Source organism: Heloderma suspectum, chromosome 2, assembly GCF_057233095.1.
Source record: "Heloderma suspectum isolate Gila_16-S chromosome 2, 16-S_ref, whole genome shotgun sequence".
Lineage (NCBI taxonomy): Eukaryota > Metazoa > Chordata > Lepidosauria > Squamata > Helodermatidae > Heloderma > Heloderma suspectum.
In genome coordinates this window covers 201,839,028-202,044,289 of record NC_139459.1, presented here as the reverse complement: position 1 = coordinate 202,044,289, position 205,262 = coordinate 201,839,028, and the positions used below count along the sequence as shown (strand labels likewise).

At 45.7% G+C, this 205,262-nt stretch overlaps 5 protein-coding genes across 17 annotated transcripts; 1 reads left to right on the top strand and 4 right to left on the bottom strand.

Annotated features, from left to right (window-relative positions):
- Positions 1–2,820: 2,820 nt before the first annotated feature.
- SUOX (sulfite oxidase) lies at positions 2,821–17,300 on the bottom strand. Of its 3 annotated transcripts, XM_084837374.1 has the most exons (5): positions 17,094–17,300; positions 11,483–11,569; positions 10,940–11,006; positions 8,200–8,371; positions 2,821–7,961 (listed from the first exon to the last, which is right to left on the bottom strand). In XM_084837374.1, the coding sequence occupies exons 3-5, from the start codon at positions 10,993–10,995 to the stop codon at positions 6,522–6,524; spliced, it is 1,668 nt and encodes a 555-aa protein (XP_084693500.1). In that variant the 5' UTR covers positions 10,996–11,006; positions 11,483–11,569; positions 17,094–17,300; the 3' UTR covers positions 2,821–6,521. The 3 variants fall into 3 exon arrangements, with proteins under 3 accessions (XP_084693500.1, XP_084693499.1, XP_084693498.1); XM_084837373.1 differs by lacking the exon at positions 11,483–11,569; XM_084837372.1 differs by lacking the exon at positions 11,483–11,569 and having other exon boundaries at positions 6,520–7,961; positions 10,792–11,006.
- Positions 17,301–19,353: 2,053 nt separating this feature from the next.
- Positions 19,354–51,421, bottom strand: RAB5B (RAB5B, member RAS oncogene family). 2 transcript variants are annotated; one of them, XR_014788183.1, is made up of 7 exons: positions 51,352–51,421; positions 34,144–34,438; positions 33,100–33,251; positions 31,395–31,517; positions 28,429–28,522; positions 26,188–26,884; positions 19,354–23,847 (listed from the first exon to the last, which is right to left on the bottom strand). XR_014788183.1 is itself a non-coding variant. In XM_084837382.1 (6 exons), exons 2-6 carry the CDS (start codon positions 34,304–34,306, stop codon positions 26,769–26,771), a joined length of 648 nt encoding a protein of 215 aa, XP_084693508.1. In that variant the 5' UTR covers positions 34,307–34,438; positions 51,352–51,421; the 3' UTR covers positions 19,354–26,768. The 2 variants fall into 2 exon arrangements, 1 of the variants encoding a protein (XP_084693508.1); XM_084837382.1 differs by having other exon boundaries at positions 19,354–26,884.
- Positions 51,422–58,355: 6,934 nt separating this feature from the next.
- Positions 58,356–75,228, bottom strand: CDK2 (cyclin dependent kinase 2). Of its 5 annotated transcripts, XR_014788179.1 has the most exons (8): positions 74,768–75,181; positions 71,220–71,297; positions 70,621–70,744; positions 69,254–69,424; positions 67,096–67,197; positions 62,243–62,446; positions 60,740–61,281; positions 58,356–59,020 (listed from the first exon to the last, which is right to left on the bottom strand). XR_014788179.1 is itself a non-coding variant. In XM_084837367.1 (7 exons), exons 1-7 carry the CDS (start codon positions 74,881–74,883, stop codon positions 61,177–61,179), a joined length of 900 nt encoding a protein of 299 aa, XP_084693493.1. In that variant the 5' UTR covers positions 74,884–75,228; the 3' UTR covers positions 58,356–61,176. The 5 variants fall into 5 exon arrangements, 4 of the variants coding, with proteins under 4 accessions (XP_084693493.1, XP_084693495.1, XP_084693492.1 ...); XM_084837367.1 differs by having other exon boundaries at positions 58,356–61,281; positions 74,768–75,228; XM_084837369.1 differs by lacking the exon at positions 69,254–69,424 and having other exon boundaries at positions 58,356–61,281; positions 74,768–75,112.
- Positions 75,229–88,074: 12,846 nt separating this feature from the next.
- Positions 88,075–107,749, top strand: PMEL (premelanosome protein). 4 transcript variants are annotated; one of them, XM_084837362.1, is made up of 12 exons: positions 88,075–88,252; positions 96,510–96,638; positions 96,779–96,925; positions 97,406–97,546; positions 99,466–99,627; positions 100,333–100,737; positions 101,385–101,753; positions 103,444–103,605; positions 104,326–104,419; positions 104,776–104,978; positions 105,434–105,524; positions 107,400–107,749. In XM_084837362.1, the coding sequence occupies exons 1-12, from the start codon at positions 88,186–88,188 to the stop codon at positions 107,557–107,559; spliced, it is 2,130 nt and encodes a 709-aa protein (XP_084693488.1). In that variant the 5' UTR covers positions 88,075–88,185; the 3' UTR covers positions 107,560–107,749. The 4 variants fall into 4 exon arrangements, with proteins under 4 accessions (XP_084693488.1, XP_084693490.1, XP_084693489.1 ...); XM_084837364.1 differs by having other exon boundaries at positions 105,437–105,524; positions 107,400–107,744; XM_084837363.1 differs by having other exon boundaries at positions 103,441–103,605; positions 105,437–105,524; positions 107,400–107,744.
- Positions 107,750–114,040: 6,291 nt separating this feature from the next.
- Positions 114,041–174,032, bottom strand: DGKA (diacylglycerol kinase alpha). 3 transcript variants are annotated; one of them, XM_084837359.1, is made up of 25 exons: positions 173,857–173,880; positions 152,273–152,395; positions 147,916–148,011; positions 147,072–147,148; positions 144,747–144,876; positions 144,405–144,485; positions 143,577–143,626; positions 142,316–142,390; positions 141,414–141,533; positions 136,522–136,639; positions 133,988–134,076; positions 132,417–132,536; positions 129,848–129,946; positions 125,928–126,020; positions 124,165–124,238; positions 123,599–123,673; positions 123,260–123,345; positions 122,928–123,017; positions 119,489–119,649; positions 118,579–118,643; positions 118,114–118,204; positions 117,350–117,548; positions 116,973–117,093; positions 115,870–115,930; positions 114,041–114,738 (listed from the first exon to the last, which is right to left on the bottom strand). In XM_084837359.1, the coding sequence occupies exons 3-25, from the start codon at positions 147,983–147,985 to the stop codon at positions 114,640–114,642; spliced, it is 2,244 nt and encodes a 747-aa protein (XP_084693485.1). In that variant the 5' UTR covers positions 147,986–148,011; positions 152,273–152,395; positions 173,857–173,880; the 3' UTR covers positions 114,041–114,639. The 3 variants fall into 3 exon arrangements, with proteins under 3 accessions (XP_084693485.1, XP_084693484.1, XP_084693486.1); XM_084837360.1 differs by having other exon boundaries at positions 114,048–114,738; positions 119,606–119,649; positions 173,857–173,881; XM_084837358.1 differs by lacking the exon at positions 152,273–152,395 and having other exon boundaries at positions 173,857–174,032.
- Positions 174,033–205,262: the final 31,230 nt, after the last annotated feature.

Here is a 205,262-nt window from a genome sequence, read left to right as displayed (position 1 = left end):
TTCTATTCGCTCTCCGTATCCTTCTAGTTTTATTCAGAAGTAAATTCCATTGATATCAGTGCGACTTCTAAGTAGAAACAACGAAGAGTCTTGTGACACCTTAAAGCCTAACAACTGTATTATGGCGTAAGCTTTTGGGGGCTAGAGTTGGGACATACTAAAACAAATGACAGTACTTGTCCATAGGAAAACCATGAATGCCCATAGGGAAACATAGGCTTCTACCTGCCCATAGGGAAAGTATGAATGCCCAAAGGGAAACACAGGCTTCTACCTGCCTATAGGAAGATCGTGAATGCCCATAGGGAAACATAGGCTTCCCTATGGACAAATAGGATTCCATATTCCCCTATGGGCATTCAGGATCTCCCTATGGGCAAGTAGAAGCCTACATTTCCCTATGGGCAGGTAGAAGCCTCTGTTTCCCTTTGGGCATTCAGGATCTCCCTATGGGCAAGTAGAAGCCTACATTTCCCTATGGGCAGGTAGAAGCCTCTGCTTCCCTTTGGGCATTCAGAATCTTCCTATGGGCAGGTAGAAGCCTATGTTTCCCTATGGGCATTCATACTTTCCCTATGGGCATTCATGGTTTCCCCATGAGCAAGTACTGGCATTTGTTTTCGTATGTCCCGTTAGAGTCCACTTTGTCAAGATGCACGGAACTGATTCCACGCATCTGATGAAATGTATTCTAGCCCACGAAAGCTTATGCCATAATGCATATGTTACTTTTTAAGGTACCACGAGGCTCTTAGTTGTTTCTACTGCAACAGAGTAACACGGCTAGCCCCCTGGAAACTGTTCATCCAAATTAGTAAGCATGATTAAAGATTTTGCCCATATTATACGCCGAGCCTAGTCGTGTTTACTAGAACGTAAAACCCATGGGATTCAATGGGGCATAATTCCAAATAAGCGGGCATCAGAGGATAGTGTCAGTAAGTAAAAACTTACTGTGTGGGGAGGCAGGCCTCAAGCACCCAGCAGGGATGCAAGTACAAGCTGGCCCTGTCCTTTCCTCTGCTTCACTGACAGTGGGGGTGGCTTGGATGAGGGGCTGCAGGCCAGGCATCTTCTAACATCTCATTTCTGGCTGACATTGTAATATGGTCACTCAGCGCATCCCCCCTGCCCCCCCGCACTGTAGCCATGGAGACTTAGGCAACTAGCAAGTTGCTGTTGCTGCTGTTATTATTATTATTGCCACCTCACATAGTCTTAGGATCAGCTTCAGCTTCAAGCACAATCTGCTACTGGATACAGAGTCTTTATGAAACACTCATATTCTCCTCAGCCACAAAGACCGTGGATTCTCCATTTGTTTTAAAACAAAACAAAACAATGGTGTCCTGATTCACTGGATGGTTGGGAAAATGGGCAAGGTAACTAGCACAAAGCACTTCACATATAGAGCTATGATTAATAATACATTTAAATTTTCATTTCCTGTCCAGTCTATTTTGATTTAAAATTCTTTGAAGCTGGCAGCATTGTCTGAGTAACACATTAAATATGGTTGTTTTCACCCTGCGTGTGCTAATGTGGCCCTCTTTGGAGCTTACAGTGGATGAATTAGCTAATTAAAGCCTGTTATCCCACATTTAAATAGGACAAAGAGTCAATGCTGACATGATCCAAATTACCTTTGGCTTGGAGTATCTCTTTGATCTAGATGCAAAATGCACATCAAACACTACACACCATCTAATAACGCTGGCCAGGGAACAAAATCACTATTGTCCTCAATTTGTGCCACCCCCTCATTTACTTATGCAATCATGGGTGTTTTATGATTTATACATTAGTGCTAACTCGCAACATTTGTTCTTCCCCAAACACATTAGGGGCAGAAGCAATCCCATCACCATCTACTTCAGAAGCCACTAGGAACTTTATTTAGCTAATGTTAGGTTCAAGATAGAGCTTTGTGATGCTAGTTTAACACAGCCTGCTTTGGAGGATAAGGCTGTCAATGGCTACTAGTCTAGTCCTGATGGCTATATGCTACCTCCAGGTATCAGAGGCAGTATGCCAAGATACACAGGTTGCTGGGGAAGACAGCCAGGAAGGTGCTATTGCACTCATGTCCTACTTGTAGGTTTCCTGTGGGCAGCTGGTTGACCACTGTACAAACAGAATGCTGAACTAGATGGATCTTGGCCTGATCCAGAATGGCTCTTACGTTTTGTTCTGCTAACCTAGGACAGCCTGGTTTAGGGCAGTGACAATTCTAGATCAGATTAACATTTTCCAGATTCTAGCCTGTGCTGTGTTGAGTCAACCTCAAGCACTTGGGTATGCTAGGTAAAATACTGAAATGGCCCCACCAAATCCTGGGTTAGCTGCAGATCCATAATCTCTACAGTTCCTATTCCAGGATGTTATTTAGAACAACCTTTTCAAGTAACCTGCAGATTTCTACCACTAGTATGTCACCGAATAGCAGTTGCTAGGAAGCAACAGTAAGAGAGGGATATCCTGTTCTCCTTTGTAGAGACATCTGGTTGGTCACTGTGGAAAATAGGTGGCTGGACTAGATAGATCATGTATCTAATCTTGCAGGGCTCTTATGTTTGTATATTTTAGGATTCTTAATACGCCCAAAGATAAGATGGACAGGAGGCTTATGTTCCAGGGGTCCCTGAAAAAGGGACCCTACTCAAATAGGTTGACAAATTGTTAAGAGCAATTGTAAATTAAATCATGGTTAAAAGCAATCTGCAAGCTGACACACATAACTTGTAAGCTATTTCTAAGCACACTAACTTGAATTATGTAATTAAGGCTGTGGTCATCAATACACATTGCAGATTGAAAGCAATGCACTGAAATGATTGGGATGTACCTCAAATTAAAAGTCTTTCGAATCACAATGTGGGATGAAAAAATAATGTCTTTGAAAAATCAAAAGAACACTTCTTCTGCTGCAGAAATAAACTTTTATTTTCCAACATCTTCACAGCTGCATTAAATAAGAATGTTCCCATGGGTCCCCCATTGGGGAAAGGCTGGGGCTCAGTGCTAGAGCATGTGTTTTACATGCTGAAAGTCCCAGGTTCAATCCCTAGCATCTCTAGACAGGCCTGGAAAACACGCCTCTCTGAAACCCTGGAGAGCCACTGCCAGTCACTGTAGCTCAGGGGTGGGCAGAAGGTAGATCTCCAGATGTGTTGGATTTCAACTCCCAGAAGCCCCTGCCACCATAACCAATGGTTAGGAATGCTAGTAGTTGAAGTCTAAAACATCTAGAGAGCTACTTTCTGCCCACCCCTGTACACCAGCCTCCCCCAACCTGCTGCCCTCCAGATGTTTTGGACTACGACCCCTACAACCCCTTATCATTGGCTATGCTGGCTGGGAGTTGAAGTCTAAAACACCTGAAGAGCACCAGGTTGTGGCAGGGGACTGTAAACAATACTGAGCTCAATGGACCAATGGTTTGAGTCGGTATAAGGCAGTTTCCTATGTTCTTAGTCCCCCAGTTTATGCCTGCCTTATTAACTCATTCCTGGCTGTGCTGTCTGAATAAGAACGAGAAAAGAGAGGTATCAGGGAAAAAAGCAGGATGGAGGAAGGCCCGCAGATAAACTTGCAGCAGATAAAGAAGGGAGCAGACATAGGTGGAAACAAATACAAGAGACACCAAATTTAGAGCTTTTATTAAAAACTACTAGGAAAAAAAATAGATCACCCTTTCTCCAAGATAACAGAACAAATGCATTTGTATTACAATCTCTAGTGTCCTATAGTTTTGGAATAAGATCAGAGCAAGGATAGGATAAAAGGAACCAGCACATAGTGAAAGCATTATAAACTTTCCCCCATGGAATCTATTTTAAAGGTATTTAATCTTAAGAATTACCCATTCCTTCCCCATACTAGCTTCTGCAGGTGTCCTCAGCCTGCTTAGAGCACACTTTACTATATCTAGAAGGTGTTATCGATCCAGGAGTCATGTTATCTGGAGAGATAACAAGCTGATTCCAGGCACAAGCCGGTTTGTTTACTTTTCTTCCAGGAGGCTGCATGTAACTGGGTTTGTTGTTAGCTCAGGCTAGAAAACTTGATGTTCTCAAGCCTTTGCATAATAGGTAGGAAAGTCTCACCTGCTAAATTTGTGCATGTCCAACTATTGTTAAAGGCATAGGAGCTGGGCTAGAAAGAGGCTGCAAACCAGCTACAGCAACCCATATGCATCAATGCAGCTTGACACAACTAAGTGCAGCCAGTTGTGTGCGACCACTGGCTCTCCTACCACCAAGTGTTTTGTATGTGCAAGTACTCCTTAACGTTTGCTACCAGAAGTTGGTGGCAACGAACCCTTTGAGATCAAGAGATTTATGCTTCCCTATGTGACATGCTCTCTCAAAAACTACCAGTCCCAGAGTTCCTTGGGCATAGCCAGGAGGGAGGACAGCTGGTAGGAAGGACAAGTGCCATAATAATCAGGGACAGTGATCTCAAGTACAGTGGGAGTCAGTGCTGCTGGTAGGATTTACACCCTCCACACACACACACCACCACCACACTGCCATGTCTGGTGGCTATAAATACAAATCAGGAAGCCAGAAATGTACAGAGGTTAAACTAAAGGAGCTAAAAGACACCAATCAATTCTCCAGTTTTTAAAAAGAAGCAAGGCCTTTCTGCAGTCTTGCTCAGGCAACGCACAAACAATACATGTGGCCTAAAAATATGACAGTGAAATGTGCACAGCCTTATGTATGCGGGAGGGAGGTCATGTTTCAAGTTTCTACTGGGCTCCAAGGAAGGATGCTTGGGCCCTGTTTGAATCATGCTGTAGTTCCAAACCAACCTGGGTGTCAAACTCTCAGCTGTCCAAACACTGGAAGACTTATTCCCACTTGTTGCTGTTGTCATTAACAAGATATAGACTTTAGTCATGGAAAAGAATGCTGGAGCCATGCAGTTCTAGCCACTCTATGGGAGCGTAAACAGTTCTATATCCCCCACTCTTATGCAATGCTCTAGTATTGTTGGGAGGGGGGAAGGGAAATCCCACCTAGCTGTAGCATTTCTGTGCAGTCTCATACAGGCCATTGTGCAGCTTTAGAGAGGGTGGGAAAAAGGGTGAGATGAAAACATTTCCCACCACGGCCAGCAGAGAGAAACAACAAATGAAGAAAAGCTGAAACAGGGATACAAAAGTCTTTTATAGTACGCTGAAAGCTTTTCCCCACCCCTTTAAACTGGATTCTCAAAACTTGGCAAGTGCTGTAAGGAAACAGCATATAAGCGAGCAGGACAGAGTTTCTGATCTGGAATCAGGTAATTTCCCCAAGCTCTCTACATTGTCCCCACACTTATCATTTTAGATATTTGCAGGCAGCAACGCTTTCCTTCCCAAAGCCTTCCTTGTTCCGAAATCCCACTGCGAGAATTGACACAAAAGTGCTGCAATGCCAACATTCCAGTGAATGGCAAGCAAACTCACAATCCACTCTGGGAAATTTGAAGGATATACATTCATTAATTTAAAAAAAGACATACTGAAGTGGATGGTAGCAAGAAGGGATTGAGAAGTCATAAAATACTCAAGGTGTCAGAGAGAACCATCCCTGAAGAAAGTGCTATCCTCTTCTTCTATCTGGTTACCCCAAGCATGTCTTCTGAGCAAGGATGGGGAGCGGCGAACAGGTCAGGTACCAACAATAAGAAAGGTGAGAAAGCAAATCTTCACACACATTGGCCCAAGAAAGACCAACAGATGCAGATCACAAAGGTGACTCAGCAAAGTTTGCAGGGCACACCCCGCATCCAAACCAAAGGAGAGGTGCTAGAGATTCTTGGGGTTTCCCCAAATGATGGAGCAGATAGAAGAGGTAGTAAAAGGGTCTTCATGCAACTAGAAGCAACTTGTCAGGCTCATCATCTGGATTTAAGAGGGGAGAACCTACAGTGGGAAAAACACCACCTATTCAGGTTCTCCTGCAAAACTTTTATAGGCACAACCGCCTTGCCCTGGATTGAATTTAAAGTAGTTCAGCACTCAAAGGCCCATTGGAAGGGTATGTGAGGCAATGAAGAGGGCAACATGCCCCAAAGCTATGGGGGAAACAATAATTAAATGTTTAGATCCCTTCACTCTATGTCCACCAAATCAATACAGACAAAGACACATTGCTTAAAAGAAAACCTGTCCAGCCAGGAAGCAGTGTAGATACCTTTGACTACTGGAAAGATTTTTGGTGCCAGTTCCAAGGCACCAGTCCCTAATTCCCACAGAAGGTGTATTTGCCTTCTGGAGCTAGCTGAGTGATATCAAGATGCGCATCCTTTCCGCTGAGCCCTCTTCTTGGAAGAAAAGAAAAGGGAGGAAATTGCTACAATCAGAAGCTCAACAGTGAGTGAGGAGGAACACAGAGAAGTCACCAGACTGTGCTCAGAATCCCAATCCTTCTTCTTGGCCTCTTCAGGGCAACACAGACAGATGTCCCTGCAGAAGGTGCAGAGCAGCCAAGATCCATGACCCTTTGTTTCCATCAGGCAACAAGGCATGATCAAGCCCCTTTCTCCTCACCCACATGGACATGCACCTGATGCCAAGCATTGTTGAGCACTCCCAAAATGTTCCAGATGGGTCTCACTGTGTCTGGCTGCTGGTTGTAACTGGTGTCCACAGCCTTGCATACAATGTTCAGCTCTTTGGTGCCAGTGGGCACAGAAGCATCTAATTGCCACAGCTTCCATGCCCAAGCTTGGCCAGGCATCTCTTCTTCCCCAGTTAGCGTGGCCACATGCCAACTCTTCCCGCCATCCAGCGAAACATCCACACGGATGACCCTTTGCCCGCCTCCACTCCAGGCATAGCCTTTCACCGTAAGCTCCCCAGGGGTGATGGAGCTATCAGGGCCTGGCTCAGTGATGGCTGACTGGAGGGGCAATTCTTGGATGGCAGGAGCCTTGGAAAAGTCCACCGTCTCCCAAGTCACAGAGGGGGAGAATCCCTTATAATCCTTCTGCTGCCAGTGACTTTGGCTTTCTTCGGGGCCCACAGTGATCCAACCCAGCCATTTGACATTACGAGCACCAACTATGCCTGGCGCAACTACTCGGAGGGGGAACCCGTGGTCTCGGGGCAGCTCCTCACCATTCATTTCATAGGCCAGGAGGACGTCCCCTTCAGGACTCATGGCTTTCTTAAATGGGATGGAGGCCCCATAAGTTGTGCCACTCTGATCCTTGTCCAGCCCCTCAAAGCAGACATGCCCCTCATACCCTGGTTTGTAGCCAGCTTGCATCAGAACATCCCGGAGCCGGGCACCGCCCCAGCAAGCATTACTAATAGCCCCAATGTCCCAGCCGAGCCGGTTGGTATTCTGGATGGCGTTCATCTCAGCACGACGATTGCCAGCGCATTGCAGGGTGGCGGTCACTTCATGCTTGCGATAATTTTTCTTCAGGTCCTGCAGAGACAGAGACAGAGTCTGTCCACGGGGACCCTGTATATGCAGGCGATAGGCTGCTGGGTCCACAATCGGCACAGGAAGATGGTTGCGTTTGAAGAAGAGCTGGTTGGGAGTCAGGTAATGTTCACCGAGCAGCTCTGGAGGGGGTTCTGCGTTGAAGGGCTTCAAGGTGTTGACTCGAAGGGCAGGGTGCCGGGGGGGATCATCTGCATAAGGATCTCCGGGGACTGGTTGGGGAGGCTCCTCTGGGCTCAATTCCCCCACTTTGTATCCCCGAAGGATCTCCTGCACATGTTCCTGGCTGTGCATGGCGTAGAGGGCCCAAAAGGGTTCCAGAGCACCCCCTGCCGCCAGGAGAATCTTGCTTTTGCCGCCAGGATGCAGCTCTAAGAAATCTGTGACATCAAACACATCACTGCCGTAGGTCACCCACACCCGATTAGCCTCGTTGTTGTGGCGAGCCACCTCCTGCCTGGTAAACACAGGAAATGGGGGGCTGGGCGTGGATTCTGGGGTCCCAACCTTGGCTGCCTGGAGGGAGACAGAGGGAAAAGCTGTCAAGAAAGCAGCAGCAGCGGGACCCTTCTGCCCAAATCAATAGCCCCCACTTTCTTACTTAAGCAGCCTATAAAACTAAAACAAAAATTTAGAAGGTCTTGTTTCAGGAAGGGTCCCAAGCGCTTCTGCCCACAATGGCCCCAAATCTCCATGTTCCACTCTTCTTTTGGTCCCATCCCCCCACACCCCTGCCCCCAGCTACCACACTCACCTGCCAACGGTGATCTCCATAAGCCAAAATGGTGCTTATACCCAGGCCAGCCCCTACTGCTACCATAAGCCTACGCTGTGTGCCTCTGGCGTTGTTCCACGTGCCATGGGAGTGGAAGGGTGCCCAGGCTGAGTGGACAGGAGGGTAGGTCCTCCAGGCCATGGCTCTCAACCTGCAACAAAGGCAGCAAAAGGCAGCATCTTAAGGAGATGTCAAGACTATGTGCACCGGGCAAACATGTCAAACCGTTATGACTCCCAACAGAGCAACACTGGGGAGTCACATACAAGATGATGTGATGTCCGCCATCTTAGGTGTTGTTGTTTTTTAAAGGGTCAGACAAATTCATGATCTACAGACAGCAATTAGTTACAACAGCAAAATAGAACCTGTGCATTTAGAGGCAATGCCCCTCTGAGTATCTGACGATGGGGACAAACAACATGGGAGCATCTGGGTGGCCACTCTTGGAAACTGGATGCTAAACCAGCTAGACCTTTGGTAAGGTCCAGCAGGGCAGAACATAAAAACACAGAATTCTCAACACTTCACAAGGCTATTTATCCTCACAGTTCTTCGTGGAAAGTGATGACAGCTCAACTGTTTTCAAACTAGTTCAACAGATCTAGTGTAGATGTGCCTTTAACTGACTCTAGAGGACACGTGTTCTACAAGGAGCAGGAAAGGACAAAAAAGAGACAAACAGGTTAGGGAGAAACAGGCTAAGAGAAGCCAGTAAGAGGAGTCCCTGTGTCCTTTGAAACATGCTGTGTCATAACCTGCAGACTTAAAAGACTCTGTGATGTAACACAGGAAAGCAGACTGGGAACAGAACACAGGCCTCATGCTGCAGCAATACCCAGGGGGCGAGGGCAGAAGAAGGAAGCTGCCATGGCAACATAGTGGGTCTCTAAGAGCTGTTTTCTAGTCTCCAAACAACATAATGTAAGGAATCCCTACTTTACCTTCAAAGTACCCTTGCCAGTCAGACAATATTCCCCATTTCACACACAGGACAAGAGCGTGAGCAAGCAACCTAGGTAATTTTTACCAACCTAGGTAATTATTTGCAGAAAAATAAATGTTGTTTGTTCTGCTCCGGAGCTCACATTCTAACTCCTTGGGATTTTGTTGTTGTTGTTGTGCTAAAGAGTTTGTGTGCATGCAGTCACAACATGGAGCAATTCTGAAGCTCTCTTAAGAAGATCAACTGACATTTTAAAATAAAGCAACTTTCTGGAACTCATGGTTTATAAAAACCAGGTTCACCACTTCTCCTAAGGGCTCAAAACTGGAGGGCAATTCCCATGGGACAGAACATCAGCATGCCACACAACTACCTGATCCTCTTCACTGTCTTCAGCTACTACCTTTACCAAAACTGCAACAGGCATGAAATTCTTGTTGCTTTCTCCTTTCCCCTAACTGCCTAGCAATTCCAAATTCTGGAAACATGCACGCTTTCTGCAACTGGAGTAAATCGTACAAAATAAGCAAGATTATGAGATATGTAAATGCCAGTCTTAGTTTTGATTGCACACTTTTTTGCTGGCACATCACTGAATCTGGACTACAGCATCAGATTCCAGACACCAACAGCGCAGATGCCGTGAGTTCCACTCAGCTCAACTGGCGACTAATCATTAACTCCTACCTCCACTCAAAGTGAGAGAGGAAATCAATAAAAGGATCTCCCCACCTAGATTGCACCCTTAGCCTGGGATCCTAGAGGCAGAAGCCGCATCGAAAGGGAAGGGATACACTTGGAGATAAGTTTAGAGTCCACATAGAACTGGGCAAGGAGCCAAGACAAATACTCTGAAAAGACTCTTTAAGAAAGTTCAGTGAAAGTCTCTCTGCTTTCTTTTGGTCTCCTTTTTACTAGGACATTGGAACAATACCATCAGTTGGAACTGAGGGGCGCTGGTAGGTCGGGCTGGGTGGGGGATGAAATTATTTGAGTGTGGACTGTAGAACTGAGCCAGAGGAGTAAGAGTAGCAGGAAGGCTATAGGCTGAGATGAACTCTAAGAAAAGTGCTGTGTTCTTTAAAAAATACTAGCTTAGTCCTGACTTAAGAACTCTGTGTAACTCACAAGCTTGATACCGTAACAACATCAACAAGCCTAGCTGCCTTTCTTTGGGACTAACAATGAAACAACTACGGAAAAACAAATTCACTATCTAAAATGTAAACAACTTGAAGGAGAAAGATCAGCAGCGGCCCCTCATTTTATTCATTCATGAAAGAACTTCTTGCATGTTGCAGGTAGCCTTAGTATATCAATATTTTCTCTTATGCCTTCTCATCTTTATTTATAGAAGAGACCAATGTAGCCATCCCCAATCTGGTGCCTGCCAGATGTGTTGGACTACAACTCTCATCAGCCCCAACCAGCATGGCCAATAGTCAGGGATCATGGGAGCTGTAGTCCAAAACATCCAGAGGGTACCAGGTTGGGGAAGGCTGGCCAACACAATTCAAAAACTTGCCATCCTAACTTACTGATATAGTGACTGTTCCGATAAAAAAGGTATTATCAGAGGTGCTTTTATGCACTTACTTCCACAATTTTGGGCCCTACCCATTTACCAAAGCACTCCAGGCAGAAGGTTTTTGGGTCCCCCTTGATCAGGATTTTGAGAGGTGGGAATTCTGAGCTTAGATAGCAGGTTGAAGATCAAGATTTCCTTCCATTGCAAAACACACATTTGAAGCCGACAAGTCGCATTTTCCATACCAGTATGTTCTCTGAAGGGTGTGGACGCCACTCCTGCTAGGTCGAGACAGCAGCATCTTCCCCAAACCTACATACAATGGAGAGAGTCAAAGACGGTTTGCAACCAACAGTGCTAGAGCTGCCCATAAGAGGAACCCCTGGGAAGTACGCTCTCTGGGACTGTCACATTCAAGTCCAGAGGCTGACCTCACTGCCAGGCAAATATAGGCAGCTATCTAAGACAGCACTGTACCTCATCTTACTAAGTTTTCAAGCAGTCATTTACAGAAGACAGACAGATGTAGTAAGGAACAAAGAAATTCAGATTCATCTGGAAAGGTGCCTACTTTGAAAGACAATTTGCGAGACTAGTTGTGACCATTTTAATTTCCACCAATGGTGCCAAGATGTCTAGCGTGGCTACTTCATAAATACCTAACTCCCATGTTTGTCTGGCAAAAATTCAGCACCTGAATTAAAAGAGATACTTAACTGGAATTCAGTTCCATTACAGTTATAGTTACAATCAGAGAATAGGGAAGGGAGACCCCACTCCAAGAGCACCTGCTGTAGGACAAAACGAGAGCACCGCTTGCTCCAGGAGATGGAAAGCTGGTTAGTGACAACCTGAACACGCATCGCCCTCAGCAGCTGTTAAAGAGACAGACAGATCTCTAGGTTATGCTCCAGCAATCCTACTCATTCCAGCTCTGCAACTTGGGTCACTACCATTCTCGTTGTATAGATGGAAAATATTTTAGAGACAGAGAGCAACTTGGCCAAAACGATCCAATGAGCCCATGTTGAGAGCCGAGGTCCAAATCTAACTTTCTAGCCACTGCATTTTACTGAAATGTCTGGTTGGTGAAGTAGGGATAGAATATACAGTGGCTCATAATGAAACCTATCCCCTAGGATCAGATGCAGAGAAAGTTTCCTGAAGCAGTTGAAAGCCTTACAGTGCAATCCTAGGCATGTCTACTCAGAAGTAAATCCCCTTGAGTTCACTTACTCCCAATTAAATGTGTGTAACATTGCAGTATTAGTAGCTGTGACGAGCACACATAAATCCAGACGAGACGGAGGTACTGTTAGTGGGTGGTTCGTCTGTCAGCTAAGGGACGTTCACCTGTTCTGGAGGGGGTTGCACTCCCCCTAAAGGATCAGGTTCATAGTCTGGGGGTGTTTTTGGATCCAGCTTTGTTACTAGAGGCACAGGTGGACTGGGTAGCATGGAGCACCTTTTGTCAGCTTAGGCTGATATACCAACTACATCCTTATCTGGACAGAGATAGCCTAGCTAGTTATCCATGCTCTGATAACCTCTTGCTTGGATTACTGCAATGCATTGTATGTGGGGCTGCCTTTGAAAATGGTCTGGAAACTTACTGGCTATGTTCCCAAGCAACTAGTGTACACAGGCATACTGCCTCTGGTACTGGAGGTAGTATATAGCCATCAGGGCTGATAGCCATTAATAAGTCTTATCCCCCATGAATTTGTCCAATCCCTTTTTAAGACCATCCAAATTGGTGGCTATCTCATGGACATGAATTCCATAGTTTAACTATGTGCTGTGTGAAGACATCCTTCCTTTTATCTGTCCTGAATCTCCCACCAATCAACGTCATGGGATGACCCTGGGTTCTAGTATTATGAGAGAAGGAGAAAAATGTCTCCCTATTCACTCTCTTCACATCATGCATAATGTTGTACACCTCTATCATGTAATTGTATTTTAAATCTTTGCACTATGACTAGGTTATTCTTTTTATTTTTTATTGTTGTTGTTGTTGTTCAGTCGTTCAGTCGTGTCCGACTCTTCGTGACCCCATGGACCATAGCACGCCAGGCCTTCCTGTCCTGCGCTCTCTCCCGGAGCGTGCTCAAGTTCATATTCATTGCATCCGTGATGCTATCTAGCCATCTCATCCTCTGCCGTCCCCTTCTCCTTTTGCCTTCAGTCTTTCCCAGCATCAGGGTCTTTTCCAGGGAGTTTTCTCTTCGCATTAGGTGGCCAAAATATTGGAGCTTCAGCTTCATTATCTGTCCTTCCAATGAGCACTCAGGGTTGATTTCCTTTAGGATGGACTGATTTGACCTCCTTGCAGTCCAGGGCACTCGTAAGAGTCTTCTCCAGCACCACAGTTAGAAAGCATCAATTCTTCGGCGCTCAGCCTTCCTTATAGTCCAGCTCTCACAGCCATACATTACTACTGGGAAAACCATAGCTTTGATTAGACGGACCTTTGTCGGCAAGGTGATGTCTCTGCTTCTTACTATGCTGTCTAGGTTGGCCATAGCTTTCCTCCCAAGGAGCAAGCGTCTTTTAATTTCATGGCTACATTTTTTATACTGTAGTTCTAAACTGTTTACATTTTTATATTGTATTTTATCATCTTGTATTTTATGGCTTTAACTGTTGTGAACCGAGAGAGCTTCAGCTATTGGGTGGTATAGAAATGTAATAAAAAATAATTAATCAGAAGCAAAAGGAGAACGGATTCTTTTTCTCCTTTAGTGCCCTGTGCTACAAAAGTCTGTTTTCACTTGCAAGCTCACTTCCAACATTTTGAGCACTATTGGACCAATTAAAGTTTTGGCTTCCTGTCTACTGTGGTGTTTTTACCCCTCTTTTTAATTTTTATTAACAGAAGCATACATTCCAACCCAATCAGTGTTTACTCAGAAGTCCCACCAAGTTCAATGGGATTTACATTTAATGTATGCACATGATTGCAGCATCATACATCTTGTTGGCTTTTATCTATCAGTTCCTATTTTTCCTCATGTTACTCATCAACATGCTTCCTACTAGAAATTTCTGAAACCTGTTAGGCGTGGGTGCAAAATATGTGGTGCCTGCCGCTTTAAAAGAGGCAGTAATTAGACCACTCCTGAAAAAGCCTAACCTGGACCCAGAGGATGTTAACAATTATAGGCCAGTGGCCAACATCCCCTTCCTGGGCAAGGTGCTTGAGCAGGTGGTTGTAGGACAGCTCCAGGCACTCTTGAATGAAACGGATTATCTAGATCCATTTCAATCGGGCTTCAGGCCTGGTTTTGGAACGGAAACTGTCTTGGTCGCCCTGTGGGATGACCTCTGCCGGGAGAGGGACAGGGGGAGTGCGACCCTGTTGATACTCCTGGACCTCTCAGCGGCTTTCGATACCATCGACCATGGTATCCTTCTGGATAGGTTGTCTGGGTTGGGAGTTGGAGGCACTGCACTACAGTGGTTCCGCTCCTACTTGGATGGCCGATTCCAGAAGGTGGTGCTGGGGGATTATTGCTCTGTGCCACGGCAATTGTGCCATGGGGTTCCACAGGGCTCTATTCTATCCCCCATGCTGTTTAACATCTACATGAAACCGCTGGGGGAGGTTATCCGGAGGTGTGGGCTGAGGTGCCATCAATATGCGGATGACACCCAGCTCTACCTCTCTTTCTCATCAAAACCAGGAGAGGCAGTGGCTGTTCTGAACCAGTGCCTGGGCACGGTAATGGACTGGATGAGGGCCAATAAACTGAAACTCAATCCAGACAAGACGGAGGTACTGTTAGTGGGTGGTTCGTCTGCCCGGCTAGGTGATATTCAACCTGTTCTGGAGGGGGTTGCACTCCCCCTAAAGGATCAGGTTCGTAGTTTGGGGGTGCTCTTGGATCCAGAACTGTCACTTGAGGCACAGGTGAACTCAGTGGCACGGAGCACTTTTTATCAGCTTAGGCTGGTATACCAACTACGCCCTTATCTGGACAGAGATAGCCTAGCTACAGTTATCCATGCTCTGATAACTTCTCGTCTGCATTACTGCTATGCGTTATACGTGGGGCTGCCTTTGAAAACGGTCCGGAAACTTCAGCTGGTCCAAAATAGGGCAGCAAGATTGTTAACAGGGACTGGCCTGCGAGCTCATATTACGCCAGTACTTTTCCAGCTGCACTGGCTGCCGGTCCATTTCCGGGCCCGATTCAAAGTGCTGGTGTTAACATTCAAAGCCCTTAACGGCTTGGGGCCAGGTTACCTGAAGGATCGCCTCCTCCCATATGTGCCTGCCCAGACCTTAAGATCATCATCAGCGGCCCTTCTCCGTGAGCCCCTGCCAAAGAAAGTGAGGCGGGTGGCTACTAGGAGGAGGGCTTTTTCTGTTGTGGCACCCCGGCTCTGGAATGAGCTCCCTAGTGAGGGTCGCCTGGCGCCTACATTGTACTCCTTTCGGCGCCAGGTGAAGACCTTTTTATTTTCCCAGGCATTTTAGCTTTCTAAATTTTTATCTTTGCTGTTTTAAATCTGTATTTTAAACTCCTGTACTGCTGCTAGGTTTTATTGTGGTTGTATTGTTATATTGTGGTTTTAATGTTCTATATATTTTAAATTGTTTTATTGTGTGTTGTTTGGTTTTAGTTTTTGTGAACCGCCCAGAGAGCTTCGGCTATTGGGCGGTATAGAAATGAAATAAATAAATAAATAAATAATAAATAATATAAAGGTTGTGTTCTAGCCATTTAATCCCATCACCGGCAGGAAAATACCTTCGTGATAATTAGATGGCTCCCTACATTCCAGCTAAAAAGGATGACCTTTGTTTCAAGTTCTGGAATGCACATCTCTATAAGCTCTGTGGTTATTTACTTGTTAACTGAACTTGTAAACAACACCTACTTATTAACATGAGAGTGACACTGGGGTGGGGAAGTTTTCAGCACTCAGGCTGGATTGCCACCCAGAAACCCTCCCACAGACCATAGGCCAGGATGTGGCCAGAGCCTAATGGGACTCTTTCTCTCCACTGAGTAAGGAAAAGCTCTTATTAGCTACTGATCAGAGATAAGAGCTTTTGCTGCCTGGAGAGAAGGGAAGAAGCTAGTGGGCCATATGGGGAAACCTTGTGGGAAGAGGCCCCCCTGCCAGAGTAAGAGGTTGCAAATGTCTCTCATTCTGGATTTGTCGGCTTGCCTTGGCAAGATCGTGGTTCACATAAAACAGTCTTTCTCAGCCTACTGCCCTCCGGCTGTTTTGGACTTCAGCCCCACCCATCATGGCCAATGGGCAGGAATATTGGGAGTGGTCATCCAAAACATCTGGAGGACACCAGGTTGAGGAAGTTCCCCTTATACCTACGATCTTTCATTTCATTTTGTTTTGGTTCCGAACCTGTCTTTAACAGCCTGACCCAAGGAAATTCCATAGCTTAAGACGTTTTCCCATCACTTTATTGCTATCCTAGAAGGCTCCGTCTGCTGCAGGTCAGGCGGCTATCAACAAGAAAAATGAGGCCAGTAAAAGCAAAGTTAGCAAGGTGTGGCTAAGGCAAACACCTTTCCCCGCCATAAATCTCCGCAAGAGATAACCTTTACTAGCAATTGCATGGGGGTGGGGAGTCAAACGAGCTCAGAAGTTTGGCGATTTATTATACGTCCACAATATCCAAGAGTTGTGAGACAAAAGAAGACCGGGTAATGCACACACCCGCCGTACATTCCAGGTTTTACAGTGTAATCTTCTACCTGTCTACCCAGAACTAAGTCCCAGTGAGGGCAACCGAGTGTATATCCCAGGGAAGCGTATACTCTTCGAACTGCACTGCAGGCGAACAGTCTCCATACACACGGGGTTGTATCCAATGTTAGGCCCAGTCCGAGTGAACCCACTGAAATGAATGGGACTTTAAGTAACACGAACACTGGATACAACCCACAAATACCTCTTCAGCACGCCCCACGGCAAGCTACACAGACGCATCGGGGGCTCTTCCCTCCGACTGAGGAGCGCGACACCCGCCTGGGACAGGGCGGCCCGGTAGGGGCGGACACACAGCCGGCCACGTAACTGCGAACAAATGGTCAAGCGAGACCAAGAAGACGTGGCGGTCGTTTTGGGGAAGATGCCCGTAAGAGCCATCTTTAATTCCCTTTTTAAGAGCCGTACACGTTCAGCGTGGTCTTGCCAGCCTGTCGAAGCGCGTTTTGATCTGAGGTCACCCTTTCCGATCACAGCAAGCACCCCCCGGGACCCACCCCCACCCCCAGGTTTAGAAAACGCGTGGGCCATAAAAACGGACAGAGCGCAGCAGCCCCCTCCCCTCCCCTCCCCTCCCCTCAGCCCGCACCCGCTTTGCGTCCCTCCCCTTTACTCCTGCGCCCCCGCCCGCCAGCCAGCCAGCCAGCCAGCCACCTTTGCGTCCAGCCAGCCCTTCCACGAAAAGACCCGTCTCCGTGACGCAGCGGCAGCCCAGCTTTCGCCTTTCAGAGAGTGCGGAGGGGGAGCCTCGCTCGCTGGCGCCGGCCGCAAACGGAGAGATGTGCAGGGCCGGGCGTTCCGCGGCGCTCCGACCCGGGGGCGAGAGGGCCCGCGAGCGCCAAGCTCCCTCGCTCGCTGCCTGGCTGCGTTGCTGCAGGGCGCCTTTAAGATGCCACCGGGAGCGCTTGGTGCGCAGGTGCCGCGCCACTGGCTCCGCCCTCGCCCGCTCCAAGCGCGCGTCGGTGGCGCGTCCCGTTGCGCGCTCGCTGTTGTCCTCGGGAAGCGTTTAGCCTGTTGCTGTCGAGGTTGCTCGCTTGCGGGCCGTCGAACTTCCCGAGCGGCTCCCGCGCTACATGACTCTTGCTCCGTTGTTTAAAAGACTGGAGATGAGGATAAGATAATGGCCGGGCTTGTGTTCCGCTTGAGCTCCCTCTGTAAAAAAGGAGAAGTCGCAAGAAGAGGAGCGAGATCAATGAAACGTATGGAAGATTCAGATACGGGGGAGAAGGAGGGGGGAAAGGAAGCGCGTGCAAAGGGAGTCCGTTGTGATCCTGCCTTTGAAACGGAAGCAGAAAGCCCCGTTTTAGATGCGGGATTTTAGGGTGGTGTAGAGGTGCTCGTTGGGGCGGGCGGGTTAGGAGCAAAGCAGGGGCTATTTTTTTTTTTCTTTAAAAAGAGAAGGAAGTTGGGTATGTTTAAAATTTCTGACAAGACATCATCCTTCCATGAGAGGTTATTTTTAGAATAGGGAAACTTCTGGTTTAAAAATACATCCCCTCCCAGTGTGAATTCTATTCTATTAGTATCTCTTGTAACTTTTAAAAACAACATGTTACTTGGATCTTTGGACTTGACCACCACACATTTCATATAATAAGTTGATTTGCAACCCACTTTAAAATACCTTGGCTTAACATAGTTTAAAAATCTATTAAGTGTGTAAATTAATAGATAGTCAGATGGGGAAGGAAGTAAAACGGGGATCCATGAAAACAAGAAGGGATCCTCATGATTTCATATTGTCTTTAAAGGGATAAAGATCCCCCCAAACCACCATCCAATCACAGAGCACATCTGCCTCCACGGACTGAGCCAGAAAAATCATGGATCTGCCACTTGTGTGCACAGCCACGGCACAAAAACAGGGATCTAAGGCAGAGATCCTCAGGGATCCTCATGATTTGTACAAGAAAGTTACCACAAAACACCATTGTATCACAGAGCACATTTGCCTCCACAGACTGAACTAGAAAAATTGCAGATCCACCACTCAGGCACAGGCACAGCACAAAAACATGGATAGGAATTTTATATGGGATCCATATGAAACCATGGTCAAATCATAGATCACATGGGTGCCCATTTAATGAACCAAATTACTGATCCTGAACTTGACCATTCCACTACAGTACAAAAGCATTGATTCAAGGCATGCATCCTCAGACCTGAACCTTAAAAATCATGGATCCTGTAATCATTTTTTTTAAACCCTGGGTTTTTAGGAATGAGTGCATGCTGCCTTAGCTCCTGCTGTGAGTGAGAGCAGCTAAATAATCCAGGAATGTTTTGCCCTTGGGTTGTTTGTCATGATGTACAAACAAGGAAATCTGGCTTTTCTCTTCCAGAACAAGCCTGAGAAATAACCCCAGACCAAACCAGGGCTTATTTCTCTGGTATGATTGTGAATAGACAAACCAGAGTTCTTGGTTTTATGTCACAACAAACTTGCAAAACCACAGAATGCATAAAATATAAAATGATTTTATGCCATGGTGGTTCTGTGGAGCATGATTGTTATGGATTCATGCTTTTGCATCATTCTTGCTCCTTGAAGTACAGTAACAATTATTTAATACTTTGCTCTGTGGCCATGGATGTGATGTAATGGTGCATTTGTGGGGGCACTATATTAAAGTCCAGAGGACCCATAAGGTACTGCATCTTGAATCCATTTTTTTTCTTGCCATCCCGGATATGAGAAATATAGGATCCATGCCACTGACATGGATTTGCTTCATGATTCAGCTTTGATTTTGGATTCACTACATGAAAAATCCAGATGATCCATCAGGATCCATGCCTCGCATAAATGGTTCACACCATTTGAGGTAAAGCAGCAAATCTGGGATTCTTAGTGTGCATCCTTGGACAAAGATGAGTTCTGTACTTTGATGGCGGCAGCGGGGGGGGGGCAATGTAAAAATTCAGAAGATCCACATTGAATTGTGCATCTTATTCATGGTTTTATAACATAAAGGTGCCATGAATCCCAAAACTATGTTTTTTGTCACTCATTCCATGGGAATAGATGAGTTCTGTGATATGATGGTGTTTAGGGGGCCTTTTCCTGTAAAAATCATGAGGATCCCTGCCTCGGATCCATGTTTTTGTCCTGTAGCTGTGTCCGTGAGCAGTGGATCTCTGATTTTTCTGGTTCAGTCAGTGGAGGCAGATGTGCTCTGTGATTTGATTGTGGTTTGGGGGATTTGCTCTGTAAAAATCATATGAAATCAAGAAGATTCTGGCCTCGGATCCATGTTTTTGCACCATGGCAGTGCCCATGAGTGGCTGATCTGTGATTTTGATGGTCCAGTCTGTAGAGGAAGATGTAGTCTGTGATTAGACTGTGGTTTGGAGGATTTTCCCTGTAAGAATCATGAGGGTCCCTGCCTCTAATCCATGTTTTTGTGCTGTGGCGGTGCCAACAAGTGGCAGAGCTGTGATTTTCATGGTTCAGTCAGTGGAGGCAGATGTGTTCTCTGATATGATGGTGTTTGCAGGTATTTTTCTTGTAAAACTCATGAGGATCCCAGCCTCAGATCCATTTTTTTGTACCGTGGCTATGCTCACAAGTGGCAGGTCCCTGACTTTTCTGGTTCAGTCCAGGGAGGCAGATGTGCTCTGTGATTGGATGGTGGTTTGGGGGATTTGCTCTGTAAAAATTATATGAAATCAAGAGGATCCCTGCCTCAGATGCCTGTTTTTGCATCATGGCTGCACCCATGAGCAGCGAATCCATGATTTTGCTGGTTCAGTCCATGGAAGCAGATGTGCTCTGTGATTGGATGGTGGCTTTGTTGGTCTCCCCTTTAAAAACCATATGAAATGAAATCATGAGGATCCCTTCTTGATTACATGGATCCTCATTTTACCCAGTCCCCTCAGATGGTGTGAATTCTAGTATCTGCTGTATTTGCATATTAATAAAAAAGGTGAGCTATCAATTTAAAAGTACGCACCACCATGCTGGCAGCTGACATGTCCCCAAAGCAGTAGTGCCTCTGACCTCTGACAGCGGCTTGTTGAACGTACCTGGTTCAGCATCTAACCATTCGGGCACACAGTGCAACCCTATGCACGTCTACTTAGAAATAAGCCCAATGTCACTCCCTCCCTGTCAAGTGCTTATAAGTATAAGCTTGCAGCTTAAAACTGAGAGGCTTGGGCTCAGTTGTAGGTTTATAGATGGTTGTGGAGGTTATGAGATAAGGGGGCCCTCCCTGACATCTGTTGGAGGCTTCACATGTTCTTTATTGATAAAGAGCAGAGATGCAGGCGAAGAGTTCCTTATGCTAAGTGGAAAATGTAAATGCAAAGGCTAGGACACCGGGAAGGCTGCAATACTAGGCACACTTCTTCAGGAGTTAAGATTCACTGAACTCCCATCAGCTTTACTTCTGAATAAACGTGGAAAGGACTGAGCTGTCAGTCACCAGTGTGCTTTCCTCCAGTGACCAAGAGCCCCATGCCAAGGCCTCCCTTCCTCACAGCCAATTCATACAAGGGCCTTAAATTAGCACAGGGACCCAGTTCGGGGAATATTGGACTACAGCCGTGCAATGCAGATGAGTAAACTACCGCCAGCATGACTCCTGTTGAGCCACTGAACAACCACTAACGGGGCAACACACTTGCAAATTAGTAGTAGTGCTGTTTCCATGCAATGGAGGAGACCGCCGTACTGCATGGCATACCAGACATGGGAAGCTCCCTTATACAGAGTCGGACCATTGGTCCATCCAGCTCAGTGCTGTCTACACCAGGTAAAAACCTCTGGGCCAGGTTCTTCTCTGAACTGATGTATGCATGTGTGCATCAGCTTGCTGCGAAGTTATTTCATGACCGGGGAGACACTCCTTGCAAGGGTCTTTTGCTTGGTTCAACACGGCTAGGTTTTGTCTCACCTGATTTTCCTATGCGCGCTCTGATAAAGTTGCTATATCATCAGCTCAACGTAAGTGCATAAATATGAAATGTAGCCTGTGATGGGCTGTAGCGTTACTATCCAAGCCTAAATCTAAGCCAAAACAAACAAGGCGATGGGTTGGAGAGAAAAGGGATTTAGTTTAAGTAGCTTAAAAAGAGTGACTTTAAACAGAAAAACTTTGAGAACTCCACTACCTGCTTCTTCAATAACATGCCGCAGAACAGATCCAGTTCGCCCAAACATTGGACCCAGCCATGCCTGTTTGAAGTCACCTGCGCTCAGCCTTCACCCACAGTAGGTATTTACTACTGAACTATTCAGTGCTATTGAGACAATGGTTCTGTCCAACACAGTATGGCAAGAAGCTTCCATTGAAGAAGGGTACTACATGCTTTGAAACCAAGGTGTTAGCTATCAGTGAAAATGTTAGTCAAGGCCCTTGTTGTATCCGACATGGTATTAAGCAAATACTTTACTAATCTCAAAGAATATCTTTCCTTTGCAAATTATCAATGTGCTGTCCATATTTTTTTTCACCCTTTTTGAAGGGGGGGGGGGGAGATTCCATTTTGAAATTCCAGCAACATAACAGGCAGCTTATTCAGCAGCACGCTCTACTGGCCATTTTGTAGAAGTACAACCAAAGCCATCAATAAGAACAAAGCGAAACAAAGGACTAAAGGTTTGTCCATTAACTTCTATGTGCTCCATCTTGTGGTATTTTAGAACAAGTTCTTGCTTTCAGTACTCTAAACATACTTGCTAACCACATGCAAGAAATGGCCTATAAGTGGAAGGATCCTAAGAGAATGTGGTCTAGGTATGAGGGCTACCAAGCAAAGCATCAGTTATGTTCCAGCTCTGAGTATATGCAGAATGTAACTCATGGTAAACTAGTGATCAGAGGGTCTCATGCATTAGGTGAAGATACACAGTTTCTCATGCTTTGACAAGGGTATCTGCATATTTTAAGTACAACGGGGTAAATCAAAATGGACCAAAGTATTGATCACTTTCAGCAGGGACATCTACACTTATACCCTGGAGGTGGAAGGTTGCTACTGTGCAGAGTCCAGTTTATACTACAGGAGTGGGCAACTTACGGCTCTCCAGTTATTGTTCAACTCCAACTCTTATCTGTCCCTGCTAGCATGGCAATGGTGAAGGATGGTGGGAGTTGTAGTCCAACACCTGGAAAGCCATAGATTGCCCACCTGTTACAGGCTTAAGAGTGTACATTAAGGGTTCATGAACTCTTTCTCCAATGGCCTTCCTGGTCAGGCTTCTCCCACCCTAAACAGGGAAAATGTGCTTATGATGCAGCATTGCCTAAAAGCCTGGGTTCCAAGATCTGGGAGTTGGCTATTTCATTCAGTCTCTTCACCATTACCCCTGCAAAAGGCTTATACTCCTTACCAGGAACAAGTGAGCAATCATCATCCAATCTGAAATTCACCTTTTGATTTCCAATACACCTCTGGAACTTTACAAGTATCTGATTTACAAACCCACAGAACATACCTTTTGAATGAAGATTTGGATGCATTAAGCAAACGCCATTAACTCTTTCAATATTGATCATGTCATGTTATTTTTTCCAGGCGACTTTCCTAGAGTGCAAATTTCCATAGCGCTAGTGTGTAGAAATTTTCCATGCTCATCCTGCAGCAGACCTCATTCCAGAAGGTAGCCATAGGTATTGCAACTATGACTGAAATCCTATGAAGACTTATTTGGAAGAAAAAACCCACTGAAATAAGTGTGACTGCCATGTAAATACGAGTATATTGGACTACAAAGATTATACTCGAATGTATTTGAAGAGAATTTGGTATCAAGTAGTTCTGTGCCCTATCCATGTCCGCTCACTTCACTTGCTACTAGATCAGGCCTGTGCTGCTTGCTAACTTATTTATTAGGGTTTCAAAACAACTTCCTAAATTCAATTTGTCTAGCTATGCCTTTCAGGGCTGGTTGTTCTTTGTGTGGGGCTGGCTCAAGATTTTAAAGGTTTTAAAGGGTTGCTAATTCATCTAAAATATGGAGCTCTAGCTGCCCTACAGGATTGGTAAGAGAATCCGGAGACCTAAGCCTTGCCTACTAGACAATTTACAGGGCACCTCTTGAATTGAAATGCCCCAGGTGGCCACCTGATCTGATATGGGTGGGCTGGCCCTGCTTTGGTGCTACCCCTTTCTCCTTGCAAAATGACATTTATACTTGTCATAGTCACCTCAAGCTTCTATTCAGAACCATTCAGGCCCCTTCTCAAATCACAATAAGGCAGCAAGTTCATCTAATACACTGATTTTTTTGTTTACTTACATTAAATACATCGGTAAATCAGCAGTTGAATTCTGTTACCATGATTGTTATTTTAAATGCAATGTAAGAGCTTTCTCAAAAGCAAAAAAAAAACCTGATCAGAATAGAAGAGTAGGCAAAAGAAAAAGGGTGTTTTTTTGTTGCTTTAAGAAAAAGCTGCAGTGTCCTCACTTGGTCCAGGCACTAGCCAGGATGCAGTAAAAAAAAAAAAAAAGTTTGTGGGCAATAACTGAAAGCAGTTACAGGTTTTTTGGTATTTAAATACACAATCTGTTTTTGCTTTGCCATGAGCCAAGAGCAATACAGCACCGTAGCTTTGTTGGAAGGGGTAAAGGCATCACAGGTCCTCCTAGATGGCTACAAATACCACATTATATGCACATAACAAAAACACAGAACTGTCAATGAACGTTTTACCGTGAATGTAACTGAAGGCGCAAGACTCCATTTCAAGATTCTCCCTCACGCAGAGCTCTACCCTGACACGAAATGGAATTTCAGAGTTTGGAATAAATATGAGAAAAATGCTGGGGCGCCCCTAATGTAAATAAGACTATCATCACTAACATCATCGGAAGTTGCATGCAGAATGACAGAGAGGAGTCTGATTACATCTCAAGAGCCAACTCTGTACTTTTGCCAGTTGGATGAGGCAAGATGTTACCGCATGTATCACTTAAATCAATTTAGCTTTGCAATATTCTTGCTAGAGCCTTGAGAAGACAGGTCAGTTTGGCTACTTCCTTCGTTGCTTCTAGTTTAGTAGAGCCACCACCAGACAGTCATTTACCACATGCTGACAGCAGTGGAGGATTTAACAGTTTCAAAGTATGGCGAAGGGTGGCTTAGAACGAAGTTTTAACTTAAGTCCTAGATGCACACACTGGGTGGACATCAGTATTTAAGTTGCACTGGTGAACAGGTAGGTAAATGCCTTTATAGAATACAGGTGCAAGTATGTGCAAAATTAGAGTGTTTAAAATTGTGCCTGGAGAAATAATGGGAAAGGGTGTGTGCATATGTGTTTAAGCATGAACCATCCAGCTCTGCCACAGCAGCAATCGTGTGAGAAGCCTGCATGATGTAGACATCAGAATACACTCAAGAGATGCTCCTACTGGTTGTCAGCTGTCTTGAAGCCAGATCAAGACAGCACTGGGGAACTGTTCCACTTTAGAAGCTGTACTCATGTTTGAGGCTTTAAGAAAGTAAGAGTGCTGGGGGGGGGGGGGGAGTTGGAAGAATGTGCAATTGACCCTGGGAGGGTTTCTGTTGGGAAAGGAGTCATTCCTTACAAAGAGATTGGATGGTTACTAGCTGATCAAAGAGTAAGATGCGGGTGAGAGATGGTAGCATGCTTACTCTTACAGATCAGCACTATCTACAGCTAAATTTTAAAAGCTATTACTTTGTTTAGCTAATAGCAGGGAAGTAAAAACCCCATAACCACCCACCCATTTATTATTTTTTTTATACACATCTGTGCTGTGCTATTTACAGAGTAAACTGAACACAAAAGGGCTGAGTATGTTTAATTCAAACAGTTCTCAAGTTCAGACACCCCTTGGGGATCTGAGGGGTGAAGACAGACAGGACTGCTCCACTGCTCCAGACTTGCCATCTCTCAACAATGTCACATAGGGTAAGACCAAGTTGTACACAAGGAGATTTCACAAAGATGTAGGAAAAAGTCACAAGGCAAGCTGGGTGCGCCCTGGCAAGGAACAGTGTATAGAATGTACAGTACTGGTCCTCCTCCTAGCATCTCTCCTCCCATCTAGAATGTTGTCTTCTCATTCTTGCACTCCTCTCTCTATAGCCAAAAGCCTTTGTCTGTAGCAATACTTAGGAAGAGGCTTTTCCCAAGTTCTGCTGAGAATGCAAGGGCCTTTCTCCTTTTGGCAACTTAGAACAACACTACGAAACAGACAATGTTGTGCATACTATAGGTTATTGCCAAGCACAGGCTGGGCAGATAACACCTATTAAAAGGGAACCCTGACAGGCTCCCCAATTGTAGGCCAAGAGAACAAAGAGCGCTTGGTCTCCCTTGCTCATACTTGCTTCAGATAGTTGGTTGAGCAGAAAACAGAATATACCTGATGGGACTCTGATACCTGAAGTGCAACCTGCAGGCGATCACCTGAATGTTAATGTAACAGGAAGAGAGACACAGTAGCCTTTTGACTTGGAACGTTAGTCACGCCAGTCAATATCGACACTCCTCAAATGAGTCTCCCTCCCTCTACTACTGTCCTGGCCAACACAACTTCTAAGGCATCAATCAAGTACTATCCCAGGGTCTGGGAAAACTGTTTCTTCTATATTCATAAACACATGATTCTTGTATTCATGCCACTGAAACCTAAGGTCACAATTCATGTCATGGCAACCAAACCACTAGCAAGAGTTGAGATACAATCCCCTTCTCCAACCCAGCCAGAAAAGGCTGCCCTGGAAAAAGATAATGAAGGACACTGCAGCTTTTCTGAACACTGAAAACAAATGAAATAAAAAATGAACTTCAAAGGATCCCCGCAAAAAAAAAAAAAAAATCTGCATTTTCTGAGGAAATCCATTAATCTTGCTCTTAAAAATAAATCTACAAGAATTAAGTTTCCCCTCACTTCTGACCCACCCCCACAGCATTCAACAAAATAAAGGGAGGTGGAAGTGGAGAAGGTGGATGTTACAGGACCAAGAACACAGATTTTATCAGAGCAAAGACAGTGTGTGTAGGGAAGGTGGAGGAGGGAAAGGAATATTATCTGGGAGAAAACAGAGCAGGGGAATCCAAGTAAGTAGGTCGCTATTTGCACCTATAATACAAAGTGAAGAAGAGTTTCTTTTTGGAAGTTAAGTCCCCAGTTGGTCTATCTCCATTTTCTTGGGGTGGTGGTAACAGATGCCTGGTGGTGGTTTCTGAAGCATTAGAAGTGCAGTTAAACGGAGCTCTCAGGAGAAGGAAGGGGGCGGCTTCCAAGTGTGCCGATGCTGTTACTGGAGGTGAGGTGTGGTTGAGTGGGGGTGGGAATGGAGGTTATATCTTATCTCACTGGCTGCTTTAATGCCACTGTTTAGTTGCTACAACACTGGCTCTTGTTCTGCTGGGACTGCTCATGAAGGTCCACACCTCGATTCCGACCCACGGCACCGCCTGTGTTCTGGGGCTCACTCTTTGGCAGCTTCTTCGCTAAAGGAGGAAAGATACGTTAGGGAGGAGAATAGTTGTTTCCTCATTTAATTTCAAAGGAGCCTTAACCAACAACAGCAAACGTTCAGTATAATGAGGGGATCTGGAGCACTCAAAGAGCTGGAACTGTGAGGTTGTGCTACTCCCTTGCTGCTCGCCTTCTGGTGGCGAGCTAAAAAAATATTTCCAGGGGCATTTGGGCTCCAGTCTGTTCCGCTGAACTGGGATTGTTCTTCTGCAGCTGGCTTGAATTTATCTATTGCAGTCTGCTTTTATTTACTGTACACAGTTTTAAATATATATGTTTTGTTGTAAACTTATTTTATTAAACCATTTATATATCACCCTTTGGCCCTTAAAGGAGCTCCACAGTGGTCTACAGCACAAAGCAATTAAAACCAGAACACCAAGACAAGCCGATAAAGGCACCCAAAGTGCACTGGAACAAAATGGCACGACACAAACATCTTAATTAAAATACTTCGAGGCAGTTTATGCAAGACCATATTCAATGTAAACAATCGTAAACATTCCTGAGTATGCATTCTCATGGACAAACATAAGCATGCTAACTAGGCAATGATACAACGGAAAACCAGAAAGAGCTGCGTTAGTCCATGAGACACACACACCCAGACTCCACAAGGGCAGCCTTTATTGGGACCAACCAAAATGGTGGATTGTAACTGTCCAAGTATTGACACAACTGACAATCCCAACGGAAGTGGTGGCATCCACTGCTTGCATAAACAAAAAACAATGAATTCCTCCCCTTTTCCTTCATCTACTGCAGGGGTGCTGAATGTCTTTCAGCCCAGGGGATGAATTCAATTTCGGGGAAGCGCTTGGGGACCGCATTCCAGGGGTGAGCAGGAGCAAAAGCAAAATGGGGCAAGGCCAAAGGGGGGCATGGTGTTACAGTAGTTCTAGTCTTTCCTGGATGGTTTCGGAAGGTTTTCGGATATTTGGCAAATCAGGCCCATACTGGGAGGCAGCAGCATGACAACAAACTTTCCAATAGGGTGGAGTGGGGGGAGAGAAGAGAAAGTAGCAGCATCTTCAGGACACAACCAAGCCATGGTTCCTTACAATCCCTTCATACTATAGCTAAGGCCTGATGTCCACTCCATCTCCAAGTAGTCCTTTTCAGAGTTTCCATCCAGTCAATATATCAGCACAGAATGCCTCAGGTGGACCTTGGCACCTGTGGACCTTTCCCACAAAGGCCCAGTATATGAAAGCTGCACTTAATGTCTGAAAAGGTCTTGTCAAGAAAAGCCTGGAAGCCCCTATCTGTTGTGCAAGATGAGGTCTAATGAAATATTTATAAATAGTTTCTCATTCTCTTCATCCACCATTTGCATCAACTAGAACAGGTTAGAAGGGGAATCTACCCCAATATTAGCTCTAACTACTGGTTGCTTGGCAGTAACTCTAGACAGAAAGCTGCAGAACTCAGTGTCCACAGTGATATGAAACCAAACCACATGAACTTTTACAGAGGCAGTGTCCTAATAACAAATGCACTGAAGTGTCAAAGTTACCTATCGCCAGGAAGAGATCATTAACATTCATTGCTGTCTTGGCAGACGTCTCCATAAACAATAGACTGTTGTCATCTGCATAAGCCTGCGCCTCCTGTAAGACAATAAGAGATAAAATAGTGGCCAGATTGAAGACAAGATTGCACATTCTAGATTAGACAGAATAAACTGGGCAGACAGACTTTTTCAATTTTCAAGTTCAAAATACAATTAAGTACCCTCAGACTGGAGTATCTTGGAGAAATAATAAAAAGGTGGGCCTGGGAAATTGGTAGCTCATTGCACTTCATAGCAGCAATCTGCCAGGGTTAAAACAGGTTACCTAGAAACAGAAGGCAACTCTAGATAGACCATACTACCTCTGTCATGTAAACAGTTATAAGGAGGTGTCACAACAAACACAAGACTCCAAAGCTGCAGTTCTGAAAACCCTAGCAAAGAGCAAATGGTAAATGATCCATCGTGGCTACCTTAGATTCACAATTCTATGTTCAGAAAGAATAGGAAACAGTTCTATTAATGCTACCACACTGAGGCTTGAATATGGTAGTTTAAAGATTGATCTACAACCTGGAAGGCAACCTGTGGCCCTCCAGATGTTTTGGCCGACAACTCCCATGATCCCTCACCAATGGCTATGCTAGCAAGGGCTGATGGGAATCGTAGGCCAAAACATCCAGAGGGCCATAAGTTGCCAAACCCTGATCTACAAAAACCAAAGCAACCAGTCTTCCTTTAAGAGAGAAGACTCTAGGAAATCAAATTCTTAATCAAAGACTTCTTAAGAGGATTTGACTATCTAAATCTGTCCTAATTTTAAAAAATTCCCAATAATGACCTGGTTTGCACATGATGCTGAATCTTGGGTTAATTAACCCACGATTTGCTGGGCAGGAGAGGGAGGGAGTTGCCTCCAGCACACCTCTCACTTTCTATAAACAACCTACGATCGTCCCATTCATAGATTGTGAGTGTGACATCTGAACCCAAACAACTCTGGGTTGTTTAGCAGCTAAACAAAGGCAGGTTGATTACCTGTAACTGTAGTTCTTCAAGTCAGCATCTGTGCATTCACAAATAGTTAACCCCTAAACAACCCAGAATGTCTGGGCTCGGACGTCACGCTCACAACCATTGAATGGGGTGATTCTAGGTTCTTTACAGAAAAGGGAAATGAGGAGTGCATTTGAGGCAGCTTGCTTACTCTCACTCGTACCTGGCAAATTGTGGGTTAATTACCCCATGATTCAGCATTATGTGTGAAGTGGGACTTTAACTCCATTAATGAAGACTACATGCAGCCTCTATGTTATCCCTGTGCAAATTATAACACTGTGCACTGTGTCTGTTTCCCAACTTTATATACCTTCTATATCATGCGGAATCTGGATTAGCCCCTTAAGATGTGGCAAAAAAATTTGAAGCTATATTGTCAATGATGTGATGCTTGTAGCAGTTTTAAGAAGGCACTGCAACTGTGCCATAAATATTTTTAAAAGATCCTGTTGGGAGGGAAAAGAGTGCAGTCACTACTGGAGTCCATGGGCTGATTCAGAAATTCTTCTGTGCATAACAGTTTTCGTGAAGGGAACAGCGTATGACCTTGTACTCCCGTATTTATCACTCCCACTTCCTAGTGGCAATATATATCTAAGCAAAGCAACTGGAAACGTGTGCCACCACACTCACGTGAATTGGTGCTTGTGACTGTGGACACAGCCTGTCAGATGTTAGCACTTCCACACAGCTGCATCCACAAGATCCATTTAAGAGTTACAAAGCATATGAACTGGCCCCATGTCATCATCTTGAAGCGATCTTTTGGGAGTAGGAATTGTGTACTCTGCAGAGGTCGGTACCCTTCCCCTATTGCTCACGTGAGACCTTTGCTTTATCACTTACGAGCCCTCCTTCCCAAACTGTTCCATATTCCACAGATTCCCAAATACTGCATTTATATACATTGTGAATGTCCTGAATGGAATATATAGCTTCTTTGGGGCAGACTATCATGTCCTGGGTGTAATGGAGTTTCCTTCCAATCAGGAATTGCCTCTTACATTTAAGGTGTGGCAATGAGCGTAAGTCATGCTACTTGTCGTGCTATTACTCAAAGTGTGAGATAAAGGACAGCTTTAGTATGCCATGCTTATAACCTTTCCATTCTATTTTAGTTCACATTTGGCAACGCTTCACAGGTTCCCTTCTATAAAGCTTTGCAACATGTGAAATAAGAAAGAGTAGAAAGGTCATAAGTGTGCCATACATAGGCAGAAGAGTTCCTCAGCTACAAGGTCCCAAGCCACTGGAGGCCATCCATCAGTGGTAGAGGACATACTTCATCAGGGAGAAAGTCCCTGGGCAATCCCTGCCATCTCTAGTTAAAAGGATCAGGTGCCAGGGATGAAAATGACATCTGCAGGAGGACTTGGAGAGCTGGTGCCAGCCAGAATAGATAGTACTTGGGTGGACCAATGGCCTGCCTCAGTATTAGGCTAGTCCAACTGTGGTCAGCCCCATCTCACTACAGATGAACTGGCAAAGTGGTTTAAGCCAAGGAGTTCCAGTTGGCCAGATTAGGAAAGTCCTTGTGTATTACAGCTTTTTCTCACCTAATGAAAGAGGGGGAATAATCACTGTAAGTCTGGACATGTGTCTTAGCACGCTTCCAGACAAGGCTTTGATTGTGCAATCACACAGAATTTTACAGAGGGTCATCCTCTTCCATTTGTAGCCCTCCTGTGTTTTCCCACAGCTTCTTCTGTGTTTTCTTACCAGAAGAAAATATGTTAAGAAAGAAAAGACGGAATAGCAGCACAGTGCCTTTTGACTGTTAACACTACAGGAGCCCACTGTCTGGAAGCACCCTCAGTTTTGCAAAACGACAGAAACCATCAAACTTCGGAGAAAGCCTTCTGTTCAGAAGTGGCACTATCACAGTAAAGGGCTTGAGAAACTCAACTTACTTCATACTCTACCATGCGCTTGTTGGCAAGATCAGCCTTATTTCCCGCTAAGGCTATAACAATGTTTGGGCTAGCTTGCCGCTGGAGTTCTTTCACCCATGTTTTTGCTCGCGCAAACGTTTCCTGCCAGAAGAGAAAACGCCAAAATGTCAGGGGTGCAGTCAAAAGATAAGCATAGTTCCTACCTACCACCAACTCTCTCACACTCCAGCAGTACATCCAAACAAAGCCTTTTTCCAACAGTGAAAGCAATTCTCCACTCAGACTGGCAGATTCTCAAAGACATGAGAGGAGCCCTGCTGGATCAGACCAAAAGTCTATCTAATTTAACATTCAGTTTCCCATAGTGGGAAGCACCTCAAAGAAGACATGAAGGCAATTATCTATCTATCCATCCATCCATCCATCCATCTAATATCCCACCTTTTTTCCTCCAAGGAATCCAAGGCGGCATACATAATCCTCCTCCTCTCCATTTTGTCTTCATAACAACAACCTCATGAGGTAGGTTGGGCTGAGAGTCTGTAACTGACCCAAAGTCACCCAGTGAGCTTCCATGGCTGAGTGGGGACTAGAACCTGGATCTCCTGGCTCCCAGTCCAACACTCTAGCCACTACACCACGCTGGCAATATCTTTCTACCACTGTTGCTTCCAGCAGCAGATACCAAGAGGCATACTGCCTCCTATACTAGAGGCAATGATAATCATTCAATGAAGAGGCAGCAGTTTCAAAAACAGATGTTCTCAAATGCAATCAAAAGAATATTTTAAAGAGTGAACCCACCCTTCCAGAGGCTACCATAAAGACTTGGTTAGTCTAGAGTAGCCTCGCCAAACCTGGCACCCTCCAGATGTTTTGGACTTAAGCCCCAGCCGACATGGCCAATGGCCAGGAATGCTGGGAGGTGAAGCTCAAAACATCTGGAGGGTGCCAGGTTGGGGAGTGCTGGTCTTGAGCAACTTCACTTGCATCCCACTGCAATCCTAAACATAGTGACTTGACAGTAAATCCCATTGAACCCAGTAGGATTTCATAAAAACATAAGAAGAGCCATGCTGGATCACACCAAGGTTCATCTAGTCCAGCATTCTGTTCACAGTGGCCAGCCAGCTGCCCACGGAAAACCCACAAGCAGGACACAGCAGTTCCCCAGCAACTGGCGTAACATGGTTTTTAACCAAGTTTCTTCAGAAGTAAAGTTGTAAATTAGGTCTCTATCATCTATCTGTTAGGTATTTGCCTTTCAGAGTCTCTTGACTTCTTTGAGGCAAAAAATATATCTACACAATGCATCCAGAAGATCATGCATTACTTGCTCCAGATCAAAACAGGCAGGAATTTGTGGTTTAAAAAAAATCATCAATTGTAGGCAAGGAAGTTGGTTTACAGCAAAGGTTTCATGTGGACAAGACAACTCCCTGGTCAGGCAGGAGCCTTACTCATTACTAACAAGTGTTAAATTGTACTGAGTTTCTAAGAAACAACAACCTATGTTTAAGTCTTTAGATGGCCTATATCCAAATATCTCCCTTTAGATGGCCTGTATCCAACTGCATCCAGCTATGGGGTAGGAAAGGGATCTCAAAGAAATGAACTGTCAGCTGAGACACTTCTATTCTGATTGTATGAGATCTCCATACTGATGTTTTTAATCTTGAGACTGACCCTTCTCCTCCCACGTCAGCAAACAGTGCATGCTTACCTGGTTGGTTATGTCATACACCACAATGGCAGCTTGAGCCCCTCGGTAATACATAGGGGCCAAACTGTGATATCTTTCCTGACCAGCTGTGTCCCAGATCTCAAACTTTACCGTTGTGTCATCTAGGCAGACAGACTGTGTAAGGAAAGCCGCTGTAAAATGAGAAGGTAGAGCGTTGGCTTAGGAGCCCATCAAAAATGGATGTAATCATTTAACTTTAGACATTAGAATTTATTGCAGTCACTGAAATTCTGCTGTTGTGAACTAGCTATCGCACCGATGGGAGACCAAGCAAAAAGTGCTATTATGTAATTTGATTAAAAGTTTGTTAGAGGTCATAATACAAACACCAAAGAGTGTAAGCATGCATGGGGTAACTGGTACAGAGCTACACACAAATGTGAAAGGTGTGTTAAGCTTTTGTCCTGCAAATAGTGTGCGTCAGAGCCAGCCTAGACATGCAGAGAAATCAGTGGTGCAGCCCTCCTAGGACTGTATCACTTCAGAGTGCAGGTGGAAAAACCACGTGTTGCTCTCCTACATACAAAATCATATGCATGTAGAAAAATAGCACCTCTCTTCCCACTCTGCCCCTGCTTACTGCTGGATTTGATATCTGTCCTCCCCTCAGTCACCACAGGTACTCCCTCCTGCAAGATTCCCCTCCCCAAGAAGGCAGCCATACAATTATAATATCTAGGTTGGCTGCTGGTAGCAAGACCTTAAAGATTGAGTGATATCTTTACAGAAGCATTAGAGAAGGGTTTACCAAAAAGGCATTACATGTACAATCAAACACTAAAACTCAGTGTAGTATTTTCCCATAAATAGGCTTTGAAGGCTACAAGAATGATAAAAGTACTTCTGTGAACATGTATTTTCTGTAGTATGTTTATTAAAGCAATTATGGACAAGATATACGATAAGTGGATGTGGATGACTGTGCTTTAATGGACAGTATGAGTATATTGGGATCCAGGGCTGCTTCCCTAAAGTTTAGGCCATGAATTTTCCTCCCATGAAGGAGATATGCTCAAAACTTACCACCAATGGTGCTCTCTTGGTATTCATGGAACTGTCCCTTGACAAAGCGCAGCACCAGGCTGGACTTGCCTACTGCCGATTCACCCAGTAGTACTAGCTTGAACTGACAGATCTTACTGGCTTGTGACTGACCATTTGGCCTGGCAGCTCCTCTGCTGGTCATGGCCTGGATTCCAAGAGCAGCCTGTGCCCCAGCCAATGCAAAAACCTACCAGCCGCTGACCAGACCTTGTGAGCACAGCGGGGGTTGGCTTGGAAAAGGATAACAACTTCCTCCAACAGTAAGTAGCTCCTTCTGGAATTAAAAAAAAAAAAAGAAGAGATTGGTCAATGTGCTGGACAAGTGAAAGACACTGTGGAGGCTTGGATGTAAATGCAAAAAGGTTAGAGAGAGATTCCGCAGAACCGAGCAGCAAACCAGCTTCAGCAAAACCTGAATAATGCGGAAGAAACAAGATTCAATCCTGGCCTTGTTTCCTCCATCTGTGAAATAGAAAAAAGCAGCCCTGCCACAAGGGGACATGCATGCACACTTTTCTAACAGATGCATATCCAAGCAGGGAAGAATATTTAGCCCATAAGAAGCACAGAGGATGCCTAGAGGCCACACAATCCATAGTCACACTATTCGCAGCAGGGAGAGTGTTAGATTCCTGGTATCTCCTGCATTTTATCTAACCATCATATTTAGCAACTGGAGTGTTAAAACCCCAAGAATCAGCCTCAGAAACAACTAGTTATTTTTTAAATCAATCCCTACACAAGCAAGCCCCCCAGAGTTAGCTTTGGGGGAAAGCACTACCATGTGCAGTGAAGCTCCCTGATCAATGAGTCCACAACTCTTGCAGATGTCTTTCTTGCTCACATTCCTAAAGATGTCACAAGGAGCTCCTAGACTAGAATGCTCATCACATCATGTAGTACCAAGAGCCAGGGCTAAAGGGGAAACACCCCTGACCTGGCCCAGAATGGTACATTACGACAGTGCTTAACATCTCAGTTTCATCATGAGCTCTGGCCAGGCTATCACTGAGTCCTACATGCAGCTGTTTGATCAAATTTCACAGTGCAACATGTCATCCAAATGTGTTTCTTTTCCTCAAGCAGTTTTTTCTTCAAACCAAAGGCCTGCTTTACAGATTAATTTCTATATTGGAAAAAATGAACTGTATAACATACACATGGGTGAAGATTTCAGATTCATAAGTGTCCAGGTGATGAGGCACTTTGAATTTTCTGAGTCCCGAGTATAAATGGCATCATGACTATCATTTGTCTCAGATCCACCCTTCGAGAAGCCCTGTGCTGTTTCCCCAGTGCAGCACATTCCTGATACAAGTAATCATCACAAGCATATGTTACAACCTTTTCTAGGGTAGAAGCATTAATATGTTATGCTACTCATGTCTTCTACCTCAGACTTTGGTAGTGTTTTGGATACACAAATAAGAGGGAGCAGGATGATAGCTGTTCATAGAAAGTTTTGTTTCATATGGAGATGCTCTTGGAAGCAAGATCTAGGGAAAGGCTGTTGACCCTTATACTATCAACAAACGGACCAACACTTATCACCCCCACGTATCAAGGGAATTCTATGTGTGTCTGTGTGTGTATGTATGTATGCATATGGGTGTATATACATACTCTATCTATCTATCTATCTATCTATCTATGAGAGAGATGTCAAAATGCTATCCCAACCCAAGACACACAGACCTGCTGGGCTGTGGTGTGACAGAATATGCGTTTCTGTGTACACAAGGGAGTGATGTGCCCAGCACTTCCTAACACCTTTCACTTCTCAGCTAAATGCTTTGCAGACAGTCAGGTATGAAGTCAAATGAGATCAGACCCCAACAACATTTGTTTGTTTTATTTACAATATTTGTATACCACTCATCTAAACCAGATTTCAGAGCGGTGAACATAAAAGAAAAAAGTAAAAGGATAAAAAGATTAAAATACTGTATTAAAATTATGCTTTTTAAAAACAGAACACTAATAAAAAACATGGCCGGTCAGTTAAGGAATGCCTCCTGGAACAGTGCTGTTTTCAGGAGGTACCAGAAGCAGCACAGTGTTGCTGCCTGCCTGACCTCCAGGGGCACAGAGTTCCAGAGAAGGGGGCCACCACACTGAAGGTTCTTCTCATGGTGGACTCCAATCAGGCCATAGGTCCATGTGGAACCACCAGGAGCATGCTCTTTGATGACCTCAGTGACCAGGCACGTTGGTAAGGGACAAGGCGCTCTCTCAGATATCCTGGTCCCAAGTTGTTTAGGGCTTTGTACGCTAGTAAATGACTAGCAATGGTTTTTATTGGCATTCTGTCTTTAATAATTTTAATATGCTGTTTTAATCTTTTATGTCTTTTTACTATTGTACTTTTTGTGTTCACCGCTCCGTAATCTGTTTGGATGGGGAGCGGTATACAAATGTCGTAAGTAAGTAAGTAAATAAATAAATAGTACTAGAACCTTAAACCTGACCCAGTAGCAAATAGGCAGCCAGTGCTCTCAGCAAAGGAGCTGCATGCTGAAGAGTGGCCATTCCTGACAACAGCCAAGCCGCCACGTTCTGCACTAGCTCCATCTTCCGGAGCAGCCTTAAGGAAAACCCCACATAGAACGATTGCAGTAATCCAGTCTTGAGGTTACTAGCGCCTGTACCACTGTGCCCAAACTATCCCTATCCAGGAGAGGCTATAGCTGGTGAACTAGACAAAGCTGCTAAAAGGCACTCCAAGCTGCCATGGCCACTTGGGCCTCCAGCGACAGTGAAATTTAACCAAGTTGTCTAATCAATTACAGGGGAACATTCACAAGGAAGTGGCAGCTGGGCTTACCTGTATGAACTAAACTCTGCAATGATAATTCAGATTCTGTAATTGGGCTAAAGATTGGGATACATTTTCTTCAAGATCCAGATAGATTTTGTTTAGATTTTATTTTTCCCACCCACACTCACCCCAAGAATTTTTTCCAGTATTTTTCGGACAAAATAATTACAAAGTAATGGATACTAGAAACTAGGCCAAATGAAGGACTACCACCCTGTGTGTGGTAGTGTGTGTGTCTGTACGTACATATGCAGCCCCTGGCACCCCAACAGACACCTAATGCAGCCCTTAGGGCCAAAAATGTTATGTACCCCTGGACTAGATGGACCTTTGGTGTGATCCAGCAGGGCTGTTATGACCTGTTCAATGGTGCCCCTAGCTGTCTGTCAGAAGCAAGCAGATATCAGGTGTGCTGTTAGATTAATCTTCCAGTGGCAACTTTAATACAGCTAAAGACAATGCATGACTAGAAACATGACCTAGGATTCACACAGATGTTCTATAAGTCAAATACAAAATAGCTGTTATTCATGCTATCCAAGGCTCCATAATGAAAACGCAACTTCTCCAAAGAAGTTCTTTCTGCAGTATGCACCAAGATCAAGTATGGAACAAAGTTAAAGCCAGAAACACAAATGTTATCTGTTAGCAAAGCAAATACTATGTATTTAGGTTTCCTTAAGCTGAGCCTGCAAAACACAGAAAATGCTTCCTTCCTTTTCAAAGACCTCTCTTAGAGAGCAGCTGAGCAATGACCTTGCAGACATCCTGTCCAAGTTTCCTGGGAAGAGCCTTATGCATTTCTAGAGAGGCAGTCTGCACAGCTGGTGCCAGCCTGTTAGGAGAAGCCTGAAGTGACACACTGCATTGTTTTATTCAGTGATTGTTGTTTACCCACGTACATTTTCAAAAATGTCCCCATAATTGCCGAGAGTGCCCAACGATTTTCATAGCCACAATACGAACCACAATTACTTGCATGCTGATAAGTTTTTCTACCCAAATGATTGTAAAGCGCTTAAAACTAACTCGATATGCCTCCTTTTTACAGTAAGGCAGATTTTAAGATGAAGGGAGATGACTATTAAGATGAATAAAAGGAATGCATAATAAACATTTTACACCAAGCCACTGACATACATTTATATATCCCCAAACTGTTGAGAATACCCATGCAGTACTATTTCTTGAACCTGTCAATAAGATCAGGTTTCTTCTTGGAAATTAGGGCTGATCCAAAATAGGGAACCCTTTTCACAAAATGTCTGCCCCACACAAAGAGAGGCTCCTGTTTCAGTCATCTTTCAGTGGGCACACATGAACACATCTTTCATGGGGCAAAGATGTTCAACTCCTTAAAAGTGGCAACTACCACTTAAAATAAAGGCAAACTGCAGCTCAATCCCTCCCCTGTCTTGACACATTATCTTCAAGGGAAGTTCATGATTTTACAGTGAAAGGCAGTTTCCCCTAAAGAAGTGCTATCCCTTGAGAATTCTGCAGTCCCCCAAATGGTGTTTATCACTGCAATATGCAGCACAGGTACAGCAATATCAGAAACATGTTTCTGGTTTTAATTTTGTTTATTTTCTGCAATTTAAAAATACATTCTCACTTATAAAATAAGAGAAGATTAATGGGGTGTTCTTGGTAGCACCCAGCAAGGTTGAAGATCAATTGTTTTGCTCCTCGCTTAAGACACAAAGGTCACCTCTCATGTTATATGATCATCCAAAGCTGTAGCTCACAACAGCCATATATCTAACCCAGAAGTGGGGAATGTGTGGCCCTCCAGATGTTGGACTGAAACTTCCATCAGCCCTAGACAGCATAGCCAAAGTTGAGGGATGATGGGAGTTGTGTGGCTCTCCAGCATCTGGAGAGTCACACATTCCCCATCCCTGATCTAAGCAAACAATATTCAGAACCCTTCATGTTTTAAGTTTAACCATTTTATTTCTACCTAAATATTCATGCTATCCAAGGCTGCATAACATTACCAAACTAAGAAACGAACTAATTCAAGCTAATTCGATAAAAAGTGATCACTAGAAACCAGATTTTCAGCAAGATTCTCAAAGTCACTGCTAAAGATAGACAGACCTAACAAGACCAAACTAACACTCAGCCCTTCCCTCATATACTCTAAATGTTACTGTTACATTACTGTTCCCCAGAAATATTTTGCAATAACTTATTTAGCAACATATGTACTGGCATTAATTCTTTGTAACAAACTACTTGTCAGAATCCCAATATAGACTCATATCCTGAAATCTTCCCTACGCAGCAGTAATGGTTTTGGGAAGTAATTTTCTTCTTTACCTCTGTTCCTGTGGCAAAGTCAGAGGTCACTCTGCAGCAAAAACCAAAAGTATTGAGGCACCTCAAAGGCTAATAAATGTACTGCCAAAAGACTTTGTTGTTTTTGCTGCAGACTAAACACAGCTACACTTTTGAAAATTCTCCAGTGCAGTTTAATCAAGCAGCTGTAGAGGTGACCTGATTAAGAGGCAGCATGTACTTTTTAACAGTGAAAAAGCACTGGATATTGAATCCAAAACTGGCAGAACAAGAGTTTTAGCCATAGCTCAAAGACAGTCAGACACATTCCAGTTAGAAGCAAGGTACAGACTGGAATAAACCAGTAGAAAGAATTAGTTCTTTATTGTACAGGCTTTCCAAAGACCAGACACAAATGTGTTGGCCGGATAAATTACTGGGTTAGCAATAACATCTAGGGAAGTTCAATTGTCCCAGTACTTTTTACAACCAAGGATGATGTTACTTTGTCTGCAGAACTATTAATGCCTTTATACAGTTTGATAAACACACACCAGAACAAAGTCATCTTTCATGAAACATAAAATAAAAGCTTGGCATTCTTATGCTAGTTATCTGGGGCTTCCTTTCCCTACTTCTATCGAGTTTAACACAGCACCAAGCAAGCCATTCTCTTCTCCCTTTCCAGGCATTAACAAGGAGCTCTAACCAGCTTCACCACTAAAATTTGTCTCAGAATAGCAACTTCAAATGTGCTCAGCATTATGGTGGAATGAAAGCATAATAAGACATCAACTAGTAGTTGGGGAGATTGCTGAGGATACTGCTGATAGACTGACTGATTGATTTCTATACTGCCCAATAGCTGGGTTCAAGCCTTTGTTGACCATGAAGTTCAATGGACTCCCTTAATTATGGGAGTTCACTGAACTTAAGTTTAATTTATCTCATAAGATTGTTGTGAGGAAAAGATGGGAAAACATGAGCCCTGCTGGATCAGACCAAGGGTCTATCTAAGTCCAGCATCCTAACAATGCACAAGCTTCTGGGAAATTCAATAGGAGAGCATAATAAAGCAAACTGCTCTCCCTTATTGTATGTCCCAGAAGGGAAGCTTTATGCATATGACTGAGCTTTTCACAGAATGGGTGGCATACAAATATGCCACCAGGTGTCATTTGTACAGTGCACTGTGATCAACCCTATGCAATTATCGGAAATAGCTTTCCAACAACTTTCTCTTTAACCATGAGGGCACCCAAGACACTACTAGATTTGCATAGTATAATTAGGGCCAAATTTATTCAGTAACATCTCAGACTGAAACATAAGTGCGCAACTTGTGGCCTTCCAGATGTTGTTGAACTCCAACTCCCATCACAAGCTGAATATAAGCCAACAATGTGATGTGGCTGCAAAAAAGGCAAATGCTTTTTGGGCTGCATTAACAGAAGCACAACTTCCAAATCCCAGGAAGTACTAGTTCCCCTCTACTCAGCACTGCTTAGGCCTCATCTGGAGTACTGTGTCCAGTTCTGGGCACCGCACTTTAAGAAGGATGCAGACAAGCTGGAGAGGGTTCAGAGGAGGGCAACAAGGATGATCAGGAGACTGGAAACAAAGCCCTATGAAGAGAGACTGAAAGAACTAGGCATCTTTAGCCTTGAGAAGAGAAGACTGAAGGGAGATATGATAGCACTCTTCAAGTACTTGAAAGGTTGTCACAGAGGGGAAGGCCAGGATCTCTTCTCGATCATCCCAGAGTGCAGGACACGGAATTATGGGCTCAAGTGACAGGAAGCCAGATTCTGGCTGAACATCAGGAAAAACTTCCTGACTGTTAGAGCAATACGACAATGGAACCAATTCCCTAGGGAGGTGGTGGGCTCTCCCACAATGGAGGCATTCAAGATGAGGCTGGGCAGCCATCTGTCGGGGGTGCTCTGCAGTGAGCAGGGGGTTGGACTCGATGGCCTTGTAGGCCCCTTCCAACCCTACTATTCTATGATTCTATGATCCCTCAGCATTGGCTATGCTAAGGCTGATGGGACTTGCAATCCAATGACATCTGAGGGTCACAAATTGCCTATCCCTGGACTAGAATCACAGAGTAGAAAGAAACATTGGCTATGGTACTGAAAGTTTAAGCTTTCACCATATTTTATAAGTCACAGTATCTGTACACTAAGGGGCCATATAAATGGAATTAGGGAAGCAAGACATTTTAGAAGCTGGTTTTACATCTGTAAGAGCACTAGCCAAGGACACCAAAGCAACTGTCTTCCCCTGCTCTGGCAAGTAGAGGATAAGTCTGTACCAGAGGACTCAGGAAGGTTTTGAAGTTTGTTTCTGCTCCTAATCATCCAAATTCTAAAGGTGTGGAGACAGAGGAAGCTGGCAAGCCACTCAAAGAGCATTTGGGGACAGATAGGATCAATCATCTTATCTTTGCTAATCAGAGTGAGCAGGCAGTCTAGGCTAAAAACAAAGGGGAGGGGGCTTGATTTCTTGAAAGTCATAGATCAGATTGGAGCAAAACTTTCCAATTCTAACTTAACTTTGGGAGGCTAATAAAAATAAAAATGAATGAAAAAAAAAACATCACACAGGGCATGGCTGTCTGTATATTTCTCTCTTTTTCTGATGGGGTTCCTAGCACAGACTAGTGCTTGTTGGCATGATTAACAAACCACCCATAACCCTAAAATAGCCCATGGTCTCTGGGTGGTTTGTTAACCACAAAAACAACCCACCTTTGCCGGGTTCAGATGATGCAACAAGCCACAGTTGCAGCTTGAATATTCAACAGTTGCCCAGCACACACTACAACCCACTATGGCTTAAATAAACCACAGTGGGCTACAGTGATCAAGCAAACCCGATCACTGGGTTTTTACAGCTTAAACCTTGACATGTTTACTTGGAAATAAGTCTGCGTTCACTGGAGTTTACCTCCATGTAAGTGCATGTAGGACTACAGTTGTAGAAGAATGTGGCAAGGTTTTTCAAATTGGAGGCTTTGGGGTCATTCTGAGACCCCTAAATGAAGGATCATAAATGCCAAAAATCTGGTTTCATCATGATTAATAAAAATAAAGACCACAGAGTATAGCTTTTCCAAATCCTAAGGGCAGAGAGTTCCAGTGATGTAGGTTGAAAAGCTGCATCCAAGTAGACACTAGTCTACGTCACACAAAATGTGTTTTAAATGCAGCCTTGTAAATTAGCCAAAGTAGTTCCTAGCCTGCCCCTCTTGTGAGTAAAAAGCAGCCTAGTAAAATTCTTGCAGACTAGCAATGCAGCAACCTGCTTGGCTTCTATGCTGGATGTGTAGGAGAAGGTGTCATCTCCTGCATGTCCAGCACAGAAATGCAGCAGGATAACAGCAGAAGGATGTAGTGATCCATGCCTCCTCCTGCATCCTGCTGTGTCTCTACATTCAACATGCAGGTTGACCTGCTGTGTGTCCAGCACAGAAACCAAGATGGCTGGTGGAGGCAGGACAGTACTCCAATCTTCTTCCACTGGCTGTCTTAGTTTCTATACTGGATACACAGTAGGCAGTTTCACCCAGGAATACCACTGGACAGCATTCATCCAAAAGAAGGAAAAGGAGGATTTATCTCTAGGATTGTCCCGATGAAGAATTTACTAGTCTAACTCTACCAGTATGGTGGAATGTGCCAGCTGCTTGCCCAGAATGAACAGTTACATAATCTTTAGTATAGATCAACTGCCAAGTTGATCTATACTAAAGATTAGGTTGGCTCAGTACATATCAGGTTTCTGTCAAGACCCTTTATCATTTCAGGTATTTTCTTTGAAATCCAGTCCTAAAACAACTACCCAGGAAACCTAGACTGTAACTTTCTTATTGCCAGTGGGATTTTCTTTTGTTTATAACCTCCATGGGTGATTTTTGTTTTCAGGAAGGGGGTATAGAAGGCATATTTAAATTAAATTATTTATAACAGTACATTTGGTGGTGGTTGTTTCAGTTGCTTAGATCAGTTGCATTAGATCTGCTGTTCTGCTAGATAATGTATCCTAGACCATTTCTGTTGATTGCTGATGGAGAGATATTAATCTGAGCAACAAAAGTGAGGGGACACATTAGCCTGGTTCATGCGTCACTCTGAGCAATTCCTGGGTTGTTTAACCCAGGAACTGCAGGAGGAGTGGAGTGCACAAGTGCCATTCCTGATTTCAAGTAACAACCCAGGAATGCCCCATTCCTGGATTGTTTTGTGATGCCCGAACCCAGACAGTCTGGGGTGTTTATGGTTAAACAATTCAGAGTTAACCCAACAATTACCCTTGGTTTGTTATTGGGTTAACCCTGGGTTATTTAACCCATAAACAACCCAGATTGTTTGGGTTCGGGCATCATGAACAATGGAGGAATTGAAATCCAAAATGGCTTTCCTGCTCCACTCCTCCTGCAATTACCCAGAGTGACATGCAAACCAGGTTAATGTGTGCCCTCACTTTTGTTACTCAGATTAACATCTCTGGTCTAGGTTGCATTATCTAACAAAGCAGCAGATCTAGTGCAACTGAAACAACCATCACCAAATGTACTGCTAACCAAACCAGGAATTGCCCAGATTGACATGCGAACAAGGTCATGATTGCTGCAGGAAACACTGGTGTTTTCCAGATGCATGTATACCAGTGTTTAAAGATGGGTATGATTTCCACAAGTTAGCAGCAGAAAACGTCAGTATAACGCCTGGACTTGCCCCAAGGATGTTCGACACAAAGAGTTTTATACACCCAAATAAGACTGTCCCTGTCCGATGTGATATTATCCCAAGACATTAAACATTTTCACGGGGACAACTCCCCCAAGCCATTATTTAACATAATATTTGTAGAGAACTGCCAAGCCAAGTTGCACACCTCCTCCCTACAATGAAAGTGCTATTCTTCAGGCAGTCTTACTAGACTCTGAAGAAAAAGAAACTCCTTGGACAGTGGGATGAGAGAGACCAATCCTCTCCAGAATAGATGTAAGTGAAGGCTATGGGCAGCATAGATATATAGGGCGGGGAAGGGGAACCTCTTTCAGCCCAAGGGCTGAATTCAATTTTGGAGAAGTTCTCGGAGGATGCATTCCAGTGGTGGGCGGGGCCAAAGAGAAAGAGGGCAGGGCCAAAATACAAAAGATACAAGCATATTGTAGCATAAAAGTTCTTACTGTCAGTAACTAAGCATTAGGAAATTATTTCAACTTTTTAGAATGGGAGGAAAAACTGCACAAAAGCTGGGAAGCCACAAATTGGTGGTTGGGGAGAAATGGATGGGGGCGTGGCCATCTGGGACCACAGGATTTGGCCCCAAGGAGAGTGATTCAGCCCCCGGGCCTGAGGTTCCCCACCCCCACAGTATCGTCAGATTATATGGTACACTGGGTGCATAATGGGTAGGAACAAAGAACCCAGGGGTGAGGAAAGGGGTTAGTATTTGAGGTGGTTCAAGTGTTTACTGGTGCAGAGCAGGGCAGGTATTGACATCCAAGTAGTGCTGATTAATCAGGTGCAGTGTGTGACTTAAGAATTTTTGTTCTGTTTATGTGCCTCTACCTGTTAAGAGAACCAATCTGGTTTGCTAATACTTTGTCATGGATCTTCACCATGGCCAAGATGCAGAACAGAATGGTCTCCACTTAGCTGCAATCACTCCTTCCATTATCACTCCCACCTTAAAGGCACTCAAAGCAACCACAGAGAGATGGGAAGAACAGCTCACCTTTAGAGGTTCTGAGCACTTCTTACACTCTATTCCTCTGGCCTGCAGCTTGAATCTTTATTTATAGCTAAATAAACTAATAGTTGTATAGCACCATGAATAATGAGGAATGCTACAGATACAGTAAGTACCAATACCTCCAGTACAGAAACCCTTCATCAGAGCAATCACAGAACAACTACTACCAATGCTACCTTAGATCCCCAATACATGCTTTTGTTTACATGGAAAAACAAGCAGGCAAAAGTTGCTGTTGACACCACACCCTTGGTACCATTTGTTTAGGTGCTCAGCTACTAAGATGACCAAGTACCACATGATGAAAGCAAGATAGACACATAGGATGCCAGAAGCCTCCACAAGCCTGCATGTCCAAAGAAGTTCAGAGTTTGGAAGCTTTGGGAGGCTCCTAAAAACCAACACTGAGGTATTTGATACTTCTATCCATATTCTATTTTTTAAAGTTGAAAAGTTAATTCTCTATCCCACAAAATTGAAGAAAATAAACACAAAAAAGCTCACTGACATCAGATGAGTTATGGCTGGGCCTTCTTCACCATTTTGTTCTTAATCTCATAGCCTGGCACACCTCCCCCCACCATCCCTCACTACTTACTCTCCTACCCTTCAGTCTAGCTTCTGCCAACCAGTTCACATCTGCAAAATTATGCAGAATAAGTCTGCTGTTCAGGCAGCGGAATCTGAGTTTAACACAGAAGACTAGTCCCACAGAAATCCCATTTATGAAGATTTCTCTCATTTCATTATAAATGACATGGCATTACTGCCTTGCTACAAATGCTTGTCTGAAGGCTAGGGTAAAACATGCTGAACTCATCAGTGGAATATGTAGCAGCTTCTGCAACTAATTTCTGCTTTCAAGTATTTCCTACAGCTTCCAAATATCTGAGGCCCCCAAAGCTTGAAACAAGCAAGTACCACCAACCGAGGGACTTTGGTCTGAAGACAAACCTTTACCCTTCTCTAAGCACGTAAAAACAGCACAATAGTTGCAAATAGCACTATCTGCGCTGGATCTGCCTGCACCAATTCAAGGACAAGACTGGAAGAGGTGAGATTACATGTTTACCCATCGTATTGTTCTAGGCTTGAAAGTCTTTAAATACTGGCAGAGCAAGATGGGAAGCTGAAGTTTACCAGGGATATTGCATCAGGGTCAAGGAACAAGAAGCAATTGGTAGTTGAAATATCTAGCTCAGATTTTTCCATGGCCAAAGAGCTCACCAGATTCATCCTTCAGCCCTTTTCTTTAGCTAGAATACAGCACAAAAGAAAGTTAAGTGAAACACCATGCACAACAGTCATCTTTTAGACAGATGACTGTCTACCATATGAGTAACATACTTGTTAAATTCAGATCTATGATTTTACCCAAGATTTCATTATGTTAGGGTGCCTAACACGCACTGTCCACAAATGCTTTTAAAAGATTAGAATTCTTCCCAACAGCATTTACTGTTATCTTCAACTTTAGACAGATATCTAGTGACCTGCTGTTTCCAACTGTACCTTTAAGAGTCAATTTAAGCATGCTCCAGGATGACAGCCACAAAATGCACACTCACTGAATTCATATCACTACATTTGTGCCAGCAAGGCAGAACTGATATTTGTATTTCAGAGAAGGATGAGCCCCATTTGTCAGAGATCAAGAGCCTTCACCCTCATCTTGTAATACATTTATTCAATACGCAGGACTGTAGCTTCATGTCCCACCCTAGGGCCCAGCTCACCTTCAATTGCCCAAGCAGTAGGCCTGCTTACCTAAGTGAATTAGGCAAAAAAAAATATGAGAGTCACGTATAGCCATGCTGTACAACATGTGCAGGCCTGATAATTCTCAGTCTTTTACTGGCAAAATGGGAGGGAGCATTTAAAGACAAAAGGTAATCAGACAAACATTAGTTTCAATATGCGACAGGCATATATGTGATGCTCAATGCACATCAGTGAGCAGAGCAAAAAAAGATATCTGCCCCTCCATGCATCAAATATACAAGCTTTAAAGTGGAGGTGAACAAGGCTCAAGAGGAATCCTAACAATAGTTTGATCTCTGCAAGAGCAAAGGTTATTAAATGCCAGTTTTCAAGTCAAGAAAATTGTTGCTATGCTATACTACCTTGAACATCTCTCACCCTATCGCTGGCAAAGTTCTGGATAACTAGTAGGTTATCAACTTAAAAGTGAAAGAAAACCTGGGCTTGCTTTTCCAACTTCCTTCATAGAATCACAGAATAGAATCATAGAATAGTAGGATTGGAAGGGGCCTACAAGGCCATCGAGTCCAGCCCCCTGCTCAATGCTAAATCCACTGATTCTCTTCACTATTTGGGCTGGGTAATCATTTTTTCCAGGACACTGTAATATTAGGGCTCAGCTAGCATAATAGTTTCTATGCAGAGCTCTCTTTCAAGGCTGCAAGTGAGGGTAGAATACAGCACCTCATCTTCTGAGATGGGTGGACAGTTGGAATATTTTGCTAGTGCTTCAGAGTTTACAGTGACTTCTTATAGTCTTCTAGGCACAATTCAAAGTACTGTTTATGGAGCGGGGGAACCTAAACAGTTTGGGCCCTGCATACCATTGAGATTATTTTTTCCCCTATACCTCCTAAATCCTGACCAATAGGGAACACCTGTTAACAGTATTATCTGTGTATGATACCTGAATGAACATCAAGGACATAAACAGAAGAGCTATTTCATATTTATAGAACTCCCTTGACATGAAACTCAGACCCATGGTCTGAATTTATTACAGAAACAATGCAATGTCCTTAGGTTTGGACAACCCATTTGGTGGCCATGGGTTTTGTTTGTTCGTAGAAAAGAATTGGAATTTCATAGTTGGGGGGGGTAATGTCATGATCCTGCAGAATAAGACAAACTAATACACAATAAAGGACAATATAGTTAACTGATTTATTCATGAAGGCCTAACAGGAATAAGGTGCTAGAAAACACACCAAAGGCACTGGTATTTCAGGGAGTACCTTCCTGATGAAATGTGTAGTTCCCTAAGCACTTTTCAGGCAGATTTAAGAACAAATGACACCAATTTAGTCTAAGGCAGGAAATGGCCTGGCTGCTTAATATGTCAACCAGCAGAAGCAACCACAAAATATTGTTAAGTGGTCACAAAAACTGCCATCCTGGATCAGACCAAAGGTCAGCCTGCATTTTGTTTCCAAATTCAGACAACCAGATGCTCCTAGGATACTCTGAAGCAGGATATGAAGACAACAACCATCCCTTGTAATCTGGTATTTGGTTAAAACATAACTTTTTTAAATAGGCTTTCAGGATTCCTCCTTGCCTTTAGTGCTTAATACTTGTTTCTAGTTAACAGCATCATCCTTGCAAGTATGGGGGCTGGATATTTTTCCAAGATGAAAAGGAAAGAGTTCCAACTTTTCTCAAATACTTTCCGAACTCCAAGTTATTTCACATGCAAGACAACAGAAATTTACAGTTCCCAACACAAAACTTTTAGATAGTGGGAAGGAGATTTGTGACAACAGAGAAAAAGTTATTTTACGAAGTTAGCGATGGGACATTTTCAAGAAAATAGATTATTAAGACAGACAATACTGGAACGACTATGTCCATCAGACAGAAGCTCAGAAGTTATTTTGTAAGAGTGTACACTAATGGATGGACAGGAAGGCCTGGCGTGCTATGGTCCATGGGGTCACGAAGAGTCGGACACGACTGAATGACTGAACAACAACAACACTAATGGATGGCAATAAACAAAAGTAGATAGGAATGTTAATGTCACTTTGCAGAGAAGGAATTGAAGATCAAGGAGAAACGCAGATTCTCTGTTGAGATCATACAAGAAACAGTGGAAAATGAACAGATGAAACACTGGGTCCAAATATGTAATCTAAGTATCCAAATGTATCTTTCTAATAGTTGAGGGAAAAGACAAGTGGCAGGCAAGCAGAAGTAAAAGCGGATGAGAGACACACAGTGCTGGCAAGACATTTCACCCACATTAACTACTATTGGTACATTCACACTGGAGAGCCAGTGTGGTGTAGTGGCTAGAGGGCTGGACTGGGAGCTGGGAGAACCAGGTTCTAGTCCCTGCTCAGCCATGGAAGCTCACTGGGTGACTTTGGGCCAGTCACAGACTCTCAGCCCAACCTACCTCACAGGGTTGTTGTTGTGAGAATAAAATGGAGAGGAGGAGGAGGATAATGTAAGCTGCCTTGGGTTCCTTGAAAGAGGAAAAAGGTGGAATAAATGCAATAAATAAATAAATATTGGTACAGTGATATATGAGCACCAATAAAAGTATTAATTCACTTTCATTAGATGCAAGGTTAGTGGTAGCTAGGATAGAAGTAATAAGGACAAAACTAGGGAGAGGTAACTTCTTTCTGAAGATTAGGGGAAAGTATCTCATCAGTAAACAATAGAAGGCTTATCACTTGGCATGCAGCGGACTGGACAAGAAATTCTAGGGCAAACCCACACTGAATGACCTCATATCCCTCTGTAATCTTACTTCCATGATTCACATCCTCCCCTTTCTTCATAGTCCTACAAATGATCCAGTACCAGATTCCACACCTGAATAACACCATGGCAATCCCACGTAGGAAAAACAAGGCATAATGTAGCACATGGAAGTAGCCATTCAATTAACTATGATGAGCACAAGATGCACTGCACACATACATTTTTACAATTTTAGCTTTGATATCTGCAAGCCACCACCAGGTAACAGACTCCTATGATGCCTTATGGGTATGGGTCACATTAAGTACTTCCAACCAGTTACCTCTATTTTTAATACTGGATCAACAAGATATCTATTTTCTTCTTCTTCACTCTGGTTCTCTGGGCAGCTTGCCTACACCAATGCATTTTTAATAGAGTCAAGCTGTAAGGAGAACAGATTATAAACCCCTTAAAGGAGAAATATATGAATCCCTAATGTGCCCATCTCCAGAATATTTGGGGAATAATTACAAGGATGAGTGAAAGCATCACACATGGTCAACCAGAACCTTGAATTTAAACAGAATCAAATGTTCTTTATGGATTCTGATCGTACAATAGGTGACTTTGCTTTGAAAAGCAACAAAACTCTAGCGTGCTTTACCTCTCCCAGGTGCCCACATTTAAGAAAAATGTCCAGGTTGATTTGGGAAACCAAGGGAGAAAAAGGAAACCTCAGTGCTATGAGGAAGGCATGAGTGCTTTAACAGCTACAGAACATGGAAGGCCCAAGGATAGCAGCTTCAGCAGGTCAAGCAACCATGCTCACAACAAAAAGCAACAGCTAGGGCAGCTGCAACTTCCCTGACTCTGTAGTGGTACAAAGTCCTACCTTCATAAACAGAAGAAGTAGGCCTGGGGGTTTTAATAAGTCCCTCTACAACGCTGCTACCAGATCAAGATTTCATAAATCAAAATAAGGCTGATGATGAAAGTATGGAGTCTATTCCATAGCGATTGATGCTCCTAAAGCAACAGCACTCAAAATACAGAATACATGTCAAGGCTCCCTAGTAATCTTAACCTAAAGGTAACCACAGTATCAAAACTATTAGAAGAATGACCAACACAGAGAGGTTAGCATGGCCACCCTGTCACCGGGTGCCCCCTTCCCACTACAGCCCATAACAAGCCAGACTCCACTCCAGCCTCTACATTTCCACTGAAAAAGCAGCCAGTCTAAATAACTCAGCCACCGTTGGTCCCCTACGTCAAAAAGGCCATACACGATAACAGGACACATTAGGGTCAGCCAACTTCCCCGAAACACGCACACACAACCCACCGACACGTACACTGAATACAACCTTCACGCCTGAGTCCTCTCGAGACGTTCGCCCCATCCCCGAACGCCTCGCCATCCAGTTGCCCAGGCTGTCAGGGTCCTTCCGCTTCCACCCCGCTTTTGCTTTCCCATTTTATACGGGTGCCTCACATCTCCTCACGATACACATTCAGCTTCCTAAAAACACCCACCCTTTAGTGACCAGGGGGAGGGAGGAAGAGAGGAACAGGCCCACTTCACCCACCCAAGCCTCCTCGGCCCTCTCACCAACTACCCACTCCAAAAAGCCTCTTCTCCCGCTCCCAGAGCCACAAGGCCACTGCCTCCCCACAGCGAGGAGCCACCAAGCCCACTCCCTTCCCCTTCCCACTCCTCTCCCCCCGAAGGGCCCAACTTCTCCCCACTCTCCGGGTAGCCAGACAGCCGCCAGTCCTAGGAAACCCACCCCCGAGCCCGCGGAGACAGTCCCTCACGTCACCCAGACAACCTGTGCGGCCCAAGCCCCCCGTCCGGGTACCTGAGACGGCTCCGACTCCCCCCTTTGCGGCCCCCGACTCTCTCGCACACAAACTACCTCAACCAAACCCACCTCCGTGCAGGAAGGCGGAGCCAGAGTGCTTTCCGCACCAATTGGCGTTAGGCGCCTGGGGAGCGGGCACGCCCTCTTGACCAATCATTTTTTGCGAAACCGCACCCTTGCTCCATCTGACTAATTGGGACCCTCGAAGGGAAGGATGGGCAGCAGCTATTTCACCAATGGAATGGAGAAGGCGGAATAGCCAATTAAAAAGCATCTAGCCAATAGGCGGGATGAATATTTCTTTAACTGATGAGAGAATCAACCAGTAGAAAGGTCGTTGATTCCGGAGGTTTCATAAACAACAAATAAGGTGACCTGGGGGGGCGGAGTCGTCTGGCATCTGCAACCAATCATTACTCGGACATCCGTCGATACTGCCCAATCCCAGGTCAGATGTCCTCGATGTCGCCTAGGGAGAGGCAGAGTATGATTGGCTACCGAGTTGGCGGGCGTGACCGGAACTTTTTTGCCCAATCCGCGACCTAGCTCTCGCCACTGGCCAGTGAGAAGCGAGCTGAGATTTTAATGGCAGTCGACGGGAGGGAGAGGGAGGGGACGTTCGGGAGGTGTCTGGCCTTTGACCGCGTTAAGCGTCGGAGGGGCGGGGCGGGTCGGGTCGTGTCGCAGAGACGGGGAAAGGAAGCTGGGCGCTAGTAAGCGGGATGCTGACTTGTGTGCAGGGCGGGAAAGATCAGCCATGGGGGCAGCAAGCCTAGGCACGCTTCCTAGGCGCCTGGACACCAGCTCCCATCAGCATGGCCGTTGTCAGGGATGATGGGAGTTGTAGTCCAAAACATCTGGAGGGCACCAGTTGGGGAAGGCCAGCCTTTCTCTCTGGCAGAGCCAGAGGCTCTTTCCTCACAGCTACAGAGATTTAATCTCTAGCTGCCCAAACTATAACGCAAGTCCTGTAGTGATTATATCTGGGATCTCCAGTTTACGCTGTTAAGAGAGCGGTAAGAGAGTCAGGCACCTCTCCATCGCGCCTGGAGCCGGCTCCCGCTGAGACACTCACCCCCTCCGGGTCTTTCCCGCTATCAACTGTCATTGCTGAGGCCATCAGAAGGAGAGGAAGCAGCAGCCCTTCCACTGTGTCCATGATCTGCTGAATTTCGCAACTGAGAATCTAGTGCCTGGAATTGTTTGCCCCTCTCCCCTCCTTTTCCATTTGTGTCGGGGGGGGGGGTAGTTTATATGCCGGCGGGCAGAGATTGCCTTAAGAAACATCTTTGTAAGCCACCTTGGGTGCCTTTCTGGCTAAAGGGTGAGAGACGAATGCTCTAAACAAATGAATAAGAAGCAGAACAAGTCTGCATGCAAGCGAATGGAGCGTAAAACATGCCTGTCTTCAGCTGAGCTTTGCTGGGGTGGGGTGGGGTGGGGTGGGGGGTTGGCAAGGGGGAAGAGGTATCAGTTAAACTAGTCCTATGTTTGACTGTTTTGTTTTGCATGCAGCCACCCTGTGTAATTCTCAAGAAGACTTGGTTTCAAAAAATCCAAAGCATTAGTAAAAGTTCACGGTGAAGTATTAGTACATCCTACTAAAGCCATTCTGCTTACAATTTATTAATATCTGTCCTCTTGTATTTCAGTGGAGACCTGCCTGAAGTCATTGTTGCTGTTCAGTCGTTAAGTCATGTCTGACTCTTCGTGACCCCATGGACCATACCACCCAGGCCTTCCTGTCCTCCACTCTCTCCCGGAGCATGCTCAAGTTCATATTCATTGCATCGGTGATGCTATCTAGCCATCTCATCCTCTGCCGTCCCCTTCTCCTTTTGCCTTCAGTCTTTCCCAGCATCAGGGTCTTTTCCAGGGAGTTTTCTCTTCGCATTAGGTGGCCAAAATATTTGCGCTTCAGCTTCAGTATCTGTCCTTCCAATGAGCACTCAGGGTTGATTTCCTTTAGGATGGACTGATTTGACCTCTTTGCAGTCCAGGGGACTCGTAAGAGTCTTCTCCAGCACCACAGTTCGAAAGCATCAGTTCTTCAGTGCTCAGCCTTCCTTACAGTCCAGCTCTCACAGCCATACGTTGCTACTGGGAAAACCATAGCTTAGATGGACCTTTGTCAGCAAGGTGATGTCTCTGCTTCTTACTATGCTGCCTAGGCTTGCCATAGCTTTCCCCCCAAGGAGCAAGCGTCTTTTAATTTCATGGCTACAGTCACCGTCTGCGGTGATCTTGGAGCCCAAGAAAATAAAATCTGTCACTGCTTCCATTTCTTCCCCTTCTATGTGCCAGGAAGTGATGGGGCCAGATGCCATGATCTTAGTTTTTTTAATGTTGAGTTTCAAACCAGCTTTTGCACTCTCCACTTTCACCCTCAATAAGAGGCTCTTGAGATCCTCTTCGCTTTCTGCCATTAGGGTGGTATCGTCTGCATATCTGAGGTTGTTGATAAGTCTCCCGGCAATCTTAATTCCGACCTGTGATTCATCCAACCCGGCGTTTCTCATGGTGTACTCTGCATAGAAGTTAAATAAGCAGGGCGACAATATGCAGCCTTGTCGTACTCCTTTCCCAATTTGGAACCAATCGGTTGTTCCATGTCCGGTTCTTATTGTTGCTTCTTGACCCTCCTACAGGTTTCTCAGGAGACAGGTAAGGTGGTCTGGTACTCCCATCTCTTTCAGAATTTGCACAGTTTGTTGTGATCCACACAATCAAGGCTTTAGCATAGTCAATGAAGCAGAAATAGACATTTTTCTGGAATTCTCTTGCTTTCTCCATGATCCAGCAAATGTTGACGATTTGATCTCTAGTTCCTCTGCCTCTTCGAAACCCAGCTTGTACTTCCGGTAGTTCTCGGTTCACATGCTGCTGAAGCCTAGCTTGTAGGATTTTGAGCATCACCTTGCTGGCATGTGAAATAAGCGCAATTGTACGGTAGTTTGAACACTCTTTGGCATTGTCCTTCTTTGGAACTGGAATGTAAACTGACCTTTTCCAGTCTTGTGGCCACTGTTGAGTGTTCCAAGTTTGTTGGCATATTGAGTGCAGCACTTTAACAGCATCATCTTTCAGGATTTTAAATAGCTCAGCTGGAATACAGTCATCTCCACTAGCTTTGTTGTTAGAAATGCTTCCTAAGGCCCACTTGATTTCACTCTCTAGGAAAAGAGAGTGTCAGGCTCAAGTTGAGTGACCGCACTATCATGGCTATCAGGGACATTCAGATCTTTCCTGTATAGTTCTTCTGTGTATTCTTTCCACCTCTTCTTGATCTCATCTGCTTCTGTTAGGTCCCTGCCTTCTTTGTCCTTTATCATGCCCATCTTTGCACAAAACGTTCCCTTGAGATCTCCGATTTTCTTGAAAAGATCTCTAGTCTTTCCCATTCTATTGTTTTCCTCGATTTCTTTGCATTGTTCATTCAAGAAGGCCTTCTTGTCTCTCCTTGCTATTCTCTGGAACTCTGCATTCAGTTGGATACATCTTCCCCTTTCTCCCTTGCTTTTCACTTCCTTTCTTTCCTCAGCTACTTGTAAAGCCTCATCAGACAGCCACTTTGCTTTCTTGCATTTCTTTTTCTTTGGGATGGATTGAGTTGCTGCCTCCTGAACAGTGTTACGGAACTCTGTCCATAGTTCCTCAGGCACTCTGTCTATCAGGTCTAATCCCTGAAATCTATTCCTCACCTCCACTGTATATTCTTAAGGGATATGATTTAGGTCATACCTGAATGGTTTAGTGGTTTTCCCTACGTTCTTCAATTTAAGCCGAAATTTTGCAACAAGAAGCTCATGATCTGAGCCACAGTCAGCTCCAGGTCTTGTTTTTACTGACTGTATAGAGCTTCTCCATCTTTGGCTGCAAAGGACATAAGCAATCTGATTTCGATATTGACCATCTGGTGATGTCCATGTGTAGAGTCGCCTCTTGTGCTGTTGGAAAAGAGTGTTTGCTATGATCAGCATGTTCTCTTGGCAAAACTCTTATTAGCCTTTGTCCTGCTTCATTTTGTACACCAAGGCCATGCTTGCCTGTTATCCCAGTGATTTCTTGACTTCCTACTTTGGCATTCCAATCCCCTATGATGAAGAGGCCATCTTTTTTTGGTGTTAGTTCTAGAAGGTGTTGTTGGTCTTCATAGAACCAATCAACCTCAGCTTCTTCGGCCTCAGTGGTTGGTGCATAGACTTGAATTACTGTGATGTTGAATGGTTTGCCTTGGATTCGTACCGAGATCATTCTATCGTTTTTGAGATTGTACCCCAGGACTGCTTTTCCCACCCTTTTATTGACTATGAGTGCTACTCTATTTCTTCTAAGGGATTCTTGCCCACAGTAGTAGGTATGATGGTCACCTGAATTAAATTCGCCCATGCTTGTCCATTTTAGTTCGCTGATTCCCAAGATGTTGATGTTCAATCTTGCCATCTCATGTTTGACCACCTCCAGCTTACCTTGATTCATTGATCTTATTACATTCCAGGTTCCTAAACAATATTGTTCTTTACAGCATTGGACTTTCTTTTCACCACCAGACACATCCACAGCTGAGTGTCCTTTCGGCTTTGGCCCAGCCGCTTCACTCTTTCTGGCGCTACTTGGAAATACCCTCTGCTCTTCCCCAGTAGTATATTGGACACCTTCTGACTTGAGGGTCTCATCTTCCGGCGTCATATCTTTAGCCTTGTGATACGTTCCATGGGGTTTTCTTGGCAAGAATACTGGAGTGGGTTGCCATTTCCTTCTCCAGTGGACCACATTTTGTCAGAACTCTCCGCCATGACCTGTCCGTCTTGGGTGGCCCTGCATGGCATAGCTTATGGCTTCACTGAGTTACGCAAGCCCCTTCGCCACAACAAGGCAGTGATCCATGAAGTCATAACTTTTACTCATAAAAGTTAGGCAATAATTCCTATCCATTCCTGTTGTAAACCCACTGTCTCATGAAAGGTGGAAATGATAATGCCCGTTGCTTTTAACCTTACCCTGCATACTTTGCACTATGGGGATATTAACAGCGAACTACATTACAATCCAGTATTAGCATATATTACTCAGACTCAAGCCTCCCCCGGCTGCAGTGTTGAGCTAATTCTGGACTACACTGCAGGATTGTTGTATGTTACTCTGAGTCCCACCCCTAGCCTAGAGAGACTTGTTCCTCCCGTTCTTAGATAGCTTGTTCCTCCTGTTCTAGGATAGGAAAACTTTTAAAATCAGCCTTTCCCAACCTGGTGCTCTCCAGCATAGCTGTAAATTATAGGAGTTGCAGTCAAAGACATCTTTATAGGAGTTGCAGTCAAAGACATCTGGAGGGCACCAGGTTGGGGAAAGCTGATTTACATGTTTAAAAACTCAAATCCACATTTTGCCACCAGACAAGCCTCTGCTTCCCAGGGTGGAGGGAGGGAGGTACAGCCCATATCACTGCACTAAAGTCTTGGATTTCTACACTGTCTTGTATGAACAGCTGTTACTGTTATTACACTGAATCACAGCATCAAAAGTAATCAGAAAATCTGCAATTGTCAGTCTGTTAACAGCAGGGGTGGGCAAGCTGTGGCCCTCTGGATGTTATTGGACTGTAACTCTGAGCAACCCTAGCCAGCATAGCTTATGGTGAGGAGAGCTGCAGTCCCAACAACAGCTGAAGGGACACAAGTTAGCCACCCGTTGTATGGGCTCTGCCTGCTAGAGGATCTCTTTCCTCCATTCATGCTGCAAGGTCACCACCCCCAGCATGCATGCACATGCATGTGCACCTGCGCACACACACACACACACACAGGTTGAGAATCATTGTATTAGACCCAGAGCAGGGCACCAGAACCAAGGGGGGGAAATGCAGGCACGTGCAGCCTTTGCATGTACTATGGCGAGTTTTGTTGTGTAGTTGTAAGGCTAATACACGTCTCATAAACTTGATGCCATTATCGGCACTTTCAGGCACAATATAATACAAAACCCAAAATTCTGTAGTTGGGACAAGCAACATGCTACAGCTAAATGTAGATCAATGTAAATTTGGGCACTTTATTCTAGCTGAGGGAGAGGAAACTTAATCATTTTTTATTGGAATACAAGATTAGGACCCATGGGGAAGGAGCATAGCTCAGGGGTAAAGCCCATGGCTGGTATGCAAATGGTCTCAATTCAACTCTCAGCATTTCCCAGGTAGGGCTGAAACTCTGGAGGGCTGCTGCCAGTGTAGACCAGGGCTGTCAACCCTTTCGGCCCAAAAGCTGAATTCATTTTTGGAGAGGCTATTGCGGGGACCACATTCGAGTGGTGAGTAGGGCTAAAATAACCAGCCTTTTTTAGCTTAAAGCTTTTACTGCCAATAATGAAGCCTTAGGAGAGGCATTTCAACTTTTTAGATGGGAAAAAGCAGCACAAAATCTGGGAAACCACATTAGGGGCAGTGTGGCCAGCTGAAGAATCCTGGAGGGCTGCATTTAGCCTACAGTCCTGTGGTTCAACACGCCTAGTGTAAACAATACTGAGCTAGAAGGACCAATAGTATATATAATGTTTAAATATACTATCTATCTAATATATAAGTATTAGCAAACCAGATTGGTTCTCTTAACAAGTAGAGGCACATAAACAGAATAAAAATTCTTAAGTCATACAGTTAAATATATATAAACGTTGGACCAAATATATAAATGTATTCCAGTCCAAACACCGGATATGGCAGGATAAGGCAGCTTCTATGAAACTTGACTTTCATCTGGAAGCAGGCCTACAGGCTGCAAGATTCTCCCCTACCCCAATATTATATGGCCTGATGGCTCAGAAGGGCTTGTCCATAAGACCAACTCCATTTTTTCACAAGCTTTCCTGGGTTCAATACTTCAGTCCATGGGATCTGCAAGGTCCCATATGGCCCTGCTCCCTTTCTTTTGATCCACACACTCTGGTATGCTTTAGTGCGGATACCGCACGCGCACACACACAACACTGCTTGCAGCAAAGACACAATTCCATGTGTGAATGTTTTATTTTTAAGATGAACCAAAGTGTAACTCCCACAGCCCCACTAACAGATGGGTCACAAGCTTTAGTGAAGTGCATGACAGATACACAGCCGAGACCGCTTATGTCTCATCCAATTTGGATGAGAATTTGGGCAAAAAAACCCCACAATTCTGATGAGACAGGTGAAAAAACTGTGAGAAACTTTGCTTCAAGAGAAAGAAAGCTTCATGTTAAAACTGCACATATTTTTAATGATTTATAAACTGCTTTCACATATTTTAGAAACATCTGTCTTACAAAGAGCTACCAAAAAGGTCAAAAAAAATTGTTTCTTTAAAAGGGTTATATTACCAAAAAATGTCAAGGTGCTTAGACTAACAAGTTTCATGCCAACCCAGAACTCTTTAAAACTAACAGCCTTATAAATATATAAATGTATTCCAGTCCAAAGACAGAGAAGAAGAAATGGAAGAAAGTCATGCTTCTAGATATTGCGTGTAGCTGGTGATATGGATAATAAAACTCCTTAGATCTTGGGAGTTGTCTTGATAGTCCATTTTGGGATTTTTAAGCTGTCCGAAGCAAGAGTGTCCGTTGTAGCTCAAAGGATCTGAAATGCCCACTTTCCTCAGTAAAGCCCTCTGCATGTCGACCATTTCAGTACTCTCACCTGACACAATACAGTTGTCCATAGAGAGGATAGATAAAAGAATGGTTAAGTCCCCACCCATAACTGAAATACTGGACATTTCATCCATGAATAAAGACCACACAGATTATGGTTTATGATGAACAGGTAATCCCCTCTCCATCTTCGCTGAATATGAGGCACAGGGGAGCAATCTTACTGCAGCTTCCCAGAATACATCTGCTTTCTTGTAAAATACATGAACATCACTCTCACACAGAAATGTTATATATAGAGAGAGAAGAAACAAGTGATCCCTTGCTTTAGGGAGGCCTCACATTTTGGACAAGTCACACTACTGGTTGTCAAGGTGTCCAGTATGCCCATAACAATTGGAGGGAGCTATTTCAAAGCCCTAGTATAGGTAAGGAAAAGAGACTGGATTTAGTATGCCCAAGTTACTGCAGCACCAGTTTTTATACTTCATGTTATGCTGTCTCAAGACAGAACCTTGATCTTTGTAAACAAGCCTTCATCAACCAGGTAGCAGTCCCAAAGCTCTCCACCAACTGAACTATAATTCTGTGCTGTTATGGCTATAGTTTACCATAACCTGGAATTGATCAGAAACCAGTCACGATTTTCTTAGACGAGTTTTCTTTTCCCCTATGGATTCATGCCACTGTTTTGACAGCATCTCAATTCACTTCAGGATATCCTGCACTACATGTAATTGAAATAACCTGAAAAGTCCAAGTGCCTTTGACAGAGTGGCTCAGAGGGAGGGGCTTTAAAATTTCCAGCTCTGCAGATTGGGACAGTACAGCTCATGAATCACAAATGTGAATTCCACAGTTCAGTTACATTATTTTGACCAAGATGCATGGCACCGAGGGCAGGGGGAAAAGAGAAAAAACTGAAATTTTATCCCTTTAATTTTTGTACACCTGAAATTCAAAAGCTAACATGCCCACACAGTTCTTCCAAGCATATTTGCAGAACACACAAGCCAAGGCGACCATGTAGATCCATCCCAACCAGGGGTTTGCTGGTGCACTGGAAAGAAGTGGGAGCCCAAAGACTCAAGAAGCTAAATACCCATTGGAGGGAAACAGCCCTGCAGCAAGTATGGAATGGCAAAACGTGGTAGCCAAATCTATGGCTTTAATTGGCCACAAGCATAGGGAAAGACCTACACATCATTGACACAGACCAGATAGACATGTATAGGAGACAGGACAGTAGGATGTGGGGAGAGGTGAGGTGGGGTAGTGGTAGGATGCGTCTTTTCCCCCACACCCCTATAAGCACTTTTTGGAGAAAATTTTTTTCCTAAGCACTCAGTCTATGAAGAGACATCAAGAAGGATGTGGTGAAGCGGTCACTTGACCGGTTAGTAAGCCATTCTGTATCATCCAACGATGAGTTTTGGCAGTCCCTCTACCCACCCCAGGCTCTCTTCTGGGCGTGAAGCGGGAAGTATCACAAAACCATGGTCATCAGGAAAGACTACTGGGCTATTCCTACTAACGTCACTGATGCAAAGGGGCACGTGAGTTCAGATGTTGCTGAAGTGCCTTAGTCCTTGAGTAAAACTTCTTTCCGCTCATGAAAGGTGGAGAGTTAAGTGCGTGATCCCCACGGAGGGACCTGATGGGGAAGGAAAAGGTGGGCACATCAATGCTACTACCAGCCCTGCAGAAGACAGTCCTACATTTAAAACCAACATCCATGATCCAGATCAGAAAGACAGTCTCCTACCTGGCGGAGCAAGGTTTGCTCCAGCGAATGCACAGCTGATCCTTGGAAAGCAGGTGGAATTGGAGAGTCAGCTAGTACAGAAGACACTTTTGACAAAGACCTTAAGAGGAAGGAGATGGACAGAACTCCAGGGGGATTTTACAAAGTTTGAGGAATGAAACTGCTGCCCCTTTAGCAACTGGAGTTCTTGCAGCTGCTGGCTCTAGAGGTCCTCCTCATTTCACACAAGGCAGCCAAGAAGCACTGAAGCCACAAGCTCAGCTAGTTCCTTAAAACAAGTCCAGGAGTAAACCCCCCGCAAAGGCATAGGCTGTGCCCAACTGCAATTCCTATTCAGGATGAAGCTGCAAAGTTAAGTGCAAGCAGCCGGCGCAGTCCAAATAAGTAGCATGTGGCAGTGAATGCAACCGGGCGGGTTTGCTGGCCCCGATCCCATCTCACAGGCGAAGGTGCGGCACGGCTTTCGTGACGTCTCGGAAGAAGGGGTGGTTGAGGGCAGTCTTGGCAGAGATCCTCTTGTTGGGATCGTAATGCAGCATTTGCTGAAGAGGAACGGAGGAAGAGTTAGACAGACAGGAAGCCAAAGGAACAGAAAACCAACTCCCCCCGCCGCCCCCCCCGCGACCAATGGTTGGAAGGAGATGATGCAAACGGCTCAACAGTGGAATGCAGAGATGGTTTGATCCCAGCACCAAGAGCAGAGAGACTACGCACAGTGCAAAACCGAGAGCGCAAAGGAGAGTAGGGAGGTGGTGAGATACATCAAGTAGAATTTGGGGAAGACAAGAGCAAGAACTATGGCATAAAGGAGAAAGCAGTTTGGTGCTTAAAACAGGCTGAATGCAAGGACTGTCGATGCATGGAGGGGATTCTGAAGGCAATACAGGCATATATTGGCAGTCCTGGCTTTCAGCCTATTTTGACCACCATTGTTATTATTACTAAATTTGGTTATTAAAGATGTTTGTCTCATTCCTCAGCCCAAAAGGCTCCTGGAGTGAGTGCCTTATATACAGTTCAATCAATAAAAACAAGACAGTCCCTTGCTCACAGGCTTACAATATAAAAAGACAGGACACAAAAGGAAAAAGGGATGGTGAGGGAAGAAGAAAAAAGCAAGTTGCCTTTGAGCAGGGCTGGTGGAATGACCCTGCTTCCCATCTCATCTTCCTCTGCTGCAGCTTTTGGGACAGGTGCTGCTGGTGACCGTTGAAGGAGGAGCCTCGTGAAGGTGGTGCTTCAGCAGGGCTGGTCGAATGGCCCTGCTTCCCAGTTTAAGAGTGATTGAGTGCACATTCCTGTTCAAGGGCCACTCAGATGGGGCTGCACACTCAGTGTCTTAAAAGCAGAAGACCTCAGGCATGGCTACAGGAAACCGCTCAGTGACTCTGGGAGCTAAAGGCGGCCACAGAGTGAGGGCTTGCACCCCACTGGGCTTGCTAGGCGCCTCCTCCCCAGGGCTGAAGCAACTCCTCCCTCCCCCTGCACTGCCTTGAAACTCACTGCTAGAAGCTTCCTGCCCTCCTCGTCCAGTGGTGGCACCACCTTACTGAAGTCCTGCCGGGCCCACTTGGGAAAGCTGGACTTGTAGTCAGGCATGGAGGTGACACCTGGCCACACCGTCTCGTCCGGTGTGCCCAGCGTGCGGAAGATGCGGAACAGCTGGTCGATTTCCGAATCCCCAGGGAAGAGCGCTCTACGGGTTAACTGTTTGGCAGAAGAAAGGAAAATCAGAATCGTGGGTCGGTGGGCGGCATCGTCAAGCTGCTTTCCCTCACCCAGCTGGTCTTCCCTTCACTCACGGCTGGTACGGACTTCTGGTACTCAATGCATCCAATGTGGCGGAGGGGTTGGAGTGCCAGACTAGGACTGGGAAGACTTGAGTTCAGATCCCTAGTCAGCCACGAACCTCTTGAGGGCCAGTCACTCTCTGTTATGCAAACTGCCCTCAGACTTTCTACTGAAGGGTGGCATTTAAAATGATGCTGCCCTTCAACAGAAAGTTAACCTACCTCATAAGGCTGCTGTGAGGATAAAAGGGGGAGAGTCAGGAACCAACACCTGAGCTCCTTGAAGGAACAGCAGGATTAATCAAATCCAAAGGTGAAGCAGCAATGGTAGGAATCCTACCATTATTTGCCATTTTTGAAGAGTCTTGTGGCACCTTTAAGACGGACAAATTTATGATGGCCTAAGCTTTGGTGGACACTGTCCACAAAAGCTCATGCCACCATGTGTTTGTGTGTCTTTAAAGTGCCACAGGACTCTTGGTTTTGCTGCAAAAGACCAACACGGCTATCCATCTGGACACAGTTAATTTGCAGAGAAGCTTTATGTCCCCATTTTTGCTTAGCCCTTGCCACCACCCTAGGAGGCAAGGCCCTCTTTTAGGAGGAAAAACAGACTCTGACACTTGCTTGCTCAAGGCCTCATAACTAGAGCGCGATAGGCAAGGCTAAACAGACTGAACGGACTGCGCAGGCTCAAAGTAGAGGGAACCAAAGAATCCCAGTTCCACTGTTCCTGCTAACTAGCCACCCACCCTCAGGACTTGTCTGCTCTTAGCAGCCTTGGTCTGTTTATAATCCCCAGCCATCAGCCATGCAGGCTGGGGCTGATGGGATCTGCAATCCAAAACATCTGGAAGGCACCAGGGTGTCTCTTCCTAGCCTATCACCACTAAATTTATGCACAGGTGCCTTGCTACTGTTCATAACCCACACACTAGTAATGTCCACGCTGGGCTAGTGTAACAGGTTCCATGTTGAGCAACCCTTCAAGGTATAGTAGAAGCTTCAGCTAATGCAGAACAGGCTGCAAAGAGCATATGAGTAACAGATTGCAAAGAGCATATTATTCCAGCTCTGCGCCATCTCCTGGATTGCTTCTGGACTGGTACCATTAAAGCCCTAAACAACTTGGGTCCTATGGGCAGAATCCAATGGGGCGCTTACACCCCCCGACGATTCCCTTCCACAAGCAGCGGGGCCAGCCGATTCTGTTGCACAAGCAGGACTCAGCACTCATGTGAGGGAGATTTAGCGCTCCCTAAAGGAAGCCCCCAAATGAGTGGAAACACGCATTTCAGGAAGGAGGCAGGTCAGCCTTCCTTATATGACCTCCGCCAATCTGCCTCCTTCCCGAAACAAGAGTTTCCGCTCGTTTCGGGTTTCCCCTGAAGTGCTAAACCGACATTGTGCAAGCAGTCGGGGCTGCTTGCGCAATGCAATTGGTGGGGTGTAAGAGAATCAGCAGGGGCGTAAGCACCACACTGGATTCTGCCCTATATCCCTTCCCTCCCCCCCCTATATATATACATATATATATACACACATATATCCACTTCTGTGATCAGCAAATGTAGCCTTATTCCATGGCCCTCTATTTATTCAGATGAGATCAAGTAGGGCTTCCTCAGTGGTAAGCACCAATACTAAAACTCACTGCCCAGAAAGGGCTACTGGTCAACATGTCCAATTGAAAGGATCAGGTAGCAGGTGATGAGAACAACCTCCACCTGAGACCCAAAAGAGCCACTATTTGTCACATCGATAAACAGGGCAATCACAAGGCAGCTTCTGATGTTTCACTGGTGGGTGAAAGCACTTTTATAGCCGAAGGCCTTATCCAGGTATTAAATAGCTAGCTTCTTGATTATGCTGCTACTGCTTCCAACTTTGGGGATATTCTAGTTTAGCAGTTTTAATCATACCCTTTTTTACTGACTGTAGGGGGGGCTGTTGTTGTTTCTGCATGTCAATCAATGGGGCTTTTTAAAACAGAAAACTAATGCATTTATATATAAAACCTTTTAAAAATTTGCACTAGCTTTAACAGTGTGACCTGTTTTTCTGGCTTTATTTTGATCTGCTGCTTTTAGACTTATACTGTAAGACTATAAATGTAACAGTTATCTTACTGATGGTTCGCTGCCTCCATTTTTACTTAAGCGTTTTATTGTTCATTTTATTGCCTTGGTTATATTGGATTTACTTGTGATAATATGCAAAACACAGTTATTGGACAGAAAAGCAGGATACAAAACAACTCTCTTTTTTTATCATGACAGTACTTCCAAGGGCTGAAGTGAATACAACCCAGAAAGCTCCAGTGGGAATCATTCCATGAGCCCCTCCCTACATGACACACAGCCCCCTGCACATGCCAAGTGTGAAACATGCACTTACTCTCCAGAGCACAAATGCCCCCTAGTGGGGAAAAAGCAGTATTTCCCCCAAGCCGTGGTTCAGTCCTCAAAAGGGGAGCCCACAACAGACCTCTTCTATTCCCTGCTCCCAGTTCTATGGCAGATTCTGTCTTGGGGAAAGGGGATGATGTAAGTCGCTTCCTGCCCCAGAAGGCACCGCCAAATCAACTGATCTCGTCAGCAGCTCTTCACAAGGCAGCGGGAAAGGATGTGGTCAGCGTTTGATCTGGTCTAGCCCTGGGCCACACACAGAAATGAATGACCGAAGAGTTCACTATGTCGACACTCGCATGTATAACAGCATTAAAAAGGGGCTGGGAGAGGATGATATTTTGTGACTTTAAAGTTCCACAAATTCAGTAATTATATAAGCCAGGCATATCTGCACAAACCCACTTGACTTGCATGCTTCTTACATTTGAGGTTATGCAGTCTGTGTTTATTCGCAGAATTTGAGAACTGCTGGGACTAGGGAAGATGTACTGGGTCTATCAGTGCATAGATATAGGTGGGGTGGAGAATGGAAGACTCCTTGGATTACAGAAGGCACCGTCCAGTTCCAGAAAACAGGAGGATGCCTTCTACTGAATCAGACTGAGGGTTCCTCTGGCCCACAATTGCCTGCCCCAATTGACGGAAGCTCTTCTAGAGCATGGCCTCCCAATCTTTCACACTGAGATCCTCGGGACCGAACCCGGGGAAGCATCGGCTGTTCCGCTGACCTATGGCCTGAAGTTTCTAACCTTTGAACAGAAACTGCCCAAACCTTTGCTGGAGGGTTTTTTAAATTACAGGTAAGAACAATCATATATAAAAATATAAGAATGCCATAGAAAATATCAACTAAAGGAGAAAGAATAATCTGTATCAGTACAGAATCTATTAGCAGGACAGAATCAAGGGGAGAAAAATTGAGATCACAGGAATCCAGTTGTGTCTTTCCAAAATATCCTGTGTGTCACAGGGGTTGCAAGAAGCTTGTACAATAACTGCCTTATTTATGTACTTTATTTAAAACCCTTTTCAGCAAGGGTGGGCAACTTTGAGAGATCTAGGGGCCATTTTCACTCCCCCAGATGCACATCATGAGCTGCAAACCACCACCACCCAGATGCCAGAAACAACAACTGTAAAGATGGCATCTGTAGTGACTATGGAGTGCCAAAAGCATCAAAATTTTGGTGCCATTCCCCCCACAAATTTTTTTTTACTGAATTTGAGGGGTGGGGCAAGCTACATGTTGCTCACCCCGGCGTTACAGTTTTCTCTCCTCTGCCAGGAAGGCTAGGAACTTGCCCTTTTGTTTTTAAAATATAAATGATGTCTCACATGCTCACACCTTCCCAGCCAGAGCAAACATTCTGTGTTAGAAGCCACATTCCATGACATGATATACAGAAGCCTACATGACCACGCCCTTGATTACACTTTGCCAGCTATCCCAAGAGAGTGAGGCTAAGAAAGGAAAAGATGTAACATGGCAGGCAGAGTGATCAAGAAGAAAGAAAATGGATGAGGTGAGCAGTAGTCCTGATGTCAGGGTGTGTGTGTGTGTGTCCTGTTTTCCTCCACAGCATGGATCAACTTAAGCTATTTGACCTGTAAGCACCTTTTCTACAATGCACTGCATTTCTATCACACAGTGGTCTGAATTAGGAGAGGTCTGGGAGATGTTAGTGTTGCCTTCGGCTAGGGGTGCTGAACTAAACTGCATTTTGGTGCCTACTGAAAGCTAGGATTCTAGTGATAGAGTGAATAAGTGAACTGAATCACCTCTTCCTTTCAAAGCCATTCACCTACTTACATCAGGGATTGAGGTTGTCCCAGAACTTTTCTTGACCACTTTACTATCTCCACCCATAAGCCCCAAGTACTTCAGTGTCACGGACGCAGACCCTCACAGGCCAGTGGGGAATAACCTGCTCCCCGAGAATGTTTGCATTTTACTTCTCCCACCCCAGCACAATGGTTTCACATCATCTGACTCTGTTTTGGCTTTCAAATATGGGTCCAAATCCAAGATTCTGCTACAGCACTGAGATTCTGCTACAGGCTATGTTTTCTGCTCACTTTGATCACCTGCCTCACACCAGGGCTAGCCTCACATCCACTGTCCCATCCCACCTCCATTTTCCAAAAAGATCCATACCATCTCTGCAAAGATGCAGCCCAGACTCCATATGTCCACAGCTGTTGAGTAGTATTTGCAACCAAGGAGAATTTCTGGAGCACGATACCAGAGGGTCACCACCTAGCGTAAAGGACAATACCCATCAGTAATCCAGTACTCTCTTTTTCTACTTATATGCAATAAAATAATGAATCCCTGACAGACGGACAGTTCCAGCTCGCGCTCTGCATCAAAGTTAGAACTCAAGCCCCTGTGAAAAAAGCACATCAGCATTCAAATCCAACAGGAAAGTACAAAGCAACTCCTTACAACAGGGGTGCGGAACCTTTGGCCTGTGGAGGCTCTCCGCATGCCCCGCCCCCAGACAGGCTGAGTGACCCTTCACACAGCTCAGCCTGTGCATGGTGGAGCAGTTCTTCCAAGCGCCAGCTGGATGACCTTTTATGTGCTGCCCAAATTGAGATGTGAAGGAGACGGCTCCTCCAAGCGCCAGGTAAGCCTACCGACCCTTTGCATGCCGTATGCTGTCTAAGTCAGGACAAGTGGTTCACAAAGGAGGCGCGCTGCTTGGCCAGCACGTGGAACAGCTGCTCCTCCAAATGGTGGCCAGGTGCTTTTCTCTATGCAGAGAGAGGCACAGAGAAAGGGAGAATAGGCAGGGCTGGCCTGACATTAGGGGTGAGGCTTCCAGGGTGTGTGTGTGGAATCTGGCCCCTAGACCAAAGCAGGTTCCACATTCCTGCCTTAAATGCAAGTGAACAATCATGAGTGCAAACACCTAAAACAACTGGATAATTAGATGCTTCGATAAACAGTAGTGCTATTGTCGCAAGGTTATTCTGGCATGGGAAACACACGGAATCCAGATAAACAAAGGCTTTCGATCATATAAGATCTGTTGTACATTATGTGTTTCCCGAGGGTCACAAACTACTTTGAAAACAAGAACCCTCTTCCCAAGCAGCCGTGCTGCCCACCCCAGCTAGCCCTTTCCTAAAAAGAGAAAGTGGGGGGAGAGCCAGAGCTCAGTGGTAGAATGGATGCTCTTCATGCAAAAAGGCTCAGGTTCTATCCCTGGCACTTCCAGGTAAGCCTGGGATAGATTCTTGCCTGAAACCCTGGAGACCCATGGCCAGTCAGTGTCGACAACACTGGGCTCAATTCTAAGGGAAACTGAAGAAGCTGTAGCTTCCAACATGCTTCCTTAATCCACTAGTTGAGACAAGATTCAATTTCAGAATCTGGACCAGACGCTCCAAGTCTTACACTTCTAAACCAACTTTAAAAACAGCAGTATTTATTTTTATTTATATCCCATTATTTATACCCCACTTTTCCAGCTGAAAGAGAATCAATGCAGCAAATGATGTTCAAAAACTACCGGTAAATACAGTGCAAGAGAGCCAAACGCCTGCTGGAGCAGAACAGTTTTCATCCCTCACCAGACGGCAAACAAACATGGGGCAGGGTGGATCTTCCTCACTGGGGTGCCACAGCAGAAAGGGCCTTCCCCTCCTGTGCCCACTCCCTACACCTTTGTCAATGGGGAAACGCAGTGCAGGACCTCCAATGCTTACCCCAGTGCTTGGGCAAGTTCTTCTGGGAGAAGGCTGTTCCTAAGGTATCCTGATCCCAGGCTATTTAGCTTTTTAGAGATCAGATCCGGCCCTTTGAATTGAGCATGGAAGCAAACAGAGAGCCAGCAGAGGTGGTTGAAGACAGACGTTACATGATCTAACTGGCTGAGCCCAGCTAGTAATCTGACTGCTGCATCCTGAAACAATTCAAACTTCCAAACCGTCTCCAGTGCAGCCCCATGTAATACAAATTATGGAAATCCCCAGTGCCAGAGACCCAAGGGAAAACTCCAGGGGGCCAGCTGGTGCCATCACATGCACAGCAGCGGCACTGGGATAACAGAACAGCTTTTTCCACATAGGGTAAAAAAAGAAAGAGACACACAATAATGGCTGAGAAGGTAGAAAATGGAAAGCAAACAATCAATACTTCCCCAATCAGAAAAGGCTGTAGCACAAACATGGGAAGATGTGAAGACTTGGAAACACTCAGGGAAGGCATCCCCCATTCCCCCCCAGTTCCAAAATTTCTGGATCCCCCCCTCAGTTTTTCTAGGCCTTCGCATCTTGATGGTGGTGGTGGAGAAGAAGATACTCACTTCATGTGTGTAAGTTCGCACAGGCACACCAAACGCACGAGCAAGCCCGAAGTCGGCCAGTTTTATTGCTCCCTCGGCATTGATTAGGAGATTCTGTGGTTTAAGGTCACGGTGGAGCACACGATGAGAGTGGCAGAAGGCCAGGCCCTGCAGTAGCTGGTACAGGTAGCTCTAGGAGCAGATAGACAGGACAGTTGAGAAGAGAGTAGCCCCATGAAGCAGAAGGCAAGCTCCATGGTAGATGTGGTCTCAGCACAAAGGGCCAACTGTTAAGCAACTAGGAGTCCCCTCTTGCATTCTACTTGTTACCACAAAAGGTGACTCAACGGTTTAGCAGAGATGACCTAAATCCCGTCCCATCATTAAATTCATTTGATCATGGCATTTTAAAATGAATGTAATGATGGGAGGAGATGTAGGTCATCTGGGCTGCAGCTATTAAATCACCTTAACTAGCTACAACTAAAAGGTTCAAGTCATAAGATGGGATTGTTTGCGTTTTTAAATGTTTCACTCTTGAGTTTCTGAGTTGCCGGAAGACATGATGATGGTGTGTGTGTGGGGGGGACGGGGTTTAAGAAATACTTGAGAGCTAGAGACTTAGGGCATAATTCAGCCCCCGCCCCCAGTTCTGCTGTGGCCATGGAAAAGGATTGCCATAGGACTCAATGGAATCCTACCTCTCCTGGCTGGCTCTTGGGCACACATGGTGGGTCTTAGTGAATTTGCCATGCTTGAGAATGAGAGGCCAGGATGTCCCACCCTAGAGTGAACCACTTCTCCCCAGAGTCCCAGCCTGCAAGTTCTTGATCTGCATACACAAAGGATAAGCCAGGCAGGGCTGCAGTGAGCCTTATGCTGCGTCCACATTGTGTACAGACTGTTTTGTAAGCCGGGGGAGGAGTTGATCAAACACACATGATCCATGGGAAAGACCTGGAAAATTTCACAAAGACACCCAGGTCTGCAGAAAGATTTCATCCAACTCAGCAGTATCCAAGAACAAGCTAAATCAAGCAAGCCAATTCATACTTGCTCACGCTGTATCTACGCACACACAGAAACTCCTGCACATGCCAAGAGATTCCTCATTCATGTCAATAGCAGGGGAAGCACTAGGTTGTATCCAATATTAGTCCTACTTAGAGTAGACCCACTGAAATGAATGGGACAAGTGAGACCAACACTGGATACAAGCCACCGTGTGCACATTCCATTTCACCCTGGGAGCTGTCCTCAACAGCCAGCACATGCCGGAGCACCACAGTGCTCTTTGGATCTGTGAAGATAAAGGGAACCAGGACCTTTATGGACCAAGAAGCTGTTTTTTCATAGCCTAGCTGCCTTCTCCCTCCCCAGCTAGTTACCTTGATAAGGGGCAACTCTACACCACTGATGGAAGATGAAGAATCCATGAACTTCTTGAGGTCCTGATGTAGAAACTCAAAGACCAAGTAGAGCTTATTCTCAGTGTGGATCACATCCAGCAGCCTGGTGAGTCAAGGAAGGGGGCAGAGGAACAAAGAAGCGAGGAGTTTGAGTAAGGAGGCACTAAACAGAAATGTAGCTACCCCATTGCAATTGTTAGCTAAAGGCTCAGGAATGATGTTTAAGATGTCCTCATACCTCTGCATTGAGCAGGGACAGAATTACTGAGGAATGATAACTAGGTAATTTCCTCTTGTTCATTATGCATTCTTCTTTGAAGCATGCAGTCCACAGATACTGGACAGGGTAGGCTATCAGACTGGGACCGCCCAGTATAGTTGGAGAATTGCATCTGTTACATGCTCCGTTGTGTATCCTTGATAAAAGGACCAGAACTGAGGGCACTCCTACCTGCCTCCAATCCCCGCAACACACACACACACACGCACACACAAGCCTCCAACCCCCCCACCCCCGGGCATTCTGCTCATTACTCCCCAGAGCAACCTTCTCTGCTAGCTTCCCTCCGCATACTTACTTGACAATGTTGGGGTGGTTCAGTTCCTTTAGCAGTGAGATCTCCCGGATGGCTGTGCTTGGGACCCCCTCTGTCTCCCTGGAAGACAAGGTGAGACGGAAGGAGATAAAGCTACAAGGCTGAGCACCGTCAATATGACACTTTGAGATGCTCCCAAGGTACAAGACTGAGCATCACAACCTTGTGGGGAAAAGACTTTTGCACTATGGACATTCATTCAGCAACAAGCACACAACACAGCACAATGATTTTGCACAGTGAAAGTAAAACCATTTGCCCTTGGGGCTGCCAACTAAGTCTTCCTCTGTGTCAGCCTTCCCCAACCTGGTGCTCTCCATATGCTTGAACTTCAACTCCCATTAGCCCCAGCCATCATGGTCAGGAATGCTGGGAGTTGTAGTCCAAAACATCTGGTAGGCAGCAGGTTGGGGAACACTGCTCTATAGCTAGGCTAGCTGTTTTAGAGTAAATAGTGTAAAACCAATTCCTGGCACATGGAGCTACATTGCCAAATGTAGGGTTCTATCCAGATACATCATTCTGCCAGTAGAAGGATAGGGCTGGCGGAACAGGACTTCCAGGTCCTCTCTTCCCCGCTGTGCCCTCCAAATTTGCTTCGGAGTTTTGGGGGATCCTCCCGAGCAGATTTGGAGGGCGCACAGGGTGGGGTTGCCAATTAGGATTCCCAAATGACAAAAGCCTTTTTAATCAATTGCCTATTCTGCACCAACAGCCACACTGGAAGTATAAGATATGTCAAGAACTGCAACTCTACATATATATTACCAGCACAGATATGACAGTCAACTACTAGACCACTGGCAGGAAGAGCTTTACCTTACCAGCTAAATGACTAAGAGTCTCCACAGAGCATACTCTATTTGAAAACAATATTCTTCTGTCTCTTAAACTCTTGAGGCACTTTTTAGAAATCATGAGCCCCGAATGCTGTGGAAAGGAGGGGCTCTTATTTTTCTAGAGGGAAATTTACAGCAGGGGGGGTAGATTCTGAGCATTTCAGATGTGTCATGTTTTCAACATCATGTCTGCAACTTTGGGAAGTGGTACCTTAAAGGGAGAGGGATAACAATGTACACAAAGTGTTTTGTAACCTGCATGTGTCTGACATATTTGTTGCCCTTCCTTGATCTACCAAGTAAAAATAGTACACCATCACATATTGTCTAAATCAAAAGATATCATTATATTGTTAACAACAGGCCCCTCAAGCACTGAACACTCTTTCCAAAGGAAAGACTCAAGCAATATACTTCCAAATACACTACTAATTCACCTAATCATTTAGCAGCATCACTGAAGTCATCATTGCCCTCAACCTTATGAAACGGGTTCTGCAAAAGGGGAAGTAATAGTGCCCTTGATCGTCCATTAGATCAACCTCTTTTTGTTTAAGTATACACACTTTTGAGTTGCACAATTCTTATTGTGCAGAACTACCAGTGTAACAGAAAAGTTTGCATATTCCTAACCAAACAAACTTTGGTCCAATATAAGCAGCTATCACCTTCTTACCCATTTTCTGTTCCCTTTTCTCTGGGATCACCCTCACCATCAAACTGAATCCTTCAAAGGATTTCACAGTGACAAAATTAATTCCATAGCGAACCCCATTTTGGAAATTAACCATTAACATTAGCTGCCCATTTACTCTCTATAGCTGTTTACATCACTTTGCAATTGAATCCTGGAAGGCTTTTCAGAAATTTACAGTCAGGCCTTATTTTATCTGATAAACCCAGCATTAAACCATCAGTGGGATGTAGTATTGGATACAGAGTGGAAAGACCCAAGGTACACATTCCCAGTCAGCTCTGTAGCTTACTAGGTGACCCTGGGCCAGTCAATTTGTCTCAGCCTAACTCACCTTACAGGGTTGATGTGAGGATAAAATGGGGAAACACATCACAGACATACCCCACTTTGAGCTCCTTGTGGGGAAAGTGGGATATAAATGTAATAAAGCAGGTGTCCGGGATGTTTTTCATGCCCAAACAAAACAAGTAGAAAAAAGTGACCCTTAATCAAGGCCTCGTGTTATTGATTACAATCCAGTGACTAGGTGTTGCATGGAGCACAGAAGAGGTAAAGTGGGGAAGAGAGGAATCTTTTTCTGTCACTCATGCCATGTTCTCCCTTATCAGCATGTCCTGAACTTAAAATTTGGAAAAGGAGAGGACTCAGGGGTACCTGGCTAGCACACCACTTACCTTAGATATATGGGAATCAACTATGGCAGGGGTATGCAACTGGTGGCCCTCCAGATGTTTTGGCCTACAACTCTCATGAACCCTCATCATTGGCTATGCTGGCTAGGGCTGAAGGGAAACGTAGGCCAAAACATCTGGAGGGCTACAAGTTGCCCACCCCTAGGTTACGGGGTGCCAGCTCCCTCCTCTTTCCCTGATCTCTTGATCTCCGGGAGAGGGGAGGGGGGTCTTAAGGGCAAACTGGGATCCACCCCAGCCAACGTCTCCTTCCATGGAGAACTTCTTTCATAAATGAAAGAAAAGTCACTTTGCTCTTTTTGTGAGCTCTCCTCTCCAACCAACCAGCAGATGCAGCAAAGAACAGGCACCCCATTTGCTGAATGGTGTGGGACATTCGGGGCCCTGCAATGCTTTCAGATCCAACAACACAGAACCCATGACCAAGGCTAACACAAATCAAGCTGTGCTTTCCTGTACTACCCACCCCAAATACAGCACAACCAGCAGCCGCCCTGCAAGAGCCAAAGGATGGAGAAACTTGCCCACCGAGGTGTTTAGTGATTCCCTGTCTCTCCTTTCCCAAGAGCTTCCCAGCCCCAAGGGCTCCATCCCACACATGCAACAATCTATTTTTACCAGCAGCCGTCTACATGCTCATAACGCTTAAGCACCCTGCCCTGGGGATACTGGGTGTTTTGTACCCACGCAAGATTATTAACTCCTTAAATAGGACAAGCAGCAGCCACCGAGGCGGTCCAGGCACTACCCGTCTCCTCGAACCCCAATTATTCAGAGCGCAATCCTATGCATGTTTAGACAGAAAAAAGTGCTACAACGCCCAGCATTCCCCAGCCAGGAGTGCAGGCGGAGAAACGCTGGAGTTGTCGGATTTTTTCCTGTGTAACCTGCATAGGATTGCGCCCATAGCTAGGACTTCGACATGGGCCTAAACGAGAAGGAAAGCACGGGCTTGCATCCAATGTTAGCCCTGCCATGATTAGACCCACGGAAATGAACGGGATACAGCCCATTGGACGCAACCCCATGACTCTTCTCTCCCCACCCACCCAGCTCCCGCCGTGTAGGTCGGCCCTGAATACCAAGGCACACAAAGGGAGGTTCTGTCCTCCGCCCGCAAAGCCTTCCTCACGGGCGACGGACAAGAGCGGGCAGCCTCGGCTTACAGCGAGCCCCACAAACTTTTCCCAGATCCCTTTGTGGCACCCACCCGTTCAGAAGAGGCACTCCCCCCTCCTCCTCCTCCTCGCCCGCCCAGCCACTCACAGGTTTGCGGAAAGGAAGGGGGCTTTTTGAACTCACGTGTCCAGGCGGATTTTTTTAAGCGCAACCACCTCGCCCGTGACTTTGTTCTTTGCTTTGTAGACCACTCCGTAGGTGCCCTCCCCGATCTTCTCCACCTTCTGGAAGTTCTCCATGGACGGAGACGTTGGCTGGGGTGGATCCCAGTTTGCCCTTAAGACCCCTCCCCTCCCCCGGAGATCAAGAGATCAGGGAAGGAGGAGGGAGCTGGCAAGCTTCAGGCGGGGCGCTGGTCAGTTCCAGGGCCGGCCGGTTGTAGCTGCGGTTAGACAAGGCTCGAGTCTCCACGTGCTCCCGGATGGAACGTTTTGTTGCTGTTTCTTCTTCTGGGCGCGCGCGCGCTCTCTCTCTCTTTTCCCGCGCGCGAGGCTAAATAAGTTGCAACAACGCTGCCGCTTCCAGTTCCCCTCCTCCTTCCTAACTGCTTCCCGCGTTCCATTTGCCCCGCCCATCGTTCCGTCCTATTGGTTCCGACGCACGCTTTACGTTGGTGTGTGGAGGGAGGGAAGGACGGATGCGGAAGCTTTTCTTAAAGGGCCAGTAGCTTTCAAGAACAAAGTTCCAACCTTCGGTGCGCGTTCTCTCGGCATGACGTATATGGTGTTTACAGAGGGAACATTTGCAGCGACAAGAATTTGTGGCGCCTTAAAGACTAACAAATTCATTCTGCCATAAGCTTTCGTGGACACTGTGTTTTACCATATGCATAAAGTGTTAACCCCAAATTGACAGATCTATATTGGGGTGGGGGGTGGGAATGTAAAATTAGTTGTCAGAGGGAATTGAAATGCAAAAAAGTACAGACAGTGATAATTACCCTAACAGTTGCCTTTCACAGAAACAACAACCTTGGATAATAATCCAATTATTGATTGTGCTCTAAATAATTCACACCACAGGAAATAGAGCTGAACCTCTTGATGAATTGTACTTCAGCAATTTTGGTATGTCTCTGTCAGTAGCGCATTTGGATTTCAGAAAAAATGCAAGTTGGGAGGAAGAAATCCACAGAACACATATTAGCACAATTAAAAAATCCCATCAAGCACAAACGAACTTACTTCTGAGCACACACTCAATATGATTATACTGTAACATTTATTTATTTACAAGATTTATATACTGCTCTACATGGAAAACAAATCCCACCAGTGAAGAATAAAAAGGGAGAAATAAACAAATAATACAGAATTAAAACCTTTAGATTGTGCCAGAAAACTATGGCTGGTTAGTCAGGGGCAGCTTGTTTAAGTAACGTTTTGAACAGGTGCCGAAAATGAAATAATGTTGGTGCCTGCAGGTCCATGCAGAACCACCAGGAGTGCCTCATCCGATGAGCTCAGTGACTGGGCAGGCTGGTAAGGGAGAAGGCACACTCCCATATATCCTGGTCCCAAGTTGTTTAGGGCTTTATACACTAACAACAAAACCTTAAACCTGGTCCAGTAGCGAATAAGCAGCCGGTGCAGTTCCCTCAGTTGAGTGTTACATGCTGAAAAGGGGCAGCATCCAACAACAGTCAAGCTGCTTTTTACACGAGCTGCAGCTTCCAGGCCAACCACATAGAGTACCTTGCAGTTATCCAATCTTGAGGTTACTAGTGGCCAAGCTATCCTTATCCAGGAGGGGCTGAAGCTGGTAAAAGGCACTGTGAGCTGCTGTGGCCACTTGGGCCTCCAGCAACAAAGATGGATCCATGAGTACCCCCAGATTATGAACCTGATCTTTTAGAGCAAGTGCACCCCATCCAGAACAGGCAATAAGCCTACTTCCCAGACTTGGGAACCGCTCACCCACAGGGCCTCCTTCTTTCCAGGATTCAGTGTCACTTTATTGGCCCTCATCCAGACCATCACTGAGGGCTTCTTCACGAGCTTTTATCCTGCTGTTGAGATTGCTCACTCACTGAAGTTTGCAGGCTCTTTAGATGGGGTCATGAACCTCCAGGGCTGTCTCCTGCACTAAATGACCTTTGTTCTGTTTTTAAATAGAACACAGATAATGAGCTATCAAATTACTGCTTCTGTTCTGCTTGAGTTCGCTCTGCAAGAAGAGGAGTGAGATCAATGAAACATATGGAAGACTCAGATAAGGGGGAGAAGGAGGGGGAAAGGGGAGGGGGAAAGAAAGCACATGTAGGGAGTCCGTTGTGATCCTGCATTTAAAAAGGAAGCAGAAAGCCCTGTTTTAAAAGTAGGATTTTAGGCTGGTATAGAGATGCTCATAGTCTCACCTGATTCAGATATCAGAGGGAGATAGAGCTGTGTGTCATCAGCATACCGATGGTACTTCGCTCCAAATCGCCTAATGACTCCTCCTAGTGGCTTCATATACATGTTAAACAACACTGGGGACAAGATGGTACCCTGCAGAACCCCATAACTCAATTGCTGAGGAATAGTTACCCAGTGTTACTCTCTGAAATCGACCCTGCAGTTAGTGAACACTGTAAAGCAATACCTCAAATGCCCATCCCATTCAGGAGGATACCACAGTCGATGGTATCAAAAGCCAATGAGAGATCAAGTAGAATAAAGAGGGTTCGACTCCCGCTGTCCCTCTCTCGGACATCCACCATGGTTGATCAAGGCTGATTCAGTCCTGTAACCAGGCTGAAACCCAGATTGAAATGGGTTTAGATAATCAGTATCTTCCAAGAGTGCTTGTAGTTGACCCACCACAACCCTCTTAAGTACCTTCTCCAAGAAAGGGGTATGTCCCTATCTCCTTCTTCCATGTAACTCTATACAAGGCAGGACTTATTTACAGAAGCAAATTCCAGAGTGTGTTCTAGCAAAAACAAGAGTCTTTTGACACCTTAAAGATAGAGAATGCAGTCTTATGCACAGCTACCAGGGAGTAAGTCCTGTTGACCATACTGAGCTTTGCTGAATAAATGCATAAGCATGTGCTATAAGAGGTTTCTTATGGCCTACGTTCTCACAAACTAGAGCCTACTTCATCAGATGAAGTGTTAAAATTAGCAGATTATCTATATGCAATTACAGATATTCACATGCAGTGGTAAAAATTTAAGTGCAAATGTTCATCATGGTAGTCCCCATAGCTATGCCCCCAAGAAGAGTCCAAAAATGCAGGCAGCTGTGTTGATCCATACCAACAGGTAAGTTCTAACAGTTTTCATCTCCATCAGGAGCAGGTCTTTTGTAAAGCTAATAGATCTTAATTGCCCATTCAAGACTAAACCACACCACCTTACTTTGAATTACAACAGGGATGCTCACAACAATATATTGTTGCTGGGAAAATCCATCCCAGTTCTGGGCACCACACTTTAAGAAGGATGCAGACAAGCTGGAGAGGGTTCAGAGGAGGGCAACAAAGATGATCAGGGGACTGGAAACAAAGCCCTATGAGGAGAGACTGAAAGAACTGGGCATGTTTATCCTTGAGAAGAGAAGACTGAGGCAAGATATGATAGCGCTCTTCAAGTACTTGAAAGGCTGTCACAGAGTGGAAGGCCAGGATCTCTTCTCGATCATCCCAGAGTACAGGACACGGAATAATGGGCTCAAGTTACAGGAAGCCAGATTCCGGCTGAACATCAGGAAAAAATTCCTGACTGTTAAAGCAATATGACAATGGAACCAATTACCTGGGGAGGTGGTGGGCTCTCCCACACCGGAGGCATTGAAGATGAGGCTGGACAGCCATCTGTCAGGGATGCTCTGACTTGGATTCCTGCACTGAGCAGGGGGTTGGACTCGATGGCCTTGTAGGCCCCTTCCAACCCCACTATTCTATGATTCTATGATCCCCCGCCCCCCCCGCCCCCCCCGCCCAGTTACTGTGAGGACTGCAACTAAGCTAAAGAGGGAACTGGGAAGCTAAAGGGGGCTGCCCTTTATCCTTCTGATTGGCTGTGAGCTCACCAGGTGCTTCTGAGAGCTCCAACTGAATTGGAGGGGTGTGGCCTGAGTACTCCCAGCAGCTGACTGGGCGAGAAGCTTCAGTCTGTTTCCTGCCTCCCAGCTGAGCAGAGCAGAGCAGAGCAAGCTGCTCCAGCTGGTCCAGGGACTAAAGAAGCAGGCAAGCTCCCAGAGAGTGAGCGACCAGGGGGAGCAAACAGGGGTTGGCCAGGGGAGTTCAGCAGGGGAGGTCAAGGGGGAGGCCCCTAACATTTTTTTTAAATTATTTTTTATTTTTTAACTAACTTTTTTCCATTTATTTGTCTTGTAACACACACTTCCACACCAGTGGGACTCTGCTTTTAACCTCTACTGAGTAGAGGAGCAGGCACAGGCTAGTCTAGAACAATCACAAAGCTAGACACAAAAAGGGAAAAGAGGCTATGGAAGGACAAGACTCTCCAGTGGTGGTGACCTGCAAGGTGTGTGCAATGTTTGTTTTCTTGCCTGAGAACAGCATGGCCTACACCTGCAACAAGTGCAAGTTGATCATGCTGCTGGAAGAAAAAGTAAGTGGACTGGAGCGGCGACTGTCAACCCTCCGGGGAATAAGAGAACATGAAGAGTTCTTGGACAGAATGGGGGAACTACAGCAGCAAAGGGAAGACCAGAAGCTTGAAGAGCAACAGCAAGATGAGGCAGTGGGAAATGCTGAGGTGAAGAAAAATGGAGTAGAGGATACTCCTTGGAAAAGGGTGACAGTTAGGAGAAGAAGAACTAGACACCACTCTGCACCAGTGGAAGCAGTGGAGCTGTGGAACTGATTCCAGGTACTTGCGGATGAGACTGGAGGACAGCCTGCAGAGGAAGAATCACAGGGGAACCTGCATGAGAGTGAGCAAGAGGCTGAAGGTCAGTCAAACAGAGGCGATGAAACCCAGGCCTACAAGAAGAAGAGAAGAGTGGTAGTAGTGGGAGACTCCTTGCTGCGTGGGATCGAGACCCAAGTATGTCGCGAAGACCCATGGACTCTCCAGGTATGTTGTCTCCTGGGAGGACGGATTAGAGACGTGACTGAAAGGTTGCCTGCACTCATAAAGCCCACTGACAGGTATCCCTTTCTTCTCATCCATGTGGGAACAAATGATACTGCCAAGCGGAGCTACGAAGAGATCACGTCAGACTTTGAAGCTTTGGGAAGGAAACTCAAGAACTTTGGGGCCCAGATAGTTTTCTCATCCATCCTTCCAGTAGTTAGAAGAGGGATAGAAAGGGAACGAAAAATACTCCAGGTGAATGACTGGCTACGAAGGTGGGGCCGACGAGAGAGATTTGGATTCTGGGACCACGGGCTATACTTCCTGGAAGATGGGCTGTTGGCTAGGGACGGGTTGCACCTCACAAAGGATGGGAAGAATGTGTTTGGCCACAGCATGAAGAACTTCATCAGGAGGGCTTTAAACTGAATCCTACGGGGAAGGGAGATGTAATGTTAGGGGTAACAATGGATGTAGGCGCATGCACTGCAATGGAGAGAACAGCTCTGATAGCGCCCAGTAATAGTCTTCAGACACATGTAGGAAGAAAGCCAGACTATGAAGCACATGGTCTTTGATGTCTATATACTAATGCCCAGAGTATGGGAAACAAACAGAACGAACTTGAACTCTTAATACAGGAGGGAAATTATGACCTGATAGGTATAACTGAGACCTGGTGGGATGACTCTCATGACTGGAATACAGCAGTTGAAGGATATAACTTGTTCAAAAAGAACAGGAGGAACAGAAAGGGACGTGGGGTTGCACTGTATGTGAAAAATACATATCTCTGCACAGAAATACAGGAGGAGGAGCTTGGTAGCCCCATCGAGAGCATCTGCGTTGAAATAAATGGAGCAAAGAATAAAAGGAACCTGGTGGTCAGAGTCTACTACTGGCCACCCAATCAAGGAGAAGACAAGGATGAAACTTTTGAAAAGCAAATAGCCAATGTTTCAAGGAAGCATGATGTAGTAGTAATGGGGGACTTCAATTTCCCCGATATTTGTTGGGAGACAAATTCTGCAAAACATGTCCCCTCCAGGAAATTCCTGACTTGTGTGGCGGATAACTTCCTCCTACAGAAAGTAGAGGAAGGAACTAGAGGATCGGCTATCCTTGACTTGATCCTAACCAACAGAGATGACTTAGTGGATAAAGTAGCAGTTACAGGAACTCTGGGGGAAAGCAACCATGTTATACTTGAGTTCTTGGTTCTAAGGGAAGCAAAAGCTGAGTGTAGTCAAACGCGTACCCTGGATTTTAGGAAAGCTGATTTTCATAAACTCAGAACAATGATCAGTAAGGTCCCATGGCAAGCGACACTAACGAGAAAAGGAGTCCAAGATGGGTGGGAGCTTTTAAAAAAGGAAATTCTCAAGGCACAATCACAAACAATTCCAACAAGAAGAAAAGGTGGAAGACAACAGAAGAAGCCAATGTGGCTTCACAAAAAGCTTAGGGATGACCTGAAAACAAAACAGGACACATATAGGAAGTGGAAAGAAGGCCAAGTAACAAAGGAAGAGTACAGGCAGATAGCACAGAATTGCAGGGATGGCGTCAGGAAGGCTAAAGCTGAGAATGAGCTGAGGTTAGCAAGGGATGCTAAAAACAACAAAAAGGCTTTCTTCAGCTACGTGCATAGTAAAAGGCAGAGGAAAGAAATGGTTGTTCAGCTGTTAAATAAGGATGGCAAAATGATAACAGATGACAAAGAAAAGGCAGAGGTGCTCAGTTCCTACTTTGTCTCAGTCTTCTCCCAAAAGAGGGTGTATGACCCCCCTGGCAAAGGCGAAGTACAGGCTGAAGGGGCAGGATTGCAGCTTGAGATGGATAGGCATATGGTCAAGGAACACCTAATTACTTTGAATGAGTTCAAATCTCCAGGGCCAGATGAACTGCATCCTAGAGTAATAAAGGAACTGGCAGAAGAACTCTCAGAACCGCTGTCTATTCTCTTTGAGAAATCATGGAGGACGGGGGAAGTGCCAGATGACTGGAGGAGGGCTAACGTTGTCCCTATCTTCAAAAAGGGTAAAAAGGAGGAACCTGGGAACTACAGACCAGTCAGTCTGACATCAATCCCTGGGAAAATTCTGGAGCAGATCATAAAGCAATCCATCTGGAAGCACCTTGACAACAATGCCGTGATTACTCGAAGCCAACATGGATTTGTCAAAAACAAGTCCTGCCAGACGAATCTGATCTCATTTTTTGATCAAGTAACCTCCCTTGTAGACTGTGGGAATGCTGTAGACATCATATACCTCGACTTCAGCAAAGCTTTCGACAAAGTGCCCCATGATATCCTGATGAGCAAACTTGCTCAAAGTGGGCTAGATGAAACAACGATCCGGTGGATCCACAGTTGCCTACAGAATCGGACTCAAAGAGTGCTTATCAATGGGACCTTCTCAAACTGGGGAGAGGTAACGAGTGGGGTACCGCAGGGCTCAGTCCTGGGCCCAGTGCTCTTCAACATTTTTATTAATGACTTGGAGGAGGAGGTGCAGGGAATGCTGATAAAATTTGCAGATGACACAAAATTGGGCGGGATAGCTAATACTTTGGAAGACAGAAACAAAATTCAAAGTGATCTGGATAGACTGGAGCGCTGGGCAGAAAACAACATAATGACATTTAATAGGGATAAATGCCAAGTTCTGCACCTAGGAAAAAGAAACCAAATGCACAGTTACAAGATGGGGGATACGTGGCTCAACAACACTACAAGCGAGAAGAATCTTGGAATTGTTGTCGATCACAAGCTGAATATGAGCCAACAATATGATGTGGCTGCAAAAAAAGCAAATGCTCTTTTGGGCTGCATTAATAGAAGCATAGCTTCGAAATCCCGGGAAGTACTAGTTCCCCTCTACTCAGCACTGGTTAGGCCTTATCTGGAGTACTGTGTCCAGTTCTGGGCACCACACTTTAAGAAGGATGCAGACAAACTGGAGAGGGTTCAGAGGAGGGCAACAAAGCTGATCAGGGGACTGGAAACAAAGCCCTATGAAGACAGACTGAAAGAACTGGGCATGTTTAGGCTTGAGAAGAGAAGACTGAGGGGAGATATGATAGCACTCTTCAAGTACTTGAAAGGCTGTCACAGAGAAGAAGGCCAGGATCTGTCAGGGTGGACACTGAGCCCATAGAATCCCAGAGTAGTTCTGATTCTGAGGAAGAGCAGTCGCTCCTGGGAGAGGAGCGCGCTCCTCTTTCCCAGGGCCCACAGCTGACGGAGATTCCTCCCACCAGCATTCCTATATTAGAAAGCAGTCCAGGGAGTGACCGAGCAGAGATAGCAGACTTGGTGGATGCGCGACACAGACGCAGAGAGCGGCGCCAGATGGAGGGCGCGGAAAGGAGGCGCAGTGCCCAGTTGGCGCGCAAACAACGGCTGCGCCCCGAGGATCCAAGGGAAAAGGGGAGGGACTCTCCCTAGTCCTTAAGTTCAGGGGTCTGCCAGTAATTCCCTTTCAAACGGGGACCAACTGTTTCAACTTAGGGCATAGGTACTCTGCTGCTCAGATCTAGTTGCTACCTATAGAGTTGTTAAGTTGTAAAAGAAGAATAAAGCTTTGAAAGGAATCCCTTTGTCTGTGTCTGGACTTGGCTACCGGATTAGACTGAGAGAGGCCTCCAAGGAGCCCTTGACAGGATCTCTTCTTGATCATCCCAGAGTGCAGGACACAGAATAATGGGCTCAAGTTACAGGAAGCCAGATTCCGGCTGAACATCAGGAAAAACTTCCTGACTGTAAGAGCAATACGACAATGGAACCAATTACCTGGGGAGGTGGTGGGCTCTCCCACACTGGAGGCCTTCAAGACGAGGCGGGACAGCCATTTGTCAGGGATGCTCTGACTTGGATTCCTGCATTGAGCAGGGGGTTGGACTCGATGGCCTTGTAGGCCCCTTCCAACCCTACTATTCTATGATTCTGTGAATACCAACTTCCAAGGCAGTCAAACCAACCCAATTCACTAGTCTAATTGGACTAGGAGGGATTGATGCAGTAAGCCACAAAACTTCCACAGAAAGCCACAAAACTTGAACAGATTCTCCCATTCCAGGCCATTTTTCAAGAATGCCATATTCTACTGGAATGTGGATTCTGTGGACATTTAGTAGCTTACTTATGTGACTTATGAAATGTGGTTGGTTTGGATAGCTTGGAAGCTGGTGTTCCAGGACATTTTAACATAATACTGGGTTTTGCCCAGAATGGATAGTGGAACGTGGTTTTTGTGGAAGTCTTGTGGCTTACTGCATCAGTCATGTGTGACTGCTGTTTTTCCAGAATACCCTTTATTGCCTGCAACAATACCGGAATGTGAATTCCCTGGGCATTTTCCATGTCAGGGCATAATTCCCATGTAGTCTTTTTGTGGCGTGTCAGTTTGCATGTGTTTGATGCCTTAGAACAGGGGTGCAGAACGTCTTTCAGCCCAGGGCCAAATTCCATTTCAGAGAAGTTCTCGGGAACTGCATTTCAGTGGTGGGTGGGGCCAAAGGCAAACGGGGGTGGGCCCCCAAAATACCAGCATATTTCGCTTAAAACTCTTACTGCCAGTAACTAAGCCTTAGGAGAGGCATTTCAGCCTTTAGAATGGGGAAAAACTACAAAAGCTGGGAAACCATCAAACAATCGATGGTTGGGGGAAAGGGGGCATGGCCTTCAGGGGAATCCTGGCATCCTGGATTGGGACCCTCAGAAGGCCAGATTTGGCCCTGAGCCTGAGATTCTACAGTCCTGCCTTAGAACCAGTCATTTCAATGTACTTCTTCCTTTGAAATGTGTTTTAGCTGGAAATGGGTTAATACATTTTTGATAATGTATGGATTTCATTTCTAAAATATTGTTCTCATATATATTTAGCATATCTCACTCTTTTGTGCAAAAAGGTTATCATTAAAATGTCCACTCCAACTCATTCCATTCTGTTCCAGGTGGGTTCTAGGTGTGAAGGCATTAATAACAGTGTAATGTGGAAAGGAATCAGTTCAAAAATATTGTTCTCAAGTACCTCTAACATATCCCGCTATTTTTTAGCATCTGTTTTATTTATAAAGGGGCTATTACAGCCTGTTTCTTTATATTCCATCTTTTACGCCATCTGCTCCCCTAAAGAAATCAACATTCCCAGTCTTGATAAAGCCCTAAATGAATAGAATCAAACTTTATGATGAATTAGAGTTTAGTAATTTCATACTGGAGTTTTGTTGCCGTAGAATAAAGATGACTTTCAGCAGCAGAGTATCCTGGGAGATTGTGTTTCCCAGGGTACTACTGCATTCATGTACTGTTTGGGGGCTTCCCATGGGCATATGGTTGGCCACTGTGTGAACAGAATGCTGGACTAGATAAGTCTTTGGTCTGATCTAGCAGGATGCATGTTCTGGATGTTGCTGTTTTTTTAATCTAAGATTTGTGTTCCCTTGTTCAGAGCTTTGCTGGAACTTTACTGTACAGGATACTTAGAGTGTAACCCTATGCATGTTTAGCATGTCTGGCTGGGGAATGCTGGGAGTTGCAGGACTTTTTCTGTCTAAGCATGCATAGGACTACACCCTCAGTGTAGTGGTTTAACCCAGTTCTCCCTCTGTAGCAGCTCTTCTGAGATTCTTGTGTGTGTGTTTTTTTAAAAAGACCTAGTTGCAATGTAATGTACATTAGCACTTGTGCTGACCTAGTTACTACCCTTCGTTACTAGAAACATGCCAGGGAGGAGTGCTCATATGTGTCGCTACAATCACAGAAACTGAAGCAGATGTGTAGCTGTTTGAAGTGCCAATTCATACAACATACTTCTTAATGTAATCCCTATACCCTGGGAGTATCAGGAGTGATCTCTGAGGCTGTTTCTGTGAAGTAGCCTGACGTTTGCCTGAACTGGATGATGAGCCCTGCAGTTCTTGGGAAACAATCCTACCTAACCTTGGGAAGATTTTTTTTTAAATGCAATATATTTTAATGTCACAAGGGGCTTCTCTACATGAGGCTGTTAATTTGCTGTATCTAATTTAGGTTTCATCACAAAATTGAGTACTATATGAAGAGTGTTTCCTGTTTTTCCACTACATAATCTCCAGGTGGCAATGTGGTATGGCAGACTAGTGCAAATACACAAGTGGAAAGTGAATTTTCTTTCACTTTCACAAATAATACTGGCATATTCTCTGCTCTAAAAAGACTAACTGAAAGAGCTCTTTAGACACAGAAACAAAACTGGAGAGCCACAACATTGTCTTAAGAACCCATAAACAAATGGGAGTAGGGAATGACGAATGCACAGTAAAACACTAATGTAGAAAAGCTCAGGATTAAATGAAATAAAATTAGTCAGAATGATGAAACAGAGCTATTGCAAGAGGACACCTGCCAGTAGGAAAATGCTCAAAACTAGGACAGACTCTCACCAAATACAATACATTACCACAAACTAGGTATTGACATTCAGGGCTGGATCATGAATTTCATGGATCTGGGCCATGATTGGTCCTGGGGACAACAGGCTAAGGTAAGCCTTCTACGCAGCTCCCCACACTGAACTCACACATTATATTTGCGCATGCACATGGACACATGCACACACGCAGTCAAAGAAAACTATTTAGGCAGCAATCCTATACACATCTGGGAGTTAGTCCCATTGAACTCAGTGGAACGTTCTTCTGAGTAGGCCTACATAGGATTGCACTGGTAATGTACAATAACAATGCAAACACTTTATTTTACTACAGATCTTAGTGGAAATGATCTTCTGTGCTTCCCTGGAAGCAGAAGACTAATATCTCGCCCATGATAGAGAACACAAATACACACAAGCTCCAATTTATCATTTCCCCTTTTATCATCTATATCTCTATAAATCTCTATAGTTAGCACTGCTCCCAACATGTCTGTCATAGCTGTGACTTCACACATTGGCTAAACACACTGAAAGGTAGTGGTTGGCTCTTTCTTCACAAAACAGTTGGACAGAATATTTGCCTGAACATTTTGTCTTGTATTTCATGTTCTGCAAGGGCTAGAAATGTACTCTTTTTTATGAGAAAAGGTGGGGATCTCGACTAGGTTAGCTGAGGGCTGCAGCCCCCTTAGCCCATGGGTTAATCTGGCCATGTTGGAATTGGAAGGCACAGATCTCACTCCAGAAACTCACAGCCATGCAGCCAATACAACATGGGTAAGTGTTTGTGTTAGTTATCTATAACATATGAAGCATCTAAAATTTTCTAAGCACTGCTAAGAGATTAATCACTGCCCGCAGGCTCACGATCTAATAAACACAATATAAAAGGAAAAAGGAATGGCAAGGAAAGAGGAAAGCAAATAAGTTCAGACATATATTCTTGAAATTACATCATCTTAATATTATGGTTGTATTCCTGCCTTTCTACCAAGAAACTCAGTATAGATGGGATTATCCCATTGTTCTCACAATAATCCCAAGGAGGTTGGGCTAGGAGAGAGACCTGGTTCATACCACACGACAGCCCACCATAGCTTAATTTATCCACAGGGCTGTAATGTCATGCTGGGCGGGTGCCATTAGGGTTATCTGAGGATTGTCTAACCCTTAAACCACCCCTGCCGCCAGGGTTCACATGACATGACAACCCATGGCAAGCCGGGCGGGCACCTGCAGGCACCATGCAAAAATGGTGCTCGGGGGCACCCAGCATGACGTGACAGCCCCTGTGGATAAACTAAGCCACGGTGGGCCGTGGTATCATGCAAACCAGCTCACTGACTTCCTCAAGGTCACCGCTGCGTTTTTAACACCTGAGCAGGAATTTGAGCCGAGCTCCAAGTCCAAGCCTCCATCCACCACACCTTACAACCACTTTCCTGCTGGCCTAGCAAAGGCACAAGGCCTCGCTTTCTTCCAGCTATGCGGAGTGTTGAACTGGAAGTGCTGAACTGCCTTTGATGTGCCCCCTGCCCTGACCCAGCCAGCCAGCCAGCCAGCCAGCCACCATGTACCATTTTGTTCCTTTGGGGTCACTGCCCAGCAAATAACACCCTTTTTCTTGAGCTGGATGGAAAAGGGCCAGAGTGACAGCCAAGAGGTGAATGGGGTTGCTTTGCCCTGAGGCGCCCTGTAATCTCACCCCAGTATGCCCTTTAATGAAGTCGCATAATGAGCCGTTTCGCTCTCTCTTGTCATCTCTCCAATTATCCGGCAAACTTCCTTCTCCCTCCTGAAGAGTCCTAGTGTTTGAGCTTTGCCCATCCCCTTCCCTGACATTCCAGCAAAAGGAATTCCATAATGGAGCCCCATTGTGCTGACCACAATACAAACTTGTGACTAGATCACACAATCTCGTGGCTCCCCATTATTAGAAAAGGGAGGGGGCGAGGAGAAAAAGTGAGGCCTTCATGCCCAAGGGAGGGGCAGGCATAAGCAAATGAGCTCCCTTTCTCATAGTCAGCAGCTCCTCACTGCGCTCCTTTGCCATTCGAAGCTCAGGAGGCTCCAAAGAACCCAGAGTTAAGATGCCACAGATCTGGTACCTGTGGGCTGCCCTTTGGGCCCTTCTTGCTGTAGCTACAGCTCAACGCAGTAAGTACAGTCCAATTTCTCTCTCAGAGCAAACGATAACCGTTTTCAGTAATGGTGTCTCTTTCACCTGCAGGATGAGCCCCCATCACTGTTTAATCATGGGTCCCAATTCCTGAGATTTATTGTCCTGGAACGGATAAAACTGCTATTCTAACTACAATGTAGAGTAGATCCCCAGCAAAATTGGGGTCTTATATGTAGCAGGAGCATCCATCTGTGCAGACATTGTGCTTATTTTAATATTCTCTGTTTGGGGCTCTGTTAAAAATGTCCACAACTCAGGAAAATGGCGGCCACTCTATTATGGGGCACCAGAGACTACGTTTTAAACTTGCATTTCTTGCTGGCATGAGAAGGAGAACAGCTATCTTTTTCTAAATTCTTTACTGATTGATTCATATTTGTATCCCAACCTGCGTTCCAGGGGCTAACTACTATAACGTTATAACATGCATTTAAAATATTGTGATAATAACGCTACTGTAGAACTAAACCAGGGTAGACTTCAGACAGCGTAGATTTCAGGGGCAGTGTACCTGTGTAAAAAACTCACAAAGGAGTTTGTATAATACAAGGATCAAAGGTGAAACCTTGTAGCACAGTTCAGCATATGAGCACAATATACATGAATACTTGACTCATTTTATACTGTAGTATAATCATATCTTAATTTGCTGAGTAAATAACCATCCCAACCATTACTTATTTGCATTTGCAATTTCATTTTTATACATGTACATTTTAGATTTCTATTGCCTTGTACTGAGGCTGAACTTCTTTCTCTTTAGGCAAAAAAGCCCCCAGCTAAGGGCATTTCACATGTGAGTCTTAAATAAGTTTGTTTTTAAATCAGCTCCTAACACACAATGTAAAAACCTACATTGCCACCATACATCAGATTTATCTTCCATATCCCCTTCCACATAAATAGCATTCAAATATGAAAACAGTGTGAAAAGGGCTCACATTTGCTTCATAGCCTCACATCTGAAAATGCCCTTGGCAACAATGCATGTTCTCTCTCCTTCAGTATTTTGCTTCCATGTAAGGTGCTCACAAGCAATACAAACAGAGGGTCTGAAAGTCTTTTGCACACTTTTTATTTGGGATTCTCACATCTGGAAATCCCAGACAAAAACCACAGACATACTTTAGGTAAAGGTAGATTTCCATTTGATCAGAGACAGGGGTTCCAATATACTCACTCTCTCTCTCTCTCATATAGAAATAGGTTCAGAGACTACAAACATCAGCAAGTGTTTAGTTGAATGGCTGACGGTCTCACCATCTGAAGTCAAATATTTCATTCTTTAATGACTGCTAATTTAACCTCAAAGTTCAACACATCTTCTTAGAGTTGTAGGTCAAACTCGATGTGATAGCATTCACACAATTGTGTGAATGGTTTTTTGTTTTTTTAAAGAGGGAACAGCCCGTGCAGGGGGAAGGCGATCTGGATTGGGGCTTTGTCAGGCAGATCTAACCTAGAAAACAGGGTTAATTCTTAAGGTAACCATGGTGGAAAAGAATGTAGACATGAAAAGAAAAGCCGATTGTACTTGTATGGCTGGCTGTAGTTCTAAATTTTGGCTCAGTTCTAGAATAATCAGGTGGCATGTGAGAATAAAACCTTTCTCTGTGGGTTGTTTTGCTCACCACAATTCCAAAGTGTGAAATATAGCGATGCCACTCTGTCTCAGAAATGGCTATCACAGTTTTGGGTTAAGCAACCTGATGAGTTTCTGCAGAGTAAAAAAAACACACATGCGCACGTGCACATGCAGCGCATGCACACACACACACAATTTTGCCTGCTGTTGTAAAGCCAAACCTCGTGGTGATCTGGATTTGTGCCTGGGCAGACAAGACTCCCCCCACCCCCCAATCCCCTTGTGGTGGCGCTTGCTGTCTGGGATGCGGAATGTGTGTGTGGTGTTGATATACAGAAGACTAAAGATGGAGGAGATCTGCCCTGGGCATTCAGATCCAATTATTCACTAATCTAATTGCATTGGTGGTACAGGTGCAAGGTGCGAGGGGGGACCCTTTGTAAGTAAAATTTGACCAGACCTTAACTCCCAGCCATTGAATGCAACTGTACATACTTCATCCAGATTAATCACCCTTTTATTGTCCAAAGCTTTTTTTCCCCCTGCCTTTTCCCCTGTGCCCAGCACTGGCGCAAAATCACAATCACAGGTCAGTGTAACATCACCTTTGCAACTATGTGCAATGAGCACATGTCATTTGCATCATTGTGCTGTAGGTCAGTTGTACACAATCTGTGTGCAAATGCTTGCATGATGTTCAGTTGAGCCATAGGATCCAGACTGTACACCAGTGAAATTGCTAACGTAACGCTATTCCAGGTCCTCACACCTGTTGTTTTTTTACTGCTTCCTTTTTACAGCAGTCTACAGGCAATGGAGGGTGCAGACACAGCCTTGTTGAATTAAGTCTCCCTCTCCTTGCAGCAACCTCTAATTCCATTGTGGTCTCCCCCAATTTTATAGGGTCACTTTTTAAAATGAAAGCTGTGGCTTAGATCAGATGGAGCAGCTGGTTGGCTAGGCTGCATGTCTCTTGAGGATGCTTTGTTAGCAGTAGAATTGTCAGAACCAAAGTAGATACAGCCTTAATTGTTTTGCCCAGCCTCTAACTATTAAGGATTGTTTTATGGATTTTATATGCAGTGTAGGGTAAGAAATGATATTGTCATCAGGGGCTGTCACCATTGGAAACAAGATGAGGGAATGGATGGACCACAGGGCCAAGACAAACAGTGTTTTGAGTTGATCGAAAACTCCATGTAAAGCAGGCATGGGGAATGTGTGGCTCTCCAGATGTTGTTGGACTACAGGTCCCATTATCCCTCACCATTGGCTATGCTGGCTAGGGCTGATGGGCGTTGCAGCCCAACAATATCTGAAGGGCCACATGTTCCCCACCACTGTTGTAAAGACTCTTTTGAGACACTTGTTGCTTTGTGCTGCCTCCTCAATGACAGATTTCTACCTGCTGAGTCCCCCACTTCGAGAGCTGCGTCTCTTCCCACCAGTCTTCACATGCTTGTGGGGACTTTTGCTGCTCTGGAGTTTGAACCAGAGTAAAGGACGAATGAGAGTCTTCCGCACAAATGGCAGTTTGGAGTGAGCTAGGTCCATCGATGTCATGCTTGGGTTTAGTCCCACATCTTTCCCTTGGGACATGTCCAAACATGGATCTTACCTTAGCCAAATTTCACCAATAATTGGTATGGTGTACTTCATGCCCCTGGGATGTGGCTCTGACAAGGAAGAGAAAGACTGTAGCTCAAGGGCAGAGCACATGCCTTGTGTGCAGTTCCCAGTCTCAAGTCCAAGTAGGGCTGGGAAGAACTCCTGTCTGACACCCTGAATACTTGCTCACATTTGCAAGGTCGGCCCTTCCATTAGGAAATGTGAGCCTGCCTCAGGTAATAAATTTTGGAATGTCATGAAAGGGGAGCAAATTGTGAGTTATTTACTTTGTTTATTATCTTATTTTTACTGCGAGGGATGGAGAGAGGTTGTGGGATTTTCTGCCTCATGTATCAAAATAACTTGCCTGGCTGTGGGTATAACACACCTTGACTTGGGTGGATGTGGAGGGTAGAGGTGGAATTGCTGCTCTACCTCGGGCAGCAAAATGTTTTGGGCCAGCCCTGAGAGTTAGTGTAGAGTAGATGATCCTGAGCGATATGGATCAGTGGTTTGACTTACAGCTTCTTTTGTCCCTAGGGCTATAGTAGGATGATTTTTGCAGTGGGTTCTTCTCTCCAATATCTCCCTCCTTCCCTTCATTCAATCTGGAGAACTGATATTCCAGTTTTTGAAAGGGAAGGGAGTTGGGGCAGTCTGCATAAGTAAAGGATAAAACCCAAGATAACCAGGAACCCAACCCCCCTCTTCTAACTTTAGCAGCTAGATGCCGGTCCCCCTTTTCTCTCAGGGGTTTCCTGTTGACAGTCTTGCTCCCGCTCCCTGGTCCCCAGATGACTTTCACCATGGATGTTCTCCACAGCTCATTCCCCTTTGCAGCCCCTCTGTCTCCCCACCCCTCCATCTGTGTGGCAAGGAGCCCAGGACCTTTCTACTCTGCTGCAGCTGCTGCAGGCAGCATGTGATGGCTCAGCCAAGCACAGTGCCGACAGGCTCCCATCACATGGGGCTCGACAGCCTCTGCCCAAGCACTTTCATGTGACTCTCAGCTGAGGGCAGGCCCCTGAGGTTGAACTCTGGGTTTACAAAGCACGGATCATACAGTCTCACGTTTGTAGCCCCCTCAGCCCTTCCACAAAAGGCTTATATATAAAACTGAAGCAAGATGAAAGCAAGAAGAGCAACCTTTCCCAACCTGGTGCTAGCCTGTTGGACTGCAACACCCGTAATTCCCACCCAGAGAGTGGCAGTCCAACATGTCTGGAGGGTATCAGGACAGGAAAGGCTGAAATAGAGGGTTGTTCGATGTACACGAATGGGTCGTAGTTTGCTCCCGGTTCTGGTAGAAAGTGAGGGTGGTGGTAGGGTTGAATGATTAGATTTGGGAAGGAGTAGTAAAATGGCATGCTCAGATGCATTCACGGAAAGTTCCTAGACATCACAGCGCTGCAGAGGTGAGAGATGCCACCGTGGCCACAATCCCTTCTTCTGTGCAACTGTTAAAACATACAGGAGCCTGATATTATTCTGTTCCCACCGATATGGAAGTCTGTCTGGGATACCAATAGTCGATCAGCAAGAAGAGTTGTACTTGCAATTACTAACACAAAGCAGAAACCCAGCTCCACACCAATAGTGGAGAAAATCCACTATTTATCCCAGGCCATGGTCTGAAGGCACATGCAGCAGCCACTTTGCTGAAACTAAGCAGGTTTGGGTCTGGTCAGTGCTTGGAGGGAAGGCCACCTGAGAACCGTATGTAGCCACCTCGAGTTGCACGATGGAAGAAAGGTGGGATGTACATGTAATAAATAAATAAATAATCACTCCAGATTTATTCCATTCCAAGGAAGTACTATGTGCTGTGCATAGTATGGGAGAGACATGAAAGCTCTTGCCACTTAAGTCAGTAGAAGAAGAGAAAGAAGTACCGAGAAAGGTCTGTGCATCCGATGAAAATCCAAAGAAAGAGTGACTGGAGTGTGTGTTTGTGAGTGGAGTGGAACTTTTCCAGATGTTTGTTTTATTGCACAAGGAATGTGCAGCCATTACTCGGTTGTGAAGAATGCACACTCCCCCCTCGCTCTCTGCTAGAGCACCCATGACAGGGACATGGCATTTCTCCAGCAATCAACCTTTAGTATTTTGTTACTGGGGAACTGTGGTTCCTTTTGCCCCCTTCTAGCACGTACATTGCTGTCTGCAGCGCCTACATGGAGTAGGGCTGCATGGAGCTGTGTTAAACTATCTTGAGCCTCTCCCATCAGATGCTGAGGAGAGGAACAGCTGCCAGCAACCCTTTAGGCTTTGCCCCTTTCTGTTGTGCTGGGACCCTCGGAAATCAGGGACACCAAGGCCTGAGACTTTCCAAGCCCACCACAGCCAGGAAAGGTTTAATATGGCAGGTTCCAGGGGTGAATACAGCCACATTGCATTCATCCCAGAGACTGCCCTCTGTCTTGATAATCCCATACAGGAGCAATCCTATGTATGTTTAGACAGAAAAAACTCCTGCAGCTCCCAGTATCCCCCAGCCATCATGGCTGGCTAGGGGATGGTGGGAGTTGCAGGACTTTTTTCTGTCTAAAACATGCATAGGGTTGCGCCCTTAAAGACCTGGGATTGACTGACTTGCAGTTACTAAGGTGGTCTGAAATCCTGGCTTGGAGGAAGGAATGGATCTGCCATAAACCCGACACTTTCCCAGAGTTGTGAATGGAATCCAGGGGCAGCTGCTCCTTTGAGTCTATGAGGCTGTATGTCCTGTCCCTATTCTCCAGGATGCGATATTACACATATAAAGGTGCTTAGGCCTTGCCAGCTCATTCAAAGGAAGTATCAAAATCGATAGGGCAGACAAAGTCTTCAAAGAAATTAACAACATGACCGAACAAAACAACACCAAGACGCCAGTACTTGCAGTTCGGGGTATCTTTCCAAAGGATTTATGGTCTACCCTGCAAATGAAACCACTTCTTTTTCACACTTTAGCAGCAGCAAGACAAACAATTACAAGCTAGTGGACAATTTTGGTGGACTTTTCTCTCAAGGCTTAGTTCAGAGGCTTTGGAATCATATATTAATGGACACGCTTCCCCAGCATATGAAAGTTGTTAATGGTCTTGCAAAACCGCAAAACCTAAAACATTTTATGTACTGTGGTACCCATTTTTGTGGTATGTTGATCATACCACAAAAGCCTCTCCAGATGAGAGTGTTGGACTGGGAGCTGAGAGATCCGGGTTCTAGTCCCCACTCTAGGTCATAGACTCTCAGCCTAACCTACCTCACAGGGTTGTTGTTGTGAGGATAAAATGGCGAGGAGGAGGATAATGTACGCCGCCTTGGGTTCCTTGCAAATGAAAAAAAGGCGGGATATAAATGCAATAAATAAATAAAAAAAAAACCTACTCGGAGAACGTAATTTCAGCTTGAAGGTTTTGCAGTTCTAGACTCTATGCATCCTAATTGAAATGGTTAGGCCATTTCCTGATGAGCTAGAGCAGGGGTGCAGAGCCATTCTGGATTGAGGTCAAATTCAAATCTTGGAAGGGCCTTGGGCCACATTCTAGATGTGGGCAGGGCCTAAAGAAAAGCGGTGTGGCTACAAAGTGGGCAGAGCTTTATTCAGCTGCTACAGTCTTGAAGTCTGGTATACACATAGTCAAAGGCACCCGAAGTACATCTTTAAATATTCAATCCCCCATTTTGTGGGAGAATTCTGTGCCATAATACTACCTAGGAAGCTGAAATGTGGTACACATGTAATACAAGATACTCTGTGTTGCCAAGCCTGCTTGAGATGTCTCTAAAGAAGTCTGCAAACAACTTCTGTGCATTCAGGGAATCAGCCCCATCAGAACACAAATGACTGGGGGAACATAGCTCAAATGTGGTGCTAGTGGAACTGTTTCAGGGGCGGCCCATCCATTTAGGTGAACTAGGCGGTTGCCTCAGGCACCAAGTTAAGTGGGGCGCCAAATTCGAGAAGAAGAAGAAGAAAACATAATAAAATAACGGCAATGCCATTATTTTAATTCCTGGGCACATATAGAGGGAATATGGCTGAGGCTGTGGAGGTGAACAAGGGACCGACTGGGGATGGTGGGGCTAAGTCAGGATGCCCACCTGCCTGCCTTTGAGACCTGGTCCTCCCTCAGGTGATACGGGATATCCTCCTGCTCCACTGCTGCTCCCAGTTGGAGGCAGGGAGTGAGAGCCCCCCCATCCAGAGTGCTGAGCCTAGGGTCTGGCGATGCCCCATTGGCCATGTTGCCCCAAGGATGCAACCAGGACCCTTCTTCCAGAGACCCATCTTCCAGGGCCGTGCTCGTCTCCTTTGTTGTTTTTATCAGGCCCTCTGTGCTGATATAGTCCTTAGAAAAAACACACACATGCACATTTTGGGCACGTTTTAGTACAAATTATAATATTTCTGCTTCCAAAAATGCGGTATGGGGGGGTGCCTTTTCATTAAAATAGGGGCAAAACGTTTCCCAGTTTCCCAAAAGCCTCTGCCCTTGGGGTTTGGGGGTGGGGGCACCGATTACATGGTTCGCCAAGGGCACCAGTGCTGGCAGCTGGTCTAGGGCTGTCCCTGAACTGTTTCCTACCAAACTCTGCATCTGTTCTGCCAGAAAGCAGGCTGTCATCTGTCTAGTAGAACAGGCCCAAAATAGCACATTTTAGTCAAAATACAAGATCATACTTTAGGCTTGTGGGATCTACTTTTTCACTTGAACTCCGAGGTCTAGTCTACTGATCCGAGCTCATTGCAAAATAGTGGTTCAGGAGAAGGTGGACATAGATTTGCAGAACAAGCCACATCTGAGTTCATGTTCAGCCCAGGAACTTGCTTTCACTAACAGAACTGGTGCTCACATACAAATCCATTCGCGCACACATCTACTCCTATATCCCCCCCCCCCATAGCTTTCTTACCTTATTTAGGGGGAATCAGGAAGTGATCTTTAATAATATGGATGTCATTGCATCAGAGTGTCCCTCTTCATCTGTGAAATATTAGAAATTACATGGCAGAATGCAGACTAAAATAAGGGTTTCTTTCTTGCTTTTAGGGTCCAGCGGAAGGAACAACAGGTGGGGACAAAACTGGAGCCAGAAGCACTCTGCCTACAAGACTTGGAACTCCCAGCTGTACCCCCGGTGGAGAGAGGGCGATGCCAGGCAACGAAACTGCTGGCGAGGTGTGGACTAGTTTTGAACGCAGGGCGGTAATTCCACAGGATAAGGGAAAGGGATGGGTTGAGACTTCTAGGCCCCAGCAGCAGGTGGAAGTTGGAGCTCTGGGCCATTTTTACCCCTTTCTTTTCCTTTTCCATTCCAGGCGGTGACGTGACATTTGTCATCAGCAATGATGCCCCGACTATAACAGGTGCCAAAGCCACGTTCAGCATTGCTCTGCGCTTCCCAAGCAACCAGACGGTGGTGCCAGATGGACGCATAGTATGGAGCCAAAACTGCTCCATAAATGGTGAGTTGAACGTGCGTATAGATCATGCACCTGTATTCTGCTATTGCCCGTGCAGAAACCCCAGGCCACGGGAGGGGAACCTCTTTCAGCCTGAGGGCTGAATCCAATTTTGGAGAAACTCTCGGGGGCCACATACCGGTGGTGGGCGCAGCCAAAGGCAAAATGAGGCTGGGGGACCAAAAATACAACCCTCCCGCCAACATATTTTAGCTTAGAGTTCTTACCGCCAGTAACTAAAGCCCTAAGAGAGGCATTTCTGCCTTTCACAATGGGGAAAAAAACTGCAAAGAAAGCCAGGAACACACCAACCGATCAATGGCTGGGGGGGAAGAGGGCGGGGCAGGTGCATAAGGGAACCCCAGAAGGCTAGATCAGGACCCCAGGAGGATCAGATTTGGCCCTCAGGCCTGAGGTTCCCTACCCCTGGCCCTCATAGGCCTCACTTTTCCCACTTCCATTCTTCCTGTTGCTGCCTTGCAGGTACCCATGTGACACAAGGAGACCCTGTTTTCCCTGATCAAGAGGGCAAAGGCTCCGACTCCTTCTTCCCTGATGGGCAGCCCTTCTCCCGGAGTGACCGTGGAAGGCGTGGCAAGTTTGTCTATGTCTGGCAGACATGGGGTGAGTGGCTTCTCCTTGGACAGCGAGGGACAGCCTCCCAGACGCCCTGGCCCCAGGGCCATCTCTCCTTAGGCCTTTTCCTCATGCATAGTTATGTCAATGTAACACCCATTAAGTGTTTTTGATGTTCTTTCTTGCTCACATTGAGAGAGGGAGGAGGAGGTGAGGTGAGAAAGGAAAAGGTGTATATTATAAAAATGCAATTTTATTTTTGTCAAGTTCTCATTCATGTCATGTAAATGAAATGGAGCACTCACTTGTAGGCCTAAAAAACAAGAGGCAGTTTATTGAGGAACAGGCTAACACTGAAGTAAATAGGAAAAGGAAAGTAATCACAAGCACAAGCTAAAGGGGTGGAGTCTAAACTCCAACCCATAATATCTGGAGATAATATTTAACTCTATACTTTCCAATTACTACAATTTTGAAACTTTGTAAGCTGCCTTGGGAAAATGTAGGATGGGATAAAAATGCCTAAAATTAAGTACATGAACAAACCAACAGGAGTACCCATACGTCTTTCAAGCGAAATAATACTCTTACCTCAACTCCGTTTTTCTCCCCAGGGGTGTAGCCGTGTTAGCCTGTTGCAGCAGAAACAACCAAGAGTCTTGTGGCACCTTAAAGACTAACCAATGGCAGAGGTTATTATGGCAGACATTTCGTGGACTATAGCCCATATCTGATCAAGTCCACAAAAGCTTATGCCCTAATAAACTGGCTAGTCTTTAAGGTGCCACAAAATTATTGTTTCTGTGGTTTTATCTAGTGAGCATAACATACTAAGGCCTACTTTTGCCCCGGTGAGAATGTTTTTGTCCAGCACAGAAGCTGGTATAGAAAAAGTACAGCTACTTGCACTGTAGAAATCAGAGTTAATATCAACTCTGGTACAGGCACAGAGGATGCTGCCTTACACCAAGTCAGATCATTGACCTATTTGGCTCAGTATTGTCTACACGTGGGAGGCAACCTGGTGCTCTCCAGATGAGCTCAACAACAACACCCATATGCCCCAGTCAGCATAACCAATGGTCAGGCATGATGAGAGTTGCCGCCCGAGACATCTGGAGGACACCAGGTTGCCTACCTCTGGCCTGCAATGGATGGCAGTGGCACTCCAGGGTTTCAGGCAGGGGTCTCTCCCAGCCCTATCTGGAGATGACAGGGAACAGAACCAGGGACCTTTTGTATACAAAGCAGGTGCGCTACCACTGAGCTATGGTCCTGCTGCTGAATATGATTTTCCTGCAAGAAAAAAACAATGTTGTGCATATTTCGGTTCTTACAATATGCATATAGAGTACAGAAGTTTGGCCAGCCCTCCTGAATATGAATGCTCAGGGCCATTTGTATTATTCAGCTCAAAGACACAAGAGTTGATCTATGGCTACTGTGGTTAGGGATGCCATTTTTTTTCCTGGGAAGGCTCCTGTGTCTTTAAGAACAGCATGGCAAACAGATATTCAGCAGGTGATGCTTTCCCTGGTGCATGCCAATACAAAAAGTATTTTCCTGCTGCTTGTTATGTAGCTGTTAATGACACAGGAGCCCTGCCAGAACAAAAGCTGGCAACAGACCCAGAGCTGCTTGCTGCATTCCCCTCACAGGCTGCTCCCTTGTTTCCACTTGAAGCATTCTAGTATTTTAGTGCCCTTTAGAGAATGCTTTAAGGTGCAATCCTGTGCACATTTTAGACAGAAAAAAGCCATACCTGGCTGGGCAATGCTGGGAGTTGTAGGACTTTTTCCCATCTAAACATGCATAGGATTGCGCCTTTAATGTGTGTCCATCTGTGCTTTTTAACCTGAAAACACTGCAGGGCTCAGCATTACTGTGCAATTTTCCCATGAGCAGATGGTGTCCTGTGTTCCGTCCATGCTAATAGTGTCTCTCCCACCATTTTCCCCTCCGCACAGGACGTTACTGGCAGGTAGTAGATGGTCCCTCATCCCTGCTGACCATTGAAACAGGCGATATACCTCTGGGTTCCTACACCATGGATGTGGAAGTCTATCACTACCGGGGACGTGAGAAATTCATCCCAATAGGTGGCACCTCTTCACAGTTCAGCATCACCGGTAGGTGTGAAAGCCTGTGTTCTTTGCTGGGGGCAATGGGTTGGATCCTGGATATGCCTTCTGTGAGAGGAAGGGCCCTTCCACAAGAGGAAGGGCTCTGCTCCAGGAAGGACCCTCCACCCGTTTTGGGGAGATCCCCCCTCCACCACACGCCACAGCTCACCCCATTCAGCAGGGGCCTCCTGACTCTCTGTGTAGCATTTTCAGGGGGCTGGAACGGCTGCTGTGGGAAGGAGAGGTCAGGGAACCCCACTTCCGCCAGTGCAGTTGATCCAACATAAACCTGGATCCAACCCAATGCTTGTGTTATGGAAAAGGGTGGAAGGGAGGGGGGCCCTTAATTAAATTCACAAGCCTTCCTCCAGGACTCCCCTCCCCCACAATTTTAGCCAAATAATCCTTCCACCCCGCTAGCCATGTTAAACAGTAGCTAAAGGATCCATGGCACAAACAAGTGGGGTCGAGTTGACAGAACAGGTGCCGCTGTGGACCAGTGAGAGAAGGAGTGTAGCTGTGGAGCAACCCAGTGGGATTCCTGGGGTTTGTTCTGCTGCAGCTGCCATCTGTCTGCCCAGCTGGCTTCCCTGCCCGGCCGTCTGCCCAGCTGGCTTCCTTGCCCGGCTGTCTGCCCGGCTAGCTTCCCTGCCTGACCGTCTGCCCAGCTGGCTTCCCTGCCCGCTGCTGACCCTCTGCTCCACTTCCCAGACCAGATCCCGTTCAACGTAGACATTGCACAGGTGCTCGATGTTGATGGGGCTGACGGCCGCTTTGTCCGCAACCGGGCCATCTCCTTCGGTGTGCGGCTCCACGACCCCAGTCAATACCTGGGCGATGCCGACATCTCCTACTCCTGGGATTTTGGCGACCAGAGCGGGACGCTGATCTCTCGGGCATCCATGGTTACCCATACCTACCTTGCTGCTGGCACCTTCAGCCCTCGTGTGGTGCTCCAGGCTGCCATCCCGTTGGCCTCTTGCGGAAGCAGCACCACGGAGGAGTCGACCATCATCCCCACAACACCTCCAAGTGGCACCACGGGTCCAGGGACCAGTGCCTTGCCCACTGTCAGCAGCATCACTGGGGCAAGCTCCGAGGGTGTCCAGACCTCTGGTAAGTGCCCAGCGCCTCTCTCCTCTACCCCACATCCAGACAGCGGGTGTGACTCACATTCCAGGGACTTGGAAGAGCCTCACTCCTGATTGGTTTCCATCAAGGACCAGCCTACATCAAGCCTGAAGGGGTGTTTTGCATAGCAGGACAGCATGATTCACATCGCCTCGACGTGGCATATCTTCTGAATTATAACAGGAGCAAGGCCTCAAACAATAGTTTGTCACAAAATTGTTGATCATCCATGTGGTCTTTATTTGAGCTGCCCTTATTTGAACCATTTGACCAAGGGTGGGGAACCTCAGCTCGACAGGCCAAATCTGGCCCTCGGGTTCCCCAGAAGGCCCCACCCCCTTTCCCAGCTTTTGTGCACTTTCCCCCCCATATTGGAAGGCTGGAACGCCTCTCCTAAGGCTTAGTTACTTGCAGGAAGAGCTTGGAGCTACAACATGCTGGTATTTTTTTGTATTTTGGCCCCACCCCTTATTTCTTTGGCCCCACCTCCTTTGTCTTCAGCCCCACCCCTGACTGGAACGTGGCCCCTGAGAGCTTCTCTGAAATTGAACTCAGCCCTACAAGAGCAGGCGTAGCGCATTTCCTGCATAACATCCCATTCTCTCTCTCCCACCCCCCCTTTGCACTTTCAGCCCCAGCCACTGCAACTTCAGCGCTCCCGACTGAACCACCACCAGAGACAGGCTCTTTGCCCACTGCAGCAGCACCTGCCACAGTGATCAGCGCAGTGCCCGAAGGGGCAGGTTTAGCTGTGGCCTCTGTGGAACCTGCGATCGCTGCCTCCGCCGCCCCGGCTGAAGATGCCGCAGGCACTGTGGCACTGGTGTCTGCATCCCTGCCGGGCACTGTGGTGCCTGCTTCTTCAGCCGCAGTGGACCCCGAGGATGACCCGAGCACTCTGGCAGCCACGGTTTTGTCTGTCAAGGCACCCACAGCTGTGCTTCCTGGGGCATCCACGACACCCTCTAGCGTGGCTGGCAGCCCTGTCTCTCAAGTAGCAGGTAGGTCGAGACATTCCTTGTCCCTGTGCAGTGTAGGATCGTGCCCTAGCACTTCCACCTCTGGGGCGTTCCTTGCCCTTTTCCTCACATGGCACGTGGGGTGGGTGTTGGTTATCAGTGACCTTGCTGAAGGTAGAGGGTATCCAGACTGGAGACCAGGAAAGGGAGATGGGCCGAGAAGACAGGAGTGGATGGCCCTGTATATGGAGGCGTGCGGTGGCTGAGTGGTGTACAACAACAGGGTGAAAGAGTAGACGGGAAGCATCCAACCCTTTTGTAGGAGTCATGGATAAATAAACTGGAGCATCAGCAAAGTTCCCCCCAATGGATGCAGCTCCTTGCAAAAATGTAATTTCAGGACAAATGACAGAGGATGCTGCGTCTCCCCTTGGATGCCCTAGCAAGACCCAGTGGAGGCTGGGGCCCCCCATGGCAGTGGGGCGGTGAATCTGCTCCGGATTTCAGTCGGAACTCTAAAGGAGCTATCCAAAGTGCTTCCACACCTTTAGAGTTCTGACTGGTTCTGACTGAAACCCGGAGTGGATTCACCACCCCACTGACAATGGAGTCACCAGCCTCCACTGGCAAGACCCACCCTATTGTTCTGAACATCTCTCATCTTCCTGTTGGTCATCCTAGGCCCAGTTTCTCTTGGCCTCTTGCTTCAGACGATCCTCTATGAATCCCCTCATCATTCATTTCTGGTCTCTGCCATGGGCATCAATATGCCTGCAGACTCCTCTTTTGGCACCCACCAGGCTCCCTGTCCCTCCTGATATTTCTTCTTTTTAGGTGTTTTAGTTTTTTTAAAGTGCTTTAATGGGGAGGCTCACATGCTGCAAAATGAAGTGCTGGCCTCCTGCACCATTTCTGTTTCCAAGAATGCCTCCGGGTTGTGCGTGGGCACCAGGGGCATTCTTGGAAAACAAAAATGGTGAGTGGCTGCAGCCCAGCATGCTGCCCGGAGAAAAGAAGAAAGGCTGCTGCGGGGATGGTCCGGACTGTTGGGGGGGGGGCTAGAGGAGGGGTTCTTTGCCTGTCCTTTTTGTGTATGTATGACAGAGGGGTCTGCCTGGGTTTTGTGTGGTATGTGTGCTGCCCTTTTTTTTTTGGTGTGGGTGTTTTGCCAGCGTGTGTTTCTGTTCCTCTGCAAATCACTGGTTTGTCTCCTGTGAAATGGATATTTTATTGTGCTTTGTGAGAGCAAATATGTGATTTGGCATTTGGGGTTCCAACATTCCACCCCCTCCCCTCCCTCTGCCTTGTACGCACTTTCCTGGTGAAGTTACTTGTCCGTTTGCCTTCTGTAAAATGCATGTTTTGTGACAGGCCACACCCATCATGGCAGCCATTTTGTGAGAGCACCCATGACACTCGTAACATTCCAAATGTGCCCATTGCAGCAAAAAGGTTGGGGACCCTGATCCATCCTCTGTACTTCCTCATAGCCTCCATCCCCTGCTCAGCAGAGAGCAGCTTCTCTCTCTCATACAGAGGAGGGAGCACTTTGTCTTGGGCGCTGCAAACCCAATGGCATCCATCACCTCCTGAGGCAGGCCAAAGCGCCCGTGGCTTTTCCCCTTCCAGCAGCTGCCACTTTTGAGAGGCATGCAGCATGAGGCTATGGGAAAAAGGAGATGGGAGAGGCAAACAGGCGTTTCTCCCTGGACCTTGGATTGTTTCCCAGCAGATGCTGCCGAAGACACATCAACCATCAATCTGGCCGTATCTGTCATGCCAGACACTGGAACGGTTACAACTGATGTGGCCCAGATCTTGGTAAAACGCCAGGCGCCGGCTGGCTGCCTCCTCTACCGCTATGGGACCTTCGCCACTGAGCTGGACATTGTCCGTGAGTCCTGGGGATGGGGTGGTGAAAGAGTGGTTCTGTGCCTACAAGGATGATGAGATTAGACCCAAGTGCTCTTGCTCATGGACATGATTTAGGCAAGGAGGAGGCAGTTAAACCATGTGCAGAGGCCTCTAGTATCTCAGTTAGAAGGCCCACCTTGGCTTGCTCCAGACCTATCAACAGGTGCCCAAACCTGCAGCCCCACATCTGTCAACGGAGTGCAAAAGAGCATCATGGTCACTAGAAAAGGATTTTGGTGGAGAAAGTGACGTAACATTTGTGGCTAGGGGTAAGGAAGAAGATATTCTGTAGGGGTGATAAATCTCCATTCCACATTCTGATTCAGAACCTTACCATCTAAAAATGTAGGCCTTTCAGATATAAGTCCATGCTCCCCCACTCCGAACTAACTTTGGCACCAAAGGGGAGGTACGTTCAAAGTGTTTTAAACGTAGGCAGCCCAGCTTCAGAAGGCCTTCACATCTTTCTTCACTTCCGGAGGTGATTCTCCAGGTGCTGTTGGACTGCAACTTCCATTGGCCCCAGCCAGCATAGCCAGTGCTGAGGGATGATGGGAATTGCTGTCCACCAACACCTGTAGGGCCACACATTCCCTCCTGGTGCTCTGGAGGGGGGACGGGGACCCATGTCAGAACTAGGCAGAGAAAGGAATGTATCTGGGGGAGAAGAGGGCCCCATCTTTGTTCCCTTTTATTGCAGAGGGCATTGAGAGTGTGGAAATTGTGCAAGTGGTGCCACTAGTGTCAGCCGTCGCTGCAAACACAGTAGATCTCACAGTGACCTGCCAAGGAAGGTAGGTTTCATGAGCATTAGCAGCCTCCTTCGGTCCATCCCCCTCTCCCACCGGACCTCCACGTTTCCATTCAAAAACAATGGCTGAAGCACATGAGAGCACAGAGATGGGCCAGTGGAGAGGAGCGGAAGGAAGTTAGGAACAGGGCAAAGGGAGATTCAGGCCAGCTTGTGGGTGGGACGTATTGAGCAAACCCGACCGTCTCTCAGGAAGCCGGGAGAGAATGGAGAGCTCCACTGAAGCTGAAGCAGGACTAGGACGGCATCACCGTGATGTGGGGTTTAGCATGCTGTGGCCATGGTGGGAGGACTGGCCTTCTCCCAGCATTTGGACTAACAGCCGTGTCCTGCCCGTAGCCTTCCTGAAGAAGTCTGCACCACCATTTCGGACCCCGAGTGCTTGACGGCCCAGGAGACTGTGTGCAGCCCCGTCCAGCCCAGCCCCGACTGCCAGCTGGTTTTGCGCCAGGCCTTCAACCAGTCTGGCCTCTACTGTGTCAACATCTCGCTGGCTAATGCCAATAGCCTGGCTGTAGCCAGCACCCAAGTCAGCATCCAAGGTAAGGCCCAAGCCCTGGGGAGCCAACTTTTTCTGCTGCGGCTGAAGTCTGTCTCAGCAATCTGTAGCAAAACTATTCTCCTTCAGTTTCTCCTGATATCACGTCAGCAACGTTGCGGATGCCCTGCTCCCAGAGGGCTGGGCATAGTCTCTTTCCCTGCGCTTCGATGATGTGTCTGGTGGAGCAGGTGCAGAGAGGCATTCTGGGGCTATCCCAAGGGATGGCCCTCCCATGCTTCGAAAGCCGGGGTGGGCAACTTGTGGCCCTCTAGATACTTTGGCCTTCAACTCCCATCAGCCCTAGCCAACATAGCCAATGATAAGGCATGATGGGAGTGGTAGGCCAAAACGTCTGGAGGGCCACAGGTTTCCCACCCGTTCTAAAAGAAAGCTGTGCATCCTGTCCAGTCCTCTCTGTGAATGGACTCCAAATATTAACTTCACCCTCTTCTCCAGCAGGAAGAACGTCGTCCTCGGTCCAAATTGCACTAGTAGTTGGAGTAGTGCTAGGTGCTGCTGCCTTGGGTGCTGCTGTCTATGCCTACAGGTGTGTATTTGCCCAGCCACATTGATGGAGCCCAGGCAGTCTGGGCCTACAGCAGGGGTAGGCAACCTGCTGCCCTCCAGATGTTTTGGACAATTCCCCATAATCCCTGACCAGTGGCCACGGTGGTTGGGGCTGACAGCTGCTGTAGTCCCCAATATTTGGAGGGCACCAGATTGCCTACCCCTGGCCTAGAGTAAACATGTCAGCCTGAAAGCTAGCAGCATGTTGTAGAACCAGGCAGGGGTGGGCAGAAAGTGGATCTCCAGATGTTTTGGACTTCAGCTCCCAGCATTTCTGGCCATTGGCCATGCTGGCAGGGGCTTCTGGGAGTTGAAGTCCAACACATCTGGAGATCTACCTTCTGTCCACCCCTGTTATAGGAAGCAGGACAGTCGGAAGCCTCTCAACCAAGCTCGGGGGCTTCTTGCCAAGATCTGTCCTAATCATCGCATGCCGCTCTAGCTGGGAAAGGACTCAAGGTGACCTGTGCTTTCAGCTGCCCACCAAGAGAAATAAAGTTCTTATTTCCTATTACTCTAACAGAGTAAGGTGGCCGATCTCTTGAACATATGAAACTGCATTATGACCAGTTAGACTGTTGGGCTCTCTGGCCCAACCCCGACTGTCAGTAGCTCTCCATGATCACAGGTAGAGATCCTCCCTCCCGGCAACCCAGGAGTGCGCAACTTGTGGCCGGATATTTTGGTCTAAACTCCCATCAGCTCTAGCCAGCATAGCCCGTGGTGAGGGGTATTGGGAACTGTAGGCCAAAACTTCTGTAGGGCCACAAGTTGCCCACCCTTGCTTTAACTGGAAGCTCCACAGATTGAACCTGGGAACTTATGCCTGCAAAGCCTGGGCTCGTCCCAAGGTATGGACTCTCTTCTGCCTGATACCTCTTTTCATGACTTGTTCCAGCTCATGGGAAACCACAGCACAGAGATGGGGCGACCTGACTAAGGCTAACCAGGGTAGTATTGCCAGTGACAGAAGTAATATACCATCCTGCCCAAACAAAGAGCAAAGGGGTTGGTGTCATCAGTGGAATCAGAAAGCACTCAATATGGAACAGTCACTGTTCAAAGCTTTCAGTTAGGTGGTCAGTCTATTCCCTAAAGCTCCAGAAAAGTAAATTCTCTTCTTCACACTCATTCACTGCACCTACAGGCCATTTCTGCCTTACCACAGTTCCCCTGCCATAACTCCCCATAGTCCCTTGTCTCCCATCTTGTTTCATTTATCACCTTCTATATACCATACCAACCTCAGAACATCCCAACTCACTCAAGTTCTCCATGGCATGAAGTTTGCAGAGTCCACCTGACTGAGGCTCTTCTCCTTCTCATGGGCTGCCAGTCTGAATGAGGTTCAGACAGGAGACTTAGGGTGCTTCTAGGCAGAGGGCTCCTATTACTACCCATATCAAAAGACATTGCAGAGCTATTCTGTCTTGCCCTCCTTAGGATGCAATCCTGTGCATGTTTAAACAGAAAAAAGGGCCTACAGCTCCCAGCATTCCCTTGCCAGTACAGCAAGGAGTTGTAGGACCTTGTTTTTCTGTCTAAACATGCATAGGATTGTGCCCTTAATGGATTTTCTTTTGTAAGAAAAAACACAGGAAGATAATGGAAGATAATGTCATCTGGGCTGCCTGTAAAATTCTGTGATTGAGGCATGGCAATTGCACAGTAAAAGCCTCATCTGGAAGCTCCCAAGACTGTACTGCCAGAATCCACCCACTTTGCCAAATGAAGAAGTTTAGGAGTCTCTCTCTTCGAAACAGTGAACCAGTATAAGGAATTGTGAGATACGTCTGGTGCTCCCAACCTTCTATTCTCCTCCAAAATTGTACATGAACATCTTTTTTCATTACAGACATGGTAAATACACCCCTCTGCGTGCTGTGATGTCCGCTGGCACCTCTCCCAGTAGCTGGTTGCCTGACCATACCACTGTACGCCTCTTCTTACGCCAGGCTTTTGGGCAAGGGGCCAGTGGGGAAAGCAGCCCACTGCTGAGTGGCAACGTGATCTGAAGATGGGAGATGAATGCCAAGGGACCCCTCATCTTGCCACCTACAGACCAGATGCCTCATGGAGCCCACACTGGGAAGGAGACAGTGTCCTCCCCTGCAATTCTTCCTCCCTCTAAACTGAACTTCCCAACATTGTTGTTCTTTTTTTATTATTTCTAGCTAAGTAAACACTCAGACTCCTTGATGGTGCTATCTCAGTGCCTGCTTGGGTGGGGAAGATACAGACTTTGCAGCGGTGTTAATTCAGTGAGCAAGCTCCATGTCCTGATCTGCTCTACAATTTAGCTGCTCTACACACTGTGGTAGGATTGTAGACTGTACCACTTCAGAGGGTGGGGTGGTGGGGTATTTTTGAATGCTTGATCATCAAAACCCCCTCTCCTGTATGTAGTAAACCAGTGCATCAGAGAAAGGTTTAAAGTCCTAGTTCCCAATGTGCTAGTTTACTATGTGATAGGAGCTTTTAAGGTGAGAAGGGGCATTCAAAAATACGACAACCCACTAGCTATCTGAAGTGGTATAGTCCAAAATTCTACCACCTCAGTCAATACTACATACCACATCATGTGTAGGTGGGTTTCCAGTTGCCATGTTCTTGTATGATACCTTGCATGCACAGTAACAGATGAACACACCATGACTGGGACTGGGGCAGTGGTGGCCCCAGGAAACACTAGAGAAATTGGACAGAGAGGGAGAGAAGAGACAGAAGCCTGTCTGGGCGGTTGGAGAGGCTGGGGAAGAGAAGTGGGGGGACTAGGTAGGCTGTCTTGTATGGAAGAGGTTTCTAGAGTAGAATGCTCCCAAAGAGAGGTGCCTGACCCTGAGGATGGGAGAGTGGAGAGAGGCTGGTGTGGAGCGTGCGAGGAGCGAAGATCTGCAACTGTTTGGCATCCCTGCAGAGAAGACATATAGTGCAGAAAAGGGCAATTAATTTGACCAGGGGGCTGGAGCAACTCCCCTTGTTACAACATCTGGGACTGTTTGGCTTAGAAAAAGGGCAACTGAGGGGAGACTTGATAGAGATGTACAAAGTTATGCATGGTGTGGAGAAAGTGGATAGGAAAACATTTTTCTCTTTCTCTCACAATACTAGAACCCAGGGGTCATCCCATGAAGATGACTGATGGAAGCTTCAGGACAGATAGAAGTACTTCTTCACGCAGCGCAGAGTTAAACTATGGAATTCACTTCCACAAGACGTAGTGATGGGCACCAGTTTGGATGGCTTTAAAAGGGGATTGGACAAATTAATGGAGGCTAAAGCTATCAATGGCTGCTAGTCCTGACGGCTATATGCTACCTCCTGTATCAGCAGCAGTATGCCTATGTACACCAGTTGCTGGGGAGCATGGGTGGGAGGGTGCTGTTGCACTCATGTTCTGCTTGTGGGTTTCTTGCGGGCAGCTGGTTGGTCACTGTGTCAACAGAATACTGGACTAGATGGACCTTGTTCTGATCCAGCACGGCTCTTATGTTCTTATATAAGAAAAATGTTCTGCAAGGTGTGGCATGGGGCTTCCTGGGTAACAGAAGTGATGCGGCTTCCTGTGGCCCTACGTTTCTGAACAGGGACTTAGGAAAGAAAGGGGTGGAAATTGTTTACCTCTTTTCTATGGGGATGGGAATGATCTGTTATGGTGAAAGTCCTCTTACCACACCAAAATCCAACACAGAAAAGTACTTTGACATAGACCAACACATAGGCTGAAGAGAGAGGGTGGAGATCAGATGTAATAAGGAAACAGAGCTCACAGCAGATTCTGAGGCTGCAGCGTGCACTTGGCTTCACAGCTGAAATGACAGACACCCATGCCATCAAATCTAATGCTGGACTTGCCCTTCCTCCCATGCTCAGGTGGGCTTATCCATATGAGCAGCCATGTAGCCATTTAGAAAGAAAACGCAAGACTAGCCTTTTCCCCACAGCGCCATACCCCACCCTTACTTATTAAGACCCATCCTTTCCTTTGACCAGCATGCATTCTCCTTCTCCAACCCTACAGCAAACATCTTAAAAACAAAAAAGAAGAGGAAAGAGGCTTTCCCTTAGGACAAAGTTATCTGTCCTGGTGCAGGGGTCACCCTCTCCATTGCTTTTGTATGGTTATCCAGCTATTGAAGCAAGATTGGAGGGGCACATTGCAAAGGTGGGTTGTTTTCAGTAAGGGCTGATCTCCTGGTTGCTTAAATCAGCAAAAAGCCTAATCTGGACACCTTGATAGGGATCAGGGAGCATCACCTATCATGAGGTGATAGTAAAAGCATCACGAGGCTTTTATGGTGCCACCTCATTCACAAAAGTTTGATGAGGTGTTGAAGAAGCAGAAGGTCTCTACTGGGTCCTCCCTTCTGATGCAATGATCCATCTCCTCTCCCAATACTATAGCTAACTAACTCCATCAAGCTCCACCCACCTGATGCTATAATTTCAAAAGAAATCATAGTGTTTGGACCCAAGCCTTATTTCAGAATATAAAACAACCATCCCTTCTCCTGTAAACCTCAACAGAAAGAACACATTGACTGCTGGTTCTTCGAATCACCTCCATCATGCACAACAGGCTGTAAAGTATTGCTCCACTTCTTTCTACAAAACTCTTGTGTTCCTTATTCCATGGTGTTCTTGTCTCAATGCATCCTTCCTTTACCAGGATCTTGCCCCTCAGTCAGGGGCCACATCAGATGATGCTTTTAAAATATTTTAAAATGGCTTGTCAGCTTCATAATTGTGATTATTTTCACATTTATATCCTGTCTTTCCTCTGGAGAGCTCAAGAACATAGTATACATACAATTCTCCCCCCTCTCCCATTTTATCCTCACAACAAGCCTGTGAGGTAGGTTAGGCTGAGAGTGACTGGCCCAAGGTTACCCGATGAGCTTCATGGCTGAGTGGGGGAGATGAACCCAGTCTCCCCAGTCCCAGTCTGACATTAACCCAGCCTTCCCCAACCTGACACCTTCCAGATGTGTTGGACTGCAATTCCCATCCTAGATTGCCCATGCTGAGGATGATGAGATTTGGGGAAGGGTGCTCTAACCACTGCACTACCACACTAGCTCTCATGTCAGTTGTACTCTCAAGACAGGTCTTTGTGTGTTAAACTGACACACTTCCAAGGGCTTATCCATATGACCCAACAACACACACACACACACTGCATTTTTTTCTTTGCATGAGTCATTAAACAACAGCAGCACTACATTGAATACCTCTGTGGGTGTGTAAAAATGTGATACTGCTACAGCAGTACTACCTTCAGGAGAAACATCTGCAATAGGTAAGGACTGCACCTTTATTGTGCTAAAAATGATAACGTGGAATGGCCTTAACCATTCAAAAGTGACACACAGATCTTAAAACAGGGTCTTAAGATCTTTGGCATTCTGTCCTTCCTCCAAATAAATTGGGGAAATTTCTCAGTGACTTCCCATCCTAGGCCAAAATCTGCTTAGGTGCAAACATCATACATCGCAGCTATGTCTAATATAACCCTGATTTCCCCTTAGTTGCAAAGCCCCTCAGGAGGGGGTGTTTTGCATTAGAGAGAGAGTGGAGGAGAGTGTGTGAGAGACTAGAGGAAGGGAGTGCGTAACCCTTCACCTGCCTAACACTTTACCCCTGAAACTCTTCTCTCCAAAACACAGGTCTGGAACACCACCATGGCGATAAAAGCAGACAAGAGAGATGGCTGCTGAGGAAAGTGGCCTAGCATGGGAAGGGTTAAGCACCTCCTCCCCTTCTACCCCTTCTCAGCTGCAAAATTCCCCCCCACCCCTCCATGGATGCTTTGCAATGGAGAAGGGGCTACAGTATGTAAGGCTTCATTACATAGAGCTGCAGTGTAGCATAGTTTGCCCACAAGGTTCAATGACAGAATCTTGTTGGGGATCTTTTGATCATTCGCTAGGTCCACTTCAAAATAGGTATGTCAGACAAATCCATTTGAGGGGTGGAGTTTGCTGAGGCTCGGCCTCTTGAACTTCGTTTCGGTTCCTGCTGCGGTACCCAACTTGATCTGCAGCAAGTCAGGCCAGTTTGCATCTTTTCTGGGAATTTTGCACATGGGGGGGGAGGTTCTGCAAGTTGTGCAACTTTGAGAAATTTCTGCAAATTACACAAATTATGGCCGAATTTGCAGAACCTGATGTAATTTGCGCAAATTGCAGAACCTTCCCAAGAAAGTCTGCAAACGTTTCCAGAGTTCAGGGAACAGCCTGCAGCTCAGCTCATAGATGCAAAGCAGGTCATACATGCCACAGAACTCTGTTGAGCCAAAAAAGAACTCGATTTCCCAGCGATGGACATCCCTACTTCAAAATAGAGCACAATACCACTGTCCATCCTTGAGGCTACAAAGGAATTAATGATGGATCTATTTTCTAGAAAGGATGTCAGCCTCCCTCCCAGACAGACAGGCAGCTGGTGAAAGGCATCCTTGATCATTGACACAATCTCTCTGAGGCTCTGGACAGACAATTTTACAGATACTTGGTAATGTAGAGCTGTCACTGCCCATGATGTGCATATTATTTTTTGTGGGTGCTTCCAGATGGAAGGGCCCTAATACTAAGTATCAGATGGCATGGTGCAGCAATTCCATCTTTTCTTTCTCAACGGATTTTCCGCACAGTAAGAATAAAGATGGAAGCAGAGGTGCAAAAACATGGGAGGGTTACAAGTGGATGACAACGTCATCTGGAACCCCCTGTAAAAATTCCATGAATGAGGGAAGGCAACTGCAGAATAAAAACCTCATCTGGAAGCGCCATGTATTAAATTGTACTCTCCAATCAAACTGCATGTTCTCATAGCAAATCTCCAGAAGTGTGTCAATTCTGCTGAAATAGGCAGACATACTGTTTGTTGTGTGACTAATGCAGGCACCCAACAAATGAGTTCTTTTGGATGAGTTCTATATTCTCTCCCTTCCCAATAATGCCTGGCATATTTTTGAATGTTTTTTTAACAGTTTGTTGTTTCTGCTATGCAAAAGGATGGCTGCATATCGCTACTTGTTCTCTTCTAGCCCTTAAAAAAAACACCAGCAGTTTCACTTAGGAGTGAAGTTAACTAGATAGATAAAAAAAACTGCTGGTAAACTCATCTAGACAATTTCACCACACCACTGACCTGCATGGGACTAAGAGAAGTGGATTTAGTAATTAGGAAAATAGAGGGATGGGTTTTTTAACTGAAGCCATTTCTCCTAATGCTGCATTCCTGGGGCCGCTGTTTCCATCCTGAATTGTATTTATACAGATATCAAGCTACCAGTGCTGGATCTGGGCTAGCACCACATAACAGTAAGGGTGACGTTGCCCCTATAGCCTGCAGACTTTAAAGGTGCAATCCTACACATGTTTAGACAGAAAAAAGTCCCAGAACTCCCAGCATTCCCCAGACAGCATGGCTGGCTGGGGAATGCTGGGAGTTGTAGGACTTTTTTCTGTCCAAGCACGCATAGGATTGTGCCCCAATTGTCTGTATACGGACTGAAGGTTGAGATGGTGTGCTGGATCTGGAAACAACTCAGGAATGCAAATTGCCCTTCAGTTATTTCTGCATAACCTTATGCTGCCTCCTTGCTTGCAGCAGCCGGAGGGAGCAGGAAGGTACATTCCCCAAAGCAGGAAACCTTTAAGACCTTCGCTGTGAGCAGCAGCAGCAAACACAGTGGTCTGCGATTTGGGTCCTCTGCTTGACTGCAGTGAATTGTTTGGTCACCCCGTGCTTTAGTGCAGAGCCATGCAAACAGTTACCATGCCAACGTGCAAGCACCCTACAGCGATGTGCCAACGTAGATATGCCTGAGGTTCTGAGATATGGTCCCAGGAGCAGCAAGATGGTGAGCCATCTGCTAGGTTCTACTACACCAGGTGTAGGCAGAAAGAAGATCTCCAGCTGTGTTGGGCTTCAGCTTCCAGGATTCCTGACCATTGGCCACACTGGCAGAGGGCTTCTGGGAGTTGAAGTTCATAGGAACATAGGAAGCTGTCTTATACTGAGCCAGACCATAGGTCCATCTAGCTCAGTATTGTCGACACTGACTGGCAGGGGCTCCCTAGGCTTACGGGCAAGATTTTTTTCCAGCCCTACCTGAAGGTGCTGGGGATTGAACTTGGGACCTTCTGCCTGCAAAGCAGGTGCTCTAGCACTGAGCCACAGCCCCTCCTCCAAAGAGATCTGCTGGAAGAGGGCAGACGCGGAGATCTGCTGTTTGCCCATGCCTGTACAACACTATGTGAGCTCCACAAAGGACAGTGAAGTATTGCTTGCGTGTGTGTGTGCATACACACTTGCATGTCCACATATGCGTACAGGCACAAGTGCACATACTTTTCCCCACCCCCAACAGAATATAATGGCTTGTCTCAGCTCATGTGAGGCTTGGCCAACACAGAGAAATACCTTAAACCTAGGAAGGCCTTAACCCAGGCTCAGGGCCTGCCACATTCAAAGAAATCAGCTACAACAGGAGAAAAAAAAATCCAAGCCCGGCCCTTTATTACTATATGCTGAGGCACTTCTGATAACTGTAAGAGGAGGATTTGGAATAGAGTTGCAATAAATAAAAGGGGAGGGAAGGGAGGGAGAACAGCTGGTGCCACCACAGTCTCTCAGTAGTTACCTCGAGTGCAGGGGGGAAAGATCTATGAGGGGCAGACTCGGAAGGGCAGGCGCCAGCAGTGTACAGGGCCTTTCAGTGGGCCACGGAGGAGGGATTTGGCATCCACACAGTAAGGGGGTACTAGCATGGGCAGGCAGCCCCAGGGGAACACCAGATGGCAGGGCACTGCAAGGCCTCCAAGGGCCGGGCCCCCAAGTTCTTCCCCAGACCAGGGAGTCAGCAAGAACCATCTGTGCAGGAGAAGCAAAGGCTCTGGCTGCAGCAGCCCTCCACCCCCGTGTCAAGGATGAGGCAGCAGGAAGCCCATCTCATTCCAGGTGGTGGTGTGTGGTGGCGATGGATCAGGATTCCCCCTGTGGTGCAGAACGCCTGACCATCCTGACAGAGGCCCCGAGGGTGCATCGTCGTGGAGACAGCGGTTCCCCAATAGGCACAGAAGCCACTTTTAGGACTCCTGTGGTCCCTTCTTGAGGCCAAAAAAGCTGGAAGATCGGGGAGGTGGCGCGATGAGCATTGGGGCTTGGTTCTTGTGGATTATCTTGATCTGAAAAGATATATATACAGAACAGGGTGTTCCAACTTAAGCAGGAGGACTCGGGCTTTTTCTCGATTTGACCATGAAGCATAGCATGCAACAGCCCCTGCTGCTGGGCAGGGTATCCCAACCCAGCTGCATCTCTTTTTGGTCAGGCTAAAATGCAGCTTCCAGATCAGTGGAAGTAGTAGTGCAGAGCCGCTCAAAACACCGTTTCCTGGCAGCAACTTCCACATCCCAAGAACTAACGCACTGCAGCATTAGGTTTTGCCAGATGCAGCTAGCTGGGTCCGTATCCAGAAGGCAGTGTCAGGCTGGGGCTCTGTGCCAGGGCTGGTCCTATAATGACGCAGCCTGATGCAGGCGCATCAGGCGGTGGAAGGGGAAGAGTGGCAAATTGTGCCACTCTCCCCCTCCAAAGGACCCGCCACTTCTTGGTGCCACCAGCTACCTGTGTGGCCAGCCAGCTGGCTGGCTGCTTGCTCCTAACCACCCAGCTGGCTGCTCACTTGCTCCCACCTGCCTCCCGCCCACCTGCAGAGCCGCCATTCCTGCCCACCCATTCACTCTCCCTCCCACCTGACCTGCTTGGCCGGCCGGCTGGCCAACCCAGAGGGCCGCTTCCGCGTGCATGCCCAGTGACCGCTCCTGCCTTTTGCCCAAGCCGCAGGGCTCCTGGGAGAGAGCGTTCAAATTATCGCCATAAGTCCTGAATTACCGCGAGAAGTCCTGACCCTCTCATGTGGTTCAGGACCTCTCACGACAGGTCAGCCAACCTCCCCCAGATGCCCCATGGCTGCGATACAAGACAAGAGCTGCAGCTGTCCAGGCAAGCAGGCACAAGAGTAAAACAACAAGTGGCCAGCTAGGTTGGCTGTCCGGCCAAGCAGTTTGGGTGGCTGGCTGAGTGGTGGGCAGGAGGGAGGGAGGAGCTAGCTGACTGGCCAAGCAGCTCGGGAGAGAGGGTGGGAGCCGCCGCTGCCACTGCTGCTACCAGAAGAAGTGGGGTGGCAGCAACAGCTCACTTGAGGTGGCAACATGCCTCGGCCCGGGGCTGCTTTGTGCCCCCAGCCAGCCAAGCCCTCCCTCCGCCAGCACCAGCCTTAGGCAAGCATCAGAGTGGTCCTGCTAGGTGCTTACCGTGCATGGGGCCTGCATCCACGGCTCTCCATCGATCTGCATGGGGAGGTGCTTGAGGGTCCTGCAAAAGGGCAGAAAGAAAACAGAGGGAAGCCAGCATGAGAGCACAGAGGAGACACAGGTTGTGGAGGGGATTTCATTCCGCTATCTGAAGAATGAACTCAGAGGCTTCTGATCACCCAATGCTGGGCGGGAGGATCGGCAGAGGTGATCTTTGCTGCCCTGTCCTCCTGCCATGCAGATTTTGCTAGACAGGCTTTTTGCCCATCTAGTGATGGTGCTTTAGAGGGGGAGGGAGGGAGGCTGGAAGATGCTCAGGACAAATCGTATCCTGGCCTCTCTGGCCTCCTCCCCACCCCACCCCACCCACCGGAACACCCCCTTCTCCGCCCCTCCAAGATCAATTTCCCAAACTTGGAAGGCAGCCAGCGCTGTTCTTCCTGCACCAGCTGCGAGGGGGCAGGGGAATGGATCTCCAACTCCCCCTTCCAAAGTCGGAGCATTGTCTCCGACCTCAGAGGGGGGAATCCCCACAATCCTATGGCCCCTGAGACAATGTCTAGGAGCCATAGGGATTGCTCCCTTCGAAATCTGGTGAGTGGGTGCCTGAGGACTGATTTCCTGTCTTGACCAGTCTATATACTACCATGACCACCATCACCCATTTATATAGGATTTTCAGTTCAAATGTTATCATAGTAATCCTCACACCAGCCCTGTAAGGGAGGCCGGAGCTACAATCCCCATATTGCAGATGAGGGGCTGAGGCTGAGAGACAGTGCTTGCCTAGGACCACTCACAGTACTAGTATACTGAGGCATCTCAGCCTGTGAATGCATCCCAAGTAAGAGGGGTCAATCGCAGATAGAAATGCACTTTGCATATGTGCAGAAACGCTGCCACTATTCCTTTATGTGCCCCAGAGCCAAGTCCTAGTGCTGTGGAAGGTTCTGGTGCAGAATCCTGTCATGAATTAAGCCAGACATGTTGCTGTCTCTCTCAGCCAGTAGTCATACATCTGGCGTCCTTTGGGAAGGGTGGAGGGAAGGCCCAGTGACTTCTCAACCTCGTTCAAAATGGCAACAAGCTGAGCACCTACTCACCGCAGTGTGATCTCAGAGCATTTGGCCAGCCGTTTGCCCGCGCTCTTCAGTCCCGTATAGATCTGCCCCATCTCAATCACCCCTTCCAGGCCCACCACCTCCATCCGCCGGTCACTGAGGTCTGGATGGGGAAGGAGAAAAGCTGAGGATCTTGGAAGCATCCCCACCGTTGTGAACTTTCTAAGTAGGCCAGCTCTGTGAGATTTCAGGAGTGTCAACACTATTATAAAGCCTGGCCATTCCAAACCAGCCGGCCACCTGTGGAGTATTACTCTGCTCCTCTCTCAAGCCACATCTGCCCTTACTTTTCACAACCACTGCAACCTCAACAGCTCGTCCCACCAGGCCCCAAACTCTGCTCCTTGCCCTCAGCTCACCTTGTACACAATTCTTCAGGGTCTCAGCATCAGTGATGACTTGGGGCTGGGCTGCTCTCCCAGCTGTGCTTCGTGCTGCTGCCTCCCCCAAAGGTCTTTTGGTCTCGCCCCAGAGGTTGGAGCCACCGTGCATGCTGGGAATGTTGAGTATAGCAACTCCAGAAAGTGCTCCGCTGAGGTCAAGGGGCTGCCCGCAGCACTGGGTGGGTGGAGGGGGAAGCGTGTGGAAAAAGAAGTTGAGTGACTCAAGTAACTGGCTTCTTACATACAATCCCTACAACTCTGAGGTGAAGGGCCTTGCCCTGCAGGGGACAGGACAGAAAGAGGACAACATTCTGAAGCTATACAGAATAGGGTGGTGCCATCACAAAAGGGTGGGAGAGGGAGAGAAGGCGATGCTTCTTTTTTTCTTTTCTTTTTTTTAAATGAAAGGTGCTTTAGCTCACGCCTGCTTGACAGTTGTCCTATCTGATGTGGAAGCCCTAATCCCAAATGAGTAGTGGCCCCCAGATGCTTCTGGCTACTTAGTGGTGGGGGAAAGGCACTCTGTGCATGCTCAAAAGCAACATCCTTTGCAAGTGCCAGGACCGAGCCTTGGCATTCATTCACAAGAGGTCTCGGTGCTAAAACTGGACTTTAATGAATCTATAACAGAGGTCACTGCAGAGAATAGGAAGAGGCAAAATGGTTGGGGACACATGCGCCCACCTCTCCTAATCACAGCAGAGCTGCGGAACTAAAGGGTTGACAAGGGAGATGCTCACCTCGACGGACAGACACTCCTTGAGCTTTTTGCATGTGGCAAAGATGGTCTCGGATGTGGCAAACTCAAAATACCAGAGCTTGTTCTTCATCCTGTCCGGAGCAAAAAGGCAACCCAAGTGGAACACATGGCAGGGTCTGGCTTCTGCTAGGAAGGCCTCAGCCAGGTGCATCCAGCGGCAGGAGTGGCAGCCTGTAAGGGGGATCCCCTACCACAGCCCAGGTACTCCAACTGCATAATCAGCCGCTCCCCACACACTCTTACAGGGAAAAAAGAATGGTGGTGTGTCAAGGAAGTGGGGGACCTTCCCAGGGGTGGAGCTTCCTGTACATAAGGGGCACAAAGGCCCAGCCAGGGCTGACTGCAGAGGAGGATGACCGATGCCAGAGCAGTAAAGCGAGCCCTGAAGAGGACTCCAGCTGAGCACTGACACAAGGGCAGGGCCCCCCTATTGTGCTGAGCTAACCTGCTGTTGAATTTCTCCGGGTATTTCTCCCTCATGACATGAAATCGGTGGGCAATGGAGGCATCCTGGAGAAAGGGTTGGTGAGAGAGAGAGAGAGAGAGAGAGAGAGAGACAGAGAGAGAGAGACAGAGTCAGAGATGAGAGGGTGCATCACGGAGACAGGGAGGAAAATGAGCACAAGGGGTTGGGAAGGCGTGATTCCCCACAGCTTCCAGAGTGGAGCAAGCTGAAGCTCTCTCTCTCACTCTCCCTGTTACTTCTCGGTTCCCCAGATTCCCACTCAAGTTCCCACCAGCTCTCTGCAACTCCATGTATCCTTCTTGCTTAAAATCTCCCACATCCTGCTTCCCTTTCTCTGCATCAGGAGTGCAGCACCTTAGGCCCAGCAGCCAAATCCAGCCCTCCTGAGGTCCCAATCCGGCCCTCCTAGGGTTCTCCAGATGGCCATGTCCCCTTCCCCCTCACCATGTCGTTTGGTGCTTCCCCAGCTTTTGCACAGCTCCCCCACCCCCAACTCTAACAGGCTACAATGCTTCTCCTAAAGCTTAGTTACTGGCAGCAAGAACATAATGCTTAAATATGGCGGAATTTTTGCCCCACCCTTTTGACCCCGCTCCCCACTAGCATGCAGCCCCCAAGAGCGTCTCTGAAACTGAATTCAGCCTTTGGGCTGAAAGAGGCTCAGCACCTCTGCTGTACACCCAGCTACAGCCATTTATTATGGCCACTTCCCTTCCTGCTGCCACTGATTTCAGTGGCACCAGTATGGCAACAACCCCTCCAGGACCGCACACTGCACTGCTCCGATTTCTCACAGGACGCGCACAGAGGAAACATCCACCTGCCACAAGCCTGGATGAGAGGTCATCCCCTCCCTGGTACATTCACTTCCCGGCCCTTCTGTACTTACTACACCAATGGAGAAATAGTTGTTGATGATCTCATAGGGGACAGGGTCACCTTTTTCATCGGGGTTATCAGGTATCACCTGCACTGACCAGCGATCCATCTGCAGGATGCTGCTCACCTCAATATCTTTCAAAATCTTCACCAGATTCTCACCATCATAACCTGGACAGGAAAGCACACATGAGATAGGGAAATAAGGAGGAGTGTAAGGAAGTGAGTGTGGGCTTAGGACTACGTTTCCTGGGAAGGAGGGGGCAGCGGCTCCACTGCCCCACCTGGGAGAGCCTTAGGGCTCCATCACACAGGCAGAGAATTCCAGATCAATGCCGGCTCTTTCCCCACCCAGTATCATTGCAGGACTGGGTCGTTCTCTTTCGATGGCTGTCCTATCATGTTATTTTTCATGTCTTTCCTTCTCATGGGGGTGGTGATGCTGCTCAGAGGCATCGCCACCTTTCCGCAAAAAAGCATTACACATGCTCGGGTGTAGCAACAGTGCCTCCCTGGTTCCTGCCCCTTTCCCTCCTCTCACACGTTACTGGTGGATGGGGACTGACGCACAGACAGCCCCCCCCCAATCTCCCCGGGCCCCCCGCCCCCCCATTCAGTGTTTTTGACAATCTCTGCCATTTACTCAGCCATTCACTCACTGGGAATGCGCAGCAGGGGGTGTCCCAGCAGGTCGGAAGGCCAGCACGCTGCTCTGCCGACCTGCTACTCTGCTGACCTGCTGCCTCGCTTAGAATGCTGCAGGCCGGAAATGGCAGGGACCCAAAGTGGTGCCAGCAGGGGAGGGCGACACGCCCCTCAGCCCATTGTCATCACCTTCGCCATCATGACCGCACCCACAACAACCCAAAACAACCGCCCACAGCCGTCAACACACAGCAGTTCATTTGTGCTAGGGGAGAAATACACGGGGAGGTCATGGCACTCCATTTGCGCATATTTGGGAAAAGACCACATTTTTTCTGTTTGAGGAAAACATGGGATAGGTGGGTGGAAATGGTGGGATAATGACTGGACGATGGTGACGTCATGGAATGGACCGCACAATTCAGTGAGTGGACATTCATGAATGTGCAATAAACTGGGGTGTAGAGACGCCCTTAGGTTATAAATGAATCAGGATGAGAGAGATGCTCAGCCAGACAGCTCAAGCTTATTTTTCATTGCCTTCCTTTCTGATGCACTAGTACTAATTCCCATGATAGAATGTTGCATTGCTCCTATTTAAGGCCAAGATTAGGCCACAACGGAAAGCACTTTTGTTACAGAGCCAAGTTCTGTCAGAGAGGCCTTTAAAAACACAGGCATTTTAATTCTGTACGTGCTGCTGTACTTTTCTTTCTTCTTTCTTTCTTTATTAAATTTATTAATCGCCCATCTGACTGGTCACCCAGCCACTCTGGGCGATGTACAACCCACCATAAACAATTTAAAACAATAAAATTTTACCATTTTTTTTTTTTTTTAAATACCCTAACCCACCCCAAATGCCTGCCTGAACAACCACGTTTTTAATGCACGACGGAAGCTCATTAAAGAGGGGGCATGACGGAGTTCCCTAGGGAGGGAGTTCCACAGAGTGGGGGCCACCACAGAGAAGGCCCTCTCCCTCGTCCCCACCAGTCTAGCTGTCCTGGCTGATGGGACAGAGAGAAGGCCATCCGAGGCTGATCTTGTTAAGCGGCCTGTCTGGTGTTGCTGGAGGCGCTCCTTAAGATAGGCTGGGCCGGAACCATATAGGGTTTTAAAGGTCAAAACCAACACCTTGAATTTGGCCCGGAAAACAACTGGTAACCAGTGCAACTCCTTCAGCACTGGAGTGATGTGATCTCGCCGGCGGCTGCCTTTAATCAGGCGAGCCGCCGCGTTCTGTACCAGCTGCAGTTTCCGAACCGTCTTCAAGGGTAACCCCACGTAGAGCGCATTACAGTAGTCTAAACGAGAGGAGACCAGGGCATGTACTACCGATGGGAGCAGATGGTCGGGAAGGGAGGGGCGCAGCCGCCGTATCAGACGGAGTTGATACAGCGCTGTCCGGCTCACAGCTGACACCTGAGCCTCCATGGACAGCTGGGAGTCCAAAATGACCCCCAGGCTGCGGACCTGGTCTTTCAAGGGTAGCTGTACCCCATTCAACACCAGGTCAACATCCCCCAGCCTCCTCTTGTCTCCCACCAAAAGTACCTCGGTCTTGTCAGGGTTGAGCTTCAGCTTATTCCTCCCCATCCAGCCACTCACCGTCTCCAGACATTTGGACAGGGATTCTACGGCCAACCTTGGTGAAGATTTGAATGAGAGGTAGAGCTGCGTGTCATCCGCATATTGATGACACTGCACCCCAAACCTCCTGATGATAGCCCCCAGTGGCTTCACATAGATGTTAAATAGCATCGGGGAGAGGATGGAACCCTGTGGCACCCCACAAGTAAGTGGCCACGGGTCCAAAACCTCCTCTCCCAGTGCTACCCTCTGGTACCTGCCGGAGAGGAAGGACCGGAACCACCGCAATACAGTGTTTCCAATGCCCAACCCCTCCAGGCGGTCCAGGAGGATACCGTGGTCAACGGTATCAAAAGCCGCTGAGAGGTCGAGGAGAACAAGGAAGGAGCATTCACCCCTATCCAGAGCCCTCCTCATATCATCCACCAAAGCGACCAAGGCCGTTTCTGTTTCGCTCTTGTCCTTTCTCCCAAGGATCTCAGGGAAATGTATGCGGGGTCGTCCTCACTACAATCCTGTGAGGTACGGCATGCAATGAACCTTAGGGTGGAGTGGGGATTTGAAGCCAGGTTTCCTCAAATGAGGTCCATCAACTCTATATACTATACCACATTACAGCTGATGAGCTATTAGTACATGAGCTCTGTGCTAAGCGTTTTTAACTCAAAAACTGCAGAGGCCAAGGTGTGTTTTTTTAAAGGAACACAAGAGGGTCCCAGTAGTTCATACGCAGAGTCTAAAACCCCAGGGAGAAATCAAGAGACTCTGTAGGCTCATTAGTTCTGTTAACCTGTCATCAGGTCATCTCCTTTGCTGCAATTAAGTGGGCTCACTGCTCATATTCAAAGCTGAGGGAGAAACACTACATGGCTAGGGGTGCAATTTGGTTTTCTTAACTGAAGCCATTTCTCCTAATGCTGCATTCCTGGGGCCACTGTTTCCATCCTGCCTGAATTGCATTTATACAGATATCAAGCTACCTGTGCTGGATCTGGGCTAGCACCACATAGCAGTAGAATGAAGCATGGTTGGCTGGGGAATGCTAGGAGTTGTATGACTTTTTTCAGACTAAACATGTATAGTGTTGTGTCCTAAAAGGCCTTAGCCATGACAAGGAAAGAGGCCAACCTCCTATGGGTCAACTGGCCAGAATCCGGGTGCTTAGAAGAGGGAGAGATGCTAGACTAGACTGATTTGTGGATGCTACTCACCCCCTCCCCAGCGGAGGCAGCGGGCCAGGTCGTTGCCAGTTCCCAGAGGCAACACAGCCACCGGAGGCCGACTAGGTAGGTTGGCTTTATCTGGAAAGAGCAGAAAAATTAAAACAGCCTGTGCACAGCTTTGGAGTTTTGGCACCAGGCCGTTATTTACATTAAAATATGAGTGTGATGTTGGCTGGCAGCCAGTTGCTAGGAAGATGGATACATTATCGACCCTTTCAAATGATGTTCGTATTTTAACTCAAAAATAACATTTTTGAATTGGCTCTCTCTCCACACTAGACTGGGGAAATGTGAGCCTTTAACTGCTCTCAAAGACCTACCAATGGCATCCAAGATCCATCCCACAGTGCCGTCACCGCCACATACCAGGATTCGGAAATCTGGCACATCCCGGAAAAAATTCAGCCTGGGACAAAAAGTACACATGCACAAACAATTTAGCACCTGATTTTACAGGTGCCTCTGTCCTAATCCCCAGTCACCGTGCTATAGATATCACATTCCTCCAACTCTGCTGGTAACACCCGCACCTCCCCCCAAAACACACACACACATTTCTCACGCGCAACCTCCTTTAACCTACAAAAGAGACATTAAACACAGGCAAATGTCCAACAGGAAAACAATGCTGACATGTATCAAGGTTCACAGCAACTCACCCAGGTCCAGGCCCCCCCTTCACTAAATTGTAGACCTGCCGTGGGTTGAGGAGATATTGAAATTTCCGCAGCACCCTGCCAATGAGATAGGACAGAGACGGCCAATCAGAAGCCACCTCAGTGAAGTCCCTGATAGGCTTAGCCAGAGAAGCCAATGTTGGGATGAGATTACAGATGACTGAATCTCATAGATCAGGGATGACCAATTAGTGACCCACAGACCAGGTCTGGAGCCCCAAGCACTTTTAAAAGGTCCCTGGCATCATTATCAAATGTTGCTCATAGTGCGGCAGAAGCATTACCCACGCTTTCTCTGGTAATGAAAGGAAAATATGTTTCTATGTTGTAAGAGACAGAGACAGTCCACACTTGGATTTCCTGTATAATGCTGGGTACCTTCATTTGTGGAAGTGTCTCAGGAAAAAAAATTGTTATGAAAATGACCTACAACTCGCCAGCCAAAAGCAAAGCTGGTGTTGATTGTAAGACACAGAGGTCCTGCAAAAATATTCCTAGCCTCTCCCGCACAGCCCCATTCATACTTCAAACCCCATGTCCCTTCTCACCTCTCTCCCTGCTTCCCACCACTCTTGGGGTTGACAAAGACAAGCAAGGGGTGAGTGTCAGGCACTGGGATGATCTGTGGAAAGAGGGATGGAAACAAGAAAAAGGCTGGGAAATATAGCTGGGCCAATGGCCAAATTTGGTTGCCCACTGTTGTGGCAAGCAAATGGCTGCAGGGTTCAGCAGCACAGGTGGGGGTCGAGAAACAGACATATAAGTTTGACAAGGTGTGGCAGAAATTGGATCACTTCTAACCACCCAACTGCAGCTCTTCCTGTTCTTATGAGCCTTTTCTTCAGAGAGATCTACGGACATCAAGGAGCACAAGACGACACTTAGGGTCACTGTGGGCATGACTACTTGACAAGTTCAAACCAGTTTTAACTCTCATTGTTTTTCTTCTCATCCCCTAATCTCCAAAGACTCCGAGGAATCTTAATCCTGAAAGCATCTAGGGATCATTAACAACCATTTTGCAGCACCTTCCACAAAACTGTCTTTCCCAGGGGTCTTTGGAGGAAAGCTGTTGCTGTCAGAAGTAGTATAGGATTATGATGCAGTTGAGCTCTCTGACCCAAAAAGTCTTCTGCTATACTATAGCAAGCAGCAGTTGCTGAGAGTTTGACTGAGAGGCTATTTTGCTGCTTCTGAATCACTGAGGGGAATTCTGTTGCATTTTAGAAACTCCTAAAAGAGGCCTCTTTTCCAAAGGAAGAGGCAAAGGAGGGTTGGAATTGAGGGCCATTGTCAGAGTGCGAAACTAGACATTATTGGCAGTTGAGAATGGAACTCTCCTCAAATGGGTTTTTAACAAAAAAGAAAAGCAGCCTCCAGAGGCTGTAGGTGTAAGCCAGGGATGTGTGGGGAATGTGTGGCCCACCAGATATTATTGGACTGCAACTGCCATCAGTCCTAGCCAGCATAGCCAAAGTCGAGGGATGATGGGAGTTGCAATCCAGCAACATGTTCCCCATGTAAGCAAACAGCAGGAGAGAAGGGACTGCTTAACTCATTCCCTTCTGGCTATTTTTGTGCTCAAAATTGCCCCATCCAAAGCTGCTTTTCCACCCATAAGGGGAGTGCAGAAACATATCATCTTATTCCCTTGGGGTTGTGTGTGGAAAAGTAGCTTTGAAGGAGGGGAGCTGAGGGCAAAAGCAGTCAGACAGGAAAGGGCTAAGCAGCCTCTTTTTCCACATTGCTCTTGCTTAAACTTGCAACCTCCTCAGGCTGTATTTATTTATTTATTTAAAATGGGAGAAAGGTATATATGACTATGTGTAATGTCTAGCAGTAGTTTCATCCAGAGCAAACAAGAGAAAGGTGTAGCTCGAGACTGGACAGATTCTCATTCAGGCTGAGGGGAGTTTTCACCTGCAAGGCTTAAATCAGTTTGAGCTTAAATTGTCTACAAAACCTTTCCATGACTAGAACATATATTCAATTTCTCTATTCTGTGTTAACAATTTTCATACATGGCACAAAGTGTACAAGAAAGGCTCAAAAGTGTTTTGATTCTCGCACAGGAAAACAGTTTTGAGGGCAAGGGAAGCTTCAACTACTGCTTGACCAAGTTGCTGGGTTCTTCATTTATTTATTTCTGATACTCGTATACCGCTTAATATAATAAAATCCCTAAGAAGCTCACATATATCTATACTGAAGAGCAGGTGTTGCTCAGGCAGCTCAGGTCCTCAGTGCCAACACGGAACTGACAGGAGGAGGCAGGCGCCTGGCAACACCCTCCCTGCTATGCCAAGCTCACCCGCAATGCTTGTCCCTCGGGGGTGGTAAAGGGCTGAGCTTGCTCTTCTGAAGGGGTCCCACAGACTCCATTCTTCTGACTGTTTTGCCGCTCCTGGAACACAAAAGGGACATGGGTCATCAGGAGGAGTGGCACCACGACAGCTCTAAGGAAAGAAGGTTGCTGTTTGGATGGAAACCCTTGGATGCAAATGCCTAAAGCCATCCCTTTAGAAGAGCCACATGCGCTCCAGGACTGGCAGCTTGCTCCTACTCTGCTCTCAATGAACTTGTGTATCCTCCTGTGCTGACACACATACCTCTCCCCAAAGCTAAAACCGATTGTTGCCCCTCCTCCCAGGCAAGCCATCTCCTTGGTTTGGGAGGTCATTTTCCCCCAAGCATCTGTCTGATATGGGGTGCATCTAGATGGAGGGGTCCTAGTGCTAACAGTCAGGAGACATTGTGCAAGTATTCCACCTCTTATTCCTTGATGGATTTTCTGTGGTAAGGAAAAATAAAGATGGAAGAAGCACTGACAAAACATGGGCGGTTGTGAGTGGAGGATGAGGACCATCTGGAACGCCTGTAAAATTCTGTGAATGTGGCAGGGCATTGGCACCATAAAAGCCTTTTCTGGAAGCACCCTAAAAGTTTGTTCAGCATTTTATTTAACTGAAGTGTTTCTTTCTGTTTTTTTTAATACTGCTGAGAGGAGATGGCTTCATGAGTATCACAAAAGCGAGCCAATCAGCACACTTCACAGTCCCACTCTGAAAAGAGAAGGGGAAGTTGCTTCATGACTGACACAAGAGCCAACCAATCAGTATTATACTCTGCTGTTCAAACTAATAAACAAATTCCTCCTGATCCTGAGGAAAAAGCTTTGAGCTTTTCTAGACAAGGCTTTTATTGTGCGCTTGCCTTCACTCATGATAGTTTGCAGGTGCTTCAGACAACAACACCATCCTCCAGGGCCTCTCCTGTGCTTTCCAAACATTTCTGCTGGCGGGGGGTGGGGAGGGGTGTTGACCATGGAAAGTCCAGTTCTTTTAGGGAATGGTAGAATAAAGTGCTAGTATAGTTGTGCAATTCCACTATTCCACAATGCCACCTAGGGCATGTTTCCATGCTATCAGCTTCACTTTGTTGGAAACTTTCTTGCGATGTTCCCCCAATTGCATCTTCTCCTTTTCCAGTTTCCACAGTGCTTAAAGTCCTGGCTTATCATCGCTGTAGCCTGGGGCTCTGTGCTGTTTCCACTGAGCTCTAACCAAATTATTTTCTTGATGGCTGGATGGAGTCTGAGTGGAGTCTAGGTTGGGTCTGATTACCTCATCAGTGTTCCTGCCTCCTTGGCCATGTTTCCAGGACAATGGAAGGTGAAGCTAACGGAGGAGTATGGGATTTTTTTTAAAGGAATCAACTTTGCTGTGAAGAGAGGCTTTCCCCCTCTCTCCCTCCTTTCTCTTTTCCCCTGAAAATCCAGATGCACCTGCATTTCAGGAGCAAGCCTCACTGAGCACAATGAAAGTTACTTCCAAGTAGACACACATATGCTTGTGCTGGAGAAGGGGGCAGAACACAAAGAGGGAAACTAGCCACTATTTTAACCCAGAGGACCTCACTGATCACAAGGGGAGTTACTTCTGAGGAGACAGTAATGGATTTGATGTGGGAAAGAGTGTGAAACCAGTCCCCATTTTAACACACAGGATCTCTATATGGAAGCTATGAATGAGTTACGTCCTAAGGAAATGGACCAAAGCCTCAAGATCGCGCTTAATCGCATTTAAGGAATTGGGCTTAAAAGTGTGCCATTTCAATTGAGGGGGAATCTTTGTAAGTTCTGATGTAGGCATTCAAAGGCAAGCCTCATTCAGCACAATGGGAGTTACTTCTGAGGAGACACTAGTGGGTTTGTTGTGAGAAAGAGAGTAGTACACACAAAGATGGAATCCAGCCCCCATTGTAACCACAGGATAGCTATAAGCTGTGAAGTACTTTCTTCCTAAGGCAATTCATCGGAGCCTCACTTGGACGCTTAAATGCATTTAAGGAATTGGGCTTTGATGTGTGCCATTTGAATTGAGGGGGAATCTCAGCCTCATCCACCAAAATGGGAGTTACTTCTGAGGAGACACTAATGGGTTTGTTGTGGGAAAGAGACTGAAACCATTTTAATGGTTTAAGAAAAAAACATTTTAATGTGCAGGATCTCTATGTGGAAGCTGTGAATGAGTTATATCCTAAGGCAATAGACCAAAGGGCTTAATCACATTTAAGGAATTGAGGGTTTTGATATGTGCCAAGTCAATTGAGGGGCTTCTCTGTCATTTCTGTGGTCACTGAGAGGACAAGCCTCATTTGGCACATTAGGAGAAAACATACCTTGACTGGGGCCATGGGCTGTGTTCTAGGGCTTATTTTCAAAGATGTTTTAAAAGTTGGTCCTTCGACATCCTGCTCCAAAACGGTGATGTAACAGGGAGGGAAAGGGTTGGGTCACTGACATCAGAGCGACACACCCACAAAGGCCGGGCTACACGCCCCATGGGCAGGACTATGATACCGGACCCAGTGCAATTGTGGAAACAGGTCAGTAATGGAGCTGTGGTAAGCTGGAAAAGTAGGACTATAAGCAGGCTCAGAAGAAGAGGCTTTTCAGCGATAAAATGGCGGGGCTGGTGCTGCATGGCCATGACGTTATGGAAACACAGAGACTTCACCATGCAGCCACGCTGGAGTAAATCGCTGGTGAAAAAACAGCCCTAGAGATTATGTAGCAGAACATATACAGAGCCAGAAGAAGAAAACCTTGAAACAGACAAGATGTGGAGAGGATCTGATCTTAATCCCACAAAGAATCTGGAAGGAAAAGACATGTAAAGCAGCAGGTTGGAAGCCTTGTGTGTGTCAGAAATGTGGTGAATGTGCTTCTACAGCAGACTCATTGCTGAAATTATGTGTCTCATTATTGCCTTGACTAGGGGTGCTTCCAGATGAGGTTTTTATGCCACCACTGCACTGCCTCATTCATGGAATTGTACAGGGCATCCAGACACCATTGTCTTCCATTCATAGCCCTCCTGTATTTCCCTACTGCTTCTTCTATTTTTTTTCCTTACTGTGGAAAATCCATTAATGAAAAAAAGATAGAATAGGTGCACATGGCCTTCTGATAGTTAGTGCTCAGAGCCCTCCATCTGGAAGCCCCCAAGCAGCACCTGGTCTAACCAACTTCACTCCAGAGGGAAATGCATGTACCCTGTACATGCTACATGAGCACATATGTGGATAAGTATGCACCCTTCTTTCACAGACTAGCTAAACATAAACAGAGTTTTAAAAACATTAACAATTATAGTTCCAAAATTGCCTTGGGCTGAAGGAGAAATGCTATACACGTGGAGGTTATTCTCCAAAAGGTGAGTTGCATCCAAATGTGCAGTGAAGGCAGGTGGTGCCGATGTCAGTGGGGTGTGAATCTGCTCCAGGCCAGAACTCTTAAGGAGCTATCCAAGGTGCTGAACTCAACCCCAAAACAGGTTCAGCCCCTTGGATAGCTCCTTTAGAGTTCTGACTGAAACCCAGAGCGGATTCACAGCCCCACTGCCATCGGGGCCACCAGCCTCCACTGCCAACATGTATAGCAGCAGCAGCAGCACCAACTGCAGATCAAAGGGTGAATTTTAGTTACAGCAGTATGAGAGCAGGCAAACCTGCTTGATCAGATACCATAATAGCCAATAATAAACAAACATGTACACTATGGGCAATGGCTGCTCTAAATGCCACCTTTAAGTCTCTGAAAAATGATCGTCACTGCACAGCCTGCATGTACGGGCTTTTAGAACAGTATTCTCATGCCCATTTTTGTGCCCATTCTGTGTGTGCGTATGCGCGCACACGCGCATCTTGGGTGTGGGCCCTTGCTCTCACCAGCACAACAGGGTAGATCGCTGAAGGTGGTAGGATATGGTCTTTGAGGATCCCACAATCACAGGTCGAAGGCATGAGAGGCAGGCATTCATCATGGGTCTATGGAGAAGAGCCAGGGATTCAGTAAGGGTTTTGCAGAGTCTTTCCAGTGCCATATTAGGCCTCCAAAACACAGAGAGGGTGCAGAGGCACCATCATAACCTCAAAATATAACCCCTTCCCTTCAGGATCCCCATTGGTGTTTTTTCTGTCTGTACCATGAAGCAAGACAGAAATGGTGCCTGAGAGCACCTTGCTACTTTCTCCCATCTAAGAGGATGCTTGCCATCATCTAACTCCTACGGAAAAGGAAAGCACAAGACTTTGGGATATTCTTGCAGTGAAAGCAAACCTTGCCACGCTCCACAAGTCTAGGCAGTCCGTCTCTCACTGACAGGAATCCTGCAATGGGGCGCAATCTGTTTCCATGTGCAAAGCGTGTTGAGATGCACTGCTCCTCTCAGGAGTGCTTGCGATGTATGAGCCCTCCCCTCCACACATACTTCACCCATCAGAACAATGGCCGTTATTCTGGTAGGAGATAAGCATTTAGGTAAACTCCTCAGTTCTACAATTATCTTCCACTCAGGGACAGAAGACTGCACCTTGAACATATTCAGTAAGTGGTAGAAGGGATCTTCTACAAGGAGGTCACTTTTGTGTAGGCAAAGGTGTGAATCCTGCATGAAGTTTATGAGGGCTGCTATTCTATTTGCATTTACCAAAGAGTAAGAGCCCCACTGAACAGGACTTATTTCTGCATAGACATACATAGGATTGTGTTGTAGGCATGACAGACTCCACCCAGGATTCATGTATTTAAGGTGGTCGATGGAGTGGTTCTAAGAATCTGCTATTAGGAGAAATATTTAGCTAATTTTAGAACTATAAGTCAGTAATATGCGTTATAGAAATCTTACCAGCCCATACTTAAATATAAAGTTATATTTTTAGTTTTATAAATGAGCTTAGGGTGATCTTCTCTCAAATAACACTGTGTTTACAAGGATTGTTGCCTGCCTATAACCCTTTTCAATAGAATGTGTTTTAGATCTAAATACACCACCCACAGAAAGAACACCTCTACTGAGCAGTTAACTGAGCCTCAGCATACGTGGGAGAAGGAGAGGAGAATGGTACGTGCTTATAACCTGGTAGAAATTCTGGGAGAAATAATCCACTTCCCCTGTTGAGGCCTGGTATTCTTGAAACCTCATTATTAAGTGAAGGGGGTTCCCCACCACCCTGATGTTCTTCCTGCTCCATCACCACCAATCCCCTCAGCTTCCTGAGGGTGGAATGACAGTCCTCCTCCACAGCCACCTTTCCCAGACTCTGTCTTGCAATCCTTCTCCTCCTCCTCATGTATCTGTTCCACTAATCCCTCCTGCCTTTTAATGAGCCTTTCACATCTGTGCATGCTTGGCAAGCTGGAGTGCCACAGGGTTCTCCCTCCCACAACGATCTGGGTAACAGGAACAAATGGAAGGGCCCATTCTAGGGTCACCTGCAGCCTCACCTATCATAATCATTCTGGCATCAGAGAGCATCTCAGCCGCCTTCAGGAGAGCTGCTTCTCCCTCTCCCCCGCCCCCACACACACAGAAAGAAAGAGAGAGAGAGGAAGAGTGCTAAGGGCCAAAACAGGCATGACTTCAAGGGCGCAGTCCTATCGGGACAGGCAGTCGCTTCCGAGGCGACTGCCTCTGCAATGCAGGGCTGGAGAAGCACGGAGGGGATCATCCCCTCTGTGCTTCAGCCGCCCTGAATTTATGGCTGTCTAGCTGTGGGACCTCAGAGCACGGGAAGCAGCAGCTGGACGACACATAGGATGTGTTGTACCGGCATTTCCAACTTCCCCGCCCCAACACAATCCCAGGAAAGCCCCACTTTTGCCACTCCACGCTCCTCTTCCGAACACAGAGCCATTCCCCGCTCCCTAAGAGGCAGTGCGGGAGTGGGTGGAAGTCGGTTATATAGCAGTTTCCTATGTTCCTGTGACTGTCACGATGAGCGTCTGAACTTCAAAATGTACCACTACACCACTGCTTATAGATACAATATCCTGACTAGCGCCCATAGGATTGTTCCCTCCATCTCTGTGTAGCAGCTAAGACTTTATTTTCACTTTTACTCTGGAGTAGGTGGAGGGCCCCCAATCCAGATCTTGAAAGCCCCCCTACCTCCCATGCTAAGGGTCCCAATCTTGATCAGCCCTCCTGCACCTACTCTAGAATAAAAATGAACAAAAGACATAGCTGCCAGACTAATGGGATGCCTGTTTTGGCCAGAGTAACCAGACAATGAGAGTTGGGTGGGAGTCCCCTCATTGCCTGAGAGAGCAGGGGACATTTCTTCTTCATGGGCTTCCCACTGAACAGGGACACATCTCCCTCTCTCTCCTCCCTCCCTCGTGACTGGGAAAGTTGGCTTACAAAATACAAGAAGACAGATAATTGAGAAGAGCCACTCATGACTTCTGACGCCAGTGTCCACATCAAAAGCAAGGAGAGGGAGGGCATGAACTCACCTTCTGATGGCACCAGGCACAGTGCATGCCTGTCAAGCTCTGAAAACTCTTGATCTTCTTTTGACACCGGTCACACTTACTGCCGTCACAACCGCCCCGCACCCAGACGTGGGCTTGTGCCTGTATGGGAGGAGAAAGCAGAACTGTTACCCACAACTCTTGAGTCCTATCCCTGACTCCTAGAGAGATGTAACATCTAAGAGGTTAGAGCAGGGAGGGGAGAATGGGAGCTAGGACTCCTGGGAACATTGTCCAGGACTTTCACAGTGTTATCTTCTCCCAGCATTTGCATGCCATTTCCTAACAGTTAAGAAAATGCATATAATCCATTGTCCAGGAGCAAGGACTAAGGTGTTAGAACTAGCCAGCCACTCGGCATTGACTGAGCTAATGACTTTGGAATGAGAGGATAGGTAGTGACATGGATACCAGGGCCAAGGAGATACAGAGGTAACAAATGACTAGAGATGTAAGGGGAGACAACAACTACAATCCCTCATCCTGGGGAAAGGAAGGGGGAAACAGCCCCACCACAATTCTTAGAAGAATGGATGGGCAGAGGGGTCCAGAGGGTGAGACGGCCTTTTCTCTGGCTTTGACAGGGATCATTGGGACAGAATGGAGGGAGACTGGGGAAGGAGCGGCAGCAGCAAAGGCAGGGCGAGCCTGCCAGGAACCCTGGATGTTGAAGGCAGATGGGCTGAAGGCTGGCTAACAGACAGAGACCAGGTTTGGGTTATTTCATCCATGATGAGCTATGGCACCTGTGGGTATCAGGTTGCATATGCAACCTCCGCTTGGGGGCTGTGAGGGTTAAACAGCCCCTGCATAACCCTAAAACAGACCATGGGTGAGCAGGGGTTGCATATTCAAAATGGCGGCTGCATATGCCCCACAGGCTCACAGTGGGTTAAATAAGCCATGGCGGGCTGTCATGTTGTGCAAACAGCCCCAGTGGCATAGCAGAGCCAGGACTTCCAGGGACGCAGTGCCAGCACCTTTTTTATTAGCAGGGACGCTGAAGTCATCTGCCACCCCACTCAGAGTTCCCTCTTCCCTCTAAGAGTAGCTGCACTCCTGACAGTAGCTGTGGGAAAATAATTTTCAGCAACTTTATATTGTTCCCTGTTGCCATGTAAAGTATTTTGGGGTGGCCTGGTCTGGAACAGGCAATTAAGACTGACCAGCTTTACAAAAAGCCTGCTTCTGGTGGAGATGAAAACTGTTCCATGCAGTTTGACACAGCTGCCTGAATTTGTGGACTCTCCCTGGGGACATGGCTATAGGGAGAGGTCACAGCTCAGTGGTAGGGCACATATTTTGTAGGCAGAAGGTCCCAGGTTCCATCCCCAGCATCTCCAGGTAAGGCTGGAAAAAAAACATGCCTGAAACCCTGGAAAACCGCTGCCGGTCAATGTCAACAATACTGGGCGAGACGGACCAAGGGTTTAACTCAGTATAAAGCAGCTTCCTATGTTCCTGTGACTGTCATGATGAGCGTCTGCACTTCAAAATGTACCACTACGCCACTGCTTATCGAGACAATATCCTCCCTTGTTCATGTCACTCACACTGGTGTCACGGCGGCTCTTGGCGTAGGTGCTGATGCAGCTTGGTGGGGCCTTGCGGGCACAACGCTCATGTACCGTGTACTTGCAGACTGTAGACACAGGAATGAGAAGGATGGATTCATTGTCATGCCAGGCAGTAGGGACTGAATAAACATCTCCAGGCACAGCTTCCCTCTGATATTCTCCCTACCACCAGCTGACCCTATACACTTATTCCAGCCTCTCCTTTCCTTCTAGCTTTCCCACCCTGATTTCTTGGTCAGCAATTTGCAGCCACAGAGAGAACCTCAGAGAGTGGAATTAAGGGAAATTAAGGGATTTTTCGAATAGAACATTTTTTAAAAAATAGTAAATATAAATTTCTGTCCCTTTTGCTGGGCAGAGCACACGACTTCTTGTTTGTGTCACATTTTCTAAATAATCAAACTCCGATTATTTTGCACCTGAAAATATTCCCCAGATAATGTATTCATTGCCATGTATTCATTATTGTATGTAATAGCCATTACTGGATATTGTTTGTGATACAATGACTGATGAGCAACACTAGTTTGAATTGCAATCTCCCCCATCTCATTTTGTGAACCATATTTTAAGGAGGTTTTTAGATTCTAAAAAGTGGCAAAGGACTATCATGTGATTCCTGAGAAATTTCTTTTCTAACTTTCTTTTCTTTTTTAAAGGCAAGCTTCTGGTCCTTGTGGTTGTAAAGAAGTTTACAAAAAATAGGGGGAGGGAGTGCTTATAAAGATTCCGAGGTGGGAGTGGGATTGCACGCACTTTCAGAGCAAAGTTGCTGGCTTTTAGAGGCATGCATATCTGATTTCCAGAGGTAACAAGCCATTTCTGGTCTAGTCAGTGTCAACCATAGTGGAAACGTGGACACCCACCCCTCTCTTTTATTGCAGCAGTGTTGGCTAAGCTGCTGGAAGCTACATTTTGCTTCCCCCAGATACTACTTGAAATGCTATAGAAACATGAAAAACTAGTTTGAGAAAAGACCATGCCAGGATACATACCAAACAATTTGTATACAGTGGGCAATGACAGCAATACAACAACCCCTCCAACCCTCTGAAAGAAAAGTATCATTTGTACTCAGCCAAGCAGACCTATCTTTCTCAGTGGAACACAGTCTTACATTCAGTCTTTCTCCAACTGAGGTTGTGCCTAATAAATCATATCTGACCTAACACAACGAACACAACCAATATTAATCTAATTCACAATGAAGTTACTAAATCTGACTGTTCAGGTTACAGAATTCTGGATTTGGGCCAGCAGTAAGGTAAAACATGCCATATAGCACACAATCCATATCAGTATCACTTTGAAAGACAGTTGGCCAGGCTAAAGTCTTGTGTATTTCACTCCCTACACAGACAGGAAAGTTCATGAGGGGAAGTCTCTTCTGATGTTACCTTAGCAGCGCTGGAGCCATCTCAGTGTAGTGCTGTCCTACACCATTCCAATAACGTCAGAAGCTCCAGGTCATGTGAGAAGACTCCACAACATGGCTTCTTTCCATGTCAATGTTGCCCCATGTATCTCAGGAGAGAGCAACGTTAACATGGAAAATAGCTGCGTTGATTGAGCCCCCCACAGGACCTCCAGTGGCAAGGGAAGGAGCCATGCTGCCTCAGTGACCACATGGCTAATGTTGTTGGAAGGGGCCCCTGGAGATGGCAGTCGTCCACCACTAGCTATTATAAACCAAGGGTGTTAGGGATCTTAAGATATGGGTCTTGAGGTCCTTAATAAAAAGTAACATTATAAGGGTGGAACTAGATGTTACAAGAGACATGGGGCTGTGTGCATTTCTATTCCTGGTAATCTTTCGTCAAGGGGTCCTAACCTTTTTGGGTTAGTGGGCACGTTTGGAATTCTGAGGCAGCATTGTGGGCACTCTCATAAAATGGCTGCCATGGGGGGTGCATGGCTGGTCAGAGAACACCCATTTCCCAGAAGGCAAACTGGTGAGACTAAAAGGAAAGTAACTTGCCCAAGAAGCCAAGTACAAGGGAGAGGTGGGGTCTGAGCTCCAAAGCACAGAGCCTCTCTTTTGAACCCAAATAAAGATGGTGCTGGAGAGCAGCCCTTTGCTTTGCAGCAAGGCAGGAAAAATAATTTTTGAAGTCTTAAATAAAAAAGCAATCAGGAGGGGTGGGGAGCCTGGTGGGCAACAAGAGAGGTGTCCTGGCACCATCTTGGTGACCTCAGGTTTAGTCTCACCCATTGTGTGATGTCATGTCATTGCACTGTACGATACTAGATGTTCTCTGGAGGGGAGGAGAAAGAGGCACAAAGCAACAGCAACTCCATGTTTCTGCCAACCCCATGTTTCTAGTTCTGCCCTAAAATGTCCCCCAGATCCTTTCAAATGAGGCAGTGGCTGGAGGAAACTCCCTCCTGCTGCTCCCCGGTTGTTCCCAAGCTCCTTGAAGTGCAGGGGAGGGGCTTGGACACAGACAGAAGAACAACACTGGCCTGGCCCTCTTCCCAGCTGCCCCCCAAAGACACAGTGACTCACTCACAAGTGCAGCGCAGCCCCTGCTTGCGCAGCCCCAACAGCAGCGTCTCGCACACGTTGCAGTAGACCGGGCGGTTGAAGTGCTTCAGGCGCCAGAGGTGCTGCCCGTCGTCTTTCATGGTCTGTAGCAATGGAGAAAGTCAGCAGCTAAGACAGAGATTGGGGGTGGGGCGGCGACGGGGGTGGAGTGTTTGGTTGGCTGGATGGATGGATAGAAAGGGAGATGACAACATTCACTGAGAGTTGAAGAGAGGCTCAAAGTGGGTCAGAATTTGGGGGAAAGGGTGCCATATTTCCTGAAAACAAATTAACATTACCTTGAAAATGTTTATGTAACAGACCACAGCTTTAGCACATTAGAATGAAATGCTACAGGAATAAATGCCAAATTAAGTGAGGTGGATGGCTACTAAGGAGAGGGCCTTTTCAGTGGTGGCACCCTGGTTGTGGAATGCCCTCTCCAGCAAGGCTGGCCTGGCACCTACACATTGCTGTCTTTTTGGTGACAGGTGAAAACCTTCTTATTCTCCCAGGTATTTTAGTTCTTTAGCTTTTGTTGTTTTGAAATCTGTTATTGTATTTTTACATCTTTACACTGCTGCTGGTTTTTACCTCAATTGTATACTGTAGTTTCCCCTTCATGGATCACTGCCTTGTTGTGGCGAAGGGGCTTGCGTAACTCAGTGAAGCCATAAGCTATTCCGTGCAGGGCCACCCAAGACGGAGAGGTCATGGCAGAGAGTTCTCACAAAATGTGGTCCACTGGAGAAGGAAATGGCAACCCACTCCAGTATTCTTGCCAAGAAAACCCCATGGAACGGATCACAAGGCTAAAAGAGATGACGCCGGAAGATGAGCCCCTCAGGTCGGAAGGTGTCCAATATGCTACTGGGGAAGAGCAGAGGGTATTTCCAAGTAGCGCCAGAAAGAGTGAAGCGGCTGGGCCAAAGCCGAAAGGACACTCAGCTGTGGATGTGTCTGGCGGTGAAAAGAAAATCCGATGCTGTAAAGAACAATATTGTTTAGGAACCTGGAATGTCAGATCAATGAATCAAGGTAAGCTGGAGGTGGTCAAACATGAGATGGCAAGATTGAACATCGACATCTTGGGAATCAGCGAACTAAAATGGACAGGCATGGGCGAATTTAAATCAGGTGACCATCATATCTACTATTGTGGGCAAGAATCCCTTAGAAGAAATGGAGTAGCACTCATAGTCAACAAAAGGGTGGGAAAAGCAGTATTGGGGTACAATCTTAAAAATGATAGAATGATCTCAGTACGAATCCAAGGCAAACCATTCAACATCACAGTAATTCAAGTCTATGCCCCAACCACTGAGACCGAAGAAGCTGAGGTTGATCGGTTCTATGAAGACCTACAACACCTTCTAGAACTAACACCAAAAAAAGATGTCCTCTTCATCATAGGGGATTGGAATGCTAAAGTAGGAAGTCAAGAAATCACCGGGATAACAGGCAGGCATGGCCTTGGTGTACAAAATGAAGCAGGACAAAGGCTAATAGAGTTTTGCCAAGAGAACATGCTGATCATAGCAAACACTCTTTTCCAACAGCACAAGAGGCGACTCTACACATGGACGTCACCAGATGGTCAATATCGAAATCAGATTGATTATGTCCTTTGCAGCCAAAGATGGAGAAGCTCCATACAGTCAGTAAAAACAAGACCTGGAGCGGACTGTGGCTCAGATCATGAGCTGCTTCTTGCAAAATTTCGGCTTAAATTGAAGAACGTAGGGAAAACCACTAAACCATTCAGGTATGACCTAAATCATATCCCTGATGAATATACAGTGGAGGTGAGGAATAGATTTCAGGGATTAGACCTGATAGACAGAGTGCCTGAGGAACTATGGACGGAGGTCTGTAACATTGTTCAGGAGGCAGCAACGAAATCCATCCCAAAGAAAAAGAAATGCAAGAAAGCCAAGTGGCTGTCTGATGAGGCTTTACAAGTAGCTCACGAAAGAAGGGAAGCGAAAAGCAAAGGAGAAAGGGGAAGATATACCCAACTGAATGCAGAGTTCCAGAGAATAGCAAGGAGAGACAAGAAGGCCTTCTTAAATGAACAATGCAAAGAAATCGAGGAAAACAACAGAATGGGAAAGACTAGAGATCTCTTCAAGAAAATTGGAGATCTCAAGGGAACGTTTTGTGCAAAGACGGGCATGATAAAGGACAAAGAAGGCAGGGACCTAACAGAAGCAGATGAGATTAAGAAGAGGTGGCAAGAATACACAGAAGAACTATACAGGAAAGATCTGAATGTCCCTGATAGCCATGATAGTGCGGTCGCTGAACTTGAGCCGGACATCCTCGAGAGTGAAGTCAAGTGGGCCTTAGGAAGCATTAGTAACAACAAAGCTAGCGGAGATGACAGTATTCCAGCCGAGCTATTTAAAATCCTAAAAGATGATGCTGTTAAAGTGCTGCATTCAATATGCCAACAAATCTGGAACACTCAACAGTGGCCACAAGACTGGAAAAGGTCAGTTTACATTCCAATTCCAAAGAAGGGCAACGCCAAAGAGTGTTCAAACTACCGCACAATTGCGCTCATTTCACATGCCAGCAAGGTGATGCTCAAAATCCTACAAGCTAGGCTTCAGCAGTATGCGAACCGAGAACTACCGGAAGTACAAGCTGGGTTTCGAAGAGGCAGAGGAACTAGAGATCAAATCGCCAACATTCGCTGCATCATGGAGAAAGCAAGAGAATTCCAGAAAAACGTCTATTTCTGCTTCATTGACTACGCTAAAGCCTTTGATTGTGTGGATCACAACAAACTGTGGCAAATTCTTAAAGAGATGGGAGTACCAGACCACCTTACCTGTCTCCTGAGAAACCTGTACGAGGGTCAAGAAGCAACAGTAAGAACCAGAGATGGAACAACCGATTGGTTCAAAATTGGGAAAGGAGTACGACAAGGCTGCATATTGTCACCCTGCTTATTTAACTTATATGCAGAGTACATCATGAGAAATGCTGGGTTGGATGAATCAGAGGTCGGAATTAAGATTGCCGGGAGAATTATCAACAACCTCCGATATGCAGACGATACCACCCTAATGGCAGAAAGCGAAGAGGATCTCAAGAGCCTCTTGTTGAGGGTGAAAGAGGAGAGTGCAAAAGCTGGTTTGAAACTCAACATTAAAAAAACTAAGATCATGGCATGTGGCCCCATCACTTCCTGGCATATAGAAGGGGAAGAAATGGAAGCAGTGACAGATTTTACTTTCTTGGGCTCCAAGACCACCGCAGACAGTGACTGTAGCCATGAAATTAAAAGACGCTTGCTCCTTGGGAGGAAAGCTATGGCCAACCTAGACAGCATAGTAAGAAGCAGAGACATCACCTTGCCGACAAAGGTCCGTCTAATCAAAGCTATGGTTTTCCCAGTAGTAATGTATGGCTGTGAGAGCTGGACTATAAGGAAGGCTGAGCGCCGAAGAATTGATGCTTTCGAACTGTGGTGCTGGAGAAGACTCTTACGAGTCCCCTGGACTGCAAGGAGGTCAAATCAGTCCATCCTAAAGGAAATCAACCCTGACTGCTCATTGGAAGGACAGATAATGAAGCTGAAGCTCAAATATTTTGGCCACCTAATGCGAAGAGAAAACTCTCTGGAAAAGACCCTGATGCTGGGAAAGACTGAAGGCAAAAGGAGAAGGGGACGGCAGAGGATGAGATGGCTAGATAGCATCACGGATGCAATGAATATGAACTTGAGCACGCTCCGGGAGAGAGCGCAGGACAGGAAGGCCTGGCGTGCTATGGTCCATGGGGTCACGAAGAGTCGGACACGACTGAACGACTGAACAACAACAACAACAACATACTGTAGTTTTAAACTTTTAAACGTTTTATGTTATGTTTTATCATGCTGTATTCTAATTTTAAATGTTGCGACCCACCCAGAGAGCTTTGGCTACTGGGCAGTATAGACAAGTAATAAATACATACATATTTTATTCAAGCTTCTTGTAAAGGGCTTTGCACATCTGTCTCCCTGAGGGGTGACATGATTGGTACAGAGAAAAATGTAGTACGGAAATTAGCTGGATAAGTCTATAGCTAAGCTTTAGGAGGCAATACAGTGGGATATCAATTTTGCTCTTTGCTGTGGCTTTGACAAAATCATTTTGTAATCCCCAGATCCACCAGCTGTGAGGGAGGGGTGTGTTAGGACCCTCCTACTACTGGAGAGGAGCTCAACTGGTGGTGGCAGGGGGGATTCATCCACCTGTGAAAAACTACTGCCGGCAGCATTCCCATCAGTAGTAGCAAGCATGATGCCCCAAAGCAGGGCATTCTGGGAGCAGCGCAGGCCAGGCTGAAGCCAGCTCTGAAACTGCTGGATCCAAAGCTGCTCCATTCCCTCAAGAGGTGCCCAGATTGGGTCCCTCAGCTATGCCAGACTGCTGGCGTAGCTAACTTCCCCCTCGTTGCTTTCAGTGGGAGGGGCAGGGGAGAAGTGAATATAAAAGACCTACTGGGTTGAAACACCCAGTGAACCCACCTGCTCCACACCATCTGCTCTGGCTGATGCAAGCCAGCAGGGCTTCAGATGAGGCGGGAGATCCGCCACTGTGCTCCTGCCCAACCCCCATTAGGATCTACCCCACTGTTATTCACCTAACAGGGTGGCAGTTTGAACCTTGTTTTGCAGGAAGCCTTGAGCAAAGCCGACAGGGTAAGCTGTGGATAGAATCAAGCCCTGTTTCTTCCTGTGTCTGAGAAGAGGAAACGCCCCCCAGCCCTAAACCACAGTTGTATATACCGACGGGGAGTGGCAGGGGTGGATGTCTGCCTCCTTCTGTCAGCCTGCCTGGCCTTTACCCATCCCTCCCTTCCTGCCCCTCATGCACTTACAGCCTCCAGCCCAAGCAGCACCAGGAGGGGGACAGTGGTGGCACCACCACGGAGCCACTCAGACAGGGACACAGCGCCGCTGCCATCGTAGTCAATCTCTCGCATCATCTCCTGCAGGATCTGGGTTGAACGGACATTGGAGAAGCATCACAGGGGAGCAATATCAGAGCCTGCTCAAGTCCATCTGATCTCAGGTCAGTGTGTAAACCATGCCCAATTTCTCAACCATGTAAAGGTGGGATATAAATGTAATAAATAAATAAATAATATTTAAGAGGAAAACCCCCAGACGACAAGGCATTCTCCCCAAAATGCAAGTCAAATTATTTGCAGCACATAGCAGTTCCCATTCTCTCTTTGCCTTACGCCGGTCTAGTATCCTCCACTCTCCTGCAGAAGGAATCTGAGCCACACAACCCCTGAGACAACAAAGATGACCGAGCATGTGTGTGTGTGTGTGTGTGTGTGTGTGCATAAATGAGGGCTTGCACTCCCAGCCACACTTGTCTCTTGCAAAAAAAAAAAAAAATCCAACAACACCCAACACAAGCAGAAAAGGGTGAGGCCACTCTATAAGGGTAATCCCATCAACTAAATACAGATTTTATACGTAAAATGCCATAGCGTGAGGCTCATCTGTCTCCAAGTTCCATCCCTTCCAAGTGACTCCTCCTCCTTTACAAACACACACAGTTTTGGATCTTCCATTCCTGCTTCTGGCTTGAAATCTCAGTGCTGAAGACAACACCTTGCCCAGCTTCCCTGGGTGCTCCAAGCAACCCCAGAGCCTATGGGGCAGGCACCCACATTCCAGGGCCAGCAGTTCCCAGTAAGGTGTATATTTGTGGATGTGGAAGGGAAGTGTGCCTAAAGAGAACTGGGCATGGGTATTCTGCACTTACTGGTTTAAGCTCAGTGACATCCCAGTCCAGATATTCAGCCACACGCATCATCTGTGTGATTATGCGATCCACCTCCTGCAGAAGAACATAGTTTATGCCCAGCATTAAAGGGGAAGGGGGATGCTTACATAAAATGGGCTAGGCACGTAAGCATCTAGAGACAGAAATTCAGGAGTCAGAGCCTCATGCTGACAATAGGTGTCCCTTTATCATAATAGGTGTCTCCTTATCAGAGAGTAAGGAGAAGCCAAAGATAGCAAAGGGGAAGCCAAAGATGGCAAAGGGGAAGCCAAAGATGGCAGAGTATCCCAGCCTGCTCAAAATAGGATGCCTATCTTTTCTGGCAGGAGATGTAGTGATGGAGGAAAGCTTCACTTGCCAATTTCCTTCCTGTCATCCAGCTGTTAAAGATACAGGAGCTCTACCAGGAAAAAGTGGCAATCTTGCACAACAAACTAGAGCAGGGGTGGATCTGGCCTCTGACCTAAGTTGAATTGGGGCAAGAGGCTACATATACCCACCAGACTTTGGAAAGGGAATATGAAAGGATTTGTTCCATCCTTTGTGTCACATTTCCACTTCCAAATACAGCACCAGTAAAATAGCTGGAGCAGAAAGGGCTGGAATCATAACGAGGATGGAAGGAACACCTCTAGGCTGCAAACTTGGCAGTGTGGAGGTCTCTCTCAGAAAGTGGAAAAGGGAGGAATGCTGAAGAACAAGCAGCAACATTTTGGTGCCTGGGTCACAAGAAAAGGACCTCCCGGAAGTGTGGAGGGCACAAGACAAATGAGCACAAACACCGAGGAAGTTAAGGCAGTAGATTTTGGGTGCCATCAAAGGCAGAAGTATGGGAGGCAGAGCTGTAGGGCATAATATATCAGAATGTTCTCCTGTGCAAGCTCTACAGAACTGAAGCTTGAGCAGAACTTACCTGTGGAAGTTGGTTGCCACATGGCTGTGTGCATGCGTGTAGTGCACACATGCCTGTACACTCACAAACATGAGAGAGGGGGGGCGGGGCGGGGCGGGGGGAGAGCCATTTGAATCTTCTTCCTCAGGCACAACATGTCTTGGGCCAACCCTGGCACAAAAAGCTCCAAGTGGTGTGGGACAGAAGCGTGCATGCATATGTGTGTGTGTGGGGGGAGGAAATGAATCTGTTATTTTGCTTGAAATGAGGAAGAGCAAAAGAATAGGGAGACGAGATGCAATTGCAGAGGGTCAGCTATTTAGCTTCTGAAGGTCTCACACTACTTACTGAGCTGTCAAGAAGGCCATTCCCATCTTTGTCATAGAGCTTGAAGGTGACTGTGGGAAGAAAGAAAAGAACAGAAATGGAAGCTTCTAGATAAGAAATCACCAAGGATATGCAACACTGCCATCACCCTCCTAGTCCAGGCACTCTCCATAATAGGTCCCATTTCATCTGGTCCCTTTGCCTAGCCTTATATAATGGACAAGAAGCACTCTTCCCCACAGCAGTCTTCCCCACAGTTCACAGCTAGAAAGTCGTTTTCCCCCCACCCCAAAGATTTAAAATGGTCACTTCCAGTAGAGCAAAATTACAGCGTAAAAGGACTCAACAAATCTGAAATGCCAGAAGCATTCTATGTTGACAGAACTGCACAGATGTATGAAGGATGCTACAAGGAGAAAGTAAATATCACATGATTGTGTCACATGATTGGTGGATGAATCTGACTGTCCCAGGCAAGTCAGAGAGGGCTATCACTTCGAATATCAAGCCACTTCGAATATCGTGCATAGAAAAGTGGGTAAGATATTAATCAAAATAATAAATACATACCCACATACATTTTGCGAGTGACTCATGAGATGCTGAAATGGGTGTGTGTGTGTGCACGCGTGAGTGCGAGAGACAGAGAGAGAGAGAGAGAGAGAGAGACAGACAGACAGAGACTGTGTCAATGGCAGGAAGACGAAGATGAAGACATGTCTGTCCTGGAGAATTGCCAAGGACAGATGTGTCCACCCACCCCCACCCCACATGCACACACCAAAAAATTAGGATCTGAAATGAGGTCTCTGGCTGCCTCTTTCTCTCTTGATCCTTTGCAGTACTCACATTCCAGCTTGTCTTCTGGCCTTCCACCTTCCAGCAGTGAGAAGTAACAAGAGACATCATTGACGCAAACAAAACCACTGGCTGAAAATCAGAGAGAGCGTTGGGGTGAGATCTGTCAGTAATTCTTCATTCTAGGGGCAGCCAGATATTTCAGATGCCAAGCCCAGCCCTCACCAAAGAGATGCTTAGCAGACCACTCTTTCCTAGTTTCTAAACATTTTTTTAACTAAAAGAACCACAGAAGATGCAAATCCCGCTCCCCAATCTCTCACGGGATAAACAATAGACAATCTTTTATGTGTGGAGCTTTACCATTGGAAGTCTCCTTCCCAGACTGCATACCTGGCTCTGTTGTGGCCTGTCCTGCTGTTGTCTGGAAAGACATGAAGAGGTGGCGGCAAAGTTCATCTGGGATCTCCTCTGCTTCCAAGTAGGTTTTCAAGAAGAGCTTGAAGCCTTCAAAGTCTATTGACTGGCAAAGACATCAGCAGAGGAACAACGTGAGCAAGCAAAAAAAGAAGAACATAAGTAAATACAACTACTGCCACATCCCATTGGTTGTGTCACAAAGCACAGCTTTGATTTGTGTCACATTTGGTCACTTCAGTGCTAGAACTATTGCAGGGTGGGTGGAAGGAATGGAAAACTTATCTCTTCCTGTTCCATTGTGATGACGGTGAACCAATCTCCTCACCATTGCTTGGTGGCTACTGGATTATAGGACTAGTGGACACAGGAAGGGGAGAAATCATCTTATGGGATGAGCAGGAAACACTTGGGAGTGCAAGGGGCAGGTTCAAGATGAGCCACAGAGGAGTTTTGGATTGTTAGGATAAAGGAAGGGAGGCAGAAGTGGAGACTTGGCTGGTTGCTAGCTTAGTGGATTGTAGAAATACTCTGGATGTAATTTATCTTGATTTCAACAAAGCATTTGACAAAGTCACCTATGATATTTTGGTTAGAAAACTGTTCAAATATGGGCTAGATGATAATATGGTCAGGTGGATTCACAGCTGGTTGGAAAGCCACACTCAAAGACTGCTCATCAATGGTTCCTCCACAAACCAAGGGGAGTTTTGAGTGGGGTGCCACAGTGCTCAGTCCTGGACCCAGTACTTTTCAACATTTTATCAATGACTTAGATGAAGGGGAAGATGAAATCTTCCTCCAAGTTGCAGATGACACAAAAAGCTGGAAGGGACAGCTAACACTTCAGAAGACAAGAATAAAACTCAAAATGACCTTGATAGAATAGAAAACTGGGCTGAAACCAGCAAAATGAAATTCAACAGAGATGACTGAAAAGTTATGCATATAGCCCCCTCCCCACCCCCCAAAAAGCACAGGTGTAGGAAGTGGGATACCTAGCTTGGCAGCAGTATACGTGAAAAGAATCTCAAGATTATAGTCCATTAGAAGCTGAGCATGTGTCAGCAGTGTGATACAGCTGCAACACAGGCTAAGGCAATTTTAGGCCGCTTTAATAGGACCATAGTTTCCAAGTCATGAGAAGTAATAGTTCCACTTCGTCCTGCAGTAGTCCAATTACACCTGGAGTACCGTGTCCAGTTCTGGGCATCACAGCTTAAAAACAATACAGACAAACTGAAACGGGTTCAGAGGAGGGCAACGAAGGCAGTCAGGAGTATGGAAAACAAGTTCAATAAGGAAAGCTTGAAAGATTTGGATATGTTTAACCTGGAGAAGAGAAGACTGATTGGGGGCAGGGGGGGCAGAGAGAGACAAGACAGCACTCTTCAAAACACCTGAAGGCAGTCAGATAGAAGAGGGCAGACTTGTTTTCTGTCCAGAGGTGGAGCCAGGACTTGACTTTTGAGTCCAAAGTCCAGGGCCCCACAGCACAGCACTCCTCCCCAAATGACCACTCAAAGAGCAGCAGGTGCAGAAGCAAACTCCATTTTATTCCTGCAGTCATAATGATGCTATGATTTAAGAAATTTTAAAATGCAAAATTTCACATGCTCAGAGTGTTGTTGTTTTTAAATCAGGGCAATCAAACCGTTTTGTTGTTGCTGTTCTAACCTAGCAGTAATGTAGAAGCAGTTTTAAAGCATGGAAAGGTAATGGGGAGGGAGGGAGAGAAATGTGAGTTGTGTGCTTCACAATAGAAATAATACTCAGGGCCCACAGTAAAGGGCCCCCCAATAGGACCATTAAGTCCAGGGTCTAAAATTACCTAGCTGCACTATTGTCTCTGCTGCCCCAGAAGGCAGGAGTTGCTCTAAGTTGCAAGAGGGTAGATTTCAGTTGAATGTTAGGAGAAACTTCTTAGCCATAAGAGCAGATCAGCAATAGAGCCACTAACAAGGAGAGAGGACTCTCCCACCCTGGAGGCCGTGAGCAGAGGCTGGGCAGCCATCTGTTGGGGAAGCTCAAGCTCTGGATTTCCTGCACGGAGGCCTACAAGGCCCCCTCCAACTCTATGATTCTATCAGGGAGAGGCAGGAGAGATGGAAAGACTGTGCCTGAAATGGGAAGTGGTGCGCTGGGGCTGGAAGGAAAGGCATACTGCTTTGCAAGGTCACCTTGCCTACATAAACAATTGGGGCAAATTCGTTTTCTGGAATGAGCGCTACCCACAAATATACAACCTAGCAAGGCAAGAAATAAAGTGGAGGGGGTGGGGAGGAAGAGGGGTATACTCACATCTCCTTGCAGGTGCTGGGACAAAGTACCCTCTCCATAAAATTCCTGCAGCACATCCTGTACCTTCTTGCTGCTGTCTGCAGGGCAAAGAAAGGGGAAAAAAGACAGAACAGGGAAATATATGCAGTTTGGGAATCCTGGTGGTACATGCCCATGCCCAGCTGATATGGTAGGTAGAAGACTTGGGTCAGTTAGGAATCAGAACTCTGGGACTCTGTCCCAAGTCTGAAGGTGATGTGGGCACCAGCAGGATGCAGCAAGGCAGCAAATCTGGCCCCAGTTGGCTTCAGATGGTTCTGAACCTGGCACATGATGTGATTTGGCACCCTAATTCCATGTCTGCCCCATGTAGTGTTTGGGAAGGCGGGGGCAAGAATATCAGGCCAAGGGAGGCAGAGATCAAGCCCAGAAAGCCCCCTCACAGACCAGACTGCCCCTTCCCTCATGTTTTCCTGCAGACACCCAATTATGATTTCGGACTAGCACATGAGACACCAAGCTGATATCATGGGGGATGGGGAGGGGAAGAAGAACAGGGGCAGTGCAAGGCGACTACCCAGTTATCCTATGAGCCTCACCTGGATTGGCACAGGAAAGGCTGTTCTCGCCCCCACCCCACCCCAATCTTTCTGCCTCCCCAGCTCAACAACTCAGTTTAATGGAACCCAAATCCTGGTGGGTCAAACTGCCCTACAACAACCTCCGATACTGGGCAGGGAGTCCCTTTCGCAACTCGCACCTTTCCCACCATAACGGTCATTGCCACAGGGATCACTGGTCCCCACTCCCTCTGAGGCAATGGGGCCAACCTAGAGAGGTGATGGGAGAAGGAAAATCAACTCACAGTCAAGGTACTTCTGCAGCTGGGTGAATTCCTCTGGGCTGAGCGTGGCCCACTCCTTGGTGTCGGACATGGTGACGTCCTTGTTCCACTTGATGCCTGCGAGTGGAAGGAAGAGTCAAGGAGACCTCGTTAGGCAGCAGGGGATGGGGATGAAACAGATCAGAGAGGGTGCTTTGGGCACAGCCTCTCTCTCTCTCCCTCGTCCCCTCACGCTCTCCTGACCGATGATTCGCTGAGCCGGCACATTCTTCACCGGCACAATTGGTTTCCAGAGCAGCAACTGGGAATTTCGCCACAGCACATGCAGCCACAGAACAGGCGAGATTCCAGCTGCACAGACTCCGGGAGGGAGGGAGAAGTACCACTGGCAGGTTTAACTCCTCCTGGAGGAACACAGCTATCGAAATGCCTTTGCTCCTGGCTCCCGGAGGAACGAATCTGGACTGCAGCAGAGAAACAGAGGGTGGCCAGGGCCGCGTCCAAGTCGGAAAACACCTTGTACAGCAGTTTAGTCTCCAGCACGCTCACGCATCCAGCCTCTTAAAGGGACAGTCCCCAATTACCAGCATAAGTAGGTGAGCAGCTGGCAGAGCAATTGTTGCACCTCTTGCCCCACAGCAAGCCCATTGCCACAGACCCCACTCAAGGCTAGAAGGAACTCCTCTGGGACTGCCCAGAGGCAAGGCAAGGGGCTGATGGCAAGACCATCCAACTACAAGGTTGAGGAAAAAGCAAATGGGGGGGAAGCAGTTTGGCCATTTATATCCTTTTGCCGCAGATGGTGCCAGCCCCGGTCCCATTAATTTTTAATGGGGAAGAGTCACCGGGCTGAGGTTTCGAGCGTTATTACCGGACGTGCCGCACATTTCACAGAGATGTGATCCTGGCAGTTAGTGCGAGGGTGGAAATTTGCAGGGCTGGCACTCGATAGCTGCTCACGTCAACAAGGAAAGTTATGGAAACCGAGAGCAACCCTGGAAAGGTATCAATTAGGAACATGCCTTATTGGCTCAGGTTCATAAGCCATGTAGCCCAGTCGCTTGTCGCCAACAATAGCCAATTCAGGATGCTTCAGAGGAGATGCTCAACAAGATACTAATTGTGTTCCAGCCTCTGTTCATCAGTCACAGCTTCCAGCAACAATGTTTTGAGAGGATCTGAACAGGAAGTTTCCCTCCCTGACCACACTAGCAGATGCCTTTATCCTCCATTAGTCCTCATTTTTTTAAAAGCCCGTTTATATAATTGCCTTCACCAAATCCCATGACAGTGAGTTCCACAGATCAATATCTTGTGCAAGAAAATAATAATTGCTGTTTGTTTAGTTTTAGTGGAGATCCCTGGGATTACTTAAAAGCTTTTTTAAAAAAATGCAATTCATTGTTTTACCTAAGCTATGCATGATTTTATGCTTTCCCGTCATTGCAACCCTTTTCACCCATCTCTCTTATGAGCTAAATAAGCCCTTTTAAATGTCTATCTAGTTCTGCCATACTCTTTATGGGAAGGGCTGACCAATACTCTAGGTGGGCATTTATGTAAGCGCACCTAGGTGTGCATTTATGCAATTTTATAACATTTTATTTCTAAATTCCTAACTGAACATATCAACAGTGTCTGCTACATAGTTAAAAGACTAGGAAGTGGAAGGAGCACCCTATAGTGAGAGGCATTCCCGAATAGTGCAAGCGACATTGTGTAAATTAAACAAATGCATTCAAATCTATCATCATCATGCACCATCTATGTATATGTATCACAGAACAGGTCCCTGCCCCAAGGGGATTACAATCTATATAACAAGGTAAGGGATATAGCCTGGCCACAGTGATCCATGCACTGGTAACCTCAAGACCGGAGTATTGCAATGTGCTTTACATGGGGCTGCCAAAACACTATGCCTAGACTACTGAGTGGGACAGCCTGCCAGGAACATACTTCACCAGTTCTGAGGGAGTTGCACTGGCTGCCAGTAAGCTACCAAGTCATGTTCAAGGTGTTTGTGTTAAGCTGTAAAGCTCTACATGGCTTAGGACCTGGATCCATGATAGAGTGCCTTCTCCCTCATGTACTCGCCTGGATATTAAGACCTAGTGGGATTTGCCTGGGGCTACATAAGTGGCAACTGAAGAGAGAGGGTGTTCTTAATATAGGCACCCGATTGTGGAACTCCCTCCCCACTCATATATGAGCAGTGCCAAGTCTTACAAGCTTTTGGCACCAACTAAAGACCTACTTGTTCACCTAGGCTTTTGATTAAATCTGTGTTGTAAACTTAGCTGTGTTTCAGTTCTCCCCTATCTTTATCAGTTGATGCTGTATGATTTTCTTGTGTTTCATTGGTTTTGGACCCTGCTTTGGGATTATTTTATAATGAAAATTGGGTAATAAATACTAGTATAAAATGTATGAGTAAATAAAAAAGGAAGGGGAAGGAAATGGAGGTGGGGTAAACAGGGGAAGTTATATGTATGTAATTATTTTGCATATATATATATATATATAGGCTTAGGAACTGTGGGTTGTGCCAAAGACTTTACATAAAATCTATTCCAAGTTCAGGCTTCTAAACTTTCTAGTATATCGTAGTGGCAAAGGGCCTGGGCAATGAACCAGGAAGCCCCCAGTTCAAATCTTGCCTCTGCCATTAACTCACTGGCAAGCCATTCCCTTTCAGCCTCTGATCTGCAATATGACGATAATAATACTGCCCTCACTTTCAGGGTTGTTGTAAGTATTGCTGTGTTAATGTATGTGAAGTGATTTGAATACTTTAACATGGTAGATGATGATGAGCAGAGCAGAGCAGAGCAGAAGAGGGAATCAAATCACTGTTTCCATATCATAGCACAGTGCCTCTGAATAAGCCCAGCCATGTGGCATTAACACCACAGCATCCTTTGATGTTTGAAAGTCACTCCAAAGTAGAAAAAGGCCATGAGAATGGGGTGATGGCAGTACTGTGGGACTGATCAACATGAAAACAGAGTCAAGCCCATTGATCCATCTAGCTCATTATTATCTACCCTGATTGGTAAATGCCCTGCAAAGTTTCTGATAGGGTATTCCTGCCCAGCTTGACCTGGAGATGCCAGGAATAATACCTGAGACCTCCTGCACATGAAGGAAGTGCTCTACCACTGAGCTGCATCTGTCCAAGATCCCTCAAGAATGTGCAAGCAGAGATTGCTGGTACCAGTCCTTATCCACAGGAGGGAAAGAAAGAGGTGGGCTCTAAAGTGAGCAGCATTGCAAGTTGGCAGTGAGATTTGTAGTTTACTAACTTGTTGCATGAATGCCCTTCTCTATGCCTCAGTTTCCCTTTCTTGTGATCCAAGCCCCACCCCCTAGTTAAAACTAGAGCCAATGCCTTCTGGTGTCAGATTTTTCCATTTCATTCCCGTACTTGGTCTGTCTGCTATTTACCACCCTGAAGGCAGGAAGCTCTCTTAAGTACCATTAATTCATGTTCAGACGGATCTCTGCCTTACTTTGCAGAGCTGAAAAGCTGCACCAAGTGCTCCATTCTCTCTCTCTCTCTCTCTCTGCTGGGTATGGAGAGAAAGGCCCTGTACTCAGACCCATTAGCGCTAATAGGACTAATTGCAATTAGCACTGTTGAAAATGGGGCAGGAAGGGCCCACTCCAACTCTTAATAGTCATTTTAAGGCCCACAACAAATCCCTACTTTCCCTCTTGTCAACTCTACCCTGTCCCTCCCTCCCGTCCTCTGTCTCTCTGTGCATTTCTCGGCCACAGCTTTTCCAGTTCCCTCTCAGATGTCCTTTTCCTACTTCCCTTCTAGTCCTTTCAACTCAACCACCTTTTCCTGCTCTCAGCTTTCATTATGTTCATCAGACAGCACAAGGAGAACAGGACAGGGCTCTGGAATAACGGGTAAGAGTGCGGCAAGGAGAATGTTGGCCCATGCCTCTTCTCCCATATACACAGCTATTAAAGGTACAAGAATACCATACTGACCATGCCAACCCTAATGCTGATTTGCAGCCCTTCAGTGCCTCATTCCCATTCTCAAAAGGTGAGAGATTCAGGGCAGCCTTTGCAAGTTAAATTTTCTTGGCAGGAAAGATCACTAAAGATATATGCTATCTATGTTACAATCTGTTTAACAAACAAACAGATTCAGCAGCCAGCACAGAAAGTCCAAATCAGTGCCGGCTCCAGAAGCCAATAAACTGCTAGCAACCTGGGCGGCTTTTTTCTTTTTTTTTCCTAGCCTCAGTGCTGAGAAGGTTAGGCCCCACCTGTGGCCCCAGCTCTGGTTTTTACTAAATTCTACAGGTATCGTGTAGAGAGTCAAAACAGGTTGTAACATTGCCTTGCTTCAAGAAATTACCATTTAAGCCATGGGTGTTGAACCTCTTTCATTCCAAGGGCCAAATTCCATTTCGGAGAAGCTCTTAGAGGATGTGGGGGAACATTCCAGTGGTGGGTGGGACGGAAGGCAAAAGGGGTGGTACTGAAAAAATAAAAAATACCAGCATATTTTAGCTTAGAGCCCTTACTGCCAGTAACTAAGCCAGAGGAGAGACATTTCAACCTTTTAGAATGGGGGAAAAATGGCACAAAAGCTAGGAAACCACCAAACTATCGGTGGTCAGTGGAAGGGGGCATGGCCAGTTGGGGGACCCCGGAGGGCCATATTGGGACTCCAGGCGGGCCAGATTTGGGCATGACTTCTCCCTTCGCTCTACCAGGGCACTAGCTCCAATACAGCAGTTCCTCACTCCTCTCTAGCCCTAAATAATTCAAAGAATATGTGACTAGACTAGATCACAAGTACGTAATTGCTGGTCAAAGACAATTCCACTCCTAAGACAAAATTTGATATATATAGATATACACACACAAACTATGAGTGTATGTATGTGTATGTATATACACATACATACACTCACACACCCACACCCCTGTTTAAAAGGATTATATAAGGATGTATGTAGGTATGCATCCCATCTTTTGCATCCTAAATATCAGTAATGGAAAGAAAGCTTAAGGGAGACACAAGGACTTGAGCTGGGTCAGCTTACAAGTCCCACTTTCAAGTGTTCTTGAAAGTGTTCATGGCTCTTCCTTCTTACAATCCTATCCTCCACACCACAACCACAACCTGCTTTGCAGGACCAAAAACTAAATAAAACAATAAATTTCAAGCGGTAGCTCATGGGCTACAACAAAGGAAACATTTCCCTGGCAACCACAACATCTTCCAAGGTTATTGTAGGCACTAAATAACAGCCACTTTACTGCTGGAACATGGCTCCTGCTGCTAAAAAAAATACCTCCACACACAGGATAGCCCCAGTGCAACTCTGGGACCAGAGTTCCATTCTTTTTCAGGTCAGGAAGATCCACTGAGGTAATCGATTCGGAAATGTTCCTCTTAGGCCACAGAATCCCCTCCGGTCTCTGTGAGCAATAAGCTATGAATGCACTCCCAGCAGTCAATAAAGAGTGTGCTGAACCCCTGAAACGCTCTGTGTCCTGAGTGGGATGCCTAATGCTCCCTTCCAGCAAAGCAACTAGTCTGGGATTGAGTCATTACTTCTCCCACACAAACAAACAAATATGCAGGGAGACAGAGGAGGCACAGGAGGGTGTTGGAGCTGCAGCAGGTACAGGAAAAAAGCATATAGCCTTGCGACCTGGAGGCCTTGAGGAGGAGAGGCCATGATAGCCTAATGGGCAAATAAAACCATTGTGACCAAACTCATTTTTGCAACAACAAGTACATCCACAAGTCAGAAGCATGAGAGCCATACTGGAGTGGGGTGGGAATGGGGAACATAAGAGCCCTGCTGGATCAGACCAGAGGCCCTTTTAGTTCAGCATTCTGTTCTCACAGTGGCCAACTAGATGCTCACAAGCAGGACAGGAGCACCAATGACTGGATCTATGGTTGATTATTTGTTTTCTCTGCTGATTATTGATTTTATTAGTGTTTTTTTCTTGTATTTTATTTTTCTTGTATTTCGTTTTTAGTAATATTGTTACCTGCCCAGTGATTTTTGTGAAGGGTGGGATAGAAATAGAACTAAATAAAGAAAAATAAAATAAATAGCACTCTCCACTCATGTTCTCCAGCAACTGATGTTTTGAGGCGTACTGCCTCTGATAATGAAGGCAGTAGTCATCATGACTAGTAGCCATTGATAGCCTTTTCCTCCATGAATTTGTCTAATTAAAATTGTCCAAGTTGGTAGCCATCACCACATCTTGTGGTAGTGAACTTGCCTTATTTCCTAAGCTAAAGAGCCCCAAATGTTGTAACATTTCCTCAAAGGGGAGTTGCTCCATCTCCTTGATAATTTTGGATGCTCTTTTTGCACCTTCTCCAGCTCAACAATATCATTTTTGAGGTGACCTGACCAGAAGTATATACAGAATTCCAAGTGTGATTGCACCATAGATTTGTACTGAAACATGATGATATTCCTTTCCTAATTATGCCTAACATGGAATTTGCCTTTTTCACAGCAGCCACACACTGGGTTGATATTTTCATTGAGATCACAACCCCAAGATTTCTTTCCTGGTCAGTCACTGCCAGCTCAGACTAGGAGCATCCCTAAAGGTAAAGGTAAAGGTGTCCCCAACCAGTCATGTCCGACTCTAGGGTGTGGTGCTCATCTCCATTTCTAAGCCGAAGAGCCAGCGCTGTCCAAAGACGCTTCCGTGGTCATGTGGCCAGCATGACTGAATACCGAGGTGCACGGAACGCTGTCACCTTTCCTGCTGAAGCGGTACCTATGTATCTACTTGCAATTTCTTGCTTTCGAACTGCTAGGTTGGCAGGAGCTTGGACTGAAGACGGGAGCTCACTCCGTCACGCGGCACTCGGGTCTCGAACTGCTGTCCTGCCGACCTTCCGTTCTGCAGTTCAGCGTCTTAACCACTAAGCCACCGCGGCCCCTAGGAGCATCCCTACACCAACCTAAAATCCCACATTTAAAACAGGGCTTTCTGCTTCTGTTTTAAATACAGGATCACAATAGACTCCCTTTACACATGCTTCCTTTCCCCCCCTTTCCCCCTTATCTGAGTTTTCCATATGTTTCATTATACAGCGGCTAGATGGTGCTGTGTCCTCTTATTGCAGGGTTTCCTCTTTTCATGAGGGAACTCAAGCTTAACTCAAATGCGGTAATTTGATAGCTCATTATCCCTCATCTTTTAAAAAATGGAATAAAGGTCATTTAGTGCAGGAGATGCCCTGGAGATTGACAACGTCATCTAAAGGACCTGTAAACTTCCGTGAGTAACCAATCTCAATAGCAGGAGAAAAGCTCTGTGTGAAGAAGCCCTACATCACCGTATATGTGGTTAGGATTTTTTGCCCCAATATGTATCACTTTACCCTTACGTATATTGATCCATGTTTGCCATTTTAATGTCCATTCTCTTTTGGAGCTCTTCGCTACCATCCTAAATAATTTGGTACTCCGCTGTTTGCCTTCCTCCATTGCAAAAGCTGTCCATTTTTTTCTACTCTCTGCTTCTTTTCCTTTAACCACTTACTGATCCAAGAGGACCTCTCCTCTATCCTCATGACTGCTACATTTGTTCAGGAGTCTTTGGTGAACAGTGTTTGGTGCTTCTAGTGTTTGGTGCTTCTTTTATCATGCCATCACCCTACTTCATTCATGGAATTCTGGGGGGGGGGGGCATCCAGATGATGATGTCTTCCACCCAAACCACTCATGTTTTCCCACTGCTTAGTCCATCTTTTTTCTTACAGTGGAAAATCCATTAAGGAAAAAAATGGAATAGCTGCACAATGCCTTCCAATTGGTAGTGCTAGGAGCCCTCTGTCAGGAAGCATCCCTTTGCCAAAAGCCTTCTGAAAGGCCAAGTATGCTGTGACTTCTTCACTTGGAGCTTTTCTCCTGCTATTGAGATTGGTTACTCACAGACGTTTGTGGGTCCTTTAGATCAGGGGTTCCCAACCCCCAGGCCCTGGACCAGTATTGGTCCATGGCCTGTTAGGAACCGGGCTGCGAAGGGGTGTGTGAAACCCCCTTACGTTGGGTCCGTGCGGGGAAAGGTGATCTGCCCCCCCCCGGATCCTCGCCGGTCCTGGCCGGCTCTGCTCCGCGGCAAGTCCGCAGAGCTGCTGGCTGGCCCCAGCCGCTGGCGGACTTCCAGCCACTGGGATGCAAATGGCGTCCGCATAGTGGACGCCATTTGCGTCCCTGTTCTTCAAGTAATAGGCTACATAAATCTTTCTGTAGCCTATTACTGCAAATCTTTACCGTAAATCTTTCCGTAGCCTATTACTGCAATTTGCATCCCAGCAGCCGGAAGTCCGCCCGCGAAACCTCCGCCCCCTCCCCCGGTCCGTGGTGCAGAAAAGGTTGGGGACTGCTGCTTTAGATGTCAACTTCCAGGGTGTCTTCTGCACTGAAGGACCTTTATTCCATTTTTTTAAAGATCGCAGATAATGAGCTATCAAAATTGCAGTGTTCCACTTGAGACCCCTCCAGGAAAAGAGGAAAACCTGCAATAAGAGGAGCTAGACCACAGCACCATCTAGTGACTGCAAAATGAAACATATAGAAGACTCAGATAAAGGGGGAAAGGAAGCGCATGTAAATGCAGTCCATTGTGATCAGGCATTTAAAATGGAAGCAGAAAGCTCCATTTTAAATGTGGGATTTTAGACTGGTGTAGAGATGCTCAGTGTCTAGTGCATCACATGTTTGTTAGCGCTCTCAAAGAACTCTAAAATGTCTAGTGAAACATGACTTACCTCTGCAGAAGCCATGTTAATTCTTCTTCAACAAGATTTGTCCTTTTATACATTTGTTAAATTTATTTTTAATAATGCTCTGCACCAATTTTCCCACAACAAATGTCAAGGTTACTGGCCTGTAATTTCCTTTGGATCTCCTTTGGATCCCTTTTTAAAAAGCAGTGTTATGTTGGCCACTTACCAATTCTCTGGTACAGAGTCTGATCTTAAGGACTTGTTACATATTTTTGTTGGGATATCATTTTCATATTTGTGCTCTTTAAGATGGATGGATACCATCTGGACCCAGTGATTTTGTTTTCATTTTTGTCAGTAAGGTCTAGAACCATTATTTGCCTCAGTTCCTCAGACTCCCTTCCTCAAAATTTTAGTTCAGACACGAGTCTCCACCCTACCGAGTCTCCACCCTACATCTTTTGCAGTTAAGACAGATACAAAGAATTCATTCAGCTTCACTCCAGTATCCCTATCCTCCTTTAGTACTCCTTTCATTCCCTTATCATGCAACAATCCAACCACCTCCCTAGCTGGTTTCCTGGTTCTGATGTATTTAAATACTTTTTTATTGCTAGTCTTACTGTTATTGGCAATATTTTCCTCAAAATCCTTTTTGCATCCCTTATCGCCTGCTTGCATTTCCTTTGTACAAGGTTATGTCCCTGGAATGGAGTGGAAAACTGCAGAACCACATGTCACAACTGCCCCTTGCATTAGGCAGGATGAGGTCGTCTGTCTCAGATGGCAGATTTGGGGGTGCCATTCAAGGGCAGCAAACTGTCAGTTACTTAGATTATTATTATATATTTACCAGCATGGGTGGTCACCATTTGAATTCCCTGACTCAGGTCCCAAAAGGTCTTGGGCTGTCCCTAACCCCAAAGAAAGAGAGGTTGGCTCTGGTGCAGGCATTTAAATGTGTGCTCCTTATCTTTTTGCAACATATTGAACCACTGAAACCTTTTTGTATAATTAAAAAAATCTTGATTCAGCCATTCAGTATAATGTAACGCTCAGAAACTATGATCAATTTTCAGTGTAGCAGTGAAGGGTTCCTTCTCTCCCTGGCATGTCTTTTCGTGCAGCAACAAGCTCAAACTATAAATGTGCTCTTCTGATTCTTTAATTGTCAACAGCCTTCTCCCTTGCTTTGTGCTCCTTCTTAGTGCTTTTTAGTAAGTTTGAGTTTTGAAAACGAAAACTCAGTGTTTGCTACTTTTTAATTTTAAGTAAGTAATTTATGTGTCAAGACCAAGTCATAATTTGCTACTTGGAATGATGACAAAGTGCACATTTTTTGTGGTTTCTTTCTTTTGTTTTTACTTTGGAGGCAGTTCCCGTTCCAGCTGCACGCTCCTGTAAATTAAAAGTTAAAATGATCTTCACTGAATGGCCATACATCTTCAACCCCTTTTTCCATTATGCAATTAAACTACCATTCTCCATTATTAACTCACAGAAGCCTCTGCTAGCATGGTCAATAGTCAATAATGCTGGGAACTGAAGTTTAAAACATCTGGAGATCTACTTTCTGCCTGCTCCTGCTCTAAGCACGTGTTGCCTCAGCACTGTGCCATATCGGAATGATTGACTAGGTGAAGTTTCCCCCTCCTACCCCTTGAGCTCAACTGTATGAGGTTACAAAAATCCTGCCCTGCATAAACACCATGGCCCTACCAATAGTCAGCCAGGCATGAGGAGAGAAAAGAAGAAGGCCAATTTGCTGCATGGTTCTAAATGCCAAAAGGGCTGTTCCCAACAGTGAAAGTGAAACAGAGCACCTTGCAGCAGGTAGGATAGGGGGAAGGAAGGGAGGCTTTCCTCTAGGACTGCCACAGCTAACAGTGGATAGGTGCACAAACCAGGCCAAAGACAGTGGTTCAAGAAAGCATTGCTGCATGAGATCTGAATCCGATCACATACATAGAGAAGTCTGAGCAGGAGGGTTGGGTAGGAGAATTGACTCATCTGTGGAGCCAGCCCAGGAGCTTCGAGTTACCAAACCCAGCTAACTAGATCAACATCCTGATCTAATTTTAGCTTTGCGGCAGATGCCCTTGGCTTCAGGGGCCAGAAGTGCACAATACAAACCAGATGTTGGAAGGGAAGGAGCAAGAGATCAGTGCCCCAGCTCCCCTTGGACCTCAGACTGCAGGAGAGAAAATCCCTGGATGCTCTTAATTCAAGCTCTGCGGGGATTCCATAACTAGAAAGTCACAGCAGTGTCTTCTCAAGGTGCAATGGGTATCATCGCAGAATGATGGGGGAATGGGATGTGTCCTGCGTCCATAAACCAGCAACTGGAGGCTATCATACTGCAGACCTGCCAAGAGACAGTAGGCTATGTGTCACCAACACAGCCTTCTTGGCAGAAAAAAAAAATACAAAGAAAGAAAAAGAGGAAGTTTGCACCAGTCTGTCTGTAAGGTGGGTGGGGTAGGAAGGTATCAGCAGTATTCAGTGTTGCCTGTGTGCCTCCGCTCATTCTGTTGCACATGTGGAACCGACCGACGGCACAACAGGAAGCTAGTGCTTCCTAAAGCAACCCCAGAAATGAGCTGAAATACTCATTTCCAAAATGGGACGGGTCAGTGGAGATCCCTTTTGTGAGCTCTGCTGGCCTGCCTCATTCAGGAAACTAGTGTTTCAGCTTGTTTCTGGTTGATTTAGGAAGTGCTAGCCAGGTGGCCCCACTGGCATGTGAGCAGTGTTGGATACAGCGCAGTGTGTTTGAAAGTAAAAGTCTAGCGAGAGTAGTAATAGCGAGCCATAAGCCATACTTTTCAGTCTCCAGACCTCATAAAAAGGGATTTTCCACCCAGATTCAAGAACAATACATATGTACGTAGTAGATGAGAGATTTTATGGTGACACTACCTTCTAGGTCATATTGGGCCACATGCTAGCTAGAATATCTTTTGAAAGCCATCTTTAAATTTCTGTTTGGTTCACGCATAAAACTTCCTTCTGAAACCAGCTGACCCAAGGCCTTAAAAAGAGGCTAGACCACCAGTTCTTTTTTAAAGCATGAAGAAAGCACTCAGATGAATGTCTTCATAGGAACAATGCATAATACAACAAGTAATACTCTATCCTTTTTTCCTTGCTGCCCTGTATGCTTGGAGCTCCCAGAATACCTGGGTGATGCCACCTCTCTTAAATCCTTCCTCAAAACACACTTTTCCATGAAGCCTTTGGCACAAACCCCTAGTTCCCATACCCTACTGCAACTCAGTCGAAGCACATATAACTGAAACAATTGCATATTCTACCCTTGCCTACCTCCACCACCTCTGTTGTTTCTCCCCACTCCCATCAAAATTTAAATGGTAAGCTCCTTTGGGCTGGGACCCGTCCTCCCTACTCTCTAAAGTACCATGTGCAATGATGGGCTATATAAATAATAAATCCTTTGCTTTTCTTAAGGGACGGTGGCCACAAATGGAAACAAATTCACTCAAAACAGAAAAGGGACCACAAATAGGTAACCTAAAGACCTGAAATATAAAATGGGCATATGAACACATCATTTGCTCAATTTCCACATGCACAGATCGGGGTGCAGAACCTCTTTCAGACCAAGGCCCAAATTTCATTTAGGAGAAGCTCTCAGGGGCCGTGATCCAGTGGTGAATGGGTCTGAAGTCAAAAGGGGGCATGGCCAAAGGCAAAGGGAGCAGGGGCAAAACTCCAAAAATACCAGCATATTTTAGCTCAAAGCTCTTGGGGCCGAACTAAGCCTTAGGAGGGGCATTTCAGCCTTTTAGAATGGGGGAAAAACTGCACAAATGCTGGGAAACTACCAAATGAGTGGTGGTTGGGGGAAAGGGGATGAAGCCAGGGGAAAGGAGCATGGCCTTTTGGGGAACCCAGAGGGCTAGATTGGGACCCCTGGGGGGCCTGTGGTTGCCCACCCCTACAATACATGGAGAGGCAGCTAAATAGGCTGATGTGATCAAAACACATTTAAAAGACATTTTATATATGTGCCATGTGAAGTTGGAAGCATACCCAAAAGGCAACAAAGTGGTTAGATGAGAGGAAGCTAAAATCCCTAGTTTCTGTTCCTGATGATGGGTTACTCCAGCAAAGTGTATTTGGGCTCAGTGCACACTCCCATCTTCCTAGGCTGCTGCATGGGAGACCAGTAGGCTTTGGCAGCATAACTAAACCCTGAGCCAACTGCCTTGCCTTCCCTCGATCCCAGTCCCATAAACACCCAGCAGCAGGAAAGGGGGAGAGTGCTTATTTGCGCAGAGCTGAGGCCTCTGTTTGCGAAAGATTTATAAGGCAATTTTTTTTTGCCTAGGTTCCCTTTAAGCCTCTGGAGGGCTGCTGCCTTTAACCATTTTCCCTTATTTAGTAATTATTTATTTGGAAGTAAAGAAGAGTTTTAACTCTCCGTAGCATTCTTCTGTGCATCACAGTTAAGGAGAAATTTAGCCAGCCCATGGTACAAGTCCCCTGGGCTTCCTATGCAGAATATTAAAATGGTGTTCTCCCTTTCTGGAGCTCCTAGGCCAGCAAACTGTTCTATTATGCCCAGTCCAGGGTTTGTTAAATGACAAGCAGGACTCCCAGAGCTCTCCTAGCCAGGTACTCCCTCCCATTACCCCCATCCTGCACCCCATCTTTCTCAGTAAGCCCCACCCCTTGTATTTTGAAAAGCTGCAGCCTCAGCCATGGATCCACTGGATTCAATAACTGATTCAGAGATTCCTTGCCTGTTATTTGGCCCTTCCTGGCTCCCCTTTAGCATCAGCCCTTCCATCTTTCATCATGAATGGTTAAATCTCTTATACATTCACATCAAGCTGTCATTGGGAAGAGAAAATCCTTCTCATCAGCAGCAAAACGGAAGTTCCAGGCATGTAGGAGCCTTCCGTGTGGACCCTAGTAGTAAACATCAGCCTTTCACCTGTTGTGTGAAACTGGTGGGAAGGAAGGTAACTAAACTCTGTAACAACACTTGCACCCACTAAAGCAGTCTTTGGACTACAACTCCCATCACCCCGACTGCCTTACTGCCTGGGATGGGAATTGTAGCTCAAAACATGTGGAGGGTGCCACACTGGGAAAGCCTGCTCAAGAGTAAGTTGTGGCAATTTCTCTCTTATAGCCAGCCTCCATCAAACAGCAATTACAAGCACCAGCTTGCAGTCAAACTGGTGGAAGGAGGAGTAATTATTGTTCAGATGCAGGGATCCTCCACCTGAGAGACTGTTCCTGGGCTTCCCCCACCTGCACCATTTGAGGTGTCAGTTTCCTCCCTGACTTTTTCCTCTCTCCTTCCCCACCAATTTCCTTCCAAAACAACCACCTAGAGTACTCGTTGAATTCCTCCCCAGCTTTGCTCATGCGAGGAGCCTCGTGTTTTTCTGCCTTCGATGATTCCATGAACATAAAATTAAACTGGAGACAGAGGCATGCCTAATAATTCTGAAATTATTATATATTTTCATCTGTGGTTTATGCAGCTGCCGCATTTCTTTCTTTCTGATGGGCCTAAAGAAACCGAAGGTACAACAAGCCACCGGTTGGGGCAAAATCCAGTTGCCTGCAGTTCAATCATCAGAGGCAGCTCTATCTCACAAAATTTATCTCATACTTGCATCTTATTGTTTGTTGTTTCCACTGCATACCTTTCCCACAGCCCCTGCCCCTGCCCCTGTGTTTCCACAAGCAGAATTACAGGAGCTGTCCCAGAGGATATGTCACCAGGATTTGTTCATCTGTCACACTCAGAGGCAGACTTTCTTTTGAAACAGATAACAGTTGTGGTACTGTGCATGCAATATAAGAAAAGCATAACTGTACAAAAAGCAAGTGAATAACAAAACCAGTGGAAAGAAGAGTACAAAATTATTACTCCCAGTACTACAAGATCTTCATGGCTTATTAGTTTGTTTCTGGGCTCAATTTAAGCTGATGATACTCACTCTTGAAGCCATAAATTATTTCAACCCTGCCTAGTTATGGAAATATGTTTAATCCCAGACAAACATCTGCAGACTCTTAAATCATCTAGGGCAGCCTTCCCCAACCTGGTGCCCTCCAGATGTTTTAGACTACATCTCCCAGGACTCCTGACCAATGACAAGCTAGCTGGGGCTGATGGGCACTGAAATCTAAAACATCTAGATGGCACCAGGCTGGGGAAGGCTGATCTAGGGAAGCTCAGATCCCCGTGCCAAAATCTTCAGCGATTAGGTTAATGGCTTCAGCAAGCTGAAGCTTAATGCCACAATGCAGGACTTTCTCCCTCAAGATGCTTGCATCACTCAATCCTCAATGACTTTCCAAAGAATAGCGAAGAACATGTCCTTTTTCAGTAGCCATTTGAAATGGCGATGCGATGTTAAATGTGTTGCTTTCAGCCTTAAATTGAGATCATTTTTATGTTTTACTGGCATTTTAATTGATTTTTTAAACCCACTTCAGGTCTATGTTTTTAGAGAAAGGTTGGCAAGAAATATACTTAATAAATAAAATAAATGATCATCTCAGCTCCCAGAGAACAGTTACTACATCCAATTTGCAGTACATCTTCTGCCCACACACATTTTTAACAGTTTCCTCAAATGGCCTATCAAAACAATGTGATGATGCATGACTATATTGCACAAGCATGTACCTGTACTATTTCCTAGACGATTCCAGGGGAAAAGAACAGGACACATGCATTAAGGAGCCATAAATTGCCACTGAGAAACGATTAAAATAGCTAGCACAGATGAAGCCATAATAAGCACTCATCTTTGTTCTCAAAGCAAAATAACTGGCCTATGAGCCCATGGTTCATTTATGCACTATTTACACATTATTTCAGCTATACTGCATATTTGCTTGCACAGGATTGTAGTATTCCTATCTGCACTGGCACAGCAATGGTCCTCACGCAGGATCTTCATTCAGCTTGTGGAACCAAAACTGTAAATACACATGGCCAGTCAAAAGGGTTCACCAAGAGTACATGACTACAGTCTTTTAACATCTTCAGTGACTTCCTACAGCTTTTCAAGAATAGTTCACAATGTTTAGGGCTTTATAATTTTAAAACCAGCATCTTAGATCCCACACTTTCCCTCTGTCTATTGCAGTAGCCCGCAGAGGACAGTTTCTTAGCAGTACCATCCTAGCTGCCATTTTGAATAATAAGGCTCCACAGTGTGAAATTCTTAGGGGCTGCTTTCATGTTGCAACTGAAGATGATCAAGGAGTTCTTTTAGTAGCAGGTTTTTAGGGAAGTGTTTTATATTTAAGATTATGTACTTATCCTAACATGTTGTTAGCTGCCCTGAACTTTCTGAGACAGGGCAGGGCAAAAATCCCAAGAGTAAATGCATATAGTTGATACCTATGCTCAATGAAAATCACATGGGGTTGGGAAATTTGCAATGTTTGCTTTTTTACAATTACCTGTCCAGTAATACATACAAAATTAATGTGTTCAGTGCCCCTCTCCCATCCTGTCAGTGACAGGCAGGTGAGAGGCAAGATGTGGTATGGTACATTTCTGTAATGGAATCAGTTATGTCATATCAGAGGCAATGAAAAGTTTCCTAGATTTTATTTCAGTCTTCATACCACACAGGATCCTTTCATTTGCCTTCAGTCTCACACAGCACATAGCAGGCCCTATAATCAGTAATCCAAGCATGTAAAAAGATGAGAAAAACTGCCAGGATCTCTTTTCAGGGCCTTACCATTGTCAGGCTACCATCCGGCATTCCCATAGCAATCCATGTCCTGATGTAATAGCACAAGCCATCCATTAAAGGGATTTTGCCATTTTCACCTCACACTGCAGGCCCAAGGGTTTGCAGCAGTGTCACCAGGCGGATGTTGGTACAATTTTCTATGTCACACCTGAACCAGGTCCTGCATTGACAGCCAACTGCTTACTTCTCTGGTCTTGAAACTTCAGCAAGTTAAAAGTGGGCTAAAATCTTGCTGATGTTTTCATATTTGCATCAGAGAATCCCCACATACCCCATTTTGTTATCTCCTCTTTGTCTGACCCCTAAGTTGCTCTGTTAGCACAGCCACACAAATAAAAGCTGGAGACAGTCCATAGTTTGAAGGTGGCTTGAGAGAGGCACTGCTTCCCATAATATACAGACATGTTTCTCTTGTCCCTCAGTCATTTCTGATCAAACAGATTTTTGAAGCAATCCAACAACCTGCTTACCACAGGTAAGAGTTGGAGGAGTGTACACGGCATGATCAGCAATCTCTCTTTCAAACTGCCATCTTCAACTCCCTAGGGGAAAAAATCCTCAGTCTCCAAGCTAATTTTGCCCTCCCCTGCTCTGCTCAACCACCTCCCCTCCCTCTCCCACAGCCTGCATTGCCCCTTTCTCCATATCCTGTAGACAGAATAGCCCTGTGCTGCTATTTGCAGCCAAGAAAACAATACAGAGCCATGCCAGTTTCTGCAATAGCGCAGTGGCAGAGATTGGGGATGGGACAGGGGTGTTAGGGAGAAGGGTGGCTATGGAGAGTCCTTTTTCCTGTCCTTCCTTCTGAAACACTGGCATATAGTGCAGGGATGGGAGGGTTTTTTTAACCTCATGGCACACATTCTCCACCCCCTAACCCCAATTCCCTCTTCCAGGATACTTCCTATAAACTGTTAAGGGCATGACCAGGACAATTCCCACTTCTTTCCTCTACCACATCCAGTTTCCTTTTCCTTCCCTCATCTGACACCTTAACATTCCATATAGCCTGGAAGCTCACAAGTCCTTCTCAGACCATTGTAGGTTATTAAAAATTAAAGGTATTATTTTTATTTACAAACTTATACACTTCTGTATACCTAGGGAGTTCCCCAAGTATGAAGAAACCACTACCTTATTTTTGAGTGGCTCTGTTTCACTTCCAAACTGAGAGACACTTGACTGCCCAAGTTTACTATTATTTAGTTAGAACAGCACGGCTACAATAGTCAAGTGGGGTGGGGGTGGATGGCTGGGAAGTGCGATGTGCCACTTTGTTATTCATTTGGTGTGACCGCTATGAACTATACAGGAGCCGGAAAGCAGTAAACTGCTGTTCTGCCCTAGAACGCCTGAGAGGAAATGAAATTAAAGAGAAATCTGGGTAGGATTATTTTAAGGCAAGAGTTCCCAAAACCACGAACTAATTATCCTTCCCCTATTAAAACTGGGAAGGAAACACTACATTCACACCCTCCAGTGTGTTCTACCCACCTATCTAAGATGTGCTCCGGTTCTGCCTTGCATTTCTCCAGTTGTTCCTCCTTGTTCCACTTATATATTTTCATTGAGTTTTGTGGTTCTGCAAGAAGGTCAGGCAGCCGCAATTTCCCCTCTGCCTCCTCCCACAACTGCTCGCTTTTGCTCGCCCACACACCCCCTCAGACATCTATGTGCCTCACGTTGGGAAATGCCAATATTAAATATAACAGGCTGTGTCTATGTAAGTTAATAATGTTCCTGGGCTGACAGGTGACAAGCAGCAGTCAAGCAACAATGCCTTCCATGAGAAACCTCACTGATTACAGCGTCCATTACCCGGGGTGTAAGCATGCCTCAAGGATCAGTTGTAATCCTAAAGCAAATATACCTGCTTCCTTCACAGGTCCCTGTGTGGACTTTGCGCAGTTTAAAAGGGGGAACAGACATTTGCTCACACACTGAGAAAACAGTTTCTGTTGACAACTGCTGCTACCTGCTACAACTACCTCTCTCTTGTCCTAACCATACCTAGGGTTGATTCTGCAACAAGGACACCCACTTTCTGCAATTAGAATAAATCATGCATATTTCCAATTTTATCAGGGTCTATGAGTCAAGCTGTCAAAGGACATGGAATATTGTTTTGGCTACAACAGGCTATGTCAGCCTTCCCCAACCTGGTGCCCTCCTGATGTGGTGGACTACACCTCCCATCATCCCCAGCCAACATTACTATTTAGGCACCAGATTGGGGAAAGCTGCATTATGGGTAGACCTCGGGGATGGGATTTTATAGCACTGCCTTGGCAAGGAAAGGCATGCCGGTTAGGAATGGACTCTGGAAGAGCAGGCATACATCTCCAAGCATTCATACAGCATTTTAAAAATGAATGCATACATGCTAAAATTCATAAGATATTACACAAGGACCATCTATAAACTAAGCCAATATTTTTGGCCCTTTAAAACAAAAACAACAACACCCTTCGTCATAGTTTGCCCAGTTAGTAAATTCCTCTTTTTCACAGCGTTGCTACCCATTCTGTCCCCACCTGCTTTGATGCCGATGCACTGGAAATTCCCAGCAGCACACTGGAAACAGCAGATTCCATGGAGATGTGGCAAGATCAAGGACATACAAAATATTTGCAGGCTTTGCTGTATCCCCCATTTGCTTTGAGATAATAGTCTCTTGCAGATTAGTGACCGATTTGTTTTTCCTACTTAATTTCTGTACAGGAAGTTCTTTTATTTTCCTGAATTAAAAATAACTCCATCGGAAGGTTATAAAGTCCTGTGATATTTGCCCAAGAGCAGGGCCCTGATCTCTTAGTAAATGTGTACTTTGGCATGTGCAGATTTGTGTGTGCTGTAGCTAGGTCCTCGGACAAAAGAAAATATACAGATGCTGTGGGGCCAAACTAGACTAAGTCACTGAGAGACCTGTGACTGGATCACCCATGGATGGTTCTGTTTGTTTTTAGTTCAAGCAGCCACAGTGCCCCCCCCCCCATGAGATCATAGGAACAATGCTGGAAGGAGGGAGTTTTTAATCCTTTCACCCATCCTGTTTTCCCAATCTAAATTGCTCCCATGAAACATTTATTTGGTGGGGAGGGGGCAGGGAGAAAACATACAGGTATCTGTATAGTGTCTATGTTTTCCCCTACAGAGCAAATAACTTCAGGAAGGCAATTTCAAAATCATGTGAACTATGTATTTAAACACCAAACTCCAACAGTGCTTCCCCTCCCCTTCCTAACTGATCTAAATAAACCAACAATGCACCGCAGGACATCTGATAACAGATCTCCTGGCATCTTGTCTAGTTTTGGAAGGCAGTTGTGCATAGCAGCCAGCTCACTGCCTTCAACAGTGGTTTATACTGATTTTCCTGGAAGAGATAGTTGTGTAATTCATTCATTCATTCATTCATTCATTCATGCATTCATTATATTTCTATACCGCCCCATAGCCAAAGCTCTCTTAATCAAAATGAAATATTACTTGCTTCACTGTAAACAAATCAAGGAGATTTATCTGAATCACAGAGAAGAGAATCAGGGTATAGGAAATCTAGATGCTTCAGTCCACTTTGGGGAAAGAAATACAGTCTGGTGCAGTGAGGGGTAACTTAGAACGTGTGGCACCTGATGTTTTTGAGCATCCACTCAGTTCTGGTCAGGTTGTGAGTCACATCTCCTGGGTTTTAGCCTCACTTTTGGGCAGGGAGTGAGACTAGGTGAGGGCTCAAGCAGATGATGCAGTTGTTTCTTCTACATTAAATTTAGCCCTGCTGAGGCATTGCTTTTCCATAATTAGCTGGAAGCGGAACTAAAACAATACATCTGCACAAGCAATAAATATAGCGCTCAATGCTTACTCACACGTAAGTCCCATTCAGCAAAGGTTCCCAGCAACATTAATTCACCATTTCCTCCTTGTAGATTCTGCCACTTTTACTGCTTCCGGACAAGGGCAGGTGGGGGGATTAGTGATGAATAGTCTATTAATTGCCCTATTCTACATTTTTTTTATGTGTATATGGGGGAGGGGTGTGATTTACTGATTTCTGATTTAATGATCTCATTTTTTTCTGTTCAGTTTTTATAGTGAAATACGTATAAATAGCTATTTTAAAAAGAAAATAAATAATAAAACAAAATCAGTCATTAAAGTCTTCCACTGTCCTGGGGGAAAAGAAACTGACACTGGAACAATAAAGAGTTTATTTGTCACATATCCACTCACCCAAGCCATCAGGAAGCAATAAAAAGAGGCTAAACCTGCAAACAGGAAGCACTGAGATCTTCAGAGGAGGGCTTTCTCCATGTTTGGAGAAAATGCAGTATATATTTACGAAAGAGAGGGCTTTCTCTGTGGTAGCACCCCGATTTTGGAATACCCTCCCAACAGAAATGGGATTGACACCAGCACTATATTCTTTTCGGCAACAAATTAGAATATTGCCCAGGCATTCTGTTTGTCCAGGAATGTGGAGGAAAAACTAGAAATCTAAAAATGCAATCTGCATTGATTTCCAATATTTTTTATTATTTTGCTTTTTGTTTCTTTTTTCTTCACTGTTCATAGCTCGGGAAACTTTTTTAGATATAGAGCAGTTTATACATTCTGTAAATAAATACATTTTAGTTCAACTTGTTATTTGCTGATTTTATGGTTTTCATGCTCCTGTTAAACAATTTTATGTACACTGCCCTGGGATTGCCTTTGGCAACGAATGAGGTATACAGACAATTTAAAAATAAATAACATGTAATTAAAAACAAAGGAGCTCTCAAAAGCCTCAAGAGCACCTTGCCTGTCCACACTAGACAGGTTGGTGCTGCAACTGCATTTTAGCCCCACCCCACCCCAATTGCTACAAATCAGGTTTTGGGGGGGAAAACACAAGAGAACAACACAGAAAACGCTAGGATGCAAAGAGCTGACCATGACATCATCTGAATGCTCCAGAGAAAAGGACTAGTGTGGAAGCAACTAATGTATTCACACCTTTCTTTAGATTCTTTCTTAATTCCGATTTCCTTAATTAGCTGAAGCAAACTGATCCCCCAGCCTTTTCCATTTGTAGAAAGAAGATAGTTTCCCTAAACCTTGGAAATGGTTTGAGGAATCGCAAATGTAACAAGCTTAATACTACGGAGTGAAGAGCCAACTTGTAAGGCTGCAATCCTATGCACATTTACCTGGAAGGAAGTCCCACTGAACTCAGTAGGTCTTACTTCTCAGTGGACATGCTTAAGATTGCCTGATTAACCACCCACTATTAGTTCAATTTCTGCCAATCTAGCAGTTCGAAAGCAAGAAATTGCAAGTAGATAAATAGGTGCTGCCTCGGCAGGAAAGGTAACAGCGTTCCGTGCACCTCGGTGTTCCACATGACCACGGAAGCGTCTTCGGACAGCGCTGGCTCCTCGGCTTAGAAACGGGGATGAGCACCGCACCCTAGAGTCGGACACGACTGGCTGGGGACACCTTTACCTTTTTATTAGTTCAATAAAATATATTGCCTTACTCACTTTGAGTGCTCCATATTCTCAGAGCAACACAGCAGTAACATTCTATACCAAACTAGATATTATTCTTGGCATAACCCTGATGTGTTAATAGCTGGAAAATCAAGTACTTGGCTAGCACAAGAGAGGAATTTTTAAGCAGCACAAACAGTGAAACAAGAGGATAAATGTCACTTTGAGTCATCACTTGCCCATCTCCCTCGCACTCCACCCACCCACAGCCCCCCCCCTCCTCTATATATATATAATGTAAAATCCTTGGGGAAATTAAACTTTTTTTCTGAAATGAATCCTGAGTCTAAAAAGTGCAGTTCTCCAAAACTGTTTTCCCTAGAAAGCCACGTCTGTACAAAAAATCATAAGGCTCAGCATTAACATTTACAAAGTAACTTCTACACTGAGGTGCTACTTCTATTTTTGTTTTTGCTTTTTTACTAGATCTGCTCAACCAAACATCCAAGACATGTCTCTGCAAGATCAGAATATATACTTAAAACTCATTACATTATTTACACATGTGCAACATCATCACAGTTAGTGTGTGCTGACTGGTTTCATAGCCTTTATGGCTCACTGTAATCGGGCTTTCAAGACTTCTCAGCTATCAGGAAACACTTGGAAAGTTTCTCCAAAATCACAAAACTCCAAGCTGTAAAATAATGAAGCCTGACCAGAAATCACTAGTCTTCTTTTAAAGCTGTTGGGATGAAAACTGGTGAGGAATGTGGCCCAAAAGCAGGATTTTTACATGCCTTTTTTCTTTTCAATAGCCTCAGGACAGTGATTATAACACCGCTAATTTGGTAGGCCTCAAATTCAATTTGATCACTGGGGCAGAACAGTGTTAACTCAGAGTCTCAGGAGACCTCCTTTGATACAGAAGGGTTCAAGTACTGTTGAACTGGTTTACACACAAAAAAGGGCCAGATTTGTCCAAGGTGTTTGCAGCACTGAGTGGATATTAAATTTTTATTTATCGTTTTTAGGCACTTTCCAGTGTCCAGACCACTTTACAATTTTATTCTCACTTGTGCTACAAACATAGGAAGCCGCCTTATACTGAGTCAGACTATTGGCCTAGCTAGTCCAGTGTTGTTGACATGATACTCCAGGAATTCAGGCTAGAGTGTCCTAAACCTATCTGGAGGTGCCAGGAATTAAACCAAGGGCCTTCAGCACACATAGTTTATGCTAAGAGAAAGTTGGATTGCCCTAGGCCACTTGTGAGACTCATGGCAGAATAGGTATTTATTTATTTATTTCCATACCGCCCAATAGCCAAAGCTCTCTGGGCAGTTCACAAAAATTAAAAATGAAGAGTTCACAAAAAAACAATATAAAATATATAAAACATTAAAACCACAGTATAACAATACAACCAGAATAAAACCAGAATAAAACTTAGCAGGGATTTAAAATACAGATTTAAAACAGCAAAGCTAAAAGTCTAGAAAGTTAAAATGCTAATATGCCTGGGAAAATAAAAAGGTGTTCACCTGGCACTGGAAAGAATACAGTGTAGGTGCCCGATTGAAATGGATCTAGATAATCCGTTTCATTCAACAGTGCCTGGAGCTGTCCTCCAACCACCCGCTCAAGCACCTTGCCTAGGAAGGGGATGTTGGCCACTGGACTATAATTGTTAACATCCTCGGGGTCCAGGTTAGGCTTTTTCATGAGTGGTCTGATTACTGCTTCTTTTAAAGCGGACGGCCCCACTCCCTTTCTCAAGGAGGAATTTACAACCTCCTGGACCCAGCTGGACATCCCCTCCTTGTTTGATTACATAAGCCATGAAGGGCAAGGGTCAAGCACACAAGTGGTTGATCGGACTTGGCCAAGCACCCTGTCCGCATCCTCAGGCCTCAATAACTGAAACTCATCCAATTAAACTGGACCAGATGGTGCTCTGAACGCCTCTACCAATGGAACTGTATTAATCGTGGTGTCCAATTCATGACGAATCTGAGCAACTTTATCTTCAAAGTGTTGTGCAAATCTTAACCTTGGTCTCTTCCATGCCTCCCAACATGAAAGCTCAACTGAACTTTGATAACTGTCCCACAAATGCTTATGACTACACTTTATCTGCAGGCCTAAGTCTACAGTTTATTAGCCTGTTTGGTTGCTTTGCTACACTGGGTGCTTCCAGACCGAGGGCTCCTAGCTCTAACTGTCAAAACTGGATTTTATGGAACTCCCATAAATTCAGTGAATGAGGCAAGATGGTTGCACAAGAAAAGCCTTCTCTGGAAGCACCCGTTGTCAACATGTCTTGCCCTCAAATTCAGTTGCCTAATAATCCCCATCTTCCAACTATAAGAGGCTATTCTGTCCATAGACTGAGTCCCACTAAATCATAGACAGAAGAACGAAACCGGGCTGTCAGTGTCCCTTCAGAGCAATCCATTCATTGTGGAATTGCCTTCCACAGACTGCTTTAATATACAACAGATTCTGGGATGTTTATACATGGTGCCTTTTTCAACAGAGATCTCAAAGTCAGGAGGGATAATTAGGATTATCAACGCTTCACCCACTAGGCAAAGATGTATGCAGCAGTCCAAACCGAGGAACTAAGCTCAGGGGAATAACAGGGCATACATGAGGGTCCATGAGAGTCAGTATTTCTGACATCTCCGTTTAAGCCTTAATCTTAAAGGGATCTCTGGATAGAAGCGACCTAGGAATGATCCTACTATGCCCGAAATCTTGTAGTGTTGTTGACTTTGCAATAAATCCTACTGCCAGAAAAAGAAGGCTCTTTGCATCCTTCAGCCATATAGTAGGCAGCAGTACCTGAAGGAAGGGGCTTCACCAGAAGACTGGCTCAAGATATTCATCAAGTGCTCGATACAAACGTGCCAATTCTTTTTCAGGGGAGCTGCCAAAACATCTAGACGGCATCTCGCCGTTAATAGGGGGCAACTGTCTCCTGCATTGCAGAGATAAAGCTACGTGGAAAGAGCGGAGGCACATGCAGGCTTACAACAGGGGATCATTTTACATGCTCATGCCACTAAAGTGAGGCATGCAATACCATGTTATCCATGGCAAATCAGAAGAATCAACGCCCTCTTATTCACAGGAAATGAGGCCAGGCAAGCCTTCCCCAGGGTCACATAAAGCCAGAGAGCCTTCAACGAAGGAGGTAACTGATAGCGACAGCACAACATTCAAGTTTAAAGTGGCACTAAACACACTCTCCCCAGCACGCCGGACTTAAAATGGGCTTCCTTCCTCTTAGATTGCTGGGGGGTGGGAGGTTTAAACACAAAAGAAACTTTGCAGCTTGCATTGTTTCTTGGTGCAACAACGTGCCACATTTCTGCAAGGCAGAGAGGTGAATCACCAGAAACACTGAAGTTTCACTATCCATTTTTTTCTCCCCCACCCCTGAAAGAACACAAAGTTCTCCTTTTCTCCCCCCCGTCCTTGCTGCTAAAAAAAGAAAGAAGCCCGTCAGCCTCCTCCCCAGGACGCGCCTTGGAGTTATACATATTTTAAAGAAACCTATTTTTGCCCCTTCCCAGATTGCATCTCTCTCTCTAGCAAAACAAACACACACACACACACAACACACACACACACACAATCGGACTGAAAGGGGGAGCGGAGCGCCAATTCGGATCCCACACCATTTGGACATACTTCCATCTCCTCCGCCCCAACTGCTTTGATCACAGACAGTGAAGCAACCGTGGTTCTGTGACATGAAATCTGCTCCAATCCATCCACTGCCAAGGAAGCTGACAGTTCCCAGTCACGTTGGCCCTAAAACTGACTACACATCGCAGCTCCCCAACTTCTGCTTCCCCCACCCCTAGTCCTCAAATCCTGCCGGATTCCTTCACCCTGCGCGTACGCACACATCTCTGGCAACAAAGCCTCGCTAGAAGGAAGAAGAAAGCAGGGAGGGGTTCTGTACCTTGCTTTGCAGCCCGTCTCTCTCAGCACACTGGAAGTTAGAAACAGAAGATAGAGGGCTGTCTGAAGCTTAGCCAAACTCAATCACACCCTCTTCTGAGCCAGCCCTACTCCTGACATCAGCAAAAGGCAGCTCTCTTTCGACTTCTTCTTTCTTTCATTGTATACATTAAACATGCACACCGTCAGGGGGGCAGAGACAGCTTGCGAAAAGACATTAGCTGCTTCCTTAGAAGAGAACTGGCCATCCAACGAGGGGCGGAGGGGGTGGGACTTGAGCTGAAATTAGCACTGCAAACCCCTCAAGGGCAGGCTGTGCAGAATTGCTGCTCCCCTTCGTCTTTCCTGTAATCCCCCCCCCATATCCACGCTAACATATTTTAACCGTTTATTTCTATTTTGTTTTCACAGAGAATGCAAGAACAAGAAGAAGCAGGAGGCGGGCATGGGTGCGGAGAAAACAAGTTACATATACAATTCCTGGAGAAGCCTTTTTTTTTTTTTTTAGAAGGCATCCATCACAGTTCCTTTAGGTTAGAGGTTTTCAGACTTGTATCTTCAGGGAACCTTTCCCACAAACCCTTGTTTGGCATATGTTCTAAGTCTAGATGGGACACATGGGCCTCACAGTCCATCCACACGAACTGAGAGTGTGCCTTAGAGCATACCTCACATTTCCATGAAGCTGCAGATTGTAGAGGGGAAATCAGTAGTGGGGGGCAATATGCCTTCTAGGGAACCTTGTCCACCATTACAATCTGCTCATTGAGAGAGGCCTTGCATAGATCTATATATCTAAGGCCGATATAATAATAAGCATCCAAAGAACCCCAGGGCTCCCCAGAACAGTTTGAAAACTCCCTACCTTAGGTATATAGATCTGTACAGCCTACGAAACCTCAGCAGCACTCATATAGGCACCTTTATAATTAAACTGCTCTACGGCCATTCCAAGCAAGGTAAAAAAGGTAAAGGCAAAGGTGTCCCCAACCAGTCGTGTCCGACTCTAGGGTGCGGTGCTCATCCCCGTTTCTAAGCCGAAGAGCCAGCGCTGTCCGAAGACGCATCCGTGGTCATGTGGCCGGCATGACTGAACACCGAGGTGCACGGAACGCTGTTACCTTTCCCGCCGAGGCAGTACCTATTTATCTACTTGCAGTTTCTTGCTTTCGAACTGCTACGTTGGCAGAAGCTGGGACTGAAGATGGGAGCTCACTCCGTCACGCAGCACTCGGGTCTCGAACTGCTGACCTGCTGACCTTCCAGTCTGCAGTTCAGCGTCTTAACCATTAATTATGATCATAACAAACTCAGGTTCTAGATTATGATGACTATGTTGTGGGGAAGGGAAACAGAATGGAGTGTCCTGAAAGAAGGTGTGGCTGGCTAGCCGGAACACTAAACAGGAGCACACCACACATTTTGTTGCAGGCCCCACTTGTATATTACCAATATCTAACATGCCACAATTATTCTATGTTTTTGTGAGTTAGACGACAGCCTTTCTTGTTTAGAATAACACAATTTAAACAGCACATCATAAAAACCTTCCTTCCCACTATTTTCTTGTTCAAACTCCTTCCTTCCAGTGTACTGAAATTTCTCAGGCTCTTAAAATTGATTCAGGGAACACATTTGGGACTTTGTTTCAAACAGGGTATTTGTTGTTGTTTAAATCCACCCACTTTCAATTAATCCACAGTGATGGATTAATGATGGTTGGTTATGAGCTACTCTGCTACAAAACAAGACTGCCAGCATATCCAGCAGTCCTTTAAAAAATGTGCATCACTCTTATGCCCATGGCTGCTCCACTTACAGTATGATTCCCTTGTGAGTCTAGGTTGCAGCTATTAGAGGCTTTTTATTTTTTAAAGCATGCTTGCAGCAAAGTAGTTAAACTTGTGGTTTATTACAACTACAGACTGTAACTTTACACATAACATTTTCTTCCATACGTTTACATCTTGATGGTTGCAAAAAAAAAATCACTGATTTTCTCTAGATTTGCACATGCAGATCTCAGTCTTGCATAATAATCAATGGCACACTTCATGTGTATGTCACTGTGGGTTTGTGGGCCTTGTGCATTATGCACATAGATTGGCTGTCCAAAAAGCTTGGCTCCTTTTTCTTCCAAGAGTTTTAGCCATTTGTATTTTGGGTACAACATAGGAACTGATGGGGATTCTTTGGAAGCCTAGAATTGGGTGCTTGTGAAAATCTGGCCCACAAACAGCTAAACAAATGCATTCCACATGCCCCTGCTCACTCCTTGGCTTAGGCAACAGTTACACCCATCACTATTATTTGTTTATTTCCTCAACGGGGTTTTCCTTCTTGGCAGAAATGGAAGCCCAGAGTCAGGGCAGGGCTGCTTGATTACCAGCATCTGCCTGCTGTTATAGAGGTAGAAAAACATATGCACAAGGGCAGGTGAGCAACAGGTTGGTGAAGATGACCCTAAACTGCACGTCTGTCTTTACTGTTTCTGCACTGATGTATGTATCTCTGTTAGAGTTCCCATTAGGTAGTGGTAAAATGACAAAGAAGAATTTGTTGCATCTTGGCTGCTGCATTTTGTTTGTTTATAGCCCATTGTTAATGCTGCATGCAAACTTTTACATTTACAATTTATTTAAATATAAATGAGTATATTCAAATGAGAAGTGCCTAGAGGTGAGAGTTCTATGAGTGGCAACATTACAATATATGCCAATATTGTATTTATGCAGGTGCATATGAAAAAGATTAGCAGTGCCATATTTCCCAAGTGTGTGTGTGTTGTGTATATGGCTATCTAGGATTTCATATGAATTCTATGTGCATTCTTAGGTTTCTCTTTTACATGTGCTCAGCTTGCCTCTCTATTTAATCTGTTAATAAAACTGTGTGTTTTGCACGGGGGTATCAGCATCTACAACTGCTCTTCTGTGTAGGAATGTGTGGGTGGTGATGCATGCACTGATGACTCAGTGCACTTGTGTGTCTTTGTATAAATGAGGTGCACATGAATCAATCCATTCATGTAGGTGGGTGTGGTTCATGTGCACGCCAAGCTGTAACTGAGAATGTACGTTCTCATTGATTGATTTATGTGCTATTTGCAGAATATTTAACCCACTTACCTCATCCCATTAGGATGAGAGAAGGTTTCAACAATAACATGTTCCATGCAGGGCTGACATCCAGGGTAAGCATGGTCAGGCACCTGCCGAGGGCCCGCACCACAGTAGGGGCCCACTGACAAGAACCTCCTGGAGTTGCTCTTCCTCTTCACCATTGCAACCTGTTTGTTCACCTGCCTCTTGCTCTGTCTTGCTCTGGCACAGACAATGGTGGTGGCGAGGAGGAGGAGGAGTAGATGCCACTGTCTACTTGCTCACTGGCTCTCTGCCTCTCAAGCAAGTGATAGTGATGATGAGAAGGAGGATAAGGAGCAATAGCAGCTGGTGAGAATGGCAGTGAGAAGATAGACTCATTGAGGGAGGAGCCCATTGAAGGTGCCTTGCAAAGGGCCCTCAAAAACCTGGAGCTGGCACTGGTGGCTTGTACCATCAATGGGAGAAGAGCACTATGCATCTACAAAGGAGAGGGCCTTCTGTGGGGTGGCACCCAATAGAGATATATTTCGTGCCAACTCTGTATTTTTTTTGTGCCAAATTAAAATGCTCCTGTTCACCCAGCAATTTTGAGGAGAATTTTTAAATGTCAAAATTGTAAATTTTATTCAATCTAAGTTGATTTTAGATTGATTGGTTGTGTTTGTTTGCTGGTTTTATGGTTTCTATGACTCTAATCTTACTCTTATATTATACTGTTTTTATCATTTTATGTACACTGCCCATGAATCACTTTTGGTGGTGGTGATGGAGCAGTATAGAAAATAAATAAAAATAAAACTTGTCCCCCCATACGTGCAACCTACAGCTACAAAAGAAAGAAAATACACATGCAAACAAACCAACTCACCACATTATCTTTCATTATATAAAATGCAAACTTTCTATTGTTTCCAAAATTTACCGAAACTCAAACTACGGCAAACTATACCAGTCAAGTAGAAGGACAGATTCAGAGATGAAGCTAGCATCCCCCTCCCCCACCCTATTTTTCCCTCTCATTTTCACCTTGCCTTTTTCACAATAAAATGGCAACTCTAGGCAGCCTACAAAAAGGAATAAAATCACAAATGCATAAAAAATATCCCCCCTCCCCAAGCAGTGATGATAATACCTTAACACCGGGGTGGGTAACTTGTGGCCCATCAGATTACATTGGACTGCAACTCCCATCATCCCTCACCATGGGGTATGCTGGCCAGGGCTGATGGGAGTTGTAGTTTAACAACATCTGGAGCATTACAAGTTGCCCATCCTGCCTTAACGCAACATCGCTAACACATTTTTTGAAATTAATCAAATCCCAAATGTTAGTCTACACAGAAATGAAGTACCGTGCTTTCTACAGCAAGAAGAAGTAAGGTCTAATGGACCTCACTGGGGAGAGCACTCCTGCTACACACACCAGAGCATAGAATTTCTCTGGCAAATATTTGGAGAAGAGCCTTCCCCATGGTTCTTTTTGACAGAAAAGGGTCCCTAGAGGAGAAGCAGCTCCCTCAGGCTTGCTGGACCCATATCACAGGAGTAATTGAAAACCCCTCTTTCCACAACTGTGCCATTTATGGACGAGAGCATAGTCTAAAGTTGCCCAATTTACTGTGCAATCCTATACATATCTACGTAACAGGACCTCCACTGCCACTAGGCAACATGAGGTGGCTGCCTCGGGTGTCAGATCCTGGGGGGCAGAGTGGCAAAGTGTCGGAGGACGGAGCTGTATGTGTACCACATAGCCTGCCCTGCAGCCCCTAAGCTGCTCTGCTGCCCTCGAGTGTGGTAGAGGCGGCCAGTGGTGAAGTAAGATTCAATTGCCGGTCTGGACAGCTTCCGTACATGAAGTGGTTGTGGGAGTGGTGCCATTTTGTCCTTTGTCTTGGGCTGGCCCTGCTACTCAAAAATAAATGCCACTGATCTGAATAGTACTTCCTCTCAGGTAAGCATGTATAGGATTGCAGCCTTACTTCCATTCCAAGTCTGAGCTGGGGCAGAACTGTCTGGGAATGCTGTGCTCATAATTCTGAGCATCCTAGGATACATATGTAACAAGAAAATATGTGTATTTCCCAGAATGTGTTATTAGGTAACTGCCCTGGACTGGCCAGTTCTAGCAAGCATAATAACTTAACCATTGTTTGGCTGGGTTAGATCAAGATCAATCTAGTCCAGCATTCTTTTTTGAACAGTGGCCAGCTAGTTGCATCTGGGAGCGTAAAGCAGAGCTTGAAGGTGAGGTCCTCCCTCTGTGGTTTGTCTCAAGCATGTTGTATACAGAGTTAAACTACGAACATGTATGAAGCTGCCTTATACTAGATCAGATAATTGGTCCATCTAATCCAATATTGTCTGACCTGTAACAGCTCTCCAGAGTTTTCCCATCACCTGTTACCTGGACCTTTTAACTACAGATGCCAGGGGTAGAAACTGGGACTTTCTGCATGAAAACCATGTGGTCTACTGCTGAGCGTCCATTTTGTGGCCTGGGAAAGTACTGAAAGACCACCCTAAAGTCTCTTTATTGTTGTTTATGGAAATTACTACTAATAAATCTGTTCATGGCCAGCAACGTAAATATCTTTTTAAAGGGTTTGACAAATTCACAGAGGGCAAGTGTGCCACTAACCATAATAACTAAATGGGATCCCCATGTCCAGGAGCAGTATGGAGGTACGCTCAGTGGTAGAGCACATGGTTTCCATGCAGAAGGTCCCAGTTTCTATCCCCGGCATCTCCAGTCCCTCCATACAGCACCTGGACATGGGGATCCCATTTAATTATTATGGTTAGTGGCCACTGACACACTTGCCCTCTGTGAATTTGTCAAAAGGGCAAAAGGAAGTGAGTGCTAGAGGGCAAAAGGAAGTGGGTGCAAATTTTGCAACACTCAGGCTGGTATACTATATACACTTATCTGGGAGAAAGGCCCATGAAAAACAATGGACTTACTTTCTGAGTAGACATGTATAGGCTTGCATTCTCAGCCACTAGCCTCCATCAGGAACGTGTTCTTATAGTGCTGAAAACCTAGGCACACTTACCTAGGAGGGAGTCCTACTGGATGCAGTGGGGCTTGCTCCTGAGTAAATGCACATAACATTGGGCTAGAGGGGTCTTTTTAGATTTAATCTTAGAATCTCAGCCAGGTGATGCATTGCTTAAACACATAGTGGAGGGCCTAGGACTCCAGGTAATACTTATATTTCCAGGCAATGTGACAGTCCTATCCCTCCTCCCACCTTCTGATTCTCCAACACAGAGGAGGACAAAAGCATGCCCTGCAGAGTATGCAGGACACAGAATAAATAGATTATAAAGAAAAGGTGGACAGCCACATAGGTACTTTTTTTTGCAGCCTATTCCATAGCATTTTTTCTTGTCATGATCATTTTCTTGCCATGGTAAGTATTTGATTATTATAACTATGAGCCATTGTGAGGCAGGGGCCTCAGGTAGGATGACATGTTTAACCAAATAAACAAGTCTCAGGTCCAGTTTCAAACACAAGATTATGAGTAAATCATGGTTAATATATAATACCTGTTAAGTCAAAATGGCCAAAGCAACATTTAAGGATGGGGGTAGGGGGGTGGGCAAGGGAATTCAAGCAGAGCGAGGAGGCACAATTTTGCCGTTGTTCCCAGTCCCCAAAGACATCAGCACTGGCCCCTCTCTAGGGTTTATAGACAAAGCTGGCGCTTCCTATGCTCCTGCCACAGATGTGTAGAGGTTGTTTGATATTTAGCTCTTCTCACCTTGTCTGTATAATCCACTGAACTGACTGGCTTGTAGTTAAAGATCTTTTTGAGCCCTACTTATGTAATCCTAGCAGTCTCAAGAAGCTGCAGATTGCTTCCATAAGGCTGGTGACAAGTCATCTTATAATGGAAAGTGTTCAGCTTGAATATTTTATATGGAAGCCACACTTGTCATTTCCTCCCATCCTGGAAGGGATTCCTCTAATGCAGCTGATTTGAATTCTCTCTATCTGGGGGCGCAGGATCTGTAACTATTAAACCCAGAGCAGGGGATGCCTGGATGAGAAAGGGGACCCCCTCCCTCTCCCTATGTCACAAGTGCTGCATCTGGAATTTCCCTTTTCGAGGTTGCAGATGTTTTTTCTGCCAGTAAAATGTGCGTGGGCGGGAGGTGTTTGGTGCTGCAGTTTAGACAGTCACATACGCACACACTCCCAGCCCACTCGACAGTCACATTTCTAGATCAAATTACTATCATTAGCTAATTAGTTCTTCCAACCCCACATGTCAGTGGCAAGAAAATGTCACTCTGTTAGTCTCCCTTCCTAAAGAAAGCCCCACCCATTACCACTGGAGCAAACATAATAAAGAAATAGATGGCTCAACTGCTATGAAAACACCAGGTGCAGTGAACAGAAGGGTGAGTTAGGGTGTGGATGAGACACAAGAACCTGTTAAGCTGTGCAGCTTCATGGGCGGCCTCAGGCCAAGTCACAATCTCCCAGTCTAACTTACCTCATAGGGTTATTGTGTAGATGAAGTGAGACCACTTAGTATCCAGGGTCCTCGGAAGGAAGGAAGGAAGGAAGGAAGGAAGGAAGGAAGGAAGCTCCAAATGCAGGGATGAGAGGTTTTGCAATCGGGGCAACAGAGAGAAGATTGAGACAGAGATGCTTCCTGCATCTGTCCTTCTGTTTAACAGTATTTTCAGGTCAAAAATGGTTCAAAGATTTCTTTGCTGGTGGTTTCTAAGCCCTGCAAAGCTTCATTTAACATGCTATAATTACAGTCAATTTTGCTGGAAGGAGAAGGGTTGTGGACAAAGAGGCACATGCTGCAATCTTTGGTGGGAATGACCCATAGCGCAGAGGTTCTGGAGTCTAGTTGTCGACTGCTGTCAAGAATAGTGGCATTCAGACAAACCACCTCATGCGTTGAAAGAATGTGTGAAGGGTTGTGAGGGCTAGCCCCAATTCTTTGCCACCACACATACTGGCCACACATTTGCTGAATATGAGAGGAGACCCTGCATGCATACTGATGGATGAGTATAAACCTCCTCCATACAAGGTGGGGAGAGATCGTGATTGGTTCAGGGTCCTACCTTACATGAAGCTCTACACATGTTCATCAGTATGTGTGTAGGGCCCTTTCTCATGCTCACCAAATTCACACATCGGCAGCAAGGGGTGATGTGGTCGGCGTGACCCTACTCTTCCCATCAATGTGTGAGGTATGTTTCGCTGAACATTCCTAATATCATCACTCCGTATCATACGAAACCACTAAGGATTGTGTTACTTCATCACTTTGATAAACATGATCCCAGTGTCCTATGGGACCTTCTTAAATATATATATTGCTACTCAGCTATGTATAGCACAGAACTGGAAGCCTGCCCAAATTTCCAAGCAGCACTAGCTTGACAAAATATGGGAGATAATGACTATGTACAAACTTCCCCATTAAGTATAGCAGATACGGAATCCCACTCCCCATACCTACATTCCTACAAAATACAGATGTATGTACAATCTTTCAGCACAACATAGCACCTGTCCAAACTCCTCAACATACATTGACCCCCTTTCTGCACTCTCCTAAACCCATTTTTAATGTGACATGTGTCTCCCAAAAATGCACCCTGAACACCTGTGAAAATGCGTCACCAGAAAAATGTATGCATCTCTGATCTTCTCTCCCAGACAGACACAGGTATGGTCATATGATAGAGACCCATATGGCACCTTAAAAGTTAGCAAATCTTTTGTGGCTTGAGCTTTAATTATAGCTGGCAACCTATGGACAAAGTATGCCTGTAGATTGAGAACATTCATGGACCATACATTTGTTAGTTTTGATACCACAGAAGCCTAGCAATTTTTCTGCAACAGTCTGACAGAGCTACTCTACTGGCATTTGTGGACATGATCTTGTTGTTATTATTGTAAAGTGATGGCCAAGAGGGCTTTCCAACAATTCTGTTTTGTGGGGAGGGGGGATTCCAACAATTTTTTATAGGTGCAGACCCAGAAAACTATTTATGCTTTCATAACTTCAAAGGCTCATAAACAAACAGTATTTTGTTTGTATGTGTGATTCTTTTAAACTACTGACCCCCATGTTAAGCCCTTGAGATGAGGCAGACAAGAAATTCACATTTCTGAATAAACAAACATAAGCCGCTCTACGAAAGGCTGCCCTTGAAGCCTGTTCAGAGGATGCAGCTGGTGCGGAAAGCACAGCTCAGCTCTAGCATAGGTTGGGGCTCCCTTGGAGCACAGTGTAACTGTGCTCTATGGTATACATTGGTTTCCCCCAGTCTTCTGAGCACCACGCAAAATGCTAGTTTTAACCTGTAAAGTTCTGAACCACAAAATAGTTTTACCTTAGAGCAGCCTCTAAGGTAGTTATTAGGTCAAGCCATTGGTCATACTGGCTGGAGGTGAAGTGACTTGTAGTTCAACACATCTGGAGGGAACCAGTCAGGGAAGGCTGCCTTAGGGCGCAACCCTACAGGGATATGTGGCCACCTCTGAACTCGGAGGCGACCGCCTATCCAATGCAGGGCAGGAGAAGCACGGAGGGGATTGTCTCCTCCACGCTTCTCCTGCCCTGCATTCACGGCCAGACAGCCAATTTTGGCTGTCTATCCACAGGAAGTTGGAGCGGGGGCGGCAGCGGCCAGACAACACATAGGATGCGTCACACTGGCATTTCCACCCTCCCCACCCCAGCCTGCCCCCAGGAACACTGCTTTTGCGCTGCTCCGCAGTGCTCTTACGAGCATGGAGCATGGGGCTGTTCTGTGCTGCCTACGAGGCAGCGGGCAGCGGGGCAGTTGTCTGGGAACTGACCTTGGAGTGCGGGCTCTGAGGTCAGTTCCTGGAAATCAACGTATCCTATGGCCATCTAGCCGCTGACTAACGGCCATAGGATTGCACCCTTAGAGACTATTACTCTATGCCCATCACCACTCTGTTCACAATCATGCTATATTAAGGCTGCTGTATTAAGGTTGCAATCCTATATCTACTTACCTAGCAGTAAGCACCACTGAACTTAGTAGGACTTTTCAGCAGACATGTATAGGATTGCACTGTGATTCTCTTTGGAAAAATCCTGGTCAATTTATCCCCTTAAAGAAATATAACAATGTCATTTAGGAATTTGAACATTTTACTAGTCCTGGAAAATCCGAGATCGATTCCTAAAAAAACTGAGGGTGGCATCTAGGAATATGAAGTATCTTTCGTTCCGTACTCATCACATTAAAACAGTAAGAACATGTACTGAAGCATGCTCAGTGTCTGATCTGCCTACGATACAATTAATTACACCTACTTGCTCAGCAGAGCATTCTGGAAGCAATGAGTAGGTATTTGATCAAGTAATCTGCATAGTCATTTTAATTAACTACTTCTTTTAAATGCGTAGATCTTTTAGTCTGTATATCTGATTTGAAACACATTACCCATTCTTAGCCTTCCTTAAGCTAATAAAGCCATTCAATACTAACAGATACAGGGCTTCTCCACACACAGGCTTTTTATCTTGTGATTTTATCAGGGCTTCTGCTTCCGGATTCTTTGCAGGGTTAAGCTTGGCCCTGTACACGAGCTCCCCCACCACCACCTTTATCTGCGAGTTCTACATGTTTCATTATATAGTCACTAGATGGTGCTGTTGTTATAGCACCACTTCTTCTTTACACGGACAAATTCAAACCAATTCAAACTGTTTCTTTTTATTAGCTCATTATTTCCATTTCAAATTAAGCCACGGAAGTGGTCCGAAACCACGGGAGTGGTGCTGGAGGTTGACAATATCATGTAAAGGACCCTCAAACTTCTGTGAGTAACCAATCTCAATTGCAGGGTAAATGCCCCATGTGGAGAAGTCCACATTCTAGAAGCACATATACATTCCTGGCTGCCACTGCAAATCCCTCCTCTCCCAGTTGAAGTGTACTGGATATATAGGGAAAGGGGGAAGTCCCACTCCATCACAAGTGGCTTGGCTTACTCTTTGCTCGTGTGATTTTGAAATATACTTTGTGTCACAAGCTTTGGCAATTTCATGTAAAACTCAACCATTTCCAGACTTCCCTAGCAGCTAGGGGCACATGCATACCAAATTTCAGCTTTCAGTCTGTTGAGAAAGTTCCGTAACCACTTTGATGACCTCAACAATCAATTCGGGAAGCCAATATGTAGTGAACAATTGTATACTTTTTTTTATACCATACTCCAACTTTCAGTTAAAAATTTACAAGGCAGTTTACTACAATATTAAAACTACAATAAAACTAACATTACAAAAAAATAAGAAACCCCAAATAAAACAGCAGCCCAAGTAGTAAAAACAATAATGGGAAACAATAAAACCAATCATAATAAAACAACATTATTGTACTTTAAAAACCCTGGTCAGTCAAAAGAGTTTAAACCTGATGCTTGAAGCTAATCAAAGCAGGTGGCAGGTGGGCAACCCTCAAAAGAAATTCAGGGTGCCATTACAGAAAAGTTATTATCCATTGTCACCACCCACCTAATTTGTGATAACGAGGGTCCCGTCCTGACCTGAGTTCACAGGGCAAGGAGGTTGGAGGAGGCAGTAGTTTCAGCTGTAGGTATCCAAAAGGACAGCAACCTGACCCAAAATGGGAGCTCATTGGGTTAGAGATGGTTCAGAAGTGGGGACAGATGCCACCATAGGCAGTCAAAACAACAACAGCGAGGTAGCAAGTAGGGTTGAACTAGCTTCAAGTTGACAACTTGCTCCAATGAAGTCTAGAGCCTAACAAAACCCTCCTCGATTGCAGGCTGGGCCCCCCCGCCCCGCCCATGGATGGAGATGTTTAAAGGGAAAAACCTCATGCCTAGAGCCTTGCACTCCATCACTGCTCAATTATGTTTAGCCAGACACACTTACCTTTACCAGGTTTGGGGAGGGGGGGAATCTTTGGGAGCAAGAGTTGTAGCTTTGGGACTCTGGGTGAATAGGTCCTGGAGTGGTGCCTGGATCCATGCCTGGCACCTCCATAGCTCATGCCATGAGACCCCAGGACTCTCAGAACTGTAGATTATGGAGGCCACTATAGACTATTGGCAGTGGGAGTTCAAAATAAGCTTTGGACAACCAAAACCCCAAATGTGTTTATTTTATTTTTAAATGACTAGGCCCTTAAACATTCTTGGGGTTGGCTGGAAAACATAAAGATTTGGTGCTCTTTTAATTGGTTTCTGAACTTTTGGAGGCATCATGTTTCATCATTTTCATGGGAAGCGGAAACCTATATAATTAAAAAAAGATTGTCATTGTCACAGTGTAATGAGCCCATGCCCCTCCAGACACAGTCTAAGGGCACATCTCACAACCATGTGTACCCAGGATGTAAGGGCATGATAAAATAGCATTACAGCAGAGCAGTGTGTATCCTGTGTCCTCCAATCTCTTCACACCCAGGTTAGTTTGCACAACCTATCTGCGCATTATGACTGTCTGATAGGAAGCCCTTTACCACCTGGTTTGCCTACAGATGTTTGCTACCCTGGTAAAAACCAGGGCTGTCCTCCCACTTCAGTCCCTAAGCATCTTGGGACAAGTAGAGCTGCAGAAACTCAAGCCTATTGCCAGAAATAGTATATGCACAAAAGAGATGAAATGTGCTGCTGCTATCTCCCTTAGGGATCTAGATCTGTCTATAGATGTACCAAAGATGAAGGGCTGATTTGCAGTTACTTAACATGGTGCAGATAGTCAAACAAAATGCTGTATTTGCTCTGTGACTGCAAGATCTCTATATATGTAACTGAGAAGACCAAGAAGTCACTGATATGAGCAAAAATGGGACTGCAGAAAAACAGTTTGGTATTTATTTGTTTGTTTCATTTCATTTCTATACTGCCCAATAGCCAAAGCTCTCTCATAATCATAGTCTTTGGATATGCAACATGATCTCCTCTCAAGGCTTTTGGGTCATTTGGCCATTGAAGATGCTTGCTAAATGGCCTTTGGTGGCTATTGATCCTAGGCTACTGCTTGAGTGAGGGCTGAAACAATTGGTTTGGGCCACTTGAATATAGCCAACAACAAAAAAGGAGAGCGAAGTTTTGCAGTTGATGACCGATATTTTTTTCAGCTTGCTAGCAAGAATAAGCCAGGAGGGAGGGCTCATAAGGAGAGCCCTGCTAGGTCAGACTGAAGGTCCATCTAGTCCAGCATCCTGCTTCCCACACTGGCCACTGGAACCCAAAAGCAGGGCATGAAGGCAATAACCCTCTCCCACTGTTGCTTCCCAGCAACTGGTATTCAGTGCCTGAGATATACTGCTTTTGAACCCGGAGGTTTAATTTAGCTAAAATGGCTAATATCCCTTGGTTCCAAGGGCATGCTGCTTGCTTTGGGGGAAATGATGCTGCTCTAAAGAACAGCATGCTATCTGAATGAGTGCATGCCTCTATTCAGCTGGCATATCTGTAAAAGAACACATATTGCAAAAGCCAAAGTCTCCCTTGCTCTCTCCTCACAAGAGAACTGACGCTATAAAAGACTGCCCCTAAAAGCTTACTGCTCACTGAAACAGCATTGATCCGCTTTGTCCATTGATCTACTTTTATTGATTCTATTCTGGCTGTCATACTATGGCGTAGCTACACTCAGCTTTTCTCAGTTCTTTAGGTGAAACATTTTATATGATTCCCCAAGAAAACATTTTCTTCGTGGCCCATAAGAAGTCCCTTCAGTTTATGGTCCCAATTTTAATATTCAGTGAGAGCCTGGTTTCATTCTGCACATTTCACTGCGGTGAGCTGCACTGAGAAGAGACAATCATTTTGTGTAATGATCTGTAACAGATTTAAGGCTCCCAAATACCATGGTAACTGGGTGTGGGGGCAGATCAGAAAATTGCTAATATTATTTATTATGCTAAAAGAAAGAAAGTTGTAACGTATAAACACTTCAGATGAATCAATGCAACCCTGATGATAAGGTTGTCATTGCAAAAGCTCATTAATACTGAGATGGCTGGCAGTTGTCAGACTTCTGTGGAGGAGCTGCTTTGGCAAGAGGAAAGATCAGATACACAGCCAAAAGAAAATGTTCAGTACCTACGTGGACTAGGTACACAAAGACCATGCTGATGGACCAAAAAGGAGTGGTAAGAGGAAGACAACTGGAATATTTCTAATTTGTAGTAGTAAGTGGAAGTGAAGGTGCTACTACTTTGCATAGCCTATTTTTGTGAGCTTTCAGTCTAATTTCTAAAGAGAGGAAAAACATACATAGGACTGGAAACACATTTCAGAGATGAAGTATCCTTCCAGCATCAAATATTTAGGTTCACAACTGAATAAATGTTTCAGATTCTTAAACATCAGCCTCAAAATTCAAGTGCACCTTGGAACCTCAGATTTCCCTGCACTGATCAGTTACGAAGTCAGGATACTCAAGGATGTGTGAAGTCTAGGGCAAAACACGAGCGTGATTCCCTGTAGTGCCCAACTGCCTGCAGCCAGCTGCCAATGTCTCACACTTCCTATGGGGGGTGGCAGGCGGGAGGAAGGAAGGAGGAATAGCATGGGTGTGGTTCTGCACTGACCAGTTATCTTTAGAACGCAGGGCGTATATTAAGCACATAGCAAACCACAATGATGCAGGTTCAGTTGCACTAGGATCTAGGAGCAGAGAGCAGTGCTGTATGTACATATAAAGAAGTGATTGCAGAAAAAAAAGTTTTTTCAGATATTATCTTGGGCACCACACAGAAACGATCGGAAAAATATCTGAAATAAATGTCAGCCAAAGATTTGGAGACCAGATAGTGATGCTGGAGCTCTCTGCTGAGAGGAAGTTTAAGAATGGGGATTGGAAAATAGGCCAATAACTTGAGGGATATGATGGTAATCTCAAACAGAGGTTTGGAAACTTCTTGGACTGTCTTTTGAGAATCCAGATAAAGAGGGCTTTCTTGAAAGAGTAGAAACAAAAGCCCCAGATCTCAGTTGATCATTGACATGCATACATTTATTGTCCTTTCCCTTCTCCCCTCACCCATTTCCTCTGCATTGCCATGTTCCCTGCCATCAGTATGCTATTTTTGCTCAGTAGATTGGCTAGTATATTTCATCTTCCCTCTCACTGAGGCTTGGCTCACTCATTTTAGTCAACTGGAGCTGTGTGTTGGTTAGGTACCTTACCATGGCACACTATGTCTGAGCTTTATGGTCTGGGGATCTGTGGAGGGCTGGCATATGTAAGATCTTGCTTTTTGGTGGAGGGCAGTGCTTGATAGACTCTTGCTATTTCCCAACCCTTAGGGTTCAATAACCTGGATCACAAGACACGACAGGTTATCATGGGTTAAATAACCCACGATGAGCCATGGCGCATGCCAGGCTCATGCAGCCACCATACTGAATATGCAATTCCCAGCTAGGGTGATCGGGGGTTGTGCTGTGTCTTGGGGACCCAGCCACTACAGTTATTTGAGGGTTAAACAATGCTCGCATAACCCTACTACGTTGGTTAAATAACCCATGATGGCCCAGCCATGTCATGTGAACCGGCCCAATGTAGGGCAGACAAACGGAGTGTACATAATATTTATTCAGTTATTTGGATTTTTAGCACGCTCAACGTTTCAGGATGCATAACAAAAGGTTAATAACCTTAGCCAGTGGGATTAATTGTAGTCAAGACCGCTGAATTGTGGAATCAGACAAAATGTTGCAAAATAACTGGCCTGTACATATTTGCATAATGTATTCAGATGGCAGACCTTGGAGGAGGAAAGAGACGCAGAATATACCCACTGCTCAAATTATAAGCCAGTCACTGAGTACATGTAAATAGCACTATATGCTGGTTAGGTAAGGAGACAAGCAGAGCTGGCTATTCTTCTGTGAAAGTATTTTAACATGGTGACTTCATACACTGTATTTTTTCCACACTGAAAGCACTCCTGCATAAGAAAAAACATGCAACATGCATGTAGATATCAATGAATGAATTCTGTTGTATGTACACGAAGTGGGAAAGTCACAGCCAATCATGGCCGCCCAGTACACAAAGCAAAATGGACTCATGTGAGAATGAGCTCACATGTGAAGATCTGCATGCAGCTTGCATGGTCTTTCCTGGATGTACACGTTTTCCATGTTTGAAAAATGTGATTATGAATGGCATTAAGTAACCCATTTACCAGGAAATCGAGAGGGGACAAAAAGAACTATCATCTTTTGAAAATGTCCACTGTTCTGTATAATAACCTAGCAGCCGAAACAGGCTTGCTGTACAACTGTACAAGAAACATTTGATTCTCTGTGTGAGCTGATTGGCCCATTCAATTTCAGGCCTCTTGAAAGCAGGTGGCAACACACAGAGGAAGTCAGAGATGTAGCTCAGAACAGGCTGGTACCAAAGAAGAAAGCATATTCTTTGCAAAGGATGAGTCACAGCTCTCCTACACAGACACAGCTCCAGCCTGTAGTTCTTCTCTCGAGAGCCACATCACCCATGTCTGAATAAGAACAGGAGAGGCAGAAGCCACCAAACAACAGAGAAAGAAATGTGTTTGAATACACAGCTGTGCAAATTATGAGCTGTGTAAGATCAGGAGGCAGTGCACATAATTTGTAGATCCACAAATACAAAGGTCGAGGTCAATCAAGCAACACCATTACCAGGAAGAAAGGTCAGGTGTGTTGTTTTTCATTTTCTGCCAAGGTTGGCCAAATTTTGGGTGGCTGCATAGGGCAGCATTTTTGCTGAAGCAGCAAGTGGAAGGGACTCTTTGTTTTGGAATCTCAGCAAATACCCCTCTTCTCTGCCTGGCATGCAAGAACTTCAGAGCAGTGAGATGTGTTTGACTTGATTAGTACACCACACCCTCCAACATTTCAAAAATCTGGAGGATGTTAACAACTGTTGTTGTTGTTGTTCAGTCGTTAAGTCGTGTCCGACTCTTCGTGACCCCATGGACCATAGCACGCCAGGACTTCCTGTCCTCCGCTCTCTCCCGGAGTGTGCTCAAATTCATATTCATTGCATCGGTGATGCTATCTAGCCATCTCATCCTCTGCCGTCCCTTCTCCTTTTGCTTTCAATCTTTCCCAGCATCAGGGTCTTTTCCAGAGAGTTTTCTCTTCGCATTAGGTGGCCAAAATATTTGAGCTTCAGTTTCAGTATCTGTCCTTCCAATGAGCAGTCAGGGTAGATTTCCTTTAGGATGGACTGATTTGACCTCCTTGCAGTCCAGGGGACTCGTAAGAGTCTTCTCCAGCACCACAGTTCGAAGGCATCAATTCTTCGGCGCTCAGCCTTCCTTATAGTCCAGCTCTCACAGCCATACGTTGCTACTGTGAAAACCATAGCTTTGATTAAACTAATCTTTGTTGGCAAGGTGATGTCTCTGCTTCTTACTATGCTGTCTAGGTGTGCCATAGCTTTCCTCCCAAGGAGCAAGCGTCTTTTAATTTCATGGCTACAGTCACCATCTGCGGTGATCTTGGAGTCCAAGAAAATAAAATCTGTCACTGCTTCCATTTCTTCCCCTTCTGTATGCCAGAAAGTGTTGGGGCCAGATAGCATGACCTTAGTTTTTTTAATGCTGAGTTTCAAACCAGCTTTTGCACTCTCCACTTTCACCCTCAACAAGAGGCTCTTTAGATCCTCTTCGCTTTCTGCCATTAGGGTGGTATCGTTTGCGTATCTGAGGTTGTTGATAATTCTCCCGGCAATCTTAATTTCGACCTGTGAGTCATCCAACCCGGCGTTTCTCATGATGTACTCTGCATATAAATTAAATAAGCAGGGCGACAATATACAGCCTTGTCGTTCTCCTTTCCCAATTTTGAACCAATCGGTTGTTCCATGTCCGGTTCTTACTGTTGCTTCTTGTCCCTTGTACAGGTTTCTCAGGAGACAGGTAAGGTGGTCTGGTACTCCCATCTCTTTAAGAATTTGCCACAGTTTGTTGTGATCCACACAATCAATGGCTTTAGCGTAGTCAATGAAGCAGAAATAGACGTTTTTCTAAAATTCTCTTGCTTTCTCCATGATCCAGCGAATGTTGCCAATTTGATCTCTAGTTCCTCTGCCTCTTCGAAACCCAGCTTGTACTTCCAGTAGTTTTTGGTTCACATGCTGCTGAAGCCTAGCTTGTAGGAATTTGAGCATCACCTTGCTGGCATGTGAAATGAGCGCAATTGTGCGGTAGTTTGAACACTCTTTGGCATTGCCCTTCTTTGGAATTGGAATGTAAACTGACCTTTTCGAGTCTTGTGGCCACTGTTGAGTGTTCCAAATTTGTTGGCATATTGAGTGCAGCACTTTAACAGCATCATCTTTTAGGATTTTAAATAGCTCAGCTGGAATACTGTCATCTCCGCTAGCTTTGTTGTTACTAATGCTTCCTAAGGCCCACTTGACTTCACTCTCTAGGATGTCCGGCTCAAGTTCAGTGACCGCATATCATGGCTATCAGGGACATTAAGATCTTTTCTGTATAGTTCTTCTGTGTATTCTTTCCACCTCTTCTTAATCTCATCTGCTTCTGTTAGGTCCCTGCCTTCTTTGTCCTTTATCATGCTCGTCTTTGCACAAAACGTTCCCTTGAGATCTCTGATTTTCTTGAAAAGATCTCTAGTCTTTCCCATTCTACTGTTTTCCTCGATTTCTTTGCATTGTTCATTTAAGAAGGCCTTCTTGTCTCTCCTTGCTATTCTCTGGAACTCTGCATTCAGTTGGGTATATCTTCCCCTTTCTCCCTTGCTTTTCGCTTCCCTTCTTTCCTCAGCTACTTGTAAAGCCTCATCAGACGGCCACTTTGCTTTCTTGCATTTCTTTTTCTTTGGGATGGATTGAGTTGCTGCCTCCTGAACAATGTTACGGACCTCTGTCCATAGTTCCTCAGGCACTCTGTCTATCACATCTAATCCCTTAAATCTGTTCCTCACCTCCACTGTATATTCATAAGGGATAAGATTTAGGTCATACCTGAATGGTTTAGTGGTTTTCCCTACGTTCTTCAATTTAAGCCAAAATTTTGCAAGAAGCAGCTCATGATCTGAGCCACAGTCCGCTCCAGGTCTTGTTTTTACTGACTGTATGGAGCTTCTCCATCTTTGGCTGCAAAGTACATAGTCAATCTGATTTCGATATTGACCATCTGGTGATGTCCATGTGTAGAGTCGTCTCTTGTGCTGTTGGAAAAGAGTGTTTGCTATGATCAGCATGTTCTCTTGGCAAAACTCTATTAGCCTTTGTCCTGCTTCATTTTGTACACCAAGGCCATGCTTGCCTGTTATCCCGGTGATTTCTTGACTTCCTACTTTAGCATTCCAATCCCCTATGATGAAGAGGACATCTTTTTTTGGTGTTAGTTCTAGAAGGTGTTGTAGATCTTCATAGAACCGATCAACCTCAGCTTCTTCGGCCTCAGTGGTTGGGGCATAGACTTGAATTACTGTGATGTTGAATGGTTTGCCTTGGATTCGTACTGAGATCATTCTGTCGTTTTTGAGATTGTACCCCAGTACTGCTTTTCCCACCCTTTTATTGACTATGAGTGCCCACAGTAGTAGATATGATGGTCACCTGAATTAAATTTGCCCATGCTTGTCCATTTTAGTTCGCTGATTCCCAACATGTCGATGTTCAGTCTTGCCATCTCATGTTTGACCACCTCCAGCTTACCTTGATTCATTGATCTGACATTCCAGGTTCCTAAACAATATTGTTCTTTACAGCATCAGATTTTCTTTTCACCACCAGACACATCCACAGCTGAGTGTCCTTTTGGCTTTGGCCCAGCCGCTTCACTCTTTCTGGCACTACTTGGAAATTCCCTCTGCTCTTCCCCAATAGTATATTGGACACCTTCCGACCTGAGGGGCATCTTCCGGTGTCATATCTTTTAGCCTTGTGATACATTCCATCAGGCTTTCTTGGCAAGAATACTGGAGTAGGTTGCCATTTCCTTCTCCAGTGGACCACATTCTGTCAAAACTCTCCGCCATGACCTGTCTTGGGTGGCCCAGCACGGCATAGCTTATGGCTTCACTGAGTTACGCAAGCCCCTTCGTCACAACAAGGCAGTGATCCATGAAGGGGGTTAACAACTGTAGCCGGTAGCTAACATCCCCTTCCTGGGTAAGGTGCTTCAGCAGGTGGTTGCAGGACAATTCCAGGTACTCTTGAATGAAACAGATTATCTAGATCCATTTCAATTGGGCTTCAAGCCTGGTTTTGGAACGGAAACTGCCTTGGTTGCCCTGTGGGGTGACCTTTGCCAGGAGAAGGACAGGAGGAATGCGACCCTGTTGATTCTCCTGGACCTCTCAGCAGCTTTTGATACCATTGACCATGGTATCCTTCTGGATTGGTTGTCTGGGTTGGGAGTTGGAGGCACTGCACTACAGTGGTTCCGCTCCTACTTGGATGGCCGATTCCAGAAGGTGGTGCTGGGGGATTATTGCTTTGTGCCTTGGCAACTATGCCATGCGGTTCCACAGGGCTCTATTTTATTGCCTGTGCTGTTCAACATCTACATGAAACCACTGGGAGAGGTTATCCAGAAGTGTGGGCTGAGGTGCCATCAATACGTGGATGACACAGAGCTCTACCTCTCTTTTTCATCAATTTCAGGTAAGGCATCAGCTGTTCTGAATCAGTGCCTGGACACGGTAATGGACTGGATGAAGGCCGATAAACTGAGATTCAATCCAGATAAGATGGAGGTACTGTTAGTGGGTGGTTCATCTGCCCAGCTAGGTGATGTTCAACATGTTCTGCAGGGGGTTGTACTCTCCCTAAAGAGTCAGGTTCACAGTTTGGGGTGCTCTTGGACCCAGAACTGTCACTTGAGGCACAGGTGGACTTGGTGGCACAAAGCACCTTTTATCAGCTTAGACTGATATACCAACTATACCCCTATTTGGACAGAGATAGCTTAGCTACAGTTATCCATGCTCTGATAACCTCTCATCTGGATTACTATGATGTGATATATGTGGGGTTGCCTTTGAAAACAGCTCAGAAACTTCAGCTGGTCCAAAACAGGGCAGCGAGATTGGCCAGGCTCATTAACAATGAGATCACATTATGCCAGTACTTTTCAGCTGCACTGGCTGCCGGTTCATGTCCAGGCCCAATTCAAAGTGCTGGCGTTAACATTCAAAGCCCTAAGCAGCTTGGGCCCAAGTTATCTGAAGGATGGCCTCCTCCCATATGTACCTGCATGGACTCGAAGATCATCTTCAGTGGTCCTCTCTGGGAGCCCCTGCCAAAGGAAGTGAGGTGGGTGGCTACCAGGAAGAGGGCCTTTTCTGCTATGGCACCCCGGCTGTGGAATGAGCTCCCCGGAGAGGTTCGCCTGGCACCTACATTGTATTCCCTTCAGCACCAGGTGAAGACCTTTTTATTTTCCCAACATTTTAGTATTCTAATCTTTTAGCTCTGCTGTTTTAAAACTGTATTTTAAATCTCTGCATTGCTGCTAGGTTTTATTCTGGTTGTACTTTTATACTGTAGTTTTAAGCATTCATATTTTATATTGTTTTATGCTGTACTTTGTGGTTTCAATTTTTGTGAACCACCCAGAGAACTTCAGCTATTGGGCAGTATAGAAATTAAATGAATGAATGAATGAATGAATGAATGGGGATGCTCCTGTGCATGCATGCACAGCAAGCCAGGTAAGTCATTAATCCCATTTTACATCTGAGGAACACTGAGGCTCAGAGATAAGTGACTAACCTAATTGGTAAGAAGGCTCACCACACCACCATTCAAGAAGTTTAGCTCCCCTCTATAGCTGATGTGCAGGGAGGGGATTCACCACATCTCAGCAGCATGAAAGTGACACAGGCCTCCACCACTCATTTGCTGTCCAGGTACAAACAATTTGGTCTAAATTTAATGTAAACCCCACATTTGTAAGTTCTAGTGACTGTGATGGACAGATATCTGTAATGCATGAAGTTTCAAACAAGTATCTGTCCTTCCCATAGCATTGGGAAGGGGAAGCCACATTTCAAGGACTGGGGGAGAACAAGGGAAAAAAACCTTCATGCTTCATCTTTCACTCCTAATCTTCTGTAATAAACACTGGAGCTTTAGAACAAGACTAGCTGGAGAGCATTAAATCTAATGTCTTGTTAGAACAAAGCTTGAGAATATATATATTTGCCCAAGTGTCTTTTAGGGATATAAATAGCTAATGAATTTTGAGTACTTCTGTTTTATATTACTTACATTGCCAAGTGTAAACAGTCCCATTAGTCCTGGAAAATATGGTATGACTAGGAAGCTAACTGACCTAATGCCATCAAGGCAAATATAGCTAAGTAGAACTGTAGAAACCAAGCACTATAACAAATGCCCCTAATGATGTTAAGTGTGCAGTGCTTCATTTTGTTTGGTGACTCGAAGAACAATAGAGTGTATCTTCTGAATGAGTTACAATGTGTAAAACCTAAAAATATGCAGCAAAATGGTTTTAAATCCATCATGTTTCAGTAGGCTCACAGATTTCAACAAAGCACATTCTTAGGCCCATATAAACAAACCTCCAGTAGTCACTAACACCAATGTACAGTTATTTTCTCCTGTAATACAGATGCATTTAACAACTTGCGTGGTAGCCAAAAGCAACAAGAAATTCCATGTATGTGAGCAAGCGGGCTGGTGGATGAGGGGGCATCTCTCCATCCCACTGCCAGCCTGCTTGGCATAAGATTTTTTTTTTTTTTAACTAGCCTTCTAAGAGGCTAGTAACTTGTGTTTCCATGCTGGCCATGGAAGAGGGGCCTTCCTCTCCTCTGCAGCCAGCATGGAAACACAGGCTACGTAGCAGGCTAATAAAAAAAGACTGCAAGCTAGCAGTTTTGTGGGCTTACTTACAAGGCTAATATACTATATTACATATATACTTCTACAGGAGTAATTGAGAGTTGCTGTTTTAACCCCTACATTGATTTTCCCCTTCCCATTTCATCTTCCCACTGCTTCTGTCTCCTTTCTCCCATCTACAATAGGCTGGTTTACACAATCACTGCAGCCCACCATAGCTTATTTAAGCCATGGTGGGTGTGGCATGTGACAGCAGCCATTTGTATATTCAACCCCAGTGGGGGGTTGCCATGGTTTGCCATGTCGTCAGAACCCAGGTAGCAGGGGTTGCTGAAGCAGGAAACAACCCTTAAATAAATCAGCCATGGTAGGCTACTGTGATTGTGAGAACCCAGTCAATAAGTATCATTTAATTCTGTTGACAAGACAGTAGAAATTATGAACCATTTATCATGTTAATAGGTTTATGCTATCTTTATGTTTATGACTGACCTATAATCTCCTTCTTCTGAATCTTAAAAAAAGAAAAATAAATGTATAGCTTTATAAAATAATTTACTTACAGCCTGATTCCATAAGTTAAGTGCATGAAAGATCACATCAGTTAGGTGTGTCATAATGGTTAGTGCTAGGACTGGGAAGACCAGAGTTCAGATCCCCAGTCGGCCATGAAGCTCACTGGGTGATCTTGGACCAGTCACCAACTCTCAGCCTAACCTACCTCATAGGATTGTTGTGAGGATAAAATGCCACCCTGGAGGAAAGACAGAATAAAATGTAACACAACGAACAAACAAATTTAGCTCCTGGGCATAGAAGGTGTGAGGAAGGCAGGAGCAGGAAAAGGAAACATCAGGGCCTGCCTCCAACTGGACTGAGATAAGAGGGAAAGCAGGGCCATTCCACCAGCTCTACTCAAAGTCTACTTATTTTTTTTCTTCTTCCCTTCCCATCCCTTTTTCTTTTTGTGTTGTGTCTGTTTAGAACATAAGCCTGCAGGCAGGGGGTTGTGTTTTTGGTGACTGATTGTAAGCTGCTCCAGGAGCCTCGTTTTGGCTGAGGACTGGGATAAAAATACTTTAAATAAACAGGCAAACAACAAACCCAGAAATCCAGACCAGATATACGAAATTAGAGATATCATGTGTAGGGTGATGAGAAAATTCATTACAGAAACCATCGTGAAATGATAATAAATAAATCTGGAGTATGTGTATCTCTGTACTATAGTTGCCAGGAAGTGGGTACAATGTAGTTATACCAATGGGACTAAGAAAAGGGCAGCAGGACCATGCCAAGGAGGTAAGAGGGTAGCAAAGTGGCACGTTTGTGCTAGGGTTGCAAGACTTTCTCGAGCACAGGATGTGTGCAGCATTCTAAGTTAAATGTGGCAGATATTGTACGCCAGGTATAGAAACCTGTCATCAATGTACCAGTGGTAATACATTTGGGGGATTCCCTGCCAGTGGGGCCAAAGCTATGCCAGGTTGACCATTAGCTTAAGTATACTGTAGCATAGGGTCCCAAATAAACTGAGCCTGTGCTGCAGCAGTGTAACTGCCTGAAGATGCCTCTGTACGGAACATGTTCTTGTCCTGTTCCCCATGCTGGGGTCTTTTAACTTTTCCACAGCTCAAAACATAGAAGCTGTTCTGAGCACCTAGTCTGGGGGAAAATTTTAAATAGGGGTAGGATAGCAACATGAAGAACAAAATGGCCCCGTGTATATTACAGCCAACAGGGCTAAACCAGACGTTACTTTAATAGTGTGGTTAGCCACTATGTCTGGTGTATTTTAAAAGTAAATACCATTAGTGGGAGGGATTTCATCAGGATCACAGCATGTGTGCAGAGGGGAGGTTTAACCCTTCCCTCCCCAGCTGTGATCCAGGTGAAAATCCCCACCCTCTGTGTGGCTTAGAAAAAAAGCTCCCATTGGTGCTTACTGGATCTTTTTTTCTAAGTCTCATAGCTGCACGGGGGGGGGGGGGGTTGCTTGGGAAGGAAGAGTTAAACCACCTCTCCCTATATGCTGTGGCCCTTGTAAAAATCCACAGAGAAAGCACGCGTACTTTTTTTTTTTTAAACCCAGACATGGTTGATAACCACACTATTTAAAAGTAACATCTTGTTTGGCCCTGAGAGTGGGATAAGAGGGAGAGGAGAAGAGCGCATATATGACTGCAAGGAGATAAGTATATGTGGCACATTTATATGTGACAGCAGTGTGGGCCTCAAATTAAGGCTCAGCACAGGGTGCCCATGGCCAGTAATGCAGCACTGTGAGGACTTTGTTTTCTCAGGCCACACAGCTAGACGGAAGAAATAAACCAGACCTTCAGTTCTTTCCTTGGTCCAGCAGCATCTCCTATAGCTAGCAAGTCAGAGTGACACCTACTGGGCAATGTATTCCAAGCATTTACTGCCTTCACCGAATGGGGCAGTACAAATTGGAGGGAGGGGCTGCTATCTGCTCCTGTGCAAGACCACCTGTGATACTGCTTTCCTTGCTTGCTAGGTTGGAACACCTAGTCTATATCTCTCCAGCTATTATTTTAACATCGCTGTGAGCTACTTTCTTTCCTCCAAGTACTACTTTACAGATAACCCTCAAATCTCAGAACACTGAATCTGCCCACATAAGCAGGAGTTAAACAAGTAATCTCTATGGTAGGGAAGATGCATCACCACCCAGATGATGGAACAAGAACTACGGATCATTTAAAGACAGTTCACCTTTTGCTGTGCACTAGCAAACAATACAGCTTAGGAGGGTCAGGACAAAAGAGCAGCGCACATAATGCCTGCTGCACAGGGATGGCATAAAGCTGCAACACTGTTTCTTTATGGCTTTTTCATCAATTCCTGTGTATTTGTTGTTTTGTATCATATTGTATTTTATTCGTTTAAATATTTGTATTGTATTTTATAATCTTAACTGTTTGGCATTTTAGTCTTTTATTTTTTAAAATATTCTTTATTTTTGACAATATACATAAAATACCATAAGCCGTAATTAACAAAAGCCATCATATAAAATAAACAGAAAAGAGGGGAAAGAAGGAAAAAAAGATCCCCCCCAATAATTCAAACAGCATATGGAATCTTAGTACAAAACATACTCACAAAAATAAGTAGGAGTCTTAGGGGGATATCACAAATATAAATATAAACATATTTAAAGGAGGTTTGTGTCTTAAGTAAGCCAAATATTACTAAAAGCTTTTGAGACTGAATGCATATTACTATCTTTATTCAAATATGCAATAAAAGTCCACCACTCGGCAGCAAAAGTATCGATTTTCTTTTGTCCTTTTGCTATGCATAACTTTTAAGTCAATTTTTCTATTAACGCTACTTCCCACACCTTGTTATACCACTTAGCTACTGAAATTCCTTGTAAATCTTTCCAATATCTGGCAGTAAGTACTCATGCTGCTATTAAAAGATATCCCACCAATTTCTTAAATGATAGGTCTCTTATACTATCCAGACAATAAGTTTAAAAGTGCTAGTTCTGCAGATTTTGTTATAGTTATTCCCATTATGTTTGAGATATCCAGGAAAATTTGGCCCAGAAAATCTGAGACCTCCTTACAATCCCACCACATATGGTGGAAAGACTCCACTGCATCACATCAACACCAACATTTAGAAGAACTATTCCTAGACATATAAGAAATCCTCAAAGGGGTGAGATACCACTTCTGAACTATTTTTATTGATGTGTCTCGGGACATAGCTGATGTGGACTTAAGGGAATTGTGTCCACAGAGAGGACCATTCCTCCTCTTCAATATCAATATTCTAGTCTCTTTCCCAACCTCTTTTAGATCATTCAGAGAGCCCTGTACACAATAAGATGTCATAAATTGTGAAAATTAATCCCTTTTACGTGTCTGTAAAATCTGCTACAAACCTTTCAAAATGGGTAAGTAGTCTAGTTGTTGTTGTTGTTGTTCAGTCGTTAAGTCATGTCCGACTCTTCGTGACCCCATGGACCATAGCACACCAGGCCGTCCTGTCCTCCTCTCTCTCCCGGAGTGTGCTCAAGTTCATATTCACTGCATCGGTGATGCTATCTAGCCATCTCATCCTCCGCCGTCCCCTTCTCCTTTTGTCTTCAATCTTTCCCAGCATCAGGGTCTTTTCCAGTGACTTTTCTCTTCGCATTAGGTGGCCAAAATATTTGAGCTTCAGCTTCAGTATCTGTCCTTCCAATGAGCAGTCAGAGTAGATTTCCTTTAGGATGGACTGATTTGACCTCCTTGCAGTCCAGGGGACTCATAAGAGTCTTCTCCAGCACCACAGTTCAAAACGATCAATTCTTCGGCGCTCAGCCTTCCTTATAGTCCAGCTCTCACAGCCATATGTTGCTACTGTGAAAACCATAGCTTTGATTATACGAACCTTTGTCGGCAAGGTGATGTCTCTGCTTCTTACTATGCTGTCTAGGTGTGCCATAGCTTTCCTCCCAAGGAGCAAGCATCTTTTAATTTCATGGCTACAGTCACCGTCTGTGGTGATCTTGGAGCCCAAGAAAGTAAAATCTGTCACTGCTTTCATTTCTTCCCCTTCTATATGCCAGGAAGTGATGGGGCCAGATGCCATGATCTTAGTTTTTTTAATGTTGAGTTTCAAACCAGCTTTTGCACTCTCCACTTTCACCCTCAACAAGAGGCTCTTTAGATCCTCTTCACTTTCTGCCTTTGGGGTGGTATCGTCTGCGTATCTGAGGTTGTTGATAATTCTCCCAGCAATCTTAATTCCGACCTGTGATTCATCCAACCCGGCGTTTCTCATGATGTACTCTGCATATAAATTAAATAAGCAGGGCGACAATATACAGCCTTGTCATACTCCTTTCCCAATTTTGAACCAATCGGTTGTTCCATCTCTGGTTCTTACTGTTGCTTCTTGATCCTCGTACAGGTTTCTCAGGAGACAGCTAAGGTGGTCTGGCACTCCCATCTCTTTAAGAATTTGCCACAGTTTGTTGTGATCCACACAATCAAAGGCTTTAGCATAGTCAATGAAGCAGAAATAGACGTTTTTCTGGAATTCTCTTGCTTTCTCCATGATCCAGCGAATGTTGGCGATTTGATCTCTAGTTCCTCTGCCTCTTCGAAACCCAGCTTGTACTTCTGGTAGATCTCGGTTCACATACTGCTGAAGCCTAGCTTGTAGGATTTTGAGCATCACCTTGCTGGCATGTGAAATGAGCGCAATTGTGCGGTAGTTTGAACACTCTCCGGCGTTGCCCTTCTTTGGAATTGGAATGTAAACTGACCTTTTCCAGTCTTGAGGCCACTGTTGAGTGTTCCAAATTTGTTGGCATATTGAGTGCAGCACTTTAACAGCATCATCTTTTAGGATTTTAAATAGCTCAGCTGGAAGACTGTCATCTCCACTAGCTTTGTTGTTAGTAATGCTTCCTAAGGCCCACTTGACTTCACTCTCTAGGATGTCCGGCTCAAGTTCAGTGACCACATATCATGTCTATCAGGGACATTCAGATCTTTCCTGTATAGTTCTTCTGTATATTCTTTCCACCTCTTCTTAATCTCATCTGCTTCTGTTAGGTCCCTGCCTTCTTTGTCCTTTATCATGCCTGTCTTTGCACAAAACGTTCCCTTGAGATCTCTTATTTTCTTGAAAAGCTCTCTAGTCTTTCCCATTCTATTGTTTTCCTCGATTTCTTTGCATTGTTCATTTAAGAAGGCCTTCTTGTCTCTCCTTGCTATTCTCTGGAACTCTGCATTCGGTTGGATATGTCTTCCCCCTTCTCCCTTGCTTTTCGCTTCCTTTCTTTCCTCAGCTACTTGTAAAGCCTCATCAGACAGCCACTTGGCTTTCTTGCATTTCTTTGTCTTTGGGATGGATTGAGTTGCTGCCTCCTGAACAATGTTATGGACCTCCGTCCATAGTTCCTCAGGCACTCTGTCTATCACATCTAATCCCTTAAATCTGTTCCTCACCTCCACTGTATATTCATAAGGGATATGATTTAGGTCATACCTGAATGGTTTAGTGGTTTTCCCTACGTTCTTCAATTTAAGCCGAAATTTTGCAAGAAGCAGCTCATGATCTGAGCCACAGTCAGCTCCAGGTCTTGTTTTTACTGACTGTATAGAGCTTCTCCATCTTTGGCTGCAAAGTACATAGTCAATCTGATTTCGATATTGACCATCTGGTGATGTCCATGTGTAGAGTCGCCTCTTGTGCTGTTGGAAAAGAGTGTTTGCTATGATCAGTGTGTTCTCTTGGCAAAACTCTTATTAGCCTTTGTCCTGCTTCATTTTGTACACCAAGGCCATGCTTGCCTGTTATCCCGGTGATTTCTTGACTTCCTACTTTAGCATTCCAATCCCCTATGATGACGAGGACATCTTTTTTTGGTGTTAGTTCTAGAAGGTGTTGTAGGTCTTCATAGAACCAATCAACCTCAGCTTCTTTGGCCTCCGTGGTTGGGGCATAGACTTGAATTACTGTGATGTTGGTTTGCCTTGGATTCGTACTGAGATCATTCTGTCATTTTTGAGATTGTATCCCAGTACTGCTTTTCCCACCCTTTTATTGACTATGAGTGCTACTCCATTTCTTCTAACAGATTCTTGCCCACAGTAGTAGATATGATGGTCACCTGAATTAAATTCGCCCATGCTTGTCCATTTTAGTTTGCTGATTCCCAAGATGTCGATGTTCAGTCTTGTCATCTCATGTTTGACCATCTCCAACTTACCTTGATTCATTGATCTGACATTCCAGGTTCCTAAACAATATTGTTCTTTACAGCATCAGACTTTCTTTTCACCATCAGACACATCCACAGCTGAGTGTCCTTTCGGCTTTGGCCCAGCCGCTTCACTCTTTCTGGCACTACTTGGAAATTCCCTCTGCTCTTCCCCAGTAGTATATTGGATACCTTCTGACCTGAGGGGCTCATTTTCCGGCGTCGTATCTTTTAGCCTTGTGATACGTTCCATGGGGTTTTCTTGGCAAGAATACTGGAGTGGGTTGCCATTTCCTTCTCCAGTGGACCACATTTTGTCAGAACTCTCCATCATGACCTGTCTGTCTTGGGTGGCCCTGCACGGCATAGCTTATGGCTTCACTGAGTTACGCAAGCCCCTTCGCCAGAACAAGGCAGTGACCCATGAAGGGGAAGAAGTCTAGTACCTTATTCTTTAATACTGGGTTGCCACATTAACCAAGTTATATTAGATTGTTGCAGTTGGTGTCTCCAGGTCTCTCGTGCTATTGGTTGTGATTTTTCATAATAATCCCTTAATCTATATAAATTCTGTTCCTGAAGTGATTTTACCTTGATTCTCCTATCTTTAAATTCTGAAAGGATATGAATTGAAATCAAAGGCAACATTCCTGGCATTAATTGATCTTTATGACATTTCCAAATCCTAAAGATTGGAAGCATGCCTGAGTTTTGATTCATTAAAAAAAAATGATCCTTTTTTACAAATGGGATACAAGGAGCATCTTCTTGATTTAATAAAGTCATTTCAATATTTGACCGAAGCTTACTTTGATTTTCAGCCATGAATGTCAATAAATGTCAAAGCTGATAACCTCGTAATAAAGCTGTAACTGTGGGACACTCCAGCCTCCCTCTGACATCGATCTATATCTATCTATTTTAGTTTTTTAACTTTTTGTAATCCTGTATAATTTATTATATTTTTAATCACCCAATAACCAATGTTCTCAAAGAGAACATTGGTTATTGGGCAATTAAAAATATAATAAATAGAGAAAAGAAAAAGAAAAAAAAATTCTGGCACATGACCCCTCTGCTCCTAACAGCTGAGCTTCATATAGCAATTCAAGTTATAGCACCAGGATAAACAGAACAACATGCCACTCTGGGACCTGTGCACACTTCTTTCCTACAGCCATTAGTTTATAGCGCATTGAACACACAGTTAATATTCCCCTGAGGCAAGGGATCCAAGTGTCCTTCCTTAAGATACAATAAGCATTTTGTTGTAAGGATATAAAATCGTCCCAGAACTCAAACTTTAATGCTTTGCTGCTAGGAAAATGCTATTTTCGTCAACAAATAGCATATCAGTTGTGACTGTGCAAATGTTCCAGGCATCATCATTGGAGAGGATCTCACAAGTCATTAACTCCAGTCCTCTACCACTTCAGAATCCCTTAGGCCCAAACTAAACTTGGTACACAGTTGTGTGCATCTTTTCCCCACTCTCCTAAAGCAGCAGAGTACAACAAGGTCAGACAGAGGAGAAGATCCGATTTTACTCCTGTCCCCATATCTCTTTTTGTGTCAGCAGCAGACCTTCATCTCTGCCGCCTTTGCCTTACATGCAGACGGGCAAACACTTGGCTAAGATATGTAGTCATCAAGTTTGGCTCTTACTTGGAGGTAAGTCCACTGAATAAAATGTAGTTTGGGAAAACTTGTATTGGATCAG

Bases quoted from the DNA above. Each gene is read 5' to 3' on its own strand.
- SUOX (XM_084837372.1), bottom strand. From the start codon at position 10,937: ATGGAAAATGCGACTTGTCGGCTTCAAATGTGTGTTTTGCAATGGAAG. The intron at 8,372-10,791 runs GTAAATGGGTAG...CCTTTGTTGCAG, and splicing joins CTTCTGCCTGGAGTGCTTTG to GTTGAGAGCCATGGCCTGGA. The intron at 7,962-8,199 runs GTGAGTGTGGTA...GTCTCCCTCCAG, and splicing joins ATGGAGATCACCGTTGGCAG to GCAGCCAAGGTTGGGACCCC.
- RAB5B (XM_084837382.1), bottom strand. From the start codon at position 34,306: ATGACCAGCAGAGGAGCTGCCAGGCCAAATGGTCAGTCACAAGCCAGT. The intron at 33,252-34,143 runs GTAAGTTTTGAG...CTCATTTTACAG, and splicing joins CCAAGAGAGCACCATTGGTG to CGGCTTTCCTTACACAGTCT. The intron at 31,518-33,099 runs GTAAGCATGCAC...CTCTTCTGGCAG, and splicing joins TGTATGACATAACCAACCAG to GAAACGTTTGCGCGAGCAAA.
- CDK2 (XM_084837366.1), bottom strand. From the start codon at position 74,883: ATGGAGAACTTCCAGAAGGTGGAGAAGATCGGGGAGGGCACCTACGGA. The intron at 70,745-71,219 runs GTAAGTATGCGG...TTGACTCACCAG, and splicing joins AACCACCCCAACATTGTCAA to GCTGCTGGATGTGATCCACA. The intron at 62,447-67,095 runs GTATGGATCTTT...TCTGCCAAACAG, and splicing joins GCTGCATCTTTGCAGAGATG to TTAACCCGTAGAGCGCTCTT.
- PMEL (XM_084837361.1), top strand. From the start codon at position 88,186: ATGCCACAGATCTGGTACCTGTGGGCTGCCCTTTGGGCCCTTCTTGCT. The intron at 96,926-97,405 runs GTGAGTTGAACG...GCTGCCTTGCAG, and splicing joins CCAAAACTGCTCCATAAATG to GTACCCATGTGACACAAGGA. The intron at 104,420-104,775 runs GTAGGTTTCATG...TCCTGCCCGTAG, and splicing joins ACAGTGACCTGCCAAGGAAG to CCTTCCTGAAGAAGTCTGCA.
- DGKA (XM_084837358.1), bottom strand. From the start codon at position 147,985: ATGTCCGACACCAAGGAGTGGGCCACGCTCAGCCCAGAGGAATTCACC. The intron at 142,391-143,576 runs GTAAGTAGTGTG...GTTCTTCTGCAG, and splicing joins ATGGCCTTCTTGACAGCTCA to GAGGTGGATCGCATAATCAC. The intron at 134,077-136,521 runs GTGAGTGAGTCA...CTGTGTCTACAG, and splicing joins GCAGGGGCTGCGCTGCACTT to TCTGCAAGTACACGGTACAT.